This window comes from Eurosta solidaginis, chromosome 4 (assembly GCF_040869045.1).
Source record: "Eurosta solidaginis isolate ZX-2024a chromosome 4, ASM4086904v1, whole genome shotgun sequence".
NCBI classification, from domain to species: Eukaryota; Metazoa; Arthropoda; class Insecta; order Diptera; family Tephritidae; genus Eurosta; species Eurosta solidaginis.
Genome location: NC_090322.1, coordinates 72,078,806 through 72,367,163, shown reverse-complemented (window position 1 = coordinate 72,367,163; position 288,358 = coordinate 72,078,806). Strand labels below are relative to the sequence as shown.

The window sequence follows — 288,358 nt, the reverse complement described above, 5'->3', positions numbered from 1 at the left end:
TTCGTCTTATTAGTTTCAGGGTGTCGCTGCTGTCGAGTACGGTATCATCCAATGTGTTGAGCTTCCTTAGGAGTTCATATTTACCAGCATGGGAAATCATTTGCTGTCCAAACAATGCAAAGTATGGAGATGCTCCGATCGTTTGATGATACGAGCTCCTGAGGGCTTCAGCGTTTCGGAGATATTCCTGTCCCAGTGTGACTGATCCTTCTTCAGGTAAGCTCTGATACCAGCGATTATTGAACGGTTGACACGTTCGCTTGCATTGGCTTGTAGACTGTACAAAGCAGTATAAACATGTATAATTCCACGGGCCGACAACAAGGTGTTAAATTGCGAGGATCTGAACTATTTTCCATTGTCACTCATTACAATTTCGGGAGTTCCGAAAATATTAAAACATTGTCACGCAAATAGTCACAAATAGAGGAAGTATCGAACTTTGTAACAATTTTTAAGAGGGGAGACTTTGTTAAATTATCTAGAACTATGAAAATGCCTATGTTTCCCTGCTTAGATCTTGGGTAAGGTCCAAGAAAGTGAACATATAACTTCTGAAACGGTCGTTGTACCGTATACTGTGCGGACATTGGTGGTCTTAGCGTAACATTGGGCGATTTGCTTTGCTTACATGTTTCGCATCGGCTGACGTAGTTTTTAACATCAACCGTCATATTTGGCCAATACAAATTATTGCGCAATCGCTCCAAATGTTTTGGCAATCCAACCATGACATTTATTTGGTGGACAGTGCCCGTTTTCGATGACACCTGGAACTAGGGATGTGGGAATTCAAAGCTTCCAATTAAATGATTCCCTTTCAGGAGTGCCATCGGGGTGTTCGGTCCTTTTATAAACCAAGTTGCGATTACCTGTACATCAGGCTAACGGCTATCATTTTCACGGACCTGACTTTTCAACTTTTTATAATCTTCGGACAAAAACTCGGACGACTGTAAATCAACTAACGAACGGACCTCAATTTCACGGACTTTAGCTACTTCCTCAAAATTTTGTCGTGACAGACAATCAGGTACTACATTAACCGAACCTTTCCTGTGTTCGATGTTAAACTTAAATCTTTGCAATTTCAGAGACCAACGTGCTAGTCGGCTGGATAAATCGGTTTGTCCCATAAGCCACTGCAAGCTAGCGTGGTCAGTAATTATAGTGAACTCCTGCCCCTCGACATAAGCTCTAACTTTCTTTAAACTTAGCAGAGCTGCTAAACACTCGAGCTCTGCTACGCTATAGTTACTTTGCGCTTTGTTTAACTTTTGCGAAAAATAAGATATTGGAACCTCAATATTGTCCACATTCTTTTGGACCAACACCGCACCAACTCCTAACTTGCTCGCATCACATTGTATGATGAAAGGTTTTGTGTAGTCTGGACTAGCCAGTACTGGTGCTGTACAGAGTTTTTCTTTCAGTGTTTCGAAAGCTAATTGGGCGTCGTCGTTCCATTCAAAACTTTTGGACTTCTTTAATAAGTTAGTAAGCGGGGTTCACTGCAGCAAAGTTATCCACAAATCTGCGATACCAACCCGCCATTCCCAAAAACCGTCTAACTTGCTTGACGATTGTTGGAACCGGATATTGCGTACCAGCCCAAATCTTTTCGGGATCGGTACGTATAGTTCCGTTGCCCACGATATACCCCAGATATTTTACTTCCTTTATGCAAAATTTACTTTTGTTGACCATAAACGTCAACCCCGCAATCCTTAAATGTAGACCAACTTCAGCAAGAACGAACATATGTGTATCAAAATCTTCTGACGCAATTAAGAAATCGTATAGACGAAAACTTGATTTCTTAAATTGGGTGGAATTACGCGATCCATCAAGCGGCAAAGTGCTTGTGGGGCATTGTAAAGACCGAAAGGCATGACACGGTATCGGTAAAGCGGACGATTAGGGACGGTGAAACAGGTGTAATCTCGGGACTGTTCGTCTAGGAGAATTTGCCAAAAGGCACGCTTTAAGTCTAGTGAACTTATGAATTCCACCTTGGGTATTCTACTAAGAATCCCATCAATGTGAAGAAGGGGATACGCGTCCTTGACGGTAACGCTGTTGACTTTCCTAGAATCAAGACACAGACGTACTTTACCTGGCTTTTTCACTAATACAACCGGACTGGACCATGGACTATTTGGAGCTTCCTCGATTACACCTATCTTAATCATTTCATCAATTTCGGCATGTATGAGTTTTTCGACAGCTGGTGAAATTGGAAAGTAACGCTGGCTTATGGGACGGACATTGGGTTCGAGCTAGATCTCGTACTCCAATAAAGAAGTTTTTCCTAAGCCTTCTTTTTCGAAGCTTGGAAATCTATTTTTAACTAAACTTAACTGATGCTGTTGCTCAACATTCAACGAAAGCGAGTTTTCGCCATTATAATTTTCATCAAGTGAAATTTCCGAAATAATATTCGGCGCAATTCGGAACTTATGCCAAAAGTCAATTCCCAATATCAAATCTTGGGACATACTTGGCACAACAAAAAAAGTTATAATTTCTATTTTGTCTCTATATTGGACACTAAAGTCTATTGTACCGAAAACAATTTGACTTATGCCATCAGATGTGCAAATGGGAATTTTATGCTTTCGCAATGGCTGTTTGGAAACCTCCCTTGCAAGCAAACCTCCTAAGCAAGACACTTGCGCTCCGCTATCTAATAAGCCTAGGTAGTCGCTTTCCAAAAGCCTAACCTTCGCATATAGCCTTAGACCATTTTCTTTCTGCTGCAACGAACATATGACTTTCTTTAAATTTCTTTTGTTTGCTCTTACTTTTGTCCAAAAGTCTCATACGAATAGTAGAACGCTTTGGACTTTCGGAAGTAACATCATCGGTACTGAATATTCTATTTCTAACTTCATTATATATTTTCAACCTTCTTCGTATGGAATAATTTCTTTTCTTAGCCGAGTTGTAAAAATCTTAGAGTCACCACTACGTGTACTTGACGCTAGGCTGGTTTGATGTTGTGTATGTATGTTTGTTTTATTGCTGTCTAGCGTTTGTTGTCGTTGCGAGGGATCTGTCGAGATTCCTCGCTGGCTTTGCAGTTTCCCAGACTACACTTTGGGCATTTTGGGCGATACGTGTTTGGCGCGCCACAGCCGTAGCAAAACACCATGCGCTCCTCAAGGCAATCGTAGTATCTATGCCCCTGTTTGTTGCAGTTCCGGCAACCAGGTTTTAATTTGGCAGCTGGCTGAGAAACAGCTTCTATTTGAGCAAATTCGCTTTGCGCTATTGCTTCCTCATCTAGCTCTAAGTCAAGGTAGGCTTCATTCACTTGCCTTCTTGATCGATAACTAACAATTCTATTCTCGATAAGAAACTATCTACAGATAAACGAGACGTACCGTCAAATTTTACGTCCCAACTTGAAATTAATTGGGCTATTCTACCCATGTACGGCACATATTATAAGGAACATAAGCATTAGAGCAATGTATTATAAGGTATTCTATGTGGTTGGGCCACCTGCACGCGCCTGTCAAATACAACTGCGGCCCACGTCACTGACAGAAAAATGAGACATAATAAATATGATACTGAGCTGGCCAGACGTGCCTAATTGGAAAATCGTGGTTTAATTTAATTAATTCTAAATTTTGGCGAAAACAACCGTCACGATAGTAACAAGTGATTAAGGTGGATAATACGGCGATACTTTGGAGGCGGCGCCCTCCAAATAACAACCAGGGGGCATTCGCAACAATTGCGACTTCGGTAGCGTTTAAAACAGTGGCAGGTAACCTAACCTAGGAGGTCACATGGCGACCGTGAGGCTGGAGCCACGGTCATTTCAAGTTTGGCAGCAGCGGTGAGTAGAGTGGAGAAAAAGTGGAAAAGTGGCGGTGCAGTGAAATTAAATAAAACTTCTAAACCAAATAAAAACAAAATTAATCAATCTATAATATAAAAACCTTAATGCTACAGAAATAAAATTTAAAAACAAAGTTAAAAATCTATAATATAAAAACTTTAATGCTACTGAGATAATAAAAAATTCTACAATTATAATATAAAACACTAAATTTAACAGAAATAATAAAAGAGAAATCAATCTACAATATAAAAATCTAAATGCTACGGAACTAATAAAAAGAAAAATTTTACAATTATAATACCAAAAACTAAATTTAACAGAAATAATAGAAGAGAAATGAGTATATAATGCAAAAACCTAAATCCTACGGATATAACCGGAAATTTTACAAAACTAAAGTACAAAATTTAAGTACGGCAGAAATAAATCAATTATAAAGGAAATTTTTAATGATAAAGAAAGTACAAAATTTAACAAAAGAGTAAAACAATAATATAAAACAATTTTAATCGATCCAGAAATAAAACAAAATTTTCGAAATAATAAAACCAAATAAAACAAACAGAGATAATACAAACTAAGAATAGCGGAAATAGAAAGAATTTTTTTTTTTGCAAAAGATAATTATAAAATACTTAATTCGTCTAAGTAAGGGCAAAACTGTACCACCAGCCATATTTAATAACGACATAACATTCGCCATAATCCTCCACCTACACACATAACGGAACGCGAAAAACCATGCCACCCAATAAAACGCCATTTTGTCACCACCACCAGAGTAAACCAGCAGCGACTTAAGTCTGCCAGCGCAGCAGCAGTAGCGGAAATAGGCAGCAGCAACACCAGTAGCGAGGCAGCAGTTGAACCAGCGAAACAAATATATATATGTATATGTATTGATAAATTTTACCTACGGTTTTATATCACATACATGTATGTATAGAAAACAGAAAAATTATTTTTATTAAATGGGGTGCGTTTTTTACTAAAGCGATAAAGTGGTGCGTTCTAAAGTTAACTACTTCAGTTTCCAACAATTTTTAAATTGTCGAAGCATTTTATAAAGTCCAACATTTCCAGATTTACATCAAAATTTTTTTCCCCTCTCAAGGTTAAATTCAGTTCACATATTTACAATTTCTTAAAATTTTTCATGTTTTCAAAATTCTAAATTAAAATTCATCAATTTATTTTACAAATTTACATATTTTCAAGCTTCCATTCAAATTTGCAACTCATTTCACAAACCTTCTATTTAAAATTTCAAATTTAGGATTTTCCATTTTTAAAATTTTTATTTACTTCAGGTAAAAGAAAAAAAAAAATTTTTATATACGCCCATTTTCCAACATAATATTAATTTACATCATGTAAGACTGCTGAACTAGATAAGCAGTTTGCATGTAACGTGTAAATTTTGGATTTTTTTTGATACATGCGGTGGTTACGTGAAAAACGAATTGAATTTTTTTTATATAAACGGTGGTTTGTGAAAAACCAATTAACATTTTTGATATATGCGGTGGTTCCGTTAAAAACCAATTAACATTTTTTTGATATATGCGGTGGTTCCGTGAAAAACCAATTGAGTTTTTTTGAATAAAGCGGTGCGTCCGTGATTACCACATTTTGAGATTTTTACCAATTCATACTTACATACCATTGTGCCATTTTAAATTCAATTACTTTTTACAGATTTTTATACAAGTATACCGCGTTTTCATTTAATTCTTCCAATATATTGTTAAATATTTCTTTAGCGACTATTCACCTGTAAATCAGTTCCCTTTTACACATTTCTTTTTCTTTCTTTTTCCTCAACATTTCAGCTTCAAATATAAATTCAGACATTCAAATAAGTACTTCACTAATTTCATAGCAATTTGAACTGAATTCTTTTTGCTATTCTGGTAACTACATATGTACCTTAGAAGTGGTAAGCAAGTGCAAAAAACTTCAGATTCAGAATCCGATTCCGATAATTCAGCCTCAAGCTACGAAAGTTTAACTTCATCTTCGACCGAAAAAGTCAAAAACTAGGAAAATAGATTATCTTTGTCAACAGATTTTCCAGCCTTCGAAGATTCTTCCAGTAAAAATTTAACTTCTAATTTAGCTTCAAATATTAGCGACTCAAATAGTGCAAAATTAACTTCAACTTCTTCTACTTTAAAATCAGGTCTTAACGACTGAAATAGTACAAACTTAGTTACCCCTTCTTCTAACGTAAACCCAGATCTTAACGATCCAATTAGTACAAACGTTGCCTCACCTTCTTCTAATTCAGCTTCAGATCTTAACGATCAAATCATGGCAACACTTGAGGAAAAGAAAACTTTCATTAACACATGTGCAAATTCTATTAGAGAAAACTACAGCGGTTATCCTCTAGCACTTAAGACCTTTACAGACAAAATTGAATTACTTGAAGAGTTCGCTACTGAAAATTTAACTAATACCTTTATAGCATTTTTAAAATCAAAAATTGAGAGTAAGGCCCGTGAAGCAATACCAACGCAAGTAACTTCAGTTAATGATACGTAGTAGGATCAAACCAGACAACTCGAAAGTTGTAGCAGGGGAAATTGCAGCGCTGCACGTTAACAATAACAATTATACAGATTTTGCCAAAAAAGTTGAAGATTTAGCTGATTCAATTGAGCGGTCTCTTATTATTGAAGGGATCACTCAAGCGAAAGGTCATGAAATGGCAGTCGAACAAACGGTTAACGTGTGTCGTTTAAATGCAAAATCAAATTTAGTCAAAACCATTTTAGCCTCAACGGCATTTGTTGATCCGAAAGACGTAGTAGCGAAACTAATTGTACAGCAAAATAACGAAGTAACAGAGCGTCAGGCTTTAGCTTTTCGATCGCGTGGTAACAATACATTCAGAAATTCACGTGGTAGTTATCGAGGTTTTTACCCAAATCACAGCTACACTGGTTATAGAAATAATAGTTCATTTTCATACAATAGCAACCGTAACGATAACAATAGTCAGCGATACCGATATGATAATAGAAATAGATACCAAAATAGTAACAATAGCAATACACGTTCAAACTCAAATTCAAATACAAATAATAGTAACAATAGAGGTAACAATTCAAGATCGTAAAATGGTAGAGGTAGTAATGCAAACGTCCGCGCTTTAAACGCGAGTGCCCCTCAGGAGCGAACACTGAGGGAGGACGAACTAACCGAGTAAGCGAATTTCCCTCACCAATAGGCATCTATTGTTTAAACTTAAATTATTCAGATTTCATAGAATTACAACTTAACGAGTCACAAAAATTTGGTTCTTTCCTACCCTACAAGACGGAGGTAACTAGTTCACCCACACATTCAAAGCTTTTTTCGCTCTCCACTAACACATCGACGTTTCTTGCTGTCATCGAAATGACAGCGTCATCTTAATACGAAAATTTATTAATTATTCCGGGAAACATTTTAAAACGATGAAAAACTATAATTGTGGTAGTGTGGTGGTTTATCAATAGGCCGATAAAAACAAAAACAATTGTTAATAAACCATGAGCACTTGGGAATGTCAAACAAAGTAATTGACAATAAACAAAAATCCAACATTATCAGTGATTTGCACCAGATGGCGCAAGACTGAATAAATATAGTTGGTAAAAAGGAATAGAAGTAGCAAATTTGCCAGTCAAACAAACCACCGCTGTATAGCTAAATGGTTAGCGCAGCATGCCTAAAGCGTACTGATGATGAAGGCTTAGCACCCTTCGAAATTTATCTATCTGCGCAGCTATGGCAGGTTGTCTGAAAAATTTTCTACTTACTATTCCAAAAACAAAATACAATTTTTCAAATTTAGAAAAATTAAAAAATAACAATAATTATCATTAGAAAAAAATTATTGTTCTGGCCTTGAGCTCGATTCGAACCTTGAATGATTTATCAATAGGCCGATAAAAACAAAAACAATTGTTAATAAACCATGAGCACTTGGGAATGTCAAACAAAGTAATTGACAATAAACAAAAATCCAACATTATCAGTGATTTGCACCAGATGGCGCAAGACTGAATAAATATAGTGGGTAAAAAGGAATAGAAGTAGCAAATTTGCCAGTCAAACAAACCACCGCTGTATAGCTAAATGGTTAGCGCAGCATGCCTAAAGCGTACTGATGATGAAGGCTTAGCACCCTTCGAAATGGATCTATCTGCGCAGCTATGGCAGGTTGTCTAAAAATTTTCTACTTACTATTCCAAAAACAAAATACAATTTTTCAAATTTAGAAAAATTAAAAAATAACAATAATTATCATTAGGAAAAAAATTATTGTTCTGGCCTTGAGCTCGATTCGAACCTTGAATGATTTATCAATAGGCCGATAAAAACAAAAACAATTGTTAATAAACCATGAGCACTTGGGAATGTCAAACAAAGTAATTGAAAATAAACAAAAATCCAACATTATCAGTGATTTGCACCAGATGGCGCAAGACTGAATAAATATAGTTGGTAAAAAGGAATAGAAGTAGCAAATTTGCCAGTCAAATAAACCACCGCTGTATAGCTAAATGGTTAGCGCAGCATGCCTAAAGCGTACTGATGATGAAGGCTTAGCACCCTTCGAAATGGATCTATCTGCGCAGCTATGGCAGGTTGTCTGAAAAATTTTCTACTTACTATTCCAAAAACAAAATACAATTTTTCAAATTTAGAAAAATTAAAAAATAACAATAATTATCATTAGAAAAAAATTATTGTTCTGGCCTTGAGCTCGATTCGAACCTTGAATGATTTATCAATAGGCCGATAAAAACAAAAACAATTGTTAATAAACCATGAGCACTTGGGAATGTCAAACAAAGTAATTGACAATAAACAAAAATCCAACATTATCAGTGATTTGCACCAGATGGCGCAAGACTGAATAAATATAGTTGGTAAAAAGGAATAGAAGTAGCAAATTTGCCAGTCAAACAAACCACCGCTGTATAGCTAAATGGTTAGCGCAGCATGCCTAAAGCGTACTGATGATGAAGGCTTAGCACCCTTCGAAATGGATCTATCTGCGCAGCTATGGCAGGTTGTCTGAAAAATTTTCTACTTACTATTCCAAAAACAAAATACAATTTTTCAAATTTAGAAAAATTAAAAAATAACAATAATTATCATTAGAAAAAAATTATTGTTCTGGCCTTGAGCTCGATTCGAACCTTGAATGATTTATCAATAGGCCGATAAAAACAAAAACAATTGTTAATAAACCATGAGCACTTGGGAATGTCAAACAAAGTAATTGACAATAAACAAAAATCCAACATTATCAGTGATTTGCACCAGATGGCGCAAGACTGAATAAATATAGTTGGTAAAAAGGAATAGAAGTAGCAAATTTGCCAGTCAAACAAACCACCGCTGTATAGCTAAATGGTTAGCGCAGCATGCCTAAAACGTACTGATGATGAAGGCTTAGCACCCTTCGAAATGGATCTACCTGCGCAGCTATGGCAGGTTGTCTAAAAATTTTCTACTTACTATTCCAAAAACAAAATACAATTTTTCAAATTTAGAAAAATTAAAAAATAACAATAATTATCATTAGGAAAAAAATTATTGTTCTGGCCTTGAGCTCGATTCGAACCTTGAATGATTTATCAATAGGCCGATAAAAACAAAAACAATTGTTAATAAACCATGAGCACTTGGGAATGTCAAACAAAGTAATTGACAATAAACAAAAATCCAACATTATCAGTGATTTGCACCAGATGGCGCAAGACTGAATAAATATAGTTGGTAAAAAGGAATAGAAGTAGCAAATTTGCCAGTCAAATAAACCACCGCTGTATAGCTAAATGGTTAGCGCAGCATGCCTAAAGCGTACTGATGATGAAGGCTTAGCACCCTTCGAAATGGATCTATCTGCGCAGCTATGGCAGGTTGTCTGAAAAATTTTCTACTTACTATTCCAAAAACAAAATACAATTTTTCAAATTTAGAAAAATTAAAAAATAACAATAATTATCATTAGAAAAAAATTATTGTTCTGGCCTTGAGCTCGATTCGAACCTTGAATGATTTATCAATAGGCCGATAAAAACAAAAACAATTGTTAATAAACCATGAGCACTTGGGAATGTCAAACAAAGTAATTGACAATAAACAAAAATCCAACATTATCAGTGATTTGCACCAGATGGCGCAAGACTGAATAAATATAGTTGGTAAAAAGGAATAGAAGTAGCAAATTTGCCAGTCAAACAAACCACCGCTGTATAGCTAAATGGTTAGCGCAGCATGCCTAAAGCGTACTGATGATGAAGGCTTAGCACCCTTCGAAATGGATCTATCTGCGCAGCTATGGCAGGTTGTCTGAAAAATTTTCTACTTACTATTCCAAAAACAAAATACAATTTTTCAAATTTAGAAAAATTAAAAAATAACTATAATTATCATTAGAAAAAAATTATTGTTCTGGCCTTGAGCTCGATTCGAACCTTGAATGATTTATCAATAGGCCGATAAAAACAAAAACAATTGTTAATAAACCATGAGCACTTAGGAATGTCAAACAAAGTAATTGATAATAAACAAAAATCCAACATTATCAGTGATTTGCACCAGATGGCGCAAGACTGAATAAATATAGTTGGTAAAAAGGAATAGAAGTAGCAAATTTGCCAGTCAAACAAACCACCGCTGTATAGCTAAATGGTTAGCGCAGCATGCCTAAAGCGTACTGATGATGAAGGCTTAGCACCCTTCGAAATGGATCTATCTGCGCAGCTATGGCAGGTTGTCTGAAAAATTTTCTACTTACTATTCCAAAACCAAAATACAATTTTTCAAATTTAGAAAAATTAAAAAATAACAATAATTATCATTAGAAAAAAATTATTGTTCTGGCCTTGAGCTCGATTCGAACCTTGAATGATTTATCAATAGGCCGATAAAAACAAAAACAATTGTTAATAAACCATGAGCACTTGGGAATGTCAAACAAAGTAATTGACAATAAACAAAAATCCAACATTATCAGTGATTTGCACCAGATGGCGCAAGACTGAATAAATATAGTTGGTAAAAAGGAATAGAAGTAGCAAATTTGCCAGTCAAACAAACCACCGCTGTATAGCTAAATGGTTAGCGCAGCATGCCTAAAGCGTACTGATGATGAAGGCTTAGCACCCTTCGAAATGGATCTATCTGCGCAGCTATGGCAGGTTGTCTGAAAAATTTTCTACTTACTATTCCAAAAACAAAATACAATTTTTCAAATTTAGAAAAATTAAAAAATAACAATAATTATCATTAGAAAAAAATTATTGTTCTGGCCTTGAGCTCGATTCGAACCTTGAATGATTTATGAATAGGCCGATAAAAACAAAAAAAAAATAATTGTGGTAATTAAACTAAAAAACTAAAAAAGTGCTTGTGCTACGGGCTTTTAGGTGTGACGTGTGTTAGCTGTTTAGGCACTTCTAAATTAACCTGTCGCATTAACTAGAGGCAGCCAAGTCCTCTTGCCACCAATTGGAATTGGAAGATTCGATTTCCAAAACCAAAAAAGGTAACGTTTTCAAGACAGTGCACAACCTAAACAAAGGTGGTATCAAAAGACGCGTGTCGAGATCCGTTTTTAGAATCTGAAAGTTGTATAGAATCGACGGGATGGCCTAGAAGGTTTCAGGTGGTCATACTAAATCGCTCCCGGGGAGTGTCCTTATCGCTACAACCAAAGCAACATTATTTACTCTCTGCTTTTCATTCATACGTATGTGTATTTTTAAATAATAAAAAAAATTTTATATTATTCTAATATATATCATCTCTGCCGGGGTGCGATTCAGCTCAGGATATGCCAAAACAACAAGAAACCTACAATTAAATGCAGATTCACGTGTCATTTGCCAAGGATTTACCGGTAAACAAGGTAACATGCTTTGTAATACGGTACAAAATTGGTTGGATGTATTTTCCCAAAAAAGGGTGGAACTACGCATCTTGGTTTGCCAGTATTTGCTTCGGTAATTTATATTGATTTGTATTGATTAAAAATTGCAATAGTAGATAATGTAATGTGAATTAAAATTGAATAGGTAGCCGAAGCAAAAAATGCACCTGTTGTTTATGTGCCGCCACCGGGAGCTGCTGCTGCTATCATAGCAGTATTACAAGCACATTTCTTTGATTGGTTGCATAATCGAAATTGTGCCCTAACATGATATTATTCACGTTAAGCACTCTATGTTAAAGCAAAATAAATCTCGTCTAGTCAGGCCCGATTGTCCAAGATCATCGCACCAGAAAGGGTAAGTAAATTGCCTACCATATTAAATATATAAACAACATGTATGAATTTGTTAGTGGAAATTTGCCATGCTTTTGTTGATAATCAACTGAAGAAGGCAAATACCAAAGAGTTCGAAGTTCATGTAAATACCAATTGATTTCTTTAAATAGCGTTTGGAGAACAAAACCCATATGTATGTATGCATACAACTGCATAGAAAGGGAGGGATTAATTAATTATGATCAGTAGATTTATAGAATTTTTATTATTTTCCCTGCGTCGCCGTTGCCATTACATTGCGTTAAGAGAGGACATCAACTCCTTACCCACAACCAGTTAAAATTTTAGTAAATTTTGCTCTTTTCATTACTGACTCAAAACGTGGGAAGTTATATATGTAGCATTCCATGGAGAATGGTAAATTTTAGCAGACTTTCGCATTGCGGTCATTATTAATATTCAATCCCTAGAAGGTTCAATGTAGTCATATCAATAGGTCGGGAGATGGTCGGGTTAGTACCTCAATGGTGCTTGTTACCGGAACGTAGATAGATAATTTATTGAGGATTGCACAGTGACTTGCACATCTCCTTCACAGCACCTCATCGTAGCCAACTTCTTTGATGAACCCTAGCAGAGTTCTTAGCTTGAGGGATTAAATGTGGGAATGCACTGGCCATGGTGAGCCCATAAACTTAGCCCTACGTTTTGAGATTGCTTCGTATTCTTGGGGGATATGATCCGCCGTCTGCTGATCGATCACAAAATCGGCATGTGTTATTCGATAGTATGCCCACTTTCTGCATACGGCTGCTCAGTCTATAATGCCCTGTAAGAATAGCTCTTGGGATTCTTCGGTTATCTTTCGATAGGTCTATTATTGCCCTGTAGCGACTTGTGCTAAAACTTCCTAACAGTAACTTAGATTGTCTCAAACCTGGCGTATTGCTCCAGTGTTCTTCTCTCTTCCCCCCCCCCCCCCCCCCCCCTTCTCTTAATAAATGCCCCTGTGAGCCAACTGACAGGAACGGCTCGGGATCGATGGGTCATGCAGTTCCTGCCTCTCTTTCCGGGTTGTCCGCCTGTTCTTGTTGTAGCAGTGCTTCGCCCCATCCAATAGGTGCGACAGATCACAAATTGTCATCAATGTCCTCTAACGGGAGTCCAAGGAAACAGAAAGTTTCAACAGGGGTGGACCATAATGAGAGTAGTGTTAGAGGCTTTGATTCCACAATACAGCTAAAGAGATGGTTGGTGTCATGTGGGGACACATTATAAGCAGGACATATGTTTTGTATGTCGGGGTTGATTCTGGATAGGTAAGAGTTTAACCTGTTACAGTATCCAGATCGAAGATGGGCTAGAGTGACTCCCGTTTCCTTAGGGAGAGTGCGTTCCTACTCTGCTAGTTTTTTTCTTTGAGTACAGGATTCACCGGGCAATTCCTGGCATAGAGGTCCGACGCCTGTTTGCGGAGTTCACTCAGGGCCTGCTTGTGTTTTTCAGCTTCATACGGCTGTGTTCTCAGGTGCCGTATTTTCTCATAATGTAATGAGGGCGTGAACAAGAAGAAGCCACAAAAGATTTGTAACAGTTACGAGGACGTCGGGTTTTGGGATCAAGCCCAGAGCAACCTGTCCGATGCAACCATCCCTTGCACGTGACACACTGACTAGAGTATGACCGTCCTAAAAAGATTCTTTTCCGGCAAACGCAGCAAAACCATTTCTCATGACCGGGGTCAGGAGAAGGACACGGATTGGGTTCGATACCTTCCTGGAGGAGGAGAGTATGGCGCAGCCCCGCTGCATGGATCTGCTGGGAGGATGATAATTTGTGGGAGGGACGCAACAAACTAAACAGTCCGCCTGCTCATTACCCTGTACTCCCCTGTGGCCTGGGACCCAGTGCAACAGTACTACGTTGTGCACCCAAGGACCAGTGCTGACTTTATTTCGAACGCCACAATTGCCTTTAGTGGGGCCTGACTGTCTGACTTAGTATGGCAATTGTTTCATTGGAGTATCAGCGCTGAAGGTTCAGCTTAGCGCACCAACATATGGCGAATACTTCCGCTTGAAAGCTGCTCGTATGTGCTTTTAGAGGTACTGATATTTTGGCTCTGGGTCCGGAGACTCTGGCTTCAATCCCCTCTGGCGTCTTCGAACCAGGGCCGTAGAGAGAAAATCCGGGCCCGGGACTAAAAAATTTACGGGCCCCCTATAAAAAATACACTAATACATTTGATTAACGTGAATTAATGACGTTTCATTCATAAATCATTATTGATGGATTACATCAAAAAAAAATTTTGCCACATCAACTAAATGATTTTTGGCTAAGAACTGACAATAAAATTAACACAGAATATTTACTATTTGTTTTATTTTATTGTAACGTAGAAATAAAATTCCACATATTATTTCAAATAACCTCTTCTAGTTATTTGGTAACATTTTCATACATTTCTGATAAATTTAATGATGATTATAAATTTTAATTCTTCAATATAGAATGTTCGGATATCAAAGAGTGGCTTTACTTGCTTTTTTCGCTGCAAAATTTTGTATAATAATATCAAAATTTAACTGTCTTGCCAAAACGGATGCAACACAAAGCGTGGCAAGTCCTAAAACTCGCTCTTTAGATGAACACGATCTATGAAAATCTTTCATTCTTGAAAGGACGCTGAAGGAACGTTCTGCACTAGATACAGTGACAGGTAAAGTGCAAATGGTACGTAAACCAATACAAAAGTTGGGGGAAAATTGTATACATATTTTGAAAATAGACGGCATTTAGCAATTCCAATGGTGACAGACCTTTATCAAAATTTGCTTCGTAAATGTGTTTCAAGTAAACTATTTCACATTCTAAGCTTTGAGAAATATCCGTCTTGTATTTTTCGACAAATTTTGCTGCGCTCGCCCGAACCGTAGTTTCATCCATGTCTTAAATTGCCACAAAAAGGAAAACTTTTCGTTCAAATTTCTCATAGCTGCAAATCGTTCAGTAATGCCAGTGATTACCGAATCAACGATCACCAAGAATGTATTGTTTTTGAAATCAGACTCTGAATCATCCGTAATCATCGCATTTAAATTATCTTCAGAACCCTCTTTCGAATGTCCGGAAACTTTGGCGAGATGTTCAATTGAATAGCAACTGTTTTGCATTCGTTTAAAATTGTTTCCCATTGGTTCCTGATCAACTTCAAATCAGCTAATAAGGCATCTAGATGTCGGACCTCATCATCTGTGGTGGCGTCTCTCGCTTGGAGGACCACGCTTCTTTCATTAATGGTAGGGTTTTGAACCAAATTGAGGACAGCAAGATACATTCGAACTTGTTGATGTACTTGAGAATGCCGGTAACATAGCCGTATGCTTGCGCAGTCAAATTTGGCTTTTGGCTGAAAGACTATGAAGAGAGCTAGGTACATTTTTTTGAGGATGTCACATCGTTGTGGAGTGCTGCCGAAGAAAATAATTGCAGCCGTACAACATTCTGCAGCATCAACACCACATAAATTGATAGCGTTTTCTTTTCTGAAATAAATTGTTGCCTAAGTAAATGGTAATACTCTACCCCATCGGGTTAGGGGGTCAGAATATACCCGCGGTAGGTATGCCTGTCATATGCGTAAGAGGGGACTAAAATATCAGATTCCAGGGGCTGGTAGCGCAACCCTGCAGGTTGCCAGCGCAATATATAGCTTCCCCAAACCTAATTGTCAACCTCACCTATCCGTGGCGAATCCTGTTTCACTAACAGACGCGGATCTGGCGACCCCAAGCTCCTCATGGAACTTGGGATGGGGAGGGAGGGGATGGCCTGAAGGTTTAATGTGGTCACATAAATCGTTCCCGAGATGGTCGGGCTAGCACCTTAATGGTGCTGTGGTACCGGAGCGTACCGGATCTGTATCCGGCAAAGGACCATCACATCGATAATACTCCTCAAAGCCTTCGGGGAGCAACCTTATCGCTACAACAACAACAACAACAATAGAGTTACTCCTACCCCAGAAAATGGTCAACATTTATAGTGCATACAAAGAACATTTCAACTCACCAAATTAACTCATATTCACAGAGTATATGTGGAACTTAAGAGCGAATTAAGAGTTTCACAAAGTTGCACCGCCACGCCGCCATTTTATACAGGGTAAAAGTGTAACGCTTTTACGTTGCGAGCAGGCAAGAATTTTCACAAAAGAACGAAATACCCCGTAAAGGAGTTGCCTGTTTTTTGGAATAGAACAACAACGCTTGCGTAACACTTTATCCAGAAAAGAAAACGCTATCATAGCTGCGGGTTGCACAAGGCGAGTAATCAGCATTCGAGCTTTTGTCAAGAATGTGGCGTAGTGCTCCGTTGTAAGCTCCTTTCATATTGGCGCCGTTATAGTACCCTTGTGCCCGACAATCTTCAATCATGTATGGCAAAATAGATCAGCGATTTTCTGAGCAGTTTTTTGGTTACAATTCACGAAAGCCAAAATCTGTTCTGGAATTGTAAATTTGTTGCTTTCGAATTGAAATGGAGTGAGCGCAAAATGAACGTAGTCAACGTGACTAGCATCAAGCATAGCATCAACGATAATAGCAAAATACTTAACTTTCTTTTCTTGATATAATATAGTTTAACTCACATGCTTTGCACAAATTTCTATAAACTCGTTCTGAATGTCTGGGGAAAGACAGTGAACTTGTAAACGTTTGTGCTGCTATTGTGAAATCCTAACTTTCTCCAAATGATTTCTAAGTATCGGATCATAATGGCTTATGAGATCTTAGATGCCCAAAAAATGTCCATCCTTTCGCTTTTTTAAAAAAAAATAGTGTCCAAAATTCTATATAAAATTTCTTTCCACTTTTGAGTTTCAGTGATTAGCTGTTCATTGATAAGTGTATCAATTGTAGCCTCCTTTCGAATTAGGTTTTGTAATGAATATAACATTTAATGTGGTCTTCAGTATTTTCGTGTGATGGCAGTTTAGCGTATAGCTTCTTCCATACCTGGAATTTCGAATATTCGCCAGGACAACAAATTTTAGGTCGATTTAAAGTATTGGTGCTTAACAGACGACATGGTAGGCAATAAAAAGCATTGCTATTGGCACTCCACTCCAACCAGTGACGCTCCACTTTCTCTCCATTTGGCAAGATTCTGTTTAACAACGAGGTAGGAAATGCCTCGTCATGACAATCACGTGGAAAAATAACAGGGCACTTTTGATGACCTCGACGAATTATTTCGTTGACTTCTTCAGATCACAAAAACTCATTATTCGCGGTACCGATATCGAAGTCGTTTAAATAATCTAGACTTTGATACAGAGTTGGTGGTATTGTTGGAAGGCTTTTTGAAGATGAACCTTCATCAGTGTTACCACGAAAACTTTACGATTTCGGATTCATGTAAACATATATTTTTGTTTGATGTTTTTATTGTCTCCTCACTGTTCGAGGGACCAGGTAAAAAATCATTATCAATATTTGTTGCTTTTGAAATTCGACTTAAAATTTCCACATGGAACAACTAAAGACTCTCCTGAATTAAAAAAAAATGTCTTAGTACCTCTAAATCGCGGGCCCCCTGAGAAATATCGTGCCCTGCGCTTGCCAGGCTAAGGCTCCAGCTATTAGGAGTGATAAAGTTGTCAGATCTAGAAGCAGCAAGTGGCTTAAGTCCTAGGAAGCTTCTAGTATTTGTCAAGAGGACGGAGTTTTTTTATAACATAGGTCCTGGTTCTTGATAGGGTTTTCAGCTTGGTCATTAAAACAAACTTCTGGTAACACTACGGACTCATTCAGTCTATGTGAGATCCTCATGAACCGGCCACTTCAACCTAACCTATATTTTGTGTTTTGATTTTTACTTTAGAATCTACCGGTTAACTAAGCGATGGGTGCTAACTAAGCGCCTTCAAATGTAGATCCATAAGGAACATGAGGTCACCAGAGCCTCGGCTGTTAAAGAAACAGGATTCGCCACGGGTAGGTGACGTTGACAATTGGGTTGGAGAGGCTATATATTGCGCTGGCAACCCATTGAAAGGATTGCGGTACAAAACCCCTTGAATCAATTTGGTATTTTAGTCGCCTCTTACGACAGGCATAGCTACCACGGGTATACTCTAAGCCCACTAACCCGCTGGAGCCATGAGAAGCGTGAGTGCACTTTGGGTGTCGCAAGGCAATTTCCGTCGTGCCTGGTGTTGTTGGGTGAGCGGCCAGGCAAGGCAGCAGGGTACACATGCACTATTCAGGAGGATATCCTCGCTGATCCCAGAAAATCTGGGAAAATTAGATGTACTGCTCAGATCCAGCAAACGAGTATGTTCTGTACTGGCATATGATAAACTTGCAGACAACCAAACCTTTACTTTCCTGTCCAAAAGGGAATTGGTGCTCGGCACTGCTGCTAAAGAAGAATAGACGTAGTCATATCAATTCGTTCCCGGGTTATTCGGGGAAAGCAGTTTTAGCAGTACTTTGCCCGTTTCAATTTGCACATCCATTCAAAGTACTTCGCATAATGAATTAAACAGTCATCTGCATTTATTCGGTTTTGTTTTTGTAGCACGCCTAATTTACTATCTATTACCCCAACATCTATCAATTATCCCTTGTTATAATCTTCGAGTACCCCCGCTACCGGAAGATGCCTTGGCATGGTGGAGGTTCACTTGAATTTACTTTACAGGTCCTGAATCTGGTTATCTGAAATCCCCTTGAGTATTTTGTATTTATTAAGCACTTCCGGTTATATTAAAAACTTATTATCTATCCTTACTGATATTCGTTTCTTTTTCATTCTAGGTAATTCGATTTGACGATGTGGGCATAGCAATATTCCAGCTGTGGCTGTAAGAAGAACGTACATTTGCTCAAACTACAAGAAAACTGCGACAACTGTCCCTCGGCCTTTTTAGTATCACATATAATGCCCTACCACGCATATTATGGGAAAGGGTCAAGTTCAAAGGCTCAACATCACCTGCAAATCGACTTTGATAGCACGAAATGGGGCTGCATATATCCCGGTATTATATCTACAACACTCATATCTATGCAAACTGATACTACCAACACCACCCGCGCAAGAAAAATTGAGCACCATCAGTGTGAGCTTCGAAACTCAAAATGGTTTCAGAAAGGGCACGACTACGAACGAGTTTTTGTCTTTACATATGTACTTTGTACATATAAATATGCACATATGTAAGGTTTACTAGAAAATTAAGGAAATTATTTGTAAAAACCATTGTATACATAATTTATTCATAATTAAATATTATTTAAACAAAAGGGACGCGTTTCATTCATATAAAAAGCGAATTGACAGAAGGTAACCGGTACGGGTAACCGATAGGCCAGTTACCCGTGTTGTTGTTGTTGCATATGTTTTGGTTAGCAATAACGAAAACATACCTAATAAAGTAACTTACAAATGTAAATAACATCGAGCGAGAAGGAATGTCGAAAACACAATAGGTAAGAGCGAGAAAGCGAGTCACACGTACACTATTTTGAGAGAGCGCATGCGTTACCTTTTTCACGACAGCAATGTAAAAGTCATTAAGACGATAATTGGTGACCAAGTTATTGGTAACGCTTAAGTAAACGATTAGGTAACGGGTACCTGTCTTGTAGGGTTGTATCACTCCTCCCACCCGGGTACCTGTCTTGTAGGGTTGTATCACTCCTCCCACCCTACAAGACAGGTACCCGTTACCTAATCGATTACTTAATCGTTACCAATAACTTGGTCACCAATTATCGTCTTAATGACTTTTACATTGCTGTCGTGAAAAAGGTAACGCATGCGCTCTCTCAAAATAGTGTACGTGTGACTCGCTTTCTCGCTCTTACCTATTGTGTTTTCGACATTCCTTCTCGCTCGATGTTATTTACATTTTTAAGTTACTTCATTAGGTATGTTTTCGTTATCGCTAACCAAAACATATGCAACAACAACAAGACGGGTAACTGGCCTATCGGTTACCAGTACCGGTTACCTTCTGTCAATTCGCTTTTTATATGAATGAAACGCGTCCCTTTTGTTTAAATAATATTTAATTATGAATAAATTATGTATACAATGGTTTTTACAAATAATTTCCTTAATTTTCTAGTAAACCTTACATATGTGCATATTTATATGTACAAACTACATATGTAAAGACAAACTCATTCGTAGTCGTGCCCTTTCTGAAACCATTTTGAGTTTCGAAGCTCACACTGATGGTGCTCAATTTTTCCTGCGCGGGTGGTGTTGTTAGTATCAGTTTGCATAGATATGAGTGTTGTAGATATAATACCGGAATATATGCAGCCCTATTTCGTGCTATCAAAGTCGATTTGCAGGTGATGTTGAGCCTTTGAACTTGACCCTTTCCCATAATATGCGTGGTATGGCCTTATATGTGATACTAAAAAGGCCGAGGGACAGTTGTCGCAGTTTTCTTGTAGTTTGAGCAAATGTACGTTCTTCTTACAGCCACAGCTGGAATATTGCTATGCCCACATCGCCAAATCGAATTACCTAGAATGAAAAAGAAACGAATATCAGTAAGGATAGATAATAAGTTTTTAATATAACCGGAAGTGCTTAATAAATACAAGATACTCAAAGGGATTTCAGATAACCAGAATCAGGACCTGTAAAGTAAATTCAAGTGAACCTCCATCATGCCAAGGCATCTTCCGGTAGCGGGGGTACCCGAAGATTATAACAAGGGATAATTGATAGATGTTGGGGTAATAGATAGTAAATTAGGCTTGCTACAAAAACAAAACCGAATAAATGCAGATGACTCTTTAATCCATTATGCGAAGTTCTTTGAATGGATGTGCAAATAGAAACGGGCAAAGTACTACTAAAACTGCTTTCCCCGAGTAACCCGGGAACGAATTGATATGACTACGTCTATTCTTCTTTAGCAGCAGTGCCGAGCACCAATTCCCTTTTGGACAGGAAAGTAAACGTTTGGTTGTCTGCGAGTTTATCATATACCAGTACAAAACATACTCGTTTGCTGGATCTAAGCAGTACATATAATTTTACCAGATTTTCTGGGCTCAGCGAGGGTATCCTCCTGAATGGTGCATGTGTACCCTGCTGCCTTGCCTGGCCGCTCACCCAACAACACCAGGCACGACGGAACTTGCCTTGCTACACCCAAAGTGCACTCACGCTTCTCATGGCTCCAGCGGGTTAGTGGGCTTAGAGTATACCCGTGGTAGCTATGCCTGTCGTAAGAGGCGACTAAAATACCAAATTGATTCAAGGGGTTTTGTAGCGCAATCCTTTCAATGGGTTGCCAGCGCAATATATAGCCTCTCCAACCCAATTGTCAACGTCACCTACCCGTGGCGAATCCTGTTTCTTTAACAGTCGAGGCTCTGGCGACCTCATGTTCCTTATGGATCTACATTTGAAGGCGCTTAGTTAGCTGACATCGCTTACTTAACCGGTAGATTCTAAAATAAAAACCAAAACACAAAATATAGGTTAGGTTGAAGTGGCCGGTTCATGAGGATCTCACATAAACTGAATGAGTCCGCAGTGTACCAGAAGTTTGTTTTAACGACCAAGCTGAAAACCCTATCAAGAACCAGGACCTATGTTATAAAAAAACTCCGTCCTCTTGACAAATACTAGAAGCTTCCTAGGACTTAAGCCACTTGCTGCTTCTAGATCTGACAGCTTTATCACTCCTAATAGCTGGAGCCTTAGCCTGGCAAGCGCAGGGCACGATATTTCTCAGGGGGCCGGGTTTTTCTCGGGGGGCCCGCGATTTAGAGGTACTAAGACATTTTTTTTAATTCAGGAGAGTCCTTAGTTGTTCCATGTGGAAATTTTAAGCCGAATATCAAAAGCAACGAATATTGATAATGATTTTTTACCTGGTCCTTCGAACAGTGAGGAGACAATAAAAACATCAAACAAAAAAATATGTTTACATGAATCCGATATCGTAAAGTTTTCGTGGTAACACTGATGAAGGTTCATCTTCAAAAAGCCTTCCAACAATACCACCAACTCTGTATCAAAGTCTAGATTATTTAAACGACTTCGATATCGGTACCGCGAATAATGAGTTTTTGCGATCTGAAGAAGTCAACGAAATAATTCGTCGAGGTCATCAAAAGTGCCCTGTTATTTTTCCACGTGATTGTCATGACGAGGCATTTCCTACCTCGTTGTTAAACAGAATCTTGCCAAATGGAGAGAAAGTGGAGCGTCACTGGTTGGTGTGGAGTGCCAGTAGCAATGCTTTTTATTGCCTACCATGTCGTCTGTTAAGCACCAATACTTTAAATCGACCTAAAATTTGTTGTCCTGACGAATATTCGAAATTCCAGGTATGGAAGAAGCTATACGCTAAACTGCCATCACACGAAAATACTGAAGATCACATTAAATGTTATATTCAATGGCGATCTTTACAAAACCTAATTCGAAAGGAGGCTACAGTTGATACACTTATCAATGAACAGCTAATCACTGAAACTCAAAAGTGGAAAGAAATTTTATATAGAATTTTGGACACTATTTTTTTTTTCAAAAAGCGAAAGGATGGACATTTTTTGGGCATCTAAGATCTCATAAGCCATTATGATCCGATACTTAGAGATCATTTGGAGAAAGTTAGGATTTCACAATACAAGCACAAACGTTTACAAGTTCACTATCTTTCCCCAGACATTCAGAACGAGTTTATAGAAATTTGTGCAAAGCATGTGAGGGAAACTATATTAGATCAAGGCAAGAAAGCTAAGTATTTTGCTATTATCGTTGATGCTATGCTTGGTGCTAGTCACGTTGACTACGTTCATTTTGCGCTCACTCCATTTCAATTCCAAAGCAACAAATTTACAATTCCAGAACAGATTTTGGCTTTCGTGAATTGTAACCAAAAAACTGCTCAGAAAATCGCTGATCTAATTTGCCATACATGATTGAAGATATTCGTGCACAAGGGTACGATAACGGCGCCAATATGAAAAGAGCTTACAACGGACCACTATGTCACATTCTCGACAAAAACTCGAATGCTGATTACTCGCCTTGTGCAACCCGCAGTTATGATAGCGTTTTCTTTTCTGGATAAAGTGTTACGCAAGCGTTGTTGTTCTATTCTAAAAAACAGGCAACGCCTTGCCTGCTCGCAACGCAAAAGCGTTACACTTTTACCCTGTATAAAATGGCGGTGTGGCAGTGCAACTTTGTGAAACTCTCAATTCGCTCTTAAGTTCCACATATACTCTGTTAATATGAGTGAATTTGGTGAGTTGAAATGTTCTTTGTATGCACTATAAATGTTGACCATTTTCTGGGGTAGGAATAACTCTATTGTTGTTGTTGTTGTAGCGATAAGGTTGCTCCCCGAAGGCTTTGAGGAGTATTATCGATGTGATGGTCCTTTGCCGGATACAGATCCGGTACGCTCCGGTACCACAGCACCATTAAGGTGCTAGCCCGACCATCTCGGGAACGATTTATGTGACCACATTAAACCTTCAGGCCATCCCCTCCCTCCCCATCCCAAGTTCCATGAGGAGCTTGGGGTCGCCAGAGCCTCGTCTGTTAGTGAAACAGGATTCGCCGCGGATAGGTGAGGTTGACAATTAGGTTTGGCGAAGCTATATATTGCGCTGGCAACCTGCAGGGTTGAGCTACACAGCCCCTGGAATCTGATATTTTAGTCCCCTCTTACGCATACGACAGGCATACCTACCACGGGTATATTCTGACCCCCTAACCCGATGGGGTAGAGTATTACCATTTACTTAGGCAACAATTTATTTCAGAAAAGAAAACGCTATCAATTTATGTGGTGTTGATGCTGCAGAATGTTGTACAGCTGGAATTATTTTCTTCGGCAGCACTCCACAACGATGTGATATCCTCAAAAAAAAAAAATTTACCTAGCTCTCTTCATAGTCTTTCAGCCAAAAGCCAAATTTGACTGCGCAAGCATACGGCGATGTTACCGGCATTCTCAAGTACATCAACAAGTTAGAATGTATCTTTCTGTCCTCAATTTGGTTCAAAACCCTACCATTAATGAAAGAAGCGTGGTCCTCCAAGCGAGAGACGCCACCACAGATGTTGAGGTCCGACATCTAGATGCCTTATTAGCTGATTTGAAGTTGATCAGGAACCAATGGGAAACAATTTTAAACGAATGCAAAACAGTTTCTATTCAATTGAACATCTCGCCAAAGTTTCCGGACATTCGAAAGAGAAAACCCAAAAGGCATTCTGAAGATAATTTAAATGAGATGATTACGGATGATTTAGAGTCTGATTTTAAAAACAATACATTATTGGTGATCGTTGATTCGGTAATCACTGGTATTACTGAACGATTTGCAGCTACGAGAAATTTGAACGAAAAGTTTTCCTTTTTGTGGCAATTTAAGACATGGATGAAACTACGGTTGGGTGAGCGCAGCAAAATTTGTCGAAAAATACAAGTCGGATATTTCTCAAAGCTTAGAATGTGAAATAGTTCACTTGAAACACATTTATGAAGCAAATTTTGATAAAGGTCTGTCACCATTGGAATTGGTAAATGCCGTCTATTTTCAAAATATGTATACAATTTTCCCCCAACTTTTGTATTGGTTTACGTACCTTTTGCACTTTACCTGTCACTGTATCTAGTGCAAAACGTTCCTTCAGCGTCCTTTCAAGAATGAAAGACTTTCATAGATCGTGTTCATCTAAAGAGCGAGTTTTAGGACTTGCCACGCTTTGTGTTGCATCCGTTTTGGCAAGACAGTTAAATTTTGATATTATTATACAAAATTTTGCAGCGAAAAAAGCAAGTAAAGCCACTCTTTGATATCCGAACATTCTATATTGAATAATTAAAATTTATAACCATCATTAAATTTATCAGAAATGTATGAAAATGTTACAAAATAACTAGAAAAGATTATTTGAAATAATATGTGGCTGTTAAAAGAGAATTTTATTTCTACGTTACAATAAAATAAAACAAATAGTAAATATTCTGTGTTAATTTTATTGTCAGCTCTTAGCCAAAAATCATTTAGTTGATGTGGCAAAAATTTTTTTTGATGTAATCCATCAATAATGATTTATGAATGAAACGTCATTAATTCACGTTAATCAAATGTATTAGTGTATTTTTTATAGGGAGGCCCGTTAATTTTTTTAGTCCCGGGCCCGGATTTTCTCTCTACGCCCTGGTTCGAAGACGCCAGAGGGGATTGAAGCCAGAGTCTCCGGACCCAGAGCCAAAATATCAGTACCTCTAAAAGCACATACGAGCAGCTTTCAAGCAGAAGTATTCGCCATATGTTGGTGCGCTAAGCTGAACCTTCAGCGCTGATACTCCAATGAAACAATTGCCATACTCAGTCAGACAGTCAGGCCCCACTAAAGGCAATTGTGGCGTTCGAAATAAAGTCAGCACTGGTCCTTGGGTGCACAACGTAGTACTGTTGCACTGGGTCTCAGGCCACAGGGGAGTACAGGGTAATGAGCAGGCGGACTCTAGTGTTTAGTTTGTTGCGTCCCTCCCACAAATTATCATCCTCCCAGCAGATCCATGCAGCGGGTCTGCGCCATACTCTCCTCCTCCGGGAAGGTATCGAACCCAATCCGTGTCCTTCTCCTGACCCCGGTCATGAGAAATGGTTTTGCTGCGTTTGCCGGAAAAGAATCATTTTAGGACGGTCATACGCTTGTCAGTGTGTCACGTGCAAGGGATGGTTGCATCGGACAGGTTGCTCTGGGTTTGATCACAAAACCCTACGTCCTCGTAACTTTTACAAATCTTTTGTGGCTTCTTGTTGTTCACGCCCTCATTACATTATGAGAAAATACGGCACCTGAGAACACAGCCGTATGAAGCTGAAAAACACAAGCAGGTCCTGAGTGAACTCCAGAAACACGCATCGGACCTCTACGCCAGGAATTGCCCGGTGAATCCTGTACTCAAAGAAAAAAACTAGCAGAGTAGGAACGCACTCTCCCTAAGGAAACGGGAGTCACTCTAGCCCAACTTCGATCTGGATACTGTAACAGATTAAACTCTTTCCTATCCAGAATCAACCCCGACATACAAATAGATAGATAGATAGATGTTGTGAGGTTAAGCACTGCGACCTATTGGTCTATTGTGCCCTCATTCTCTTTACAACACTTCATCCAAGCCGAGTTCTCTGATAAAATCCAGAATGGTTCTTGGCTTCAGAGAATGTATGTGACTATTTTCTAATTTGGATGATCCTAGGATCCTAAGCCTTCGTCTCGCGACTGCATCACATTCCTTCAGGATGTGTTCTGCAGACTCATCTTCGGCATCACAGAATCGACAGAGGCTACTAGCCGATATACCCAATTTATGCATATGGCTCTTTAGCCTACAGTGACCTGTGAGTATACCTGTTAAAATCCTAAGGCTAATTTTTGGGAGATTAATCATAGCCTTATATCGCTTTGAATTGTACCCTCCTATTAGTGCCTTTGCCTGCCGAGGTCCTGGACTTTCACGCCAGTGTTGTTCTCTGAAGCACGCCTCCTTTTGTCTAAATTCCTCCCTTATTGTATGTGACCCTATTGGGACCATAGGCTCGGGACCTATTGGCTTTCCGGCCGCTGCCAACCTGGCAAGCTCGTCCGCTCGCTCGTTACCATCCACTCCCCTGTGTCCAGGTACCCATGCTAGACTGATGGTGTTATTAACTCCTAGACTGTTTAACCTCTCTACGCACTCAAGGACTGTTGATGATTTAATCTCAACTGATGATAATGCATTGAGTTCAGCTTGACTGTCGCTGAGTATAGCGATTTTCTCGTTGGTATATCCCCGCTGTAAGTTTATCTCTGCACACCGGCTTATGGCAACAACTTCGGCTTGGAAGATGCTCGGATATTTTCCAAGTGGTAGGGATATTTTGGTTCGGGGGCCGACGATCCCCGCTCCTATGCCCTCCGGTGTCTTCGAGCCATCGGTGTACCATATTATGGTGTGTTCCTGGTGAAGCGCTTCAATCCTGGAAGTGTCCCACGTACATTTGTTCCCCAGCTCTATTTTGAAGCGCATCTCTGGGAAGTTGGATAAGTGGAATCTGCTCCTGCAGCTTCGCCATGCTCCGTGACTGTATCACTTTGCCTCTTCCATATCCCTCTTTAGCTATGTTTACTAAAGTTCTCCTGGCTGCCTGCTCAATTATTATATGTAGAGGCGTTAACTCAATCAGCACCTCTATTGCTGCCGTCGGGCATGTTCGCATAGCTCCCGTAATGCAGACATACGCTAAGCGTTGAAGCTTCGTGAGTGATTTTTGTACGATCACCATGGTTGTCCTTGATGCCCACGCAACGGCTCCGTACACTATGATAGGTCTCACTATCATAGTGTACATCCATCTTAGGATCTTTGGGCTGCATCCCCAGGATCTTCCTGCAATACGTCTGCACACCATTATTGCTCTTGTAGCCTTTGATATGGTATTGTCGACGTGTTTCCTCCATAAGAGCTTAGAGTCAAACTTGACTCCCAAGTATTTCACCTCAGTCGTGTACTCCATCTGTACTCCCTCCATTGTGATTTGCCTAATCCCTTCCAGTTTTCTTTTCCTGGTGAAGGGCACAATGGATGTCTTGTTAGGGTTGATACTTAGCCCTACCTCATTACACCATTCTTTCGTTAGCCTCAACGCCCTTTGCATTATGTCGCAAAGGGTGCTCTCAAATTTGCCCCTTGCAAAGATAACAATATCATCCGCGTACCCCTGACATCGGATTCCGTTTTCTGAGAGCCTCTGTAGAAGTTCATCTACTACCAGGCTCCACAGCAGGGGTGACAGGACGCCCCCTTGCGGACATCCTTTCGTTGTTTTGATCTCTACTGTACCGTCCCCACTTGAGGTTTCGGCAGTCCTCGTACGCAATAAGGCGTTTATCCACATACGGATTGGACGTTGTATCTCTCTTCTCTCGAGTGCCCGATTCACACTTTCGTGTGTCGTGTTGTCGAAAGCCCCCTCTATGTCCAAAAATGCGCATAGCGTTATCTCCCCGCACTCGAACGCACTTTGGATTTCTGTGGACAGTTGATACAATGCAGTTTCTGTCGACCTGCCTGTCCTATATGCATGCTGATCTCGATGTAGTGGCATTCTATCGAGAACCTTTGATCTGATCTCGTGGTCTACAATTTTCTCCATTGCTTTCAGAGCAAAGGATGTCAGGCTTATAGGCCTAAAGGACTTTGGGCTAGAGTAGTCCTTTTTTGCCACTTTAGGTATAAAGACCACTTTTGCTCTTCTCCACACTGTTGGGATGTATGCCAGTGCGAGGCTATCCCTAATAATCCTGGCCAGGTGTGGGATCAATTCCTCTCCCTGCTGCAGAAAGGCTGGATATATGCCATCCACTCCCGGAGATTTGTAGCTCTGGAAAGACCTTACTGCCCACTTAACTGTGCTGTCGCTGAAGAGTTCTTTGGCGAGGTTCCAATCTGTGGGTGTCGGTCTTACCTCTCGAACCTCCTCCGGCGAGGTTTCCGAGGATGCGTCCGGGAAGTGCGCTGCAAGCAGGGCATGTGCTCTTTCCTCCTCTGTCCTTGTATAGGTTCCATCGGGGAGTTTCATCGATAATCGCGTCTCCCTTTGGTCCTTGGCTAGGGCTTTATGAAGCCTTGCTGCCTCTGGAACTTCTGTTATGCCCTCGCAAAATTTCCTGAAGCTCTCTCTTTTAGCTTTCCTAATCTCTTTGTTATATGTTGTTAGATTTGCTGTGTACTGCTCCCAGTTTCCCGTGCGTCTCGCTTGGTTGAAGAGTTTGCGCACGGTTTTCCTCATTTCCGAGAGCTTCCTCGACCACCAGGGGGTTTTACTCCCTGGGCCCTTTGATTCACGACAGCTAGAGTTATACGCTTCAATAATCACACTGTTGAAGTTGTTAACCCTATCTCTAATTCCATATAACTTGTTCCTCTGTTCCTATTCTCTATAGTGGCAAGATTTTCCTGTATTGTATTTCTAAACATATCCCAGTTTGTGTTCCTGGGATTTCGCTTTGGTGGTCCTTCTAGAGGTATAGCCCCGATGACAAACTGGATAATAAGATGATCCGACATGGAGGGTTCAGAGGAAACCCCCCATCCCGAGACCAGCTCATCAGCCAGATCGTTACCCAGGGTTATATCCAGGACTTCCTCTCTAGACCTAGTGATGAAGGTTGGTGAATTCCCAACGTTGTATATACTTAGGTCATTACTAATAATAAATTCAAGAACGCACTCACCCCTTGAATTGGTGTCTGAGCTGTTCCATACCTCGTGGTGCGCATTGGCGTCGCATCCCATAATTAACGGTAATTTTGCCCGTCTGCAATATTCCGTCAGTTTCTTCACACCCTCTGGAGGGACCTCGTGGTTATCTCCCGCAAAATAGGCCGCTGCGAAGACGATGTTCCTTGGCTCTCCCTGTATTTCCATCACCGTCTGAACTGCTACGAGGTCTTGACTCATAAACTCTGTAATGCAAAAGTAGTTAATGGAATTGTTAAGCACTACACACGCTCTTGGTCTTTCCTGAGAAAGATCCCAAATTACCTTATTATTTCTCTCTTTTAGTCCTCTCACCTGACCCTTATACACCCAAGGTTCTTGGATGAGTGCTATGCCCAGATCTTCCGAGGCGAACCTGCGTGCTATTACTGCCGAAGCAGCTTTAGCATGGTGCAGGTTGATCTGGGCAACCTTTGTGTGTGGGTCGGTCAGAGCTGAAACCTTAACAGCTCGTCCTCACCGGACAGCCGCAGGGTTTCCTCTCCTTTGTCCTCTAAACCTAGGTTCTCTAAATTCAGCCCTTCCAGTAGCTCCTGTGTTGAGGGAGCTTGCGTAGGCTCCTGACCGGTGATTAACCCGGGTGTTGCGCCTATGGCTGAGGAGACGCTGGCTGGGCACTGGGTGGATGTTGTTGGTGCCTCTGGGATTTGCTCCCCAGTGATCTGCGATTGTGAGTGGGTTTGCTCCACACTAGCTGGGGCTTTTTGTTTCCAGGGTCTGACCGGGACAAAGCTAAACCGGTAGTTCACCTTGAAACCAGCTTCTTTTATTTTTATAAATGATGCCTCGTCGATAGCTACGTTTACCCGTAGGCCTCCCTCCTCGGCACTGCTGCTGATTATACGCCACAACGCGACATTTAAGAATGTGTTCTGTGCCTTCAGCAGTTTAAGCGCGAATTCCTGATCATTGCTCCTGGGGAGATACATAGTGACGGTATGCGTCGGTGGTATATCATCACCTTTCCTCGTAATAAGGGCAGGGCCCTCCCAACCCTGTAGAGTTGGTGTGATATTAGTCAGCCATTCGGCTGTTTGCTCATCCTTGCAGTCTACAAGGAGTAGTCCTGGTCTAAAATATACACCGCAGAAGGCCAGAGATTGCTTTCCCCAACCCTTCGATACCTCAATCATTATGGTATCCTGCAGCCGCGTCAGCTCTTCCTGGCTCAGGACCTCCGCCGGATATTGCCTTGGAAGCACCGCCATTCGTATGCCCTTTAAAGCATCGGAGTAGCCTTGCATTCTTGGCCTCACTTGTGAAGTTGATGCACCAGGTGCTGGCGGTGGAGCATTCGCCCTACGCGAGGTGGAAGGTGTGGGGTAAGCCCTCTGTCCCCTGGACTGTGGTGCGTCCTCCCGTCTTCCCTGACCACCTCTCAGGTTGTCAGCGGGAGCGCTCTGTTTGTTGTTACGGCTTTGTTGGTGCCCGCGGTTATATGACCCGCGATGATGCGATGCATGCTCGCCCCTCGCCGTTTCTCGCTCGCCACGCCCTGATTTCCGGGCGGGCGGGTTTTTCTTACTTGGCCTCATTCGCTGCAGTGCCTTCTCGCGTGCACTGTCCGGAGTCCTTCCTTGCTTTAGGTACCGAAGATACCACTTCTTACCTGCTCCACTTAGCCCGATTCTTCTAGGGTCGTCAAAGCCACCTGGCTCTCCCAGTTCGGGCCAGCTTGCACCATGATGCCGCTCTGTGCCAGAGTCCGCGGACGACGATGACCTTGCTCTGGCATTTGCGTTCTTATTCGGCGAACGACTTTCATGTCCCGTGTATGACCTCTTCCTTCCTCTGTCTTGCTCGACCTTCTCGTCCCTTGGATTGGATCGTTTTTGTCCCCCTGGGTACTCGCGGTCACATTCTTCACCCAGATGTCTTTTGGCCGCTGATTCTCTGCTGCTGTGTCTATGCCTATCTCTAGAGGGTGAGCGTTTGCGACTCTCCCGCTGCTCTTCCCTATCCCCTCGGGTTCTTCTTTACATACAAAACATATGTCCTGCTTATAATGTGTCCCCACATGACACCAACCATCTCTTTAGCTGTATTGTGGAATCAACGCCTCTAACACTCCTCTCATTATGGTCCACCCCTGTTGAAACTTTCTGTTTCCTTGGACTCCCGTTAGAGGACATTGGTGACAATTTGATATCTGTCGCACCTATTGGATGGGGTGAAGCACTGCTAAAACAAGAGCAGGCGGACAACCCGGAAAGAGAGGCAGGAACTGCATGACCCATCGATCCCGAGCCGTTCCTGTCAGTTGGCTTACAGGGGCATTTATTAGGAGAAGGGGGGAAAAGAGAGAAGAAAACTGGATCAATACGCCAGGTTTGAGACAATCTAAGTTACTGTTAGGAAGTTATAGCATAAGTCGCTACAGGGCAATAATAGACCTATCGAAAGATAACCGAAGAATCCCAAGAGCTTTCTTACAGGGCATTATAGACTGAGCAGCCGTATGCAGAAAGTGGGCATACTATCGAATAACACATGCCGATTTTGTGATCGATCAGCAGACGGCGGACCATATCCTCCAAGAATACGAAGCAATCTCAAAACGTAGGGCTAAGTTTATGGGCTCACCATGGCCAGTGCATTCCCACATTTAATCCCTCAAGCCAAGAACTCTGCTAGGGTTCATCAAAGAAGTCGGCTATGATGAGGTGCTGTGAAGGAGATGTGCAAGTCACTGTGCAATCCTCAATAAATTATCTGTCTACGTTCCAGTAACAAGCACCATTGAGGTACTAACCCGACCATCTCCCGACCTATTGATATGACTACATTGAACCTTCTAGGGATTGAATATTAATAATGACCGCAATGCGAAAATCTGCTAAAATTTACCATTCTCCATGGATTGCTACATATATAACTTCCCACGTTTTGAATCAGTAATGAAAAGAGCAAAATTTACTAAAATTTTAACTGGTTGTGGGTAAGGTGTTGATATCCTCTCTTAACGCAATGTAATGGCAACGGCGACGCAGGGAAAATAATAAAAATCCTATAAATCTACTGATCACAATTAATTAATCCCTCCCTTTCTATGCAGTTGTATGCATACATATGTACATATGGGTTTTGTTGTTGTTGTTGTAGCAATAATCGCCCCACCTAATAGCCGCGACCGATCACAAATTGTCATCAATATCCTCTAACGGGAGTCCAAGGAAACTTGCCGTTTCAACAGGGGTGGACCATAAGGAAAGGGGTGTTAAGAGGCGTTGGTTCCACATTGCAATTGAAGAGATGGTTGGTGTCATGTGGGGACACATTGCAAGCGGGGCATACATTTTGTATGTCGGGGTTGATTCTGGATAGGTAAGAGTTTAACCTGTTACAGTATCCAGAACGAAGTTGAGCAAGAGTGACACGCGTTTCCCTGGGGAGTATGCGTTCCTCTTCCGCGAGTTTTGGATAATTTTCGTTAAGTACTGGATTCAATGAGCAATTCCCGGCATAAAGGTCCGACGCCTGTTTATGGAGTTCACCAAGGACCTGCTTGTGTTTTTTCACTTCATACGGCTGGGTTCTCAGGTGCCGTATTTCCTCAAAAAGCTTACGGAGATGACTCCTTAAGCCCCTAGGCGGTGCTGGTTCATCAATCAGATGTCTGTTGGGATGCCCAGGTTTCTGGGTATTCTGGGTTTTGTTCTCCAAACGCTATTTAAAGAAATCAATTGGTATTTACATGAACTTCGAACTCTTTGGTATTTGCCTTCTTCAGTTGATTATCAACAAAAGCATGACAAATTATCACTAACAAATTCATACATGTTGTTTATATATTTAATATGGTAGGCAATTTATTTACCCTTTCTGGTGCGATGATCCTGGACAATCGGGCCTGACTAGACGAGATTTATTTTGCTTTAACATAGAGTGCTTAACGCGAACCATATCATGTTAGGGCACAATTTCGATTATGCAACCAATCAAAGAAATGTCGTGCTTGTAATACTGCTATGATAGCAGCAGCAGCTCCCGGTGGCGGCACATAAACAACAGTTGCATGCGGATCAGTTGCATTTTTTGCTTCGGCTACCTATTCAATTTTAATTCACATTACATTATCTACTATTGCAATTTTTAATCAATACAAATCAATATAAATTACCGAAGCAAATACTGGCAAACCAAGATGCGTAGTTCCACCCTTTTTTGGGAAAATACATCCAACCAATTTTGTACCGTATTCCAAAGCATGTTGGTTGTGGAAAGTACCTTGTTTACCGGTAAATCCTTGGCAAATGACACGTGAATCTGCATTTAATTGTAGGTTTCTTGTTGTTTTGGCATATCCTGAGCTGAATCGCACCCCGGCAGAGATGATATATATTAGAATAATATAACATTTTTTTTATTATTTAAAAATACATACGTATGAATGAAAAGCAGATAGTAAATAATGTTGCTTTGGTTGTAGCGATAAGGACATTCCCCGGGAGCGATTTAGTATGGCCACCTGAAACCTTCTAGGCCATCCCGTCGATTCTATACAACTTTCAGATTCTAAAAACGGATCTCGACACGCGTCTTTTGATACCACCTTTGTTTAGGTTGTGCACTGTCTTGAAAACGTTACCTTTTTTGGTTTTGGAAATCGAATCTTCCAATTCCAATTGGTGGCAAGAGGACTTGGCTGCCTCTAGTTATTGCGCCAGGTTAATTTAGAAGTGCCTAAACAGCTAACACACGTCACACCTAAAAGTCCTTAGCACAAGCACTTTTTTAGTTTATTAGTTTAATTACCACAATTATAGTTTTTCATCGTTTTAAAATGTTTCCCGGAATAATTTATAAATTGTCGTATTAAGATGACACTGTCATTTCGGTGACAGCAAGAAACGTCGATGTGTTAGTGGGGAGCGAAAAAAGCTTTGAATGTGTGGGTGAACTAGTTACCTCCGTCTTGTAGGGCAGATGTGAAATCTTCAGACTTTTTGATTTAGGAGATTCACCAGATCCACTTTTCGTGGACTCGCAGGAAATTGAAAAAGGCGTTTTCACAGCTAGGTGCATTGTTAATTCCAGTAACCCAATAATTATAGTCATTAACACCACGGATGATGTCAAGTATGTGAAAAGAAACAGTATTCGGAAAGAAAAACTTTCAAATTATAATGTTTATACAATTAACATGACAGAAACAGAAGCCAGACGTACGAAAAAACTAATTTCGATTTTAAAAAATCAAACACCTCAATATGCTCAAAGTAAATTAATTGACCTTTGCATAGATTATGCCGACATTTTCGCTATTGACACGGACAAAATGACTTTAAACAACTTCTACGAGCAAAAATTAAGATTGACAGACAACGAGCCGGTATATGTTAAAAATTATCGATTGCCATACTATCAACGCGAAGAAATAAACCGTCAAGTAATTAAACTGTTAGACAACGATTTGATTGAACCAAGTTACTCCAATTACAATAGTGCTTTGATTGTAGTCACAAAAAAGGATACTAATGGCCAAAAAGCTTATCGTATGTGCGTAGATTTTCGCGCAGTAAACAAAAAACTCATTGCTGATAAATTTCCACTAGCTAGGGTTGACGATATTTTAGATAATCTCGGTAGAGCAAAGTATATTTCGACATTAGATCTTTTTTCGGGATTTCATTAAATCCCCTTGCATCCTGACTCACGTGACATTACCTCTTTTAGCACTGACCGAGGTGCATTTACATGGAAAGTGCTTCCATTCGGTTTAAATATAGCACCAAATTCATTCTCACGAATGATGACAATAGCCTTTGCGGGTATAACACCCAATGTCGCATTTTTGTACGTCGACGATATTATCGTCATGGGTTGTAGTGAAGCACACCATATTAAAAATCTTTCAAAAGTTTTCAATACTTGTAGGTCTTTCAATCTCAAGCTTAACCCAAATAAATGCAACTTTTTACGACCAGAAGTTACATTTTTAGGTCATAAATGTTCAGCCAAATTTTTGTTGCCAGACGACTCCAAACTAAACGCAATTAAAAAGTATACAAAACCGACTGATGAAGACGCGGTACGACGATTTGTCGCGTTTGCAAACTATTACAGAAGGTTTATACCAAATTTTGCGTCTCTGGCAGCGCTTCTAAGCCGATTAAGCAGAAAAAGAGTTGAATTTGTATGGGATGCAAAGTGCGAAAGGGCATTTTTATGTTTGAAAGCAGCATTACTTTCACCAAAATTACTTCAATATCCATATTTTACAAAACAATTCATTATTACGGTTGATGCTTCGACAACTGGATGTGGCGCTATTTTGAGTCAAGAACAGCAAGGCGGTGATTTACCAATTTGTTTCGCTTCTTAAGCATTTAATAAAGCAGAGCAGAAAAAACCGATTATAGAGTTGGAACTCTTAGCTATTTACTTTGTAATAAAGCAGTTACCTTTATAGCACCCATTTTATTGTAAAGTCAGATCATAGACCTCCACTATACCTACTCAACATGAAAGACCCCTCTTCAAAACTTTCGAGAATAAGGCTAGAACTAGCTGAATATAATTTCACTATTGCATATATTAAGGGTAAATCAAACGTTGGTGCTGATGCACTATCGCGTATTACAATCGATGAGATTAAGGAATCGAACAAACAAATTTTAGCAGTACAGACAAGATCAATGACAAAACGGCAAAACGAAAATAACCTTCCTAGGAAAACAGACAAACATTTTTTTCTAGGCTTGAATCAGAAGCCGGCAAACGCAAAATTAAGCAGATTGAATGGTCTAAAAACGATACTTTATTCAAACATTATACTATTACAAATTTCAAACATATTGGAAATAAGATTTTAAAATCATTAGAAATTATTCTAACAGATCCAGTGGAGACAGTAACAGACGAGGATACAAAACTAAAACTAATGAAAATTTACCATAACGATCCAATTTCAGGTGGACGTTGCGAAATGAAAAAACTTTACGCAAAATTCGAACAAAATTTTATTGGAAGAACATGACTTGTGATATAGCGAAATATATCAAAAGTTGTAATGATTGTCTTTTAAACAAGGTTAAACCAAAAACGAAAGAAAAACTCGTTTTAACACCAACTCCTTGTAAACCATTTAATCTACTAGTTATAGATACAACAGGACCTCTCCCTGAGTCCAAACACGGTAACAAGTTCGCAGTTATCATGATTTGCGACGTGACCAAATATCTGGTAACAGTTGCTATACCAGACAAATCAGCAAAAACAATTGTTTCAGCCATTTTCGAAACGTTTATTTTAACCTACGGCGTACTGAACGCCATAAAATCAGATTTAGGTACAGAATTTAAAAATTAATTATTTGAAGAACTAACTAAACTTTTAAATATTAAACATAATTTTTCAACTGCATATCATCACGAAACTGTTGGTATAATTCAGGCATGCTTAACGAACGAAACGATATCATTTCGTTACGATAATCAACGTTAATAAACGAAACGAAGTCATTTCGTTTCGTTTATTAACGTTAAGAACGACAAATTAACGTTAATTTGACGATCTTAACGTTAATAAACGAAACGAAGTGACTTCGTTTCGTTTATTAGCGTTGATTATCGTAACGAAATGATATCGTTTCGTTCGTTAAGCATGCCTGGTATAATTGAACGTAATCATAGAGTTGTTAATGAATACTTACGTGCATATTTAAACAACACATTTTAAGATTGGGATTTTTACTTAAAATACTTTACTTTCCTACAAAATACAACAACTAGCACATTTTTCGACGACAAATTTTCTCCCTTCGAGTTAGTATTTGGTAAAAAGGCAACTTTGCCTCATGAATTGCGAAAGGAAAAAATTTACCCACTTTATAATGCCGAAAACTATGCTAAGGAGATTAAATTTAGAATGCAAAAAACACATGAAATGGCAAAAAATTTAATAATGAAAAATAAAATACAATCCAAAACGTTTTATGATAGAACGGCACGATCATTAGCTATTAAAATAGGCGATAAAGTTCTTTAACAAAAAGAACCACGGCATAAACATGAAAATATATACCAGGGTTCTTTTGTTGTAATTAAAATTAACAACCCTAATGTTACAATTCTTGATGAAACAACAAAAAAAGAAAAGAATGTCCATAAAAATAGAATAAACAAAATAAATTAATAAATACAGTAATATTATATTCATATGTACATACAATTTATTTACAAACAGCCAAGAAGGCAGAACAAAACAAATACAATTTTAAATTTCGAAAAAATACAAATACAAATTTCGGCATTAGCGTAAAATGTAAAATGTAAAACAAAAACTATTTACTAATATAAATTAATTAATTAAAGGAAATTAGAATTCAAAATTGAACTGCATTATATATAAAAACACAAAAAAAACATAAAAAAAGAAAATATTAACGTAATTCTAACTTTTAATTTATCTTACAACAAATATAAAATTGCTCCGGATGAACGAATTTCAAAAAGGAAGGCACGCCCTAATATTTTCGTTCATCCGAACCAATTAATAGAATACAAAAGAAGAATATGGCACACGTGTTTAATTTGCCAAATTCTTCTTTTGAAAATGAAGGGTGATATAAGGAACATAAGCATTAGAGCAATGTATTATAAGGTATTCTATGTGGTTGGGCCTTGAGTTGTATGTGACAGGCGCGTGCAGGTGGCAACGCGCATGTCAAATACAACTGCGGCCCACGTCAATGACAGAAAAATTAGACATAATATATTTGATACTGAGCTGGCCAGACGTGCCTAATTGGAAAATCGTGGTTTAATTTAATTAATTCTAAAGTGTGGCGAAAACAACCGCCACGATAGTAACAAGTGGTTAATACTATTTTCCACACACGGCTTATTGAAAAATAAAGGCAGTTTTCTACATTAAGGCGCTTATTGAGCTCAATCTTCCCTACAAAATTCGAATCTATAATTATTTCTGTTTAGGTCCGAGACCTAAATATTTCGGCCCACCCTCGTAAATCAATCCGCATACCTGTGTCTGCCTGTATACCAATAGTTTCGCTTATATATGTATATATGCACTAACACAAACACGAATTTCCTTGTCCTTCCGAAGCCAAAAATTTAACAACAAATCGAATTACAGTCCACAACAAACAACAGCAATTCAACAATAGCCCAATTTGGAAAGCACTCAAAGCGACCGAAGGAAAAAATACATTGGTAGAAGCATCTGGAGCCATCTAGCTGAGAAGAAAGTGGAAAAGTAACCCCAAGGCAATTAGCACCGCAGAGCACAACCACACGGCAATTGCGAGAAATCACAACAATTTTACAACGAACTTATAAGGTTCGTGGTTTCTTAAATTCGGGCACGTGTATGATTCCCTTTTTGATTAAAAAATTAGATATAATAAAGTGGCAAGTTATTATTTAACGCGTACAGTGACTTTTGTACACTTCCCTTGACGCTCAATAACAGCGGTGATCACATATTGTGCATTATGCGCACACACACACATACTCAAAACAATTTTCTTAAAATCCTCACAAGTGACAAGATCCTCCGGTCACAGTATTGGTACGGGTTAACATAACCCCAAAAATCGAAAATCACTTCACCGCTGCTGCAACACATTTGCAGAAATAATTTTTAGTTAGTGGAAAGCCATCTTATTGGCATTAATTCACAACTGAAACTTTATTTGACATCGCACGGTCACACAGCGAAGCAAACAAAAGTCACTTAACAGCATAATAGTTGAAAGTTCTTCTAGCTATCCACATATATACACATATATATACTCTACACTTATTGTTGTTTTGGGCGGGAAAGTTCGGAATATTTTTTTTTAATACAAACTCGCTATTCATATTGCCGGAATATACGTCGTAATTCCGGCACAGTCCACAAATTCGTACGTAGCGGCGAGTGTATTTGCAACTCAAGGAACACCTTAAAAATTACTAGCGCTGACGTACAACAACCACAAATACACGAAGTGAAACGTAACGTGCAACGACACTACAGCTGCCAAAACCTTTGCAGGACTCATTTTCGGCATTTTGTCAACCACACTTTCTTCACACATTGTCCACTGGTTGGCCAGTTCTGCTACTTTCACACGGTTTTTTAATAAACTTTGCGCACAAGTGGAAAAATACTCTGTAAATTTTCCGTCATAATTAACTGGTCGGTTCTTTCAAACTAAGTAGCAGTTGTGCCACAGTCCATAGGAGGGTGTTGCACTTTAATCACCTTTGACACATTACACAAATATCACTTGGGTTCGTGCACACACCCATTTACCTATATTAGTTACGTAGGGTGGCACGATTGTAATAACACTTCCGCGACACAGCGAGTGTAGCAACTCTCAATCCCTAGGATATTGATCAGTCACCTCATTCACGACTCTCTGCAAAGGCAAATTTCATTAAATACTTTGTGTTTAATAATTTCGTTTTCCATTTAATAAGAAAATGGAGAGCTATATCCGCCAGGCATATGCAGTGGCAGAATTTGAGGTAGATTATAATGCCATGCCCACAACTGAGCACAGTAAACACTCCTTAAAACTTCAAACGGAGGAACTAAAAGCCTTGTGGGAAAAGACAAAACGGGCATACGACGATCTTCTGAGTTCATCAGACCTCGAAACAAAGGACATATCAGCAGTTAAAAAGAAACATAAAGCCACTTATTTCAGTTTCTTAAAATTCCAAGCGGCAATAAATGAGCTAGCTGAAAAAATAGAAAAGTTAGAGAAAGAAACAGATTCCGTTGGTTGCGAATATAGCGTACGCCTGCCTCCTTGTGACACAGATGTCTTTAAAGAGATTATATTTCCTGGCCGTCCTGCAGGGACATGTTCAGCGCCATATACATACTTAACAAACGCCTTACCCCAGTCGAAAAGTTGTATCACCTCAACCAAAAGACACAAGGGGAAGCGAAAGAAATAGTGCGACGATGTCCACAAACTAATGATGGGTTCCAAACAGCTTGGAAGAATCTATGCGATCGCTATGAAAACAAGCGTATCTTGGTAAATGCACAATTGAAAATTTTGTTTAATTTAAATGCAATTGACAGCGAATGCGGTAGCTCGATCAAAAAACTGCAACGAGATATAAACAATTGCATCTCAGCGCTTTAGTGTCATCAAATCGACATATCCAACTGGGATGCAATCTTAACATATTTATGCTCCACTAAACTGCCTGAAACTACATTGGCTTTGTGGGAACAAACAATAGAAAACAAAACTGAAATCTCGAAATGGGTTGATATGGACAAATTCCTGACGAATAGATTCCAAACATTGGAAACCGTCACAGGGCTGAAAGGAAAGCCCCCTAAAAATCCATCCTCTCGATCAAGCGCGGAAACGCCATCGAAAAAGCTGACCTTTCAGACTAGTGTAGCCAAACCAACATGCAAGATGTGCAAAAGTGCGGCACACAGAATCGCAAAGTGTGAGAAATTCTTACGCCTGACCCCAAGCAGTCGCATTGAACATGTGAAGAGCATACGAGGGTGCTTGAATTGCCTATCCGCTGGACATACTGTTTCTAAATGTCCCAGCACATATCGTTGTAGGACGTGTCAGTCAAGACACCACTCACTACTCCACCTTCCAATTCAACCCCAAACAAACGAGCCACGTGATTCAGCTGACAACGGTCCATCTACATCCAGACAGGCCCAAGCTAGGCGCGAAACTGAAACAATAAACACTCGGGTTAATAACGTAAATTCATGTTTCGCAAATTCAAGCAAGGGAATACTACTAGGCACAGCGAGAGTCAATATACAACATAATGGAGTTAGCTTCTCAGCAAGAGCGTTAATAGATTCGGGATCAGAATGCTCATTCATATCCGAGCGACTCAAACGGCGAATTAAGTTGCCTTCCAAAAGAGTGAGTGCCCAAGTATCGGGCATTAACAACACGATTTCGGCACAGGTAAAGGAAGCGTGTCACATACAATTAGGTTCACCAATAAACCCTCTAGTTACAATAAACACAATCGTGTTAGTCTTACCCCAACTAACAGGAAATCTCCCTAGCTGCCATGTAGATCCAATGACACGACAAGCGTTCCCTGATCTTGTTCTTGCCGACAAAAGATTCTTCGTGAACGAACCAGTCGACTTGGTATTAGGAGGAGACATATATCCTCAAATCATGTTAGGCGGATTGAAAAAGGATGTGTTAAATAATTTGATAGCGCAGGAAACCGTATTCGGGTGGATCCTGACAGGTCGATCAGACTCGATAAACAACACCCAAAATATAGTATCATATTTCAATGAGGTTACACTGTCCAAACAATTGTCTGCGTTCTGGGAACTAGAGGAAATCCCAAAAAAGAGGAGTGAGCACGAGGATGATAAATACTGTGAAGAACTCTTCAAATCCACCACAGTAAGAAACAGCGACGGGAAATACGTAGTTTCTCTACCATTTAGAAAAGATGTATGTTTAGGGCCATCACTAAAAAGCGCATGTGCTCAATTTTATCGAAACGAAACACGTCTTGGAAAAAACCCAACCTTACAAGCAGAATATAGTAGAGTCGTATCCGAGTATGAAACATTGGGGCATATGAAACAAGTAAGAAACATAGCGTCAGAATCGACAGACTGCTATTTCCTTCCGCATCATGCCGTAATTAAGGAGGACAGTACCACAACCAAAGTACGAGTTGTATTCAACGCATCGTGCCCCACGACAAATGGCAAAAGTTTGAACGATGCCCTCTATCCAGGTCCCATTCTCCAAGCCGATCTTACTGTATTGATACTCCGGTGGAGATTGTTTAAATACGTCTTCAACAGCGATATTGAGATGTATCGTCAAATATGGGTAAATCATGATCAAACAAGATATCAGCGGATCGTATTCCGAAAAGATCCAAAGGATACAATAAGTCTGTACGAACTTAAAACAGTAACTTTTGGGGTGAACTGTGCTCCATACTTAGCAATACGGACATTGCATCAACTCGCCGATGACGTGGAGCACACGCACCCAATGGCAGCAGACATTCTAAGGAATTATATGTACGTAGACGACGTACTCGCCGGCGGCCACAGTATTGATACCGCAATAAAGGCAAGAGATGAAATAACCGAGGCATTACAATCAGCAGGATTTCCATTAAGAAAATGGACGTCGAATCTACAAGGCATACCGAAATCATATTTGCTAACACAGAACTTTTTAGAATTTGAAGATACCAGCATGGTGAAAGCACTGGGCATAAGATGGAACGCGCACGCTCATTATTTCTATTTTACGGCGAAACCAATAGATTACAGCGCCACTTCAAAGCGAAGCATACTCTCAGAGATTGCCAAGCTTTTCGACCCTCTTGGCTGGTTAGCCCCCGTGATAATAGTCGCCAAAATCGTTATGCAAAAGATCTGGTTAGAGGGTACAGGAAGGGATGAAGCCGTGTCACCAACCACACTTGAGCGCTGGCAAGCATTCACGCAGGAATACATGCGGATCAACGATCTGCGCATCCCGAGGTGGGTTCATTTTACGGAGAGAGACAAAGTCGAAATACATGGATTTAGCGATGCCTCGGAAAAAGCATACGCAGCTACTGTTTTTCTTAGAGTTCATGAAAAAGGCCGAACCCATACCAACCTGCTTATGGCGAAAACCAGAGTAGCCCCAGTTAAAACTATTTCGTTGCCACGACTAGAGCTCTGCGGTGCTGTCCTGCTTGCCGAAATAACAGAATCGGTTATTGAAAACCTAAACCTTGCAAATCGAGAAGTGTTCCTCTGGACAGACTCAACGATAGTTCTCGCATGGATCCGGAAGCCACCATGCTCGTGGTATACCTTCGTCGCCCATAGAATAACCAAAATCATAGAAAAGGTAGGAACCAAGGTTTGGCGGCACGTCTACTCAGCGTCAAACCCGACAGACTTAGCAAGCAGAGGACTGCCAGCGTCGGATTTAATAAACAACTCTCTGTGGTGGCAGGGCCCTTCCTGGCTGCAAGCAGACCACGAAAACTGGCCAGCGCAAGAAGGCGATTATAATACGAACATCGAGGAAAAAAGGGTACGAATTCACGCAACGACCCAACAAACGAATTCTAACATTCTTGATAGGTCCTCCGATCTGTCCCGAGCTTTACGAGTAATTTCCTATATTTTCCGATTTTTTAAAGCAACCCACCCGAAGACTAAATCTTCCGCGCTTCCCAAGGCAGTCGGTTCTATGTACCGGAGCGACTCGGGATTTTTCCCGACCAAGGACTGTCATTTCAGTGTAACCCCATTTAATTTGTTTCGTCCCTCCCACAAATTGTCATCCTCCCAGCAGCTCCTTACAGCAGGACTGCTCCATATTCTCTTGCTCCGGGAAGGTATCGAATCCAATCCGGGTCCGTCTCCTGACCCCGGTCCTGAGAAATGGTTTTGCTGCATCTGCCGGAAAAGAATCTTTTTAGGACGGTCATACTCTGTTCAGTGTGTCTCGTGTAAGGGATGGTTGCATCGGACAGGTTGTTCTGGGCTTGATCCCAAAACCCGACGTCCACGTAACTTTTATAAATCTTTTGTGGCTCCTTGCTGTTCACGCCCAAGGGCGCCCCGTAGTCTACGTCTAAGCGCCCCCCCATTACCTTCCAGCAGCCCCGCTGCTCAGCAAGCCACAACAAGTACCCGCTGCTGCTCGCGCCTTACGGCGCCAACAACTCAAACAGCTGCTACCACTCATAACTACAATCTTCGTAGTAGAGTTGGAAGCAATGCTGAGCAACAGCCCCTGCCCCCGTCTTCCCCCCCCCCTCTTTTCCGGCAGCAATCGTGTAGGTCAGGGAACCAGACTCTTAGTCCCTACCTCCGTTTGCACCGTTTGCCAGCACAGAATATATATGTTTGCGACATCCGCCCAATGCAGCTCCTGCCTTGGGTGGTGCCACTTTCCTAGATGTTCTGGTCTCCGTGACGGCAACCCCTCGACGGGTTTCATCGCGCCATGTTGCCAGGTCGCAAACCCAAATCATCCGGGTACCCCAATGCTTGCCCAAGGACGCCAAGTCCCAGGGCCACAACAGCAATTGCGTCCTGGCCTTCCTCAACCCAGGAGTAGTCACCCGTCACTTACCCCCAGAGTGGCGACGTCTCCCCTCATGCACTTCAGAATTCTGCAGTTAAACTGTAATGGACTAACTGGGAAGATTACGGAGATAGTCAATTTCATGAAGCGGCACAACATCCGCATTGCTGCGATTCAAGAGACTAAACTCACAGCACGATCTGCATTGCAGACCTGCTCTGGGTATAATGTCCACAGAAAAGATCGCGAGAGCGGAAATGGAGGCGGCCTCGCGTTTATAATACACCACTCTGTGCAATATCACATATTTGATCCTGGCATCGACCGCAGGGACAACGTCTTAGAACGTCAAGGTCTATCTGTCCGGTCAGGCGATGCAAACCTAGAAATCATCAACATCTACATCCCCCCTGCCACCTGTTGTCCCGGTGGATACCGCCCTAATATCAGAGCCTTACTCACTGGAAACAATCGCATTATTTTAGGCGACTTCAATGCCCATCATGATCTATGGCACTCAAATTTGCGGGCGGACAGTAGGGGCGAGATGTTGGCGGATCAAATAGAAGAAACGACGTTCTGCACAATAAACGGAGACGCCCCACACGTATGGTAGGAAGCTGTCACAGTTCGCCAGATATCTCAATCGTGAGCGCAGAACTCGTAAACTGCGTCAACTGGCAGCCGATGGTATCATTGGCATCCGACCACCTGCCTATACTTGTTTCGCTCGAGCGTACCGCCGACTTCATCGTCACCGAAAAACGCACTTTCATAAACTTTAAAAAAGGAAAGTGGGAAGAATATAAATCCTTTACAGACAACCTCTTTGCTGCCCTCCCTATCCCGACTGATGCCCGCCAAGGGGAGCGTGCCTTCCGCAAGGTCATTGAATCCGCCTCGGCACGTTTCATTTCCGCCGGGAGAATTCCCGAAATCCGGCCCCACTTCCCGGCGGAGGCCGCAAACTTAGCGAGAGAACGTGACCTTATAAGGCAGCTTGATCCAGGCGACCCCCAAATAAGGGATATAAACCAACGCATCAGATTGCTTGTGGATGAACACAAGCGGGCGAAATGGGAGGAGCACCTAAGAGGTTGTAACCTCTCTACCGACCAAGCACAAAGACAAAGTTTCCATCGCCTTTGGCGACAAAGTGCTGTCGGATGCGAAAAAATGCGCGAGCGCTTTCTGCCGACAATATATAATGCATTCCACGGTCGACAAAGTTAGACGGAGGGCCAACAGACACGCACATAAACACAAATTCAGCGCGTCACCAATCACCATCACCGCTAAAGAGGTTGAGGACGCCATTGGTCGCGCTAAACCATCCAAAGCAGTGGGCCCAGACGGCATAGCCATGCCGATGCTTAAAAGCCTAGGGAAAGAGGGTTTCAAATATTTAGCGCAGGTCTTCAACCTGTCCCTTTCCACCTTTGTCATACCCGAGAAATGGAGAATGGCCAAGGTGGTCCCGCTACTAAAGCCTGGTAAACCAGCTAACATAGGAGAGTCGTATCGTCCGATATCTCTACTATCGCCAGTAGCAAAGACGCTCGAAGCCATTTTGCTCCCTTATTTCCAAGCAAATTTGCAACTAGCCTCCCATCAGCATGGCTTCAGAAAACTCCATAGCACTACCTCCGCGCTAAATGCCATTAGCACCCAGATAAATTGCGGTTTAAATCAAAACCCCCACCATAGAACAGTACTCGTAGCGCTAGACCTATCAAAAGCTTTTGATACGGTCAACCATGGCTCGTTACTGCAAGACCTGGAAGGGTCTACCCTTCCCCCATGTCTTAAAAGGTGGACCGCAAATTATCTGGGTGGTCGGCAGGCATCGGTGCTATTTAGAAACGAAACATCAAAGCCAAGGAGAATTAAACAAGGGGTGCCACAGGGTGGTGTCCTATCCCCAATTTTGTTTAATTTCTACATATCTAAGCTACCTTCACCACCGGAAGGAGTCACAATCGTTTCCTACGCCGATGACTGCACAGTAATTGCCACAGGCCCAGGCCCACAGATCGATGAGCTATGCAACAAAATAAACGGCTACCTCCCTGATCTCTCCAGTTTTTTCGCCTCGCGAAACCTGGCATTATCACCGACTAAATCTTCCGCGACCTTATTTACAACATGGACGTCCCAAATGTCGACCATTTTGAACATCCACGTCGATGGCCCTACGCTACCGACTGTCCTACACCCCAAAATCTTGGGTGTGACGTTTGATCAGGATCTACATTTTGGTGAGCACGCAGCCGCAATTGTTCCGAGAATTCAGAGCCGTAACAAAATCCTCAAATCCCTTGCTGGCAGTACCTGGGGAAAAGATAAAGAAACGCTCATGACTACATACAAAGCAATTAGCCAGCCGATTACGTGCTACGCGTCACCCATATGGTCGCCAAGCCTAAAAATTACCCACTGGAAGAAGCTACAGGCCTGCCAAAATACTGCTCTCAGAATTGCCACGGGCTGTCTTCTTATGTCCCCAGAACACCATCTACATAATGAGGCGAGAATACTCCCCATCAGGGAAAGAAACGAGATGCTGACCAAACAGTTCCTGTTGAATACCCAGAAACCTGGGCATCCCAACAGACATCTGATTGACGAGCCAGCACCGCCTAGGGGCTTAAGGAGTCATCTCCGTAAGCATTTTGAGTAAATACGGCATCTGAGAACACAGCCGTATGTAGCGGAAAAATACAAGCAGGTCCTTGGTGAACTCCACAAACAGGCGTCGGACCTTTATGCCGGGAATTGCCCGGTGAACCCAGTACTCAAAGTAAAGTATCCAAAACTTGCGGAAGAGGAACGCATACTCCCCAGGGAAACGCGTGTCACTCTGGCTCAACTTCGTTCTGGATACTGTAACAGGTTAAATATTGATGACAGTTTGTGATCGGTCGCGTCTGTTAGGTGGGGCGAAGCACTGCTACAACAACAACAACTAAATCTTCCGGAAAACCGAAGTCAAAATCACTTTCTCCACTCGAAATAAAGGAAACAACTCAACGTCTGCGGACCGTTCGACATCAAGTCATACAGCGGTAGAGGATGTCGGACTTCAAAGGGTTATGCCTGCCTATTCGTCTGCTTCTCCACCAAGGCCATCCACCTTGAACCGACGAGCGATCTTTCCACCGGATCCTTCCTAACCGCTTTCTCCAGGTTTGCGCCAGACGAGGCTGTCCGAAAAACATATATTCTGATAATGGTACTAGGCATTTCTGCAAGAAACCAAAGATCGTACCATCTCAAGATATAGCCACCAAAACTTGGCATGGCATTTCTTACCCCCTGGCGCTCCTCACGTGGGAGGCCTGTGGGAAGCTGGGGTTAAAAGTTTTAAAACCCATTTCAAAAAGATCGCTCTGGATGACAAATACACTTTTGAGGAGTTTGGCACCTTATTGTGCCGAGTAGGGGCGTGCCTCAATTCAAGGCCCCTCAGTCCTGCGTCCAACGACTCCTCTGACCTGGAACCGCTTACGCCCGGTCATTTCCTCGTTGGGGGGCATCTGTTAGCTCCTCCAGAACTGGACACTACAGAGACCCCGGCCTCCATCGTAAATCGATGGCAGAAACTTAAAGCCCTACACCAAACTTTCTGCAAAAGGTGGAAGGCCGAATATCTCACTGAGATGCAAAAGCGCGTTAAGTGGCAACGATCGCAACCCAATCTCAACCTAGGCGACTTAGTTGTCATTCGGGGAGACAACCTACAACCGAACGAGTGGAGAATGGGAAGGGTCGTCAAATTGCACCCTGGTCCCGATGACCGCGTGCGTGTAGTGGACCTGGATACCACGAAAGGGCAAACAACACGCCCCAACGCTAAGTTGGTGCTATTACCATTTCATTTCATTTCATTTCATTTATTTATTACGGCAAAAAAGCCTAATTCATAAATTAAATTATATTACAATTTACTATCTTATTGCTAAGGTTTTACAATATTCATAAAGTTTTGCTTTAAAAGCCCCGATTTCATTACAACTTTTTATATCTATAGGCAGTTCATTGAAACTTTTTAGACCTTTATAAAAAATATTTTGCTGATCTATTTCAGTTCTGAATAAAGGCAGTTTGAAATTGTGTTTATTCCTTGTATTAATGTTATGTGTTTGCTTAACTAATACTACGTTTTTACTTAGATATTCAGGTACATTTTCACTTTTAATATTAAATATAAACTTCGTAGCGTGAAAAAAAATCTTTTGCTTTACACTTAACCAGTTCAAACTTCTCAGCATATCAGCCGTACGAGTATCTCTAGGTTTTTTAAGAATAAATCTCATACATCTGTTTTGCATCTTTTGAAGTTTATCTATTTCTTTGTCTGACACAATGAATAGAATAGATGGGCAGTTTACAAAGTGCGGTTCTATAATGGACTTATATATAATTATTTTGTACTTTTTTTGAATATATTTGGATGTTCTCTGCATAACCCCAATTTTTTTCGCAACTTTCTGGACTGTGTAGTTTATATGTTCTTCAAATTTGAGTTTGTTATCAATTATAATTCCCAAATATTTTATACTGTCAACTTTTTGTATGCTTTCATCATTTATTTTTAAACCAATTATATCCTCATTAACGTTCCTCCTTGTTATTATCATAAATTTCGTTTTATTTATATTAAGTTTCAGTCTATTTCCGCACAACCATTTATACAGGTTATTCAGTTCATGTTGTATTTTAGAAAGTGCAGAATTAATATTATTCTCACTAATCATTATTAATGCATCATCAGCGAATAGTTTAATTTCACAACCTTCAATAGCGTTAACTATATCATTAATATAAATTAAGAACAGTATCGGTGCCAAAACTGAGCCTTGTGGTAACCCTATGGGTACTTCCAATTCATCAGACATCACGGTATTTATAACCGTTTTCTGTCTCCTCTGCTTCAAATAGCTGCGAAACCAGTCAAGTTCTATACCAGTTATACCAATACGTTCCATTTTTTTGATTAAGATCTCCCTATCCACTGTTTCAAAAGCTCGTTTGAGGTCTAGGAAGACTGAAACAACCACTTTTTTTTTATTTAACTCTTCTTTCCAGTCATGTATCACCAAATTAAGAGCTGTCTCACATGAATGTTTCTTTCTAAAGCCTGACTGCTGGTGGGCTAGTATATTATTATCTTCAAGGTATTTCGTTAACTGGTTCTTAACATAAGCTTCAAGTATTTTACAATCACTAGGCAGGGTGTTTATGGGTCTAAGTTCTTCAGGTTTTACTGTCTTTTTAACTTTTTCCACTGGTATCACCGTTGACGTTTTCCACTTTTCTGATACAAGACCCTCTTCTAGGCTGTTATTGATTATTTGTGCGTAGAAATATCCTGTATACGATATACAGTCTTTAAGTACTCCATCAGATATAAGTTTTCTGCCGCCTATTTTATATTTAAACTCTTTCAGAATATTAATAACTTCATCTGTTGTTATTTTGGCAAACTTTAATCTAGAATTGACTTGTACATCACTTAGTGCTATACGGCAAGGTTCTATGATGTTATTAATTTCTATTACGCTATTTATAAAGAACCTATTTAGACCATTTGCCAGCTCAGTTTCATTTTCTACCATCATACCATCTATTATCGCCTTTTTAATCCCTTCGTTATCTCTCGTTAAGCAAACCGCTTGCTTAAGATGTTTCCACATTTCTCTGGCGTTATTTTCATTCATTTCGACTTTATTTTCCATATATTTAACTTTCTTTCAGCGCCCAGCGGCGAAACAGACACTACTCCCGCTTAACCTTTCAGGGACCCACATTCCACCGAGAAAACTCACTTCCTATTATCCACTCCGAAGTACCGAACCATAAAAATAATAAAATCTCCATAACACAAAACTATTAACACGCTTCCTCCCGTCAGAATCCTCCTAAAAAAAAAAAAAATAATAATACATATTTATACCTAAAAAGCCTTTCGGCCCGGCATTACGATGCAGCATTACCTCTTAATTGATGGGATATCATATCGAGCGGATATTATTTCGTAGCATCTCTATATGGTCTAACTCGTGTGCTATCATCTCTTAACGCTTTTAGCAAATAGTTCATCTTTATTAACAGACTCGAGGTTTTACGTTGATGGTGCTCGATTTACATGCCATGGACTGATGTGATGTAGCGCCTTTTCACTTGACATCGCACGACTCCATATCGTATGATAATGTCACACAGGGTTTTTTTCCTTACCCTTAGTACTGAAGCGCATCCATCTTTGATTTATTGCTTTAAAGGGTTGGGTAAGTTGGGCTAAATGCTTTCCATCTCTTAAATATGCACCTTTATTACAATCAAAGCCCAAATATACCTTCTCAATTATGTCAGATATGCTGGCGCGGGTTTAGTAGACGTATAGAAATAGTTACATCAACTCTAGCAATAAGCAAAAACGCTCAATTCAGTTGGGATTGTACCAATCGTGAAGCAGCGTCTAAAGTTAATGCTGATCATACACCAACACCCAACGCTATAAATTTTCCTACTAATAGTTGACATGATGAGATGGCATAACATGTTATAAAGCAAGATATCATATCATACCCCCATTTCACGTCACATCGAAACATCACATCACCACATGAGCCGATATACAATTCGTTCGTTTTTAAAACAAAAACAAAAACGAACCCGCCAACAAAAAATCTGAGCTCATCTGAAGAACGGTCCGTTTTATGGCAAGGTATACAAAAATGCAAATAAAAAAGTCAACTAAAGGCGTCCATGAATCTGAATGAAAATACTTGGGACTCTTTTCACAGCTTTAGGCATTTTTTATAGTTACCACGAGCTTCGCTGAGGTCAAAACGAATCAATCGCAAGAACAATTTTTTCTAATCACTTTGCTTACTGTGGTAATAATCTTTAACCTCAATTGTTATTATTGAGGACTATAAAAGCTTACATAAATAAGTCAGTACATGCAGAAATATTACATATAAGCAAAACATCCTTTGGAATTAAATTATAAATACATTTTTGTTTATTCAATCGCAAAAAATACACATAAACGAGAAAATACAGAACGAAACCACCATAATTTGTTTGAAAAGGTTCTTCATAATTTTCGAAAATTTAATAGAGAAGGGTGTTATAGGTACAAATCTAAACTCTCGATTGTTATATTAGTCAGAGTATCTAGTTATCTTAGAAATAAAACATCCCCATATACATATCTAATGGATATATCTAGTTTAGTAGCAGGATCATTTTGCAATTTAAATAAAAAATCAGGCTGTTAAACCTTTCAACTTTTAGGAATTATTACTCTTTGCAGTAATGAGGAAGCGTTTATTTTAACTGCCAATTTCAATTTTACGAGCTCATTTTGTAATTAACAACTGTATCAACTTTATGCAGACCAGTCGAAAAGGAGCGTAATTGTACTGCTTGAGCATTTTGTATAAATACAGCTCCAGTTTCATCCCATTTTTCAGGAATCTCACAGTTTTGCAATGTGTACATCATTACATCGAATGTGCAAATACAATCGAGTAAAGGTAGATAACTAACTGTAGCCGATATCTGTCGCATAACTTCATGGGAAGATCTATCCAAATTTATGGTGGCTATACCGCGACCGTTGTCAATATCATTTCCCGATTGTGGAAACTCCTCGTTTTCTATCAGCACCTGTTGATCCGTAGCTTTGCCTTTCCGCCTAGTGGGCATGGTGGTTCAGGATTTACGTTTGAATCGTGCCCCTATTGTCCAAAGCTGTTTTATGCTTTAGTTCTCTTTACGTATCGCTTTGAATAATCTCGTTGCTTAATTTTTAACTTTTCGTAGAATGATAAATTAAGGTTATCTTATACCTTTGTCGCAGTCTTCATTAAAATTTATTGCATTTAGAATTTGACATAGTTTGTTACTTCAATGTTTTCTTCGTCAATTTTATATATCTCGTACAAATTACGTTGGTTTTGGTCGGTGAATTAAGTTTTGCTAAAGATTCTTCTGCCACAGCAAAAGAAGATGGCAAACGCTGCTATGAAATGTAATACTACGTACTCCATGTGCTTGAAATGAATGAAAGAATTTCCATTCTGTAAATGCATTATTGTCGAATGTCAAACGGCGGCATTGCCAGCACTTAGAATAATAATCACTTCAATGGGTGTGTTCAATGAGTACTAACGTGTGGTGCGTCTCACGCGTTATGAGGTACTGCTAAAGGCCATCGCACAAACACCACGTATTCACGCGTTTCAAAGCCTAGAAGTTCAAAAAAAATGGAAATCAATGCGTTTAGCGCCCTCTGATTTTATTTACAATGCCTTTTCCAGCAAGCCATGACCTACTAAAATTTCGAGAACTATTATCCCCACTATGCATATGAGTCATTATTCCATTTTTTTTTTTTTTTTTTGGGGTTTCCCGCATCCCATGCAAAACAACACTAAGTAGAGTATGATAGAGTAACGGTTCACCCTCTTTACAGATCATGAGCCACGTCTCGAAAGCCCATAAACTTACGTACCACGTTGACTGCCAACTGTGTAAGAGGCAGCACTCCATTAGGGTTTGTCCGGAGTTCCGCGCTATGACTCCCGAGGAGAAGTTACGAGCGGTCCTGCTTCATAAGTACTGTCCGAACTGTTTGTCTCCCTTCCATCGCGTAGGAAATTGCACCAGCAAGTACAGGTGCAAAAGGTGCCAAGAGAAACACCACACGACGCTCCACTTAGATGAGTTAAGGGAGGGCGACCACCAGGGTGAGGACGATAATTTGGACGACACGCTGTCGATTCATTTAACAGAGCAAACAAAATCATGGGCGCAGCAGGTGGAGGAAGAGGGAGAATTACAGGAGGAACGACCGAAAGCAGCATCAGCTTCGATTAATCGCAGCCCAGTGCAGAGCATGTTTCGGCCTTTATTGCGCCATGAGAAGCAAAGAGAAAGGAAGATGGAGATCCCACAGGTAAACGACTGGCGTCAAGACAAGCAACACCTCAGCATCCCTAATCGAGGTCGAGTGAATAGCCAAAGAGATGAAATTAACAGGAGATGCGCGAAGACCCGACAACAAAAAAGGGCAGCGCCATACGTTAAGGACGTGCGCCATAAGATCGGTAACCAAGCTATAGAGAGAGCCACAACCGCCGGTTTCCGAACGGGCCGACTACAACCAAATGCGGCTCCACTGCCAACCATGCGGCCGTTCGTGCCAATATCTCCCACGGCCATTGTCCGTATAGAATCGCACGGGCAGCTCCACCTAGTAAGAGCAATTATCGACCCTTGCGCGCCCACCACCATCGCCGACAGTGAGCTAGTCCGAGATCTACGTATCGAGCAGCAGGGACCCGAACGGTGTACTATAATACTGCGAGGGAAGTACGGCGCAGCAAAACGCATTCATACACAGGCCGTCGTCATTGCACGGCATCAAAGGGTGAGCCCGCCATACAGCATAGATCCCCAAATTGCGGTGCCCTTCCAGTTTATGCGTCTGGCAGACCCCGATTCTATCACCCATCACCTATTCGGCTTACACTCGGCGCTGGCATCTATGCCGAACTGATGGTGAGTGATACGGCGACTACCACCATAGGCGGAATTTTAGCCCAACCGACGGTCTTCGGCTTGGTCGTATCCGGGGTCTGCCAACAATAGGTTCACATGCACACACATCTAAACGTAACTAAGTGCCATCGAATTTAAACCACGTACATTTCTTCTAACCTTTTTCTTCTCTTTTCTCCGTAGAAAACATCCACAACACGCATAGTACAGCGAGGTGCAGTGTCCGCAGTCCGCAACTGCTCATCCGCTCGCCGCCTTACCTGGGCGAAGGGGCTAGGTTGACTCCCTGGGTCCATTGATTCCGATTTTTCTTAATACTTTAATCTATAGTCTATTTCCTTATCATTGCTCGCGGCAAGGGGGCCGGCATGTTTAGGTCCGAGACCTAAATATTTCGGCCCACCCTCGTAAATCAATCCGCATACCTGTGTCTGCCTGTAGACCAATAGTTTCGCTTATATATGTATATATGCACTAACACAAACACGAATTTGTGTTTGCCGCTATGAGCTTTTAGCACCGGAGCCTTGTTAAGGGGAAACTTAACGAAGGCTCTTGTACTGAGGGTTCAGCGCCTTTTTGCAAGTGATTTGCCTTTTTTTCTTGGTTCACGACCGTCAACGGGAGCATTTCTAGCCATCCAGCGTCAAGGTAAGAGAACATTTATTCGAAACACAATTTTATTGTTAAATGCTTATTTTTTAAATCATTAAAATCATTATTTGAGTATATTAATTCGAAACACAATTTAATTGTTACCTCATTATTCTTGAATTCAATAAAATCCTTACTCGAATATATTTATTAACATCTTTCATATTTTTTAACTTTTCTTTTCATTGGGTTCAATTTTCCATTGGCGATTACGTGGGAGATTCGAATCTTTCACGTAATCAATTTCATTCAATTTCGAAACGTTTATTTTAACCTACGGCGTACTGAACGCCATAAAATCAGATTTAGGTACAGAATTTAAAAATTAATTATTTGAAGAACTAACTAAACTTTTAAATATTAAACATAATTATTCAACTGCATATCATCACGAAACTGTTGGTACAATTGAACGTAATCATAGAGTTTTTAATGAATACTTACGTGCATATTTAAACAACACTTTTTAAGATTGGGATTTTTACTTAAAATACTTTACTTTCCTACAAAATACAACAACTGACACATTTTTCGACAACAAATTTTCTCCCTTCGAGTTAGTATTTAGTAAAAAGGCAACTTTGCCTCATGAATTGGGAAAGGAAAAAATTTACCCACTTTATAATGCCGAAAACTATGCTAAGGAGATTAAATTTAGAATGCAAAAAACACATGAAATGGCAAAAAATTTAATAATGAAAAATAAAATACAATCCAAAACATTTTATGATAGAACGGCACGACCATTAGCTATTAAAATAGGCGATCAAGTTCTTGTACAAAAAGAACCACGGCACAAACATGAAAATATATACCAGGGTTCTTTTGTTGTAATTAAAATTAACAACCCTAATGTTACAATTCTTGATGAAACAACAAAAAAAGAAAAGACTGTACATAAAAATAGAATAAACAATATAAATTAATAAATACAGTAATATTATATTCATATGTACATACAATTTATTTACAAACAGCCAAGAAGGCAGAACAAAACAAATACAATTTTAAATTTCGAAAAAAATATGAATACAAATTTCGGTATTAGCGTAAAATATAAAATGTAAAACAAAAACTATTTACTAATATAAATTAATGAATTAAAGGAAATTATAATTCAAAATTGAACTGCATTATTTATAAAAACACAAAAAAAAAAAACATAAAAAAAGAAAATATTAACGTAATTCTAACTTTTAATTTATCTTACAACAAATATAAAATTGCTCCGGATGAACGAATTTCAAAAAGGAAGGCACGCCCTAATATTCTCGTTCATCCGAACCTATTAATAGAATACAAAAGAAAAATATGGCACACGTGTTTAATTTGCCAAATTCTTCTTTTGAAAAGGAAGGGTGATATAAGGAACATGAGCATTAGAGCAATGTATTATAAGGTATTCTATGTGGTTAGGCCTTGAGTTGTATGTGACAGGCGCGTGCAGGTGGCAACGCGCATATCAAATACAACTGCGGCCCACGTCAATGACAGAAAAATTAGACATCATATATTTGATACTGAGCTGGGCAGACGTGCCTAATTGGAAAATCGTGGTTTAATTTAATTAATTCTAAAGTGTGGCGAAAACAACCGCCACGATAGTAACAAGTGGTTAATACTATTTTCACCCACACGGCTTATTGAATAATAAAGGCAGTTTTCTACATTAAGGCGCTTATTGAGCTCAATCTTCCCTACAAAATTCGAATCTATAATTATTTCATTAGTGACTAATCGAATGCCTAATGAAATCAAAAGCCCAATGCAACTCTGTTGGCCGCGTTCAGTTTCTTAGTTTTTGGTGTGTTCAGTGCTTAAAAATGTCATTTGTCAAAGTAAATGTCATTGTCTGTCATTTAGCATTGTCATTTTAGTCGCTTGACATTTCATCCTCCATACTAAACGAGCAACTACATCTGTGTGAAAGCAAAAAATTTACTATTTCATTAGAAGGTGAAATGAGATCATTAAGTTTCTGTGTGAAAACAGTATAAGGTGGATAATACGGCGATACTTTGGAGGCGCGCCCTCCAAATAATACCCAGGCGGCATTCGCAACAATTGCGACTTCGACAGCGTTTAAGACAGTGGCAGGTAACCTAACCTAGGAGGTCAGAATATCACTTAGCCGTATTTGGTCAATCTGGTTATGAAAATTTGTATTGGTATTATTTGGCAATGGAGGTACATCTCTAGGCCACACTGGAGTAGACCTATTTGGTGGGTGTTGAGTTGTAGACAAATTATGGCTTATGTCATTGCCTACAGGGACTGCTTGTGTAGGGTTAATATTTAACCGTTCTAAAAAACTGGATAAAGTATTTTCTATCCGCTGTTCTACCATTTGGGCTACTCGATTTTCCAAACCCTCAAAAACCGTTGCTGACCTCGCAGACACAATTGCTGAAACCATGTTTCTGATGCGAGTTTCATCATCATTTGCCGGTGGTACGTCACCTCCATGCGCTCCTTCAGCTGACAAGCTACTACCATTTGCTGCTCCTTGTTGCAGCTCTTGTTGTTGTTCCGTATTGGATTTTTGTAGGTTCCTACTTCCACTGGTATTACCTGTGTTGCCCTGAGACATCGTCTTCAATAATCTAGTGTTATATATATTCTGATTAAACTCCCTACTGCGGGAAGGAGCTCTACAAAGTGGACTAGAAGAATTGTTCTTAAGCCACGGCAATAGGCAATTTCGTTAGAAGCGGTGATCACACGCGCTAGTAAGTATGTTATCCCTATTCGTAAAAGCCTTCCTACATAGAAACCATCCAGCCTGCAAAGGAGTGTGTTCGTCGCTGTTACGCAATGGCATATTTCCAAAAAAAAGTTAAAAAGAAAAAAAGTATATGTATTAACCTGGTCGATTTGTATGGACGAAAGTTAACATATATCGCGCCATCGATTTTTCGATAGGATTTGGGCTCAGGAAAAAAAGTTCCACTACGCATACCCAAAAAAATAATTTTTGAGCCTGCAAAAAAAATCGATTTTTCGACCAAAATTCTTCTAAATCTCCATAAAAGAATTTTTTTTCAAAAAACTGCATTTACCAATTTTGCATTTGCTAATTGACACGAAAAAAAATACTTAAAAAGTGATTTGGAGCCTTGAAAATGAAAAAATGCATAAAAAATCGTTGAATTTTGCAGGCTCAAAAATTATTTTTTTGGGTATGCGTAGTGGAACTTTTTTTTCCTGGGCCCTAATCCTATCGAAAAATCGATGGCGCGATAAAGGTTAATAAATCGACCCTGTCTAATATGTATATTTGCACTCGCAAAAAAAGATATGACCCTTTAACACAGTGTTAAAAAAAAAAAAAAATTGGTTTTAAGAAAACCAAAAAAAAAATCACCAAAAATATTAGAAGCTTTTCGCTTGGTAATTAACGTAAAAAAAAGTTCTTTATCAAAAAAAACAAAAAATCAATAAAAATAAAATTGGTTTGAGGCCATGGGAGTCTCTGTAGTGGTAATGTGGCACAAAGGTGTAGGTAAGGGCATAATGTCATACTGTGTTGTGGCATGCAACATTTTGAGAAAGAAATATCAGTTGTGATTTATTTGATGTACAATCACAATTTCCTAAATATTTAGTCTTTCCCAAATACTAAACGAAAATTAAAAAAGGTAAATTGAGGTGGCATCTCGACAATGTGGTTGAGATGTACTTACTATTTGTATATTTTTTTCCATTGGATTGTAGCAAACGTGAACCCCTGGTAAGTCAATTGGCATTTAGCCTTAATGACACAAATTTCCAAGAAGCGTACAACGTATTTTTGCAACAAAACCAAAAGAAGTGCTATGCTCAAATAATTCCCTAAACACGAGGTTTTAACGCGGTAGGCATCTCAAGGCATCTAGCCTATAGGATGGTCAATTCCAGCGAAAATTCTTCGCATCCATACAAAACTGTTTGAGCACAACAAAAATCGAAAAAAAAAAATCAAAAATTTATAAAATGTTAATCTAATAAAAAAAAATCCAAAAGCAGACAGACAACTTGATTCAAGGAGTGAATCATGTATGTGGAGCCAATATTTAAAAAAGCACACAAAAGTTGCTTTCCTCTATCGGGCCCCACGTTGGGCGCCATTTTTATCTGTTATGATCTTCATTGACTGAGTGTGCAACAGGCACATTCAAGGACGAAAGAGCTGCAGTGCTTGTGGAATTGTTCAACGACCACGGCGTGTGCACTGGCGTTTAGGCCCAGAGCTTCATCTTCGTGGATTTGATAAAGCGGTCACTGCACAGCATTGCTCTCCCCAGTCAATGGTCAAACACAATAATTATTTTTGCACACTGGGGATATTCACACAGAAGAAAAAAAAAAACAAACCTACGCATTTGCATGTCACACTTCACTAATACGACATCCTCAACTTACCCTTATGCCTGGCAGCTCGTTGTTGCAACATTTGGTGGCTGCCTCTGTACCCACCCTACATTTGGCCTCACTGATGTTGTTGAGGCCCCAATACATTACCACTAACTACGGTGTCTCAAACCAAATCAAACAAATTAGTTACCCATTATGAATTATTATTATTTAAAACAAATTCAATCCATTATACAATTCGTTTCTTAGTTTAGTTAACCTAAACTTATCTAATGGAATTTACTTTGATTTTTAAACGAAAAAATCACTAAAAAAAACTCGATAAGAAATTATATGGTGGAATTTTAGTTAGCCTCCCTAGAAGATTAATTGTATATGGCAATTCAAAAATTAAATAGTTATACATATGTATGTAAATATGTATTTACGTAAATATATACACATGTATAAAATTTGAAAATTATGTATCAAAAGAAATTCAAGTAATAAGGAAAACTACACTTGATATATATATCAACTCATGTACGTATGTGCATACATGTCTATGTACATTCATATTAATGAATAATCAAAAAAAAATATTTTGATAATCGTTTGCTTAGTTTAGTTGACCCACTCTTAGTTTGTGAGATTTAGTTTGACTCATTATCCAAGAAAATTATTATAAAAGGAAGTATAAAAAAAGAAATGATATGGTAGAACTATAATTAGTCCCTACGCGAATCCTAAATTTATATCTTAGAACTCAACAAAAATAATTTTGATATACGTATGTATTTAATGTGTATGTGTGCCTTTATGTACGCATATACAAAAAACATTTTTTTAACAAAAAAAAATTAAGTTGAAAAGACGACTAAATCCAATATATTTACATATATGTGTGACAACTTACATATGTGCATACATATTGTAAGGTGGGAGATTAATGTGGCAGTCCTAATACTGCTTACATCCGGTCGCCATAGGATTTAGGAATAGATTGCAAATGTTGATATCTCCATCTCCAATACCTTTAACAGTACGATTGAACAACATTTTACCGCGTACGTTAACAGCTGTCGAGCGAATTCGGCTATGTTAAGGAATACGCTCGAAGATAAGTTCGAAAAGTGGGAACAGTTTATAGCAGATACCTTAACAGCGGGACTGGCACTGTGGTTGAGAATGTCTCAAATGATACCGAAGAAGTGAGATGAATAGTTTCGAGAAAAAAGAGAAAAATAACGGCGAGAAGCATTGGAGTAGGGTTCGATCTAATAAGTTGGTATAGGATATAAAATTATAACAACAATAGTATATAAAATAGTTCGCAAACAATTTTTTTTTTGGAGTCAAATAGCTCGTAAACAATTTTTTTAAGGAAATAGCGGGATTGCGGTTGAAGCCTAGTATAGGAAACGAAAATTAACGCAAGCTTAGGACAGTTAATGCTGGAGATCGAATGACGAAAGTCATGATTGTCGAGGAGTCGAGCTCGGGCAAGTCTTAATCGTTTTTAAAAAAGTTCTAAAGTTAAGTGATCAACGCCGATGCCGGTCGAAAAAAAGAGAAACATTTAAAAATTATAAAAGTTGTAAAAAAAACCTAAAATGTTTTTGAAAATTTACAAAGGTTCTTGTGTAATTGCTTTGATATGAAGGAAAAAGCATGTCTATAAAGAATACTGTATAACTGAAAAAAGAAAAAACAATTTTTTAAATTTGGAAAAGTTTTGAAACAAAAAATAATTTAAATCTGAACATGTTTTGCAATTAAAGAAAAGTTCTTTTGAGAATGGAGAATGAAATATATAAAAAAAAAAGAATAGATTGTTCGCATTGGAGAAAATGCACAGAAAAATGACGTGAAAGAATTTTGTAGAAGTGAAACGCCAAAAGAAATTAAATTTGAAAAACTTTTGACAACAACAAAATTAAATTCTGAACCAGGCATGCTTAACGAACGAAACGATATCATTTCGTTACGATAATCAACGTTAATAAACGAAACGAAGTCATTTCGTTTCGTTTATTAACGTTAAGAACGCCAAATTAACGTTAATTTGACGATCTTAACGTTAATAAACGAAACGAAATGACTTCGTTTCGTTTATTAACGTTGATTATCGTAACGAAATGATATCGTTTCGTTCGTTAAGCATGCCTGTTCTGAACAGTTTTACGCAAATCAAGAAAAGTTCGGTGATGAATTTGTATGAAAAAAAAACCATTTTTATTGCATTTTTTGTGATGAAATGTAAAGAAAAATAATTGGTTGGCATTGGAGAAAATGCACAGAAACCAATAAATTGGAAAAAAAATTATTTGAAAGAATTTTGGAGAAGTGAGAAAAAAAAAAACATTAAATTTGAAAACAAAAAAAAAAGAAACGAAAATCTGAACATGTTTTGTTGCAAATAAAGACCAGTTCTTTCGTGAATTTGTATGAAGAAAAAGAAAACAATTGTATTGCATTTTTTTTATGAATCCTAAGGGAAACATGTTTGGGTTAGCTTCAGAAAAAAAACAAAAGGACACAAAAACCAATAATTTGAAAAATAAGCATGCACCTTCCACAGGACGTGCAAAATCACCAAAGTGAAGTTTGTTTGATAAAGGAGGGTGAAATTCGCAACGAAGTAGCGCCCTTAAAGAATCCATATAAATCCCTTCAGGAGTAGGGTATTGCGACACTAACTGAAATGCGAAAGCCGTAAATTTAAGGAAATCAAAAAGCTGGAAGCAGTAGCAGGAGCCGGAAACGAGTGGACCGGGGCGAAGTAGTTTATTTAGTTTAAATATGCGTAGCTTGTAGAAGTTTTTTTTTGATAGCCAAAACGAATATTAAATTATAAATTTAATTATAAATTCGAAATTAGTAGATGAAAGAAAAAAGATCAACTGTTAGAGTGGGTGAGTGGAAAATAGAAGAAAAGGGTAGTAAAATTTGCGCTTGGCAATCGAAAGGTCTGAAAAAAAAAAAACTAATTTCGATGGACGGAAGTGGTGAATGGTGAAAGTGATTTCCTATTTTTTATTAGCTGATGCCTAGCTGCCATCGTCCCCATCAACTGGCCAGTGGAAGGAGGATAAATGGGTAAGTCATTTGATGACCATACATGTGCATATATGAATATTTCTTCATTTACACCTACTGCTTAAAAAGGGACTTAGAACATCAAAAAGGAAAAAAAGGTCTATATGGAAGAGTTTAATAAATAATGTAATTTGTGTCTCAAATTGAATTATTTATTAAACTGGATCCTATCCAATTGAATAAGGCCTGTGGCAACATAGCCATTAAATGTGTAGCAAGTTTGTATGTTACGATAACATATGCCTTTTATCATTACATATTCGTTTATTTTCTTAAAAGGCCTTAGCTTTAACTTCAGCTGTTAACAGTGACTTTTGTTTTTGCTTGCTCGTTTTCAAGCACTAAACGTTTCAATTACCATATAGTGAGTAAACGAGAGCTTTGTAATAGAACTCGGAGATTATTAGCCGTAGAGAATAAGAAGTTGTTTGATATCGTACATATTTTTTTTGATTTGGCTATTTTGCTGTAAGTTTGCTGAGATCATATTGTTTCAAAATTGGTTTGATGATACACACTAACATGAAATATTAGGTTACGTATCCATGTAGGTGTATATTGGGTAGTAGGTTGTGGAGAATGAAATCTTACTTACTTACTTAATTGGCGCTTAACCGTCTAAACGGTTATGGCCGTCCAACAAGGCGCGCCAGTCGCTCCTTCGCTCCGCCAACCGGCGCTAATTGGTCACACCAAGGGAGTTTAAATCGTTTTCCACCTGGTCCTTCCAACGGAGAATGAAATCAGGGAACGGAAATAACATCATTTTTGTAATAAAGTTAAGTTGAAAAATTTAATATGGATATGATGGTGTACATTTTTTCTATAGTTGCTAGCTGAGGCAATGGTAGGTATTCTTTTGGGCTAAAAGAGCAAACGTATATGATTTCTTTTAGCAGGTTGGGTGGGTTATGACGGAATGGCAACAACACCTTCAGCCTTCCACAGAGCGGCCGGAAGAGTTTAACCAGGCTATTGGTATGACAACGGAGGTAAGCAGGTTACAACTTGGAGTTTGTAGGATTTGGTAAGGATCAGGTAAATTTAATTTTTTAGCAGGTGTAACCCTTATTGGCCACAAATAATTTTTTTCAAATCTCTGTTTGAAATTTTTATGTGAAGCCGAGAAAAAGTCAGTGCAGGAGGAAGTTCCCACCCTCATTCGCTGAAGACTAGCTGGTAGTAGCAAACAGAGTACCCGCTCCTTAAACCCTATACGTACTCGGAGAACTAAGTTGTTGATTAGTCGGTGCCCTGGTTCATGGTTGAGTTCCTGAGGATCTATATTGGCGGAGACTCACCTAGGCCCACTTTCACCCTGGTTCATTACATAAATGGCGTCCAAGTGTGGGACCAACGAAGGTTACGTTTCCATAAAATTTTGTATAAATTTTTGTTCTATAATTTCTCATCTGCCAAAAGATTCATTCTTGGAGTGTCATGATCTGAATTATTTCGGAGGTGAACCGGAGATACTTTAGCAGAATGTGTTAGATTCTAACTGCACTTTAGTCGGAGATATTGATGACCATTGGCTTATGTCGAAGTCATACCCGAAGAAAGTGATATGCATAAATACTTTACTTTTATTTTTTTAGTTTTGGTAAAACTTCGCTCGAGATTTTCTCTACTGGGTTACCTGGGTAGACTACTCGTTCACCGCATCATTTTTTTTATGCAATACGGGTGTAGGTGGTTGGAGAGGTAGTTAGTTGGTAACTAAACTCTCGCCACATAACTAGACTCGAATTTGCAGAAGAGGTAGTTTGTTTTGTTATCGATTGTCATACCATTTCCGGGGTGAATTCAACCGGCAGTGATTACAGTTTTAATGCCCCATGTAAGTCCTCAAATGCAGCAACTATGTCAAACAAATAACTTCGAATTTTCTTTACGTGGAGAAAAAAAAATTTTTTTTATTTTTTTTTTTTTGATTGAAATTGTTTCTAGAAAGAAACCCAAATAAGTGTAGGTTATTTATATAAATAATAAATACTTTTCGGAATTTTAGAGCGACGTTACAATTTTTTTTTATCTTTAATCATAGTCCAGAAAATCTGAATCTCACAAATGCAGAGGAGGAACTAATCTGCACCATTTGTAGCGATACTGTGCGACACGGTCGAGTTGAGACTCAGTGCAAGCACCACTTTCACAGACAATGTATAGTTAGGTGAATAGAAACCAATGCTTCTTGTCCGACGTGCAGAGAACCAGTTACAGTGTCAGATTTCCCAAACGTGTCTAGTATGAATGAGGCGGCTGTTTCACCGTCGAATATTTCATTCCGCGCGAGAGGAGGTGCGGTAGCTAGAAACAGGCCAATCACGCGTTTGGTAACGCAAACGTCTAGAAACGCGGCAGCAAATCTAAGCAGACCAAATTTTAACCGATCGCCGCGACAAATCGCCAGACCGACAGCTAGTGCTCAAACGCAGGTCACCGCGGTAGACGACTCTATGGTACGGGGATTAATTCAAGAATCCCTGAATGGCTTCCGCGAACAAATGACGGCTCAAATCGGCAGTGAGTTAAGCGCCCTACTCGAGCACTTAAATTTAGGAAGGAATGTCGAACGTCCATCGAATCAAGACATCCCTAGGTGGTCACAGGAAATGCCGTTGAATGATCCGGAGGAGCCTCATACCCGACCGTACCGTGACAGAGGATCTCTACCCCGAACCAGCGATCTACAGGCTAACAAAATTTCCAATCTTATTTCTAACTGACATGTGCGTTTCACAGGCAAACCAAATGGTATGTCTGTCGAAGGCTTTATATATCGGGTTAATGCGCTAACACGGCAGTCCTTGAACGGGGACTTCATTTTATTATGTCGATACGTACATATGTTGTTTAGTGATAATGCGGATGCTTGGTTTTGGTGACACCATCGCCAAACTGAACGATTAGATTGGGGGGAGTTATGTGAAGGTTTGAGACAGAAATATAAAGATCAGTTGAGTGACTACGACAGGAAAGAAAATACACGTCGTCGAAAGCAGAGACCCAACGAACCATTTGATCAATTCTTGGACGAGATCCTTGCTATGAATGATCGTCTGCGTTACCCCATGGTAGATCAGGAGCTTATTGAAACCATGGTTAGGAATTTAAAGCCTGATCTTAGGTATGAGCTATAACATTTAGACATTGCCAATTTATCGATTCTCCGAAGGGAGTGCCACCGGCATGAAAATTTCATGGCCAGCGTGGTGACCAGCCATCCAACTCGAAGTCTCCCAGCCAGAAGAAATATAGCCGAAGTAACGGAAGGAACTTATGACCAGGACCTTACGGAACATGCAGCCATCGCCGAAATGTCAACGGAAAACCTCAAGTGTTGGAATTGTGACGATAGGGGGCATAGGTACCAAGACTGCACAAACCCAGTGCGACGGGTATTTTGTTACGGCTGTGGAAGATTAGACACCTACAAGCCAAGTTGTCAATATTGTAATAGGAGGGAGGAAAACGGGGGTCAGGATGTCCGCCGTCGAGGATATCCGAACCGTCAGCCTCGGATGTAGAAAATGTTCAACTTTTAACTAATCCCATCCCCTCTGTCACAAGTCCTACAGTTTTGCCTAAGTTACGTCCTCTAAAACCTTATCATGTTCGGTTGGCGGAATACAAACAGCGCCGCGCCGAAATCTTCTCCACCCTTCCGAAAGTTGTTCCTCGTTCAACGCGGCGAATGAAAAACTTTTGGAACCAGAAGAAGAATTTGCGTAAGATAGTTATTTCATCCATCGCGTACAAACCTTACGATAACAGGCCATTTATACAGATAGGGATTAACGATGAGCAAGTACTTGCTTTACTAGACAGCGGTGCAAACAAAAGCGTGATAGGAGGCCAGCTGGCGAAAGCGGTATTAGCCAAAAAGTCGTCTGATTTAGATTGTAATGGATACGTGAAAACAGCGGATGACCAACGACAACAAATAAGTGGAATAGTTTTTATACCAGTTAGCTTCAACGGACAACAGAAAACAATAGAATTTTTGATAGTACCCTCCATTGTATAGTCAGCCATATGCGGTATGGATTTTTGGAAGGAGTTTGGCATCGGGGTGAAGCTCGATTCTCAATTTAGTCACGTAAGTGCGATTGAGGACGATTCTAATAAAGTTGTATCGTTGAATACTCACCAACAGAGACAGTTAGAAGTAATAATAAATTCGTTTCCAAGTTTTGAGAGAGATGGGCTAGGTTTGACAGAAGTAGTGGAGCATGTTATCGATACAAGGGATGCAAAGCCAATCAAACAAAGGCACTATCCTATCTCCCCTGCAGTCGAAAAGTTGTTATGTGAAGAAATAGATAGAATGTTGGAACTAGGAGTCATAGAAGAAGCTCCTTGCTCGGCATGGTCATCGCCGGTAGTTTTAATTGTGAAACCAGGAAAGGTCCGTTTTTGTTTAGATTCGCGGAAAGTAAACGAGGTGACGTTGAAGGATGCATATCCCATCCCAAATATTGAGGGACTGCTAAGCAGGCTTCCTCCCGTTCATTGCATTTCCAAGATTTTCTTAAAGGATGCATTCTGGCAAATTAGTCTTGAAAAGCAATCGAGGACTGCCTTTACCGTCCCTAACAGGCCCCTGTATCAGGTCAAAAGAAGGCTTTTGGATTATGCAACGCACCCCAAACCATGTGTAGACTGATGGACAAAGTGATACCATACAATTTAAAAGCTCATGCCTTTGTATATTTGGATGATTTGTTGGTAGTATCATCCACATTTAATGAACACTTGATGCATTTGTCCGAAGTCTCCACATTATTGCAAAAGGCTGGCTTGACAATCAACATCAAAAAGAGTAAATTTTGTTTAAGCCAAGTCAATTACCTTGGTTTTATAGTTGGAAACGGAACTCTTCAGGTAGATCAAGATAAAATTGCTGCGATTGAGACTTACCCTGTTCCAAAGACCGTACGTCAACTTCGAAAATTTCTCGGCATGACCGGATGGTACCGACGATTTATCGACGACTACTCTTCTGTCACCTTCCATCTAACAGAACTACTTTCCAAGAAAAAACATTTAACGTGGAATCCGGACGCACAGAAAGCATTTGATGACCTCAAAAGGAAATTAACTTCCGCCCCCGTACTAATTCATCCAAATTACAACAAACCTTTTATACTCCAATGCGATGCGAGTCACGTAGGGATAGGCGCATGTCTGTTGCAAGAAGACGATAACGGTCAAGAGCGCCCTATAGCCTATATGTCGAAGAAGCTAAATAAGGCCCAGCGAAATTACTCGGTGACGGAGTTAGAATGTCTAGCTGTAGTATTAGCGATAAAGAAATTTCGCATGTATATCGAAGGGATGGAGTTTAAGGTGGTGACGGACCATGCTAGTCTGCGATGGCTCATGCAACAAAAAGATTTGAGCGGTCGACTAGCCAGATGGGCGATCAAATTACAGGGATTTAATTTCACTACTGAACACAAAAAGGGAAGTGAAAATGTAATCGCGGATGCTTTATCGCGTATACACGAAGACACGTCTGAAACAGGAATCAATGAATTAGAACTAACCATTTTACCAGAAATTGATTTAAGCTCCGATGCTTTCAACTCGCCAGAATACGAAGAACTGAAGCGTCAGTTTCAGAACTCGAATTTACCCGACTTTCAGGTTATCGATGCATACATCTACCATCGCACAGACTTTGCTACCGGTAACAGTGATTCAGATGACAAAGCGTGGAAATTGTATGTGCCGGCCGAACTACGCCAACATGTAATATCCGCGGCCCATGATCCACCATCTGCAGGACATGGTGGGATAGCCAAAACAGTAGGACGCCTTCGGCGGAAGTTCTATTGGCCAGGTATGGGTACACAAATTCGCGAGTACATACGTAACTGTGAAAATTGTCAAACTTCTAAAGCTCCAACAACAACATTACGACCGCCAATGGGACAACAAATTGTGTCAGATAGACCGTTCCAAATACTATATATGGACCTGATAGGACCGTTTCCACGTTCAAAGAAAGGTAACATCGGCTTATTGATTATTCTCGATCATTTGACGAAGTTTGTATTTTTAAAACCCTTAAAAAGGTCTACCTCCAACTTGATAATAGGCTATTTAAAGGAAAATGTGTTTAATTGTTTTGGGACCCCTGAAAGCGTTATCACGGATAATGGTAGCAAATTCAAAAGTAAGGAGTTCGAGGGATTTTTGGCGAAATATGGCGTTTCACATATCACTACTGCTGTTTATTCGCCACAGTCGAATGCATCAGAAAGAGTGAATCGTTCAATCAATGAGGCTCTTAGAAGTTACATACGCAAGGATCAGAGGGAATGGGATGCATACACCAGCAGCATTAACTGTGCTCTGCGTAATAGTTTACACCAATCGTTAGGATATACCCCATACTTTGCCGTGTTCGGACAACACATGATTACCCACGGAACAGAGTACAGACTACTCCGAAAGTTACAACTGTTAGATGACAATACTGCAAGACTAGACCTCCCCGCCAACTTCCACCTCATAAGAGATACCATAAGGAAGAATTTGGAAAAAGCACATATCCGAAATACAAACACGTATAATCTACGAAGCCGTAGTAGAAACTTTCAAGTAGGCCAAATCGTTACGCGACGAAACTTTGTGCAGAGCAACCTAGCTAACAATTTTAACGCGAAGCTTGCACCAACCGGAGTAAAAGCCAAAATTAAGGCCATTAAAGGATCATGATACTATGTCTTAGAAGACCTACATGGCAAAGTGATAGGAACCTACCATGCAAAAGATCTATGGTAAAAATTTGAAGTTACCTTAACAGCTCACCTTGATTATGTTTATTTACCGCTCATAAATCTTCATGTTTTCAGGTCCTTTGCTTTATGCTTATCCCATTAAGCAATATCAAAGAACCTGTGGTGTAAGATGGGAGATTTATGTGGCAGTCCTAATACTGCTTACATCCGGTCGCCATAGGAAATAGGAATAGATTGCAAATGTTGATGTTCCCCAATATCTTTAACAGTACGATTGAACAACATTTGACCGCGTACGTTAACAGCGGTCGAGCGAATCCGGCTATGTTAAGGAATACGCTCGAAGATGAGTTCGAAAAGTGGAAACAGTTTATAGCAGATACCTCAACAGCGGGACTGGCACTGTGGTTGAAAATGTGTCAAATGATACCGAAGAAGTGAGATGAATAGTTTCGAGAAAAATGAGAAAAATAACGGCGAGAAGTTGGTATAGGATATAAAATTATAACAACAATAGTAAATAAAATAGTTCGCAAACAATTTTTTTTGGAATTTTTTTAAGGAAATAGCGGGACTGCGGTTGAAGCCTAGCTTAGGAAACGAAAATTAACGCAAGCTTAGGACAGTTAATGTTGGAGATCGAATGGCGAAAGTCATGATTGTCGAGGAGTCGAGCTCGGGCAAGTCTTAATAGTTTTTAAAAAAGTTCTAAAGTTAAATGATCAACGCCGATGCCGGTCGAAAAAAAAGAGAAACATTTAAAAATTATAAAAGTTGTAAAAAAAAACCTAAAATGTTTTTGAAAATTTACAAAGGTTCTTGTGTAATTGCTTTGATATGAAGGAAAAAGCATGTCTATAAAGAATACTGTATAACTGAAAAAAGAAAAAAAATTTTTAAATTTGGAAAAGTTTTGAAACAAAAAATTATTTAAATCTGAACATGTTTTGCAATTAAAGAAAAGTTCTTTTGAGAATGGAGAATGAAATATAAAAAAAAAAAACAGAATAGATTGTTCGCATTGGAGAAAATGCACAGAAAAATGACAATTTTGTAGAAGTGAAAAGCCAAAAGAAACTAAATTTGAAAGACTTTTGACAACAACAAAATTAAATTCTGAACAGTTTTACGCAAATCAAGAAAAGTTCGGTGATGAATTTTTATGAAAAAAAAAAACATTTTTATTGCATTTTTTTTTTTTTTGATGAAATTTAAAGAAAAATAATTGGTTGGCATTGGAGAAAATGCACAGAAACCAATAAATTGGAAAAAAAATGATTTGAAAGAATTTTGGAGAAGTGAGAAGAAAAAAAAATAAATTTGAAAAAAAAAAAAAAAAAAACAAAATCTGAACATGTTTTGTTGCAAATAAAGACCAGTTCTTTCGTGAATTTGTATGAAGGAAAAGAAAACAATTGTATTGCATTTTTTTTATGAATCCTAAAGAAAAATGTTTGGGTTAGCTTCAGAAAAAGAACAAAAGGACACAAAAACCAATAATTTGAAAAATAAGCATGCACCTTCCACAGGACGTGCAAAATCACCCAAGTGAAGTTTGTTTGATAAAGGAGGGTGAAATTCGCAACGAAATAGTGCCCTAGGAGTAGTGTATTGCGACACTAACTGAAATGCGGAAGCCGTAAATTTAAGGAAATCAAAAAGCTGGAAGCAGTAGCAGGAGCCGGAAACGAGTGGACCGGGGCGAAGTAGTTTATTTAGTTTAAATATGCGTAGCTTGTAGAAGTGGTAATGAGAAAAAAAAATTTTTTTTTGATAGCCAAAACGAATATTAAATTATAAATTTAATTATAAATTCGAAATTAGTAGATGAAAGAGGAAAGATCAACTGTTAGAGTGGGTGAGTGGAAAATAGAAGAAAAGGGTAGTAAAATTTGCGCTTGGCAATCGAAAGGTCTGAAAAAAAAAAACAACTAAACTAATTTCGATGGACGGAAGTGGTGAATGGTGAAAGTGATTTCCTATTTTTTCAGTTTTATTAGCTGATGCCTAGCTGCCATCGTCCCCATCAACTGGCCAGTGGAAGGAGGATAAATGGGTAAGTCATTTGATGACCATACATGTGTATATATGAATATTTCTTCATTTACACCTACTGCTTAAAAAGGGACTTAGAACATCAAAAAGGAAAAAAGGTCTATATGGAAGAGTTTACTAAATAATGTAATTTGTGTCTCATAGCAATTAAATGTGTAGCAAGTTTGTATGTTACGATAACATATGCCTTTTATCATTACATATTCGTTTATTTTCTTAATATGTTTAGCTGGAGACATTGGTTCGGATTCCTAATCTAGACGTGAATACGCGTCTTTTGATACCTCACTCGAAAATTTTGGCACAAGTTTCGTTGGGTACCATAAACTGCACAATTACCCACTAATTTACTTATAAAATATCAACACAAATATTGCAAAAAATTTCTGTCCAAATGAAAACACATGAAAGTGAACAGTGTTGCCAGCTCAGCAACAATGGAAATTACCTTTGTTGTTCTCTATTAGCCGCGTTGTTGTTCTCAGTAAGCGGTGGCCGCTCAACATAAATTTAAATAACCATACAATTTCATTGTTTTTGTAATTTACTGAATATTTTGCAATTTAATATCTTAAAAGGGAGGAGAATACGTCTATTTATCATAATAAAGTAATGCTGGCATATATTTGCAAATTTCATTTTTTTAGGCGCAGTCTTTTCTCATCTTCTTTTCTCTCCTCTCCACCCTTTCCTTCTCTTCTCTTTCCTTTCCTTCTCTAATCTTCTCTCCTCTTCTATTTCCCTTCTATTTTTTTCCTCTCCACCCTTTCCTTCTCTTCATTTCCCTTTCCTTCTCTTCTCTTCCCTTCCTTTCCTTCTCTCCTCTTCGCTTCGCCTGCGTCGCTTTTTCCGTTAAATGAAAAAAATCTCTGGGCTACTTTACATTTCGTATCATAAAATATTAAATTTGGTATAAAAAATCGAGCGATTTTTTTATTCCAAATTTTCTCCTGTAAGGGTTTTTCAAGTTTAATGAATAGATTTTCGACTGCGGCGCTTTGCTTCGATAATTTAAAAACTCATATCCTTAAATATTTATATTAGATTGCAAATTATTCAACAAAAGCAAAACCATAGAGCATGGATGTTTATCTGAATCTTGCATTGTTCCGACCAGAGAAAAGAATAAGTAATTTCTATTGTTGCTGAGCTGGCATCACTATTCACCTCCATTCGTGTGTGTTCATGCGTTTAACTGCAACAAAAGAATAGGCGATTTTTTTTTATATTTGGCTTTCCTTAATAAGAATAAATAAGTGAAATTCAAAATTATTTTTTCATTAATTCGTGTATATCAAATTACATTAATATACCAAATATCGGAATTGAGTTGATTCATGTGCCTACAGTAACGTAATTCTGCCGGAACAAAACGTGCCCAATTGAACGCTTTTCGCGGATAACTTTTAAACGGATAAAAAAAGGTAAATTCCCCTTCGGATTCTTGATCTAGACGCGAATCACAAGCACCCCCCCCCCCTTTTTACTTAACCCCGCTTTTACGATCACTGCAAAAATCTCAAAATCTTTCCAGTTGCTGATAATCCAGTAAGCCATATTTTAAACAAGCTAGAACACCCAAAATTGCCAGTTTTCATCATCGTCGGAGGTTTCGAATAGTTGATAATATTTAAAAAATTCAACTAGCCAAATCGCAAAATATTATATTCTTGTTGTTATTGTTGCACAGCATTCTCTTCAATCTGTGCACGATCACACACATGTGAGTGAAGTGGACATGTTCTAGAGAGCTGTATGGTGCGTTTGAGAGAGCTGTATGCTGCCATCTAAACAAATATTGTTCGATGCAACCATTTATCGGAATTTGTATGATGCGGTTTGAAGTTATTTTTGTATGATTTTTGACGCGAACATTTATACATATTCTTCTTTACTGAGAGTGATTTAAAATATTTTTACATTTTTAAAGATGGTTGCCAAGATTTGCTGTTTGGTAATATTTTAAGTGATTTTCTTTTGCAAATTAAAAACCATTAATTGTGTTAGTTGGTTTAGAAAATATTTTAATTCCTATTTAAGGAATGAATATTTTTGTAATAAATATGATTTCTTTTAGCAGGTTGGGTGGGTTATGACGGAATGGCAACAAGAACTTCAGCCTTCCACAGAGCGGCCGGAAGAGTTTAACCAGGCTATTGGTATGACAACGGAGGTAAGCAGGTTTCAACTTGGAGTTTGTAGGATTTGGTAAGGATCAGGCAAATTTAATTTTTAGCAGGTGTAACCCTTGTTGGCCACAAATATTTTTTTTCAAATCTCTGTTTGAAATTTTTATGTGAAGCCGAGAAAAAGTCAGTGTAGGAGCAAGTTCCCACCCTCATTCGCTGAAGACTAACTGGTAGTAGCAAACAGAGTACCCGCTCCTTAAACCCTATATGTACTCGGAGAACTAAGTTGTTGATTAGTCGGTGTCCTGGTTCATGGTTGAGTTCCTGAGGATCTATATTGGCGGAGACTCACCTAGGCCCACTTTCACCCTGGTTCATTACAATATGTATGTAAATGTACATCATTGTATAAATGTGCAATAAAGAAAAAAAATTGTTAGCAAAATAATATGTTGAAAATAGGTGAATATATTTAGGTACATATATACGTGGGTAACTAAATTCATTTTACAAGTATATAGCATTTCTACCTAGCTTCGAAAGCCTGCTTGCTTGGGGAAATGGGTTATTATTCCTTAAATAGGAATTAAAATATTTTCTAAACCAACTAACACAATTAATGGTTTTTAATTTGCAAAAGAAAATCACTTAAAATATTACCAAACCGCAAATCTTGGCAACCATCTTTAAAAATGTAAAAATATTTTAAATCACTCTCAATAAAGAAGAATATGTATAAATGTTCGCGTATGTGATTCGCGTCTAGATCAAGAATCCGAAGCGAAAGTTAACTTTTTTTATCCGTTTAAAAGTAATCCGCGAAAAAGTGTTCAATTGGGCACGTTTTGCTCCGGCACAATTACGTTACTGTAGGCACATGAATCAACTCAATTCCGATATTTGGTATATTAATGTAATTTGATATACACGAATTAATGAAAAAATAATTTTGAATTTCCTTATTTATTCTTATTAAGGAAAGCCAAATATAAAAAAAAACGCCTATTCTTTTGTTGCAGTTAAACACATGAACACACACGAATGGAGGTGAATAGTGATGCCAGCTCTGCAACAATAGAAATTACTTATGCTTTTCTCTGGTCGGAACAATGCAAGATTCAGATAAACATCCATGCTCTATGGTTTTGCTTTTGTTGAATAATTTGCAATCTAATCTAAATATTTAAGGATATGAGCTTTTAAATTATCGAAGCAAAGCGCCGCAGTCGAAAATCTATTCATTAAACTTGAAAAACCCTTACAGGAGAAAATTTGGAATAAAAAAATCGCGCGCTTTTTTATACCAAATTTAATATTTTATGATACGAAATGTAAAGTAGCACAGAGATTTTTTTCATTTAACGGAAAAAGCGACGCAGGCGAAGCGAAGAGGAGAGAAGGAAAGGAAGGGAAGAGAAGAGGTGGGAAGAGAAGAGAAGGAAAGGGAAAAGAAGAGAAAGAAAGGGTGGAGAGGGGAAAATAGAAGGGAAATAGAAGAGGAGAGAAGATTAGAGAAGGAAAGGGAAGAGAAGAGAAGGAAAGGGTGGAGAGGAGAGAAAAGAAGATGAGAAAAGACTGCGCCTAAAAAAAATTAAAATTCCAAATATATGCCAGCATCACTTTATTATGATAAATAGATGTATTCTCCTCTCTTTTAAGATATTAAATTGCAAAATATTCAGTAAATTACAAAAACAATGTAATTGTATGTTTATTTAAATTTATGTTGAGCGGCCACCGCTTACTGAGAACAACAACGCGGCTAATAGAGAACAACAAAGGTAATTTCCATTGTTGCTGAGCTGGCAACACTGTTCACTTTCATGTGTTTTTATTTGGACAGACATTTTTTGCAATATTTGTGTTGATATTTTTTAACTAAATTAGTGGGTAATTCTGCAGTTTATGGTACCCAACGAAACTTGTGCCAAAATTTTCGAGTGAGGTATCAAAAGACGCGTATTCACGTCTAGATTAGGAATCCGAAAGCGGAGTTAACTTTTTTTACCCGTTTGAAAGTTATCCGCGAAAAACAGGTTTGTGTGATACATATTGTTCCCGCACGTTTACAATCTTTTAAGCGCACACATCACTTTACTTTTTATATTTAGTATATTAACATAATCTAACTTGAACGAATTAACGAAAAAATTATGTTAAATTTTACTAATTTACTTATAAAATATCAAAACAATTATTGCAACAAATTTCTGTCGAAATGAAAACACATGAAAGTGAACAGTGTTGCCAGCTCAGCAACGCTGGTGATTACTTTTGCTGTTCTCTGTTAGGATTAATATAAGGCGGTGGCGGCTCAACATAAATTTAAATAAACATACAATTACATTGTTTTTGTAATTTACTGATTATGTTGCAATTTAATATATTAAAATAGAAGAGAATACGTCATCAATTTATCGAAATAAAGAGATGCTGGCAAATATTTGGAATTTTCATTTTGGAACAAGTGCAGAATACAAACATTTGTCAAAAAAAAATTAAAAATCGGACTTTATAGAATTTGTATGCTGATTCCAACGATATATTTCTTTTTTGGTGCAAATAAAAGGTTTGGGGTAATTCCATGTCAAAAAGCGAAATTATGAATTTTTTACTCCAATATATTTCCGAAACTAGGGGATAGATTTCAAAAATTAAAAAATCGAAAAATAACTTATAAAAATACCTTTCATCTGATGTATATATATCTTTAACTTTTCTAGTCTTTATTTACCAAAAATTTGAAAAAGCTCTTTTTTGCTGGCCATGCACAGTAATTCTGCGTAGAACACCTTTCTGCATAGGCGGCCTTCGGCCGCGCTTATAAAACATAACCTTGGGCTACGCCATGCCAAGTCCGGGTGAGTGGTGTAACCGTGGCTACCTTCACGGTGATGTCCTTCTGCGTAGTACACCCTTCTGCATAGGGGGTCTTCGGCCGCACTTTAAAAAAATAACCCTTAGCGATCCAACACCGGCTACTCCATGCACAGTAATTCTGCGTATATATTCAGTAAATTACAAAAACAATGTAATTGTATGTTTATTTAAATTTATGTTGAGCCGCCACCTCCTTGTATTAATCCTAACAGAGAACAACAAAAGTAATCACCAGCGCTGCTGAGCTGGCAACACTGTTCACTTTCATGTGTTTTCATTTCGACAGAAATATTGTGCAATATTTGTTTTGATATTTTATAAGTAAATTAGTGAAATTTAACATAATTTTTTCGTTAATTCATGGAAGTTAGATTATTTTAATATACTAAATATAAAAAGTAAAGTGATGTATGCGCTTGAAAGATTGTAAACGTGCGAGAACAATATGTATCACACAAACCTGTTTTTCGCGGATAACTTTTAAACGGGGAAAAAAGTTAACTTCCGCTTTCGGATTCTTAATCTAGACGTGAATACGCGACTTTTTTTTTTTTTTTTTTGATAGATTGATTGATTTATTTAGTAATAATAGGATTAATTGTAATTACATTGATATTATTTACAAAAATTGGATATGCTATTGTCTTACAAAATCTATACATTTTCTCTTGAATGATTTAATATTTTGCTCTTGGTTGATGTCTTCGCTTAATGTATTGAATATTCTAAAACCTTTATAAAATATATTATTTTGCGATGATGTTTTGCTATACTTCTGTAATCTTAAGTCTTTAACGTTTCTCAGCCCATATAGTTGCACTTCTCCAACATAGAGGACCTTCTCTGCTATGTAGTCTGGCATTTTTCCGATAGTAGTCTGGTATACAAACATAATTGTATTCAGCTCCAGTCTCTGCCGCACATTCAACCATTTAAGTGTATCAAGCATCAGCTGTACGGATGTATATCTACCACATTTTAATATTATTCGCATAGCTCTATTCTGTAGCTTTTGCATTCTCGCAAATTTTTACTGCAGCACGAATGCAGTATAGTTGAACAATACTAGGGGACTCATGAAAGCTTATAAACTTATAAGGTGTAAAATTATATCCATTTACACACACTGTTATATGAACGCACCTAGTAATATTCTTGATAAACTTGATTGTTTATCAGCTGTATTATTGCCAAACAAAATTTTTTTGATTGTTATACAAATAAAAAATGCCAAGATCAAGTGAAGAATCAAAACTAAAATGTCTTTACTAAGATATTCTTGTAAATGACTTGCTGATGTTGGAGATTTCTGATGAAAATGCCTGCTGTAATGTCTGCAAGGTTGCATTCCTTTGAGTTTACCGCGTTTACACAATGAAATGTGCACGTAAATTTATACAAATTGTGTAAATGATTTTTCATACAAAATTTGACAGTTCGTTTACGCACTAGATAAATTTATACGTTTACACACTTTATAAGGCATTTATACGGTTACATGAGTCCGCTACTCAAAATGTGGTTTAAATATTGTGTTATAAATTTTTATTGTATTTAGCACAGATTAGTTCTTTCTAATTCTTCTCAAGAAACCAAGTGTTTTTCCTATTTTTTTGCACGCGTTTTCCATGTGAGAAGAAAACTGAAGACCATTGTCTATTATTTCGGTAATGTCTTGTGCTAATTTATTTTTACATTCTCTCGGAGTTTCACCTACGCTGTATATTAATGTGTCATCGGCATATAACATGACTTCGCTGCATTTCACCACATTGCCTACATCGTTTATATATATTATGAATAATAATGCACCAATAATTGAGCCGTGCGGGACTCCTATATTCACATTTAGGTAGTCAGATTCATACCCTTTCACTACTGTGGGCTGCGTTCTATTTGTTAGGTAGGACCTAAACCAGTTAAGTTCACTATTTTGAACTCCGTACATATATAACTTTTGCAATAGTATATCTATGTCTATTGTTTCAAAAGCTATCTTAAAGTCTAGAAAAAGGGCCATGATTTTTTTATTTTCATATCGTTTCCACTCACTTACTACATGGTTTACAGCTGTTTCACACGAGTATTTCTTTCTGAATCCCGATTGGTATTTCATAAACAATTTATTCGATTCAAAATAGTTTTCTAACTGTATTTTGACAGTATTTTCAAGAACTTTCTCTAACGTCTTAGCATATTTAAAATATATTATTTCTTCAAATGTTGTACTACGCTCAGTTTTATTAAAGTTTATATGGAATTCAATGAGCTCGTGATCTGATATTTTTAGGTAACTATTTACCCTCACGTCTATTGCTTGAATGTTGCTAATTATATAGTCTATCAGAGTTTTCGAGTAACTGGTTACGCGGGTATGTTCTTTCGCATGTTGCTTTAGACCATTGTCATTCAAAAAACTTTCAATATTTCTTTTATACGTTCCTCGCTTATTCCAGTCAATGTTAAAATCTCCTGCTATCATTATATTGCCTGACCACTCCATTATTTCTTCAATTTTTTCATGAAAAATTTCACAGAATTCCTTTTCGGAGCTACTGGGTAATCTATACACATCCACAATAATCAAGTCAATATTTCCACGCTTGCATCTACATGCTAACAGCCACATCTTTGATTGGATAGAGTGTTCTAGTACCTTTGTAACTTTCCATTTGCTTTTATAATATAATGTCACTCCTCCGGTATGTATGGATTTAGATACATAACTTTCGCTTTTGTACCCCGGTAAATTTATTTCGTTTTCTTCGATACAAACCGTCATATGTGTTTCAGTTAGAATAAGAAAATCCATTTCACTGTTGCCAATTAGAATTTCTATATGCTCGAGATTGTTCATAAGCCCCTGTATGTTTGTGCAAATTCCACTAACATTTGCTAATTGCTAATAACCTATTATTTCCTTTTTTGCATCGAGCTTATTCAAATAAACTGGACACAACTTACTGGTAGTTACATGACTTTCGTCGAGTCCAAGCTTCAGCTTCGCATTTGCCCTTACACAGTTGATACATTTATTTACTTTTTCTTTATCCTCATTTGTTTTATGTTTGCCCAATCATTTCAGGTACACTTCATCATTTTTACATTCTGCAGCGTTGTGATTGAATTCACGACATTTATAGCAACATATCACATCAACACCATCATATACATTACACCTATCCCATCCGACATTAATCTTGTCATTAGTTAGGACCTTGGAAACGATTTGACATCGGTCTCAATTATCGCATTGTAGTATTTATTATTACCTTTTTTTATTTCATACGTCGTTACGTACTTTAAGTGGCTTTTTTCGAGTATGCCGTTTTGCATTCTTAATTTTTCAATTAGCTCTGTCTCCTCATGTTTAAAGCTCATACGTGAGATTATAAACGCGGGGTTTATTCTACTTGGAACTATAACTTAATAATCATCACCGATATTTTTTTGTAGTGCACATTTAATTTTTTCCCGCTCAGTGTTATCTTCGCTTTCTATAATTACAACGCCGTTTTGTTTATTTTCTATATTCGAAATCTTAAGTTGCTTTGGATCCACCTTTTTATTCAAATCTTCTTTTGTTTTATCACATTTTTGATTTGACTTAGGCTTAAGAATTATTGGCATAATTTTTTTTCATTTTAGGTAAAACCAGGTTTTTCGAACTACCTTTTAACACATCTGAAAATGATTTCTGGCTTGTTTTAAGTTAGTAAAGAGAGATGTCGACATTAACATTTTAGTGAGAGTCGCTTTTAAAGTTCGAGTGATTGAAAGTGAATATAGCAAACTTTTCAATGCTTCTCTTTGGCCCAGTAATGTATACATTAAGCCCTTCCGTTTTTTTCGAAAAGATGTAGAAATTCCCGCGGAGCCATAGATTTGTCTGACACCTTTCCTAATGGCCTCAACGTCTATTATCAGAATGTTAGGGGTCTAAATACTAAACTAGTTGATCTTTTTCTCCGTAGTCATGAACTCTGTTATGACGTTTTGGTTTTTACTGAGACATGGTTGAAACCAACTGTGTTTAACTGTGAGATATTAGCAGATTCTTATGAGATCTTTAGGAAAGACCGACGAAACAGAGTTGGTGGAGGCGTGTTAATCGCCGTACACACCAGGTTCTCTGCTGAGGAAGTGTACTTCGATGATTCTTCTGATGTTGAAATCCTCTGCGTGCGAGTTAAACTTTTATCTACTTATAAATATTTTGTTGCGTCTTATATTCCGCCCCAGTCAGATATTTCTATATACTTAAAACATTCTTCCCTATTGAAATTTATATTTGCTATGTCAAGGTCTGTTGATTCTGTCTTAGTGGCTGGCGATTTTAATCTGCCCTTTGTGTCGTGGAATTTTATTGACGGAATGCTAGTTCCCACTGCTTGTAATGTTGTATTCTACGAGTTTTTAAATGACCTTGCAGACATTGGTCTTTATCAACTTAACAGAATTCATAATAAATTTGGCAAATATCTTGATTTGATTTTTTCAGACGACACATCGAATTGTTCTGTTACTCGATGTGATCCAGTGGTATTGCCTGAGGATGTTTATCATCCAGCACTTTTAATTTACCTGGATTGTCTTAGCTTACTCGTGCGGTATACTACCGATCCGAATGCGTCTTCCCGTCGGTTTCTGTTTAGAAAGGCCAATTGGTCTTTACTAATCGACGAAGTCTCTAAAATAAAGTGGCCTGAGTACGACGGAGATATTGAAGCGAGCTCCGTCCATTTCACCAACGTTTTACATGCGATATTCCTCAAATGTGTGTCTTTTTCCAAAACCTCCTCAGCATCTCCAGCTACTGCTTGGAGCTCTAGAGAACTTAATTATCTAAAAACAAAAAAACACGCTTCTTCAAGCGTTTCAAATTATCTGGCTCTAATAGTGACTATGCTGCATACTCCATCTTGCGCCTTAAGTACAACAGGCTACAGATAAGATGCTATAAGAATTATCTGATGAAGATTAAGCATCGGATCTCTTCCAATCCAAAAACATTTTATTCCTTCGTCAACTCCAAAAGAAAAATTAAAGGGTTTCCTTCTGTAATGAAGTATAACGATCGGATTTCCAGTATTGACTCCGAGATTGCAAATATGTTTGCTGACTTTTTTAAATCTAATTACTCGACTATCCCTGACTCCCCTCCGGTGGATTATCAATACATGTTACCTTCGCTTAACTCAGTAGGTATCCCATATATTCATACAGATGAGGTACTAAGGCATCTGGAAAGTCTGAAAATTTCCTTCTCCAGTGGACCTGATGAAATACCATCTGTTGTGCTCAGAATTTGCGCTCAATTTCTTTGTCAACCCCTTACCTGCTTATTTAATGCCTCTTTGAGGCAAGGGATATTCCCTAAGAAGGAGTCGTTTATAATACCACTTTATAAAAGTGGGAGTAGATCTTGTGTCACAAACTATAGAGGAATAGCCAAACTTTGTGCTATTCCAAAACTATTTGAATCAGTTGCCACAAATCAACTGGCTTTTGCAGTATCTTCGGCAGTGGACCTGTCACAACATGGCTTTTGCAGGGGTAAGTCCATTGTGTCTAACTTGCTGGAGTTCACAACCCTCGTATCCAATAACTTAAGGACGAACTGCGAAGTTGATGTCATTTACACTGATTTCAGTAAGGCGTTTGACAAAGTTTCCCATTCCTTACTCCTACTAAAACTCGATCGATTGGGTTTTCCATCACGGCTTCTCTCTTGGGTCTCTTCGTACTTGGTAGGTAGAAAGCAAACCGTTGTGTTTAACAATTGTTTGTCTGAATTCATCAATGTATCTTCTGGAGTTCCACAGGGCAGTCACTTTGGTCCAGTGTTGTTTCTGCTCTTCATTAATGACTTCCCAAATGTTTTGAAGCGCTGCATACCACTGATGTACGCTGACGATGTCAAACTGGTTATGCCCATTCGCTCACCTGAAGATAGGGCACTTCTTCAATTGGATCTGAATAATCTGGTTGAGTGGTGTGACGTGAACGTCATGTCACTAAATTTACCGAAGTGCAAGTTTATGTGTTTTACGAGGAAATCTTTAAAAACCTATCAGTACATGATAGGCGACTATATCATTAAGCAAGTCACAAACTTTACTGATCTTGGCGTTATAATGGACCCTAAACTGGACTTCAAATTACATATCGAATCGTGTGTGAATAGGGGTAGAGGCACTTTGGCTTTCGTAAAAAGGTGGTCAAAGGAATTCAATGACCCCTATGTCACTAAAACTCTTTTTTTATCGTTAGTAAGACCTATATTGGAATATGCTTCCATTATCTGGAACCCGCGTTATTAGGTTCATAGCGACAAATTGGAATCGGTCCAGAAGCAATTTTTGCTCTTTGCTTTAAATCATTTGCCCTGGGATCCATCAAGGAACCTAACGCCCTATTGCAGCCGGTTAAAACTTTTACAGCTGCCTTCACTACAGAGCCGTAGGGAGATGCTTGGCGTTTTATTTATGGTAAAACTATTAAGGGGGATGATAAACAGTCCATTACTGCTAGGCGAGGTGATGTTTAATGTCCCTTTTAGGCCCTCTCGGTATTTCCAACCGCTATATTTAAATACATGTAGATCGAATTTTCAAATGCATGAACCTCTTCGTTGTCTGTGTCAAGATTTCAATAATCACTGCAATAGTATTGATACTTGCGACACACTTTACAGTGTAAAAAAATATATACGCACTGCCTTGAACTCATAACTGTTTCAAAATCACATGTTAAACTAAATCGGTTACCTGCTCCAGTTACTTTGGGCGGGTGGCTTGGAATCACGTCCTTTCCAACCTCCCACACATCGCAGCCCTACTCATTGTGTGTTAAATATACATCAGCTGCTCGAAATCACGTCCATTCCGGCAGCACTAATAATCAATAGTTACTTTGGGCGGGTGGCTTGAAATCACGTCCTTTCCAACCTCCCACACATCACAGCCCTACTCATTGTGTGTTAAGATACATCAGCTGCTGGAAATCACGTCCATTCCGACAGCACTAATAATCAATAGTTACTTTGGGCGGGTTGCTTGGAATCACGTCTTTTCCAATCTCCCACACATCGCAGCCCTACTATTGTGTGTTAAATATACATCAGCTGCTCGAAATCACGTCCATTCCGACAGCACTGATAATCAATTCCGTTGCTCGGCATCACAGTCCATCCCGACAACTGATTCAATAATATATGTATATACATATTTTATAATATAATTTTGCTCACTATGTATGCTTGTTAATTTTACACTGTAATCCGCATTTATATTCATTCATTCATTCATATTTAGTCTGATTGATTGTAAAATTTGTAGACTAACAAATAAATAAATAAATAAATAAACTTTGGTTGCTTACAATTTTCTTTACTTCACCACATATTTCTTTATTTTCTTTCTTACTGCTCTCTAACTCTTTGCAGATTTTTTCGCTTTGCAGCTTAAAGCTTTCGGCCAGATCACATAAGCTTTTCATTTCTTTCACACGCTTCTTGTGCATTTTGCATCGACTGCATTCTCACTGCGTACCGATTCTCAATTGCTTCAAGCAGCTTTTTAATTTCATTTTCATTGTTGTGTATAGCATCTTCGAAATCTTGCTTATACTCTCTTAAATAGCGACCATTTGTTTTTACCGTTTCTTGCACTTCTCTTATCACCATATCAACATTATGTATGTACATAAGGCAATCTTCACAAATAAAATTAACCATTTTATTTGTATCAATAATGCCACTAGAGTACTGAACCAAACCCGAACCTTTCGTTGGCACATGATAAACCTTTTCACAAACACCGGCACATCTTATTCCCGTCTCTCCCTCTCTTTTGATACTTCACTCGAAAATTTTGGCCCAAATTTGGGTAGGTACCATAAACTGCACTAGTACCAATAAGTGAAATTTAGCATAATTTTTTCGTTAATTCGTGCAAGTTGTTATGGTTTTGCATCTACAATGGAGCAGTAAGGAAGGCAGTCGGCATGATCTTGTGTTGCACATGTCTAGTCATGTCTGGGTTAGGTTCTTGCCAACCTTACCATCCGGCACCATAAACAGAAAAAAATCCTATCATGCCTTTTAAAAAAAAAGTCAAAAAGCGCAGAGACGACTCAAAACGCTTATAATTTCAAAACAAAACGACATCCGGTCGAACCGGACAGACCTTTAAAACATTCAAAAATTTAAATTAAAAAAAAATACAATATAACGCAAAAAAAAATTACCGAACCGGACGCTGCCAAAATTAAAAAAAGCTGAAATTTTGAACAAACAAGGGAAAAGGCCGAATATACATAGGGGGCGCCGCGGGTGTTGTTGCGACGCCCGGTGCTTGTTCCCACCCTCAAATCCATGGCCACTGACGCACCTATTTTTCGGTGGACCCTTACCTGTATACCCTACGTGCCTCCTAAATAAAACGGAACGCCAACATTCCCATTATTACAATACTTTTATTGACAATTCTTTGGTATTAATGTATGTATGCAACTTACAAAATAATATAGTGCAGATTTCTTAACCAGGGGGCTACAGCATAGGCTCCAAAGCCAAAACAAGGCTGCTTATAGCATCGCCCCAAGACAAATTTAGAACGAGAAAAAAAAAATGTTGAACTACGAACAGCTTTTTTCACTATGAAAATTTATGTATATGTATGTAGTGTATAAAGTGAGAGAAAAACAAGTAAGGAAGGCTAAGTTCGGGTGTAACCGAACATTACATACTCAGTTGAGAGCTGTGGAGACAAAGTAAGGGAAAATCACCATATTGTAAAAAGAACCTAGGGTAACCCTGGAATGTGTTTGTATGACATGTGTATCAAATGGAAGGTATTAAAGAGTATTTTAAGAGGAAGTGGACCATAGTTCTATAGATGGACGCCATTTAGGAATATCGCCATATAGAATTTGTTTTTATGATATGGGTATCAAATGAAATGTGTTAATGATAATTTTAAAAGGGAGTGGGCCTAAGTTCTATAGGTGGACGCCTTTTCGAGATATCGCCATAAAGGTGGACCAGGGGTGACTCTAGAATTTATTTTGTACGATATGGGTATCAAATGAAAGGTATTAATGAGTATTTTAAAAGGGCGTGGGCCTAAGTTCTATAGATGGACGCCGTTTCGAGATATCGCCATAAAGATGGATCAGGGGTGACTCTAGAATTTGTTTGTACGATATGAGTATCAAATGAAAGGTGTTAATGAGTATTTTAAGAGGGCGTGGGCCTTAGTTCTATATGTGGACGCCTTTTCGGAATATCGTTAAAAAAGTGGACCAGGGTTGACTCTAGAATGCGTTTGTACAATATGGGTATAAGGGCCTTAGTTCTATAGGTGGACGCCTTTTCGGAATATCGTTATAAAAGTGGACCAGGGTTGACTCTAGAATGCGTTTGTACAATATGGGTATCAAACGAAAGGTGTTAATAAGTGTTTTAAAAGGGAGTGGGCCTTAGTTCTATAGGTGGACGCCTTTTCGGAATATCGTTATAAAAGTGGACCAGGGGTGACTCTAAAATGCGTTTGTATAATATGGGCATCAAATGAAAGGTGTTAATGAGTATTTTAAAAGGGCGTGGGCCTTAGTTCTATAGGTGGACGCCTTTTCGAGATATCGCCATAAAGGTGGACCAGGGGTGACTCTAGAATTTGTTTTTACGATGTGGGTATCAAATGAAAGGTGTTAATGAGTATTTTAAAAGGGCGTGCGCCTTAGTTCTATAGGTGGAGGCCTCTTCGAAATATCGCCATAAAGGTGGACCAGGGGTGACTCTAGAATTTGTTTGTACGATATGGGTATCAAATGAAAGGTGTTAATGAGTATTTTAAAAAGGAGTGGGCCTTAGTTCTATATGTGGACGCCTTTTCGAGATATCGCCATAAACGTGGACCGGGGGTGACTCTAGAATTTGTTGTACTATATGGGTATCAAATGAAAGGTGTTAATGAGTATTTTAAAAGGGCGTGGGCCTTAGTTCTATAGGTGGATGCCTTTTCGAGATATCGCCATAAACGTGGACCAGGGGTGACTCTAGAATTCGTTTGTAAGATATGGGTATCAAATAAAAGGTGTTAATGAGTATTTTAAAAGGGTATGGGCCTTAGTTCTTAAGGTGGACGCCTTTTCGCAATATCGCCATAAAGGTGGACCAGGGGCGACTCTAGAATTTGTTTGCACGATATGGGTATCAAATGAAAGGTGTTAATGAGTATTTTAAAAAGGAGTGGGCCTTAGTTCTATATGTGGACGCCTTTTCGAGATATCGCCACAAACGTGGACCAGGGGTGACTCTAGAATGTGTTTGTACGATATGGGTATCAAATTAAAGGTATTAATGAGGGTTTTAAAGGGGAGTTGCCCTTAGTTGTATATGTGAAGGCGTTTTCGAGATATCGACCAAAATGTGGACCAGGGTGATCCAGAACATCATCTGTCGGGTACCGCTAATTTATTTATATATGTAATACCACGAACAGTATTCCTTCCAAGATTCCAAGGGCTTTTGATTTCGCCCTGCAAAACTTTTTCATTTTCTTCTACTTAATATGGTAGGTGTCACACCCATTTTACCAAGTTTTTTTCTAAAGTTATATTTTGCGTCAATAGACCAATACAATTACCATGTTTCATCCCTTTTTTCGTATTTGGTATATAATTATGACATTTTTTTCATTTTTCGTAATTTTCGATATCGAAAAAGTGGGCGTGGTCATAGTCGGATTTCGACCATTTTTTACACCAATACAAAGTGAGTTCAGATAAGTACGTCAACTGAGTTTAGTAAAGATATATCGATTTTTGCTCAAGTTATCGTGTTAACGGCCGAGCGGAAGGACAGACGGTCGACTGTGTATAAAAACTGGGCGTGGCTTCAAGCGATTTCGCCCTTTTTCACAGAAAACAGTTATCGGCCTAGAGTCTACGCCTCTACCAAATTTCACAAGGATTGGTAAATTTTTGTTCGACTTATGGCATTAAAAGTATCCTAGACAAATTAAATGAAAAAGGGAGGGGCCACGCCCATTTTGAAATTTTCTTTTATTTTTGTATTTTGTTGCACCATATCATTACTGGAGTTGAATGTTGACTTCATTTACTTATATACTGTAAAGATATTAACTTTTCTTTTAAAATTTGAATTTAAAAAAATAATTTTTAAAAAGTGGGCGTGGTCGTTCTCCGATTTTGCTAATTTTTATTAAGCAGGCATATAGTAATAAGTGTAACGTTCCTGCCAAATTTCATCATGATATCTTCAACGACTGCCAAATTACAGCTTGCAAAACTTCTAAATTACCTTCTTTTAAAAGTGGGCGGTGCCACGCCCATTGTCCAAAATTTTACTAGTTTTCTATTCTGCGTCATAAGTTCAACTCACCTACGAAGTTTCAACGCTTTATCCGTATTTGGTAAGGAATTATCGCAATTTTTCGATTTTTCGAAATTTTCGATATCGAAAAAGTGGGCTCAAAATTTACTCAAGTTATCGTGTTAACGGACAGACGGACGGACGGACGGACGGACAGACATGGCTCAATCGAATTTTTTTTCGATACTGATGATTTCGATATATGGAAGTCTATATCTATCTCGATTCCTTTATACCTGTACAACCAACCGTTATCCAATCAAAGTTAATATACTCTGTGAGCTCTGCTCAACTGAGTATAAAAAATGTTTCAACAGTTCACAGTTTATTGGACAGAAATCGAAAACGAAATCCTGGTTTTACCTAAACAGTAAAAATTGTTAATTGTTGTAATATAACATGATAACTCACAGGAACATTGCATCTTAACTTTATTTATTTAATGCGTGAATGTATGTGGGCATAAATGGGAATATGAATACTTAAGCCTGGTTAAGCTTGTTCTGTTGGGGTTTTTTTTGTCTCTTCCTTTTGCTCATATTTCAAATTATACATATATTTATGTTTTTTGATAATCAGTATAAACACTTTGTGTGAGAAAAATATGTAAATAAATATGTTTATGTATAGTAAATATACTACATACAAAGTAAGAATTTGGTTGAATGCATTACATTACCTATGTATATAATATTAGATATATATAAATTTTTTTGTTAACTAGCAAAAGAAAGTTAAAATTTTTCTATTCACAAAACACATTTTAGAACTATAAAGTTCGAATACAAATTTCTATAATTGGGGCTCTGCTGGTTTTTTTTTTTTTTGTTACTAATTTTAAGTAGAATTTATTTATTAAAACCAATATTTTTTTTTTCGTAGCCACGTATATTATTTACTGGGTTTGTTTCTCGTATTTATTTATTTAATTTATCTATTTATTATAATTTAATTGTATTTTATTGCAGTCGATTTGGATTAATTTTAAATTTTATTCTATTTTTATATTTATTATTTTATAAACTCTATTATTTCGTTACATCTTATTTTATTATAGTTTACTTTATTTCTGGTATATTTATTTATTTGTTTGCAATTCAGTTTATTTCATTTTATTTTAGTTTAGGTTTATTTTACTTTTATTATTATCATTACTATTATTATTATTAATAACCCCCCTTTTTTTTCTTTTTCTTAAAGTAGGTTCATTGTAGAGGTTAATGGTTCAAAAGTTCAATACTTGTTGGTTCACACCTTGCAAACGCCCTTACATGGATGTACGTATGTCGCAAGTAAATCAAAAATTTGGTAACAAGTCTTAACTGAAATTTATATTGCATACCTCCATCTATGTATACTTTCAAATACGTAGCAAAGGTGCACGCCCTTACATAGATGTACACCCTCACTAGGGTAGGCACCTTGTCGTTGGTGTGAGGGCTTAGCCGAACTCCATAGCGCCCGACTATGAGGCGGAGCTGTTTAGGACTGACATCTACGCCGTTTCGCCTCATACGAGGGCGGCGGGATGTCGGTGACCAAGAACTGCCAACCCCCTAATCCAGGGTGTTATGCGGACCGTGCCTATTGGACGATTTGCAGCCAGGGGATAAATTCGGCTGTATTCGGACGGAGCCTTCCCGATACCGGGCCACCTCGGGAAGTATTAATGGCCTTAGCACAGTAAGGGGCGCTGCTGTGGCGGACGGTTCTTTCCCCGTATATAATACTGGACCGCTGAGCCCGCCTTGTTGGGCAGGTGGTCGTACGACCAAGATGAACGACTCATTACCTGACTGTAATAAGGACGATGTAAAGAGGAGGACTGAGTCGCAATCCAAGGACGACAAATACGAATTAAGCGATGCGTCGGACTCGGGGAGCGAGAGTAGTGCTGATTCAATGAACTCCGTGTTGGAGAAGCACACAAATGAAAACGGAGTAGAAGAGTGGAGAAGGGTACGGAGCAGAGGTAGTAAAAGAGCTCTCTCGCAGTACCGTGCAGCACTAAGAATTGTACAACGCTTGGGAGCAGTGGTCGGCCCAACATAAGTGGAGATCGAGCGCTTGGAATGGGCCCATGAAGCGGTAGAAGTAGGTCGAAGGCAGTTCAAAAGGTTTGCTGCGAGAAACCCTCGGTTCTGCAACCGGTACGAGGAGGAAGAAGCGTCGAATGGCAGAATGAAGAGGCAACGTTCGGCGGAAGGCGACAAGTCTGCTTTCAAGAAGCAGAAAGGACCCAGTCCTAGAGCCGCGGGGCAGGGCAGTCGCATAGACAAGACAAGTAGGCACAAAGCTGTAAAACAGATGGGCTCCAATAGCGAGGTAGCAACTACCTCGAAAGATGCGAGTCAGAGGGAAGTTCCAATTAAGAAAGTAGGAGATAAGCCAAAGGGAGATAACGCTAGACCCCGGCTTTCTCGGAGGCGCTAAAGGGAATTAACGCTAAGACTCCGGCTTTCTCGGAGGTGCCAAAGGGAAATAACACTAAGACTCCTGCTTTTCCCGAGAAGATGAGTGATGTGGCAAAGCAGTCACTGACTGTGGCGCTGGTTGATCGTAGCAGTCCTTTCGGACAAATGACTACTGAAAGGTGGAGATCTGTGGAAAGGGAGCTTATTAGCTTAATGCTTAAGATGATGCGGGAACAACCAAGTAAGCCCCTTCCAACCTTTGATTCGGGGGGATGGTATAATGGTGTGAAGATGATAGCGTGCGACAACATCGCGAGCTTGGGTGGCTGGAGGAAGTGGTTCCAAACCTCCAAAGGCAAGGCACGAACGCGCGGTTTGAGATGGTGGATAAAGCGCAAATCCCCACGGTACCAAAAGTTAAGGTATGGATACCATGCGTGACGAAGTCGGAGGATACACTGCGACTTCTGCAGAATCAGAATCCGAACATACCGACACAGTTTTGGAAGGTACTTACTGTATCTCGGCCTACCGAGGATGGTCAGTTCTACATCTTCCAAATAAACAAGCAGGCGGAGGATATTTTGTACACGCAGCTTGGTAAAATGTCCTTTGGCACTGGCAAAATTTACATGCAACTCAGGAAAAGAAGTCCCGAGGATAAAAACCCTAACACGCTAGAGGTGGGCGAAGTCGAAAAGGACCTCAAAAGCATAAAGGAAAAAAGACAGGTGGTGGTCCCCGACGTCACCACGAACGTGCTAGAAGAGGACCAACCGCTAAATGGTGCTGTGACTCGCACAGAGGATCACCCTGCACAACAGTCACGAGAGGCTGAAGGGGGCCTCGAATACTCTAAACCAAAAGGGCAAGGGGAGGACGACGACGTCAAGACAAAGGTGCTGGAGGGGGACAAACAGCCCAATGGTGCTGCGAGTCCTACCGATAAACCTCCAACACAGTAAAGTGGCGTCGAGCGAACTCCTCCTAACCCTTGAGGAGGGTTCGTTTGACGTAGCGCTGATCCAGGAGCCGTGGCTCTCATCGGGAGGAAAGGTTTCTGGACTTAGCGCGCGCGGGTCTGTCGTTTGCTACGCGCAAACGGAAGGACGGGTGCGAGCTGTAGTAATGGTAAGGAAACAGCTGCATTCATATATGCTGCCTAATTACACCACTGAGGATCTCGTAGCGGTGGCCGTTGAGCAAAAGAATAAGCAGGCATTTATCCTGGCGTCCTGCTACATGGCCCATGCTGCGGAGGTCCCACCGATGGAGTGCAAAAGGCTAGTACAGGAGGAAGGGCGCAAAGGGCGGTTGGTCATAGGCGCAGATGCAAATGCGCACCACAATGCGTGGGGAAGAGCAGATACGAACAAGAGAGGCAAATCTCTGTTTTGTTACATCCTGCAAACCAATTTGCAGATAGCCAACAGGGGAAATGTCCCTACATACATTGGTCCAACATCCAGCAATGTTCTGGATATTATATTGAGCTCCGAACGTGATATATTAAGGTATGATTGGATGGTTCTTGATAGACCATCCTTCTCCGACCATGCGTATATCAGGTTCAACATCCCCCTAAAGAGGGTAGAGAAGGGAGGAACCTTTAGAAACCCTAGGTCAACGAACTGGACTAAATTCCAGAAACATGTAGAAACAAAACTGGGCAACCCAAAGAGGTTGCTAATGTAGAGGAACTGGAGGAGTCGAATGAATTCCTAACAAGGATGCTTATGACTGCGTATAACAAAGCTTGCGCTCTAAGAAGATTCAGAGGAAAAGCAAAGCCGCCATGGTGGAGCAATGAGCTGAGTCTTCTAAGAAGACAGGTAAAAGAAATGTTTAAGCTCGCAAAGACCGCGGAAAGCGAAGCGTGTCGGGACGAGTACAGGGATCTACTGAGGATCTACAAGCGGGAAATTAACAGGGCGAAGAGAAACTCATGGAAAAGTTTCTGTACGGACATAGAATGCTCCAGCGAAACAGCACGGTTGAAAAAAGTCCTAGCAAAGGGAAACATAGTCCAGGGCCTAATAAAGAAAGAGAACGGAGAATGGTCAGGTAATAGTGACGAATCCCTTGAGGTGCTTTTCGATACACATTTCCCATCGGGAGACGCTTTAGAGGAGCCAGCAGACATCACTCACACTTCGATCACGGAGCTAGTAGTGCCGGGCTTGGTGACCGATACCAAGATCTAATGGGCAGTGAAGACGTTTTCTAAGTTTAAATCGCCGGGCCCAGATGGTATATTCCCGGCCATGCTACAAATCTCAAGTAGGGCGGTCGTGGAATGGCTTAAAATAATATTCGATGGGTGCATACGACTGAATCATGTACCGCACTCTTGGAGAACTACTCGTGTAGCTTTTCTACCAAAGGCGGGGCAGATCGGTCACGTGTATCCCAAAGAATATAGACCCATTAGCTTAACATCATTTCTGCTCAAAACCTTTGAGAGGCTGATAGATGTGTACATAAAGTCCAACGTGGATGAAAAGCTGCTCTCCACAACACAGCATGCGTACACCAAAGGCAAGTCGGTAAACACCGCATTGCATAGGGTGGTAATAAGCATAGAGAAATCCCTGGAATATAAGGAGTATGCTCTAGGAGTCTTCTTGGACATTGTCGGGGCTTTCAATAATGTTGCAAAATTGGCGATTATGGATGGTCTTAATTACATTAAAGTACATCCTGCCTTAATCAGATGGATCGGCTGCATGTTAAATTGCAGAAAGATTACATCACAATGGGGATTGTACGAGGCCACGAAATCAGTGGACAGGGGAACGCCGCAGGGAGGGGTGCTATCACCTCTGCTGTGGACGCTGGTCATCAACCAACTGCTCAGGCAATTCGATGAGGGACCCGTAAAACTTACGGCTTACGCAGATGACGTTGCAATTGTCATAAGTGGAAAGTGCCATCCAACGATTAGTTCTTTGATGGATCGGGCGCTTCGCGATATTCATACCTGGGCATCTAATGTTGGGTTGAAAGTCAATGCGGAGAAGACGGATATGGTCTTGTTTACAAAGAGGTACAAGGTCCCAAATCGGACCAGGCCTAAGTTAGGAGGGGTGACCTTACAGGAGAAACCGTGCACAAAATATTTAGGAATCATCCTAGACATTAAGCTGTCATGGAAGCTCAACGTGGAGGAGAGGGTCAAGAAGGCCTCAACGGCACTCTATGCATGTAAAAGAATGCTGTGGTGTACGTGGGGCCTATGGCCCTATCTTTCTAATTGGGTTTTACAGCGATTGTAAGCCCTATTCTATACTATTGAGTTCTTGCTTGGTGGAAAGCAACACAAAAAATAACATACCTCAAAAAATTAGAGGGGGTATGCAGACTATCGATGCTTAGCATTACGGGAGCCCTGAAAACAACCCCGACGGCTGCATTGTATGCCATTTTGCACATCCCACCTGTAAACCTGGTATCAAAGAACAAAGCACTAACGACCGCAACCAGGCTCGGTGCTTCGGGGCAGCTTGAGCGCCGACCATATGGCCATAGTAGTATAGTGTCATCAATCACAAGACGAACAGACTACATGATCCTCTATCTGCGCTTCGAGGGAGATCTTAAGGCCACAATAGAGGTGGGCGTTTCGCGCAAGGGTGCGCAAATGGCGGACGAGGCGATACATGTGTACACCGATGGTTCCAAAGTAGTGGAAGGAGTAGGGTCTGCGGTAACTGCGCTGATCCGGAAATAAGCAGATCCTACAGGCTGCCGGATTACTGTATCACTTTCCAAGCGGAAATATTAGCCGTAACCAAAGCAGTAGAAACCCTGGAAGAGAATAGCTTAAGCTGCAACCGTGTTAACTTTTATATTGACAGTCAAGCAGAAATTAAGGCAATAATCTCGCATAGCACAGCATCTAAATGCGTGTTAGAGTGTAAGCAGTCTCTGGAGATAATCGGGACAGGGAGAAGCATACATCTATATTGGGTCCCAGGGCATATGGGAATCGATGGGAATGAAAAAGCGGACGAACTACCTAAAAAAGGCGCATCCCTTGAAGCTTGCTCCGTAGATGTCCCAATTAGATTGGGCGAGATTAAGCGAAGTCTAGAGGTGCACATGATCGACCAAGCGAGAAAGGCGTGGGTTCAAGCGCGGGGCTGTAAAGTGTCGAAGATTATGTGTATGTCTTACAACCTTATACTAACACTGTTGCTCCTATCATTAAAAAGAGAGGATTGTAGACTCATGACGGGTATTCTGACTGGACACTGCCTTCTGGCGTTACATGCCTTTAAACTAGGCTTGGTCAGTGATAGCAGATGTAGGAAGTGCGGGTTGGAGAAGGAAACGATCGAGCACGTTCTGTGCTCGTGCCCTGCACTTGCCAGGCTAAGACTCCAGCTATTAGGAGTGATACAGCTGTCAGATCTGGAAGCGGCAAGTGGCTTAAGTCCTAGGAAGCTTCTGGTATTTGCCAAGAGGACGGAGTTATTTTATAACATAGGTCCTGGTTTTTGATAGGGTTTTTCAGTTTGGTCGTTAAAACAAACTTCTGGTAACACTACCGACTCAATCAGTCTATGTGAGGTCCTCATGGACCGGCCAGTTCAACCTACCTACCTACATAGATGTACGTATGTCACAAGTAAAGGCAAAAGTTTGGTAGAAAGTCTTAAATGAAATTTATATTACATACCTACATCTATGAATACTTTCGAATACGTAGCAGAGGTGCACGCCCTTACATAGATGTACGTATGTCGCAAGTAAAGACTAGAAATTTCATACAAAAAGATTTGTATTGGGGTTTATCTTAAATACCTACATCTATGTATGCTTTTAAATATGTAGTAAACGTACACACCTTTACAGAGATGTACGTATTTCGTAAGCAAGGACTAAATTTTATGCAATAAGATTAAAATGGGGTTTATCTTAAATACCTACATCTACGTGGATTATCTATATGTAGTACTTTTTTCCAAAACCCAACAATGGTTTACTAAATTAAATATGAGAAAAAAATGGTTTCCGTATTACGGAATGAACTCACCAGGTTTAGTTGCTGGTCTGGGTGTCACGCTGGGTTCGTTGCAGCAGGCCCATATGAGGCGGCCCTGCTGGTTGCTGTTGTTACTAAAGTTGACGTTGCAGCAGGCCTATATGAGGCGGCCCTGCTGGTTGTTGTTACTAAGGTTGATGTTGCAGCAGGCCTATATGAGGCGGCCCTGCTGGTTGTTGTTACTAAAGTTGATATTGCAGCAGGCCTATATGAGGCGGCCCTGCGGGTTGTTGTTACTAAGGTTGATGTTGCAGCAGGCCTATATGAGGCGGCCCTGCTGGTTGTTGTTACTAAAGTTGATGGTGGTGGTACGTCTGGTGGATGTGGCGTGTTTGGTTGACGCTGCCGATTGTATAACGCGCATTGATGGCGCTGCGATGATGGTTGGCGCCGTTGGTGGTGTTGCGGCCGCCTGTTTTAGTGGGCGGAATTGAAAGGTGGTCGCCTGTTTATGGTGGCAGGTTGTCGGGCGTGAGTGGTGGCGCCCATACATACATACAAGAATGCGCTTTATGTTATTTCTCAATTTTGGTTCGGCAACACTTGAACGCCCCTAAGCACCTGACACACGTTTGTTTCTCTAAGAGGTTGCAGCTTCCGACGCCTGTTACTAGAAAATTTTGAGTCCTATGGCTTCAGTATCGCCTATGTGAATTCATGTACGAACTAACCAACTTGCGCCGTTGAGGTGGAGTTGGTGGTGCTCCTTTGAATACTGGTGTTTCACTTAGTCTTTCAAGAGTCATATAAAACAAGTAACTTCCCTCCTTGGGGTGCGCCAAATAATTCACACGGAAATCCAAAAAGTATCGTCCGAGAAATTGATATTCAATGCAACTTTATAAAGAGTTTACGCCAGTATTTCTTTTTTTCGGTGTATTATCAGTTCAGACGGCGTTTTGCTCTCAAACACGTTTTTATTTCCAGATTTCGTCGTGAGAAAAAAATCATTGGTAACGGAAACTGCGTTTTTTTCCTTTTTTCCTGCTGGTTTTGCAAAAGGCTTCACAGCGGCGGTGGCGACATCTATTTTTCATTTCGTTCAAATTGCCATGGCACCTTTTTGTTTGCCATCACTAGCCACTAGGTCCGTTCCAACGGTGACTCTCCCAAATGGACCATAACAAAGTTAGATTATGTTAATATACTAACGCCCCGATTCTGGTGTGGTAACAACATTCATCACCACGGTAACGAAATCATGTGGCAACTTATACACACTTTTGGTATTCTACACGCGAAAATAGCCGGATAATTTTTTACCCACAAAAGTAGGTGGTTACCATAGTGTACATGTACAAGTGTGTTGACTTCTGTCTGACAGGCACTCGCTTAAGTGGGCATAACGGGAAAATCTTGGTTGCCATTGTTGTTTCGGTTGAAAACAGCCAATTAGGGTTCTGTGCAGAGACGTAAAAGATTGAAACAGGGTTTATGTAGTCACAAAAGTGTTACTCCTGTTCCATAGCATTTTAATTTTATATCATGGCGAAAAGTGTTCAGTTCAGAGTTATTGATTTTCATTAAATGTTTAATTTATTACGGAGGGTTACTCCTTTAAATGTAAAAAGCAGAGAAAACGTAGAGTTTTTCAAATTATTGTGAAAAACTTTTTAATTTGAATTTCTGTACCGAAGTTCACTATATTTGTGATACACAAGAATCTAGAGGTCAATTCCATAACTATGAAAAACTGAAAAACGTACACTTATTGAAAACTCATTTGCACACACAATTTACACTTTGAATTTAATTGTTTTTATGCAAAAAATTTTGAAACTAAAAACAAAATTTTCATTTGTCAGAAAAAATAAAGAAAAAATTGCCTAATGTCAAAAGACCCTATCGAAATACAAACTGGCTTGTTTGTTTTTAATGAACTGCGCTGTATTTTTCTTGTATTTCGTTAGTTTTTTTAAATATAGTTCACATACTTTCACCAGTATTGAAACCTTATTGGCTCCCTCGGAAAAAATATAAAAGAAAATACAAGAAAAATACATAGAAAATAAAGTAGCGTCATATAGGAGTTTGATTTTTTTGCAATTACGGCACCATTATATTTGCAGGAGACTTTCACAGCTACACAAATTAAGGCGGATTTAAACAGACGCTTTGGTTATGTTGCATTCATTAATTCATCTTTCGGGCGAAGTATCGAAAAATTTACACAAATGCTTTGGTTGCGTGCCTACGCTTTGACAACGCCAGACGAAAATCAATGAAACGCCGTACGTTATCTTTGCTTTGAAGCGACCAAAGCGTTTATATAATTTTGCCCTTATGCATTTGTGTAAACAGCCTTAGAAGTGAAATTTTTCCATGTTACACGTATGGCGCTTTATATTTTGACTCTAATTTAAATAAATTTTGCTTTCCATATGTTTTCGCATTGTTGCAGGCTACAAATCTTCTAGTATTCTTATTTCCGCGGAAATATATACAACTATTACATCTGTAAATACTACAAAGTTTTATTAAACTATTAAATGCAACTCAGCTTGAAGTACTCTTACGTACCAAAAATGCAACTCTAGACCTGAGATTTGCATCAGGTGAGCGAGGCTGTTTGTAGTTTTGACGTTTATCGCGTAGTTGACACACTTGTATAGGTACACTATGGTGGTTACATCGAAATAACCACACAAAAGCTGTTGTTTAGAAAAAGGCAAAACTGAAAAATTAAGAATTGTAAGCGCAAAGAAAGAGCGGAAAGATAATAGTAAAAAAGCGTTGCCTCTTGCTGTACACATTTGTTTACATTATATACTTTCACAGTATATATTACAATATAGCTATGTAAAAACATGCATGTATGTACATATATACACATCGTCCCGTTTATTCGTTAACCTCGTATCTACGAGTGACACATTTTCGGTAAAGCCATGGCGGAAGCATACAAGGTAGCCGCATGGTGACATACCTACAAACATAAATAAAAATTCCATGTACTTTGTTTTTGTAAATTCGATGGACAAATGTCAATATCGTACTGCACGGAAGTTGATGTATCAAATCAAATAAAAAAGTTTATATTCAACTGTCCCATGCTGCCACCTTGTATCGTTCCGCCATAGGTAAAGCGAAGAAAACCATCTTTTAAATTTCACCACAGACACTGGTGACTTTTTCGGTGATGACAGCGTTACCACTTTGGCCAGAATCGCGAATCAAAGAACTGGTAACGATTTTCGGTTACATAATGTTCTGGGTACTATTTTACCGGTAACGCTCAGAATCGGGCCGTAAATATAAAAAGGGGAAAATTTTAGAATAACACCCCCCGTGTTCGGGGTAAAACTTGGTATCAAATGAAAGAGGGAGCTGCCCCGATCACAAATTTATATATTTTAAAGTGCGCAAACTTATAATTTAAAAGTTATTTGTTGTTAAAGTTTGCAAATTTAGCAAATTTCTATAGCACTTTAAATTACAATTTACACATCTTTCAAAACCTTAATCCACATACATATCTATATAAATTGGCAACGATAAACTTAAATTGCATTTTTGTATATTTCACATTATATTTTTGCATTGTTTTTACTTATTATAAATGTTTTTATTAAATCAATCGCGCTTTCGTAGCAACATGCACATTCATATATATATATATATATTATTGATGACATTACAAAGCTGTGCTGCCACATAAACAAAAAAAAAAAAAACAAATATAAATATAACCTTACCACCATTCAGTTAATAAAGAAAAAGGAAAATATATATTTTGACTACTCATTTTGAAAAGTTGAAACACCTTTCCGCGTAGGCGGCCTTCGGCCGCGCTTATAAAAAATAACCCTGGACTACGCCATGCCAAGTCCGGGTGTGTGGTATAACCGTGGCTACCGCCACGGTGATGTCCTTCTGCGTAGTAAAATCTTCTGCGCAGAAGGGTGTACTACGCAGAAAGAATTCACCGTGGCGGTAGCCACGGTTATACCACACACCCGGACTTGGCATGGCGTAGCCCAGGGTTATTTTTTATAAGCGCGGCTGAAGGCCACCTATGCAGAAAAGTGTTCTACGCAGAATTACGGTGCATGGCGCAGCCGGTGTTAGATCGGCTAACATAACAATAAACATAAGAGTTATAAGGTAATATCAGCTCGTTCACGAATGCAAAAAGGAGCTTTTTCAAATGTTTGGTAAATAAAGACTAGTAAAGTTAAAGATATATATACATCAGATGAAAGGTATTTTTATGAGTTATTTTTCGATTCTGCACTTGTTCCGTTTTTAGATGTGGCAGCACAGATTTGTTATGTCATAAAATATATATACGTATACACATATAAAAGTTGTATAGAAATTTGCAAACTTTAACAACAAATAACTTTTAAATTATAAGTTTGCGCACTTTAAAAAATATATATTTAAGATCGGGAGAACTCCCTCTTTCAGTTGATACCAAGTTAAACCCCGAACACGGGTGGTGCTAAACTAAATCGCTGCCATAAAAAGTAAAGTGATGTGTGCGCTTAAAAGATTGTAAACGTGCGGGAACAATATGCATCAAACAAACCAGTTTTTCGCCTATAACTTTTAAACGGGTAAAAAAAGGTAACTTCCGCTTATGAATTCTTAATCTAGACGTAAATACGGGTCTTTTGATACCTCACTCGAAAATCTTGGCGGAAATCTTGGTTTAGGGTGGGCCCCTAAACTGCACTACTACCAAAATTATGTCAAAAAGCTGCAACTAAATTTAAAACCTTTTTTATTTTCACTATGACTATGCGCCCCTGGCTCTGGATCAATACAACCGCCCTACAAGACGGAGGTAACTAGTTCACCCACACATTCAAAGCTTTTTTTCGCTCTCCACTAACACATCGACGTTTCTTGCTGTCATCGAAATGACAGCGTCGTCATAATTCGACAATTTATAAATTATTCCGGGAAACATTTTAAAACGATGAAAAAGTATAATTGTGGTAATTAAACTAATAAACTAAAAAGTGCTTGTGCTACGGGCTTTTAGGTGTGACGTGTGTTAGCTGTTTAGGCACTTCTAAATTAACCTGGCGCATTAACTAGAGGTAGCCAAGTCCTCTTGCCACCAATTGGAATAGGAAGATTCGATTTCCAAAACCAAAAAAGGTAACGTTTTCAAGACAGTGCACAACCTAAACAAAGGTGGTATCAAAAGACGCGTGTCGAGATCCGTTTTTAGAATCTGAAAGTTGTATAGAATCGACGGGATGGCCTAGAAGGTTTCAGGTGGTCATACTAAATCTCCCCCGGGGAGTGCCCTTATCGCTAAAACCAAATCAACATTATTTACTCTCTACTTTTCATTCATACGTATGTGTATTTTTAAATAATAAAAAAAATGTTATATTCTAATATATATCATCTCTGCCGGGGTGCGATTCAGCTCAGGATATGCCAAAACAACAAGAAACCTACAATTAAATGCAGATTCACGTGTCATTTTCCAAGGATTTACCGGTAAACAAGATACTTTCCACAACCAACATGCTTTGGAATACGGTACAAAATTGGTTGGATGTATTTTGGTTTGCCAGTATTTGCTTCGGTAATTTATATTGATTTGTATTGATTAAAAATTGCAATAATAGATAATGTAATGTGAATTAAAATTGAATAGGTAGCCGAAGCAAAAAATGCAACTGATCCGCATGCAACTGTTGTTTATGTGCCGCCACCGGGAACTGCTGCTGCTATCATAGCAGTATTACAAGCACGAAATTTCTTTGATTGGTTGCATAATCGAAATTGTGCCCTAACATGATATGGTTCGCGTTAAGCACGCTTTGTTAAAGCAAAATAAATCTCGTCTAGTCAGGCCCGAATGTCCAGGATCATCGCACCAGAAAGGGTAAGTAAATTGCCTACCATATTAAATATATAAACAACATGTATGAATTTGTTAGTGATAATTTGTCATGCTTTTGTTGATAATCAACTGAAGAAGGCAAATACCAAAGAGTTCGAAGTTCATGTAAATACCAATTGATTTCTTTAAATAGCGTTTGGAGAACAAAACCCATATTTATGTATGCATACAACTGCATAGAAAGCGAGGGATTAATTAATTATGATCAGTAGATTTATAGGATTTTTATTATTTTCCCTGCGTCGCCGTTGCCATTACATTGCGTTAAGAGAGGAAATCAACACCTTACCCACAACCAGTTAAAATTTTAGTAAATTTTGCTCTTTTCATTACTGATTCAAAACCTGGGAAGTTATATATGTAGCATTCCATGGAGAATGGTAAATTTAAGCAGACTTTCGCATTGCGGTCATTATTAATATTCAATCCCTAGAAGGTTTAATGTAGTCATATCAATAGTTCCGGAGATGGTCGGGTTAGTACCTCAATGGTGTTTGTTACCGGAACGTAGATAGATAATTTATTGAGGATTGCACAGTGACTTGCACATCTCCTTCACAGCATCTCATCGTAGCCGACTTCTTTGATGAACCCTAGCAGAGTTCTTGGCTTGAGGGATTAAATGTGGGAATGCACTGGCAATGGTGAGCCCATAAACTTAGCCCTACGTTTTGAGATTGCTTCGTATTCTTGGAGGATATGGTTCGCCGTCTGCTGATCGATCACAAAATCGGCAAGTGTTATTCGATAGTATGCCCACTTTCTGCATACAGCTGCTCAGTCTATAATGCCCTGTAAGAATAGCTCTTGGGATTCTTCGGTTATCTTTCGATAGGTCTATTATTGCCCTGTAGCGACTTGTGCTATAACTTCCTAACAGTAACTTAGATTGTCTCAAACCTGGCGTATTGCTCCAGTGTTCCTCTCCCCCCCCCCCCCCCCCCCTAATAAATGCCCCTGGGAGTCAACTGACAGGAACGGCTCTGGATCGATGGGTCATGCAGTTCCTGCCTCTGTTGTTGTTGTTGTCCGCCTGCTCTTGTTGTAGCAGTGCTTCGTCCCATCCAATACGTGCGACAGATCACAAATTGTCATCAATGTCCTCTAACGGGAGTCGAAGGAAACAGAAAGTTTCAACAGGGGTGGACCATAATGAATTTCGAATATTCGCCAGGACAACAAATTTTAGGTCGATTTAAAGTATTGGTGCTTAACAGACGACATGGTAGGCAATAAAAAGCATTGCTACTGGCACTCCAAACCAACCAGGGACGCTCCACTTTCTCTCCATTTGGCAAGATTCTGTTTAACAACGAGGTAGGAAATGCCTCGTCATGACAATCACGTGGAAAAATAACAGGGCACTTTTGATGACCTCTACGAATTATTTCGTTGACTTCTTCAGATCGCAAAAACTCATTATTCACGGTACCGATATCGAAGTCGTTTAAATAATCAAGACTTTGATACAGAGTTGGTGGTATTGTTGGAAGGGTTTTTGAAGATGAACCTTCATCAGTGTTACCACGAAAACTTTACGATTTCGGATTCATGTAAACATATATTTTTGTTTGATTTTTTTATTGTCTCCTCACTGTTCGAGGGACCAGGTAAAAAATCATTATCAATATTCGTTGCTTTGAAATTCGGCTTAAAATTTCCACATGGAACAACTAAAGACTCTCCTGAATTAAAAAAAATGTCTTAGTACCTCTAAATCGCGGGCCCCCGAGAAATACCGGGCCCCCTGAGAAATATCGTGCCCAGCGCTTGCCAGGCTAAGGCTCCAGCTATTAGGAGTGATAAAGCTGTCAGATCTAGAAGCAGCAAGTGACTTAAGTCCTAGGAAGCTTCTAGTATTTGTCAAGAGGACGGAGTTTTTTTTATAACATAGGTCCTGGTTCTTGATAGGGTTTTCAGCTTGGTCGTTAACACGAACTTCTGGTAACACTACGGACTCATTCAGTCTATGTGAGATCCTCATGAACCGGCCACTTCAACCTAACCTATAATTTGTGTTTTTGTTTTTACTTTAGAATCTACCGGTTAAGTAAGCGATGTCAGCTAACTAAGCGCCTTCAAATGTAGATCCATAAGGAACATGAGGTCGCCAGAGCCTCGGCTGTTAAAGAAACAGGATTCGCCACGGGTAGGTGACGTTGACAATTGGGTTGGAGAGGCTATATATTGCGCTGGCAACCCATTGAAAGGATTGCGCTACAAAACCCCTTGAATCAATTTGGTATTTTAGTCGCCTCTTACGACAGGCATAGCTACCACGGGTATACTCTAAGCCCACTAACCCGCTGGAGCCATGAGAAGCGTGAGTGCACTTTGGGTGTCGCAAGGCAAGTTCCGTCATGCCTGGTGTTGTTGGGTGAGCCGCCAGGCAAGGCAGAAGGGTACACATGCACCATTCAGGAGGATACCCTCGCTGAGCCCAGAAAATCTGGGAAAATTAGATGTACTGCTCAGATCCAGAAAACGAGTATGTTCTGTACTGGCATATGATAAACTTGCAGACAACCAAACCCCCGCTACCGGAAGATGCCTTGGCATGGTGGAGGTTCACTTGAATTTACTTTACATGTCCTGATTCTGGTTATCTGAAATCCCCTTGAGTATCTTGTATTTATTAAGCACTTCCGGGTATATTAAAAACTTATCATCTATCCTTACTGATATTCGTTTCTTTTTCATTCTAAGTAATTCGATTTGACGATGTGGGCATAGCAATATTCCAGCTGTGGCTGTAAGAAGAACGTACATTTGCTCAAACTACAAGAAAACTGCGACAACTGTCCCTCGGCCTTTTTAGTATCACATATAAGGCCCTACCACGCATATTATGGGAAAGGGTCAAGTTCAAAGGCTCAACATCACCTGCAAATCGACTTTGATAGCACGAAATGGGGCTGCATATATTCCGGTATTATATCTACAACACTCATATCTATGCAAACTGATACTAACAACACCACCCGCGCAGGAAAAAGTGAGCACCATCAGTGTGAGCTTCGAAACTCAAAATGGTTTCAGAAAGGGCACGACTACAAATTAGTTTATGTCTTTACATATGTAGTTTGTACATATAAATATGCACATATGTAAGGTTTACTAGAAAATTAAGGAAATTATTTGTAAAAACTATTGTATACATAATTTATTCATAATTAAATATTATTTAAACAAAAGGGACGCGTTTCATTCATATAAAAAGCAAATTGACAGAAGGTAACCGGTACGGGTAACCGATAGGCTAGTTACCCGTGTTGTTGTTGTTGCATATGTTTTGGTTAGCGATAACGAAAACATACCTAATGAAGTAACTTAAAAATGTAAATAACATCGAGCGAGAAGGAATGTCGAAAACACAATAGGTAAGAGCGAGAAAGCGAGTCACACGTACACTATTTTGAGAGAGCGCATGCGTTACCTTTTTAACAACAGCAATGTAAAAGTCATTAAGACGATATTTGGTGAACAAGTTATTGGTGACGATTAAGTAATCGATTAGATAACGGGTACCTGTCTTGTAGGGCGAATGACAAAAATAGTAGTCACTTTTAGCGATTTTTCAATCGCAGTGATGCAATCTCGATAGCGAAATATTATTCATCTCGAATATCTTTATAAAATTTCTCCAACATATGTAACTGTTGTAGATGCCAGTGGTTTTGTTAAGGAATTTACTTGTAAACAAAATGATGTGACTGACAAAAAAAGTATATATGGTTGTAAAAAAGACAAGATAAAATGGATGCCGAGGTTCCTGTTCTCGCTGGTTTTCTCAATGTACCTATGCAATCCAGCTTTTCTCTAAATCGAATAGCGAAAAAGGTTAGTTGTTTTATTGGATGTGTAATAGATTTAATTGTGCATATATAAATATATATATATATACTGAAGTCAAAAGCGATTTTAGAACCGTCCAATATTTTTCGACAACTATTAGCAATCGACGGCTTTTCTAGACTTTTACAATATATTTATATGAGTTCATGAATTACAGACTTCAAATGTTTTCCGCTGTTTTGTGGAAGTCGCAGAACATCATAATGTAGATTAGGATATGGTAAAGGTCTGGAACAGCGTTGGACTGATAATATATGTGCGAAATAATCGGGAGAGATGTCAATAAAGGCGTTGTGACAGTATCAATAATCCTAATGCAGAGAAACTGGTAATTCTATACGAAAGCATTATATTCTTTTTAGCGGGCCATATGTTGATATAGGTGTAGTCAACACCTGACTCTAATTTCACATTCAGCAATCCCATATCTTATGTGGTCCCAATGGCCTACAGAAACCTTGCTTTTCTTAGATATGCAAGGGACTTAAGGAATCCGTATCCTACCCCAGCGGGTTAGGGGTCAGAATATTCCCTCGGTAGGTATGCCTGTCGTAAGAGGCGACTAAAATACCAGATTCAAGGGGCTGTGTAGCGCAACGCTTGAGGTTGTCAGCGCAATATATAGCTTCTCCAAACCCAATTGCCAACCTCACCTAACCGCGGCGAATCCTGTTTCACTAACAGACGAGGCTCTGGCGACCTCAAGTTCCATGAGAAGGGAGGGATGGAATGGCCTGAAGGTTTAATGTTGCCACATAAACCGTTCCCGAAATGGTCGGGCTAGCACCTTAATGGTGCTGTGGTACCGGAGCGTACCGGATCTGTATCCGGCAAAGGACCATTACATCGATAACACTCCCCAGAGCCTTCGGGGAGCAATCTTATCGCTACAACAACAACAACAACAACAACATCCGCATACACGGAAAGCCGTGTAAAACTTTTGATCAAATACTGAATTAACTAACTAAAGCGTTATATATCTTTAGTGCTCTCTAAACGCTTCCTATAGCAGCCGATTCTATGTCCGGAGTGACTCTGGATGTCTTTCCCTACCAAGCGCTGTCATTTCAGTGTAACCGCATTTAATTTATTTTTATTTATTATATCTGTTTACTCCTGAAACTTATAGTAATAAGGTGGAAGCGTTCGAGTTCGCCTAAATTTTAGGTACATAAACTAATATTCCTCTGGAACTTTCCATTTTTTTTTTAATTTGACTTAAATGTAAGTTGAAAAGTATGCTCAAAAATTTTTTTAATTTTCTGTTATGCAGTGTCTTGCGACAGTTACCAATGACTTAGGTTTTTTCTTAATTTAGTTAGGAATAAAGAAAAACTCTCACTCATCCTAAATATATTTCATTATTAAAATTCATTATTATTAAATACGCTGTTGGAATGCCAATTGATTTCAATCAGCATACTGACTAGCATAACAGACGAACGAGTCTGGGAGTCACTCCTTTAAGGTTGCTTGGAAAGGACGTGTTTCTATCCTCCATTGCTCCTAGCTTAAGGTAACAAAATTTGAAACATTTTATGATGGGATGTTAGAAGGAACGTTTCCCAATCACCTCCTACTTTAATTCCGGGTCGACCATTAGTTTCGTCATATCCCTTTCAGACCTGGCGCTAAAGTAGGGGGAATTTTTTCTCATTTCTGGCATACATACCATTTGGGAGATATGAAAACTTATTCCGTTCAAACATTTTAGAATTTTTATGTCCTTAGTGCTTTTTAAGGACTCGCGCAAATGATGCTTCCCAAGGCAGTCGGTTCTATGTACCGGAGCGACTCGGGATTTTTCCCGACCAAGGACTGTCATCTCAGTGTGACCCCATTTAATTTGTTTCGTCCCTCTCACAAATTCTCATCCTCCCAGCAGCTCCTTGCAGCAGGACTGCTACATATTCTCTTACTCCGGGAAGGTATCGAACCCAATCCGGACCCGTCTCCTGACCCCGGTCCTGAGAAATGGTTTTGCTGCATTTGCCAGAAAAGAATCTATTTAGGACGGTCATACTCTCTTCAGTGTGTCTCGTGCAAGGGATGGTTGCATCGGACAGTTTGTTCTGGGCTTGATCCCAAAACCCGACGTCCACGTAACTTTTATAAATCTTTTGTGGCTCCTTGCTGCTCACGCCCAAGGGCGCCCCGTAGTCTACGCCTAAGCGGCCCCCCACTACCTTCCAGCAGCCTCGCTGCTCAGCAAGCCACAACAAGTACCCGCTGCTGCCCGCAGCAAACAGCTGATGCCACTCATAACTACTACCTTCGTAGTAGAGCTGGTAGCAATGCTGAGCATCAGCCCCTGCCCCCGTCTTCTTCTCCCCCCGCCCCCCCCCCCCCCCCCCCCACTTTTCTGGCAGCAATCGTGCAGGTCAGGGAAACAGACTCTTAGTCCCTACTTTCGTTTGCACCGTCTGCCAGCACAGAATATATAGGTTTGCGACATTCGCTCAATGCAGCTCCTGCCTTGGGTGGTGCCACTTTCCTAGATGTTCTGGTCTCCGCGACGGCAACCCCTCGACGGGTTTCATCGCGCTATGTTGCCAGGTCGCAAACCCAAATCATCCGGGTACCCCAATGCTTGCCCAAGGGCGCCCAGTCCCAAGGCCACAACAGAAATTGCGTCCTGGCCTTCCACAACCTAGGCGTAGTCACCCGTCACTTACCCCTAGAGTGGCGGCGTCACCCCTCATGCACTTCAGAATTCTACAGTTAAACTGTAATGGACTAACTGGGAAGATTACGGAGATAGTCGATTTCATGAAGCGGCACAACATCCGCATTGCTGCGATTCAAGAGACTAAACTCACAGCAAGATCTGCATTGCAGACCTGCTCTGGGTATAATGTCCACAGGAAAGACCGCGAGAGCGGAAATGGAGGCGGCCTCGCGTTTATTATACACCACTCTGTGCAATATTATATATTTGATCCTGGCATCGACCGCAGGGACAATGTCTTAGAACGTCAAGGCCTATCTGTTCGGTCAGGCGATGCAAATCTAGAAATCATCAACATCTACATCCCTCCTGTCACCTGTTGCCCCAGTGGATACCGCCCTAATATCGAGGCCTTACTCACTGGCAACAATCGCATTATCTTAGGCGATTTTAATGCCCATCACGACCTATGGCATTCAAACTTGCGTGCGGACAGTAGGGGTGAGATGTTGGCGGATCAAATAGAAGAAACGACGTTCTGCACAATAAACGGAGACGCCCCCACACGAATGGTAGGAAGCTGTCATAGCTCGCCAGATATCTCAATCGTGAGCGCAGAACTCGTAAACTGCGTCAACTGGCAGCCGATGGTAAAATTGGCATCCGACCACCTGCCCATACTTATTTCGTTCGAGCGTACCGCCGACTTCATCGTCACCGAAAAACGCACTTTCATAAACTTCAAAAAAGGAAAGTGGGAAGAATATAAATCTGCAACAGACAGCAGCTTTGCTGCCCTCCCTATCCCGACTGATGCCCGCCAAGGGGAGCGTGCCTTCCGTAAGGTCATTGAATCCGCCTCGGCACATTTCATTCCCGCCGGGAGAATTCCCGAAATCCGGCCCCACTTCCCGGCGGAGGCCGCGAGCTTAGCGAGGGAACGCGACCTTATAAGACAGCTTGATCCAGACGACCCCCAAATAAGGGATATAAACCAACGCATCAGATTGCTTGTGGACGAACACAAGCGGGCGAAATGGGAAGAGCACCTTAGAGGTTGTAACCTCTCTACCGGTGTAGGTAAACTTTGGTCCACCGTAAAGTCCCTATCGAATCCGACTAAGCACAAAGACAAAGTTTCCATCGCCTTTGGCGATAAGGTGCTGTCGGATGCGAAAAAATGCGCGAGCGCTTTCTGCCGACAATATATAATGCATCCTACGGTTGACAAAGATAGACGGAGAGCCAATAGACACGCACATAAACACAAATTCAGCGCGTCACCAATCACCATCACCGCTAGAGAGGTTGAGGACGCCATTGGTCGCGCTAAACCATCCAAAGCAGTGGGCCCAGACGGCATAGCCATGCCGATGCTTAAAAACCTAGGGAAAGAGGGTTTAACTATTTAGCGCATGTCTTCAACCTGTCTCTTTCCACCTTTGTCATACCCGAGAAATGGAAAATGGCCAAGTTGGTCCCGCTACTAAAGCCTGGGAAACCAGCTAACATTAGTGAGTCATATCGTCCGATATCTCTCCTATCGCCAGTGGCAAAGACGCTTGAAGCCATTTTGCTCCCTTATTTCCAAGCACATTTGTAGCTAGCCCCTCATCAGCATGGCTTCAGAAAACTCCATAGCATTACCTCCGCGCTAAATGTCATTGGCACTCAGATAAATTGCGGTTTGAATCAATACCCCCACCATAGAACAGTACTCGTAGCGCTAGACCTATCAAAAGCCTTTGATACGGTCAACCATGGCTCGTTACTGCAAGACCTGGAAGGGTCTACCCTTCCCCCATGTCTTAAAAGGTGGACCGCAAATTATCTGGGTGGTCGGCAGGCATCGGTGCAATTCAGAAACGAAACATCAAAACCAAGGAGAATTAAACAAGGGGTGCCACAGGGTGGTGTCCTATCCCCACTTTTGTTTAATTTCTACATATCCAAGCTACCTTCACCACCGGAAGGAGTCACAATCGTTTCCTACGCCGATGACTGCACAATAATGGCCACAGGCCCAGGCCCAGAGATCGATAAGCTATGCAATAGAATAAACGGCTATCTCCCTGATCTCTCCAGTTTTTTCGCCTCGCGAAACCTGGCATTGTCACCGACTAAATCTTCCGCGACCTTATTTACAACATGGACGCCCCAAATGTCGACCATATTGAACATCCACGGCGATGGCACTACGCTACCGACTGTCCTACACCCCTAATCTTGGGTGTGACGTTTGATCAGGATCTACATTTTAGTGCGCACCACATATTTATTTATTTATTTATTTTGGCAATTAGCCAGCCGATTACGTGCTACGCGTCACCCATATGGTCGCCAAGCCTAAAAACTACCCACTGGAAGAAACTACAGGCCTGCCAAAATACTGCTCTCAGAATCGCCACGGGCTGTCTTCTTATGTCCCCAGAACATCTGCATAATGAGGCGAGAATACTCCCCATCAGGGAGAGAAATGAGATGCTGACCAAACAGTTTCTGTTGAATACCCAGAAACCTGGGCATCCCAACAGACATCTGATTGACGAACCAGCACCGCCTAGGGGCCTAAGGAGTCATCTCCGTAAGCATTTTGAGGAAATACGGCACCTGAGAACCCAGCCGTATGAAGCGAAAAACACAAGCAGGTCCTTGGTGAACTCCATAGACAGGCGTCGGACCTTTATGTCGGGAATTGCCCGGTGAATCCAGTACTTGAAGAAAAATATCCAGAACTCGCGGAAGAGGAACGCATACTCCCCAGGGAAACGCGTGTCACTCTTGCTCAACTTCGTTCTGGATACTGTAACAGGTTAAACTCTTACCTATCCAGAATCAACCCCGACATACAAAATGTATGCCCCGCTTGCAATGTGTTCCCACATGACACCAACCATCTCTTTAATTGTAATGTGGAACCAACGCCTCTAACACCCCTTTCCTTATGGTCCACACCAGTTGAAACGGCAAGTTTCCTTGGACTCCCGTTAGAGGATATTGATGACAATTTGTGATCGGTCGCGGCTATTAGGTGGGGCGAGCATTGCTACAACAACAACAACAACATGCACCTCGGTCTCAATTCATAAAAATAAAACGTTTCCAATGTAATGCTATCATTAGTTAATTTTTTATTTATTATTATTATTATTATATTTATTTATTACGGTCTTTAAGACCTAGTTGATGTTAAGTAAACATTTGTTTCATTAAATATTAAGTGTTGTACAATATAAAAATAATTTAAACTTATTAATATTTTCACAATCTTTTATCTCAGTAGGTAGTTCATTGTACATTTTGTACCCAGTGTATTCTAAAGTCTTCTTTGCGAACTCTGTTCTTACTCTAGGCAGTCTTATATTATTGCAGTATCTAGTTCTATAACTATGGATCTCGTGATTATATAATATTTTATTGCTCAGGTAACTCGGTAGCATTCCTAATCTTACATGATGTATAAATTTCAAAGTGAAGTAACTTATTGACTGTTTTATACTAAGCCAGTTTAACCGATTCAGCATTATAGTTTTTGATGTTCTTGGGGGACATTTTAATATAAATCGCCTTGCCTTGTTTTGTTGTATTTGTAGTCTGTTAATTTGCATATCACTCGCTATCAGCAGAATTGTAGGACAGTATATAAAGTGCGGCTCAATAATTGAACGATACACCATTATTTTATGACGTTGACTAATATGTTTGCTTGTTCTGTACATGAATCCGATTTTCTGCGCAATTCTTCTTTCAAGTTAATTTATATGTTCTCCAAAATTCAGGTTTTCATCAATTAAAACTCCTAAGTACTTCATTTCATTTACTCTTTGAATTAAATTGTTTTTTATCTTCAGGGTGATATTGTTTAAATCGTTATTACGTACGATGTTCTGGTTTTTGCAAAATACCATGAACTTAGTCTTATCTATATTTAACTTAAATTTTTTAAGGCACAACCAGTTGTATAGAGAGTAAAGATCTTCTTGTGCTTTCTGCATTACACAGTTGGCATATTTTTCACTGATGATGAGCAGTGCATCATCCGCAAATAGACGTATATTGCAATATTTTAAGAATTTTTTTATATCATTTATGTACAATGTAAATAGTATCGGTGCAAGTACTGAACCTTGTGGCAATCCGATATCTACATCCACAACCGATGAGACTGCGTTTCCAATTACCGTCCTTTGCTTTCTGTCACTGAGATAACTTCGGAACCATTCCAAAGTCTTTCCTCTGACACCAGTTTTGAACAAAACATTCAACAATTCCCGTCTATCAACTATTTCAAAGGCCCATTTCAATTCTAAGAAGACAGACACCACAACTTTTTTATCTGATATATCTTCTTTCCATTCTGCAATAACCATGTTGAGTGCTGTTTCACAAGAATGGCTCTTCCTGAATCTAGACTGTTCTGGTATAATAACTTTGTGCTTTTCTAGGTATGCCACCAGTTGATTATTCACCACCATTTCCATAATTTTCTCATCTAAGGGTAACGTATTGATTGGCCGTAGCTCCTCCGGTTTCACTGTATTTTTTACTTTTTCCACAGGTACTATTGTTGAAACTTTCCAGCAGTTTGGAACAATGCCATTATTTAGGGACTCATTTATTATGTCTTTGTAAAAGTTACCAATGTACATCATGGAATCCTTGAAAACACCCTCAGATAAAAGCTCTTCTCCGCCATATTTATTTTTAAAAGCTTTTGTGATATTCATTATATCATCTAACACAATGTCAGTGAAAAGAAGTGGTTCTATTGCGATCGACCGATCAACGTTTAGTTCGGATGCAGTAGGCATTTCTTCGATACTATCACTAATTTGGACTATGCTCTGTACAAAAAAATTATTTAGGGCATTAGCTATATGATACTCATTATCGAGGCAGTCGCCATGTATTACTATCTTAGTGATATGTTTTTTGTTATCTTTAAGCTCTGCGAGGTCTTTCAGACACTTCCACATCCGCTTCATGTTTCCGTTATTGCTGTGAACTCTTCCTTCCATATACATCTTCTTCTTATACATAATCGTACTTTTATATATTTTCTTTAATACATTGTATTCATCCCAGTATCCTTTTTCTGTGGCAATATTATATAGCTCAAGTTTTCTTTTATGGAGAGCTGTAAGCTCACGGTCATACCACTTATTTCTCAGTTGTATTTTTGTTCTCTTCACATATGTCAGTGCTTGCATTACTTCAGTAAGAATATTGTTCAGTGCTGTAGTTTTATTTTCTACTCCAGCATTGCGCATAAAGCTAAAATCGCATGTTCTGAGATTATTTAAAAGGTTTTCGGAACTATAGTATTCCCATGATGTAAAAGTAGAGTAACTTCTGATTTTGAAAAACTTTGTTGTTGGCACTTTGAAATTAATTGTTTCATGATCCGAAATTCTATATTGAACTATATTTTCCGACCTAACTTGATCATTATTACTAAAGAGCAAGTCAATTTTGGAATGCATGTCGGAATATTTAATGCGGTATCCATTATAAGATCAGTTGTGCATGTTTCTGCGCATAGTACAATGTTTGGTTTTCTTATTTCGACAAGCCTCTCCAGTTCAGTTTTGTTTGTCGTTATACTACAAATATTGAGATATATACATTCTAAGCTGTGCGCCCCACTACTTCGATTTTTGTACTTTTTATGCTTTGGTTGCTAATAAACAATCTTTTCTTTCCTTGCGGATAATTTTTGCTGATATACAGGACATGCTCTATCCATAGTATCATGGTTATCATCAAGCCCAAGATTCAGTTCCTTATTTGCCCTCATACAGTTGATACATTTCCTGACTGGTTCCTTATCCCATTGCGTATGTTTGTGTTCACCCAGACATTTTGTGCACACTTTCCTTTCTTTACTGTCACTGGCCTTATGATGAAAGCCTTTGCATTTAAAACAACAAAGTACTTGGACTGCATCACACACTCTGCACCGTTCCCAGCCTACATTTATCCTTTCTGCAGCTAGTATGTTCGTGAAAGCTTCTACGTCCACTTCCAGTACTGCGTTGTAATACACATTCGAACCCTTTTTCTTTTCATACTGTTTTATAATTTTAATGTCCGTTTCAGAAAGACACGCATTTTGTCGTTTAATTCTCTGCGCCAGTTCTTCACTATCATATTTATAATTTATACCCGGTTTCACTTTCTTAGGGATCTTGACCTCAAAGGTATTTCCAAGATTAGTCTCGATGGCATTTTTAATTTTATCTCGTTCTTGATCATTTTTACTTTCAACTATCAACCCCGCTTTGCCTAGTAACTATATTCGTTATTTGTAGCTCTTATTTTATTTATTATTTATTTATTTATTTATTATTACGGTTTTAAGACCTAGTTTAGGTTAAAATAAGAGATTAACATAAATGCTCATGTCACATTTAGTGACGTACAATATAAAAACAGTTTTTCTTTGAACTTACTAATATTTTCACAGTCTTTCAAATCAGAACGTAACTCATTGTACATTTTATACCCTAAATATTCAAGAGACCTTTTGGCGAACTCAGTGCGTATTCTAGGCAGTCTTATATTATTGCAATTTCTAGTTCCATAATTGTAGATTTCATGATTATAATGTATTTTACTACTCAGGTAATTCGGTAACATTCCTTACCTAAGTTGGTGTATAAATTTCAATGTGAAATAACTAACTGACTGTTTAATACTAAGCCAGTTTAATCTATTGAGCATTACAATATTTGGCGTTCATGGAGGACATTTTAAAATTAATCGCATTGCCTTGCTTTGCTGTATTTGAAGTTTCTTAATATATATAACATTACTTAATACCAGAATAGTACGACAATAAATAAAGTGTGGTTCAATAATTGAACGATATACCAATATTTTATGACTTTTACTGATATGTTTACATGTTCTATACATGAAGCCTATTTTCTCTGCAATTTTCCTTTCCAGATAAGTTACATGCTCTCCAAAATTTAGATTATCATCAATCAAAACTCCTAAATACTTAATTTTGTCTACTCTTTGGATTTCCATGTTTTTTACAAAATATCATGAACTCAGTTTTTCGACATTTAATTTCAGTTTTCCAAGGCATAACCATTTGTATAGCGATTCCAGGTCTTCTTGTACTTTCAGCATGGCACATTCTGCATATTTTTCACTTATGATAAGCAATGCATCATCCGCAAATAGACGTATTTTACAATATTTTAAGCATCTTTTGATATCATTGATATACAATGTAATCAATATTGGCGCCAAGACCGAACATTGTGGTAAACCAATGTTAACATCCGCCACTGATGAAACCTCCTTTCCAATTATCGTTCTCTGTTTTCTGCAGGCATGCTTAACGAACGAAACGATATCATTTCGTTACGATAATCAACGTTAATAAACGACACGAAGTCACTTCGTTTCGTTTATTAACGTTAAGATCGTCAAATTAACGTTAATTTGGCGAAATGACTTCGTTTCGTTTATTAACGTTGATTATCGTAACGAAATGATATCGTTTCGTTCGTTAAGCATGCCTGGTTTTCTGTGACCCAAATAACTCCGGAACCATTTCAACGCCTTTCCTCTTATACCAATTTTAAACATAACGTCCAATAGCTCAGATCTATCGACAGTTTCAAAAGCCCGTTTTAAATCCAAGAAGACAGACACCGTAAATTTTTTGTCCGCCATGTCTTCTTTCCAATCTGCAATTACCATATTCAACGCTGTTTCACAAGAATGGCTCTTCCTGAATCCCGATTGTTCTGGGATAATCACATTGTGCTTCTCTAAGTATGCCACAAGTTGATCCTTCACCACTGTCTCCATAATTTTTTCATCTGTAGGTAACGTGTTAATTGGACATAGTTCCTCAGGTGTCATTGTATTTTTTACTTTTTCCACAGGTATTATTGTTGAAATTTTCCAGCAACTAGGTACAATACCGCTGTTTAAGGATTCGTTAATTATATCTTTGTAGAAATTAGCAGTATATGTCATGGCATCTTTAACGACACCCTCCGATAAAAGCTTGTCGCCGCCATATTTGTTTTTAAGTGATTTTGTGATAATAATAATATCGTCCACTACAATGTCAGTAAATTTAAATGTTTCAAATGGATTACTATGATTTGCGCTTATTTCATCCCCATTTACAATTTCTTCGATGCTATCATTAATTTCAACAATATTTTGTATAAAAAAGTTATTTAGGGCATTAGCTATATCATATTCATTTTCCAGGCATTCACCGTTAATTACAATTTGAGTGATATGTTTTTTAACATCATTAAGCTCGACGAGGTCTTTTAGACACTTCCACATACGTTTCATATCGCCATTGTTATTCTCCATCTTCCATGTATTTCTTTTTTTTTATAAATTATGGTTCTTTTATATATTTTCTTAATGACGTTAAATTCGTCCCTAAATCCAGTATTTCGAGCAGTTTTATAAGATTCTATTGTTCTTTTATGCAGGTTTGTTAATTCTCGGCCGTACCACTTATTTCTTATCTGTATTTGGGTCCTCTTTATATAAGTCAGTGCTTGCATAGCCTCAGTTAAAATTTCGTTCAGGGCTTTAGTTTTAGTTTCTACTCCGGAAATTGATATAAAGCTGAAATCGTATGTTCGTAGCAAAGTTAAAAGATTTTAAGCACTATAGTATTCCCAACATGTAACAGTAGCATACCTTCTCATTTTACAAAGCTTTGTTGTTGGCACTTCGAAGTGGATTGTCTCATGGTCAGAAATACGATGTTCACCTGTATTCACTGCTTTAACTTTATCATTGTTACTGAATAGCAAATCAATTCTTGTAGACGAGTACTCTGTTATCCTCGTGTCGAAGTTTATCCTTTGTATCATTGCCATTTGTGCAAATAAACTTGTTAGCTGGTTTGAGTATATTGACGATACATTTACATTGATATTAAAATCACCAATTATTAAATTATTATCCGCCTCCTTGAGATGTTCAGTGATGATTTCATTTAGATAAGTAATAAAGGTGGAGTTACTGCTACTTGGTGAGTGATATAGTACACCGATTTTCCATTTTAACGCGCATTTGCTTATTCTTACAATAATGCACCACTTTAGGGTCTACTTTTGAATTAAGGTAATTTTTTGTCCTTTCCGCATCTTGTTTTTTGCTCGGCTTCACTATTAGTGGATGATTTTTTTTATCTCTGGCAACGCTTCTTTTTTTTGTTTACTACTTTTTGTTATATTCGCATACGATATCAATCAATCAATTGTTTTATTAAGTAGACAAAAATCTTACATCTATAATTTTTAGCAAAACTTACAGAATATGGTAACTAAACCTTAATTCTACAACACGTTTTTTGTTATCACAGATTTTTTCGGTACTTTTATAGGTAGCTATTTCGGAGGAAAACAACTACTATGAAAAAACCTCCGCTATAAATCTTAGAAGCTAGTTTGATTATCTTTACATAAAATACTCTACCTTAATTATAAAGATTTGAGATTAAAGTATTGGCAGACATACTACAGCGTATTTTAAACCGTTCGACTCCCTATGAAGTCTTCTAGTGGAAAAATCCCAAGGTAGCCCTAGCATCATTTTGAGAACTTTGTTTTGGCATATTTGCAATTTTTTAATATGCGAGTTTGCAGTTATGCCCCATGCTGGGCAAGCATATAATATTATAGATAGGAAATCGCATACGATATTTTTGCTTCAACATTATTGACATTCTGCTTCAGTTCATTGCACATTTTTTTGTTTTCGCTGCTTATTGCATACTTTTTCACTGCTTCGCTTAAAGCCTTCTGCTATTTCCCGTATTTTATTAACCTCTTTTACACTTTTTTCACACGATTCTTGCGCTTTTTGCATAGCTCTAATTCTTTCACTGAAAGCTGTTTCCACCGCTTGTAGAAGATTGTTTATTTCTTTTTCGTTCTTTCTAAATTCAAATTCACTTCTATATTCTTGTAGTTGTTGTCCATTTTGCTTCACTACCATTTGCATGTCTTTTAATATGTCATCTACATTATGTACATACTGTACACAGTCAGTACACATAAATCTTAGCATTTCACATTCTTGCAGTTTATTAATGCTGTATTGGTCCAACCCAGAACATTTGGTCAGGTGGTAATATTTACCACACACCCCTTCACATCGTATATTGGCCACTTCTCCACGTATCGAACCTTTGGACTTGTTGCACTTTTTTCCATTTTGGTTTAAGTAACTTGCATACATATATGTGCATACATATGTATATATGCATGTAGCCACTAATGCAGGTGCAAATGTATACGTATGTCTTATTTATATTAAAAATTGATTAATTTAGACTTTATTTTATTTAGTGTCACAAATAACTTCCAAATTAGTTTCCTGAGTCTCTATCTCTTACATTAGATTATGTTATCTAATATTTTTATGAGGTTTTACAATTTTTTTTTATAAAATTCAAAGAGCAAAATTGAACACGACCGTTCGTTTTCGCGCCACACTTCAGGTTATTTATTTGTATGGTACAGCTTTAAACAATTATTTTTTTGCTGTAACATGAAAATACATCGCATTTACAGCATCGAGTGCGTGTACGCGACATACAACCCTTGCGACGACACATGCGGGCGGACTTAAGATCGGCTTCTCCTGGCCAGTGGTTTGAGCCATCCAATCGTTTTTAATCTCATGGCTGGTAAGATGGATGATATCGGTTTGAAGGTGGACCAGCATTTCTTGGTCTAATTCCGACACAGAACTCGATTCTTCGTTTTTAGCCGATTGGTCTGCTACCAAAGGCTCAGCGAGCGCAAGACGAAAGCTGAGCAAATCGTGTATGTCCTTTTCCAAGTATTTCGATGTTCCATCCACGCATTACAACACACCCAGTCAATAAAATGAATAATTACTTTTAGGGACCACTTTTTGGTTTTAAAAAACGTTCTATAAACCTCCATTTGTTGGTCGCAAATGTCAACACCACCCATTGACTGGTTGTACTGTGCAACAATATTTAGGCGTGCAACCTGAATAAATTTTTTTTCTTTTTTACACCAACGCCGGATGTCATTTACTGGGCTGCATCCAAATGCGGTGGAGGCCAAAGTAACGGATTTTTATCCCTTCCATTGCACTCACAATACCACAATTTATCACCGGGTCAACAAAATTCTTCCATTTCGCCTCTTTTTTTCATGTTTCTGTCGTTGGAAAAATTTACGTATTTTATTCGATTTCTCATTATCGTCCCAGTTGCATAAATGTCTTTTTCTAAAACTTTATCCAGTAATGGCAGTGTAGTAAAATACCTATTATTATTATTATTTATTTATTATTACGGCGTTTTAAGCCTAAAACATAGATTATTACAAATTATAAGTACATTTTAATAATAATAGGATTTCTAGAATTTGGGGTGTCGGAATGCATGAGATTCCGATCAGCACGGGACCTGGTGGTCCCAACGGGCAAATCTTGGAGTCATCTCATTGGGAGGTTGGAAGGACGTGTTCTCAATCCTGCCCTACCCCAAGACGTATGATTACACAGTTTTTTATTTATGGTGTCGGAATGCATTTGATTCCGGTCAACCCAAAAGCTAGCAGCTCAGCAGAATGAGCCACTCTTATCGGACGTTGGAAAGGACGTGTTTCCAATCCTCCCTGTACCATCTTTTATGTAAACATATTTAATTATAATATATTATTTTTGTAGAAATATACGTGATTCACATGAACACTCCAACTGTTTGTCTGGGACGAAATTTTCAGGAACTGTCCCAATTTGATTGCGAGCGATATATGTATTTGACCTGATGCATAAAGTTCATCTGTGTCTATTTGGATTGCCATGTACGCTCAAGGATCAGTAAAATGAAATACAGATACAAAATATTTTATGGTATTGGAAGGGTTTTGCAATATTCTAATAAACTTTTTTTGAATTTGAGTTTTCACAATTTTTAACATGATTAGGTAGTTCATTAAAACATTTCAGGCCTTTGTAAAATATATTTTGCTTGTCCATTTCTGTTTTGAAAAGAGGTAATCTAAAATTATTATTTTCCCTGATTATATAAGAGTGGGTGTCATTCACATAAACAAGTTTTTCACTTAGGTAGGCTGGTAATTTACCATGCTTGATATAAAATACAAATTTCATACTATGGTAAAATACCAACTGTTTCACACTCAACCAGTTTAGTGCATCAATCATACTCTTTATGGAAGTGTCGTACCTCACTTTCAACATAAATCTCATAGCTTTGTTTTGCATAATTTGTAACCTGTCTACTTGTGTTTCATTGGCAATAAAGAATATTGTAGAGCAATATACGAAATGTGGTTCTATGATGGATCTATAAACTATAATAATATAAGTTTCTTACTAATAAGTTTACATGATCTCTTCCAAAATCCAATTTATATAATTTTTTATCATTTCTGTCGATAATTTAAGATAAACTTTCAAAAGTATCAACATTTCTAGCAACTCCCAAAGTGTGGAGCACGGAGTACAGCTGAAACTCATCATTTGTAGTGAATTTAATGAAAATCACAAGTATATTCGTCATAATACAATAACAACAGTGGTACAACAAAGAAAGTTTGATAATATAGCTACCAACAACTGAAAATCTCCCGCCAATTCCTGTGCTGAAAGCTTTCAGTAATTCAACATTCGCATTCGCGCCATCTATCGGTTGATAGCGTAAAATAAATTATAACATCTACACCTGTGCTGCCACCTGGTTCTACCTCATCTATTTTTCGGAGTATTTTTTTGGAACACCATGTCTCAAAATTCTGGAAGCGTCGTGGCGAGACCTTGGGCAATGAAGCTGAAATAATTAAAAAGGCTCCTCGTCTAAGCGATTTATCTCCTAACCTCATCCGTACAATCGACCAACGACTGATAAAGTACAATGACTCGTTGTCCAATAAAATAGTGGAAGCAGAAAAGCGTATGATGGAGTTTACATGCAGAAAACTGGAAGATAAATTTGAAGGCCTGAAGAAGGAGTTAAACGAGTTAAGTGGTAGAATTAATCGCATGGAGGGTATGTTTGAGAGGATTGGGCACCTCGAAAATGAAATAGCCACACTAAAACAGAGAGTATGTAAGCAGGAAAACTTCATATCTAAGCAATAACTCCAAATTGCTGCATGCGACGTCCGAGTTCATGGGATTCCCTTCGAGGAAGGGGAAAACTTACAAAAGATTTTCCACCACCTCTGCTTCACGCTAAACTACCTGGCGGTACGGTTGATCCGGCCGTTATCATAAAATTTTTGTAGACCGAAATACGCTGTTGAAAACGATTGCGAGCTTTAGGCGCCACAACAACAACAAAGGGCTGCGACTCGTGCATGTGGGAATAAATTCCAATGAGCCTATCTTTGTTAATGCATCGCTGACCAAAAACAACTATGAGATCTTCAAGGCTGCGATCCATCTAAAGACGAGAAAAAAGGTTTCATCGGTCCTCACAATGCGGGGTATGTGCATATAAAGCGAAAAATCAGCGACCCGAAGCAGTCCCCAGCCTGATTTTTCTCGACAGTCTCGACCCGGAAAACAATACTTCTTTTCGTGAAGACGACACGCCGGTTGCGAACAGATTCCCGGAGGGCAACCAAGGGCTTAACTAACAGCCTCCTGTTAATAAATATTTCTCTTTTCTCTCTTCTAATCTATTCCTTCTCTGTCTTTTTTTCCACCTACAACATCACAAAATCTTTAATTATGTTGTTAGCCAAATTCAGTGTAAATCATTCACTTAATTATTTTTATAATGTTGGTCTCCGATAGTGTGTACCCGAGTTTCAAAGACTGTCTATCTACTTTGTTGCGCGTAGTCAGCAAAAAAGTCAACGGACTAAAAGTTGTTCATATCAAATCGCAAAGCCTTTATAAAAAGCTTGACGAGTTGAGGTTTCTGTCAGAAGGCTCTGATATTGATGTCATATGTGTTTCAGAAACATGGTTTTCTTCGTTTCATAAAAATGATATGGTGAAGATAAATGGATACCAACTTTTTAGAGTTGATAGAAGTGGTCTTGGTGTTGCGATATATGTAAAAAGTAGTCTGTGCTGTAAATTGTGTTGTTGTTCTAGTCCAGGTGAACCTGTGGAATATGTGTTTGTTCATATGTTTTCTGAGAATAATAGTAGGCTTCTTATCGGCTGTGCATACAGACCGAATCGGCTAGTAGATTTTTCCGCGTTTATTGAATTTCTTCAATCGTTACTAATAGACTATGACAATATTATCATCGCTGGAGATTTTAATAGTAACCTACTGGTGGATGCCACTTTAAAACAAAGCATGGAATCTCTGGGACTTTTTCCCCCAAACTGTGCTATACCAACGCATTTCACAAATACTAACTCTTCTCTATTAGATTTATTTTTTGTCAATGATCTTCATAAAATGATTCACTACACGCAACTATCCGCCTCCTGCTTCTCAAAACACGACCTGATATTCCTAAACTACAACTTCCAAACATCATGTAGGCCAAGTTCGTTCGCGTATCGCGATTACAGAAGTATAGATTATTATTCTCTTGCTGAGTCCGTTGAGTCGGTTGAATGGAGCTTGATTCGTACGTTAACATCGGTAGATGACCAGACAAAGTTTCTGCAGGATAACATAAATAAATAAGTTATTCGATGATCACGTTCCACTAAAAATAAAAACACCTAAATACAAGAATAGCCCTTGGTTCAATGCTACATTAAAACACCTTATCCACCTTCGTAACCAAGCCTACTCACGGTGGAAAAGGTACAAAACAGTCGAAGCGCATAGCTGCTTTAAAACAGCTCGGCTTACTGCAAACAAAGCCATAAGGCTGGCCAAGGCAAATTATTTTAAGTATAAGTTTAGTTCTGCTTTGAATACAAAAGAAAAGTGGAACAAAATCAAACAAATAGGAATTGGTAAGCCCAAAAGTGACCTGTCTCATCCCCTGATGTCGACATCAACGAAATAAATAATACTTTTGTAAGACTACCAAACTCAGCCGACAATGTGTGTATTGATAACTACTCCGTGCGTGTTAATGTTGACACTAGCCCTTTCGAGTTTGTTTGTGTCGATAATTGTGATGTTGTCCAAGCCATACTTTCTGTGAATTCTAACGCAATGGGGCTTGATGGTATATGTTCAAAGTTTTTAAAAGTCATTCTTCCCGAAATCCTTCACCACTTGCTTGGTCAACTCAATTTTGACGACCAGTGTCTTCCCAATATACTGGAAAGCAGGGCTTAAGTGCAGTATACGGACAATTCGAAAATCAAAAAAAGAAGTATGAGGATTGATAGACATGGTCAAGGTGAGTATAACTACACAATTTTTTTTGTGGGCAAATGACAATAGCTGGAGTTATTAAGGGTCAAAATTCATATGAAGCATTTTTTTAAATCTAAATTTCTCTTTAAGTATCGAACCGATTTTCAAAATTGTATAGGTAGTAAAATTACCTTTCATTTGATATGCTGTTTGTATTCCTATCCCGTGAAATACTTAAAAAATTCGATGTTTAAAAGTGCTATATTTACTAAGTAAATTACGCATATTTATTTGTACATATGTATGTATTAGAGGTTTACGCCGATCACTTTATCGGCGGCGGCGCGCCGGCGTACGCCGGTGTTCTTACTTTAAAAGCTTGATTTTTCTATTTAAAAAAATAATATTTAGGAAAGTTTTTGTTTATATGTATTTAAGGAAATCAACGTGTTGGCCATTTCGGAAAGATCCGGGGTTTTTGCATCAAAATCTAGCAGACCGTTCAAAAATTTTCAGGAGTAGCTCCTTGCGAAGGGATTGTCCCTCGTTCGCATGCTCCAGAGAGGCTTCGAACCTAACCCCGGTCTTTGGAATTGGTACTGCTGCGTCTGCTGAAAAGAAATAGAGATACATAAAATAGTCACACTTTTGCCTGTATATCTCGTGCAAAGCGTAGTTTCACCTAGGGTTAACTCCTAATAATCGTCGCGAACACAATTTCTTTAAATCATTTGTCGCTCCTTGGCGGTCACGCATAAAGGCGACTTAGGGTTGCTATGAATGGTCTATTAATAATCATGCCTATCGTGGCACAGGGCGCCTCCAGTTTTTTCGGCTGTTTTTAAGAGCTAAAATTTCCGATGTGCGAACAGTAGGAATCCCTACCACCAGTCGCTACCACGCCTCCTGAGCCTCACACCATATGCCAGTACAGAAGCTATACGACTGCGACTTCGAACTCATACCTTCGTCGACGTCACTTTCCTAGAAGCTCTAGGTGTAGCTCCGAAGACTTTCCAACGGATGCTTTTGCTGCGCTATGCTGCCGAGCTACACTTTGAAACGTTAGGGAGTGACTATTCGGCCAAAGATGCCGCCCTCGAAATCATAAGCAGTCTAAGTGGATGTCATTGCGTCATGGGTGAAAATCCGTATAATCCTCGGCGCATCTACATAATTAAAATTTTACAAGGACCCTGGATAAAATTTTTAAAATGTAGGTCAAAGATTGCAGACGTTTGTGTTCACAACATTGATTTCAATAGTCTTCGTTAAATCAAATTTAGAATGAAAGTCGACGGATTTTAAGTTGAAAGTTGTTAACTACGGTTTTCCGGCCTTACGATATAGGAGCTCATTATGGATGACCGCGTAGCTTCAGTTTTCAGACAAGTTCAACTGTCCACTACGTTAGGGTAGTATCACACACGGTCATTAGTTCCACTGTCTTGGGAAAGCTTTTGCTTCACCACTTTGAGTGTTCATGCGAAGGACAAAGCCTCACCTGGTAGATATATGTGCCTACGTATTCACAATTTTAAAAGGAGACGTAACGTGTAGGTGATACTTAACCTTGGTTGATAGGCTATAATCAATGTGATTCACTCCAAGGGACTAGTTTTGGATAGGGCCGCCAACTTTAGGAAATGTCAAACCGGGAGACCTGGGTGTTGAAGGATGAAGTGTGAAAATCAAAATTAGCATTTCAGACGCTATTGTATAGTTTCGCAAATAAACAACAGATGTTTGAATGTAAGCCCAAGCGATTTTTCAAACCCTTCTCATATGTACATATATCCTAAACTTAAGTATGAGGTAAGAATAATTTCAAAGGAGTGTTTATGCCCCTAGAACCTACTAAAGGATTTTGCATCACTGATTTCGCTTATTCTTGAGGACAGTTTAAAAACATGTTCGCCTTGGGTCATTTTATTTGAAATAATTGTTCATTATTAATTTTTTCAAAAATGCAAAGTGAGCATATAAATTTATCATATAACTTTTCTTTTAGTATTTTGTTTTAATAACTTGCTGAATTGGGTGATGGAAAGTCCGTGTTAAGCTGACATCGAAAGCGCCTGTTATTTTAACTAACTTTTGAATAGTTATAAAGAGTTAAATTTCGCAATTAGTTTCTTATAACTGGCAGTGATGCGCATCCGTTGATACCACTTTCGACCATATCCGACCAATTTTCGACATGAACATTAAATGGCCTAAACAGCCTTAAACGAGTAGAAAATATAGTAACGCGCCGGACGCCGCGCCGCCACGCCGATATTTTTGACATTCGGCGGCGGCGTGCGACAAACGACCAAAATCGGTGGCGGCGGCGGCGTTAATCGGCGGCGTATATCTCTAGTATGTATGTGTATGTATATTTCGTTAATACGTTGGTATTTAAAGCTTAAATTAATTTTCTATAGCGTTAACCAACAATTTTATTGATTTCTATAAGGTTGGTTGGAAGATTAGCTGGACCTTAACAGATGTTTGGAAAATAACCGTTATTTCAATTTATTGAAAAGTGTTAATTTAAACTGTTAAATACAAGTGCAAATTATTATGGCAAATATAAAGTTGTTGCAAATTTATCAAATATTTGAGTGCTGTGAAAGTGGTCCCATAAGTGAGTCAGCCCTGCATACACTGCAAGAGTGGGGATTGATTCCCAGCGAGGGCGAGTATTTGTGTAGTGCAGGCCATGTTCTCAAGTTAATTGAAAATGCTGATAGCGGTGACGGTTACTCTTGGAGGTTAGCTTATATATGCTAGCATGTGATTATGTGTATGTAACAAGTTAATTTTTAAAATTATTTAGGTGTTGTGCTATCAAGAAGGGCAAGGGCAAACGTAGATGTAACGTTAAAGTCTCGTTAAGAAAGAATACATTTTTCGATAAATCAAAGCTTCCCATTTTCAAAATGGTAGCTTTCGCGTATTTATGGATTAAAAACACTACCTTCGATTTCGTTATGGATGAGCTCACGATAGCAAAACATACGGCGGTCGATTGGAGCAGCTTTTGTCGCGAGGTGGTGTTTGATGGTATGATCATAAATAAGACTAAGATTGGCGGGGACGGGGTGATTGTTGAAATCGACGAAAGTAAGTTTGGTCGTCGGAAGTACCACCGCGGTCATCGTGTAGAAGGGCAATGGGTGTTCGGTGGGGTGGAGAGGGGAACTAACCGATGTTTTATGGTACCTGTGGAGAAAAGGGACAAAGATACTTTGCTGCAAATCATAAAAGAATGGATTTTACCCGGTAGCATAGTTGTGTCCGATTTCTGGAAGGTTCGTTGATTTGATTATTATATATTTCATTCATTTATAAATATACATTTATGTATATCGTTTATAGGCATATGATTGCTTACAGGATGAGGGTTATGTACATTTTAAAGTGAACCACTCGCTCAACTTTAAAGACCCCGAAACTGGCCAGCATACAAATACGATCGAAGGGTTATGGAGGCATGCTAAGGTCTTTATGCACCAATTCCACCGCAAAAAGCAATTCTTTTGCGGCTATTTGGCAAAATTAATTTTTTTGCGGCATTGCCAGGCTACTAATATTGACCCTTTAACAACATTTTTTAAAATGGCTGGGAACCTTTACAACCCATGCAACCCACGACTTGTAGAGGAGGAAGATGAAGATGATTATGAGGTCGATATGTCGGCGTGAGTTAAACGTAAGTTACAAAATAAATACTTATTTTTTAAGGGGCTATGTATGTATGAAAGTATTCTGCGCAGAAATATTGTGGATGACAGGTGGGGTGCAATAAAGCCATACGCAATAACGCCATACGGCTTTATTTCCAATCAGTTTGAGAAATAAAGCCATATGGCCTTATTTCCAATTGCTAATGGAAATAAAGCCAGTATGGCCTTATTGCCATTTTCAAAACATGGTTGTGGTAATTTTATTGGGCTGTACCTAAAAACGCACAAAAGAGTGCGTACCGTGGCATGTTGCCACGGTTCAGGCAACCACCCGGACTTGGCATGGCGTAGCCCAGGGTTATTTAAATAAGGGCGGCCCTAGGCCGCCAATTCGGAAAGGTGTTCTGCACATAAAGGAAACAAATACCAGGTGTTCTGCGCAGAATTACTGTTAATTTGCCCAAAATTAAGTTTTGGTATACCAGGAACAGGACAGTTGGTATTGCATTGATGGGACTAAGGATATTATATATAATTTTAAATGAAAGCTTAAATTATTTCCCATCTACCAAACTATATTTTCATATATTTAATACAGCAATTAAATTTAAAAAAATTAAGTTTTTAAAAATTTTGATATGTTTTTTAAAAAATTATATTATTTCAGGAAATTCTTTGCAGATATATACTTAAGATATACATCAAATGAAAGGTATTGGAAATACCTATCCAACGACGTTGATAATCGGTTCAATACATTAGAAGTAATTTAGATTTAAAAAAAAGCTTATTATGAACTTTGACCTTTAATAACTTTTGTTGTTGTTGTTTGCCCAACAAAAAAAATATATCGTTGTTTCTTTTATTAATACCTATCGATCTCAATTTTTGGTTTTTTTATATCAGCATTGTCCGTATACTGCACTTGTTCCGAAAGCTGCAAAAGTTATTCCAATCCGTAAACAAAATAATGAGTATCGACCAACAGCCATACTCCCTTTCCTCTCTAAGGTCGTTGAACGTATTCTACATGGGCAAATCGTATCATATGTACATGAATACAAGCTCCTGTCAGACAGTCAGTCCGTTTTCAGGTCAAAGCGGAGCTATACACGGAGCTGCACTATTATCTGTGACAGAAGAAATTCGTGAGCGAGTGGATGAAAATTACATTGCCTTCTTAACACTTCTTAACCACTCTAAAGCTTTTGATTCTGTAGACCACACTCTGCTCTGTAGGAAGCTGGAAAACTTATTTAACTTCTCTGGTCATGCAGTTGCCCTTATAAGATCATATCTTGGCGATAGGATTCAAGCAGTATGTATAGATGGTGAAAAGTCTGACTTCCTACATGTCTTAAGAGGCGTCCCTCAATGCTCTATCCTGGGTCCTCTGTTATTTGTTCTGTATATCAATGACTTACCCGATGTCATTAAGTATTGTAATGTTCATATCTACGCTGATGATGTGCAGTTGTTTACGTGTTGTCCTCGTGATCAAACTAGCTTGTGCATAAGTAACTTAAACCACGATTTGAATCAAATATTTTCATGGGCTGCTATGAATGGCTTATGTATAAACCCGAATAAGTCAAAATGTATTGTTATTCATAGAAGGTCTTTTCCCACTAATGATTTAGAGAATGTAGTATTCGACAATTCCGTTATAGAATACGTAGATACGGCGAAAAACTTAGGTGTAATTTTTAACAAAACATTGACATGGAAATACCATATTTTTAGAACGGTTGGAAAAGTGTATGGAATGCTTCGTACATTATGGTTAACACAGTATTTCACGCCTTTGCACATAAGACTACTTCTGGCTAAAGTGTACTTAATACCTACGCTACTCCATGGTTGTGTGATTTACTCAAACTTTGACTATCTGTGCAAGAACACACTAAATGTTGTTTGCAACAACATTGCTAGATAGGTTTATGGGTTGAAAAGACTTGACCACGTATCACAACATGCTGAAAGGTTGCTAAACATTTCTTTCGAAAATCTTTTAAAAGTCAAAACACTGTCCTTCCTTCTTAAATTGATACACACGAAGGAACCTGACTATATCGTAAGCTTATTTTTCTGCAATCATCAAGATCGGTGCTTCTTCTAAAGCACATTAGATACCGCACGCTAACATCTGAGCGCCAATTCTTTCTTACTGCAATACGTCCTTGGAACTCCCTACCTACAAGTCTTCGACTCTTAAGTAATGCTCTGCACTTCAAAAAAGAGCTAACATCATTTTTTAACGACTCTTAAATTGTTGGTGTTAAAATGTTCATTTCTAAGTCCTTTTCCTTTCTCTGTGTCTTCTTTCTTTATTTGTTAAATACTATTTGATCTATAACCAGTCGAAGGTTATCATCACTACTGCTGTCTTTTAATATTTATTAATTACTTTGGTTTTAAGATTTACATTTACATACATAAATATTTCACTATTATCCGTTATATTTAATTTAATTTGATTAATCTAATTTATTATTATTATAAATGTTCAATTTTTATAGCTCATGCTATTCATGACTAGCACTGTTCAATAATTTGTCAAAATTGTTGTGCTATGAACAAATTTTCAAATAAATACATACATACATACATAATCAATATGATCCGTAAACCTTAGTTTATTGTCAATCAGGATCCCTAAGTAGTTAAATATTTTGACATCCTCAATGCACGTATTCATTATTTTTAGATTTAAATTAAGTGATTCTTTATTAGTCGTTCTAGATAATTCATGAACTTAGTTTTGTTAACGTTAAGCTTGAGTTTATTAACGCAAACCATCTATACAAAGAGTCCAACTCTTATTGCATTTTGCTCCTTGCTATTGAAATGTCCATTTCATTTACTTCAAGTAGCGCATCATCTGCAAACTATACTATATTTCAGTGCTGATAATATATCGTTTATGTAAATGTTGAACAGGATTGATGCTAATACCGACCCTTGTGGTAAACTTATGTCCACTTGTGCCTCGGATGAGACTACTGACTCGATGGTTGTTCTTTGTTTCCGGTCTGATAAGAAGCTTCTAAACCACTGCAATTCATTTTCCCTAATACCAATTTTTTGTAGTTTATCGAGCATTATATTCCTATCAATTGTTTCGAACGCTCTTTTCAGGTCAATGAAAACTGTTACTATATGTTTTTTTAGGCTCAGCTCTTCCTTTCAGCTAGATATGACGTAATTTAACGCCGTCTCGCAATAGTGCCTTTCTCGGAAACCGGATAGTTCCTTTATAAGGATTTTATTATTTTCTAAGAAATTAAGCAGTTGATTTTTTATTACAGTTTCCAGAATTTTTTCTATGTTCGGCAATGTATTTATCGGCCTTAGTTCTTCTGCCATTATTGAATCTTTTACTTTCCTAATTGGTACTATTGTCGAAATTTTCCACATGTCTGGCACTATTCCAGTAGTCATGGATTTGTTTATAGCGGTTGCATAGAAGAAACCCATGTACGATACCGAATCTTTAATTACGCCTTCTGAAAGTAAATTTTTCCCGCCAGTTTTATTTTTGAACCTTTTTGCTGTAAGTATAACATCCTCAACCGTAATTTCTTCGAATTTTAAACGTGACCTAGCTGTAAATTGGAAGTCGTTCTGACTCTGAACAACTTCAATTTCCCAGTTTATATCAACAATGCTATCTATAAAGAAGGAGTTCAATGCTTCAGCAATACCGCGAGGTGTATCATAGGTCACACCTTTTACGATCATCGTCAAGATCTTTTCTTGTGGCCCCGTTAAGTTTACAGCATGCTTAAGATGCTTCCACATTAGCTTGCTATCTGAACTATTGATATTGTGACGAATATTAGTGACACTAAGTGATACTCACATCCTTAGTCTGACACATATGTACGTACACGCAGCGGAGAAGCAACGCACAACCACATGCATATATCTAAGATACTCCCGAAAATATGCAATTAGAGAAGCTATAAAATCGTGCATCTGTAGTTACAGCTGAGAAATTTGATAGCTGATGGTCAACTAGTAGATTCTGGAAATGGAAGCGCCTAGAAGATGCGAACGAGGAAATCTGAGAGTATAAAAGGCAGCAACAGTAGAGGCGCGATAATCAGTTGGATTTAAGACGCTATCTAGCGAGCAATAGCAGTATTATTTTGAAAATCAATTGTAGTGTTATTGTAAAGAACTTTAATAAAGGCCATTTTGCATTATTGAATAGTGGAGTTATTTATTCAACAGTTTAGTGATTCGAACTTAGCAGAAGGTTGCAAATAAGAGGATTTGCAGTAAATTCGTTACAATATCAATATTATTCTCCGTGTATTTCAGTCACTTGTATCTACATAAACGAATCAATCATTATGTCTACACATATGTACGTACACGCAGCGGAGAAGCAACGCACAACCACATGCATATATCTGAGATACTCCCGAAAGTATGCAATGAGAGAAGCTATAAAATCGTGCATCTGTAGTTACAGCTGAGAAATTTGATAGCTGATGGCCAACTACTAGATTCTGGAAATGGAAGCGCCTAGAAGATCCGAACGAGGAAATCAGAGAGAATAAAAGGCAGCAACAGTAGAGGTGCGATAATCATTTGGATTTAAGACGCTATCTAGCGAGCAATAGCAGTATTATTTTGAAAATCAGTTGTAGTGTTATTGTAAAGGACTTTAATAAAGGCCATTTTGCATTATTGAATAGTGGAGTTATTTATTCAACAATTTAGTGATTCGAACTTAGCAGAAGGTTGCAAATTAGAGGATTTGCAGTAAATTCGTTACAATATATATCAATATTATTCTCCGTGTATTTAATCTTTTTAAATTTGATTAGTTTTTTGTAGTACTTCGCGACCATTTTATATTCGGTAAAGTCACCCGTTGCTCTAGCTTGTGAGTGCAACCGGTATTTTAGTTTATTCAATTCTGTCAATCCTTGGTCATACCATTTAGTTCTTAACTTTACCGTACTGTTTTTACTGTTTTTTTTTTTCAAACGTTAGTACTCCCATACAATCTAGTAAACAAGTATTTATATAGTTGACCATGTCGTTGACATTCATGCTTCTTATTAAACTGAGATCGCATTTCCTCAGTAGAGTCGTCAAGTTATCGGCAGAATAATTCTCCCAGGATGTTGATGAAATGACTCTTCGTAAGGGGTTTGAATTACTTACTTTAATAGCAAATGAAATAGTTTCGTGATCGGATATTCTGTGGTCTTCAAGATTTAGACAAGACAGTATATCAGCGTTTGCATATAATAAATCTATTTTTGTTTGAGAAGTTTCCGCGACTTTTGTATTGAAATTTATTTTTTCTTTCATTGCGCTACGTCCACAAATTTCATTCAGTTTGTAGCTACTCGAAGAGTTAATATTTAAGTTTATATTGAAATCTCCAACTAGAAGGGAATTCGTACCTGATTCTAATACTTCTGATAAAATGCTCTCTACGTGATTTAAAATTCACTGTCGCTAGAACTTGGGGAATGGTACAACACACCTATTTGCCACTTAATGTCCACTTGCTTTAATTTTACTATAGCAACCATACATTTCTATCAATTGATCGATTAAACCTGACTTTGTACTTGATTTCTTTTTTCAGTAATAAAACTACCCCTCCCGTATGTCTACTATGAGAGTCGCAGCGAATTAATGTATACGGTGCAATATTAATTTCAGAATCAAGAATATATGAAGTTATACGTGTTTCTGAGCATAAAACAATGCCCGGATCCACTTCTTCTACCATTTTTTCGAGCTCTACTTTATTTGCTAACAAACTACAAATATTCAAGTAGACACATTTCAAATCAAAAACATTTATTACTGGGCTTGTACGTCTTGGTTGCTAAAAACCAACTCGTTGTTTTTCCAGTTTAAGCTTCCTTTGATAAACTGGGCAGTCATGGCTCAATATGTTATAGTCTATATTGAGCTTAAAACCTAACTGAATATTGGCATCTACGCAATTACCACATTTATTAATGGGCATGCTCTCCTTGCAGTTTTCTACCCCATGTTCTCCCAGACATTTACTACATCATTGTTTCAGAGTGCAATTGGCAGCTATGTGGTTAAACCCTAAACATTTGTAGCACCTTTTTACAGTTTGACCGTCATAAACTGGGCAGCGATCCCATCCAACATTAATTTTCTTATGTTTCAGGATGGCCTCATAATATTTATGCTCTATTTCTATAACTGCATTAATATGTTGTCCTCTAGTTTCTTTCTTAGCGCGTTTAATTGTAATACATTTCATTTTAGCTTCCCCCAGTGTATCATTCTGCGCAAGGATCCGGCTAACTATTTCGATCTCGGTATGCTCTGCACTAATATTAGCTACCACAACTGTAGGAATCTACACTTTTGGCTCAGCTATATTATACACATTTTTATCCAACTTTTCTGTTAGCGTATCTCTAATTTTGTCCTTGTCGCCTGCTGTATTAGAGCTTATAATTATCGTGCCATTATTTTGGTTTTGTAGCCTTCCTATATTTAAATGGGGTGGATCTATTTTGTTTAAATCCGTTTTTGTTTTCTCAATGGCTTGTTTCACTTTGGGCTTAATAACAATTGGAGGGATGCCTTTTGTAACAGTGGCATATGTAGAAATATTTCCACCGTCAAAACCTTTATTCTGATTAGCAGATTTCTTAACCTCTTTTATAATTTCCTCTTTCTGTTTATTAAACGCCTCATTAGGGATATTAGCAACTTTTTTAACTTCATTAATAATTTCATCCTTTTGCTTAGTGAACGCCTCATTCGGTATACTAACTTAGTTCATCTTTATTTTCCAAGCTCAAGCATTCTATTTTTTTCATGAACTTTAGTTTTTCTGAGTTCATCTTATAGGTTTTTTCTACAATTATTTTCATCTCTCTTTCGTTGTGAGTTATGGAAGTGCTTATTTCCCTTATATCCTCACTCAACATTTTTTCAATTTCGCTTTTTTGCTCTTTCAAATTTACTCTGTTTACCTCTGCAATAGCCAAGATTTCCCTTAAAGCCTCATCAACATTGGAAACATAAGACATGCAATCATCACAAATAAATCTTAAAAGTTTACAACCTTGCAAACAATTAAGGCCATAATCATCGATAGATGCACACGCAATGTTTTTATGGTAAACCTTACCACACACACCCTCACATCTTACACCTGTTTTGCAAAAGGTTTGAAATAAAATAGACTGCGTTGTGAGTGATCAAAGCTCAATGATTAATTGCTCTTTTATTCAAATGTTGTCAGCTTATTTATACAAAATTATTCTAACATATTCTTACATACATATTTACATTTAAGCATACATATTTACACATGTACATATTTACCTTAAGCATACATACTTACATACCTACATACAACTTGATACAAAATATGTACCTACACACCTGTGTTGAGTTGTGACTTCTGTGGGAAATGCAACGTTCGCAAATTTGTTTGGTTGTGTGTTGTACACACACCTGTATTAAATCGTGTGAATGGCTATGTCAGCAAGAATGAAAAATGCTTTTTATGTGTTGATGAACATTTAAACTATTTTTGTTACAGGGTAGCTGATTTAAATATTTGGCCTTAAGTTGTTGGCTGTTTACACTACATCTCCCTTTTTTGTTTTAGAATGCTTATGCATTTGGAGAATGTTTGAGCATTCTAGTATAAATTAATTCTATATTTAGTATTTTATGTTTGTAGGTTGAAAATTTACTTATTCTATTAATTTAAGTCTATTTTTGTGAATTATTATTTTCTTATTATTTATGATATTGCTATTCTCTATGTTACTGGGAAATTTTTGCTTATCCTCATTTCCTATTCTAGATGGGATTAAAGTGTCATCATTTTTACTATCTATATTTTCTACTTTATATGGAATTACGATTGTTGTTTCTGTCGATCTTTTCTACTCTAAAGGGCCCTTTATATCTATTATCTAACTTATGTCCTGATTCATTTTTTACTAACACTACATCTCCTATATTTATTTCCTTATCAATCGAACCCTGAATCATTTATCAATAGGCCGATAAAAACAAAAACAATTGGTAATAAACCATGAGAACTTGGGAATGTCAAACGAAGTAATTAACAATAAACAAAAATCCAGCATTATCAGTGATTTGCACCAGATGGCGCAACACTGAATAAATATAGTTGGTAAAAAGGAATAGAAGTAGCAAATTTACCAGTCAAACAAACCACCGCTGTATAGCTAAATGGTTAGCGCAGCATGCCTAAAGCGCACTGATGATGAAGGCTTAGCACCCTTCGAAATGGATCTATCTGCGCGCTATGGCAGGTTGTCTGAAAAATTTTCTACTTACCATTCCAAAAACAAAATACAATTTTTCAAATTTAGAAAAATTAAAAAATAACAATTATCATTTGAAAAAATTGTTGTTCTGGCCTTGAGCTCAAATCGAACCCTGAATCATTTATTTCCTTATAGTGAATATTTTTATCATAACTAATCTTTTGTTTTTCTTTAGCCTGTTTTACTAATTTATATGCTCTATCTTGCGCTATTTGTAACCTATACTTACAATAATTATGAACCGTAAATGGGGTAGTATTGTAACAATACGCAAAATATTTAAGATATTCATCCCAATCATTTTTGTCAATGGATATGTAGGAACGTACGTATTCATTGAATGTTCTATAACTACGTTCAACTGTGCCTAAAGTTTGATGGTGGAAGGGTGTTGACGTTTATGGTTTATTTTTAGAAGTGCATAATTCTTCAAATAAGCTATTTTTATATTCGCTTCCCATATCTGTTATAATTATCTTCATGCAACCATAAACTAGGATAAAATTTTCGAATATCGCTTTAGCTATTGTTTTTGCGTGTTTGCTGGGTATTGGTATTGCAACTAAATACTTAGTGAAGTCACATACTATAGTAACTGCATATTCGTTTCCATTTTCCGACCTGGGAAGAGGGCCTATCGTGTCTATTTGTACTGTGTCGAACGCTTTTGTGGGCGTTTCGGTTATAATCATAGGTTCTTTCAAGTTTTTTATTATTTTATTTTTATTGCAATGAGTGCATTTTTTGATATATTTTCTGATGTCGTTTTTCATTCCTTTCCAATAGTATTTTTGTTTTATTTTATTTGGCATGCGATTTATTCCTGGATGGCCACCAAAAACCGGATCGTCATGAAATTTGTGAAAAATTTCTTTAATTTTTTTCATTATTTGTCACGTGCATAACTTCTGGAGTTAATGCTATAATTAGATTTTTGAGAACTTTGGTACCAATTTCTTTAAATGTGTCTACCCGGGCATAATTATCTTTAAACAATTTGTCTCCTAAGGACAACTGTATTTTTCTAATTCCTAAATTGCCGGCTTCTTTTATAAGCCTGGCAAAGAATTGACCTAAATCAATCTTCGCCTCAACAATTCGATTTTTTATATTAATTTCGCTACAAATTTTCTTTCCTTTTTTGAAACGTAATTTCGGAGGATCGAAAACGAGCTGGACTAGTCTCTTTACTTCACATTTATTTAGCGCTTCAAATATTATTGGGGTCTCTTTGTGACTTTTTATTTCTTCATTTTTACTATTGGAATCTTTATTGTTATAATTTTTCTTAGTTTCCGATCTAGTCATAACTTTTAATATTTTGCACGCTTCAACCGATATTTGTTTTAGGTCTTTAATATCTATGCGTGATAATGCGTCGGCTACATAATTTTCTTTACCTGCGATATACTCCACCTCGAAATCATATTCTTTCAGATCTAATCTGATTCGAGTTAATTTTGATGACGGATTTTTCATCGAAAATAGGAATGTTAGGTGTCTGTGGTCCGTTTTGACCAAAAATTTTCTACCGTAAACGTAAGGTCTAAAATATCTTATGGCCCAATGAATGGCTGCTAATTCTTTCTCAATTGTTGCTTTATTAATTTCTCCTTTAGTAAATGATCTTGATGCATAGGCAATTGGTAATTGTTTTCCTTCATTCTCTTGGCTTAATACTGCTCCGCAAGCATATCCACGTGCGATAGTTGTTATACAAAATTGTTTATTGAAATCGGGATATTGTAGGATATTAGGGCTTATTAACGCAGCTTTCAAATAGTCAAAGGATTTTTCGCAATCCTCTGTCCAGTCGAAAACTACATTTTTCTTGCAAAGTGTTGTTATTATTCTAGAATATTCTGCAAAATTTGAGATATTTTCGCTTCATCCGCATTTTTAGGTGTTGGGAAATTTTTAACAATTTCGAATTTATTGGGGTCTGGCAAAATTCCTTTGCTTGGGCATTTATGACCAAGGTAAGTTACTTCTTGGTTGAAAAATAAGCATTTAAGAGTCCGGATGTAATTTTAAATTATATTTTCTACAAGTTGCGAAAACATCTCGTAAATTTTTAATCATATGATTTTCGGAGCATCCTAATACGACTAAATCGTCCATGTATAGGAATGCTTGTGAAGGTTTTAAGCCTGCAAATGCCAATGTCATCATTCTTTGGAATGAGTTCTGTGCTATTTTAAGGCCATACGGTAGTCTTTTAAAACGATAAGTACCATTATCCGCTGTAAAGGATGTGATATCTCTTGACTCTTCGCTGAGTTCAATCTGATGAAATCCAGACATTAAATCTAAGCATGAAAAATATTTAGCTCTTCCTAATTGATCTAGTATGTCATCAATTCTTGGTAAAGGGAATTTATCTGCGGTTAATTTTTTATTTACCTGTCTGTAATCTACAACCATTCCCCATCTTTTTCCTTGGTTTTTCGGTAGTGATTTTTTCGGTACTAATAAAATTGGACTATTGAATTCTGAAATTGAAGGTTCTATTATGTCATCTTTAACTTATTTGTTTACTTGTTTATTAATTTCACTCTTATGAGCTTCTGGTATTCTATAATTTTTTACGTAGACTGGGTTGTTGTCTCTCATATGAAGTTTTTGTTTGTAAAAATTATTAGTAGTAATTGGTTCTGTTTCCAATGAAAAAATGTCAATGAATTCTGCACAATGCATTAAGTGATTTATTTGCAAATTTTGGAAAGCTTTTATTTAATCTTTCTAATTTTTCCTTATTGTTGGCCTCATTTTCGAGTTTTTTATTTTCAATATATTAAAATCTTGCAGTGTTGCATTTTTATTTGTTGTATTTATAATTCTAACAAATGTTTGTTGTGAATTTGCTAGTGTGTTTGCAATAAAAATACCTTCAGACAATTCTTGTTGTGGGAATAATAAATCTGAATTTTTATTTTCTATGTGAATTTGTCGAACTACTTCTGATCGTGCGGGAATTGAAATACTATTGATTGTTGGTTTGTTAGTCATCTGAATTATTATGTTTTCTGGGTAGTCATATGGTCTCAGTATTAGAGTGTCACCTTCTGTTTGATAATCCAAAATGCAATTATATTTTGTAATGAAATCTAATCCTAATATTCCATCACATGGGATTGGGAAAGTGTCTTCTACTACGTGAAATTTGTGTCTAATTAATAGGTAATCATCTTTTAAATCTGCTTTAACCGTGCCAATAGTGCTTGTTATTCCTTGACCAATTCCTCTTAGATCTGTTTTTTGAGAATTATTCATCGTGACATTACTGTCAATCTGCCCCTTTTTTCTTATTGAAATATCCGCTCCCGTATCGATTAGGGGGGTTGATATGAAATCATTCAGAGTTGTTCTAGAGGATATGTAGCTATTAAGATGTAAATTGAAAATATATAATTTGTTATTTATTGAGGTGGAGTTTGTTGGTTTTCCTGTTCCGTAACATTTCGGACATTTCTGTTGTTATTGCGGGTATTTCCTCGCGATCCGAAATTTCGAGCAGGTCTTTGGTTATTTTGTCTGTTATTATTATTATTATTATTATACGTATTCCTCTATAATTATTGTTTTGGTAACTCCGGCCGAATTTTCCTCGGAAATTGGAATTTTGTTGGCGAATATGTAGTAGTGAATTTGTATTTCCAGTTACTTCTGTGCAACTGTTAGTAAATTTTGATATGGCTTCGTTCATTGTTGTGAACGTTCCAGCTTGCATAATTGTTTTTACTTTATCGTTGGAGCAGTTTTTACACATAGCTTTCACAGCTGATTGTGTAGCATACTTGGTTGTTAACTCTGGTGTTAGTCTGTCGGATATGTATGCCCCTTCCAACGATTTTGTGAGCCTTTCAATTTCAGCAGTGTATTGATTTGCAGTTTTAATGCGCTGTTGGATATTCAGGAGTTTTGCTGTCAAAACTTCAACTGATTCACCTTTAATTGCTGTTTTTAATTTTTGTCTTATTGCTTTGATTGTGCTTTCAGTGTTTATTAGGTTTCTGGCTGTTCCTTTACGCTTGGTTTTTATCATTGAAACCGCTATAGCTTCATGGGTATCCTTAATTTGTTCTAAGATGTCTAAAGCATCCAGAAAGCTATTCAAGTTTTCAGCTTTACCATCGAATTCTGGCAAAACTGATGAAGCAGTCTTTAAAAATTCGAATTTTGTTTGTGACATTTTGTTGATTTCAGTTTGTGAGTTTGATGTCTCTGTTAAAATTTCCTGTTTTTCTTCTTCTACTTTTTGTTCTATTTCTGGTTCCTCTTCTAAATCGGAGGCTGACTCCAGAAGGAATGTACTAAAGTGTATTTCTATTTCCTTCTTAAACTCGTTGGTACTTTGAACTCTATATCATATCTTGCCAGTGAGGACACCAATTTGTCTCTAACGCTGGAACAAATTTGATATGCTTGGTCCTTTCGATTGCCGTCTAGTTCACCATTCAACTGTTTAAGTGATTTTCTTATTTTGTTAAATTATTCAACTATTATTTTAAGATGCTGTTTCTGCCTTTACTTTTGTATTTTTATTAATACATTTGTAAGATTTTTCTCCTATCGTTTTTTCTTCTATAAGTAGTTTAACGATATCTTCCCATTTGCCCATTGGGGATGGTAGTTAAAATTTAGTTAAACCTTATCTAAACCGACTGCGCGGCTATTATATTGCTTTTTTAGGAATTTATTATGGGTTGAGTAGAGTTTCAGAAACAAACTGATGCAACTGACTACGCGGATTATTAGAAGCATGATTTTAATAGTATCTAGTGCCTCAGTATGATCTACTACTTGGACTGAGTTTACAACGTTTGCCGTTGGTTTTTCTATTTTTGATTCTTGGCTTCCCATCGTAAAAAAAATATGAAGACAAACAAAATTTTTTTCTGTTTTTTTTTTCTTTTGTTAAAAAAATTTTTCTTTTTTTTTCAATATATTAATCTGTTTCTCCCATAAATTTGACTTCATACCTATATAATTCTTCGGGTGTTGTTGCTGGTGGGTTTCTTACATTCCATATTGTTGGTTCCCCAGGCATATCAATAAGTTTCCACCATTTTTTCAACCATACTAGAGTTTTTTCCTCATCTACAATTTTAATTTCATTTTTAAGGTCCTCAAGTGGGTCTTTTACATAACTTTTAATTTTTCTTGATCTTTCCATAATTTTAAAATCAATAGTTTTACAAAATTGTATTTTATTTTATTTTTTTTTTTCAACACCCTAATGTTTACATTGCTGGGTTTGGTTTTTATTTTGATAATTATTTTTCCTTAATTCCTTGATTTCTGTTTTAGTTTAATTTTTTCTGCCTGAATTAATTTTTTCATAAATCTTGGCTATTGTTTTTCGAATGGCAAATTGCTTTCCTCTTTTTTTTCAATTTTATCGGTTTTGGAACTTTAGGTTCCTCAATTTTTTTAATCTTATTTCTCTGTCTATATTCCTGGATTGTTATTGGCTTTGGGCCTTGCTTGGGTATTTTAGGTGTTTTGTTTTCACCTTATTGGAACTTCAGATTTAGTTTAACTAATCTTTCAAAAATTTTATCAAATTGGATTTGACTTTGTATGTCCTCTTCTTGGAACATATCTCAAAATTTAGCAAAAAAAGGTTTTTACAGCAGAAATTTGAATTTTTGCTTGTCAATAGGCAGCCGTTAGTTTGCCCGAATATTTTTCCTGCTTAGAAATTATGTCTAAAATGTTAAAACTATTTCAAAATTAAGGTTATTATATTTATACTTATTATGCTGCCAGTCTTGTTGTTTATTCCGAATGTGGTTCTTTTGTTCCTTCCAAGGTAATATCAATATTTTTACTGGTCATATCCACTGCTCCTGCATCATTTCGATTATAAAGCCCGTAAATTATCATAAAAATTGCTAAATGGCGTCATTTTTGAGTACTCCAAATTGGTCATATCCACTGCTCCTGCACCAGTTTGATTATAAAGCCGTAAATTATCATAAAAATTGCTAAATGGCGTCATTTTTGAGTGCTCCAAATTTATTCAAATTAGCTTTCAGTAGATTTCGTTTGATCACCTCCCTTTTGCTTTTCTTCTTCCAGGATAAAATTTAGAGTAAAAAAACTCGTTTTATAGCTTCACTCTTTGTTCCTTTTATAAAGCTTAGGCTGTAATCAGCCAGTAAAGTCCTTTCCAGCTATGAAATTAGGCTGAAAAATCAGCCAGAAGAATCATAGGCAGGATCGCCATGTAAAAGGTTTGAAATAAAATAGACTGCGTTGTGAGTGATCAAAGCTCAATGATTAATTGCTCTTTTATTCAAATGTTGTCAGCTTATTTATACAAAATTATTCTAACATATTCTTACATACATATTTACATTTAAGCATACATATTTACATACAAATTTACCTTAAGCATACATACTTACATACCTACATACAACTTGATACAAAATATGTACCTACACACCTGTGTTGAGTTGTGACTTCTGTTGGAAATGCAACTTTCGCAAATTTGCTTGAATGCAAATCTGTTTGGTTGTGTGTTGTACACACACCTGTATTAAATCGTGTGAATGGCTATGTCAGCAAGAATGAAAAATGCTTTTTATGTGTTGATGAACATTTCGACTATTTTTGTTACAGGGTAGCTGATTTAAATATTTAGCCTTAAATTGTTGGCTGTTTACACTACAGTTTCCCCTCTTATTTTTTGCGACATTTCCCGCACTCTTACATTTTCTGCTTAACAGTTACACAAAACTGCACAAGCAAAACATATTTTCACAACCTTTTTATTTAAATTAAATATAATTGAAGTGCACAAGAAAGGCACTTTATTAATGCTGGTACATCATCTGTCGCTACTTTGCTAAGTTTCACGAATTTTTAGTGCTTATCAAAGCACACAGACTTAATAATGTTTATTCTATTTACGAGCTCCAAATACACGCACGTTCGCACGCAATTCGCAAAAATGTTTGCTTTGCTATCGAAAAATACTTGTTATCCTTTTGGTTGTGTTGCGTCAGGCGTAGTACGAATGCAGGGCTAATGCCAAGATTTTCATCGGGTAAAGGTGTTGTAAGTAAGTAAGTAAAGGTGTTGTTTTGCCTTGGTAAATCTCGAAATCGAGAACTAGGCCTTCAGCCGTGGTCAGAACCTCCTTCTTTAAGCCAACCCCTCTTGGCTTATTGGGTAAACTTGGGCGAACTGGACAGCGACCAGTGAAGGGGATCATTTGCTCATCGATAGAAAATTTCCCCTTCCTTTCTTGGAATTTTTAAACACGCAGTCCTAACTGCAGTAATGACAGGCTGTACTCTCCAAAATACATTCGCGCTTTTCTCAGCATCGCTAACGTCACTCGTGCTCTCAATTTGAAAAACCTGTCACCAACCATAACATTAGCTACTAACGGAATTCTAAAGAATTTTAAGTGACTTGCGTCCCAATATGCACAATTGATGCACCAATCAAACATAAGCACTAAAATGTGAATAGTTTGCACTGGATGATCTCAATTAATTAATAATGTTTAAGATTGGTATTTTAGCAGTGAAAAAATGTCCAATGCTCTTCTTTTTCACTAATAATATTTTTGAAGTCGAAAATATCACTTACTCCTTCCACTCATTTTGGTGAAACCGAAAAGCAGAGTGTACCTATACAAGTGTGTCAACTAAGGCAAGGTGCACACGAGGCTACGCGTCATAGACGCTGCAGGCGAAATTTGTACGCTTTGATGCCGAACACATGTATTTGAATGTAGAGCTGCATACGAGGCGTCAGCTGCATGAAAGCGACAAAGCATGAAATTTTCGTGTAGCTAAGCGTACAGCAATGTAGGTCGCTGAGCGTACGTACGCTTGAAAAAAAAAGAAGAACAAGATGTTTGTTTACATTTTTTCGTATGCAAATTTGTGTAATTAGTTAAAAAATGTTACTTTAGTTAATAAAAGTGCGTGAAAGGTATATTACCAAAGCGAAAAAGAGTATTAAACACCACAACAGCTTGGTTAGACATTGTTGAAGCGTTTAAAAGGCTAAAAAGTGTTGGAAACTAGAAATCACCCTTTTCTCTAGTCCGCGGTAGTTTAAAATTGCCTTTCATAATTTACAAAGGCACGGGGATGCAAACAACGTTTAATACATATTTTCCTTTGGTTCGGGGACGGATATAGCTGGAGAAATTTAATTTTTTATTTTTTTCAATAATTGTCTGCTTTTTGTAGCGACGCTCGAAAGTAGCTTCGTGTGCAGATCTTGAGGCGTAGAGAAATTGTAGCTTTATGAAATATCTTGTATGCGTCTATGACGCGTAGCCTCGTGTGCACCTTGCCTAAGCGATAAACGTCAAAACTACAAACAGCCTCGCTCACCTGATGCAAATCTCAGGTCTAGAGTTGCATTTTTGGTACGTAAGAGTACTTCAAGCTGAGTTGCATTTGATAGTTTAATAAACTGTGAGTATTTACAGATGAAATAGTTCCATATACTTCCGCGGAAATAAGAATACTATAAGATTTGTAGCCTGCAACAATGCAGAAACATGCGGAAAACAAAATTTATTTAAATTAGAGTCAAAATATAAAGCGCCACACGTGTAACATGGAAAATATTTCACTTCTAAGTCTGTTTACACAAATGCATAAGGGAAAAATTATATAAACGCTTTGGTCGCTTCAAAGCAAAGATAACGTACGGCGTTTCATTGTTTTTGGTATGGCGTTGTCAAAGCGTAGGCACGCAACCAAAGCATTTATGTAAATTTTTCGATACTTCGCCCGATAGATGAATTAATGAATGCAACACAACCAAAGCGTCTGTGTAAATCCGCCTTAATTTTTGTAGCTGTGAAAGTCTCCTGCAAATAATATGGTGCTGTAAGAGCAAACAAATCAAACTCCTATATGACACTACTTTATTTTCTATGCATTTTTCTTGTATTTTCGCTTATATTTTTTGTCGAGGGAGCCAATAAGGTTTCAGTACTGGTGTAGGTGTGTGAACTATATTTAAAAAAAACTAACGAAATACAAGAAAAATACAACGTAGTTCATTAAAAACAAACAAGCCAGTTTGTATTTCGATAGGGTTTTGATGATGAATCCTTAACACTTCTATCCCTTTTGGACTTTTCTAAAGTATTTGACATGGTTGATCATAATATTTTACACACTAAGCTTAAGCATTATTTTGGATTTTCGACCAATTCCTTGAAACTTATGATGAGCTATCTTAAGTGCAGGGTACAAAAAGTGGAGTCAATGGAGTTGTATTCTAGTTTTAAGGGTGTGTCAGCGGGCGTTCCGCAAGGGTCTATCCTAGGTCCTCTTTTGTTTAGTCTATTTTTGAATGATGTGTTCTCAGTTTGTAAATATGTTAATGTACACGCATATGCTGATGATATCCAAGTGTACTTGGCTAGTCGGATTGGTCTTTTTGAGGATTTATGTTTTAAAGTAAATAGTGATCTGTCAGCTATATCGCAATGGGCAAATAATAACAATATATGCCTTAATGCGTCTAAGTTATATGTGTTGCCAATATGTAATAGAGTAGTGCATGTTAAGGATATTCTAGAGCTGTTTATTGTTAATAGTGCTCTACAGTTTACAAACAAAACTAAAAACTTAGGCTTGGTCGTCAACTCTAGGCTGACCTGCTGTGATCACATTAATGGTACTATCAATAAGGTGTATTGTATCTTACGTAGATTGAGAATGTCTGCGTCGTTCACGCCTTTGGAAACTACTTGTCTACAGCAAGCTTGATTCAATTTCAGCTCACAAAATGAATGTCCTATTTAATAATGTTATATTTATGGTCTAAAGAAATTCGATCACATATCCCAATGGAGGAACGATATTCTGGGTTGTAGTATTCATGACAAATTTGCTGCTAGAAACTGTATGTTCATATTCAAATTACTAAAATGGAAGTCCCAAACTATTTGTATGAAAAGTTAAATCCAACAAAATCCGTTAGGGTTCATAATCTGGTTATACCGAAATACAACTACTTGACATCATCCAGACTGTTCTTCATCAACGCTGTGAGGCTCTGAAACAACATCCCAGAGTCTGTTAAATCCGTCCTGAACAGGAATAACTACGAGGAAATTATACTTAACTACTTTAAATCGAGTTAATGAGTGGATTGTATATAACTACTTCCTACTATCGGTCTACACTCTGTCTTTTTCGTCTTTTTGTTTGTTTTTTTTTTTTCTCTCTTCTCGTTGTTGTGTTGTAGCGATGAAGAAACTCCCCGAAGGCGTTGGGAGTGTTATCGATGTTGATGGTCCTTTTCCGGATGCAGATCCGGTACGTTCCGATACCAATCAAGACCATCTCTGGAACGCTTCCCACGGCAGCCGGTTCTATGTACCGGAGCGACTCGGGATTTTTTCCCCCCACCAAGGGCTGTAATTTCAGTGTAACCCCATTTAATTTGTTGCGTCCCTCCCTATTGAACCTAACCCCGGTCCCAGACTGTGGTTTTGCTGCATACGTCGGAAAAGAATTTATCTCAGACGGTCATACTCTTGCCAGTGTTACGTGTAAAAAATGGTTGCATCGTTCGGGTTGTTCTGGGTTAGAACCCAACGTTCGTCGCCCACGAAATGTCTATAAAAACTTTGTGGCTCCCTGCTGTTCACGTCCGAGCACGTCCCGCGGTTTGCTCTCAAACGTACCTGCGCCAACTTTCTAGCAGTCACGCTGCTCAGCACGTCGCGTCAATTGTCCGCTGTTGCTCCCGCCAAATGGCGCCTTCACGCGGCAGCTGCAACTCATCACTACAATCTACGTAGCATTGACAGTAGCAATGCCGAACACCAGTTTTTACCCCCGTCCCTCCCTTACTTTTCCAGCACACGTACTCGCGTAGGAAGGAGTCATCAACTCCTAGTCCTCCACACCGTGTGTTCGTATGCCGGCTCACAAAATTTCCGATCGCGACATTGGTCCAACGCAGTTGTTGTTGTTGTTGTTGTAGGAGTGCTTCGCCCCATCCAATAGGTCTGACCAATCATAAATTGTCATCAATGTCCTCTAACGGGAGTCCGAGGAAACCTGCTGTTTCAACAGGGGTGGACCATAATGAGAGAGGTGTTAGAGACGTTGGTTCCACATTACAATTGAAGAGATGGTTGGTGTCATGTGGGGACACATTGCAATCAGGGCATACATTTTGTATGTCGGGGCTGATTCTGGATAGGTAAGAGTTTAACCTGTTACAGTATGCAGATCGAAGTTGGGCTAGAGTGACTCGCGTTTCCCTAGGGAGTGTGCGTTCCTCTTCCGCAAGTTTAGGGTATTCCTCTTTGAATACTGGATTCACCATGCAATTCCTGATATAGAGGTCCGACGCTTGTTTATGGAGTTCACCAAGGACCTGCTTATGTTTTTTGGCTTCATACGGCTGTGTTCTCAGGTGCCGTATTTCCTCATAGTGCTTACGGAGGTGACTCCTTAAGTCCCTGGGCGGTGTTGGTTCATCAATCAGATGTCTGTTGGGATGCCCAGGTTTCTGGGTATTCAACAGAAACTGTTTGGTTAGCATTTCATTTCTTTCCCTTATTGGGAGTATTCTCGCCTCATTATGTAGATGGTGTGGCGGTTCTGAGGGCAGTATTTTGGCAGGCCTTTAGCTTCTTCCAGTGGGTAATCTTTAGGCTTGGTGACCATATCGGGGACGCGTAGCATAAATCGGGTGGCCAATTGCTTTGTGAGTGGTAATGAGCGTTTCTTTATCTTTTCGCCTAGTACTGCCAGCAAGAGATTTGAGGATTTTATTACGGATCTGGATTTTCGGAACAATTGCGGCTGCATGCTCACCAAAATATAGATCCTGATCGAACGTCACCCCCAAGATTTTGGGGTGTAAGACAGTCGGTAGCTTAGTTTCATTGACGTGGACGTTCAAAATGACCGACATTTGGGACGTCAATGTTGTGACGTCCATGTTGTAGATAAGGTCGCCGATGATTTAGTCGGTGATAATGTCAGGTGAAGAAACTAGAGAGATCAGGGAGGTAGTCGTTTATTTTGTTACATAGCTCATCGATCTGTGGGCCTGGGCCTGTGGCCATTATTGTGCAGTCATCGGCGTAGTGACTCCTTCTGGTGACGAAGGTAGCTTAGATATGTAGAATTCAAACAAAAGTGGGGATAGGACACCCACCACCCTGTGGCACCCCTTGTTTAATTCTTCTTGGTTTTGATGTTTCGCTTCGAAATTGCACCGATGCCTGCCGACCACCCAGATAATTTGCGGTCCACCTTTTAAGACATGGGGGAAGGGAGACCCTTCCAGGTCTTGCAGTAACGTGCCATGGTTGACCGTATCAAAAGCTTTTGATAGGTCTAGCGCAACGAGTACTGTTCTATGGTGGGATTTTTTATTTAAACCGCAATTTATCTGGGTGCTAATGGCATTTAGCGCGGTGGTAGTGCTGTGTTGTTTTCTAAAGCTATGCTCATGAGAGGCTAGTGGCAAATTTGCCTTGAAATGGGGCAGTAAAATGGCTTCAAGCCGCTTAGCTACTGGCGATAGGAGAGATATCGGGCGATATGACTCTCCTATGTTAGCTGGTTTCCCAGGCTTTAGTAGCAGGACCACCTTGACCATTTTTCGGGAATGACAAAGGTGGAGAGAGACAGGTTGAAGACATGTGCTATATATTTAAAGCCCTTGTTGTTATTGTTGTTGTAGCAGTGCTTCGCCCCACCTAATAGTTTAATTGTTTATGTTTAATTTAATTTATTTAGTCTATGATTAGAAATAATCTTACAGACTAGAAACAAAAGTAATTAAAAACTAAATAAGCAACATATAACTACATAAAAATGTGAAAATATGAATAGCATAAGCAAGAAATAAAAAAATAAACAAATAGATATTGCAAGCTAAAATTAGAGATTTACTTCCAGAGTTGACTTGAAAATATTTCTCAACAAAGAGAAATCAATAAAAAACCTCCCCGAGAGTCTATTAAATTCAGTTCGCTAGGAGGGACGAGCAATCCAGAGAGCCAGCGATGAGATCATAGACGAACATTAGCAGATGTACTACCCTTCTGGATTCGAGAGGTTGGAGATTTATGAGTAAACAGCGCGAGTCATAGGATGGAATTGGGTCATCAAAGCTGAGTGAATTTAAACAAAAACCAATAAATTTTTTTGAGCCCTTTCAATTCTAGCAGCATAGCTGTTATAGATAGGATTCCATACAACTGAGGCATATTCAAGTTTTGCACGAACAAGAGAGGTATAAAGAGCCTTCCTGGTATAGGGATCCGTAAAGTCTTTTGCATATCTACGAAGAAAGGCAAGGTTTCTGTAAGCCTTGGGGAGCATATAAGAGATGTTATTGACGAAAGAAAAAGTGGTATCAAAAACAACACCTAAGTCAATAAATTCATTTACAGAAGCCAGTCGAGCACCTGAGATATAGAGGGTAGAATGTATGTTAGATGATTTAGAAAAAGACATATGAAAACATTTATTAACATTAAGAAAGAGATTATTGGCCTTACACCATTCGATAAGATTATTTAGGTCATTTTGTAGGAGTAGGGAATCCGACGGACCATTAATTCTATGAAATAACTTAAGATCATCGGCATACAGAAGGAAAGGGGACGATTTAAAGCTGGAACCAATATCATATATAAAAAGCACAAACAACAGAGGCCCGAGAATGCTACCCTGAGGAACTCCGGACGTTGCATAAAAAGGGTGGGACTTACAGCCCTCGATTTCGACACACAGAGACCGGTTCGACAGATACGATTTTAACCAAGATAAGAAGACAGAATGAAATTCTATACACTCAAGTTTATTTATTTATTTATTTGTCTACAGAACGCAGTCCTCACGGATAGGTAACCATTTTAAATTAAAAAGAAATTAAAAATAGCAAATTACAAAAAAATTTTATAATTACAAGAACAAAATACATAGAATTCAATATAGCAGATGCAGCGCATTAGATACATACATCATTCATTGACCGGTCAACGAATCTAATAAACAATTATACAAACCAAAAAGCAAACACTTAACTAAAAGTTATAGGCGCATAGTCAAAGTCAAAACAAAATAAGTCCAAAACATAGTTGCTTAATTAACGTACAGAGGTTAAAAAGATATTTATTACAGAGTTATAGGGGTCGGAACCCATTCGATTTGACTTACGTGTTTAAGGTGGTAAGTAGATATTTTTTAATTCCGAATATCGAATCGCAAGAGTAAGCTTTTACAGTGTTTATTGAAATACTGTAATAGGCTAAGAAGAGGTTCATGCATTTCAAAGTTTGATCTACAAATAATTGTGTGTTGAAAAAATTCTAGTCTGACTGGAACATTGAACTGAATTTCGCCGAGCAGGAATGGGCTAGAAATCATCCCTCTTATAAGCTTTACTATAAATATGACACCAAGCATCTCTCTACGGCTCTGTAGCGTAAGCAACTGTAAAAGTTTCAATCGGCTACTGTAGGGCGGAAAACTCCGTGACGTATCCCAAGGTAAATGTTTCAAAGCGAAAATCAAAACTTGTTTTTGGACCGATTTCAGTTTATCACAATGAACCTGATAACGCGGGTTCCAGATTATCGAAGCATACTCCAATATGGGCCTCACTAATGATGTAAAGAGAATTTTAGTAACATATGGATCGTTAAATTCCTTGGACCATCGTTTAACAAACGCCAAGGTACCTTTAGCCCTATTTACACAAGATTCAACGTGCGATTTAAAATCAAGCCTGGGGTCCATTAATACGCCTAGATCAGAGAAGCTGGTGACTTGGTTAATAATGTAATCACCAAGCACGTAAGCATGGGGATGAAAGGGCTTACGTGTAAAACACATGAAGTTGCATTTAGATAGGTTTAATGACATGATGTTCGCTTTACACCATTCTACTAGGTTATTTAGATCTGACTGAAGAAGTGCTCTACAATCTGGTGACGTCATCCGCATACATCAACGGCTTGCAGTGCTTCAAAACACTCGCTAGATTGTTAATGAAAAGTAGAAATAACACTGGACCAAGGTGACTACCTTGCGGAACACCAGAAGTGACATTAACAAAATGAGAACAACTATTTTTAAATATAACGGTTTGCTTTCTTCCATATAAATAAGAAGAGATCCAAGAAAGAAACATTGGTCGAAAGCCTAGTTGATCGAGTTTGTACAAGAGTAAGCTATGAGAGACTTTATCAAAAGCCTTGCTAAAATCAGTGTAAATTACATCAGATTCACAATTAAACTTGAAGATGTTGGATACAAGGGTTGTGAACTCGAGCAAATTAGACACAGTCGATCTCCCCTTATAAAAGCCATGTTGTGACAAGTCAATCACCGAAGATACACTATGCGCTAGTTGCTTATTGACTCCCACTTTTATAGAGAGGAATTATAAAAGACTCCTTCCACTGCCTGGGAAACATCCCTTGTTTCAGGGAAGCCTTAAACAGAGAAGTTAAATGTTGATAAAGGTAGAGAGCACATGTTTTAAGAACAGTTGATGGAATTTGGTCAGGTCCGGCAGAATAGGCAATATTCAGTTTTTCTAGATGCCATAAAACATCCTCCGCGCAAATACTAGGGACTAACACTGAATTCAGCGGACACAGTCTAAATGGGTAATCCGAAGGCACCGAATCAGATGTATTATAATAGTTCGATTGGAAGAAATCAGCAAACATATTAGCAATAACGGAATTGTCGTTAGAAATAATATCGTTAAACTTCATGGTAGAAGGAAATCCTTTAATTTTTCTTTTGTAGTTAACGAAGCTGTAAAATGATTTAGGTTTGCAAAAAATTTGATTTACGATTTTTAGGACGTTTGAGCTCTTTAGTGCTCCATGCAATTGACGAAGCAGCTGTAGAGATATTTGCTAGCGGTATGCGTTTATGGAATAAGGCGTAGAGTACATTGTTAAAGTGACATGTACTTTCATCAATAACACCAGTGTAATCGGGCCAGGTTGTTTTTGACAATTCATTAATTAGCGCAGACCAATTAGCTTTCTTGAACAGAAACCGTCGAGAATTCTCTCTCACGACCTTCTGACTTTGACTAGGAAGACTATACGACTCCAAATAAAGAGCAAGAGCTGGATGATAAACAACATAGGTAATACAAATGGATCACATCTATGAACGGAGCAATTCGAGGTGTCGTCTGTGAATATCAAATCAAGACATTTCCCGTATTTTGTTACGAACATTGTTCAATTGATAAAGTCCTGCATCCGCAAGCTCATTCAAGAACTGAAAGAATATATCCCGGGAAGAAGTAGGAACCATTAACCCATCAACTAGACTCCAAGACACGCAAGGTAGATTTAAGTCACCAAACAATATGATAGAATCAGAGGAAGTAGCCATAGAAACAACTGATTTCACTAAAGAGGAATGTCTCAAATAAATGGAAATATCCGATTGGGGTGGCATATAAGTGGCAATAAAATATTTAAACGTTGTGAAGAATTTCACACGCACGCAAAGAAACTCGAATCAACAGACCCAGCAAAATGCACTTCCTCTGCAGAAAAAATGGTGTGAACGGCAATCAGCACGCCACCACCAATTCTGTCCAGTCGGTCTTTTCTAAAAATCTCAAACGATTCGGATAATATTTCGGAGTTAAAAACAGTTGGCTTAGATAATAAGATTTGGTGTGAAACTTTATTGAGAAATCAGTATATTTGGTATCCACCTGGCAACCATCCTTAAATGCAGAAATCAGAAAACGACACCAGACAGTAGAGCGACCAGCAATAAACCCATGTTGACGCCGTCAACCACCCTTTTAATGACAAAAGATAACTTCTCTTTTATGATTTTTTCAAAAAGCTTCAAGTATACTGTGAGTTTGGCAATAGGCCTATAGTTAGAGATTTCATTTTTGTTCCCGGATTTGAAAATAGGACATATTGAGCTAATTTTCCATCTATCAACGAAAGCGCCAGAGGACAGAGATAAATTGAAGATATGGCAAATGGGGGCACACAAAGTTAAACTACAGTGCTTCAGAACAAAGGCGCAAAGGCCATCAGTGTCACAATGAAGCGAGGGTTTAAGGGAGAGCATAGAATTGCGAACATCAACCTCGGATATAATGAGGGAGCCAAAATCTATCAGATCACTAAGACCCGAGCGCGATTGAGAGCCAGCCAGACCTACATTGGCGTCGTCAAAATTAGATTTAAAAAATTCCGCAAATAGCTCAACTGTTTCAGTTAGAGACTGGGAGCTTACCCCATTAAAGGTCATGCAAATAGTAATATTCGTTGAACCACGTTTGGAGCGAATAAAGTTCCAAAAGCCTTTTGGATTTTCTTTAAGCTCATTTTCAAGCCTACGCATATAGCTTATAAAGAAATTTGTCGAGAACATTAAATTGCCGCACACTATTAAAATACTGTTCCCTAAGAGAAATATTATCCATATTTCCCTTATACAATTTATTGAATTTGTTTCGCTTGTTTTTCAACCTCTTAAGACTTTTATTATACCAAGGTAATTTATGCAACCTAGGCAAAAAACGAGGTACTGTACTGTGAAATATCTCATACAACTTCGATAAGAGAATATCATAACACACACTGACGTCATTAGAAAGAAATATATTCGCCCAATTGAGTGATAGTAAAACATTGTTCATCTCACTAAAATCAGTAAATCGAAAGTTAAAAGAGGAGTTATCCAATGGAATCGACGTAGGGATAGCAGCAAAATTTTTTAATTGAATGATAAGCGGTAAGTGGTGTCTATCGGAGGGACACACAGAAAAAGTACTTTCAGAGAGATCAAATATTAGATTCTCATCGACAAACACAAGATCAAGCAACCTCGAACGGGTATTAAATAAAGTATTGCTTTGAATCAAATTGCAACTTAAGATATTATCTATAAGGTTAATTTCATAAGATCGGGTTACATTAGTAGGTGTTAGAATACCATTAATTTGAAGGTCTGTACAAACAATATTAGGCAGATTGAAATCTCCAAGTATACAAAAACGAGCATCAGTATGGCTTTCACATAGATTGACGATGTTATCTACATGAGAAAAATATAAGGAATCAGCAATGTTCGGCGGTATATACGAGCAACAGATGAAAGTTGAGCTAGATGAACTGGAAATACAGACGCACAGATGATCAAGTAATGTATCATTATGTAGAAGATGAAACCTTGATGTATGCAGGTTTCTGTTAACTGCAATTAACACTCCTCCCCCTTTTTTTTTTACCAGTTTTCACGAAGTCTCGATCCTTCCGGAAAGTTGGGAATAACTTGGAGTCAAAATATTCTTCATCAGAGAAGTCTTCATTGAGCCACGTTTCCACGATGACATAAACGTCGTAGTCCAAACGAGACGAAGACAACAGAAAATCTTTAGATTTGGTGCGCATGCCACCAACATTTTGAAAGTAGACTCTCAAAGATGCATCCGATGAGCAGTTATGAATTTTTTGATTGTTTGTAAGTAGATCATTATGTGAACCTACGAGGCCCTTGGGTTTTCCACGGTTTTTGGAAAAAACCGAAAAGGCTTAATAGTGACGTTGAAGGGCCACAGAGCAGAATCAAAGAGCTTATTATAGTCAACTGAGCGCACACGAACTTTAAATGAGACTCTCACCAAAGAGCTAATGTCAGCATCCTCCTTACCAACTTAAAGCACGCTAAGGCTGAAGTATCAATTTTGGTATGCTCAGCGATGTATTTAATAATTTTCTCCTCAGTGACCGAAGGTTTAAATGATGAAATATGAATCCATTTATATGGTACAAAAACATCCAGCTCAGCGTTACTGTTATTGCCATTAACTGCATATGTCTTTCCATTTAATTCACTTGGTGCACGTATGCCTCGCTTGACTGAGATAGGGGCGATTGATGGATTCGGAGATTTACTAGTAGAGCGAGCAGTGACAGTGGCATAAGAAAGAGTATTTGTTGCCTCACTATTAGTAGCAGTTGTCGAAAAATTAGAATGTGTGATAGCATTTCCGCTCTGCATGGAATTGCCCGCTGGGGGTGCAGGAGCTTTCGGTCTAACCTTATTTTTTGCTGAAGTATTTGAAGAAGAATTTTTATTGTTAGCAGTGTTTAAAAAACTGCAGTCGGAATAGTAAGTCACCAAAATTTCGATTTTCATAGACTTTGCTGTTCGTCGACTTATTAATACGAACACTTGCTTGTGCTTGCATTTTCGAGAAAAAACAACAGTCTCAGTTCTAGCACAAGCAAAAAACGAAAAGCGAAAGAAATGAAATGCCGTAAACAGTCGCGCCTTCGTATATTTAATTATTGATATTACTGCGGCTTTCCTCAGTGGCCACAGTCCCTGTAAAATCAATAGTGTTGATTTTAACAGTCGCAAAAAGCAGCAGTCGTGAAATATGAAAATCAACGCTTTTTGCAAACTGCAGGCGACTGATATTTTGCGTTTGGTTATGATATATGTTTACTAAGACGAGGCGCCACAGCGTCGTACGTAATACGCTGTACATATGTACGTACATACATTGATTGTTTTCTTGACACAGCCATAGAAATTTTACGCCTTTTTGACCATGAGGATTTTTAACTATCGTTTTACTTTATTATTTATTGATCTATATTTTAATTAAAGAAAATTGCCTACATGAACTTAAATTTAAAATGTTTCAAAATAAAATATACACACATGTACATATGTATGCAGAAATAACCCACTCAGCATTTAGGTGATTAAATTATCAATACAATTTGATTACTCTTTCTGACTAAATTATGAGTTATCATACAATTGAACAAAAGAAATAATCAAATATGAATACTTTTGATGATCAATGACTGAATATAGTTTTTCAATCATATTTGAATCAAATGTGTTTACTTTAGGTGATCAAAATTTTTTAATAATTTTTCATTCAGCTTTCTGAATCTTTTCTGAATATCTTGGTTGACTGAATAATGAAATTTATACTTGTTAAAATTTTACTTTTCATTGAAGATCTTATTTTTCTCATATACTCACATTTTTTCAATCATGAATTTCAGAAAAAATATATTAAAACTTTATTCTTCAAGACAAGAAATAATGTAAATACTGCTCCTAAGAAAAGATGTCCCCAACCATTTCCCCATCTTCGACTTCCCAGAAAATACAAATTAGACAATACAAAGGTTGTGAACCCCAGGTAAGTGAAACTCTCTTGACATATGTATGTACCTGGATATGGCTTCAACATCCCGTACCATATCGTATTTCAAGATGTTGACGATCATAGTTGATGCTGGATGTTGTAGTCGCTGGTGTATATCAGTCAAGTTTGTTTGCGAGTGACCTGTGGTTCAAATAGCTCACTTCCGCATTCTTTCTACCCCTGATGAAATAAGATTATTATGTAGTATCTTATTTTGAATGAGATATGAAGAATAAATGCATCGCAATCGCATTCAAAAATGATTCAAAAATCTCAACCAAAACGATTGAAATATGTTCACGAATATGATTAGAAAATGACTGTGAAAAGCATTCAAATATTACTCCAAAATAATTAAAGCTCAATTTTACAATGATATCAGATATGAACAAAAAGCGTTCCGAAATATGAATCATAAATGATTATTCAAGAATAATCACATTTATGGTACATTTTTCTCCCGACGATACGTTAATTTTTGAACAGAAAATGCTTTTAAATTTGAACGTTTTTAATCATCTTGGGGTATGATATTTAAATATTTTTTGATCAAAATTTTCAAAAAATGCTGGCTGGGAACACATCTATTATATTTTTTTAATATACATACTTGAAATGGAAATGCATGTATGTACGTATATATGTACAGCGTATTACGTACAACAGTCGCTTGCAGTTTGCAAAAAGCGTTGATTTTCATATTTCGCGACTGCTGCTTTTTGCGACTGTTAATTTCTGCGGCTGTTAATTTTTTCGACTGTTAAAATCAACACTATTGATTTGACAGCGACTGTGGGCACTGAGGAAAGCCGCAGTAATATAAATAATTAAAAATACGAAGGTGCGATTGTTTACGGCATTTCATTTCTTTCGCTTTTCGTTTTTTGCTTGTGCTAGAACTGAGACTGTTGCTTTTCTCAAAAGCGCAAGCACAAGCAAAATCATTGATTGTTAGTAAACGGAGCATTTGACAAAACTGCTTGTGCATTAGTTGTAGGTGTAGAAATAGATGAGGTTACAACTGTATGTGTAGATACAGGAACAATATTAGCTTGAGCAAACGATGATTGCATTTGTTTATTTGCATATGTAGATGTGAAAGAAGATGGATGTTGTGCATTGTTAATATTGGATGAGTGAGTATTTTATAATTCATTTTGCCTATCTGTTTCTGTAGACGATGCGAAAGAAGAAGAGGCAAAAGTAGGTAGAGCACGAATACAATTAGAAGGACCGTTTGCCGACTGCATAGAAATTGTTAGTGGACAATGAACATTAGAGTTGTTATTATTTCCGATGACGACATTCGAAGAATTTGTAGGAAAATTCTAATTGTTGTTGGACGCATGCAAAGAATCCAATAATTCTTCCTTTAACAAGTCAAATTGTTGAGATAACTTTAGGAATTTACTATCAATAGCACTTGAAATTAGTTCGAAACCAAGCTTTTGAGCCGTGAGCACAGAATCAAGAGCTTTACAGAGCCTATCCGGCATGTCTACACATTCCTCACACACGTACAACAAATGACGATTAGCTTTTATTAGTCTAATATCATATTCAGAAATATTTTTGCAACAAGCACGATGAAATATTTTTTTTACAAACCCTTTACACGGCACAATATTAGAGTCCGATTTAGAAAAACATTTATTGCATTTTGCACAGAAATCATCCATAACGATAAAAAGTACAAGCAGTTCAAATAAAATTGAGAGAGCGGTGAACAAAAACACGATCGCACACAACGAATGTCAAACTGGGTTCGACCGATCACAAATTGTCATCAATATCCCCTAACGGGAGTCCAAGGAAACTTGCTGTTACAACAGGGGTGGACCATAATGAAAGGGGTGTTAGAGGCGTTGGTTCCACATTACAATTAAAGAGATGGTTGGTGTCATGTGGGGACACATTGCAAGCGGGGCATACATTTTGTATGTCGCGGTTGATTCTGGATAGGTAAGAGTTTAACCTGTTACATTATCCAGAACGAAGTTGAGCTAGAGTGACTCGCGTTTTCCTGGGGAGTATGCGTTTCTCTTCTGCAAGTTTTGGGTACTGTTCTTTGAGTACTGGATTCACCGGGCAATTCCTGGCATAAAGGTCCGATGGCTGTTTGTGGAGTTCCCCAAAGACGTGCTTGTGTTTTTTTTTTGCTTCATACGGCTGAGTTCTCAGGTGAGGTATTTCCTCATAATGCTTACGGAGATCACTCCTTAAGCCCCTAGTCGGTGTTGGCTCATCAATCAGATGTCTGTTGGGATGCCCAGGTTTCTGGGTATTCAACAGGAACTGTTTGGTTAGCATCTCAATTCTCTCCCTGATTGGGAGTATTCTCGCCTCATTATGTAGATGGTGTTCTGGGGACATAAGAAGACAACCCATGGCGGTTCTGAGAGCAGTATTTTGGCAGGCCTGTAGCTTCTTCCAGTGGGTAGTTTTTAGGCTTGGCGACCATATAGGGGACGCGTAGCATGCAATCGGCTGGCAAATTGCTTTGTATGTGGTAATGAGCGTTTCTTTGTCTTTTCCCCAAGTACTGCCAGCAAGGGATTTGAGTATTTTATTACGGCTCTGGATTTTCGGTACAATTACCCAAGATTTTGGGGTGTAAGACAGTCGGTAGCGTAGTGCCATCGACGTGGATGTTCAAAATGGTCGACATTTGAGACGTCCATGGTGAAAAAACTGGAGAGATCAGGGAGGTAGCCGTGTTGCAAAGCTCATCGATCTGTGGGCCTGGGTCTGTGGCCATTATTGTGCAGTCATCGGCGTAGGAAACGATAGTAACTCCTTCTGGTGGTGAAGATAGCTTAGATATGTAGAAATTAAACAAAAGTGGGGATAGGACACCACCCTGTGGCACCCCTTGTTTAATTCTTCTTGGTTTTGATGTTTCATTTCTAATTTGCACCGATGCCTGCCGACCACCCAGATAATTTGCGGTTTTAAGACATGGGGGAAGGGTAGACCCTTCCAGGTCTTGCAGTAACGTGCCATGGTTGACCGTATCAAAAGCTTTTGGTAGGTCTAGCGCAACGAGTACTGTTCTATGGTGGGGTTTTGATTTAAACCGCAATTTATCTGGGTGCTGATGGCATTTAGCGCGGTGGTGATGCTATGTAGTTTTCTGAAGCCATGCTGATGACAGGCTAGCTGCAAATTTGCTTTAAAGTAGGGGAGCAAAATGGCTTCAAGCGTCTTGGCTACTGGCGATAGAAGATATCGAGCGATATGACTCTCCTATGTTAGCTGGTTTCCCAGGCTGTAGTAGCGGGACCACCTTGGCCATTTTCCATTTTTCGGGAATGACAAAGGTGGAAAGAGACAGTTTGTAGACATGTGCTAAATATTTGAAACCCTCTTTCCCTAGGCTTTTAAGCATCGACATGGCTATGCCGTCTGGACCACTGCTTTGGATGGTTTAGCATGACCGATGGCATCCTCAACCTCTTTGGCGGTGATGGTAATTGGGGACGCGCTGAATTTACGTTTGTGCGCGTATCTGTTGGCCCTCCGACTAGCTTTGTCAACCGTGGAATGCATTATATATTGTCGGCAAAAGGCGCTCGCGCATTTTTTCGCATCCGACAGCATTTTATGGCCAAAGGCGATGGAAATTTTGTCGTTGTGCTTGTCCGGATTCGATAGGGACTTTACGGTGGATCAAAGCTTACCCACACCGGCAGAGAGTTTACAGCTTCTTAGACGCTCCTCCCATTTCGCCCGCTTGTGTTCATCCACAAGCAATCTGATGTGTTGGTTTATGTCCCTTATTTGGGGGTCGCCGGGATCGAGCTGTCTTATAAGGTCCCGTTCTCTCGCTAAATTTGCAGTTCATGCTTTGGCCTATGCCACCTCCATAGATGCTATGGGCGTAGTAACGGCAACCGTCCGACCGGTACATTCGTTGCACCTTGCTGCCAATCTCCCAGTACCAACTCATTGACACCAGGTACTCCGGCAGGAATCGGACAGCACACTCGTCAAAGCCTATATCCTTCAAGGTACCTTCACCCATCTCTCACTCGCAGAGTGTCTACTGCTCCACCGATGCGCTTTAGAATTCTGCAACTTAATTGTAACAGATTAACCGGAACGATCGCAGAGATAGTTGACTATATGAATAAAAATAATATCCGTATAGCCGCAATTCAACCAACAAATATTGCACAAGGGGTAATGGCGGTGGTCTTGCCTTTATCGCCAATACGACTTTCTGCACGATAAACGGCGATGCCCCACCAGAATTGCAGGTGATTGCCACAGCGCGCCTGACATCTCAATCGCCACTTCCAATTTCATCACTTCTGAAAAGCGGACTTTTATTAATTTTCAAAAAGCCAATTGGGAAGATTACAGAACATTTACAAATCAATCTTTTGCTGCTCTTCCCATTCCTACTGATGTCCGCAAGGCGAGCGTGCGTTCCGCAAGGTCATCGCTTCAGCTTCTGCACGCTTCATTCCGGCCGGTAGAATGCCTGAAATCATACCGCATTTCCCGGCCGCAGCCGCAAATTTAGCAAGAGAACGTGACCTATCGAGACATATCAACCCTAGAGACCCCCATATTAGGAGTCTTAACGTGCATATCATGCGGCTGGTAAATGAACATAAAGGTACCACATGGAAGGAGCATCTAATGACTTCCCCTCTCTGTGGGTGTTGGTAGATTGTGGTCAACCGTCAACGAACGTGTGCAGACGTGTTTTCGCTTGCTCCATGCTTTTAATCTTTTTTCTCTTACTGTTGTGACTTTTGCCCTTTTGGCTTTTTAAAAAACCAGAATGGATAACTATTGTGGCAAATGCGATAAGCATTTCTCAAAAAAAGATAGCTTGATGGTGCCGTGCAGTGGATTTTGCAAAAAAAATATTTCATCGCACCTGCTGTGAAGGCATTATAGCCGAGTATGATGTGGGTTTAGTCGTAAAAATCCGCAACATTAATTATATGTGCAATCAGTGCTTAAATGCACATGAAAAACTCAGTAGAGCTTATGAAAATATGCTGGTTTCGTTTAAAACTGGATTTGAATCTATTTGACTACGTTTGAGCTGAGATTCAAGGACTTATCAGAGCAAATGGATGGCCTAAAAGAAGACATTGAAATAAACAAAATAAATAATTCAAAACACGAATTGACCAACAAAAAAAATTTAAAGTTGTTACGGTCTGCTGTTATGGTCTACGGTTACGGTCCACTTGGGAGCGTTTTCGTGCGAACACACCTAGTGACTGGGGATGGGGCGAAAGTTGCGATACAAAAGTATCGAAACAAAGAAAAGAAAAATTCGGCCATCACTAGCGAAAAAAGCCATGAGTTTCCGGCAAGAAGAAAAAGGAAGAAGAATTGTGATTTTACTGCAGCTAAATTTGTGGCGGCCCGGCGATAAAAAAAAAGGATCGTGTAACATCTGTTGGCACAACTTCAACAGCAAGGCGCCAACTGCTTTATTAGCACTATTGCTACATCAACTGCACATCCCCACGTATTTTAACTAATCGCCAAACACCCTAGCCGGCTATGCACGTATTCAAGCGAGCATTGTTGAAGAACCAAAAGACTGCAACGAGGAATTGTAGGCCGATTCCTTAGCCCAACTACTAGAAGAACAAACAGGTGGTAGTAAACCTTATCACGGTGGTGTCGTGTTGACGCAAGCTCAACGTATATAATATCCAGTGAAGTAGGTCGGCGTTTCACAGTCACACTTAGTGAGGAAAGTTCTAGTGATTCCGATTCGGATTCGGACGGTATCCGGATTGGTATCCGAGAATAAACCCCTTTCTCTACGTTTACGAGGTACACTACCACCTTTGGAAAAAGCGTCCGACACCAATTCCGCCTCCAGGGCCAGCCGTACGCTGCCGCGTAATACAATCAACGCCAAAATTACCAAGTCATCCAGATCGTAAAGGTCTGCACGAAGCCTTACCACCACCAGGTTCATTCGATTACCTCGGACCAGAGCGCAACAACCACCAACAGTACCAACACCAACCTGCAACGACAACGACAACGGCAGAGCCAACACCAATGGCCTGCAACCTGACTTGGGTGAGTTCGTTCCACAAAAAATAAAGAAAATAAAAAGTTTTGATTTGAATGAAAAAGCAAAAAAATGGCGCTTGGAACGCCAAGCTAAAGTTGGATTTAAAATTAGTTTTAAAATTTACATATATAAAATTGTTTTCTTCGTTCATATTTATTTCATTAAATACACTACATACATACTACATGCAAACATACTAGGTTGGAGTGGGAAGAAAAAAAAATACACATAAATGATTTCCACTATTTAAGTTTAGCTTGTATTAATTATCTAACCAAAATAATTATTACATGAACACTTATGTTTTGCAACTTGACAAGATATTAAAGAATGCAACAACAGTTTAATATACAAAATTATTTACACATTTTAAAGGTTTGTTCACAAATAAACAGGCAGTTTTGTCTCAGTCAGGTTAAGCAGCAATTACCTGTTAAAACGCTCAAAACTAATTCAAACATACTCCGTTTATTCGAGCATGCATCTTATATACATTATATTGAACAAAACTCTTTAAATATAACTAAAAATGTATTCAGCGATTTACGAGTATAATTCAATTTACATAATACCTACCTAAATATTAGCTTTACAAAAAAGGCATACATCTTTTTTTTATCATTTTAATAATATATTTTGTCGCTTTAAAATGTTTGAAGTTGGCTCTATAAATTTTATTGATAATAAGCCGTCTTTATCACGTGATACGTTTTAGCGATTCATTTTTGGAGCTCAACCATAAATTTAAAGAAATTTTTTTTTTGCGACAGCTGCCATTCGTCGATTATGCACGAATCGGCAAAAGGATTTCAATTTAATTTTTTTTCTTATATCATACAAATGCAATATATATATATATATATACATATGAATCCCTATTGCGGGCAATATCTTTCGAACAACAAGACGAAATAATATACGTGCACGTAATACATATTGCTATCGCAAATTCATCTTTATTGCTTTTGTAAACACTCTTCTTAGTACATATTAGGTATTATTATCATTATACTATGCGCATTAGCATTATACCAATTTGGTATTATGTTACACTCAAACATAAGCTCTACTATAACAACATAATAATTTTTGTAAGCGAAAAAAAAAAGCAGATAATAAGTGATTATTGTAACAATGTACTTTAAGGGCAACCCCTTATGATAATAACCAAAACAGAACTTTATATATAATTTTTTGTTAACAAAATATAAGCAAATTAATTTGAATACCTTTGTTGTTAGAGAGTATAGTTTATATTAGAAATTTAGCTAATAATCTAATGATTTTTTTTTTTTTTTAATCTAATGATTTTTCAAAGAAAAGGTTTAACAACAGTATTTTAATAATGAATTATAAATAAATTAGTATTTAAAAATGGGAATGCTGGCGTCGCCATTTATTTAGAAGGCACGTAGGGTTTACAGGTAAGGGGCCACCGAAAACTAGGTGCGTCGGTGGCCATGGATTTTGAGGGTGGGTTAAGCAACAACACCCGCGGCGCCCCCAGTTATATTCGGCCCTGTTATTTTTTCTTTTAAATTTTCAGCGTTTTTTTTTATTTTCAGAGTTAGTAACCGGTCGTCTCCGGTTCGGTAATTTTTCTTGCGTTAGATTTTTTTTGGAATTTTGAATTTTAAATTTTTGAATATGTTAACGGTCTGTCCGTTGCATCCGGTTCGACCGGATGTCGTTTTAATTTGTATTGATAAGCGTTTCGAGTTGGTCTCTGCGCTTCTGTCAAGTTTTTTGAATTTGACAGTTGAGTTTTGAATAGGCATGATAGGAACTTTTTTCTGTTTATGGCGCAGGAACAGTAAGGTTGGCAAGGACCCGCCCCAGCCGACAATGACTAGCCACTGTGCACCACCACATCATGCCGACCGCCTTCCTTACTGCTTCCACTGTAAATGCGTAACCATAACAAAGTGCTTGCAGGCAATGTCGGATGGAGTGATTACACTACATAATGGTGGTAGTCCGCTTAGTGCAGCGAATTAAATCAACAAATATATTCTTAATTGCGCGCATCCACCACAAACATTATCAGTGTCTTGTTCTTTCACTCCCACACTAGGCCAGACGCACGCACTGTGCCAATGTCTTATGGGTCGATCTCTTTTACCCAATACTTTTGCCTTTAATAGCGTCCCCGTGCCGTCAAGTAGGCATGTAAACGATAATCCAAGTACTACTGATAACACAACCAAAGCCGACGCTAAAGCTGCTGCTATTATCAGTGCTTATACTAATGTTAACACTAATACTGATATCGTCAACAGTTGCCGCCCTACACCCTTGGCTGTAAACAAGATTTCTCATGATAATGCAACAGTAAATCCTGCTGCTAACACTCAAGTTGAAATTACTGCTGTTAATGATATAATAACTATTAATGACAATGCTGCTTCCAGTTCCACCAACGTAGATGGTGATTCTACCTCCGACACTGCGCGTTTGCCTAATGTTGATAATGCGCAACCGAGGCAGGTGACTGCCGTGCCGCTGACTTCATCGTCGCAGAAAAACGCACTTTCATTAACTTTAAAAAAGGAAAGTGGGACGAATACAAATCCTTTACAGACAACCGCTTTTCTGCCCTCCCAATCCCTACTGATGTTCGTCAAGGGGAGCGTGCTTTCCGCAAGGTCATTGAATCCGCCTCGGCTCGTTTCATTCCCGCCGGTAGAATTCCCGAAATTCGGCCCACTTCCCGGCAGAGGCCGCAAGTTAAGCGAGAGAACGTGGCCTTATAAGACAGCTCCATCCCGGCGACCCCCAAATAAGGGATATAAACCAACGCATCAAATTGCTTGTGGATGAACACAAGCGGGCGAAATGGGAGGAGCACCTAAGCGGTTGTAACCTCTCTGTCGGTGTAGGTAAACTTTGTTCCACCGTAAAGTCCCTATCGAATCCGTCTAGGCACAATGACAAAGTTTCCATCGCCTCTGGCGATAAAGTGCTATCGGATGCAAAAAAATACGCGAGGACAATATATAATGCATTCTACGGTCGACAAAGATAGACGGAGGGCCAACAGACACGCACATAAACACAAGTTCAGCGCGTCACCACGTACCATCACCGCCAAAGAGGTTGAGGATGGCATCGGTCATGCTAAACCATCCAAAGCAGTGGGCCCAGCCTAGGGAAAGAGGGTTTCAAATATTTAGCACATATCTTCAACCTGTCATCCCCGAAAAATGGAAAATGGACAAGGTAGTCCCGCTACTAAAGCCTGGGAACCCAGCTAACATAGGAGAGTCATATCGCCCGATATCTCTATCGCCAGTAGCCAAGACGCTTGAAGCCAATTTGCTCCCCTACTTCAAAGCAAATTTGCAACTAGCCTGTCATCAGCATAGTTTCAAAAAACTCCATAGCATCACCAACCCGCTAAATGCCATCAGCACCCAGATAAATTGCGGTTTAAATCAAAACCCCCACCATAGAACAGTACTCGTAGCGCTAGACCTATCAAAAGCTTTTGATACGGTCAACCATGGCACGTTACTGCAAGACCTGGAAGGGTCTACCCTTCCCCCATGTCTTAAAAGGTGGACCGCAAATTATCTGGGTTGTCGGCAGGCATCGGTGCAATTTAGAAATGAAACATCAAAACCAAGAAGAATTAAACAGGTGGTGCCACAGGGTGGTGTCCTATCCCCACTCTTGTTTAATTTCTACATATCTAAGCTACCTTCCCACCGGAAGGAGTTACTATCGTTTCCTACGCCGATAACTGCACAATAATGGCCACAGGCCCACGGATCGATGAGCTTTGCAACAGAATAAACGGCTACCTCCCTGATCTCTCCAGTTTTTTCGCCTCGCGAAACCTGGCATTATCACCGACTAAATCCTCCAGGACCTTATTTACAACATGGACGTCCCAAATGTCGACCATTTTGAACATCCACGTCGATGGCACTACGCTACCGGCAGTCCTACACCCCAAAATCTTGGGTGTGACGTTTGATCAGGATCTACATTTTGGTGAGCATGCAGCCGCATGACAAAGAAACGCTCATTACCACTTACAAAGCAATAGCCCAGCCGATTGCATGCTACGCGTCCCCTATATGGTCGCCAAGCCTAAAAATAATCCACTGGAATAAGCTACAGGTCTGCCAATATACTGCGCTCAGAACCGCCACGGGCTGTCTTCTTATGTCCCCAGAGCACCATCTACATAATGAGGCGAGAATACTCCCCACCAGGGATAGAAATGAGATGCTAACCAAACAGTTCCTGTTGAATACCCAGAAACCTGGGCATCCCAACAGACATCTGATTGATGAGCCAACACCGCTTAGGGACTTAAGGAGTCATCTCCGTAAGCATTTTGAGGAAATACGGCACCTGAGAACTCAGCCGTATGTAGCAAAAAAACACAAGCAGGTCCTTGGTGAACTCCACAAACAGGCGTCGGACCTTTATGCCAGGAATTTCCCAGTAAATCCAGTACTCAGGGAACAGTACCCAAAACTTGCGGAAGAGGAACGCATACTCCCCAGGGAAACGCGAGTCACTCTGGCTCAACTCTTACATATCCAGAATCAACCCCGACATACAAAATGTATGCCCGCTTGCAATGCACATTGGTTTAAATCGCAGTTTTTTTGGCATAAATTCAAAATTTTTGCTACAAATATTTTAAAATTTAATAATGTACATTTATATTGGAAATGTACACAAAATGTTTCCTTTGTGCAGCGTATACATCTGGCAACGCTACAAAATCAGATGTTTTTGAAAAATATAACTTCGGTGGCGTGTATCGAAATAAAGTTCAGTTTTCATTGGAATTTACTTCAAAACGTCAAGTTAAAAATTAAAAGTCAAGTATGGATAATTCAGCAAAAGGTATAAAGATTTTTGTGTTGTGAATATTTTTACATATTTATTCACCGGTTTCCTTAAAATAAGCTTTAAGTCGTGTAGCTTTCTGTGAAAAGTTAAAAGTAGACGTTTTTTTTATGTGGAGCAAAACTAGGGGGGATACTGCTGGGCACTCAAACTATTGATGCTCAAATATCTGTTGAACTTTCTGTTTTCATGTGGTAATAATATTTCTTGCGCATATTTGCGCAAATTATCAAAAATTTGTTTATTGCAGAGCAAGTTCAACTTTTACGTGAACATCTGTTGTCAATTTGGGTGGAAAAGAATAAGAACACCACTGAATTGATTAATTCGGTGTTAGAAAAATTCAATGACGGTATGTTAGCAAAGAGCGATGTATCGGAAGTTACACAAAAAAGAAAATATTTCGTAAAGTATGTGAAAAAAGGACTTGAAAAATACGGTAGACATATGGACAAATTCAAAAGCTTACACTCAGATTGGCTTGCAACAAGCATAACTATCACAATAGATAAACCTAAAATTTCAAAAAAACTCGGACGGCCGTCTCTAACATATGAGGAGGGAGGATCAAGACTGAAACGAAAATTTGCTACGGACTTATCCAGGGAGCACAGTACTTCACTTTTGGTTCACGCTGCTGCAGTGTCAGCAAAAAAGTCAAAGGATAGAGATACTGCGTTTGTTTTAAATCAGACTTTAAATACTTCGGACGCATCAAATATGAAAGATAAGTTGGAGTCAAAAACTGCAATCCCTCTAACAGTGGATGAAGCTTTTGCTTTCATAATTGAAAACTCGTTCACAAAAAAGCACGTCGGGACAAAGTCTATATAAACAGCAATTTGGTGAAAAAGAACCTGAAAGTTTTGACCAAACACTATTTGTAAGTACGGTTATTCCGCTCCAATTAAATGATGAATTGGGAAGAGCTTTGTGGAAAAACCAAACTCCACAATCAATCAGGTTTTGTAGGCCTTTAAAAATTCAGTTTGCTAAGGAAACTAAAGACCTTATTTTAAATGAGAAAAAATATTTAGATTTTCAAATTCAAAATTTGAGCCCATATAAATGTGAAACCGCCAATAATGTTATAAACGTTTTTTATGATTTGCACTTGACACTTATAGATGGAAAAGTATTAAATATTATTACAGGGACAAATTTTTGCCAATCATGTCCTATATGTGGCGCAAAGCCGATGCAAATTTTTGTCATTCGTGATATAAAATCAAAAGATTTAAAACCAAAACCGAGTTCACTCCAGTACGGCGTGAGTCCACTTCATGCGTGGATTCGTTTTTTCGAGTTTGTTTTGAAAATATCGTACAAACTTGAGCTTAAAAAATGGCGAGTAACAGACGAGAAAATCAAAGCGGTTGTTGTCTCCATAAACACAGCCGTTACAAAAAAAAAAAGAAATACCTGAAGAAGTAATATTGATGTTACGGATGCCATCTGTCGTCGAATCAAGCGAGCATAGCCTTGATGAATATTCTGTTGATGTAGATGTTGAAGACGCTAATTACTTTGATATTGAATTAGAGTTAGATTATGATTAGAATAATAACCATTTTTTGAATAAATTTTTTGCATTTTAACTTGCTTAATTTAACTAAATTCTAAACTTATTTAAATATAATTAAACCTAATATAGATATGTATACACTAAATAAATGTATATACATATATTATAAGTTTTTGTAAAAAAACCTGAAATTTGATTTTGAAGTTATATGGCAGCTATGTGAAGACGTCGTCCCATTTAACAAAACTTTTCCAAAAATTATTTTTGAGGTTATTAGCAAATGTACGAAGTTTCAAATCTCTAGCTACATTTTTCTAGTTTAGTTTCAAAATTTTCTTTTCGATTTTGACTTTGGTTCTTGATTTTTTGTAAACTTTTGCGATATTGGCTTGTACTAAAATAAACTACGTCTACTTTACTACGCTACTTTCACTATATACGTGCGCTACTACAATAACTTTTTAAATTCTTTAAATAAAGGCTATGTCAGATTTCGAAACTGAACTTAAAATAAGACAAAGTGATTTCTTTAGGTAACGAAGCGAATTTTAAAAAAACGACCATTGTCGACGAATGCAAATAAATGAAAAGAATAAAAACTTTCACTCATTAAATCATATAATATAGTGTTATATATTACTGATAATAGTTCAGATTCTAACCTCAAACAATCACAAGCAAAGTTATCACGTTGTAAAGAACAATTAATTAAATGCTTTGATCGATTAAATTGCCAAACAAAAATTCCTGTAGAAGAATTAGCGACTAATCCTGAATACGAGTCAGCCTTTACAAAATCAATCAGCAGAAAGTAATTCACCTAATATTTTTTTTCGATTTTAAACATCTTTTTGAAATGGCTACTTTAGAACAAAAGAAGAACAAAAGAAATTTTTCGTTGGCCTTTGCGCTTCAACCATACGCGAAAATTATAGTGGAGATCCACTTGCTTTATAATCATTTCTAGACAAAATTGATTTGCTTGAAGGTTTAAGTGACGAAACTTTAACAGATACTTTTATTTCTTTTATAAAATCTAAACTCGAGGGTAAAGCCCGCGAGGCGATACCTATTCAAATTCTTTCTGTTAATGATATAAAAATAGCACCGAGAAATCGTATAAAACCTGACAACTCGAAGATTGTGGCTGGAAAAATCGCAGCTTTACAAGTAAATAATAACTATACAGACTTTTCTAGACGTGTCGAGGAACTAGCCGACTCACTGGAACGCTCGCTCATTATAGAAGGCATCACACAAGCGAAAACTCACGAAATGGCAATCGGGCAAACAGTAAATGTTTGTCGATTGAACGCTCAAACGAAGCAGAAGATCGTCAAGTAGTAGCATTCAGGGGTCGTAGTAACAACAAATTCAGAAATTTCCAAAGTAATGGTCTAGGTCATAACTTTTCCAACCAATCTCTAATTACAACAATTAAAGACAACACAGACCAAATGTTTACAATAATAATAACAATAGTTTTAATCGAGGCAATCATCGGCAATATTCCCGTTCAGGAAACGGAAACAGGTTTCAGGGAAATAGGAACAATAACAACAACAACGAAGAATAAACAAATTGGTACAACTTTTAATGGTACAACTTTTGTTTGTTTTAATGACTACGCTTCCCAAGTCAGTCGGTTCTATGTACCGGAGCGACGCGGGATTTTTCCCGACCAAGCATTGTCATTTCAGTGTAACCCCAGTCCCTCCCACAAATTGTCATCCTCCCAGCAGCTCCTTGCAGCGGGACTGCTCCATATTCTCTTGCTCCGGGAAGGTATCGAACCCAATCCGGGTTCGTCTCCTGACCCCGGTCCTGATAAATGGTTTTGCTTCATCTGCCGCAAAAGAATCTTTTTAGGACGGTCATACTCTTGTCAGTGTGTTACGTGTAAGGGATGATTGCATCGGACAGGTTGTTCTGAGCTAGATCCCAACACCAGACGTCCACGTATTTTCTATAAATCTTTTGTGGCTCCTTGCTGTTCACGCTCTAGGGCGTCCCATAGTCTACGCCTTGGAGGCGGCCTCGCGTTTATCATACACCACTCTGTGCAATATCATATATTTGATCCCGACATCGGCCGCAGAGACAGTGTCTTAGAACGTCAAGGCTTATCTGTCCGGTGAGGCGATGCAAACCTAGAAATCATCAACATCTACATCCCTCCTGCCACCTGTTGCACCAGTGGATACCGCCCTAATATCAGCGCCTTACTCACTTATCTTAGGCGATTTCAATGCCCATCATGATCTATGGCATTCAAACTTGCGGGCGGATAGTAGGGGTTAGATGTTGGCGGATCAAATAGAAGAAACGACGTTCTGCACAATAACGGAGACGCCCCACACGTATGGTAGGAAGCTGTCACAGTTCGCCGGATATATCAATCGTGAGCGCAGAACTCGTAAACTGCGTCAACTGGCAGCCGATGGTAACATTGGCATCCGACCACCTGCTTATACTTATTTCGCTCGAGCGTACCGCCGACTTCATCGTCACAGAAAAACGCACTTTCATAAACTTTAAAAAAGGAAAGTGGAACGAATACAAATCCTTTACAGACAACAGCTTTGCCGCCCTCCCTATCCCGACTGATGCCCGCCAAGGGGAGCGTGCTTTCCGCAAGGTCATTGAATCCGCCTCGGCTCATTTCATTCCCGCCGGTAGGATTCCCGAAATTCGGCCCCACTTTCCGCCGGAGGCCGCAAATTTAGCGAGAGAACGTGACCAACGCATCAGATTGCTTGTGGATGAACACAAGCGGGCGAAATGGGAGGAGCACCTAAGCGGTTGTAACCTCCCTGCCGGTGTAGGTAAACTTTGGTGCACCGTAAAGTCCCTATCGAATCCGTCTAGGCACAATGACAAAGTTTCCATCGCCTTAGGCGATAAAGTGCTGTCGGATGCGAAAAATGCGCGAGCGCTTTCTGCCGACAATATATAATGCATTCTACGGTCGACAAAGATAGACGGAGGGTCAACAGACACGCACATAAACATAAATTCAGCGCGTCACCAATTACCATCACCGCCAAAGAGGTTGAGGATGTCATCGGTCATGCTAAACCATCCAAAGCAGCGGGCCCAGACGGCATAGCCATGCCGATGCTTAAAAGCCTAGGGAAAGAGGGTTTTAGATATTTAGCACATGTCTTCAACCTGCCTCTTTCCACCTTTGTCATTCCCGAAAAATGGAAAGTGGCCAAGGTGGTCCCGCTACTAAAGCCTGGGAAACAAGCCAACATAGGAGAGTCATATCGACCGATATCTCTCCTATGGCCAGTAGCCAAGACGCTGGAAGCCATTTTGCTCCCCTATTTCAAAGCGAATTTGCAGCTAGCCTGTCATCAGCATGGCTTCAGAAAACTCCATAGCACCACCACCACCACCGCGCTAAATGCCATTGGCACCCAGATAAATTGCGGTTTAAATCAGAACCCCCACCATAGAACAGCACTCGTTGCGCTAGACCTATCAAAAGCTTTTGATACGGTCAACCATGGCACGTTACTGCAAGACCTGGAAGGGTCTACCCTTCCCCCATTTCTTAAAAGGTGGACCGCAAATTATCTGGGTGGTCAGCAGGCATCGGTGCAATTTAGAAACGAAACATCAAAACCAAGAAGAATTAAACAAGGGGTGCCACAGGGTGGTGTCCTATCCCCACTTTTGTTTAATTTCTACATATCTAAGATACCTTCGCCACAAGAAGGAGTTACTATCGTTTCCTACGCCGATGACTGCACAATAATGGCCGCAGGCCCAGGCCCACAGATCGATGAGCTTTGCAACAGAATAAACGGCTACCTCCCTGATCTCTCCAGTTTTTTCGGCTCGCGAAACCTGGCATTATCACCGACTAAATCCTCCGCGACCTTATTTACAACATGGGCGTCCCAAATGTCGACCATTTTGAATATCCACGTCGATGGCACTACGCTACCGACTGTCCTACACCCCAAAGTCTTGGGTGTGATCAGGATCTACATTTTGGTGAGCATGCAGCCGCATTTGTACCGAAAAGCCAGAGCCGAAAAAAAATCCTCAAATCCCTTGCTGGCAGTACTTGGCGAAAAGACAAAGAAACGCTCATTACCACATACAAAGCAATTGGCCAGCCGACCGCATGCTACGCGTCCCCTGTATGGTCGCCAAGCCTAAAAACTACTCAGTGTAAGAAGCTACAGGCCTGCCAAAATACTGCTCTCAGAACCGCCACGGGCTGTCTTCTTATGTCCCCAGAACACCATCTACATAATGAGGCGAGAATACTCCCCATCAGGGAGAGAAACGAGATGATAACCAAACAGTTGCTGTTGAATACCCAGAAACCTGGGCATCCCAACAGACATCTGATTGATGAGCCAAGACCGCCTAGGGGCTTAAGGAGTCATCTCCGTAAGCATTATGAGGAAATACGGTACCTGAGAACTCAGCCGTATGAAGCAAAAAAACACAAGCAGGTCCTCAGTGAACTCCACAAACAGGCGTCGGACCTTTATGCCAGAATTGCCCGGTGAATCCAGTACTCAAAGAACAGTACCCAAAACTTGTGGAAGAGGAACGCATACTCCCCAGGGAAACGCGAGTCACTCTAGCTCAACTTCGTTCTGGATACTGTAACAGGCTAAACTCTTACCTATCCAGAATCAACCCCAACATACAAAATGTATGCCCCGCTTGAAATTTTTCCCCACATGACACCAACCATCTCTTTAATTGTAATGTGGAACCAACCCCTCTAACACCCCTTTCATTATGGTACACCCCTGTTGAAACAGCAAGTTTCCTTGGACTCCCGTTGGAGGATATTGATGTCAATTTGTGATCGGTCGCATATATTAGGTAGGGCCAAGCACTGCTACAGCAACAACAACAACAACCAAACAAAAAAGCGGCGCAGACGTACAGTACAACGATAATGACACAGACAGATGACGTAAGGGTTTACGACAAATTTGCGTACAAATTTTGTAATAAAACAATGCGGAAAAAAATTTAAAAAACGTTAGAAATACTACTTACAGACACAGTTGAAACTATAACGGACGACAATTATGACAATTTATCACAATGACCCTATATCAGGCGGACATTGTGGCGTTAAAAAGCTTTACACAAAAATTCGTACTAAATACTTTTGGAAAAACATGCCTCGTGACATTGCCAAATTCGTTAAAAATTGTCAAAAATGTTTAGTAAACAAAGTCAAACCAAAAATCAAAGAAAATTTAGTACTGACTCCAACGCCGAGTAAACCGTTCGATATAGTTGTTATTGGCACAATTGGACCTTTACAAGAATCGAAATACGGTAACAAGTTCGCAGTTACCATCAAATGTGATTTAACAAAACACCTGGTAACAATAGCTGTGCCGGATAAAAGCGACAAAACTATAGCCTGTAGTGAGCGATTTCGAATTATGAGTACCTTTCTAATATCTTTGATATCAGTATTGGAAAACCTAATAAAGGAGATAAGATGAATAGTAATAGATTGGCATTGCTAGACAAAGTGTTGAAAATGTTTACTATACAATCTTTCTCAGCGTTGAATTGGGAATGATCCTGAAAAGGGGTAATTATTTGACAGAAGTCATATAATATCATTGTCAAGACATACCTCACCTTCAGATTAACTTCCGGTGAGCTGGCCTCTTTCTTTTGGATCCAGCCATCGAACCAAGAAGTTAACGCCAGCTACAAAAGCCATAAACCAAGTTTTTGAAGCCTTAACCGATAAATATATAATAGTGAAGAAAGAACAAAGGCAGTCTCCAGGGTGTAATTATTTGACAGAAGTCATATAATATCATTGTCAAGACATACCTCACCTTCAGATTAACTTCCGGTGAGCTGGCCTCTTTCTTTTGGATCCAGCCATCGAACCAAGAAGTTAACGCCAGCTATAAAAGCCATAAACCAAGTTTTTGAAGCCTTAACCGATAAATATATAATAGTGAAGAAAGAACAAAGGCAGTCTCCAGGGTGTGTGTGGAAAAAATTAAATTACTTCAGCGGAAAATCTGTCAGTCCCTGCGACCACATGCTAGGCATTTCCAGCTTAAGGATCTGAAAAATATAGATCAAAAGAGCCCTAGAGTGCAGATGTACTTATGTAAATTTGTTAAAAAAAAAACAAACAAATTTATTGATCGAAGAAAAAACTTAGGGGAAGTGTTAAAAGCTAATAATGAAGCAGGTCTCCATAAGCTGTACTTAAAACAAAAAAAAAAAAAGAAAAAGAAAGACAAAAAAGGTAAAATTTGAGAGCACTCAAAAAATTGGAAAACCATGTAAAATTTTGTTTTCCAAGTCATGCAGTGATTCCGTGCAAGTTGTAAGACGCGGTACGGGCAATTAATTATTAATCATTTAGAGAAAAAAAAGGAAAAAGAATAGAAATATACGGGACTCAGCTTTCCAGTGTATTTGGAGGAGTGCACGGGTATATACATATATATCTGCACCTTTGTGTACCTATTAGAAGTGACAGAAATTATTAACGCCGCTCCTGTTCTGGTTTGAGAGTTTTTTCCTGTTCATGGCTTTAACTATTTTTTGTTTTCTGAAGGTTGTTATATCAACGCCGATCAAAGGAGAAAAAATATACATATATTCTCACTTTTCCATTTTTAATCCCTCTTGGATGACCTCCCAATAAAATATCAAAAGGTTGGGATAAAAACAACCCACAAATAGCTTTTAACTTAATTCTTAAAATTTTTGTGCTGAGAGAAATTTTTAGGAAAAATAATTAAATTGGAACCAGCTAATACAGTCAGAAACCAAGCATATACACACCACACACACATGGAAGCGCTTTCATCGGTGGATCTGCAAATACAAGAGCAACGAAGCTCTCTGGTATGTAATACAACTTTTCCTCTCTGTATGTTTACAATTTAAATATTTCTTTACGAGCTCCATACATAGCGAACACATGCTGTTAATGTAGCATTTTCTTTTGTTCAGGTCATGTTCGACGTGAATTTGTATAAAATGTTCGACGTGAATTTGTATAAAATGTAGCGTCATTAACGGAATGATTTTATGTTAATGATGTTTGATTCATATAAATTCAATTAAGTAACAGCTCGGTTGCTTCGCTATCCCGGACTCGTGGGGGAACATTCATATCATTATATTTTGATATTAAACCAATATTAATTTTTTTCATTAATGTTCATATCGAACAGCAGAGTAGGCGGGTATGTAAGTATGTACATATGTACTTGTGTAAATTGCTTCCTAAAAGAATCCGTATGTTAGATGTAGGAATAATGTAAATATTAACATGAAGGAAGTTAATGTTTTATTTTATTTTTTCAAAGTACACATAAATGAATAGAGTAACACGTATACATTAATTTAGCCTAATATTAGGCGTATAAGCCTGTAAGAAAAATTAAATTAATTGAAAAAAGTATCGAATTGTTCCAACATAGACAATAACCTGAATTTGAAAATTGTTGAAATAAGCTTTTAGGGATAAGTTCCTATCAATAATAAAAAAAATATGCAAACGCTAGCAGAGGTAATTATGTGGTGCTAATTTTCTTTAAGGGTGGTGGTAACTATGCGAGAGGGTAAGTGGTCTCCTTTTTCTTTGGGATCTGTCAAAAATTGTATACGCCACCGAAGGATCATGGTAGGGTGGGTAGAGAGGCCGTGGCGCAAATACACCTATGCGTCCACTGTGCGACGAGAATGGGAGAAAGCCGCTATTCATTTTTATTGTGTTCATCCAGTTAAGTGACATCTCTTGCAGTTGATATTTTCGATTATAATGATTTCACCAGATGGCCACTGAAACGTTTTCGCTAAATAAATAAATTTTTTTGTAAGCTTTTAAATAAATAGGGACTCTGTAATAAAAAAAAATGTAATGTTCTGAGGTTGTGAGGAAAGGTCACGAACCCCTAAACCACTGTTTGCTAGCTTTAGACGGGTCCCGGTAGACCTACTCCGCGCAGCTCCAAACACAAATCCGCCTACAGAAGAGTGTCATCCCCCTCTATCTTAGTATTAATCATTACAAGTCTCAGCAATTTTCGAAAATTTTATTCTAATATATGGTCTCATGAAATCCATCAGGTCAGATTTAGGAACCGAATATAAAAATGAAATCCTTGCAGAACTTACGAAACTTTTAAATATTAAACATGACTTTTCATCGGCATACCACCACGAATACCTACGGGCGTACCTTAACGATACATTCTCTGATTGGGATACATATTTAAAGTACTTTACTTTCTTCCACAACACAACATCCAATACTGTTTTCGATAAAAAAAATGTACGCCCTTTGAGCTAACATTTGGTAGAAAGCCAGTTTTACCAAATGAGTTACAGAAAGAAACCCTTGTCCCAATATATAATGTGTAGGATTACGTAAAAGAAGTGAGGTACCGTATGCAAAAATCCCATGTATTAGCAAAAGAGCTCATAAACAAACATAAGGAACGTAATAAACTGTATTACGACAGAAATATACGTCATTCAGACATTGCATTAAACGATACAAACAACTGAAGAAGGCACCACGCGAATGTCGAAACAATTTGTATTGTTATTGTAATTTAAGTTACAAAATAAAAATTATTATTTAAGTGACATTACGGTGTGTGTTTTTTATTTTTTAGTAAAAAAAAAAATGATACGGTCATAGTAGAAAAAGAACCGCGCGATAAACAAACAAGCATTTACGAGGGTCCATATATAGTTAAAGAAATGGATGGCATAAATGTAATAATATATGACAAAGAAACTAAAAAGTAAAAAAAATCACAAAAACAGATTAACAAAAGTAACATAAACCAATTTTATCGGTACACTACACGTACAAAAATTCTTTTTATTAACTTTAAAAAAAAAAAAAACAGCACAAATTATATACTTATAAGTTTTTCACTTTCTTATTATTAGAAGCATATATATGCAGCATATAAAATAATTATAACTTAAAAGCGACAACATCATAATCTAATGTTAAAAAAATACTATATTATAAGTTAATACTTTAAACTTAAAAAAAAAATACTTTAACTTATAGTACACAATACCTTAAAAACAAAAAAAAAACTGAACTGACTTCTTGTATCAAAATTTTATACATATATCATATAACTAATATTTGCATATTGCAATGCAATGCAAAAATATAATTTTTTTTTAATAACATTGTATAAATAAATTTAATTATCATTAATTAAAAGTATTTCACATTAAATATTAAATAAGTTCATAAAACTTCTTATAAATTGAAACATAAGCTTATGTCAGTAGATTTCATTCAATTAAAATAATTTACATCAATGAACGAATTTAAAATCAAAAGGGAAGGAATATCCACTTATAAAAGTTAAATTCGTTCATCGAAAAAATTTCAAGTTAGCTTCTCTAACTTCAATTCGAAATTCTAAAATTGTACTAAAATTTTACCTAATAAATTTCCATTTTTATTTTTTACTCAATTTTGGGGAAGAAGAAGCCGGCAGACTTGATCTCCCTGCCAACATCTTCTTTTCCAATGGAAGAGTGATGTAATGGCACCTATGAACGCCTTAAAACAATCAAACAGAATTTCACCACATCAAATTAGTCAGCTGATGTTCCATATTGCAACCTTGTGTCCAAAAATTGGCTTAGCCATTATTCAGCGCGCTTTTGACAAATTCGGACACAATTTTGGAATAACTTAATCTTAATTAAAATACTGATTTGATAGTTAAAATAAAATAAGTTCACTATATAAAATCGTTGTCTTTATTTGTGAATGCTATTGTGGATGGTGGTAAGAAACCCAGTAATCATTTCGCAAGGTTTCTGCGAAACTTCTAGACAACGCATCGCCGATACAACGCCTAGGCGACGACAAACTCCTACGGCGATGCTGCATCAATATAACTTCTACAAGAAGCAGAGAGGTAAAAAACCCAATTATTTTTGCACCTTATTTGGCTAAAACCTACAACCCAAATAACTTACTTCCTTTTTAAACAGTGAACACTTTTGGGATTTAGTTTCAGACCAGCGCCAGCTATTCTCTGGAAAACTTCCTCCAAGTTCTTAAGATGTTCATCAAAGTTCTTTCCCAATAAGATGATGTCCAGGTACACCAAGCGTGTTTTCCAATATAGTCCTTTCAATACCTGATCCATGAGTATCTCAACAGTGGCTGGTGCATTACAAAGTCCAAAAGGCACCACTGTAAATTGCCAAAGACCATATCCGACACTAAAGGCTGTTTCCTCTTTGTCTTCCTCCTTCACCTCCACTTGCCAGTAGCCGCTTTCTAGGTGCAGTGTGGAAAACCATTTCGTACCAGATAGTGAGTCCAGAGTGTCGACAATTCTTGGCAATGGGTAGATATCCTTTTTCGTGACGTCGTCCAACTTACGGTAGTCCACGCAAAACCTCATTTTTCCATCCTTCTTCTTACAATTACCACCGGTGAGCTCCATGGACTAGCTGATGGTTCGATGACGCCGCTGTCGCTCATTTCTTGTATGATTTGGTTCACAATTTCCCGCTTGGCCAATGGAACACTACGAGGAGCTTGACGGATCGGCCTCGCATCTCCAATGTAGATATGATGTTTCACAACGTTGGTGCGGCCTGGTTTGCAACCATCCTGCTCAAATATATTTGCGTACTTTAGAAGCAGTTGTTTTGCCTTACTCTGATAGTCTTCCTCAATTCCTCCGTCCATGCCATGATGACATCTGAAAGATCAATCTTGCTAGTTGAAACGTCTTCCTGTAGCTGTTCACAATTGATTACTATTTCAGCCTCTTGGAATTTTCCCAATATAGTTCCTTTGGTCAGTTTGAGTGGTGACTTGAACTCATTGAGTATTCTTACCGGGATACATCTATCTTGTTTTTTCATAGCCAGGGTTTTTCCTACAAGTATATTTGGTGTTGATTTCTTTTCTGCCTCTTACTTACTTACTTAATTGGTACTTAACCGTCTAAACGGTTATAGCCTTCCAACAAGGCGCGCCAGTCGCTCCTTCGCTCCGCCAACCGGCGCCAATTGGTCACACCAAGGGAGTTTAAATCATTTTCCACCTAGTCCTTCCAACGGAGTGTGGCCGCCCTCTACCTCTGCTACCATAGGCGGGTTCCGATAGAAAAACTTTCTTGGCCGGAGCATCATCTTTCATTCGCATAACATGACCTAGCCAGCGCAGCCGCTGCGTTTTAATTCGCTGGACTATGTTGATGTCTGCGTATAGCTCGTACAGCTCATCATTAAATCTTCTTCGGTACTCGCCATCGCCAACGCGTAGAGGTCCATAAATCTTTCGAAGAACTTTTCTCTCGAACACTCCCAAAGCCGCTTCATCTGCTGTTGTCATGGTCCATGCTTCTGCCCCATATAGCAGGACGGGTACGATAAGTGACTTGTAGAGTATGATTTTCGTTCGCCGAGAGAGGACTTTACTTTTCAATTTCCTACCTAGTCCGAAGTAGCATTTATTTGCAAGATTGATTCTTCGCTGGATTTCAGTGCTGATGTTGTTGCTAGTGTTGATGCTGGTTCCCAAATAAACGAAGTCTTTTACTATTTCGAAATTATGGCTGCCAACAGTAGCGTGGTTGCCAAGGCGCATATGCGCTGACTCTTTGCTCGATGACAGCAGGTACTTCGTTTTGTCCTCATTGACCATCAAACCCATCTTTACCGCTTCTTTTTCCAGTTTGGAGTAAGCAGAACTAACAGCGCGGGTGTTTAGGCCGATGATATCAATGTCATCAGCATATGCCAGTAATTGCACGCTTTTATAGTATATTGTTCCAGTGCGGTTAAGTTTGTCGAAGGCGGCTTTAAAGTCGACGAAGAGGTGATGTGTGTCGATTCTCTTTTCACGGGTTTTTTCCAAGATTTGGCGCATTGTGAAAATCTTGTCGATGGTAGATTTACCAGGTCTGAAGCCGCACGGATAGGGTCCAATCAGCCGGTTCACGGTGGGCTTCGATCTTTCGCACAATACACTTGAAAGGACCTTATATGCGATTTTAAGAAGGCTGATTCCACGATAGTTGTTGCATTTTGCAGTATCCCCCTTCTTGTCGACTGGGCAAAGAACACTTAGATTCCAACCGTCGGGCATGCTTTCGTCAGCCCATATTTTGCTAAGAAGCTGCTGCATGCGCCTTACCAACTCCTCGCCGCCGAACTTGAATAGCTCCGCAGGCAGTCCATCAGCGCCCACTGCCTTGTTGTTTTTCAATCTGGTTATTGCTATTCTAACTTCGTCATAATCGGGCGGGGGGACATATATTCCATCATCATCGATTGCGGGATCGGGTTCTTCATCTCTGCGCGGTGAATTGCTGCCTCCATTTAGGAGAGCACAGAAGTATTCCCTCCATAATCTAAGCTGTCCAGAGAATCAGTTACAAGGTCGCCGTTTTCATTCCCACAGGAGTTTGCCCCGGTCTTAAAACCTTCCGTCTGTCGCCGAATTTTTGTCTGTCTCTGCAACCCACAATTGCAGACTCTCTTTCACCAGCACTCGTTTACTGCTGTAGCCTCTCTCGTAGCCGAAATTAAGTGGCACATCCATGTTCGTATATCGCATCGTCTTGCTTTGCATGTCAATCCTCATGCCTTGGTCGATTAAGAAGTCCACTTCAATTATGATTTCATCAACAATCTCTGCCACTATAAAATTGTGTATATACGTGCATCCTGTGCTTCAATCCTGGATGCTATTTGTGACGATTTTTCTGAAAAACGTGTCTCCTGTACTTCGAACTGTACTGACATATCGGTAGATATTTGTGACAACATTTGCTCTAGCACTGCTAGTATCGCGTGAGTGTTAACAGTTGCTAATGGATTCGGAGTCTCTATCTTCTCCTCCATTTTCGTCGCTGACTCTTACACATCAGGATGAAAAGTGTGTTGATCATCGTCGATTCTCTCTGATTCCATAGCTTCCTTTAGTTGTGTTTGTAGCTCGGATTTATTGCCAGTAGTATTCAATCCACGGGCTTCCAACTTCTTTTTCAGTGGCTGAATCTTCAATTCACCAACTTGGCCATGCCCGTGTTGTCCTATGGAATTTATTCAACAATGCCTCTTCTGACAACAATTGTAACGAATTCTGGAGATTTCTGATAATTATGCACCTTCTTATAACGTTCTAATTGCTGAACTGTCGAATAAATAACTCCAATTTGAAAAGGTTACGTGTACGGCCTTGTCCTGAGGCTACCTGTTTTCTTAACCCTAACATACTCAATATATTTTTTGTTTCATCTTGCTCACCTCCAATTCCTATACACTAGTTCTTTATCTGTGAATACATCTGCCAGTTTTTCGCCGATAAGAAAATTTCAGTTCGCAGCGGGTGGGGAAACCGACGTTGCGAAATGTATTTACAGCATTAAGTCGAATGCGATAGGTACCGATGGTATCCCAATTAAATTTATTAAAATAATCTTACCTAATATATTAAGCTATATTACGCACCTTGCGAACCATTGTTTCACTACCATCCACTACCCCTCTTGCCAAAAGACGTGGTGCTTCCGAGCCTTCTGACTTTAGACCTATCAGTATATTGTCCGGGCTGTCGAAGGTACTTCAGTCACTAATGGCGCAACAAATTACTGCGTTCCGTTGAAGAGTATAATCTGCTGAGTAAGTGTCAATCCGGTTTTAGGGCAGCCCACTCTTGTTCTACAGCTGTTGTCAAAGTGCTGGATGATGTCCGTCAGGAGTTTGACCACGGGCGCCTTACACTTTTATGCCTTCTCGATTTCTCCAAGGCGTTTGATTATGTCAACCATATCCTGCTCTGTTGTAACAGAGCCTTAATAAAGAATAAAAATGTCACCCTGTTTCCAAATTGCTGCAACACCCGTTGTCTACTGTGAACGGACAACAAGTGTTGGGACAATTTGGAAACAGAGCAATTCGGCTGGCAGATTGATTATTAAAATTTGGACAACGAAGAAGAGGCACGTTACTAAGTGTGTGAAAAACTAAAATAATTAATTTAAAAGTAGATCTAAACTACAAACTAAGTATAGTGTACAAACTAAAAACATTTATTACACATCAAACTCAAAACATACATATTAAATAAACATATGGAAACTAAAATAGTAAATACGTGTTTGGTGTTTGAGTGGAGCGTGCGCGTATTAGGTGAAAAATTACAAAAAAAAACTTTAAAAATTTTTTTGTATTTTTTCCGAAAAGTACATTTAAAAACAAATTAAACAAAAGATCCCAAACGGTCAATTTTTGAAAAAGTTATGCCATTTTGAAAACAAAAACGGTATTTTTTTAAAAATTCATAACTTTTTTTGAGTTGGATGAAAAAATTTGAAAAAATTCTGAAAAACGTCTTTCGTAAGCTAGAAAAAGAAGAAAAACTTTCAGCCAATTCTAAAGGGGTCGGGTTCAAAATTGGTCGAAATGGGATGGATGGAATACCCCATATATATATTATAACGCACCGCATAAAAGAAATTTTCTGTTTTCTATACATACATATAAGTGTTATAAAAAAACCGTAGGCAAAAATTTGTTAAATACATATATATATTATACTTATGACTGCTGCTGCTCCAACCGTAAATGCTGCCGCTGCCGTAAACGCTGCCGCTGTCGTCGCCAATGCTGCTGATGCCGGAGTCGTTTCTGGCGGTCTTCGCCGGCGCTGCCGGTGCTGATCTCGATGTTAATGCTGGTGGTGGTGGTTAAAAAAAAATGGCGATGATATGCCGTTGGCTATTGGCGTGGGTTTATATCCCGTTATGGTATATTATTTTATACTATAATTTCCAATTTTTCTCTTCCAATTACTTCCGTTGTATTTAGTATAGTTTTTAGTTAATTTTATTATATTAAATATTTTGTGTTACCTCTGTTAAATTTAGTCGTAGTATTAGTTTTGTTGTATTAAAGATTTTCTTTTATTTCAATTATATATTTTCACTGCCATTCCACTTTAGACCACCACTCTCGCCCAAAATGTAAAAAATGACCCGGCTCCGTCCTGTCACGGTCGCCATGTAAGGTTCCAGTTTGGAACCTCCGAAAAGATTGTCCTTAATTGTTCTTGCGCGCACACACCCTAATACGCGCACGCTCCACTCAAACACCAAACACGTATTTACTATTTTAGTTTCCGTTTGTTTATTTAATATGTATGTTTTGAGTTTGATGTGTAATAAATGTTTTTAGTTTGTACACTATACTTAGTTTGTATTTTAGTTCTACTTTTAAATTAATTATTTTAGTTTTTCACACACTTAGTAACGTGCCTCTTCTTCGTTGTCCAAATTTTAATAATCAATCTGCCAGCCGAATTGCTCTGTTTCCAAATTGTCCCAACACTTTTTGTCCGTTCACAGTAGACAACGGGTGTTGCAGCAATTTGGAAACAGGGTGACATTTTTATTATTTATTAAGGCTCTGTTACAACACAGCAGGCTATGGTTGACATAATCAAACGCCTTGGAGAAATCGGGAAGGCATAAAAGTGTAAGGCGCCCGTGGTCAAACTCCTGACGGACATCATCCAGCACTTTGACAACAGCTGTAGAACAAGAGTGGGCTGCCCTAAAACCGGATTGACACTTACTCAGCAGATTATACTCTTCAAGGAACGCAGTAATTTGTTGCGCCATTAGTTACTCAAGTACCTTCGACAGCCCGGACAATATACTGATAGGTCTAAAGTCAGAAGGCTCGGAAGCACCAGGTCTTTTGGCAAGAGGGGTAACAATAGCTACTTTCCATGCGGTGGGGAAGGTGGATAAAGTGAAACAATGTTTCGCAAGGTGCGTAATATAGCTTAAAATATTAGGAAAGATTATTTTAATAAATTTAATTGGGATACCATCGGTACCTATCGCATTCGACTTAATGCTGTAAATACATTTCGCAACGTCGGTTTCCCCAACCGCTGCGAACTGAAATTTTCTTATCGGCGAAAAACTGGCAGATGTATTCACAGATAAAGAACTAGTGTATAGGAATTGGAGGTGAGCAAGATGAAACAAAAAATATATTGAGTATGTTAGGGTTAAGAAAACAAGTAGCCTCAGGACAAGGCCGTACACGTAACCTTTTCAAATTGGAGTTATTTATTCGACAGTTCAGCAGTTAGAACGTTATAAGAAGGTGCATAATTATCAGAAATCTCCAGAATTCGTTACAATTGTTGTCAGAAGAGTCATTGTTGAATAAATTCCATAGGACAACACGGGCATGGTCAAGTTGGTGAATTGAATATTCAGCCACTGAAAAAGAAGTTGGAAGCCCGTGGATTGAATACTACTGGCAATAAATCCGAGCTACAAACACAACTAAAGGAAGCTATGGAATCAGAGAGAATCGACGAATCAACACACTTTTCATCCTGATGTGTAAGAGTCAGCGACGAAAATGGAGGAGAAGATAGAGACTCCGAATCCATTAGCAACTGTTAACACTCACGCGATACTGGCAGTGCTAAAGCAAATGTTGTCACAAATATCTACCGATATGTCAGTACAGTTCGAAGTACAGGAGACACGTTTTTCAGAAAAATCGTCACAAATAGCATCCAGGATTGAAGCAGAGGATGCACGTATATACACAATTTTATAGTGGCAGAGATTGTTGATGAAATCATAATTGAAGTGGACTTCTTAATCGACCAAGGCATGAGGATCGACATGCAAAGCAAGACGATGCGATATACGAACATGGATGTGCCACTTAATTTCGGCTACGAGAGAGGCTACAGCAGTAAACGAGTGCTGGTGAAAGAGAGTCTGCAATTGTGGGTTGCAGAGACAGACAAAAATTCGGCGACAGACGGAAGGTTTTAAGACCGGGGCAAACTCCTGTGGGAATGAAAACGGCGACCTTGTAACTGATTCTCTGGACAGCTTAGATTATGGAGGGAATACTTCTGTGCTCTCCTAAATGGAGGCAGCAATTCACCGCGCAGAGATGAAGAACCCGATCCCGCAATCGATGATGATGGAATATATGTCCCCCCGCCCGATTATGACGAAGTTAGAATAGCAATAACCAGATTGAAAAACAACAAGGCAGTGGGCGCTGATGGACTGCCTGCGGAGCTATTCAAGTTCGGCGGCGAGGAGTTGGTAAGGCGCATGCAGCAGCTTCTTAGCAAAATATGGGCTGACGAAAGCATGCCCGACGGTTGGAATCTAAGTGTTCTTTGCCCAGTCGACAAGAAGGGGGATACTGCAAAATGCAACAACTATCGTGGAATCAGCCTTCTTAAAATCGCATATAAGGTCCTTTCAAGTGTATTGTGCGAAAGATCGAAGCCCACCGTGAACCGGCTGATTGGACCCTATCCGTGCGGCTTCAGACCTGGTAAATCTACCATCGACAAGATTTTCACAATGCGCCAAATCTTGGAAAAAACCCGTGAAAAGAGAATCGACACACATCACCTCTTCGTCGACTTTAAAGCCGCCTTCGACAGCACGAAAAGGAGCTGCCTATATGCCGCTCTGTCTGAATTTGGTTTCCCCGCAAAACTTATACGGCTGTGCAAAATGACGTTGAGCAACACCATCAGCTCAGTCAGAATTGGGAAGGACCTCTCCGAGCCGTTCGAAACTAAACGAGGTTTCAGACAGGGTGACCCCCTATCGTGCGATTTCTTTAATTTGATGCTGGACAAAATATACTAGCTGCAGAACTTAACCGCACTGGAACAATATACTATAAAAGCGTGCAATTACTGGCATATGCTGATGACATTGATATCATCGGCCTAAACACCCGCGCTGTTAGTTCTGCTTACTCCAAACTGGAAAAAGAAGCGGTAAAGATGGGTTTGATGGTCAATGAGGACAAAACGAAGTACCTGCTGTCATCGAGCAAAGAGTCAGCGCATATGCGCCTTGGCAACCACGCTACTGTTGGGTGCCATAATTTCGAAATAGTAAAAGACTTCGTTTATTTGGGAACCAACATCAACACTAGCAACAACATCAGCACTGAAATCCAGCGAAGAATCAATCTTGCCAATAAATGCTACTTTGGACTAGGTAGGCAATTGAAAAGTAAAGTCCTCTCTCGGCGAACGAAAATCATACTCTACAAGTCAGTTATCGTACCCGTCCTGCTATATGGGGCAGAAGCATGGACCATGACAACAGCAGATGAAGCGGCTTTGGGAGTGTTCGAGAGAAAAGTTCTTCGAAAGATTTATGGACCTCTACGCGTTGGCGATGGCGAGTACCGAAGAAGATTTAATGATGAGCTGTACGAGCTATACGCAGACATCAACATAGTCCAGCGAATTAAAACGCAGCGGCTGCGCTCTGCTCCGGCCAAGAAAGTGCTTCTATCGGAATCCGCCTATGGAAGCAGAGTTAGAGGGCGGCCCCCACTCCGTTGGAAGGACCAGGTGGAAAACGATTTAAACTCCCTTGGTGTGACCAATTGGCGCCGGTTGCCGGAGCGAAGGAGCGACTGGCGCGCCTTGTTGGACGGCCATAACCGTTTAGACGGTTAAGTGCCAATTAAGTAAGTAAGTAAGAGGCAGAAAAGAAATCAACACCAAATATACTTGTAGGAAAAACCCTGGCTATGACAAAACAAGATAGACGTATCCCGGTAAGAATACTCAATGAGTTCAAGTCACCACTCAAACTGACCAAAGGAACTATATTGGGAAAATTCCAAGAGGCTGAAATAGTAATCAATTGTGAACAGCTACAGGAAGACGTTTCAACTAGCAAGATTGATCTTTCAGATGTCATCATGGCATGGACGGAGGGACTAGAGGAAGACTATCAGAGTAAGGCAAAACAACTGCTTCTAAAGTACGCAAACATATTTGACCAGGATGGTTGCAAACCAGGCCGCACCAACGTTGTGAAACATCATATCTACATTGGAGATGCGAGGCCGATCCGTCAAGCTCCTCGTAGTGTTCCATTGGCCAAGCGGGAAATTGTGAACCAAATCGTAGGAATTTGTCGTCGCCTAGGCGTTGTATCGGCGATGCATCGTCTATAAGTTTCGCAGAAACCTTGCGAAATGATTACTGGGTTTCTTACCGCCATCCACAATAGCATTCACAAATAAAGACAACGATTTTATATAGTGAACTTATTTTATTTTAACTATCAAATCAGTATTTTAATTTAGATTAAGTTATTCCAAAATTGTGTCCGAATTTGTCAAAAGCGCGCTGAATAATGGCTAAGCCAATTTTTGGACACAAGGTCGCAATATGGAACATCAGCTGACTAATTTGATGTGGTGAAATTCTGTTTGATTGTTTTAAGGCGTTCATAGGTGCCATTACATCACTCTTCTATTGGAAAAGAAGAAGTTGGCAGGGAGATCAAGTCTGCCGGCTTCTTCTTCCCCAAAATTGAGTAAAAAATAAAAATTTATTAGGTAAAATTTTAGTACAATTTTAGAATTTCGAAATGAAGTTAGAGAAGCTAACTTGAAATTTTTTCGATAAACGAATTTAACTTTTATAAGTGGATATTCCTTCCCTTTTGATTTTAAATTCGTTAATTGATGTAAATTATTTTAATTGAATGAAACCGTTTTTGTTTTCAAAATGCTATAACTTTTTCAAAAACTGACCGTTTGGGATCTTTTTTTTTTTAAATTTGTTTTTAAATGTACTTTTCGCAAAAAATACAAAAAAATTTTAAAGTTTTTTTTCAATTAAATAAAAAAGAAATGATCGGCCCACTCCGGGATTAGTGGGGATGATTGCAGTATTGATTGAAGTTTTTTATGAGAAAAAAAAAAATGGCAAAATTCGAAAAATCTCGAAAAACTGAAAAATTACAAAAAAAAACTTTAAAAATTTTTTTGTATTTTTTCCGAAAAGTACATTTAAAAACAAATTAAAAAAAAAGATCCCAAACAGTCAATTTTTGAAAAGTTATAGCTTTTTGAAAAAACACCGTTTTTTAAAAAAAAATTCATAACTTTTTTTGAGTTGGATGAAAAAATTCTGAAAAACGTCTTTCGCAAGCTGGAAAAAGAAGAAAAACTTTCAGCCAATTCTAAAGGGTCGGGTTCAAAATTGGTCGAAATGGGATGGAATACCCCATATACATTTGAATTTTTTTAAGTGGTGCTACTACTTTACTACTTCGGTTTCAAGCATAATATTAATTTTCACCTTATAAGACTGTTGAACTTGATAAGCAGTTTGTAGCGTGTAAATTTTGGAATTTTGATATAAACGGTGTTTGAAACAAAAAACCAATTCAAATTTTTTTTTAGAATATGCGGTGGTTCCGATAAAAACCGATTTAAATTTTTTGAAATATGCGGTGGTTCCGTTAAAAACCAATTAAAATTTTTTATATAAACAGTGGTTCCGTGAAAAGCCAAGTGAGATTTTTTTATATAAAGCGGTGCGTCCGTGAAAATATACGAATTTTTTTTACAAAGCGGTGCGTCTGTGAATATAAATGGATTTTTTTGAACAAGTTACAACAATTTTGAAATTTTTACCAATTAATACCTATATACTTTTGTGCAAAGTTTAAATTCAATTACTTCTTAAAGATTTTTCTATACAAGTATAATGCAGTTTTCATTAATTCTTCAAATAAATTGTTAAATATTTCTTTAGCGACTATTCACCTGTAAATCAGTTCACTTTTACACATTTTTTTTCTTTTTCCTCAATATTTCAGCTTAAATATAAATTCAGACATTCAAAAAAGTACTTCATTAATTTCATAGTTTGAACTGAATTATTTTTGCTATTCTGATAACTACATATGTACCTAAGAAATGGTAAGCAAGTGCAAAAAAATTCAGACTCAGAATCCAATTCCGATAATTCAGCCTCAAGCTACGAAAGTTTAGCTTCATCTTCGACCGAAGAAGTCACAAACCAGGAAAATATATTTTCTTTGTCAACAGATTTTCCAGGCTTCGAAGATTCTTCCAGTAAAAATTTAACTTCTAATTTAGTTTCAAATATTAACGATTCAAATAGCGCACAATTAACTTCAACTTTTTCTACTTTAAAATCAAAGCTTAACGACTCAAATAGTACAATCTTAGTTAACCCTTCTACTAACTTAAGCCAAGATCTTAACGATCCAAAACCTACAAACGTGGCCTCACCTTCTGCTAATTCAGCTCCAGATCTTAACGATCAAATCATGGCAACACCTGAGGAAAAGAGAATTTTCATCAACACATTTGCTAATTCTATTAGAGAAAACTACAGTGGTGATCCTCTAGCACTTGATTCTTTTATAGACAAAATTGAATTACTTGAACAATTCGCTACTGCAGATTTAACTGATACTTTTATAGCATTCTTAAAATCAAAACTAGAGGGTAAAGCCCGTGAAGCAATACCAATACAAGTAAATTCAGTAAATGAACCTAAAACAGCTCTACGTAGTATGATCAAACCGGACAACTCGAAAGATGTAGCAGGGAGAATTGCAGCGTTGCACGTTAACGATAACAATTATACAGATTTTGCCAAAAAAGTTGAAGATTTAGCTGACTCAATTGAGCGGTCTCTTATTATTGAAGGGATCACTCAAGCGAAAGCTCATGAAATGGCAGTCGAACAAACTGTTAACGTGTGTCGTTTAAATGCAAAATCAAATTTAGTAAAAACCATTTTAGCCTCAACGGCATTTACTGATCCGAAAGACGTAGTAGCGAAATTAATTGTAGAACAAAAGAACGAAGTAACTGAACGTCAGGTTCTAGCTTTTCGATCACGTGGTAACAGTACATTCAGAAATTTACGTGGTAGTTATCAAGGTTTTTACCCAAACCGCGGCTATACTGGTTATAGAAATAACAATAGTTCATTTTCATGCAATAGTAACTATAACGGCAACAATAATCAAAGATATAGGAATTATAACGGAAACAGATACCAGAATAATAACAATAATAATACGCGCTCAAATACAAATCCTAATTCAAACAATAGTAACAATAGAGGTAACAATTCAAGATCATCCAACGATAGAGGTAGAAATGCAAACGTACGCGCTTTAAACGCGAGTGCCCCTCGGGAGCGAACACTGAGGGAGGACGAACTAAGCGAGTAAGCGAACTTCCCTCACCAATAGCCATCTATTGTTTAAATTTAAATTACTCAGATTTCATAGAATTACAACTTAACCAGTCACAAAAATTTTGTTCTTTCCTAGTACACTCAAGCAGACATTTATTTAATAAAGATATCATGTTTAGACAGTAATATTTCCTTAAATACAAACGACATTATTAACATTACCGGTGTCACTTCTAATTCAGTTTCCACTTTAGGTAAAATTACAGCAAATTAAAATTTTTCAAACTTTTCTATTAAACATACTTTACATGTAGTAGATGAAGACTTTAATATTCCATCCGATGGCATACTGGGTAAAGATTTTCTGAAAATTAACAAATGCATTATTAATTATGAAAGAAATAGTATTTCCTTTTTGGTAGGTAATGAAAAAGTTGCGATACCAATCCTGCACGGAACAGAAAGCGACAGTTGTATCATTCCTCCCAGATGTGAAAAATTCAGACTTTTTGATTTAGGAGATTCACCCGAGCCACTTTTCGTGGACTCGCAGGAAATTGAAAAAGGTGTTTTCACAGCTAGGTGCATTGTTAATTCCAGTAACCCAATAATTAAAGTCATAAATACTACGGATGATATAAAGTATGTGAAAAGAAAAAGTATTAGGACAGAAAAACTTTCAAACTACAATGTTTATACAATTAACAAGACAGAAACAGAAGAGAAACGAACGAAAAAACTGATTTCAATTTTAAAAAATCAAATACCTCAACATGCTCATAGTAAATTAATTGACCTTTGCATAGATTATGCCGACGTTTTCGCTCTTGACACGGACAAAATGACTTTAAACAACTTCTACGAGCAAAAATTAAGATTGACAGACAACGAACCGGTATATGTTAAAAACTATATATTGCCATACTCTCAACGCGAAGAAATAAATCGCCAAGTAAATAAATTGTTAGACAACGAAGGCACAAAAATATATAAAAACAAAAAAATAACACACAATTTTATACACCCAAATGAAAAAATTTAAATCATCAAAATTATCAAAATATGTATCAAAAGTATAGGACAAGCTGTAAAAGAAAAAAAATCCAAGTTAACTACATATATAACATGTAAATATATTGATATTAAAATGTAAATATCGTACAAAGAAAAATTCAAAAAAAAAAACAAAAAACACAAACAACATATATATATAGAACACAAAATTTTGTATATCAAAACGAAAAAATGTAATTTGAAATTATTCACAGTATAGTACAAACAAAAATTCAAAAATACCACAATTTTAATTAACATATTTTAAATGTCACAGAATTGCTCCGAACGAACGATCTCAAAGGGGGAGGAACACCCCAATGTGAACATATTCATTCATTCGCAAAAATTATGTTTAGTTTATGGCCAAAGTAGAATGTGACAAAACTGATCACTTTGTCAATTCTTCTTTTCCCCAAAAAGGATGATGTAACAGAGCCTTAATAAATAATAAAAATGTCACCCTGTTTCCAAATTGCTGCAACACCCGTTGTCTACTGTGAACGGACAACAGGTGTTGGGACAATTTGGATACAGAACAATTCGGCTGGCAGATTGATTATTAAAATTTGGACAACGAAGAAGAGGCACGTTACTAAGTGTGTGAAAAACTAAAATAATTAATTTAAAAGAAGAACTAAAATACAAACTAAGTATAGTGTACAAACTAAAAATATTTATTACACATCAAACTCAAAACATACATATTAAATAAACAAGCGGAAACTAAAATAGTAAATACGTGTTTGGTGTTTGAGTGGAGCGTGCGCGTAGTAGGGTGTGTGCGCGCAAGAACAATTAAGGACAATCTTTTCGGAGGTTCCAAACTGGAACCTTACACTGTGTAAAACTTCTAAACTACTTTGGATTTAATGAATGTGCTGTAAACCCCCTAAGAAGTTACTTACTTGACAGAATGCAAAAAGTTAAAGTCGGCAACATTTTTTCAGATGAAGGTTACTCTTGCGACTGATTCTTGAGTGGTCCACCGTAAACCTCCTGTCCCTAAATCCAAAAAAATCGTTTGTGCTTCCAATATACAAAGATAAGATCCAGCTCTCTGTTATCCCTCACCTTTGTATTGGTTCTTAAAAGCTTCAGGTGGTCGAGAAAGTGAGACATCTGGGTTTCATTATCAATTCTAGGCTGTCCTGCGAGGACCACGTTAATGAAGTTGAGAAAAATTTACTTTACTTTGCGGTGCTTAGAACCTCATCGCTTTTTGTACCCTCAGACATGAAAAAGAAGCTTGTTTTGAACTAGATTGTTCCTCTTATTACATACTTTAAGGTAGTATACAGTAAACTGGATTTACGTTCTCTCCACAAACTCAATGTTGCATTCAACCTTGCCACTAGGTATGTTCACGGCTGTACCGTAGTACTCAGCCGCAAATATAATTTCATTTTTTTCCACTTTAATTTACAGCTGCTTTTAGTTTTTAGTGATATTGTTTCCCATTTTTTGGCTTGGCCACCACTGTTCCAACTTCAATATTCTACCTCTGTTAATGTCAACAAAAAAAAACAAATGTTTTTGAACTGAGTTATCGACACATATGGGAAACTGGAGGGTCTATATAATCAACATAGTGGTCGTGGTTAAAATTATTAGTAAATCGGAGTGAATTTAATAATAGACTTACAAAAGTCTAACATGTAATAAAAGTGAACTTGTGTGATATATAAATATCCACTAAATTTTATTTGATAAAAAACCTGACGTTTTTGTGTTCGATTGAATCGATTAATTCGGCAAGCCCGTACGACTTAATACACATTTTTAATTTTACTAACGTTCCTGTCGTCAGCATATCAAAGCCACCTTGAGCAGAAGAACATACATGTATGTGTAAGTCTGTATGTTTTTTCTTTAAAGAATTAAACCCTTTTTACCCCTTGTTTAATATTAAATTGTGTGGTGGTTTAGTTTTAGAAACATAAAATTTGGATACATAAAATTTTGCAGAGAAACTGGAATTAATTTTATACTAGCAGCTAGACTTAAAGAAAACCTTAAGGAGATTTAGGCCCTTTATTTATAATTAATATTAAATATTTTATCGATGAAACAGCATAAGATGATGGTTATAAATTTTCTTCAGAGGTTTTCTAAGTTCTACCTTTTAAGTACTTTTTAAACACATATTTGTAATACGACTATGTGATGGCGATGTGTCCTCTAATTTTTGTTTATTTGAATTATACGCTCTCAAATCTTGGCGAAAATATGTGCGTGTGTATGTGTGAGTATCAACTTCTGCTCTTAGCTGATGACTACATATGTATGTGACCTGGAATCATCAAACGACCCTATTGTGGAAAGTACCGTTTTTGGTTTTTTGAATGGTTATAGAAAATTTAACGCTCTTTCCAATGGAACAAACCGCAAATCGAATTTAAAGTACAAGTGAAAAGTTAAGTACAAGTGAAAATCTTAAAACGCGTTTTTTTCGAAAACTTGTTTTCGCACAATAGGGCAGAGCTGCAAAAGTATCGATATAATATCGATACATCAATACCAGTTTCGTGGTGCGATTATCGATGTTTTTTTCTAAATATCGAGTACTTTATTCCCATTTCTTATTCCTTTTTCTAGCGGCAGAATTACCAGCGTCTAAAACTTTGGTAAGACAAATAAAACATGAATAAATAAAATTACATACATTATGTCAGATTTGTGTTTATTTTAGATGAATACCTAACATGTTGGTGGCTCTGAATATTGAAAAATTCTTACAAAAGTTCAATGTGAAAGTTACGTTATTTTTTTCATATTATATACACACATATACATGTATTCGTATATGTAGATATACACGCAACAGAAGACATCATTGAGTTTGAAGACGAAAATTGTGTTGCCAAAAAGCTACAAAGTACAAAGTCAAGCATTTGAACCCATTTTGACAAAATCAGTAATACTATTGCAAAAAATGTTATACAACTAGTGATAATACGTCCAATTTCTTTCACCATTTAGAACGAACGCATACAACTGCAAATTTAGATTTACATAGCTCGCCAAATAAGATCAATTTTTATATGAAAAAATATATGAAGATCCATCATCACGTAAAAGCCTTTTGCCAGCACCCTACTGGGGTTTAGCCACCGCAGACGTTCGACCTTTTCGCATAGTGGATGACAAAGGGTGTCGTACAGCTTCGCTGTATAAGCTACCATCGCGGACAACTTTGCAGAATGTGTTTTATGATCGTTTCGAAGTTATTAAGACAATATTACTTATATATATATATACATATTATATTTACATAAATGTCTGATATATACCTGATATTGCTTTTAAATTGAGTAAGCGCTTTTCACTATAACAAAAAATTCGATATATATCGCGATATATCGATACCCTCCCTCTTAAGTATCGAAAATATCGAGTATGCCGAATATCGATACTTTTGCAGCTCTACAATAGGGTCGTTTGATGATTCCAAGTCGCATATGTGTATGTGAGATATTCTTCGTCGCCTTATATGTATATAGGTCTGTAAATGGATTACTTAGATGTGTGGCTGTTTGCTTTGTTTTTGTGCATTTATTTACTAACAGCATAGTGATCTAATATTCGCCACAATATATATTAACCTGGGTCGATTTGTATGGACGAAAGTTAACCTATATCGCGTCATCGATTTTTCGATGGGATTTGGGCTCAGGAAAAAAAAGTTCTACTACGCATACCCAAAAAAATAATTTTTGGCCTGCAAAAAAAATCGATTTTTCGACCAAAATTCTTCTAAATCTCCATTAAAGAAATTTTTTTTTCACAAAACTGCATTTACCAATTTTGCATTTGCCAATTGACACGAAAAAAAATACATAAAAAATGATTTGGAGCCTTGAAAATGAAAAAATGCATAAAAATCGAAAAAATAGTTGAAATTTTGCAGGCTCAAAAATTATTTTTTTTGGGTATGCGTAGGGGAACTTTTTTTTCCTGTGTCTATCGAAAAATCGATGGCGCGATATAGGTTAATAAATCGACCCAGTCTAATATATATGGTCAAAATTTCCCACTGCCACGTTACAGTCAAACGTTGAGCTTATAACTATCAAAGTATATATTAAATGAATAAATTACTAAACATGTATGTATAAAGAGACCGATGAATACCATTATATTTATATTAACATTTCTTTACATCTATAAATTTAAAGTTAAGCCGGTTTTAGTTTCACTGCCACGTTACGTAATTTCGGAAGTGGTTTTGGATGTTATTGGAAGTTTTGTGAAAATGCGAATCTGATAATATTCCCTGTTTTTTGTGTCATGGGCAAAAGAGGAAATCATAGATGGACACCTTTTGTTTTCGTAAAAGCTCATTACAGCATACGTTATAAGTATATTTCTGAGCACAGCCATGTTATAACATATCACTGCGACGTCCCACGTGCGATTTTTTGAGAAAACGGTATTGCGGAAAGTGAATAGATACTCAAAAATATATATAACTTCTAACGACTTGCAATTAATTATACTAAAATATATTGGGCTATGACGCTGCATACACAAAAAGTTCCAAAAATATATGTAACTAACAAATTTATAAGCACCCAGCGTATGAGTAACATTTCTGTGCCATTCCATTTGCTTTTTTATGGGAGTAAACGACTTGATTTAGTTGATAAACGAAAACAGGATGAGACTCTGTTTTTAGATCCTCTTTTAGAATATATAGGACTTGCTCATGGGAGGGTGTAATAAAAGTGAAACAATAACGGCTTTTTTATATGATTTATTTTAAAAAATTTCAAACTAGTCTGAATGTATAGGTTAGCTATTCTAAGTACCTATATACAAAAATTCTTATTTAAAAGAAGCATTTATACAGGTATATTTGTTATATCCTTGTCTGGATGTATTAAAAGTAGCTATTTTATTATCGCGAACTTGTATTTGATGGATTGATTGCTTGATACTTCTTCAATCGTAATTTTTGATGGAGTCATGTGGACTGCCTGTACAATGTCAGATGCATTGTTAACGACTATATCACGCGCTCTTACATGTTTTCGAACGATTGTCTTAATGGTTGCACCAATCCCGTCTACACAACCCTTGCCATCTCATGTTACAAAGTAATTCCAAACAATTTTCATTCTAAATATTTCTTCAAAGTGAGGAATTAAAGCTGCAATATATTTGTTTTTGAATTGTGAGGATGGTCCGTCACTCCACATTTTCAAAATTGTAACTGTACTTGGCAAATTTTTAAATAATATATACAAGTATGGAACAATAGAGTCTTTTGTATGTGACAAATTGTTTGATACCAGCACCTTGACAGTGAAGGTTTCGTTATAATATAAGCCACTAGTAAAAATTGAAAGCTGCCGCTGATTTCAGTGTGCACTTTGAACTTCATCTTGATTTTCGCAAACGAAATTCTCTGCAAAATTCACTTGCAAGAGACATTCTGTAGCAGTGCTTCGCCCCATCCAATAGGTATGGCCGATCACAAATTGTCATCAGTATCCTCTAACGGGAGTCCAAGGAAACTTGCTGTTTCAACAGGGTGGACCATAATGAGGGGTGTTAGAGGCGTTGGTTCCACATTTCTCTCCCTGATAGGGAGTATTCTCGCCTCATTATGTAGACGGTCTTCTGGGGCATAAGAAGACAGCCCGTGGCGGTTCGGAGAGCAGTATTTTGGCAGGCCTGTAGCTTCTTCCAGTGTGTAGTTTTTAGGCTTTGCGACCATATAGGGGACGCGTAGCATGCAATCGGCTGGTCAATTGCTTTGTTAGTGGTAGTGAGCGTTTCTTTGTCTTTTCCCCGGGTACTGCCAGCAAGAGATTTGAGGATTTTATTACGGCTGTGGATTTTCGGTACAATTGTGGCTGCATGCTCACCAAAATATAGATCCTGATCAAACGTCACACCCAAGATTTTGGGGTGAGGGACAGTCGGTAGCGTAGTGCCATCGACGTGGATGTTAAAAATGGTCGACATTTGGGTAGTCCAAGTTGTAATTAGGGTCGCGGATGATTTAGTCGGTGATAATGCCAGGTTTCGCGAGGTGAAAAAACTGGAGAAATCAGGGAGGTAGCCGTTTATTCTGTTGCAAATCTCATCGATCTGTGGGCCTGGACCTGTGGCTGTTATTGTCCAGTAATCGGCGTGGGAAACGATAGTAACTCCTTCTGGTGGCGAAGGTAGCCTTGATATGTAGAAGTTAAACAAAAGTGGGGATAGGACACTACCCTGTGGCACCCCTTGTTTAATTCTTCTTGATTTTGATGTTTCGTTTCTAAATTCCACCGATGCCTGCCGATCACCCAGATAATTTGCGGTCCACCTTTTAAGACATGGGGGAAGGGTGTAGACCCTTCCAGGTCTTGCAGTAACGTGCCATGGTCGACCGTATCAAAAGCTTTTGATAGGTCTAGCGCAACGAGTACTGTTCTATGTGGGGGTTTTGATTTAAACCGCAATTTATCTGGGTGCTAATGGCATTTAGCGCGGCGGTGGTGCTATGAATTTTTCTAAAGTCATGCTGATGACAGGCTAGCTGCAGATTTGCTTTGAAGTAGGGGAGCAAAATGGCTTCAAGCGTCTTGGCTTCTGGCGATAGGAGAGATATCGGGCGATATGACTATCCTATGTTAGCTGGTTTCCCAGGCTTTAGTAGCGGGACCACCTTGTCTATTTTCCATTTTTCGGGGATGACAGGTTGAAGACATGTGCTAAATATTTGAAACCCTCCTAGACTTTTAAGCACCGGTATGGCTATGCCGTCTGGGCCCACTGCTTTAGATGGTTTAGCTTAACCGATGGCATCCTCAACCTCTTTGGTGGTGATGGTAATTGGGAACGCGCTGAATTTATGTTTATGTGCCTGTCTGTTGGCGCTCCGTCTAACTTTGTCAACCGTAGAATGCATATTGTCGGCAGAAAGCGCTCGCCCATTTTTTGGCATCCGACAGCATGTGCTTGGACGGATTCGATAGGGACTTTACGGTGGACCAAAGCTTTCCCACACCGGCAGAGAGGTTACAACGACTTAGATGCTCCTCCCATTTCGCCCGCTTGTGTTCATCCACAAACAATCTGATGCGTTGGTTTATATCCCTTATTTGGGAGTCGCCAGGGATCGAGCTGTCTTAAGGTCACGTTCTCTCGCTAAATTTTCGGCCTCCGCCGAAAAAAGTCTGATGTTAATGTTACCATCGGCTGCCAGTTGACGCAGTTTATGAGTCCTGCGCACACGATTGATATATCTGGCGAACTGTGACAGCTTCCTACCATACGAGTGGGGGCGTCTCCGTTTATTGTGCAGAACGTCGTTTCTTCTATTTGATCCGCCAACATCTCACCCCCGCTGTCCGCCTGCAAGTTTGAATGCCATAGGTCGTGATGAGCATTGAAATCGCCCAAGATTATGCGATTATCGCCAGTGAGTAAGGCGCTAATATTAGGGCGGTATCCACTGGGGCAGCAGGTGGGAAGTAGATGTTGATAATTTCTAGGTTTACATCGCCTGACCGGACAGACGTTCTAGGACATTGACCCTGCGGCCGATGTCGGGATCAAATATATGATAGAGTGGTGAATGATAAACGCGAGACCGCCTCCATTTCCGCTCTCGCGATCGTTTCTGTGGACATTATACCCAAACTAGGTCTGCAGAGCAGATCTTGCTGTGAGTTTAGTCTCTTGAATCGCAGCAATGCGGATGTTGTGCCGATTTATGAAATCGACTATCTCCGTGATCTTCCCAGTTAATCCATTAGAGTTCAACTGCAGAATTCTGAAGTGCAGTTAGGTTTACATCGTCTGACCGGACAGATAAGCCGTGACGTTCTAGGACATCCCTGCGGCCGATGTCGGGATCAAACATATGATATTACACAGAGTGGTGAATGATAAACGCGAGACTGCCTCAATTTCCGCTCTCGCGATCGTTTCTGTGGACATTATACCCAGAACAGGTATGCAGAGCAGATCTTGCAGTGAGTTTAGTCTCTTTAATCGCAATAATGCGGATGTTGTGCCGCTTCATGAAATCGACTATCTCCGTGATCTTCCCAGTTAATCCATTAGAGTTTAACTGCAGAATTCTAAAGTGCAGCGGGGGAGACGTCGTCTCTCTAGGAGTAAGTGACGGGTGACTACGCCTGGGTTGTGAAAGGCTAGGACGCAATTGCTGTTGTGGCCCTGGGACTGGACGTCATTGGGCAAGCATTGGGGTACCCGATGTATTTGTGTTGGCGGCCTGGCAACATGGCGCAATGAAGCCCGTCGGGGGGATTCCGTCGCGGAGACCAGAACATCTAGGATGTCGCAAACATATATATTCTGTGCTGGTAAACGGTGCAAAAGGTAGGGACTAGGAGTCTGTTTCCCTGACCGACACGATTGCTGCTGAAAACAAGGGGAAGATGGGGCGGGGGCGGGGGCTGATGCTCGGCATTGCTACCCACTCTACTACGGAGATTGTAGTTATGAGTGGGAGCGGCCGTATGAGCTGTGGCTTGCTGAGAAGCGAGTTGCTGGACGTGACACACTGACAAGAGTATGACCGTCCTAAAAAGATTCTTTTCCGGCAGACGCAGCAAAACCATTTCTCCGTACCGGGGTCAGGAGACGGACCCGCATTGGGTTCGATACCTTCCCGGAGCGGTAGAGTATGGTGCGAGGAGCTGCTGGGAGGATGACAATTTATGGGAGGGACACAAAAAATTAAATGGGGTTACACTGAAATGACAGTCCTTGGTCGGGAAAATCCCGAGTCGCTCCGGTACATAGCGACGACTGCCTTGGGAAACGCACACTAAGAGCTCATGGGCGATCATGAATATTAAATACTTCGGACTGCTCGCATTTGTTAAAACTATGTACTAAAAATTGCGCCGACAAGCCAGATATAATGCTAATCCGTGTGATGAAATTATATATTTAGGCGATTTAAATTTAAGTAATATATCTTGGTCTAATGATTGTAATACTTTACCTTCAAATATTAAATCCGACATCGATATGCTAGTTGGTAGCACCTTATTTTCATACGGTCTGAAACATATAACTCTCAACCAAATAAGAATGGTAGGTTCTTAGATCTAGTTTTTGGATCTGCTGATTTAAAAATATCATGCCTTGAGTGTCCATTTCCAATTTTGGACCCATAGTGCTTTGGCTATAAATTTTAATTTTTATGATTTTTATAAAAAACCCGCCGAATCTACATTGGAATATAATTATTTCAAGGCCGATCGTGTGGTGATAAACAAGTTCTTCTTAGCTACTGATTACACCATTCTTAACTTCTCCGGAAACCCGGAGGCCTCCTATGAAATTTTTAGGAGGAGGCTTTTACTAGCCCTTTCGAGTTTCGTTCCTCTAAAAAGTAAGTTCTTATTGAATAGGCCACCCTGGTTTAATATAAAACTAAATAATCTTAAAAATATAAAAAATAAAGGTTTTAAAAAACATAGGAAGAGCTGTAAAGAAATTGATCGACTTAGCTATATAAGACTTAAAAAGCAATTCGATTGCCTTAATAAGTGCCTTTTTAAGCAATATATGCTTAAACTCGAATCAAATCTAAAGTCAAAGCCGTCCAGTTTCTGGTCGATTATTAACTCCTAAAGAAAAACCAATGGCTTTCCAACGACCATGGAGTATGATGGCGAAGAGTCCAGTAATCCACAGGATGTCTGCAACTTATTTGCTAAATCATTCCAAAAAGTTTATTCAAAGTTTACCTCTTCACCTTATCCTATATTTCACTCTGGGTACCACTGCCTAATTTCTAATTTCGTTGTTACCGCAGATGATGTTCTTCTGTCAATCTCTAAATTGACATGTAGTGCAAAATCAGATACTTAGGGGTTTTCTCCGATATTTTTCAAAATATGCGCAAACTCCATTGCAGAGACCTTAGCTCACCTCTTTCAAAATTGCTTGAACAGCGGAATTTTTTTGGACTCGTGGAAATTATGCTCCATAAATCCCATATTTAAGTCTGGTAATCGCAATGACATTTGCAACAACAGACTGATTGTTAAACATTTAGCTTTAGTTACTAATCAAATTGTGGGTGCTTTAGAGAACTCTGAGCAACTTGACGTCATATACACTGACTTCTCGAAAGCATTCGACAAGGTTGATCATACTATTCTAGTACGCAGGTTAGCCAAGTATGGAATCAATGGAAACTTGTTGAAATTCTTCACGAGTTTTCTATCGAACAGAAAGCTCTATGTCGCAATTGGAGCCGACAAGTCATCTCTACATATAAACGCCTGGTCAGGTATTCCGTAGGGTACCCATTGTGGCCCTCTATTATTCTTAATTTTCATAAATGATTCGCCCCAGCAATTCAAATTCGCAAAATGTTTGATGTTTGCGGGCGATGTCAAACTATTTCTGACGATCCGTAATAGCTCTCACTGCACTAACTTGCAATCTGATCTGGACTCTTTTGCCGGTTGGTGCGCAGACAATAATTTATTTTTAAATACAAACAAATGCTGCGTTGTGTCTTATTCCAAAAAGACAACTACGACATATTTTAACTACAAACTAAATGCTAAATCTCTTAATCGTTGTCAAGATATTAAAGATTTGGGAGTAATTTTTGACTCAAAACTCTCTTTTTCCAGTCATATTGACTTCATTGTTGCAAAGTCCTTTGCAATGGTTGGGTTCATTAGACGAAACACCAGTGACTTTAAGGACGTTGAAGGCACTTTATATCTTGGTCAGAAGTCGCCTTGAATATTGTTCAATAATATGGAATCCTTTTTATGAATCTAACTCTTATAAAATCGAGAAAGCTCATAAAGTTTTTACGAAAATTGCTTTACGGATGCTTCACTGGCCAGACGGCCTCCCATAGTATACCAGCAGGCGCAAATTGCTTCGTCTTCAGGCTTTGCACGACAGAAGAACTTGTATCTCACTGAAGATTTTCTCGCCACTTTCGGACAGATATTCCTTCACATCTCGAATTCTAGGTGAGACTCGCGAAATATCATCACGCTCATAGAAAGCTATAATAGCTTTTTTGAACCATTTTGTTGGCTTGACGCACGTTACTAAAAATTTTGCTCAGGGCTGCTTTCCGTTTAGTTCGTGATTGGGGTAATGCGCGTTATGCTTTCCTCACCGCCTTCCCGAATGTTTGTGAACAGTTATACCCTGTTAATTGAGTGTCACTCAAAAATGATCTGCCCCGTTTTTCCCCAGTACGCTTTTATCACGAAACTTCTGTACCCTTGGCCGAATGTTCTCATGTCACACTACTAATTGTTGTTTGCTGCATTTCATATTCTTCATTTTTCTTTTTTTGCTGGTAAAGTTTCGTACAAGCAGCTCTTTTCTTTTTACACTCCACAAATTTTCCGGTGCTTTTAAGCTTAGAACCTGCAGTTTTATAATTAGAATGTTAGAATATAGATAGTTAAATTATTAAAAAAAATCACTGCCACGTTACACATGATAGGCCCATTTGGTTCGATGCTACCTAATTCTTTTCATGTGATTTCTAATGGGACCGAAAGATCGCGGACTATACTAAGAACATATACCAGTGAATTATAAAAACAGCGGTAAATTTCGCCACAAACAAAAAAAAATAGTTTTTTGCACTGCGACGTTACATATAATTTGCGACCTAAATATTTTAAGCCAAAAATGCATGCCCGAGGTATTTTGATACTTATCTAGTACGATAAGTATCCAAATATACTATTTTCTCCCCTTAAACTCGATAATTCTGGAAAAAATAAGTCAAAATAATTTTATTTACCATTTTTCGATGCTGAAATTTTTTCCATTTTTTCAATTTGGAGATTAATTTTAAAAGGGTGAGAAATGTCAAATACAGACACTTTTAATTTCTTGAAATATAGTGTTACCAGATAGTTTACGAAATAATCTTTCGTATCAAGTAACATTTCATTCAGTATTTGTAAAATAAAAAAAATCTTCGGTTTCACTTTTCGCGATTCTGGCCATATATGTATGTGAAGTTACAATAGACATAATAGTGTAAATGAGCTTTATGGGGTGTAGGGAAAATGGGCCTTCTGCGACATAGAGAAATGCGCATACATCACCGTGTGAAGACCCCAAAATGACAGGCGTTCGGGGCCTCCACAAATTTTGATTTTTCATTATAGATAATACAATTTCATATTAAAATTATAAAATGAATTATAATAATTTATATACATATATATGGCATGAAATGAATTTACTTATACAATATATACATACATTTTTAATTAAATATACTTTGTACAATCATACATACATTTTAAAACATATATAATGATAATACATATTAAATTATATATAGGAGATGAAAACTTTTATCGTAGAGTGCAAGAACTCACATAATTATGCACAAACATACATACTTACGTATAAGCGAACAAGGAGAAATGGAATTGTCAAACGATAGCGAACACACATGCATATATTTAGCTTAGTTATTAGAACTTTTATTGTAAAGCAACGGAAGCCGACTCAAAAATCGTATAAAAGGAGCGGCAAATCCAAGAACAAGGCACTCTTGGCTTAGAAGTCGTAGAGTGAGGTATATGGTGGGCTGTATTGAACATCCACTACGGAGCAGCTGGTGGTGTCGAACTTCAGCTGTTTATGATAGGTATACCGCCGAGTCGTGTAAAACGTTCGACGACTACGTATTTTACAAGGGATTCGGTGAGTTGTGTACAACGCTCACCGATTACGTATATTGCCCAGGCATACCACCGAGGCGTATAAAACACTCGGTGATTAAACATATTATAATCACATATGTTTGTGTACACAAACAAAATAATATGCCGGTTCGACCTCACGGCAACTCGAAGAAAATGAAAAGAGCGAAACAAAGAAATGAAACAAAGGAATTAGTAAAATATGATATAAAAAATGGTTAGGTTTATTGAAGAAAAGGAAACCGCATATATGAAGATATATGCGGGTGAAAAATCGAATTTAAAATGACAAATATAAATCTCAATAGATGTAAAGAATTAATGAAGTTAAATATTACCGAAAAGGTGTATATGTTACCTTAGCTTTGAAATGCTGCTGTGGAACGCTGTCTCAACTGCTGTCGTAAGTAGAAGACTATATCTCTGCAGTTGAGCGCAGCGTTAACGAACCCTAACTTCGAAAGAGAACCACCGGTAAATTTCCAATCACAGTGCAGCTTTATGGCGAACAGCTGCGAATGAAGAAACACCAGTGGTTCCCAACTATTGAAGGCGTTTGGCTTCAACATTGCCGCCGGCCTTGCAACACGTAGGGGTTGCAACAAACAATTCAAAAGCCAAGCACCATATAGATTTCCAAACTAAAACTAAAATTCATTAAATGCGTGTAAAGTAATAAATTGTTGAGTTTTCTTTAATATGTACAGTGCTTTATTATAGTTAAATCTAATTCATATTCGTATTTTATAAATTCATAATTACTACCCCGTAGGGGTTATAATGTAACGGCGACTTACTTATATGATTAATTACCAAGCTAGTATAATTCATATATTAAGTTCAATTCAATTGAATACTTAAACCGATGAGGAAATTTAAGTGTACGAAACGGTACCCATTAGGGGGTCGCTGTGCCTGAAGGGACACCCGGGCCGGATAGGACCCACGCGAACGCGGAAGACGCGAAACGGTACCCATTAAGGGGTCGCTGTGCCTTAAAGGACAAATGGGCCAGAAAGGACCCATCCGAACACGGAATTTTGGGCTGTCGGATAGCCTGGATACTTTACAATTTCGGTTTTAATGATTTTGTGATATACATCCCCCCCTAGAATCACGGCTACTGGGGAAGATGTGTGAAACCCGGGATCTGCCAACGTCATATTGACAAACTTATCACATGTGGCTTGGCTGAGATGGCGAGTCGGGGTCTTGAGCTCGAACTCCGGCATGACTCTTGCTGGCAACGTGAATCGAACATGTGAGTCGTTTGATGAGCTGATATAGAGCTCGCACATATCAATATATGCAACCGGCACCGTCGGTATACGAAGACGGCGCACCAATGAATTGCACACTTTGCTCGTGGGTGAGCAAGAGTCGAGAAGAGCTCGGGTCAGGACCTTTCGTTGCCCTATATGTATATAAATGGCGACTGTTGGCAGAACCGTGATCGTTCCGGACAGCTGTGTGAAGATCGGGGGGAGTTCACGGCAAGAGGTTACACGAGTTCTGGAGTGTAGAAGCGAATGATGCTTCTCACCACAAAAATGGCATGTTCCCGTGCTTTTGCAGTTTTTTGTTATATGCGAATGCGCTAAGCATCGCGAGCAATAACGGTCTAACAATACCAAACGTAGTCGGCGTTCAAAGCTTGCGTCGATAAATCTTTTACAGAATCGAAGAGGGTGTGATCGATCACAAACTCTGCATTTGAGCGTATTGCTTCGTTTGTTGAGGCCTGGCAATTTCTTCGCTGATGTTGACGTGTTCATTGCCGCCTGCTCAGTGTTGGCCGATGTGTCCGTTGTTGCTCGTTCAATGCTTGTCGATGTTTCCACTGGTGCCGCTGCATTGGGGGTGGGGTCGGTGAACATTCAATGAGTGCTGTATCCATATTGTAAAGCTAAGGAATTAAAAGAGATGATAAACGCTAAAGGTTAGTTTGGTAAAACAACTAACTTTATAATGGGGCGCGTTATCATTCCCTTTTGGGTGCGAATGTCGGCCACTCGAACTCTTTTATCAGTTCCATGATATATATTGGTGACCCTACCCAAGCGCCATTCACTAGGTGGAAGATTTTCATGGCGAACTACAACTAGGTCATCGATGGCAATATCTTTTTGAGGGGACTTCCATTTATGACGTTTGTGAAGCTCCTTTAAGTATTCCTCCTTCCAGCGAAACGAATGTTGTTGACTAAGAGCCTTAAGTTTTTGCCATCGGTTGATTAATGATATTGGGTTTGTTTCGATTGGGGGTTCCGGTGGGGCGAGTATTGGCCCCCCAGTTAGAAAATGACCCGGAGTAAGAGCTGCACAATCAGCAGGGTCGTTGGAATTAGGTGATATCGGTCTTGAATTTAGACATGCTTCGATGCGACAAAGAAGGGTTTGAAATTCTTCAAAGCTGAATTTCTGAGAAGCAGCGGTACGACGAAGATGGAATTTTAAACTTTTAACCCCTGCTTCCCAGAGACCACCCATATGAGGAGCGCCTGCCGGGATAAAATACCAGGAGACTTCTTGAAGGCTATATAGGTTGCACACAGACTCTTGAGTTGTGGTAATGAATTTTTTAAAGTCCCTTTTAAGAACGGTGGATGCGCCTGCAAATTTAGTTCCATTATCCGAAAAGATATTTTTTGGACAGCTTCTTCTAGCAATGAACCTTGAAAATGCGCCTAGAAAGGTTTCTGTTGAAAGATCGCTGGCAGCTTCTAAGTGAATCGCTTTCGTAGAGAAGCATACAAAAACACAAGCGTAACCTTTAGTAATCTTGTAAGATCTTCCCGAAAAGCTTTTAATGTCGAATGGACCGGCGAAATCTACACCTGTATTTTCAAAGGGTCTGGAAAGTACCGTCCGTTCTTCCGGGAGAGCCGCTATAATTTGACATTGATTTTGTTTTCTGTGTATAACACATGGTTTACAATTATGAATAACAGTCTTTATGAGATTTTTGGCTTTCGGAATCCAATATTGTTGGCGCAGTAACCGAAATACCAATTGATTTCCGCCATGAAGAGAGCCCTTGTGAGTAAGTCCTACTAACAACTTTGCGAAATAACAACTATAGGGCAGAATAATCGGACGCTTTTCGTCTTCAGACAACATCTTCGAATTTGTCAGTCGGCCGTTTGCTCGAATTACACCATGAATATCGAGGAAAGGGTTTAAGGAGAGAATTTTACTCTTTGACGATATTGCAATTTTAGCGGTAAGATTCTTGTGTTCCTCTGGAAAGTGATTCATCTGTGCGAGTATTATGAGCCGAACTCGAATTTTAGAAATTTCTTCTCCAGAAATAATTAGAGAGGGGTAAGAATGAAACCGTCGGGTGTATCGGTTAGTTCGATTGTAGAACCTAAACACATATGATAAGACTCGCAGTGCACGCGGAAGCGACGAAAATCTTTCTAAGGGATCCTCCTGCTTCGAAACTTGTGAAGTGTGTGCTTTTAATCCCTTCGCTTCGAGCGTAATGTCGTTTATATCTACATCCAAGGAAGGCCACTGTTCTACGGATTTGGCTAACCACGAGGGGCCGTGCCACCACAACTTATTCGAGCATAAGTCGTGTGGGTAAGTTCCTCTGCTACCAAGATCCGCGGGATTATCCTTGGAATCCACGTGACTCCAATGCCTAACGCTGAGAGCATCGTGGATCTTTGCCACTCGATTAGCAACAAAGGTGGTCCAAGAGCAGGGCCTTTTTCTTAACCACGCGAGAACGATGGTGGAATCTGTCCAGCAGTATAATGGAAGTTCCTTTAGAAGTGATTGAAGCATATCGACCACCAGAACAGCACCACACAGCTCTAAACGGGGAAGTGAAATGGTTTTGATTGGTGCGACTTTCGTTTTGGCTAATAAGAGATCGGAAGACGTGATTCCCTGATTTTCTACTCTTAAATATATCGCCCCCGCGTATGCCTTTTCCGAGGCATCGCAAAAGGCATGAAATTGGAAAGGTGATTCCTCAGAATAACATACCCATCGCGGAACTTCGATTTCCTCTACAAATTGGTAATTTTCTAAAAATGCTTTCCATTTGGAAAGAGTTTGAGGAGATAAGGGCTTATCCCAGGGAGTACCATCAGACCAGATTTGCTGCATAATTATTTTTGCTAGCACCACGATTGGTGCTAGCCAACCTGCTGGGTCAAACAGCTTCGCTATAAGAGACAGTGCTTCGCGTTTCGTATACGTGTCCTGCAACGAGGGAACGTGAATTTTAAAGAAGAACCGATCTGATTTAGCATTCCATCGAATTCCTAATGCTTTTGTCGTACTTGTTTCATCTAATTCCAAGAAGTCTTTGTCCAAGAGATGCTCTTGCGGAAGATTCCTCAGAATGTCTTTCGAATTTGAGGACCATTTCCTCAAGGAAAACCCAGCGCTGTTTAATGACTCGATAAGTTCATCTCGCGCTTGTAAAGCTGTGGCTATATTGTGGAATCCAGCTAATACGTCATCTACGTACATGGAGTTCCGGAGCATTTGAGCTGCAAATGGATGTGAATCCTGACAGTCTTGAGCTAATTGAATAAGTGTTCTAATTGCCAAGTATGGCGCGCAATTTATCCCGAAGGTGACTGTTTTAAGTTGACAGTCTTGTATGCTACCTTGCGGGTCATCCCTAAAAATAATCCTCTGATAATAGTCTGCGTTTACTGCCATGTGATACGGAAATATTCCATGGTGATTATGTCTCTTGGCCATCCTTCCGCGATCTATTCACTGCGATTTATATTAAGAATTCGCGACTAGGTGACGTCGAAAAACTGTATTTCTTGCTTCAGAAAACAAGTGGTGAAGCAAAGGACATCGTCGCGAAAGCCCCGCTAACCAATCAAGGCTTCCACATGGCGTGGTCGAATCTCAAAGCGGCGTACGAAAACCAACGGGTGCTGGTCAACAGCCATCTAAAGACACTTTTCTGCCTTCCAGTCATTCGGACTGAAAGTGCAAAAGCGTTAAAGGAACTTCAGCGGAGCATTAATGGATGCTTATCAGCCCTTGAAATGCACGAGGTCAAGGTGGAAAATTGGGATCCAATTCTAATCTTCCATTGTTCTAATCGCTTACCGGAAGCAACGCTCGGTTTGTGGGAACAATCCTTAGAAGACAAAGCGGCGCTACCCAGATGGAGTCAAATGGACGCATTCCTCACGCAACGGTACAGGACTTTGGAATCAATAGTGGATGGATCCGGCTCGAAGGACCAAATGTTTGTGTACACAAACAAAATAATATGCCGGTTCGACCTCACGGCAACTCGAAGAAAATGAAAAGAGCGAAACAAAGAAATGAAACAAAGGAATTAGTAAAATATGATATAAAAAATGGTTAGGTTTATTGAAGAAAAGGAAACCGCATATATGAAGATATATGCGGGTGAAAAATCGAATTTAAAATGACAAATATAAATCTCAATAGATGTAAAGAATTAATAAAGTTAAATATTACCGAAAAGGTGTATATGTTACCTTAGCTTTGAAATGCTGCTGTGGAACGCTGTCTCAACTGCTGTCGTAAGTAGAAGACTATATCTCTGCAGTTGAGCGCAGCGTTAACGAACCCTAACTTCGAAAGAGAACCACCGGTAGATTTCCAATCACAGTGCAGCTTTGTGGCGAACAGCTGCGAATGAAGAAACACCAGTGGTTCCCAACTATTGAAGGCGTTTGGCTTCAACAACATACGTATATACATATGTATATAGATTTTCCGAAGGATTTAAATAAATCATCATTTTTTATAACGTTTAACTAACATCTTTTATTGTATAGGCGAACCCATTCGCTGAGTTATACCCCAGCTATAAACCCAACTAACGAGGGACCCTTATACATATACATAAGGGGACATATATTTTATTTCACCGGAACATATAACAAAACAACATGGTCGAGGTAAATTGGATTTATTACCTGAAGAAGGAAGATCTTTTGACATACGCGGCCGAGTTTGGATTCAACAACAGCGGAACCGTCGATGAGTTGAGGAAGGAGTTCGCCCAATTTGTTAACCAAAATCCGAGCTACGAAACATGTTTCGCAGGGTTGGAAACAAAGCATTCCAAAACAACATAAACCACTAATCAACAAGGTCAAGGGAACCGCTTCCGGAAGTCGACCAGCGACCCCGGTCAACAACATTGAAAGCGTAAGCATACCTGCTATACTTAATATGTCATATCAATTTCCAGGACAACTTACCCAACCTCCGTATACCGTTTGCGTAATGGACCGAGCACGAAAATGGAAAATTAAGTACGATGGCAAAGGTGACCCACTGAGTTTCGTCGAGAGAGTAGAAGAGCTGGCGGAGGAATATGAAGTGGCCCTTATTCGCGCGAGCGCTACCAGAATTATTCAAGGAGCGAGCCCTGGTATGGCTGCGGAACAATAATCGTCACTGGAGCGAATGGAACAGTTTTAAACACAAATTTTTGCACTTCTTCTTGAGCGCATCATACTTCGAAAGGCTGGAAGACTAGATACGTCAGCGAACAACACGACCACGAGAGTCGTTCAAGGATTACGTTTTGGAACTACAGAACCTCATGAGACACGCGAACCTCACCGAGGAACAAAGACTGCAAAGAATATACCGAAACTGCCGCAGTGAGTATCAATTATATATAAAGCGAACTGAATTTCATTCGCTCGAAGGCTTGGTGAGTCTGACAGAGGACTTCGAAAATATCACGAATGGCAGAGATGCACAGAGAGTAGTGTCAAGAGCACTTCCAGCAAGGCGTCCAGATGACCGGCATTTTTCCATACAAGAATTACCAGATGTAGATCCAAGTAGCAGGATTGGTAATGGCAATACACAGCGAAGTAAAACGGACATCGTGCCTATGCGTTCCGCAATGAACGTCGAGACTTCTGTTGGGAATGTGGACGGCACAACATTCTCACAAAAAATTGTTGCAGCCGCATCATCGGGAAACGACCGGAGACTCAATCAGACCCGAGCGGTGGGGTCTCCAGCAATACAAATTCTGGAGGTCTAACTATTTTGAAGCAAACAGGAGGGCGTATTTGGCCGACGTAAAGATAAATGGCTGCAAAGTAACAGCAACAGTAGATACAGGAGCGACAAGGAGTTTTATGAGTGAGACATGTTAGAGGAGATTATGTAAGGCGATTTTGAAACAGGTACGAAGCAGAGTGGTATTTAGCAATAGCGGCAGCTGTAGAGATTGAGAAAGAGATGTACAACAGCGCAATACTCGTTCTCCCAGGGCTAATAGAAGAAGTTGTCATCGGCATGGACATACTTGCCAGGGCAAACACATCATTAAGTTTCGGCGGTGACACGGTAACGCTACAAGCAGAAGAGACAATCAAAGATACGGTTATGTGCGGGACAATAACTGAGGCAGGCGAGTCCGATGTAAACGATACGGAAGGACTAACTACGAACCAACAAAGTCCGTTTGAAAACACTACACTAGCACCAGCAACATTTCAACGGGCATTAGATCAAGTAATCAGCCCCGAATTAGAACCGCACTAATTTGCATACCTAGATGACATCATAATTACAAGTTCAACGCTAGAGGAGCATATCAAACATCTAACGGAAGTGTTTAAACGCCTACGAAAAGCAAATTTAAGAATCAACGCCGAAAAGTTCGAATTTTTCAAGAAGCAACTGAAGTATCAGGGACATGTCGTAGGCAAAAAGGATATACACACGGACCCAGATAAAGTAGCAGCGATTAGGGAATTGCAAGCACCAACAAACGTAAGAGAATTAAGACAATTTTTAGGTATAGCTTTTTGGTACCGGCGATTCGTACCAGAATTTTCAAAAATAGCGCATCCGCTGACAACCATGTTAAAGAAGGTTAGAGGTGGGTGTTGGAGTTGCAACAATACTCGTTCGATGTACAGTACAGGAAAGGTAAGCTGAACGTAGTAGCGGATGCACTGTCACGGCAGCCGCAAGACGCACAACTCAACAGACTGGAACACGAAAACGAAACATCATCTAAATGGCTTGGAAGAAGGAAGGAGGAAGTTAAACGAAACCCGGAGAAGTTTCCAGACTACATAATTGAAAACGGTGAGTTATATCGGCACATAGCAGTTCAGATCGACGATCAAGACGCGATCCCGTGGCAGCTATGTGTAGCGAAACCACAACGCGGTAAATTATTACAGGAAGTGCACGACAGTCCAAGCGCCGGACACATGGGTATCCGGAAGATAATAGCTCGAGCAGCCACAAGGTACTGCTGGCCAGGAATGTTTCGGGATATAAAACGGTATGTACAACAATGCCCAACCTGTCAAATTTACAAGCCTAATCAACAGCAAGCAGCAGGGAAAATGTTAACCCAAATTCCCGAAGAACCGTGGGCAACGGTGTACGCAGATTTCGTTGGACCATTACCACGTTCAAAGCACGGCAATACCATGGTTCTAGTGTTTCTAGATCGTTTCACCAAATGGGTAGAGATCATACCATTACACAAGGCAACAGCGGATAGCCTCATCAAAGCATTTAGAGAACGTATAATATCACGATTTGGAGTTCCGAAGGTCATTATTACAGACAACGGCGCCCAGTTCACGAGCAGACAATTCAAGAGACTCCTTCAGGACTATGGAGTAAAGCACCAATTAACAGCACCCTACACACCACAAGAGAACCCAACGGAGAGGGCAAACCGAAACATTAAACGGATGTTAGCACATTGCACGGGAAAGGATCAACGCAACTGGGACGAGTTATTACCAGAGATAATGTTAGCACTAAATTCGAGTGTGTGCGAGGCAACAGGGTACAGTCCGGCATTCTTGGTACAAGGACGAGAGCCACGGATCCCAAACGCCCTATACGACGAGATAACATTTGGCACAGGCGAGGCCACAACAACGGCAAATGAAAAAGTAGCGAAAATGAAGGAGATATTTTAAATGGTACGGAGAAACCAGCAACGTGCGTCGGCAGAACAGGCACGACATTATAATTTGCGGAGAAGGAAGTGGAATCCGGCGATAAGAGACAGAGTTTTGGTAAAGGAACACCATCTGTCTAATGCAACCGACAACTTTGCGGCCAAACTAGCACCAAAATTCAGCGGGTCCCATAGAATCACGAATTTTATTTCGCCAGTCATCGTCGAACTGGACAAAACGTTTCAAGGAAAGAAGAGAACAGCGCATCTAAGCGAGCTTAAACCATTTTATGAAAACAAGTTAATCAACGGGAGAAGCGAAGGCGCAACAAAACCTCCCACAGATGCCCATCTACATCTTTGCAAACACAACCGAAGAGTAAAAGCACCGAAAACTACAAAGGAAGGCGTAGCACGAAGAAATCTGATGGTAAATCACAATATGAACAAGTGTCATAAAATTCAATCATTGCCCCAATACTTATTACAATTACATTAATTTCATTTTCTATAATTTTATTATTAGTTTTAATTAATAATAATGCTCTAATAATCATAATAGCACTATTGATGATCATAGTAATAATCACAATAATAGTAACCATCACATTTATATTATAATACTGGTAACAAAATTTTTCGCAACCCTAATCTGGTACACGCCAAAACAACGCTTATCTACTCCGCCTACCATAAACAGCATCCCCAAACAAATCACAGCCGACTAACAATAACAAGGAATAAAGAAATGCAATGGTACAACAACAAACAACACATGCAAACACGAAAATTCAGTGTACAACAACAACAAACACAAGCAATACAATAAAGGGCAAATGCACGCGCATCAACAGAAACTAACATAAGTAATAGAAATATCACAGCTACATGGTACAACAACAAACAACGCAAGCAAGCACGAAATGGAAAGATACGGTGGTACAACAACAACAAACACAAGCAATACAAGCAATGGCAAAGACACGACGATACCGACAGCAACTAACATAAGAATTGCAAGGTATTAAAGCTACAGTAGTACAACAATAAAGGTCAACGTAACTTAAGAAGGAATAATTATTTGTTGACAACAACAAGTAAGAAATTAGCAAACTCACACGTACATTTATACACATAAACATACGAAATTTTGCGAAATGGGAAACCTTTGGAAATTTAAAGAAGGAAATACCAACACGGTTCGGGTTATGATTAGATGGTTTTGGACAAAATTTACAGCTTTCACGCGATGACAACGGATCAACAGAGGCGGCGAGGTAACAGTCACGAGCCGGAAGTAAGGGGGGATGTGAAGTAGAGATGCCACGAATAGTGAATTGGCCGAATACCGAATATTCGGCAACGCTGTCGGCCGAAGCGCCGAATATTCGGCACGAAATACATGCTTGTCGGGGCGAGTTAGTTATGATGAATCTAGTAGTACCGATGACGATTCTTCTCCAGTTCATAAGAAAAGAAACTTGAATGAAAATGATAGGACTACTGAAATACACGACAGTTTCTGGAACTGCTTTGAGGAAGTCGCTACACATAATATGCGAAATGCTAATGATGAGGAGGACGTGGAAAAGAATGCTGTCGCAAACGAGTTGGATTTTTATTCGCCTAGATCGGAAGGCCGATCCTTACAAGTGGTGGTTAGTAAACGAAAAACAATACCCAAACCTTTCGAATTTTCTAAAGTTTATCTTACTTCTCCTGGAAGTAGCGTGTATAGTGAGAGGTATTTTCTGAGGACGGTAACATTTGCGATGAAAAGCGTAATCGTTTGCTACCCAAAAATGCTGAAAAGCTTGTTTTATCCATCATAACTTACCACTGATGAATTTTAAATACTAAGGTGTTGTAATTTGGGAATAAATAAATAATTTTGAGTAATATAACGTGTCTTTTTTACATGATTTGGTATTTGGTATTCGGCCGAATAGTACGTATTATTCGGCCGAATACCGAATAGCAGAAAAGTGGCCGAATAGGCCGAATACCGAATAGTTGCCGAATATTCGTGACAACTCTAATGTGAAGACCCCAAAATTACAGGCTTTCGGGGCCTCCACAAATTTTGATTTTTCATTATAGATGATACAATTTCATATTAAAATTATAAACTGAATTATAATAATTTATATACATATATATGGCATGAAATGAATTTACTTATACAATATATACATACATTTTGAATTAAATATACTTTGTACAATCATACATACATTTTAAAACATATATAATGATAATACATATTAAATTATTTATAGGAGATGAAAACTTGTATCGAAGAGTGTAAAAACTCACATAATTATGAACAAACATACGTACTTACGTATAAGCGAACAAGGATAAATGGAATTGTCAAACGATAGCGAACACACATGCATATATTTAGCTTAGTTATAAGAACATTTATTGTAAAGAAACGGAAGCCGACTCAAAAATCGTATAAAAGGAGCGGCAAATCCAAGAACAAGGCACTCTTGGCTTAGAAGTCGTAGAGTGAGGTATATGGTGGGCTGTGTTGAACATCCACTACGGAGCAGCTGGTGGTGTCGAACTTCAGCTGTTTATGATAGGTATACCGCCGAGTCGTGTAAAATGTTGGACGACTACGTATTTTACTAGGGATCCGGTGAGTTGTATATATTCACCAGGCATACCACCGAGGCGTGTAAAACACTCGGCGATTAAACATATTATAATCACATACATACGTATAAACAACCTATGTATATAGATTTTCCGAAGGATTGAAATAAATCATTTTTTATAACGTTTACCTAACATATTTTATTGTATAGGCGAACCCATTCGCTGAGTTATACCCCAGCTATAAACCCGACTAACGGGGTTCGTTACAACCGTGGCTTTTCTTTGATCCATTTTCCATCTCTCCAGGAATATACCGAGACAAAATATGTCAGAAAATTTCGCACCCTACTTGACAAGAGGGTAAAGTCCTTCAAGTCCACAACAAAGCAAGAAATTCAAATTGTAAGAAGTTCACAACATTTTTCAATTGTTCCTTTTTACACTTTCTTATTTGGCATTTGGAAACGTCAAACATACAAAATCTTTTGTTTGTTTCCTTAGATTTGGCATTTCCACAAAGCTTGGGAGAGTGATTTTAAAATTTTTTTAAAAATCATTATAGCCGCCGAAAAGCGAGAATGGAGTTACCTTCTTATTGAAATTGTTGCGCAGAAAATTAGTCTCTACACTATTCTCAACTTCTATTACCGAAAAGTGCGTGTCCACGATATATTGCAACCGATTCAGCTATAGGTTTTACACCATGCCCAACAGAGATCGTGCCTCCGCTATTAAGCAAAACCCGTTTTCTAGCGAGTTATTTAACCATTGCCGCTAGATGGCGTTACGGTACTGCCTGTTTTTGTGGTAAGGAACGGTGGCAAACCACGTCCGCTGTGTGGGATTCTCCCAATCCAACACTAATTCCTCTCCCTTTCCCAAGCATATGCAAAAAAAAATAACAAATAAAGGCAAAAAAAAAAGAAACATAAGCACACAAGAAACTGCGTGTACTAAATAGGTAAACGTGGTGTATTTTTGTATTGCACTTACAGCTTTATCCCGCATCTCGGAGACCCGTGTTGAAAAGTCACAATAAAATACCTACGTATTTACCTAACTATTGATAAGGACAGATAGTAACGTGATCTGCCTTCCAATGCCTAACGAGATGTATTACAGGGGGAGGTACTTTGGATGAGTTTCCGCTTTTAGTCACACGGTCATGGGCTAAAGCGCCGGAGCCCAATTAATACGGGGTAAAAAAAAGCACGTAATTAACTTAGTTCCGGAACAACATAAAAAAAATTTAAGTGATTAATTAAGTAAACATGTAGTGAAGTAGGTTGTGATAAAAAAATTATAAATATGTGCCAAGTGAAATGAGTCTTCTGGCTTAAACAAATGTTTCACGAAATATATACATATATATATAGATATATATACATGTATATTTATATATATTCAGACCAATTCTAAACGAAAATTCCGTGCGAGTTTTCTCCCTTCTCCCATTCCTCGTATTCTAAATAAAAATTCCTTGTGAGTTTTTTCACTTCTCCCTTTCCTCCTATTCTAAACAATGTTCGAAAAAGCGGAAACCGGTTATGGGAGAAAAGTAGGTATTATGAATGTGAGGGAGAGGGAGATTTCTCTGCCATTTCATAGGAGTTTTTTCACTTGTTAAATTAGAGGGAATGCATCAAAATAGTTAAAGGAAATTGGTTATTTTAAGAAAGAACACTTATTTGTACAAATTTGTGCTAAAAGATGTATTTATATTCTACCACAATATTCTCACTGTTAATACAACAACAACTACAACCACAATATTCTTTATTTTAAGTCGAAAAGTATATCATAAGCAACGGTAGAGCTCTTGGTAAACAAATTTGATGCAGCCATCCAGAAATTGCGCAAGGATTTTTTAATAAGGCTTAAATAGATTTTGGCATATGATGAAGGACGAATTCAACTCAACATGGCCGCCAGAAAATTGCTTTGCTGAATGAAAGCAGGCAACTCCGGCAGATTTGTGTGCGGCCGTCTTCTTCTTATGTTCCGCTGTTGATGTTGCTGTGGCACCAATTCATTACTCATTTCAGTGAATACCACATGAAATGAAATAAATACTGTGCAATGCTTATATTTCATTTCTTAATTTCCAACAAATTTGCAACAATAATTAAACTTTTCAATTTTTTAAACAAAATAAGAAATGTGCAACGAAATTTCAATTGACAAAACAGCTGACTTCGAAAATTCGAAATTCCTATTCCCCAATTATTGTTCTCCCTAGGAGAACAGAATTGGAGGAATTTTTTCGCGGGAATAAAAAAATCCGCGAGAACAAAATTCCGCGAGAATATTTAGAATTGGTCTGATTGCGACTGAAAAGCTATTTTTAATTACTTTTTTGGTTTGTTCCTCAACGCTTTATTTTTTCTTTTAACTGTGGTAAGCTAAAAGAGGAAATCCTGTGAGCTTAGAAAGGCTGGCAGTTGGTGAAGCCAACAAGCAAAATCTCGGTTCAAAATTCCCCAAAAGTTAGGGAAAGCTATACCAAAAAATCAAGCTTAGCGGGTCTGAGTTCACAAACAAATTGTTCAAAAAAAAGATTTCTGAAAAGAATCAAAAGGAAAAAAGTGAACCGAAAATTTCGTGAAAAAATGAAACTAAACCCTAAACGTGGCATTGCACCCAGGCTAAATTGTCCTCACAAAATAATATTAATTCACTGACGCATACAAAAAAATTATATACATATGGGGTATTCCATCCCATTTCGGCCAATTTTGAACCCGACCCCTTTAGAATTGGCTGAAAGTTTTTCTTCTTTTTCTAGCTTACGAAAGACGTTTTTCAGAATTTTTTCAAATTTTTTCATCCAACTCGAAACAAGTTATGAATTTAAAAAAAAAAAACACCGTTTTTGTTTTCAAATTGCTATAACTTTTTCAAAAATTGACCGTTTGGGATCTTTTTTTTTTTTAAATTGGTTTTTTAATGTACTTTTCGGAAAAAATACAAAAAAATTTTAAAGTTTTTTTTTAATTTTTCAGTTTTTCGAGATTTTTTGAATTTCACCATTTTTTTTCTCATAAAAAAACTTCATTCAATTCTGCAATCATCCCCACTAATCCCGGAGTGGGCCGATTTTTTTTTATATTTTTTTTATTTAATTGAAAAAAAAAATTTCAAAAATAAAATATTTTATTATCAATTTTATTTTTATAACAAAAAAATGTAAGACAATGAATTTTAAGTATTCTTTATTATTTATTTGTTACATTATTTTTAGAAAACTTACATGTTTACTGTGTCAGTCCTTAATCCTGGTTATTTTAATCGTAGATTACCATAATATATAAAGAAAAGAATACTTAAAAATCATTTTCTTACATTTTTTTGTTATATAAATAAAATTGATAAAAAAAAAATTATTTTTGAAAATTTTTTTTTTCAATTAAATAAAAAAAAAATTTAAAAAAAATTGGCCCACTCCGGGATAAGTGGGGATGATTGCAGAATTGATTGAAGTTTTTTATGAGAAAAAAAAATGGCGAAATTCGAAAAATCTCGAAAAACTGAAAAATTAAAAAAAAACTTTAAAAATTTTTTTGTAAGTACAAAAAGTACATTTAAAAACAAATTTAAAAAAAAATATCCCAAACGGTCAATTTTTGAAAAAGTTATAGCATTTTGAAAACAAAAACGGTGTTTTTTAAAAATTCATAACTTTTTTTGCGTTGGATGAAAAAATTTGAAAAAATTCTGAAAAACGTCTTTCGTAAGCTAGAAAAAGAAGAAAAACTTTCAGCTAATTCTAAAGGGGTCGGGTTCAAAATTGGTCGAAATATGATGGAATAACCCATATATATAAATACCACGGCTGCAAACCGGTTCATTAACCGAACCACCCGCTATTTTGGGGATTTGAACCGAAGCACGAACCGACCCGTTTTTTTTTTTTTCTTAACTCCAAAATCCAAACTGAAAACCACCCAAAGAAATGGTTCGGTTCGGTTCAAAATAAAGTTTCAACAAATATCACTTACTTTGTTCAATTCACCACTTTGCTTGAAAATACAACTCTAAGATAAAATTGCATACAGTTTTTCTCGATGGCAACGCTGTGAGTTGTCACCTTTGATAGTAATACGTCTACTGTTTGCGCCTGTGGTAAAAACTTGTGAAAAAATAAACAAGGTTACAAAATGAGTTCAAACCCCGTGCATAACAACTTTGTATATGAAAGGACTTTTAATTTTCCATTTATAACATAGTCCGAACTATAACACAAACCACATACATACATATGTATGTATAATTATAAAAATTTTAAAGTTAAATTATTCCAATTTTTATCAATTTTCGAAACTTTTTATTAACAGTTTTTAGAAAATTTCGGAATGTTCAGTCTTGAAGCTGATTCCATTATAGTGTAATAGCGTGCAAGTTTCAAATAGATGAGAATTACCGTTAATTTAAAAAAAAAAAATTTCCCCGAGGGTGTTGCCCATATCTCCCATATAAAAACAAATTTTGTTCATGCGGTGTATGGAAAAAAATGCGAACACCCTCTTGAAACTTGCACATTATTACACTACAGTTAGATGAGCTACTAAACTGCACAATAAGAAATTTTTTGAAAGTTTTTAATAAATCTGGAAAACTGATGAAAACCTGATTAATTGTTGGGAGCTTTGTGTAAGCTTTGAAATGTATATATTAGAGTGACCACAAAACATATGGGATTTGCAAAAGTATTGAATTTTTTCGCTCCCCGCGCATTTTTTGATAGCTTGACAATAGAAAATAAGCTCTGCATAAAAATCTGACCATCTGTAGTGGGAAATAGCCACGCGCATTTGACCTAAAGTTCAAAAATTGACCTAAAAATTATGCATAGCTTTAGAGACCAATATCTCTTTAAACAATGATTTTCGGAGAAATAATGTAATAATTATTTTTATACAAAATGAAACTGGGAACATATTCTCCATATGATATTTATACCTACCGTTATCCTTTCAGGACATATTGAGTCCTTAAAGTCAAATTTAAATTTTTTTGTTTGTTAAAAAGGCAAAAATAAATATTTAAAAAATAGAGAATTGCATAAAATATACATCATTTAATAGGTTATTTAAAGTAGTTTTACACATCATAAATTTTTTTAATTTACATGCACTATTATAGTCAAGAAAATGATTTAAAATAAGCAAGCCGCATTTTTTCAAACTTTTTTTTTACCAAACTGAAAATATCGTAGTAGGCTTTGCAATTAAAAAAAAAAAAGTGGTATAGTTTCATTCTTAAGGTACGTACTCAGCTAGCGTCGCGGCATGTAACAGCAGCGTCGCGTCATTGTACGTCATAATTTGGTATATCGCACTAAAGCGGCAGTAGAGCGACACGCTTCCCAAGGCAGTCGGTTCTATGTACCGGAGCGACTCGGGATTTTTCCCGACCAAGGACTGTCATTTCAGTGTGACCCCATTTAATTTGTTTCGTCCCTCCCACAAATTGTCATCCTCCCAGCAGCTCCTGGCAGCAGGACTGCTACATATTCTCTTACTCCGGGAAGGTATCGAACCCAATCCGGGTCCGTCTCCTGACCCCGGTCCTGAGAAATGGTTTTGCTGCATTTGCCAGAAAAGAATCTTTTTAGGACGGTCATACTCTGTTCAGTGTGTCTCGTGCAAGGGATGGTTGCATCGGACAGGTTGTTCTGGGCTTGATCCCAAAACCCGACGTCCACGTAACTTTATAAATCTTTTGTGGCTCCTTGCTGCTCACGCCCAAGGGCGTCCCGTAGTCTACGCCTAAGCGTATCCCCACTACCTTCCAGCAGCTTCGCTGCTCAGCAAGCCACAACAAGTACCCGCTGCTGCTCGCGCCCCACGGCGCCAACAACTCAAACAGCTGATACCACTCATAACTACTACCTTCGTAGTAGAGCTGGTAGCAATGCTGAGCATCAGCCCCTGCCCCCGTCTTCTTCTCCCCCCCTCTTTTCTGGCAGCAATCGTGCAGGTCAGGGAAACAGACTCTTAGTCCCTGCCTCCGTTTGCACCGTCTGCCAGCACAGAATATATAGGTTTGCGACATCCGCTCAATGCAGCTCCTGCCTTGGGTGGTGCCACTTTCCTAGATGTTCTGGTCTCCGCGACGGCAACCCCTCGACGGGTTTCATCGCGCCATGTTGCCAGGTCGCAAACCCAAATCATCCGGGTACCCCAATGCTTGCCCAAGGGCGACCAGTCCCAAGGCCACAACAGCAATTGCGTCCTGGCCTTCCACAACCTAGGCGTAGTCACCCCTCACTTACCCCTAGAGTGGCGGCGTCACCCCTCATGCACTTCAGAATTCTGCATTTCAACTGTAATGGACTAACTGGGAAGATTACGGAGATAGTCGATTTCATGAAGCGGCACAACATCCGCATTGCCGCGATTCAAGAGACTAAACTCACAGCGAGATCTGCATTGCAGACCTGCTCTGGTTATAATGTCCACAGGAAAGACCGCGAGAGCGGAAATGGAGGCGGCCTCGCGTTTATTATACACCACTCTGTGCAATATCATATATTTGATCCTGGCATCGACCGCAGTGACAATGTCTTAGAACGTCAAGGCCTATCTGTCCGGTCAGGCGATGCAAATCTAGAAATCATCAACATCTACATCCCTCCTGTCACCTGTTGCCCCAGTGGATACCGACCTAATATCGAGGCCTTACTCACTGGCAACAATCGCATTATCTTAGGCGATTTCAATGCCCATCACGACCTATGGCATTCAAACTTGCGGGCGGAAAGTAGGGGTGAGATGTTGGCGGATCAAATAGACGAAACGACGTTCTGCACAATAAACGGAGACGCCCCCACACACATGGTAGGAAGCTGTCATAGCTCGCCAGATATCTCAATCGTGAGCGCAGAACTCGTAAACTGCGTCAACTGGCAGCCGATGGTAACATTGGCATCCGACCACCTGCCCATACTTATTTCGTTCGAGCGTACCGCCGACTTCATCGTCACCGAAAAACGCACTTTCATAAACTTCAAAAAAGGAAAGTGGGAAGAATATAAATCTGCAACAGACAGCAGCTTTGCTGCCCTCCCTATCCCGACTGATGCCCGCCAAGGGGAGCGTGCCTTCCGTAAGGTCATTGAATCCGCCTCGGCACATTTCATTCCCGCCGGGAGAATTCCCGAAATCCGGCCCACTTCCCGGCGGAGGCCGCGAGCTTAGCGAGGGAACGCGTCCTTATAAGACAGCTTGATCCAGGCGACCCCCAAATAAGGGATATAAACCAACGCATCAGATTGCTTGTGGACGAACACAAGCGGGCGAAATGGGAAGAGCACCTAAGAGGTTGTAACCTCTCTACCGGTGTAGGTAAACTTTGGTCCACCGTAAAGTCCCTATCGAATCCGACTAAGCACAAAGACAAAGTTTCCATCGCCTTTGGCGATAAGGTGCTGTCGGATGCGAAAAAATGCGCGAGCGCTTTCTGCCGACAATATATAATGCATCCTACGGTCGACAAAGATAGACGGAGAGCCAATAGACACGCACATAAACACAAACTCAGCGCGTCACCAATTACCATCACCGCTAGAGAGGTTGAGGACGCCATTGGTCGCGCTAAAGCATCCAAAGCAGTGGGCCCAGACGGCATAGCCATGCCGATGCTTAAAAACCTAGGGAAAGAGGGTTTCAAATATTTAGCGCATGTCTTCAACCTGTCTCTTTCCACCTTTGTCATACCCGAGAAATGGAAAATGGCCAAGGTGGTCCCGCTACTAAAGCCTGGGAAACCAGCTAACGTAGGTGAGTCATATCGTCCGATATCTCTCCTATCGCCAGTGGCAAAGACGCTTGAAGCCATTTTGCTCCCTTATTTCCAAGCACATTTGCAGCTAGCCCCTCATCAGCATGGCTTCAGAAAACTCCATAGCACTACCTCCGCGCTAAATGTCATTAGCATCCAGATAAATTGCGGTTTGAATCAATACCCCCACCATAGAACAGTACTCGTAGCGTTAGACCTATCAAAAGCTTTTGATACGGTCAACCATGGCTCGTTACTGCAAGACCTGGAAGGGTCTACCCTTCCCCCATGTCTTAAAAGGTGGACCGCAAATTATCTGGGTGGTCGGCAGGCATCGGTGCAATTCAGAAACGAAACATCAAAACAAAGGAGAATTAAACAAGGGGTGCCACAGGGTGGTGTCCTATCCCGGTTTTGTTTAATTTCTACATATCTAAGCTACCTTCATCACCGGAAGGAGTCACAATCGTTTCTTACGCCGATGACTGCACAATAATGGCCACAGGCCCAGGCCCAAAGATCGATGAGCTATGCAATAAAATAAACGGCTATCTCCCTGATCTCTCCAGTTTTTTCGCCTCGCGAAACCTGGCATTGTCACCGACTAAATCTTCCGCGACCTTATTTACAACATGGACGCCCCAAATGTCGACCATATTGAACATCCACGTCGATGGCACTACGCTACCGACTGTCCTACACCCCAAAATCTTGGGTGTGACGTTTGATCAGGATCTACATTTTGGTGCGCACGCAACCGCAATTGTTCCAAGAATTCAGAGCCGGAATAAAATCCTCAAATCCCTTGCCGGCAGTACCTGGGGAAAAGATAAAGAAACGCTCTTGACCACATACAAAGCAATTAGCCAGCCGATCACGTGCTACGCGTCACCCATATGGTCGCCAAGCCTAAAAACCACCCACTGGAAGAAACTACAGGCCTGCCAAAATACTGCTCTCAGAATCGCCACGGGCTGCCTTCTTATGTCCCCAGAACACCATCTGCATAATGAGGCGAGAATACTCCCCATCATGGAGAGAAATGAGATGCTGACCAAACAGTTTCTGTTGAATACCCAGAAACCTGGGCATCCCAACAGACATCTGATTGACGAACCAGCACCGCCTAGGGGCCTAAGGAGTCATCTCCGTAAGCATTTTGAGGAAATACGGCACCTGAGAACCCAGCCGTATGAAGCGGAAAAACACAAGCAGGTCCTTGGTGAACTCCATAGACAGGCGTCGGACCTTTATGTCGGGAATTGCCCGGTGAATCCAGTACTTGAAGAAAAATATCCAGAACTCGCAGAAGAGGAACGCATACTCCCCAGGGAAACGCGTGTCACTCTTGCTCAACTTCGTTCTGGATGCTGTAACAGGTTAAACTCTTACCTATCCAGAATCAACCCCGACATACAAAATGTATGCCCTGCTTGCAATGTGTCCCCACATGACACCAACCATCTCTTTAATTGTAATGTGGAACCAACGCCTCTAACACCCCTTTCCTTATGGTCCACCCCTGTTGAAACGGCAAGTTTCCTTGGACTCCCGTTAGAGGATATTGATGACAATTTGTGATCGGTCGCGGCTATTAGGTGGGGCGAGCATTGCTACAACAACAACAACAACAGCGACACGTCGCGGCAAAATAGTTGTTGTTGTTTAAGCATATAGTGGTTTAAAAATGACATAACATGCCGCGAAATGTGATATACCAAGCAGCACCTGAGCGGCAGCAGCGCGTCAGTTTTGCCTAGTTGCTCAAATTTGTCGCTACGTGACGCGAGGCGCAGTTCCGCTGCCGCTAAGTGTGATATGCTCCATAAGAATACATGCAAAGAATATTTGGTCGTGACGTGCTGCTACGCTGCTGTTACGTGACGCGACGCTAGGTGTGATCTTACCTTTAGTAGGTTATTAAAATATTTCAGCTCATTCAATAGTGTGTTGAACCTTCTTTAAAGTGAACTTGTAGCGGTAGTGCTCATAAGTGTGTTATATTCAGTTCAAAAAAGTTTTGTTCAAATTTTTTTTTAACTATTATTGTAATGGCATTAAGATCCAGATGCATTCCCTTAATTGGTAATTATTTAATAATATCTTACGAGCTAAGTGCTATGTAAGGCTTTTATATTGTATAATGTAAGAGTATCTTCTTTAAACACAGGCTGAAAAAAAAACTCTTTGAATGGAAATATGCTTCCAAGCAGAAGAGAACATACAAAATAATGTTATGGCTATGTGCTTCGACACCACTGCAAGTAATACCTGCCTGGTATTATCTATCTTATTTGTAATTTGATCATGAATGAAGTCTTTTATATTTTCTCGTATATCTTTCGGGAAAAACGTAGCGACATCTGCGTCCTCAGTACCATACTCAAAGTCATCTTGCTGTATTTGCGGCCATGCTCTTCGAAATTTTTCGAATAACGAAATTTTTGGTCCAGAATTTGTTTTCTCAACTGTAAATTTTAATGCTGCTCCTGCCAAAAGCTCCATTATATGATGTCTACATGGTAGGTATATCAGTTGCCTGCCTAACTTCTGTTCAACCACAGCGCATTAGAGATGTAATTTCAGTTTATGAGCTATTTCTAGACATATGCGAGAAGAAGAGTACAATTCAGAATCGTCAGAATCGTGATATGTTGTAAAATAAATAACAATTATTTGATATTTATTTTGGCGGGATAACAAAGCTGAAGTATTTAAAGATCAAATTGATGTGAAACATTTTCAAATAAGGTCAGAATAGCTTCAAAGGGGATGAAAAGTTGCTGTACACAACACAACATGCGTACACCAAACAACAACAACAACCAAAAGCAAGTCGGTAGACACAGCACTGCATAGGGTCGTTATAAACATAGAGAAAGCTCTGGAGCATAAGAAGTATGACATAGGGGTCTTATAAGACATTGCCGGGGCTTTCAACCGACTCAAATAAAAAATATCTTTTATTCGGCTGAAAAATCAAATAACAAATAAAAAGTATTTTTTATTTGGAAACCGAATCAAATAAAAAATATCTTTGATTCAGCTGAAGAAACAAATCACAAATAAAAAGTATATTTTATTTGGTGGCTGGATCAAATAAAAAGTATCTTTGATTTGAAGGTGGATTTTAAATCAAAAAGGATTTAGAATCACGCAACCCTGCTGAACGATTATTTAAAATTTCTGCCATTACATTTTGAAGATGCTGCTGTGTAGCTTTTAACGTTTCACTTTGCTGTGTTAGCAGACGTGTAACAATTTTTTTGTGACCGCGTAACGCGTTTATTATTAGTCAGATAGATAAATAAGGTTTATTTTATGACAAAAATTGGTAACGTTTTATAAGACGGTGCACCACCTAATTTTTATCAGAAATTATCAAACGGAGTACAACTTGAATCGAGAACGTGTGATGTTGGGATGGGCAGAGCTTCCTTGGGCCTGTCCTCACAACATGAAGTGACAAATATTTTTTAAATAGATATTACTGATTAAAAAACCTAATTTTTGCGGACTTTGTGACTGGCGTGGAGCCAATTAAAAACCAAATTGCTTTTGAATTTGTGCCTGGCGTGGTGCCAAATAAAAACCAAAAAATTTAATTTTTTATTAGAAATAACGGAGTTTAAATATTATTGAATAACGGAGCTTTTATGTATAACGGAGTAACATTGAGATTTAAGAACTGGCGTGGTGCCAGTTAAAAACCAAACTGTTTTTTGGTTATATACATAACGGCGGTCACCGTGGTGTGATGGGTAGCGTGCTCCGCCTATCACACCGTATGCCCTGGGTTCAACTCCCGGGCAAAGCAACATCTAAATTTTAGAAATAAGATTTTTCAATTAGAAGAAAATTTTTCTAAGCGGGGTCGCCCCTCGGCAGTGTTTGGCAAGCACTCCGGGTGTATTTCTGCCATGAAAAGCTCTCAGTGAAAACTCATCTGCTTTGCAGATGCCGTTCGGAGTCGGCATAAAACATGTAGGTCCCGTCCGGCCAATTTGTAGGGAAAATCAAGAGGAGCACGACGCAAATTGGAAGAGAAGCTCGGCCTTAGATCTCTTCGGAGGTTATCGCGCCTTACATTTATTTATTTTACATAACGGAATATAACGGGATAGTGAAAAAACGTGGCGACAAGCCACATATTGATACAACACATAATTAGATAAAAGAAAATTTTCGAAATGAGATTTAAAAACTGGCGTGGTGCCAATTAAAAAGCAATATCGTTTCATATACATTTTGATTTGGCATTATCGGTTTAGTCGACGCCAATCACAGGTTGAGTAAATCAAAAAAAAAAAATTATCAATGGTGGTATCAAAAGACCTCCGTTTTTAGAATCCGAAAGCGAAAATTTAAATTTTTTTCTGAAGGTATATTATTAGGCTTTTCCGGTCTAAGTTTTTTTTGTAAGTGCGAAATAAAATTACATTAGTCCACTTTTCTAACCCAACGTTTCGCTAATAACTTTTTAGCATCATCAGGGGTATGCGTTTATTTGTTAAATCTGTTACAAACAACAAAATACAACAAATGTTAAATTACATGCAAAATATATTGAATTTGATAAATCCGTATGAAAAATCAACTAAAAACAGATAATAATACATAAAAAACCAACTTAAAATATTGCACTCTGCCGAGGGTTTTTCCCCTTTTGAAATTATTTAAAACTATTGTTTTTGAACATACAACACTTTTGAAAAACATAAAAACATTGAACATTCATGGACAGTAAATCAATACCATCTTAAGGCTATGGTAATCTCGTCAATACTAAAAGCTATTTTCCTATACACGTAATGTAAGCAGATGCTATATTGTCTGTATATTCTTCTATTAGTAAAGACAGCTGAGTGTCCACTTGATATTATGTGTTGTGATAACGCTGTACTGTTCTTTTGTTTTCTTATATCCGCTTCATGTTCGCCCAGTCTAACACCTAAGGGACGATTTGTTGTGCCAATATATATTTTGCCGCATTCGTCGTTTGGTTGTCCTTTGCAAGTAATTTCGTAAATGACGTTGTTTTGTTGATGGAGATCTACAGGACACATTGTTCTTCTAAATATCGTTGACAAAGCAGTTTGACTTATAGGCAAGTGTTGTGTTTGTTGTTTTTATTATGCTGTGATCAATATTTTCAGTAAGTTTGGGTATATATGTCACGCTGTAAAACTTTTTCGCTGCTTTCGTTTCTAAATTTGTTCTTTTGTTAGGTTGGTTGCTGGATTTCATGATTTCTTGGTTTATTAGTTCTCGTATTAAATTATTAGGATAATTGTTGCTGCTTAAAATATTATACATTTTTTGTATATTGGCATTATGAAAAGTTTTGTAGCTTAAGGTCAAAATTTTATGTATGAAATTTTTTGCTGTATTAATCTTATATTTGGTCGGCTGCGACCCCCTCTCGGGGTCATCTTATGGTTTTTCGTAAATATCTTTCGACAGAAATAAAAGTTTAATTTCCGCTTTCAGATTCTAAAAACGGAGATTAGTTCGACTTATTTTATTGTTATAAGAGTTATTCATTTTGGTTGTACTATAAAAGATCTTAGATCTTTATTGTCAATAAATAAATGTAAATAGGAATGTCAATCAGAAGCGTAGTTTTCATGGCTCATGTTACGCTACGTATTGATAACCAGCCTGCATACCCCCCAAAATTTCTCTGTCCCCAAATAAAGACTCCATAGGCTTCAGAATCGATGTTAATACCCATTGAAAGAGGGGATGATTGACCATACAGTCGTTAGATGATGACCTATAAGATCATAATAAATTGTTCCCGAGATGGTCGGGTAAGAACCTTAATGATGTTTGTTTCCGCAATGTACCGGGTTTAGGGTCGAGAAAGGAACATCAACTTCGATAACGCTCCCCAAAACCCTCTGGGAGTGGCCTTATCGCTACAACAACAACAACAAAAATTAAAATATATACTAACTGTACTTTTTACTTTATTTTATTTTTATCAACAGAAAAATTGTCCCAGATATTGCTTGCTTTTTAATTCAAGTCGGCATGGCATTGAACGTCTCGAAATTTGCGAATCTAAAGACGACAAGAATCCGAAAATTGTAACACTTGAAAATTGTGTAAAAATAACACAAGAACCCCCACCTGCAAATCTGATACAGGTTAGAAAGAAAACCGAATCTTTAACTCTAAATGCGTTATCAGAGGAAGATTTAAAAGATTGGACGAATGCATTACAAATGGTCGCCTTTAGAAATAAAAGCATCTTACATTCTCCACAAGCTGCTATTGAGGAAGATAATGATCTATATTGCAGTTCTTTTGGAGATGGTTTATTTTTTATTACTCTTATACCTTCTGATACATCAATACGATGTAACCTTGAATCAAAGTCGTACATGCTGCATTTAACTGCAACTGAACTTCAATTGAAAGATACCGACGACCTTAACGATGTTCGAGCACGATGGCCTTATAGATTTATTCGCAAGTATGGATACCGGGACGGTAAATTTACTTTCGAAGCAGGAAGAAAATGTTACACTGGAGAAGGTATATTTACGTTGGACCATACTAATCCCCAAGAAATATTCCGATGTATGGCCTCTAAGATGAAATCAATGAAAAAATTAATTAACTGTGACAACCTAACCAATGATGGCAACGAACATCATTGGAACATTGTAGCTAATATGGAGGCCGGATCCCGCTGTCCTTTGACACCAAGCAATAATCAGCAGAGCATTAGCATCGAAAACAACTCACAAAATGGTGTTTCATTTAAAGATTTTACAACATCAAGTGATTCTCTTAATAGTTTTTTTGCAAATTCGAATACCAATTCTATATCGACATCATTGCCACAAATCATCAAACAAATTCCAAACAAGCCACCTCGCAAGGTGCAGATACCATTTACTCCGCTAACAAATTCAAATTTACAAACAACCCAAGGAAACAACCTAAACTTTCAATCAAATTCGGAAAGAAGTAAATATCAAAACTATGATGCAGTTTCAATAACTACTTCAAGCGACCCAAACAAAACTATTGGATCCACACTTGTGTTAAAACCAAATACCCCCGAGTGTATGAGGAAACATATACAACCACGAAATGAAAAGCAACTAATATCAGAAACTGAAAGGGATTATGAAAGTATAGAGGCGGTTACTGATGCATGGAAAACACTTGGAATAGATGATGTTAAACATACTGAGCGTATTTTGGCTAACAACAGTGATGATAATAACGTGGAACAGAATTGGCAACGTCCTGCTAATATTTCTCAACGTTCATTAAAGGAAGCGTTTTTGTCTCCTAAGGTTTCAAGAGTCATAGATATCGACATTGGTGAAGGAGTTGGTGTTGGGGGATCCGCCAATAATGCAAGAAACGTTGATGATACTTATGATCGTCTTGATTTTATGTCTCCCAATAATAAAACTTCAAGTGGGTATAATACCATAGTGTCTGTTATATCGTCGAACCGTAAACGATGTGATTCACCTTCACCAAGCGACTATGAATTTATAGGAAACCCTGAAATCAATGATACCAATAAAAATGGTATTACTGCCGGAGGACCACCATTAAATTTAAATCAACCTAAGTCGCTGCCTGCGCATAATTGTAACATTGTTGGATCAAGGTATTTTGATTCAGCTGCGGGGCATCACACTTTTCAGGATGCCAAAATGGTATCGACTAACAAAAATTATTGCGATATAAATTATACAATAGTTAGTAAGCCTAAAAGAGTTTGATTCTAACATTTTTTAAACAAAAATCATTATTAAAAACTGTGATTATTGTATTTGAGTTAGAATTATTTTATTCGACCGACTTACAAACAAAATACCTGTAAATCCTTATAAATTTAAACATACATACTATGTGCGCCATATAACAAAATTTAATACCTGTATTCCACATCTAAACCTACATGTATATTTGTTTTAGATATTAATAAAAGTGAAAAAATTCCATATAAACTAATTTAGTGTGTTAATTTTTTGGATTTCATAAAAAATTGGAAGAGTTTATTTTAAAGGCGTGTGCCGACTTCAGTATTTATAAACTAGAGGCTGCATTCAGTCTTCCTTTTACACATGATGCAACAAACCAATCTGTTTTTATGATTTTACGTATGTAACATTAATGTATTTTTTCTTGGATTCTAACCTTGAAATACTGTCGAACCTTATATATAATACTTTTATAATAGTATTACAGATATTATCATCAACCTCAAATTACAAAAATAAATTTCCAACAAGACAAAGCGAGACCAACATTCCCCCAAAATATATGAGTTTAACTTGTTATTCTTTTACTTACTTTACTTACTTAATTGGCGCTTAACCGTCGCTCCTTCGCTCCGCCAACCGGCGCCAATTGGTCACACCAAGGGAGTTTAAATCGTTTTCCACCTGATCCTTCCAACGGAGTGGCGCCGCCCTCTACCTCTGCGGGTTCCGATAGAAACCCTTTCTTGGGCGGAGCATCATCTTTCATTCGCATAACATGGCCTAGCCAGCGCAGCCGCTGCGTTTTAATTCGCTGGACTATGTTGATGTCTGCGTATAGCTCGTACAGCTCATCATTAAAGCTTCTTCCGTACTCGCCATCGCCAACGCGTAGAGGCCCATAAATCTTTCGAAGAACTTTTCTCTCGAACACTCCCAAAGCCGCTTCATCTGCAGTTGTCATGGTCCATGCTTCTGCCCCATATAGCAGGACGGGTACGATAAGTGACCTGTAGAGTATGATTTTCGTTCGCCGAGAGAGGACTTTACTTTTCAATTGCCTACCTAGTCCAAAGTAGCATTTATTGGCAAGATTGATTCTTCGCTGGATTTCAGTGCTGATGTTGTTGCTAGTGATGATGCTGGTTCCCAAATAAACGAAGTCTTTTACTATTTCGAAATTATGGCTGCCAACAGTAGCGTGGTTGCCAAGGCGCGTATGCGCTGACTCTTTGCTCGATGAAAGCAGGTACTTCGTTTCGTCCTCATTCACCATCAAACCCATCTTTAGCGCTTCTTTTTCCAGTTTTGAGTAAGCAGAACTAACAGCGAGGGTGTTTAGGCCGATGATATTAATGTCATCAGCATATGCCAGTAATTGCACGCTTTTATAGAATATTGTTCCAGTGCGGTTAAGTTCTGCAGCTAGTATAATTTTCTCCAGCATCAAATTAAAGAAATCGCACGATAGGGGGTCACCCTGTCTGAAACCTCGTTTAGTTTCGAACGGCTCGGAGAGGTCCTTCCCAATTCTGACTGAACTGATGGTGTTGCTCAACGTCATTTTGCACAGCCGTATAAGTTTTGCGGGGAAACCAAATTCAGACATAGCGGCATATAGGCAGCCCCTTTTCGTGCGGTCGAAGGCGGCTTTAAAGTCGACGAAGAGGTGATGTGTATCGATTCTCTTTTCACGGGTTTTTTCCAAGATTTGGCGCATTGTGAAAATCTGGTCGATGGTAGATTTACCAGGCCTGAAGCCGCGCTGATAAGGTCCGATCAGCCGGTTCACGGTGGGCTTCAATCTTTCGCACAATACACTTGAAAGGACCTCATATGCGATATTAAGAAGGCTGATTCCACAATAGTTGGGGCATTTTGCAGTATCCCCCTTCTTGTGGACACCTAGATTCCAATCGTCGGCATGCACTCGTCCGCCCACATTTTGCTAAGAAGCGTTGTATGCGCCTTACCAACTCCTCGCCGCACAGTGTTTCGTGTAGAACAAGCAAGCTGGACAAAATTATTTTATGAGATTTTCCGTTTCATATGCAGTCATTTATTACAACTAGGTCATTTTTTTCAGCCATATGTTCTTTTTTTTTATTTTTTTTCCAAAATTTTACTTCATATGCATGCATACATTTGCTTATTTCATATACAGTAACTCATGTGAATAAGTGACTTAGATCCAAACAAATTTAAAGGTCTTAAGAATATTACTTTATTGTACTTAAATTGAATGGACTACAAATCTCAATACTCTAAAAAAATTCTAAAAATTCGGAAAAAAAATTATAATTTTTTATGAAAATTCATCGAATTTTTGAAACATTTTTTAAATATAATTTAGTTTTTGTTAAAGATCGTGACAAATTTTCTTATGGGAAATTAGTTAAAATATGAAAATTCGTCGAATTTTTCAAACATTTTTTAAATATAATTTAGTTTTTGTTATAGATCGTGACAAATTTTCTTATCGGAAATTAGTTAAGATAAATTTGCGAAGGCGAAAATTGTAAGAATTGTCCAAAAAGGGGTGTCTACTTATTTATGTGAGTGACTGTACATATGTACATACATATTTTGTATTTATTTGAGTATTTATCCTGGCACTACAATTTTACAAAATTATTTTATAGTACCAGTCAGGAATGTAAAAATGAATTACAATAGTAACAATAACAATGTAAATAATTAAATTAATTATGTGAAAATTACTTATTACAAAAACTTAAAAGTAAAGTATCATACAAAGTAGAAAAGACAATAGATGTAAATTAAATAAAACCTGATCCAACAAAAAGTTATAGGGTAGGTTATCTTTTATAATTATGTTATTATTTGCTATCATCACTTTCATTCGATGAGTCACTTGTGGAATAGTCATGAGCATCAGCAACACTACTGTGAAAGCTTGAAACAACTGGGGTATTTATTGACTCCTCCACATTATCGGGGAACAGTAAATTTAAGACTTCTGACTTTTAAATTTTTTCTTAGGTATCTCCCTAAAACTGTTAACTAAAGGATCCGATGTTATAAGCAACATATTCATAAGATCTCTATTCGTGGCTTCACGAGACTGCTTTTGTGTGTTATCATCGCTGAATCGTCTCAAATCTTTGTTACGGGCTTCCTCAGAAAGTTGACCAATAGGTAAAATTGCTGATTTTATAATATCAGTACTATGCACTAAGATTGTAACAGGCGTATTAAACCATTGATAGAGATCTATGTATAGTTTTTTAGTCTCGACCGCAAACTTTTCAAATCTTTGGATATTTATATTGTACCCTGATGCTAATGCGCGAAGGAGAGTGTCGAATCTTTTGATGAGCGTTACATCCAATCACGTAATCTCAGCACTAGCCTCAGAATTTTCGAAAAACCCACGAGCAATGTTGCCGTCATTGGTATTGCTGAAACCTGGTTTTGGTTTATCTACTATCAATCCAAGTACACTTTTAAATTTATTCTGGATTTCGAGGAACGTAGCTTTACACTCTCTTTATCGGCCTCATTCCTAAGCTGCCATTTTTTTACTTCGAGGCGATAACTTATGTGAAGCAAGCATTCAAAACATCTTATCCATGCATGGAGAGTAGACAAACCAAAACCAAGATTATCTCGGTTAGGCGTAAAGTCCCGTAACTCATTATTTATATTTTTTGGAGTGGCACCACAAATATAACACTTTCGTGCGGAAGAAGTTTCAGTCAAAGCATTGCAAACTTTTCCGTCAATCATTGTTAGAAGCATATTGTGATTTACGGAAACTTCGTATTCTTCGAGCATGTACTTTGTTGGCAACAACGCATTTATCTCCTCTAAAACTTTGTTAGTTTCAAAAACAATAAAATCTTTTGTTTCTTTAGAAAAAATAAATTTAATTGGACGACAATACATGGTAGAAGAAGGTCGAGGATTCTGCCAAACAATGTTACCTTTTTCATCCTGTAATTGAAGAGGAACGAAAGAAAATATAAACAAAAACTCATCAGTGTCAGAATTGCATGTACACTTTTGCTTATATGTGCTATGGCCAGAGCTTCCATCGCAACCCCACTTGCTGATTAAAGTATACGTCAAGTTTGTAGGTAATAATCTAACAAAAACTTCTTGATTTGCTAAAACTAAACGCTCAACAGTTTTATCTAATATGGACTGGACTTTAATTTCCGCACGTGTTTCACCCACATCAATTTCATTTGGATAGCATTCTGCCTTAGCTTTTCTTAGACTATAAAATGATGGATAAACCTTATGGCCTGCCTTGATGCTCCACTTCCGAGTCGTTTTGTACCCATGAGGCGTCGACTCTCTATCTACGTAGTATGCTAAAGCTTCTACATTGCTCAAGGATCTTGCATCTGGCTCACATGCCATCTTTTTGCCGAATATTTGAGTGGTTTCCTGTGATTTTTTTATAATGTTAGCAACATTTCTGTTGCCGGACATACGCGTTGATACTTCTGCCGCATAAAGTAAGTCACCACGACTTCTAGATTGCAAGAGGTCACCCACTCGACGCCGTTTGGTTTTTTCACTGCAGCTAACAAAGTCGTTCTTTCGTCTTCCGGGGCCGGGGTTACCTGAAGAAGTGGTTGGTTGGTCTGATGGCAACTTTGAATCCACTGTTATTGTAAATGTGAAGTCTGGACCCGAAAGCCACTCCGAGTTTTTATTCAAAAATCGCTCCTTATGTCTTCCAGAAGTGTTCCACTTTTGATCCAGCTTCGACGAATATGCCGATATTTGTAAGCTTAAACTTTTTATCGAATACTCGGCTGCTTCGCTTAAATCGTACTTAAGTACAACAAAAGTCAATAATTCCTTATATCTGGTTTCCTTCGTATGTTGAACCCAAATGTCAAAAAAATCCGATTTGGTACGGTTATAACTAAACTGCTTTGTGTTGTTGATTTTCTGACAGAGTGAATAGTTGATGATTGTTGAGCTGCCATCTTAAGTGTCGTTGATCGTTCTGATTTGTTATCAGTAGTGCAGTATTTATATTACATTCAGGTATTGGCGTAGATGCTACCAAATGCGGTTGTTTTGTGTAGCGTTCCTGTGTGGTTATACCTGCATTAGGATTGCTTTGTATGTACCTGTTTTTATGCCTTTGTGACTGGTGCGGTAGGTTGTGGCAGGTTGAAGTCAGTGATCTTCGCCTTTTTGCTTTTGGTGTGCTCTTGTTGACCTTGCGCGTTTATTTGTGTGTGTTTTATGGCTACGTGTTTGTTCCCTGTACCTGGGAATTGGTTTTGCCGTTTGTGGATCAGCTTTAAAGGTTCAAATATCTCGTCAGAGCTGGTACGTACATACATCCTATTTTATATGTAGAGATAACTAAATCTACAAAAAAAAAAATTTAAAATAGATGTGCAAAGAATTCGCAATGGTTTTTTCTTTCGACTACTAGAGAATACTTGCGACTATAACATATGTAAACTTTAGCCCGGATGTATGTAACTTTTTTGTCCCTAAAGTGAAAAATATAGATAAAAAATACCTTTTCTTCTTAATAACGGAATGTTAAACATATTGAAAATACTGTAATTGCGAAAGAATTACTATTAAAACATTTTACTTACCTTCGAGCTTAGAATCCATCAAAAAAATTATATAAAAGTGTTCACTTAAAAGAAATATGAAGCTTAATATTCAACAAGAATTTTGCAAATTAATCAATGCATTTTACGGCCACTCCTGCTTTCTTACTTCAATTACTTAATATATATGAGCAAAAAAAGCAAAAATCCAGTTATTTGGTTTGTTTACTTTCATTTCTCATTACACTTTCCTTGGAATAAGAACTTTGTTTTTGTCCAGCTAGCTTGTTCTACACGAAACACTGTGCGCCGCCGTACTTGAATAGCTCAGCAGGCAATCCATCAGCGCCCACGGCCTTGTTGTTTTTCAATGTGGTTATTGCTATTCTAACTTCGTCATAATCGGGCGGGGGGACATATATTCCATCATCGTCGAGTTGCGAAATCATTGGCAGTCTGTTGTGATTGAAGCTTTTCGACGTCTAGCTTTCCTAGTGTTTTTTGTTCCTTGGTTTTAGCCGCGCTGAGGCGGGTGCGCATTTTGGCTGCAACGAGATAATGGTCCAAGTCGATGTTAGGTCCTCGGATCTTGCGCACATCTAAAACACTGGAGGCATGCCGTCCGTCTATCACAACGTGATCGATCTGATTGCGAGTATTTCGATCAGGAGACAGCCATGTAGCTTGATGTATCTTTTTATGCATGAACCTCGTGCTGGATATGACCATGCTTCGAGCACCGGCAAAGTCAATCAGCCTCGCTCCGTTAGGAGAAGTTTCATTGCGTAGGTTGAACTTTCCGACTGTAGGGCCAAAAACACCTTCTTTGCCCACCCTGGCGTTAAAGTCGCCAAGCACGACTTTTATATCATGACAGGGGCAGCGCTCGTATGTGCGTTCTAATTGTTCATAAAAAGTGTCTTTCACCTCATCGTCTTTCTCCTCTGTCGGCGCATGGGCGCAGATGAATGATATATTAAAAAATCATCCAGCCAGGCATCTGCACCAATCCCATTCAGGGAGCGGACGTTCCAGGTGCATGCCTCCAATTCATTGTCCTTCAAATGTTTGCCATGGTCGTCATCAATATAGAGTGTATTTATCCGAGGCTTGTTGGTATGTTTCATTCTTTTAAAATTTTATTTTTAACATAAATACATATATGTATATATATAATACATCAGAGTACCGATATATTTTTTTAAATGTTTTTTTGTATTCAATAAGCGAATGCACATTAATTTTTTCTTGTCACACTTAGGTCCGATTTTTCAGTGCGATTTAAAGTAACTTACAGTTTAAACCTGCTCTTTTGACCCCTTTAAGTCCCGGTTTTTCAGTGCGAGTTTAAACTTCAGTTGAAGTTGACTAGAAACTAATTAACCTTGCCACTATGTTCGATAACATAAAATTTTACTGCTCATCTCAACTTGAGCGGTCGAGGACAGCATGACACTCTTCATTCCCGTCCAAAAATATAGGGAGCGTTTTAGACCCAGGATCGCGAATGTGAAAACGGAAGTTAAAATTTTTGCGTCTGTGAAGAGATATTTGCAAAAAAAAACGATTAAAATTTTCTACGTGTGTACACAGTAAAAAAATTCTAAAAAGGGGTTTTGCACGGATTCAATTGTGATCCCAAACCATTGGTAGACCGGCCAAGCTGATTTTTTATAAGCGCAGCCGAAGGACACCAATACAGAAAGGTGTTCATCCGTTCGCAAAGATCGTGAGCAAGTCAAATACTTTTGCATGTAAATGCAGCAACAACGATTTGAGCCAGATAAATCTTCATAGAAGTCTGGTTCAATATGTGAGCCAGATTATTTGTCAATTTCTTGTATTTGGTTCGGCAACGCTGCTTTTAATAAACCCTACTTTTTCAACCGCCGTGGTGTGGCGGTAGCGTGGTCCGCCTATCACACCGAAGATCGTGGGTTCAACTCCCGGTCAAAGCAGCATCGAAAATTTGTATTTATTTGAAAATTTGTTCCTAGCACAACAATTTGACAAATTATTTAACAGTGCTAGTCATGAATAGCGTGCGCTATAAAAATTTAACATTAATAATTATAAATTAAATAAATTAGTATTTTATTAAATTTTGATGAGCTCATGGCAGTTTAAAAAATTGAAACACAGTTTGAATGTTTGTAAACTGCCCTGAGCTCATCAAAATTTAATAAATTATAAAATTTGAAGGCAAATAAAAATATTTTTAAATTAATTAGTTTAATTAAATATAACAAATAATAAGTAAATGTGGCCCGGTCTATGAAAAGTTGGCTTATGATTCACAAAAATTACTACTACTAAGAAACTGAAGAAATGCATTGTTTATCTTTAACAGCTGTTTCTCACAATTTCTTTTTTGAGTCATAAGCCACCTTTTCATAGACCGGGTCACAAATATGTATGTACGAGAGTTATATCTAAATCTTAAAACTAAAGAAAAGTGATTAATAAATAATAAAAGACAGCAGTAGTGATTATAACCATTGGCTGATTATAGATAGACAGTATTTAACAAATAAAGAAGCAAAGAAGACACAGTGAAAGGAAAAGGGAGTTAGAAATGAACATTTTAACAACAACAAGTTTAGATCCAGTTTAAGAGTCATTAAAAATGATGTTAGCTCTTTTTTGAAGTGCAGAGCATTACTTAAGAGTCGGAGACTTTTAGGTAGGTATTTCCAAAGACGTATTACAGTAACAAAGAATTAGCGTTCACAGGTTAGCGTGCGGTATCTAGTGTGCGTAAGAAGAAACACTGATCTGGATGATTGCAGAAAAATAAACTTACGATAAAGATAGTAAGGTTCCTTCGTGTGTATCAATTTATGGCGGAAGGACAGTGTTTGACTTTTAAAGGATTTTCGAAAGAAATGTTTGGCAACCTTTCAGCGTGATATGATACATGATCAAGTCTTTTGAACCCATAAACATATCTAGCAATGTTGTTGTAAACAACATTTAGTTTGTTCTTGCACACATAGTCACAGTTTGATTAAATCGCACAACCATAGAGTAGCGTAGGTATTAAGTTCGCTTTAGCCAGAAGTAGTCTTATATTCAAAGGAGTGAAATACTGTGTTAACGATAGTGTACGAAGCATTCCATACACTTTTCCAATCGTACTACAAATATAGTCTTTTCATGCCAATGTTTTGTTAAAAACTACATCTAAGTTTTTCGCCGTATCTACGTATTCTATAACGGAATAGTCAAACACTACATTTTCTAAATCATTAGTGGGAAAACACCTTCTATGAATAACAATACATTTTGATTTATTCGGGTTTATATATAAGCCATTCATAGTAGCCCATGAACATATTTGATTCAAATCGTGGTTCAAGTTATTTATGCACAATCTAGTTTGATCACGAGGACAACACGTCTGGGTCATTATTTTACAGATCGGATGGATTTGTAGAAAAAAAATTTTCACTTTTTTAAAAGACACCAAATTTATTTGTTGGAATCTTTTCGCACTTTAAGTCAACACATATATCACGATTACCTCGAAAAAAAATTTTTTTTTTCAGAGATCTGCATGTGCTCAGATTCGATGGGTAAGCAAACTTGCCCACATTCAAAATGCTATATCTTTGGTTCCACTCGTCGTATCTTATTCATTTTGAAGGTAATAAAATTTATTTTATAACTGCGTTAAAAAATATTTAATTACAAAAATCAAATTAATGAATAAAAAATGAATTTTTTAAATATTATTAACTCATCACCTGAAATCGGGCAACTTGCTTACATTTACTAGCACCAGGTACGTGCTACAATTGTGTACAGCCAACGCCTGCCTGTGTATGCATGTATGGTCAACTTAACTACATACATATATGTACTTGTAAATAAACCTGCTAATCACTTTGCAGGTAGCTAGTGTTACGAAATTATTATTTATGTCATAATTAGTATAAGTAGATGTAAATGTAAGATTGTAAATAGAAAACAGAATAAAATTTTATTTCAATGTAGAAACATCGTTAGTTTCCTTAATTCAGAAAGTTCTTGTTTTATTATTGCGAGTTTTAAATAAATATTATTAGGAAAATGCCGAAAGTTAAATGTTTTAATCCATTTGATTTATCTCCGCACCCAAACACCAAAAACTACGGGACTCTAAGAAAAGTAAAAAAAAAAACCACTTATTAACGCTGGATATTCCTGTAACAAAAAAAGCGATGGAACAACGAATTAGCAACAAATGGCGACTTAAGTTATCTAAAATCAACAAATATAATGAGGTTTGTATATACTTGCACATACATATAATAATTGAATATACAAATTTAGAAACAATATATCTATTTATGGAACTCATATGTAAGACCTTGGCAGCTGCCCTCATGTACACATATGTTTTTCCAAATTTTAACTTCAATATTATTAAATTCGTCAAATATTAGGTACTTATCATACATTTATTCGTTGATGAAAATATCAGATGAAATAATCAGATGATATTAGTTTTACCGAAGTACTCACTGAAATTGATAGCGACATGAATTACGCTCCGGAAAGTTCTACATCTGTATCATTGGAGAATGTTCGAGGCAACTAAATTAAGCAACAAAGGCATAGAAATAATCGGAGCTTCACCAATTCAAAAAAAAAAAAAAAACAGGTTCATCAAAAACGCAATTGAACTGAAAAAATTCAGAATTTGTCTGAAGCAATTTCAGGAAAAAATTTTGGCCTACCCAGTGATGACAACGTTTGCTTCGATGAAAATGATGGAAACGAAATATTACAAACTCTTAAAGACGCATTCGCTACCACCAGTGATCGAGTAAAGCAACTTAGAATTTTAACTATTTTAACATCATTTCTCTGCTACAGTTCATATGATAACTGTTGCTAAGAAAATTGCTGTGCTTTTATTTCAATACCTAGTGAAATATGTTAAAAATAACTTTGAAAATATTTCTAAATTCACATATTTTTCTGATGGGGCAAGTGCACAGTATACAAACAAAAATTATTTTGCTAATCTTACCCACCATCAAAAGATTTCGGTTTGAGTGCAGTGTTGGAGTGGCACTTTTTTCCAACTTCACATGGCAAAAATTCATGCGATGGTTTATGTGGGACCTTGAAAAGATTGGCTGCCAGAGCAAGTCTACAGAAAATAATCCAATCCTATTCAAACGCCAAAAGAATTATTTGATTGGGCAATAGCGGATACCCCTAATATTTTATTAAATATGTGGAAAACGAGGAATACTACAAAGAAGAAAAGAACCGTGAAGCTAGATTTCAAAAGGCAGTAGCAGTGACAGGGACGTTGACATACCACTGCGTTTTAATTCGCTGGACTATGTTGATGTCTGCGTATAGCTCGTACAGCTCATCATTAAATCTTCTTCGGTACTCGCCATCGCCAACGCGTAGAGGTCCATAAATCTTTCGAAGAACTTTTCTCTCGAACACTCCCAAAGCCGCTTCATCTGCTGTTGTCATGGTCCATGCTTCTGCCCCATATAGCAGGACGGGTACGATAAGTGACTTGTAGAGTATGATTTTCGTTCGCCGAGAGAGGACTTTACTTTTCAATTGCCTACCTAGTCCAAAGTAGCATTTATTGGCAAGATTGACTCTTCGCTGGATTTCAGTGCTGATGCTGGTTCCCAAATAAACGAAATCTTTTACTATTTCGAAATTATGGCTGCCAACAGTAGCGTGGTTGCCAAGGCGCATATGCGCTGACTCTTTGCTCGATGACAGCAGCTACTTCGTTTTGTCCTCATTCACCATCAAACCCATCTTTACCGCTTCTTTTTCCAGTTTGGAGTAAGCAAAGCTAACAGCGAGGGTGTTTAGGCCGATGATATCAATGTCATCAGCATATGCAAGTAATTGCACGCTTTTGTAGTATATTGTTCCAGCGCGGTTAAGTTCTGCAGCTAGTATAATTTTCTCCAGCATCAAATTAAAGAAATCGCACGATAGGGGGTCACCCTGTCTGAAACCTCGTTTAGTTTCGAACGGCTCGGAGAGGTCCTTCCCAATTCTGACTGAGCTGATGGTGTGGCTCAACGTCACTTTGCACAGCCGTATAAGTTTTGCGGGGAAACCAAATTCAGACATAGCGGCATATAGGCAGCTCCTTTTCGTGCTGTCGAAGGCGGCTTTAAAGTCGACGAAGAGGTGATGTGTGTCGATTCTTTTTTCACGGGTTTTTTCCAAGATTTGGCGCATTGTGAAAATCTGGTCGATGGTAGATTTACCAGGTCTGAAGCCGCACTGATAAGGTCCAATCAGCCGGTTCACGGTGGGCTTCAATCTTTCGCACAATACACTTGAAAGGACCTTATATGCGATATTGAGAAGGCTGACTCCACGATAGTTGGTGCATTTTGCAGTATCCCCCTTCTTGTGGACTGGGCAAAGAACACTTAGATTCCAACCGTCGGGCATGCACTTTTCCGCCCATATTTTGCTAAGAAGCTGCTGCATGCGCCTTACCAACTCCTCACCTCCGTACTTGAATAGATCCGCAGGCAATCCATCAGCGCCCACGGCCTTGTTGTTTTTCAATCTGGTTATTGCTATTCTAACTTCGTCATAATCGGGCGGGGGGCATATATTCCATCATCATCGATTGCGGGATCGGGTTCTTCATCTCTGCGCGCTGACTTGCTGCCTCCATTTAGGAGAACAGAGAAGTGTTCCCTCCATGATCTAAGCACTCTCTGGACATTAGTTACAAGGTCGCCGTTTTTGTTCCTACAGGAGTTTGCCCCGGTCTTAAAACCTTCCGTCTGTCGCCGTATTTTTTGGTAAAGTTTTCGGGCGTTATTCCTGGTGGCTAGCAGCTCAAGCTCCTCGCACTCACGCCTTTCGGCTTCTGCTTTTTTCTTCCTGAAAAGGCGTCTCGCTTCCTTTTTCAACTCACGATAGCGTTCACACACTCCTCTTGTCGCGCTCGCTTTTAACGTAGCCCTGTAGGCAGCGTCTTTTCTTTCAGTTGCAACGCGGCATTCTTCATCGTACCAGTTGTTTTTTCGTGGTCGCCGGTAACCAATTTTTTCCTCTTCGGCAGTACGAAGTGCTTTGGAAATATTCTCCCACTGCTCCTGTATTCCTTCAGGATGAGTTGTGCTCTCAGATAGCAGGTGTGAGAGTAGAGTTGCGAAATCATTGGCAGTCTGTTGTGATTGAAGCTTTTCGACGTCTAGCTTCCCTTGTGTTTTTTGTTCCTTGGTTTTAGCCGCGTTGAGGCGGGTGCGTGTTTTGGCTGCAACGAGATAATGGTCCGAGTCGATGTTAGGTCCTCGGATCGTGTGCACATCTAAAACACTGGAGGCATGCCGTCCGTCTATCACAACGTGATCGATCTGATTGTGAGTATTTCGATCAGGAGACAGCCATGTAGCTTGATGTATCTTTTTATGCATGAACCTCGTGCTGGATATGACCCATGTTTCGAGCACCGGCAAAGTCAATCAGCCTCAGTTCGTTAGGAGAACTTTCATTGTGTAAGCTGAACTTTCCGACTGTAGGTCCAAAAACACCTTTGCCCACCATGGCGTTAAAGTCACCAAGCACGACTTTTATATCGTGACGGGGGCAGCGCTCGAATGTGCGTTCTAATTGTTCATAAAAAGTGTCTTTCACCTCATCGTCTTTCTCCTCTGTCGGCGCATGGGCGCAGATGAATAATATATTAAAAAATTTTGCTTTTATTCGGATAGCGGCTAGACGTTCGTCCACAGGTGTGAACGCCAGAACTTGGCGACAAAGTCTCTCTCCCACCACGAATCCGACGCCGAAACTGCGCTTATTCGTATGGCCACTCCAATATATGTCACAATTTTTGATCTTCTTTCTTCCTTGCTTCGTCCAACGCATTTCTTGGATGGCGGTGATGTCAGATTTTGCTTTGACGAGGACATCAACCAGCCGGGCATCTGCACCAATCCCATTCAGGGAGCGGACGTTCCAGGTGCATGCCCTCAAATCATTGTCCTTCAAACGTTTGCCATGGTCGTCATCAATAGAGAGTGTTTTTATCCGAGGCTTGTTGTTATATTTCATAGGAGTATGGTTTTAGGTGGCGGATCCTAAGCCCAGCGCACAACCCGCTCAGCGGGGGTGAAAATATTACTTGCCACGTTTATATAGCAAGCCGCTTGCTCCAAGACAGACGCCCGCTAGCAGCCGCACCTAGAGGTGTACAGACGCTGCCGATGAGATATCCCCCGGCTAGCCCTTAAACCGATTATGTCAGAGTGGCCTAGCCAGGTTGTCGCCTTCTCACATTAGCTCACCGCTAAACGGATGTTTAGCGGCTACCCAGAGGATACTTGGCCGCAAGCGACCGGCAGTATTGAACTGCTTAAACCGCATGCAAAAGAATCGCTCTGGCCATTCCCAGGTGAATGGCGGTCAGAAGCTTTCCCTACTTTCGTGGACTTCTACACACGGCCCCACCCTCCAATATATATAAAATATAACAATATAAAAATAACTTGTAAAATCTTAATTTCACAAAAATAAGTATTATGATTGTTTTTTTTTGTGTACATACATACGTACATATGTATTAAGCTAAGTCTAGTTGTCATATCAATGTTTTTATTGTATACATGAACTTTGTTTATACTTACTGGTTATGAAAATTGTTTATTTCTACGGGACTTTCCCTCACTAGGGTAGGCACCTTGTCGTTGGTGTGAGGGCTTTGTCAATCTCCATAGCGCCCGCCTATGAGGCGGAGCTGTTTAGGACTGGCATCTACGCCGTTTCGCCTCATAGGAGGGCGGCGGAATGTCGGTGACCAAGAACTGCCAGCCCCCTAATCCGGGCTGTTATGCGGACCGTGCCCATTGGACGATTTGCAGCTAGGGGATAAATTCGGCTGTATTCGAACGGCCTTCCCGATACCGGGCCACCTCGGGAAGTATTGATGGCCTTACCAGAGTAAGGGGCGCTACTGTGGGTGACGGTTCTTTCCCCGTATATAATACTGGACCGCTGAGCCCGCCTTGTCGGGCAGGTGGTCGTACGACCAAAATGACCGACACATTACCTAATTGTAATAAGGAGGATGATAAGAGGAGGACCGAGTCGCAATCCAAGGAAGACATATACGAATTAAGCGATGCGTCGGACTCGGGGAGCGAGAGTATTGCTGATTCAATGAACTCCGTGTTGGAAAAGCACACAAATGAAAACGGAGTAGAAGATTAGAGAAGGGTACGGAGCACAGGAAGTAAAAGAGCTCTCTCGCAGTACCGTGAAGCACTAAGAATTGCCCAACGCATGGGAGCAGTGGTCGACCCAACAGAAGTGGAGATCGATCGCTTGGAACAGGCCAATGAGGCGGTAGAAGTAGGTCGTTCAAACGGTTTTCTGCGAGAAACCGTCGGTTCTGCAACCGGGGCGACAAGACTGCTTTCAAGAGGAAGAAAGACCCAGTCCCAGAGCCGCGAGGCAGGGCAGTCGCATAGACAAGACAAGTAGGCCCAAAGCTGTAAGACAGAGGGCCCCAATACTGAGGTAGCAACTACCTCGAAAGATGCGAGTCAGAGGGAAGTTCCAACTACGGAAGTAGGAGATAAGCCGAAGGGAGACAACGCTAAGACTCCGGTTTTCTCGAAGGTGCCAAAGGGTGGTAACACTAAGACTCCGGCTTTGCCCGAGAAGATGAGTGATGTGGCAAAGCAGTCACTGACTGTGGCGCTGGTTGATCGTAGCAGTCCTTTCGGAGAGATACTGAAAGGTGGAGATCTGTAGAAAGGGAGCTTATTAGCTTAATGCTTAAAATTATGCGGGAACAACCACGTAATCCCCTTCCAACCTTTGATTAATAGGGGGGGACAACATCGCGAGCTTGCGGTGGCTGGAGGAAGGTTTGAGGTAGTGGATAAAGCGCGTCCTACAGATAAACCTCCAACACAGTAAAGTGGCGTCGAGCGAACTCCTAACCCTTGAGGAGGGTTCGTTTGACGTGGTGCTGATCCAGGAGCCGTGACTCTCATCGGGAGGAAAAGTTTCTGGACTTATTGCGCGCGGATTTGGCGTTTACTATGCGCAAACGGAATGACGGGTGCGAGCTGTAGTAATGGTAAGGAAACAGCTGCATTCATATATGCTGCCTAATTACACTACTGAGGACCTCGTAGTGGTGGCCGTTGGGCAAAGGAATAAGCAGGCATTTATCCTGGCATCCTGATATATGGTCCATGCTGCGGAGGTTCCACCGATGGAGTCCAAGAGGCTAGTACAGGACGAAGGGCGAAAAGGCCGGTTGGTCATAGGCGCGGATGCAAATCAGCACCACAATGCGTGGGGAGGAGCAGATACTAACGAGAGAGGCGAATCTCGTCCAAAATGGGGAAGCTTTACTGAGGTTGCAAAAATTTCATTACCGTTTTGATTCGCATATGGATTTATCAATCGTTTTGAAAATTATCATTTTGCAAATCGATAAGCGAATCGTTCTGCCGATGTGTTGGTGTAGATGTATGTGTGCTATGTGGTGGAGAGTGGAACATAACTATTTAAAATGAAATGACTAAAATATATATATGTATATATGTAGAAGTTAATTATATTGTCGATAATATTATTTTTGTTTTCCGAAAAAAGGAGTTTACAAATATTTTAATGTCAAACTTATATATGTATTGTTTATATCACAAATTATTCATTAATAAATAAGTATATGTATAAAAAACATACATAAATAAAAAATTATGGGCAGAGCTCACCAGCTGATGATGATTATTGTTATCACGGGATGTAATAAGGTTAAAGTTTCACAGTTGATGTTGTGGTAACCCACTTGTTATGTAATATTCCACTTGTTTTAATATTTTTATTTCAAGAACTCTTTGTGAAATATTTAAATGTGTTGACTATTGAAAACAAACTTTTTCACTTCATAATTTTTTCTTGTGTAATAAAAGATATTTTTAAAAAAAATAATTGTTTATTTCAACATTTGGTGACCCCCATTTTTTGAACATGCCGTTGGTTACGAGAGAGGATAATTCTGGCAACAATCCGTCAGCATCAACATCCGGCGTGAGACCGTCTTCATTTTCTGCAACTTCAGTGCCGGGCGCCGTATCGGCTGGTGTGATTTTTTCGGCACGTATCCCTAAACTACCAACTTTCTGGCGTGAAGAACCTGAAATCTGGTTTCTGTTAATTGAATCAAGTTTCAACAATGCTGGCGTAAGTCAAGACTCAACAAAATTTGAATATCTTCTAAGCCATCTGGACCCATCGATTCTTTACGTGGTGAAAGACATCATCAAGAATCCTCCAGCACAAGGACGTTATGAAGCTACGAAGACCCGAGTTATTCAACATTTTACTGAATCCGAAGAGAGTCAACTGAAGCAGCTGCTGAACAATTTAGAGTTAGGTGATCAAAAGCCTTCACATCTCATGCACCGCATAAAAGCTTTAGCTGGATCTAAGGTCAGTGATAATGTGTTAAAAATGTTATTTTTGGAAAGACTTCCGGAAAAGGTCAAGTGAATCCTTGTGGTAACAGAATGCAATCAATTAGATAAGCCGGCAATATTAGCTGATACAATTTTTGAGCAATTTTCTTCTACTTCTTCATTATCCATTGCTGAATTAGATCAAAAATATGTTCGAACTGCTATGTCTCGTAATGACATATCGTCACATTCCGAATTTTCTACTTTTTCATTAAAATTGGATTCGATTGTAGTTCATCTATACGTAGAGTACCTCAATCTCGTGAAAATTCACGAAATCTCAAAGATTCAGGGTTATACTGGTATCATTGGCGTTTTGCTGAGAGAGCAATAAAGTGTATACAGCCATGTGTATTTAAAAATCCAAAAAACTAATTCCGCCGTCGTCAGAAGTTTCGACCACTCATGATGATGGTAATGTATCTGGTCGACTATTCATCACTGAGCGTAAGACAAAAGTAAAGTTTTTAATAGATTCAGGGGCTGAACTTTATGTTTTCCCATGCAAGTCCTTAAAACAATCCAGTAAACTTGTCCTTTATGCTGCTAACAATACTCGTATCCCTTCCTATGGTGAACAATTATTTGGGCTTGATCTAGGTCTTCCTCGAAGTTTCAGTTAGATGTTAATTTTGGCAGATGAATCAAAGCCAATTATAGGGGCTGATTCTTTGAGACATTTTCACATATTACCAGACTTAAAAAGAAAAGTACTTGTTGATGGTGTAACATTTCTGAACATACCTTTTAATTATTTAAAAGGAACGGATCTTAGTATCTGGCTTTGATATTTGCAGGAGAAAGCAAATTTCATGAACTTTTTAAGGAATATTCTGAATTGCATTCTGCCTAAACATTTACTTCCGAATTCAAGCATCAAGTTGTCCATCATATCACAGTGTCTGGTAGCCCTGAAAAGGCCCGCCCAAGAAGATTAGATCCACAAAAACTTGCCATAGCTAAAGCTAAATTTCAGTATCTTTTGGATAACGGCATTATTCGTTCAAGTAACAGTAGTTGGGGTAACCCACTACACATGATACCAAAACCTGATGGTACTTGGAGACCATGTTGTGATTACCGAGCACTCAATAAAATAACTGTATCGGATAAGTATCCAATACCGTATCTTAGTGATTTTACTATGGAAATGGTAGGTGCGAAAATTTTTTTTTATAATTTGAACTTATGAAAGCGTATTACCAAATTCCAGTAAATCCGGAAGATATTCCTAAAACTGCAGTTATAACACCATTTGGTTCGTTCAAATTTTTGAGAATGCCATTTGGGTTATGTAATGCAGCACAGACCTTCCAGCGTTTCATGGATGACTCGGACTAGTCCGAGGCCTTAACATTGTTGTTTATCTTGACGATGTCTTATTTTTTTCGTCTGATCCTGATTAGCACATGGAGCATCTCAAGCAACGATTCAAAATATGAATTGGGAGTCTCAGAACTCAACATTTTGGGACACAAAATTACTCGTTTTGGTATTGATCCAATGCAAAAAAAAGTAAGCGCTATTTTGGATTATACAAAACCTTCAACAATCAAGGATTTGCGGCAATTTTTAGCTTTGGTTAATCTTTATCGAAAATTTCTACCAAATGGAGCAAAAACTCAAGCACCTTTAAATAATTTGCTGATTGGTGGAAAAAAGAATGATAGACGACCTGTTTCATGGAACAAGGAAACCATTTCTGCTTTCGAGAAAGTAAAGGAAGAAATATCACAAGCTACAATTCTTGCTTTTCCTATACCAGATGCTGTGATTGCATTAAAAGTTGATGCTAGTAACTTTGGCATGGGAGCGTCGTTAGAGCAACTCGTTAATGGTGATTGGCAACCTTTAGGTTTTTATTCTAAAAAGTTAAATCATGCTCAAATTAACTATAGCACTTATGATCGGGAACTGCTTGCAATCTACCCAGCAGTAAAATACTTTCGCTATTTCTTGGAGGGCAGACAGTTTAAAATTTTTACTGATCACAAGCCTTGAAATGCAATTCAATAGGAAGAATATAACTCTGGAAGTGACAAAATATGAATACGTCATAACTCCACTTCCTCAGGATGTTATTATGACAATTTTAGATTTTGTTCAAAATCCTCCTGAGACGAATAAATTCTCTGCATTGAAGCAAATTTTAATTGATAGGCCCTCATTGAGTGAAAATGCCAAGTTAGACAAGGTTTTGTCAGATTCCGAGATGGGAGATCGCAAACCATCTGAATTTTATCGGTCTTTGGTATTACTCTCTGGTACTAACTTCAGCCAAGAAGTTCTTAAGAAACTTTGGATGAGAAAACTACCAAAGAATTTGAATGTAATTTTAACTAGTTCAAATTCTAGTAACATAAATAGATTAATGAAATTAGCTGATAACGTATGGGAGGTTATCAATAAAAATTGCTTCTATCAATAATTTTCAAAATTCAAATGGCGAAAATGCATTAATATGTAATTTGGTTCAAACGACTAGTGTTGTGTGCAAAAATTTTGAAAAATTATCTTTGGAATTATCAGAAATTAAGAAAGAAATGCATCAAAATTTTTCAAGATCTCGTTCGACTAGTAGAAGTAGATTACGAAGTCCATTAAGGTACAGATAAAATTTTCGCAATAATCAGAATTGGGAATGTAGGTATCGTTATAGATTCGGTAGCAAGGCTAAAAAATGTGAACAACCTTGTGCTTTTTCAAAGAATAACAAACTAACTTCGTCCGTTGTTGCTGCGACAAACAATGGACATTTTGAAGTATCTACTCGTCGCTTGTTTATATATTATAGGGATAATAAACTTAATTTTCTTATTGACAGTGGGCCAGAAATTTCAATTTTGCTTTTTTCAACATTTTTAAGTAAAAATAAATCCGATATTATTTTAACAGCAGCTAATGGTTCTACAATTTCGACATATGTAAAAAAGATTTTGAATATTAATTTAGGTTTGAGACGCGAATTTCCTTTTACATTTTTAATAGCTGACATAGCGAAACCAATAATTGGTGCTGATTTTTTATTTAAATATGGCCCGCTTATTGATATCAAAAATAAACGTTTAACTCTCCTGGAAGTTAACGTTAACGTTGACCCATTGACAAATCTTTCAGTCAACACGATCTCATATTTCTGTAATGTTCCTCTTCCGAAAATTTTCTCAGTAGATAAAAAATATACAAAATTATTAAAAAGTTTTCCATAATTGATAGCTGAACCAGATTATTCGAAACCAGTTAAGCATACTAAAGTCCACAGACTTGTTACTGAAGGGAACCTTCCTTTTTCTAAGCCCAGGCGCTTGGATCCAATTAAATTTAAAGAGGCCAAAACCGAGTTCGATTTTCTACTAAAAACTGGAATTTGTAGACCCTCAAATTCGTCAGTAGCATCTCCATTGCATTTAGTACCAAAAAAGGATGTTCACGACTGGCGTGCTTGTGGTGATTTCCGTAGATTGAATGTTATTACAGTACCTGATCGTTATCCTTTACCTCATATACACGAATTCAATATGAATCTTCGAAACAAAAATATATTTTCCAAAATTGATTTAGTGAAAGATACCAGATACCAATGACCAAAGAAGATATTTTCAAAACGGCAATAACAACACCTTTCGGTATGTTCGAGTTTTTGGGTATGCCTTTCGGATTAAGAAATTTTTCACAAACCTTCCAAAGGTTTATTAATGAAATTGTTAACGGTCTAGATTTTGTATTTGCATACATTGATGATTTACTTATTGCGAGTGAAATGAAGAAGAGCATTTAACACATCTACGTGTACTTTTCGAACGACTATCCGAGTAGGTATGGGTTAAATATTAAACCAAGTAAATGTATTTTTGGTGTTAACAATATTGACTTTTTAGGGCACAATATTTCTAGTTCTGGGATCAGGCCATCCGATGAGAAAACAGCAGCTATACGTAATTTTGAACGTCCAAAAACTATTAAACAGGCACAAAAATTTATAGGAATGGTAAACTACTACCATAGGTATATTCCAAATCTAGCTGAGTACACAAATATAATATATGATTTAATTAATAGAACAAACAAAAAACGCGATAAAACAATAATATGGGACGACACATAAACTAAAAGCTTTGAATGTATTAAAGAAAAGTTTGCATCTAAGGTATTATTAAATCATTTTAATAAGATGCAAAACTTTCTTTAAATGTTGATGCATCTAATACGGCAATTGGTACATCTGAGCCATTAGGTTTTTATTCAAAAAAGCTTTCTCCATCAGAGACGAAGTATAGCGCATTTGATCGAGAATTATTAGCCATTTATTTAAATATCAAGCATTTTAGATACCTTTTAGAAGGGCGACAGTTTACGATTTACACGGACCACAAACCATTAACTTTTGCTTTAAGCTCAAAAACGGAGCGCAGCCCTAGGCAAACAAGACATCTCGAATTTATTGCGCAATTTACTAATGATATGCAGTATATAAAAGGAAAAGATAATGTTGTAGCTGACACATTGTCACGAGCTTTTGAAGTTGATTTCATTAAAAATTCAGAGATAAATTTTAAAGTTTTACAAAATGAACAACAGAAAGATAATGAACTAACGAACAGTCAAAATTTTAATAACCTTAAGTTAATCAAAATTCCTGTACTAAATTTGAATATTTGGTGTGAAATTTCGGGTGAATATTCCCGGCCGTATATTCCATATAATTTAAGAAAAATGATTTTTGAAATGTTACATGGAATATCACATCCAGGTACAAAGGCTACTCGTAGACTAATAATTAAAAAATATTTTTGGCCAAATCTGAAAAAAAAAATTAATCTATGGTCTCGAGAATGTATCAGTTGCCAAAAGTCGAAGGTTTATCTTCATACAAAAACACATATTTTCAAAATTCCAATACCAAAAAGTAGATTTGAGCATATCCATTTGGATATTGTAGGCCCTTTACCAATATCAAAAGGACATCGATATATTTTTACTTTAATTGATAGATTTACTCGTTGGCCGGAGGCATATCCATTAAAAGATATTTCTGCTGCAACTATTGCAGACATTTTTTAATGAATATATTTCTCGTTTTGGCGTTCCTTTAGAAATAACAATAGATCAGGGCACTCAGTTCACATCAAATTTGTTCTCGGAACTAACTAAATTACTTGGGAGTCATAATATAACATCTGCCTACCAACCTCAAGCTAGAGGAATGGTGGAACGTTTTCATAGACAGTTAAAATCATCAATTATTGCTAGAAATTTGCTCGGAGATTGGTATCAAGAGTTGCCGATAATACTTCTAGGTTTACGATCAACTTTCAAAGAAGATATTTTGGCTACACCTGCAGAAATGGTTTATGGTCAAAATCTACGGTTGCCTGGTGAGCTTGTTGCCTCGGTTAATGAAAACATAAGTTCATCAGATATCTTAAATAGTTTGCGTGAACACTTTAAAAATTTTAGATCGAATCTAGTCCATCATCAAAATTCTTCTAATATTTTTATTCCAAAAGACTTAAAAGATGGTAAGTTTAATTTTGTGCGTATTGTAAACAAACATGCCTTACAACAACCTTGTGAGGGTCCTTATAAAGTTATTGAAAAAGACATCAAAAATTTCAAGGTTGAAATAAATGATGAAATAAAAAATATTGGTGTTGATCGTTTAAAACCAGCATTTATTGATGTTGCACAAATTCCTAACACTAAATTTAAAAAGAAAGTTACTTTTAATTTGTTTAACAACAATTCTCCGGAAGGGGGAGTATTGTAGGGTTTATAATTCTACTTTACTTATTTCAACTTTGTTAAATTAGAAAAATATAAAAAAAAAAAAAAATAAATTTAAGGCGCGATAACCTCCGAAGAGATCTAAGGCCGAGCTTCTCTTCCAATTTGCGTCGTGCTCCTCTTGATTTTCCCTACAAATTGGCCGGACGGGACCTACATGTTTTATGCCGACTCCGAACGGCATCTGCAAGGCAGATGAGTTTTCACTGAGAGCTTTTCATGGCAGAAATACACCCGGAGCGCTTGCCAAACACTGCCGAGGGGCGACCCGGCTTAGAAAAATTTATTTACCAATCCTTTTTCCTCATTCATCACTGATGTTTTTGTAACTGTGTTTCTTAGGCAATGTTCAAATGTTTGTGGGCCACACTAAATCGAAGCAATTATTAATTAATTGCTGATTACATTGTTGGTAATATTGTGTTGGCGCTTGCAGGCTTTTTGCAATTCATTAACAGTTTTATTAATTCGGTATATAGATTTAAGGCAGGATCGCCAAAATGTTATGATCATGAAAATTTTTATTTTTAAAATATCTTTTTAATATTTTTTATTTAATTATATGTAATGTAAAATTAGTTAACAAAGAAATCAAAAAATTTTCTTTCTCTGATATAACAATTCAAAAATAACTTAAATCTATATTTTTCTAATTTAACAAAGTTGAAATAAGTAGAATTATAAACCCTACAACTACTTTATGTACATATGATAATAAGCTCTTCGGAATGCTCATTGGAAACCCGTTTTCCCCAACAATAGCTGACTGCGTGATGGACGATCTACTGAACAACACCCTCTCGGAGCTAAAAGCCAAACACAATATTGACATTAAATTCATAACAAAATATGTTGACGACATTTTGGTCATTATCAAACGAAATGACGTGGATATTTATCCTAATAACTCTAACCAAGTACCATACCTTTGAAATGGAAAAAAATGAAAGCATCCCGTTTCTGGACGTACGCATTTATAGAAAAAACCAAGAACTCCTACTAAACTGGTACTCCAAACCAAGTTCCTCTGGCCGGCTAATAATTATCTTTCATCACAACCCAAAAGGTATAAAATAAACACTACCAACAATCTAATAGACAAAATATTAACAATAAGTCATAAGCAATTTCACCAGGCGAACATAAAGAAAAACACAGGTCCCTATTATGAGCATTTTTGTATCTTCGATCTTCGCTGGCTATCGAACATCGAAAATCGAATTTGAAATTGGTATTATAACATCTAATAGGGCTGATTACATTCAACACGGCGTCTAATGACCACAACCACAATAAAGCAAAACTTGGCTACAACCGTAGCCAAGCATTGGCTTCAGCAGAGACCAATATAAATTACAGCAAACCACTAAAAATTTAGAAAAAAAATATTATGTTTAAAAAACGCCCAAAAGAATGATTTAACTTTCATTATCTGTTATTTACTTCTATTTTAGTTTTTATTGACCAAATAAAAAGGACGCCACTCACTGTCGCTTCCTAAAAATAGAATTAGGTTTAATCTGGCTTCAACGGCTTTCGTGATTGATTGTCGTGCCGCTCTGTCGCGCCGAAAATAACGACACTCATAAGGACATGTGTAAAAATAATATGACAGATGTGGCGGCTACACCGCCGTCGTGAATTTGATCAGCCCTAATCTCTGTTGAAATTTTCGTTGTGTATCTATTTTTGAAACGAATAAAAATTTTTTGTCGACGCTGTATCGAATTAGAAGAAAATTGCTTGAAACCTAAGTTTTTTGTGTTTATGCTCTACTTTTTTGCTACCTAATAGTAATTTCAAACTATTTGTATTAATCGTATATAGTCTAGGATGCTTTATTTTATTAAAATTAATATCCACAGAAAAATTATTTAAAAGAAAATGTTATAATTTATGATGCAAAATTTAATAATGAAAATTTTTGAAAATAGAAAAATTGATATTGAAAATTAAAATATGTATTGTAAAACATAATAAAATTACAAAGTTGAAAGTAACATAATAACAAAGTTAAATAAAAATAATTGAGTCAATATAATTTAAGAACCTTACATATAGGTCGAAGGTCGTGAATACAAAGCAACTGCTTGGAAGCCTGGTTTCAAAAGTTGGACAAAATCCGTTTATAGCAAAAGGAACTTGCAGAAAGGATCAGGTGGGTAAAATTCCGAGTGCATTCTCGTACCCGATGCTCAGTTGAGACAATCCCTAGTGCAAAATCTAAGAATTGTTGCCAATTTCAAAAGGGTTGGAATAGACTTGGCTCTTGTGCATTGTTGCAGCCATTAATCTTTACTGGATAGCAATTCCATGAACGCTTCTATGCTCATTATGAAGTTTAGTTTTTAACACATGTAACAACATGTTGAGAAAGTTACAATGTTTAGACAGCTGCAATTACGCGTTGAAATTCATTTCAGCGTGTTATACTTCTGGCTAGTTGCAGTACTTAAGCTTTTTTCTTCATAATAAATAATATCGCTTTTATTTCATTTGACAGATGATGGGAATGTGCTTTTCTGAACGGTTGAATTTATCGAATTATCGAACAATGACACTAGTTAAACAATTTTAATTTTAGAGTGTTAAACGACTTATACGATACAACATATAAAATTGAAACAACACCTCTTAGTCGCTTAAAATTGGTTTTATTTATAACAATACAATTGTTTCGACATGCAAATGCACAAATCGTATGTGCGTGTGCCCTGTTTGTATGGCTTATACAAGGCTCATAAGCCGGGCAACAAATTTAGAACTATTATTGTTGGATACACTTCGCCCATAGCAAATATTGCATCATGACTGAGTAGCTACTTCAGGCAGCTCAAAAGCTTCGATAACTTCTCGATAAAGAATTCCCTGGAATTAATCGAAAAGTTTAAAAATTTACATTTGACTTCCAAGGATTGTTTTGCATCATTCGATATAACTTCGTATTGTACCAAGAAAGGGTGCCATGGATTCGGTGCGTATTTGGCTAGATAAACAAAATATTAATCCGACGATCGCCAATGCACTATTTTGACTTAACTTATACTTGCACTAACTAACCAATCCTTTTTCCAGGTTAGAGGTGAGTTCTATGAACAAACGGATGGTTTACTAATGGGGTTAATATAAGCCCCTTTCTTTGCAATTTGTTCATGAACACAATAGAAGAACAGCTAATTCGAAGCTCTCTCTTTCCACGCTTTTACAGTCGAGTTGCCCTTGTTGGACTTAAAACTTAAACGGAATACTGACGGAGTTATCGAATTTAATATTTATCGGAAGCCGACACCGACTGAGCGCTTTATCGCAATTGAGTCGAACCGTCACTACTCTCACAAATTAGCTGCTTTCAATTCGATGGTGCTTCGTCTTGTAAATGTCTCACTGAGCGATGACGCATATAAAAAAGAAAAGCAGACAATAATACATATTGCAGAAACAAATGGGTTGTTCTAGCAGTATAGAGCAGCTATTGAGAAAATACCGAACCAAAAAAGATCGTCGTGAGAGCAGTTCTTTTTTCGAAACGGTAGGCGTGGAAGATTTTTCTTGATGTAGCATGACATATGATTCACGATCTTTAAATAATATTAAATAAAGATATAATGAAGTAGATATAAAGCCGCTCCGAAAACAACAACAATACTCAAATCCTTACTGAATTCAGCCAAAGATAAGTGTGATAGTCTGGACAAACCTGGAATTTACTTCATCACTTGCTCATACAAAGATGACGACGGGAAAGAATGTGTGGCGCAAAATACATAGGCCAATCGACACGCACTGTTCGGACCAGGTTCAACGAACACTTGAAATACATAAAAAATATTGAGTGGAATCGCTGAACACGCTTTATAGAATCAGCACTCGATAAGTTTTGACGATTGCAAATTAATTAAATCTGAATCTAATGTAAATAGATTGAATATTTTAGAATCGTTACATATTTATGTAAACAAAAATGTCTCAGTAAATCGTGATACTGGCCCACTGTATTCTAGTCTCTTCACAGCGTTGCAGTAAACTTCGCTAGTTCCGTATCTTGGTAGTACATATTAATTTTGTTATTGCATATTAATTTTTTATCTTTGTTTCATTTCTCTTTATTGTATTTGCATTTTATCAGTTTTTCAATGCTTCACTGAGTGATTTTGTTAGGCTTACTTCTTAATTTCTGTTGACAATAGCTTCGTTCGGGTACTCCAGTTTTCTGTTGATTTTGCAAATTTTGCAGGTTTTTCTGTTCGCGTACCCGTCTGTCCAACACAAAATGAAGAAAAAGAGAGAGTAAAGTGACATTTCATTTTGCTAAGAGCTGCAATTTTCTGTTGGTAACATTTTGCCAACAGCAATTTACATACAGAAAAACAGCTGATCGAAAAACTGCTGGTTGTAATTTACGAAAATTGCGAAATTTAATTCATGTATTGCAGCCGGAAAATAAAGCATGGAAAAGGTACATATATGTTAATGAAAATATACAGGGCGAACATCTGGATGAATTTTTGACTCTCGCGGAGCAAGACGGACAAACTTTACGGACATCCACCAGCTATGACACAACATTGTCACAATTGCCGCCAAATAATTCATCAGCTGTTCGCAAATTGTGATAGTTTTTGATGGATTTCTGTTCGCATATTTTTTTCTATGAGAGGAAACAGCTAATAGTTGAGAGGATTTTGGATGTTTGTAAGTTTCTGTTGGAAAAATACGCGAACAAAGCTAATGGTTAGTTGAAAACTACCAACTTATCATGACATCCCGCGCGTGTCGAAACAATTGTATTGTTATAAATAAAACTAATTTTAAACGATTAAAAGGTGTTATTTCAATTTTATATGTTGTAATGACACTAATCTTGATCGAATGTCATAATACCGAATGAAAATTCGTTCGATCAGCGGTTTCGAATTTGTATCATAATAGGAGCCAGAGTGATTCTGAAGAATAACAACTATACCGAACACTTAATAAGTGAACTAATTGAAAGGAAAGTTATGAAAATAAATGGGTAAAGACATAACAAAGAAACCAAAGATACGGCTAACACTGTCAAACAATACTACAGCGTCACTTACATACCTAAGCTAAGCGAAAGTATTGACCACAAATTTAAGAAAGACGAGAACATCGTATTCGCATAAAGACCCAACAACACTTTGAAAACAAAAAGTTCCATCGATATCCAACAACAGAGCAATGTTGTTTATCAAATACAATGTAAAGGCAAAGAAAACGAAAGCTGCGACGAATTGTACATTGGAACAACAAAACGAACCTTGGGTACCACCATAGCAGAACATAAAGCGGACATCAAAAAACAAAAAACCAACACCGCCCTTTCGCAACATATAACAGATACTGGACACACAGCTGATTTTGCCATCACAAAATCTTAGACAAGGAAAAGAGGGAAAAACGAGATACACACTGGGAAGCCTTAGGATACTGGAAAAAAGAGAGAAAACAATAAATGAGAAGGAAGATACGGATCAAATAGCTTCGTCATATGTTTTCTGTTTACATAACAAAAAGAATTTAGGATTTAGTATTGACAACACTACCACAAGAGGTGCTACCGATATTTTTATATTTATGTTGTGCAATTTTTAATGTGAATTATATATTGTGAGTCTATTGACTATGTTATATGTATCACGTAGACACAGTGAATGTTTGGGATTACCAAGGAGGTATGTTTGTAATGGCCTTTTAAATTAAAATTAAAATTTGAAATTTCTTTTTTCACCAGCAAATAAAATGGAATTGCCCCTGAAGATGCTAAAAAGTCTTAGCGAAACGTCGGGAAAAATAGTGGAATGTTTCATTTGCACTAAGCAGCGGTTAGATCGGATTAGCCTATGAAAAAATTCAACAAAAAAAAAAAAATATATATATATATATATTTTAACTGATCGTATTACAAAACACATATATTTTGTGTGATTAATTGTTAAATTTGTAGACTAATAAATAAATAAAAATTCACGGCCACTCTGCGACGTGGAAGGAACAAATATCGCAAATATTGGACGTACGCGTCAATGATGTCACACTACCGACTGTCAGTCACCCAAATATCTTAGGGGTAACGTTCGATAATAATCTAACTTCAGGGCTCATGCCCCCTAAATTGTATCTAAAGTACAAAGTCGCAACAAAATCCTCAAGTCGCTTGCTGGAACCACCTAGGGAAAATTAAACAGAGGGTTCCACAGGGTGGTGTCGTATCTCCGCTTCTGTTTAATTTTTACATACCAAAACTCCCTTCCCACCAGAAGGAGTTACAAGCATTTCCTCAAAATGCTATCCAAGCTTTTTGCTTACAGAAAATAAACAAACCACACCTTTAATCACCTTCCGTAGATAGCAATCATTTTAAATTTCTACAAATTTTATAAATCTCTTAACGTGTCTGCACCCCGCATAAGGTGTTGTTGGTTTTTGGGCATAAAGTTGAATTCGTTTTCTGTTGGAGCAGAAAAAATCGGTATGATGCAAATTCTTATACAGCGATATACATCTATGTATGTATGCAAACAGTGATACGCCGAAAACAAACGAAACTTCCGAAGCTAAAATTTTACTTTGTTGCTTTGTAAAGTTGAACTCTATTGCTGATGCACTTAGGAAGAGTGCTGAGCTGATTTTGTTCTAGCATATTTCCCAATGTTTAAGAGTGCACAAGTGCGGTTCGACAAAGACAAAAGTGGAATAAAAAAGTGAATCAAAAGATATTTTAAATAAAATAAAGTACACAAGTGCCTTTTTAAAAAATACGAAAGTGGAATTCTAAAGTGTATACCCTGAAGTTTGAGTGTAAACAACTCACACGTTATATTGTGAACAGATGTATGTAATTAAACATTTCCATTTTTTGGCAAAGCTCAAACAAAGTTTTATTTTTTCGTTCAGTTTCACTATAAAAATGAGATTCGAAGACAGCTATTCCAGCCATTTTTGTCCTTTAAAGTATTCTATACATTTTTAATTTATTATTTTATGGTATAATAAAATCTCGAAAAATGGAAGTTTGAATTACATTTCTTTACAATAAAATATGCGAAATGCGATTACGAAATTTAATATCATATAGTAAACAAGTGCGCTTTGGTAAATAAGAGAAATTAAAGTTCGTAACTATGTATATATTCATTGAATATAACATACATGCATGCATGTATACGCTTAAATAATATGTATATACAAATGCATATAAATATGTAAAAGATGGTAATTTTGATTCTGAGAATTTGTTCATTTTAGTATGGGGCCCGTATCTTTTTGCCCCCGGGCCCGGATTTTCTCTCAGCGGCCCTGCATCTCCATAAGCACTATGACGAGATCCGGCACCTGCCAACACAGCCGCTTGATCCAGACGAGCATAAGCAGGCCCTAAGCCAAATCCACACCGAATCGGTAAAGGCCTTTTCCAGGACACACCCAGTGAACCCCGTTATTAACATAAATTTTTTTGTAATGTCCCATTTGAGGGGTAATTTTAAATTGCTTCTACACATTTCCATGAGGTGAGGTACATTACAAATGAAAATCGAACTGACGTCTCTTATTATATCAACGTGTGTGAGTGCATTGTAAACTGAAAAAATTGAATCTTGCATTTTATTTGCAATTAAATAAACCAGAAAACACCAAAAAAACGCGAATTGCTATAAATATAAATAAGTGTCTTGTGAAAGGATGTCAACTATAAGGCACGTATGCGCATAATGCGCTAAATCTATAACTGAAAACGCTGACAGTATAAGTTGCGTCAAATGCAAAAATTGGTACCACAAAAAATTCAGTGAATTAAGTAACGACAAATTTAAGAAGCTAGCAGCGAATTTTGAGAGGAGTGGGCGAAACACCTTGCAATGCGCATCGTGCCTGTTAGAGGGCAGTATTATTTATTCCGACGATGAGAGAGATACTGATGATACCCCCGTTACCGGTGGCAAGATTGAACAATTGTTCATAAAACACTTAGGAGTGTTTAAGGAGAAAATGGAGAGCATCGAAAGAAATGTTGCAGGCATCCGTACGGATTTAAATAAACTTTTCGAGCAAAACTAAACAATACTATAAATTGGAGGAACGAGTAAGGGCGGTCGAAAGAAAATTCAGCTCATTCGACAACGTTTCAATACAGCCGGATGACATATCGGAACTTAGTGAACGTAAGAAGCGAGAGATAAACGTAGTTGCTATGAATGTACCAGAGTTTACATAGCCTGATGGTAGTTATCGTCTAAACGATGATCGAAGCAGGGTTGTTGCTCTTATCCCTCTAGAGATGCCAGAAGCCATACCCAGTTTTAAATTGAGACGACTCGGACGTAAAACTGAAGGCAAGAACCGCCCGCTCATCATCAACACTCCATCAGTAATATTTGCTCGGACTTTAATGAAAATAAAAAAACCGGCGAAGGACTCAAATATCATGATCAAGGCAGATTTAACACGCTCGCAACAAGAATACCTCCAAGCATTAAGTACTGAACTGGAAGCTCTTACAAGGAATGGTGACACCAAAAAGACAATTAAATACATAAATGGTACTCCTAAAATAGTAGATAAGTGCGTTTTTCACTCGGCAGAAGAAAAGCAGAGAAATAATTAATGTATCACTATATTATCAAAACACCAAATTAAATAAATCTTGACGTCATCTGCATGTTGTAAGCGTGAAATTAGCTGCGGAAGTGAATCTTGGCTAAATCCTTTCAGCTATGACGGGGAGGTGATTAGCGAAACTTACACCTTGTTCAGAAAAGATAGAGACGACGTGACAAGCAACCTTAAACGCGGTGGGGGAGTGGAATGTAAAATCCTAAGCAAAGCATGTTACAACAAATACACATCAAGAATCGAAAATCTGCTAACGACTGACGCGAAGCAATTCTGGAAATTCGTAAAGCAAAAGAGATCTAATAACGTAGAGATTCCTTACTCAGTTACGTGGGCTGATATGTCCGCTGGATACTAACTTATCTATCGGAAAGGTTTCTAAAGGTGCGTGTCATGTATCCCAAGAATACGAAGTAGCTTCTGGCGTTCCACAGGGTTCTCTTGGCCCGATCCTTTTCAACATCTTTATTAACGGTTTTGGTGATAATCTTATGTCAGAATATTTATTATATGCAGATGATTTAAAACTATACAGATCAATCAAGAGCAAAAACGATGGCTCTATTCTGCAAAACGATGTTGATAAGCTGCATTGCTGGTGGGTGGAGAATTAACTCAATTCAAATATTAAGAAGCACCCTGTTCAGTACTATTTGCAGGGTGAAATACTGGCATCAGTTACATCAATAAAAGACTTTTGTATCACCATTGTTAACAAATTAAATTTTACTGATTATGTGGACAAATTCACATCGCAAGCATACAGAATGATTGGCTTCATCTTTAGATCTAGTGACAACTTCTGCGACGCCAGAACAATCTCGAGACTTTACACAGCACTGGTTAGACCAATATTGGAGTATTGCTCAACAATTTCGTTGCCTAACAACTATGTTCTCGCTAACAAAGTGGAAAAAATACAGTAAAACTGCAAGCACATCGCATACATTTTACAAAGAAAACGCCTTAGCCTAAGCATCGAAGAAGTTTATAAACAGTATAATATCACGAAGTTAAAAAACCGCAGGTAAGCTGCAGACTCAATATTTTTCTATAAAGTGATCAATGGACACATCGACTGTTCTGAAATATTAGAGCAATTTGGTATGATTTACAACAAGCCAGATCTAAGGCAAAAGACTATTACAGGCTAGGTACATTCCCAAACATCATCATGCTGTTTAAACGTTTTTGTTTTTGTATTCAATAATCGAATGTACCTAAATTAAAATTTTTTCTTGTCACACTTATTCTGCTACAATCACAAAAATTTTGTAGGCTGTCCTGTTTTGATTTCGAATTCAAAACACATTGCGAGCATTTTCTATTAGCAATATAGGAGTATTACATATATGATATTTTCTAAATAAATAAATAAATAAATAATAATAATGATAATGATAATATCCCACCCTTGCAGAAGAAGAAAGCACACTACCAAGGCAGAACCGAGTCACCCTAGCCCAACTTCGTTCTGGCATCTGTAGCAGGTTAAACTCTTATTTGTCCAGAATCAACGCCGACATATGTAATGTATGTCCTGCATGCGATGTGTCCCCACATGACACCAACCATCTTTTCAATTGTAATGTGGAACCTACGCCTCTAACACTTATTTCCCTATAGTCCGCCCCTGTTGAAGCAGCCAGTTTCCTTGGGCTCCCGTTAGAGGACTTTGATGACAATTTGTGAGTGGTCGTGCCCATTGAATGGGGCGAAGCACTGTTAATGAACAACAACACGGGCACACTGCCAAGAGTATGACTATGAGATAAATTCTTTTCCGACATATGCAGCAGAACCACAGCCTGGGACCGGGTTAGGTTTAATACTTTCCGGAACAGTCCAGCTGCAAGGAGCTGCTCCGTGGATGGAAATTTGTGGGAGGGACGTAACAAATTAAATGGGGTTACACTGAAATGACAGTCGGGAAAAAAATCCCGAGTCGATCCGGTACATAGACCCGACTTCCGTAGTGCTTGTTGCGGGAACGTACCGGATCTGCATCCGGAAAAGGACCATCAACATCGATAAAACCCCCAAGGCCTTCGGGGAGTGTCTTTATCGCTAAAACAATAACAACAACAACGTAACACTCCAAGGCCCCCCAGCGGGTTAGGGGGCTTAGAATATACCCGCGGTAGGTATGCCTATCGTAAGAGGCGACTAAAATACTAAATTGATTCAAGGGGTTGTGTAGCGGAACCCTCACAAAGGGTTGCCAGCGCAATATATAGCTTCCCAACGCAATTGTCAACCTCACCTTCCCGTGGCGAATCTTGTTTCATTAACAGCCGAGGCTGTGGCGACCCCGAACTCCTGGTGGATCTAAATCGTTCCCGAGATGGTCGGGCTAGTACCTTTATGGTGCTGTTTACCGGAATGTACCGGATCTGCATCCGGCAAATCGATATCGATAACACTCCCCTAGGCCTTCGGAGAGTTTCATTATCGCTACAACAACAACAAAAGTACCGCGAGGCAAATTGGAAGAGAAGTCGGCCTAAAATCTCTGCGGATATTATCGCGCCTTTCATTTTTTTTAGATTTACTTTTTCAAAAATCTATGTCGCTGCTTGCCCTTTAGCCGTATGTTTTGCAAAACACAACAGGCACCTGTCTATCATAACTCATGAACAAGTGCGCTTTGGTAAATAAGAGACCCGAGAAGTGTAGTTCTTAGACGGCCAACATGTATCAACACAAATCTGGAAGTGTAAAGAGGAAAGAACGCGCAGAGCGCATAATATACCAAATTACTACCAAAAAATATTTGTATTGTAATTTAAAGAAATTTGTTTCATACAATTAATGCAATATTTTAATAAAAACTCTATAAGTAATAAACTGTACTTATTTTTACATTAGTTTTCGCACCTCCATTCACCGATTTTTAAAGTATAATATTTCTCGCAATCAATATAATAATTTATTTTCTACAAATATTTTAATACTTTATGAAGAATATGTATATTTCTATGTAAACATATTTACTCATATGTTCATCTGTATGAATGTGTAGATAAATTAAAGTTCGTAACTATGTATATATTCACTGAATATAATATACATGCAATGTATACGCTTAAATAACATGTATATACAAATGCATATAAATATGTAAAAGATGGTAATTTTGATTTTGAGAATTTGTTCATTTTAGTATGGGGCCCGTATCTTTTTTCCCCCGGGCCCGGATTTTCTCTCAGCGGCCCTGCATCTCCATAAGCACTATGACGAGATCCGGCAACTGCCAACACAGCCGATTGATCCAGACGAGCATAAGCAGGCCCTAAGCCAAATCCACACCGAGTCGGTAAAGGCCTTTGCCAGGACGCACCCAGTGAACCCCGTTATTAACATAAATTTTTTTTGTAATGTCCCATTTGAGGGGTAATTTTAAATTGCTTCTACACATTTCCATGATGTACATTACAAATGAAAATCGAACTGACGTCTCTTATTATATCAACGTGTGTGAGTGCATTGTAAACTGAAAAAATTGAATCTTGCATTTTATTTGCAATTAAATAAACCAGAAAACACCAAAAAAACGCGAATAGCTATAAATATAAATAAGTGTGTTGTGAAAGGATGTAACTATAAGGCACGTATGCGCACAATGCGCTAAATCTATAACTGAAAACGCTGACAGTATAAGTTGCGTCAAATGCAAAAATTGGTACCTCAAAAAATTCAGTGAATTAAGTAACGACAAATTTAAGAAGCTAGCAGCGAATTTTGAGAGGAGTGGGCGAAACACCTTTTAATACGCATCGTACCTGTTAGAGGTCAGTATTATTGATTCCGACGATGAGAGAGATACTGATGATACCCCCTTTACCGGTAGCAAGATTGAACAATTGTTCATAAAACACTTAGGAGTGTTTAAGGAGAAAATGGAGAGCATCGAAAGAAATGTTGCAGGCATCCGTACGGATTTAAATAAAATTTTCTAGCAAAACGCTAAACAATACAAGAAATTGGAGGAACGAGTAAGTGCGGTCGAAAGAAAATTCAGCTCACTCGACAACGTTTCAATACAGCCGGATGACATTATATCGGAACTTAGTGAACGTAAGAAGCGAGAGATAAACGTAGTTACTATGAATGTACCAGAGTTTACAAAGCCTGATGGTAGTGATCGTCTAAACGATGATCGAAGCAGGGTTGCTGCTCTTATCCCTCAAGAGATGGCAGAAGACATACCCAGTTTTAAATTGAGACGACTCGGGCGTAAAACTGAAGGCAAGAACCGCCCGCTCATCATCAACACTCCATCAGTAACATTTTCTCGGACTTTAATGAAAATAAAAAAACCGGCGAAGGACTCAAATCACGATCAAGGCAGATTTAACACGCTCGCAACAAGAATACCTCCAAGAACTAAGTACTGAACTGGAAGCTCTTACAAGGAATGGTGACACCAAAAAGACAAATACATAAATGGTACTCCTAAAATAGTAGATAAGCGCGTTTTTCACTCGGCAGAAGAAAAACAGAGAAATAATTAATGTATCACTATATTATCAAAACACAAGAGGTCTGCGAACCAAATTAAAAAATTATTGACGTCATCTGCATGTTGTAAGCGTGACATTATCTGCGGAAGTGAATATTGGCTAAATCCTTTCATCTATGACGGTGAGGTGATTAGCGAAACTTACACCTTGTTCAGAAAAGATAGAGACGACGTGACAAGTAACCTTAAACGTGGTGGGGGAGTCTTTAAAAAAAAAAGTTCATAGAACATACAAGAAAAACGTTCACCTGCTGCTTATCGAAAATTCGTTAAATTGAGACAGGAATGTAAAATCCTAAGCAAAGCATGTTACAACAAATACACATCAATAATCGAAAATCTACTAATGACTGATGCGAAGCAATTCTGGAAATTCGTAAACAAAAGAGATCTAATAACGTAGAGATTCATTACTCAGTTACGTGGGTTGATATGTCCACGAACGGCGGTAGCGAAGTTAGCAACCTTTTTGCCTCATTTTTTAAAAGCATTTACGACAACAACGTACCTACTCGTCCCAGAAACGGTACAGTTGCCAACGACGTAGCACTTGGAAGTAACGACGTAAATATAAAAATGTTTTATACCCGAAAATTAATATTTGAATTTTTTCGTGTTTTTCTATTTTTCGTAAATTATTGAAAATAATTTATTTTTGATTGTCATTTGTTACATTGACAGTAAAATTCGAAGCACCAAGCAAAGCCGACTGGATTTTTCACTCGATTAGGCATTCAATAAAGCAATGATGAGATAATTAAGAATTTGTATTTTAATTCGAAGATTGGGCTCAATTAGGTCTTTAATGTAGAAAACTCGACTAATTATATTATTAAGCCTCTGTGTGAAATTGGCATTACACTGCTAATACGCGTCCAAAAATATCGAGAGAGGTGTCAAAAGATGCGTGTTGACCTCGACAATAATAATCCGACGGCGGAAAATAAAAATGTTGGGTCTGCCAAGATATTGTAACGAATTTAGGGAAACTCCGCTTAGCCTTCTGCTAACGTTCGAATCGCTAAACTGTTGAATAAATCACTCCAATATTCTTTATTGCAAAATGGTCTTTATTAGACTACTTTCGGAGTACAATTATACTTCACTTCGTAACTGATAGCGTGTCTAAATCCAACTGATTACTGATTGTTCAGCTTGCGCTGCTTTTATACTCTCCGTTGCTTCGTTCGCATATTTCTCCAAAGGTCTAGACGTTTCACCTTCTAGACTCTTGTATCTCCTGCTTGGTAATTATTTATATGCATGTATATCTGTAGTCCATGCCTCTCGCATAGCCATATGCGTGTGTATGTGTGAGTAACTACTTCGGCTGATGACCACATGTGTGTGTGTGAAATGTCGCTTCGTTGCCTTGTACCGGGTGGCTGATGAAAGCCGCTACCAAAAAAAATTAAATAACTTTTTTTCTATTTAATGAATCTGGTAAATTTTTTTTTTATTTTGCAGATTGACTTTTACATTTAACAAAAATGGATAACTGGGACACTGAAACAAGAATTTGGATTGTCCGCCGCTATCACGCACTGGAGTCCGTAGTTTCGGTTCAAAGAGAGTATAGGCGCACGTTTGGCGGCAATCCTCCGAGCAGATGGACCATAATGAGACTTGTAAACAATTTTGCCGAGCATGGGGCAGTCAACAGAAGACCTTACCATCGAAACCCTTCAGTTCGAACGGAGGAAACAATCGCTGCTGTAGCTGCTGCCATACAAAACAATCCACGTGTTTCGACAAGAAGTTTATCTGCTCAAATGGGTGTAAGCAGACAGTCATTACAGTCAATTATGCACAAAGATTTGGACTTATTCCCATATAAAATTCAAATGGCCAACAAACTGAACGCTGCAGACTTGCCGATTCGCTTGGAATTTTGCCAGAAGATGCTTCAAATGGTGGAAGAGGATGGAAACATGTTGAACTGTCTTTTCATGTCTGACGAGGCCCATTTCGATTTAAACGGCAACATAAACAAACAAAATTGTCGAATATGGAGTGCTTCCAACCCACAGATACGCCATGAGACGGAATTGCATCCACTTCGTGTCACAGCGTGGAGTGCAGTTTCATCACGCTGCATTATCGGGCCCTACTTCTTCGAAGAAAACGGTCACACCGTTACGGTTACTGGAGACCGTTACTTGAGCATGTTGAGAGAGTTTTTCTATCCAGAATTACGCCGAATGAGAATTTCTTTCAACTCTGTGTGGTTTCAGCAAGATGGTGCAGGTCCTCACATAGCCCGACCTGTTATGACAGAATTGCGACGAAAATTTCCCAATAAGCTGATATCCAGAAACTCCACATTCCGTTGGCCACCCAGGTCGCCTGACCTTACTGCACCTGACTTTTTCTTGTGGGGTTATTGCAAACAGGAAGTCTACAAAGCAAAACCAACAAATTTGAATGAACTAAGGCAATCCATTCGAGAAAAAATTGCGGCTGTTCCTGTCTCAACTCTCCAAGCAGTAATGAACAACTTTTTGGTAAGATGCCGCATATGCATCAACGAGCAGGGGGGGGGGGGGGGGGGGGGGGGGGGGGGGCATTTAAAGTCCGTTATGTTTAAAACTAATTAAGCTATATTTAATAAAACTGAATGAGCTTTAACATAAATAAAAGAAAAATGAATTCCATACACTGAAAAAAAAAATTATTTGAGTTTCTTAATGTAGCAAAATTCATCAGCCACCCTGTATGTATGTGTGATGACCGATGTATTCATGTACACAATTGTGGCTTGCTTCATGTTTTTGTTGTTGCGTGATTATTTACTAACAGCTTAGTGATGCTAAAATTCGCAACACACCCCTCCACCTAAGTCGGATCATCCCGATCAGACAAATTTTCTGATCTAAACGCTGCCAGCCTTTCCAAATGCACCACTTGCAGTTTTCCAATGGTTTGTATGCCGTAAACTACATCGTTGATCCGTTTTGCAACTTTGTATAGGCCTTCCCAATTACACTGCAATTTCTGGGACAAACCTTTTTTTCGTTGTGGGTTGTATAGCATCACCAAATCTCCTTCCCGAAAACCTTTCGAATTAATTGCTTTATCGTATCTGGCTTTTATCTTGTCACTCATAATATTGGTTCGTTTTCTTACAAGATCAGATCGTGTATTTCCCTCATCTCTTCCTCCAAGACACCAGTGGATTTCTTGGCATTTCCTTCCCCATCGTCATTTATCCCAAACTTCAAATCAGCAGGCAGTCGAAGGTCATTGCCAAAAATTACCTTTGCGGGGGTTTGGACCGTTGTCTCATGCACTGCCGATCGGTAAGCCATCAAGAATAATGGTACGCGTGTATCCCACTCTTTATGGAGCTTGTCTACTACTTTTCTTAAGTGCTCCTCCAATGATCTATTGAAGCGTTCCACCATACCATCGGACTTAGGATGCAATGCAGTTGTTTGTGTTTTTCGATTGCCCAATGCCTTACACATATCTTGGAACACGGCTGATTCAAAATTTCTCCCTTGGTCAGAATGTAACTCCATTGGTACACCATACCTTGTAACCCAACTGTTTCTACTACTGTTTCCGCTTCTTGATTTGGGATTGGGTATACCTCTGGCCATTTGCCGAAATAATCCATAACCACCAGTACATATTTGTTTCCGCAGTTGCTAGTATGAAATGGACCTGCGACATCCATAGCGATCCTTTCAAATGGCGCACCTGAGTTATATTGCTTCATCTGGCCATGATGTCGGGTTTTGGGCCCTTTCGATCTGCTGCAAACCTCGCAGCCGACTCACTGACCGACTGCCGGCAACCAACCCAATAGAATCTCTGCTTAATTTCTTCTTTCATTGACCATCCTCACTCTCCCATACTCGATGCAAGCAACCGGATATCAATTCTAAACGGTTCCACTGTGCCCAATATGACTTCGAAATAGGACTCCTTGCTGACATCTCCTCTCCACTTGGTCTTTCGTTTCGTTCGAGCCCTTGCATAACATGTGACAGATCTGTATCTTCTAGCTGACACTTCCTTAATTGTTCCTTGTCCCATTCATCCGTACACGTTATAGTCATTAGCCGGACATCTATAATGTCTTCCTTAGCCTCAGCTCTTGAACAGTGTTAGCATTGCAAACTACATTGTCTTCGTGACATTGCATCAGCATTTCCATGGATACTACCTTTTTGATGCTCAATGGAAAAGTCATAGCTTTATAGTCGCTCGATCCACCGTGCCAATTGACCTTCTGGATAACGGAACTGCAGGAGCCATTTCAACGCTGCGTGATCTGTCCTGACGCGGAATCGCTGCCCGTAGAGGTACTTGTGAAAATGTTTAATGCACTCTACCAATGCCAACAGCTCTCTCCGTGGAACGCAATAGTTCCTCTCTGGTTTTCCAATTGATCGGCTGTAATAGGCAACTACCTTCTCCTGTCCATCGACCAGTTGTGATAAAACGCCTCCTATAGCATATCCGGTCGCATCTGTATATAGAATAAACGTTGCTCCTGGAATCGGATATGCCAACATTGGAGCAGTGCACAAACGCTCTTTCAATGTTTGGAAAGCGACTTCTTGCTCCTTCTTCCATTCAAAAGCTTTATTTTTTCATGTAAGCTCGTGGAGGCTATGTGCTACGCTGGCACAGTTTGGTACAAACCGGCGGTAATATGTGCACAGCCCAAAGAAACTTCTTCATTCATGCAAGTTATGTGGTCTCGGCCAATACTTTACAGCTTCGATCTTTTCATTCGCAGTGCAGATGCCCTCTGTCGTTACCTTGTGACCCAAATAATTTATTTCTTTTTTAAACAGCGAACATTTTTTGAGACTTAGTTTCAGACCAGTGCCAGCTATTCTCTGGAAAACTTCCTCCAAGTTCTTAAGATGTTCATCAAAGTTCTTTCCCAATACGATGATGTCGTCCAGGTACACCACGGATGTTTTCCAATGTAGTCCTTTCAATACCTGATCCATGAGTCTCTCAAAAGTAGCTGGTGCATTAAAAAGTCCAAAAGGCATCACTGTAAATTGCCAAAGACCATATCCGACACTGAAGGCTGTTCTCTCCTTGTCTTCCTCCTTCACCTCCACTTGCCAGTAGCCGCTTTTCAAGTCCAGTGTGGAAAACCATTTCGTACCTGATAGCGAGTCCAGGGTGTCGTCAATTCTTGGCAATGCGTAGCTGTACTTTTTCGTAACGTCGTTGAACTTGCATTAGTCCACGCAAAACCTAATTTTTCCATCTTTCTTCTTCACAAGTACCACCGGTGAGCTCCATGGACTAGCTGATGGTTCGAAGACGCCGCTGTCGCTCATTTCTTGTATAATTTGACTTACAACTTCCCGCTTCGCCAGTGGAACACTACGAGGAGCTTGACGGATCGGCCTCGCATCTCCAGTGTCAATTTGATGTTTCACAACGTTGGTGGGGCTTGGTAGTCTTCCTCTAGTCCTTCCGTTCATTCAACGTTTTCCTGGAGCTGTTCACAATTGATTACTACTTCAGCCTCTTGGCATCTTCCCAATATAGTTCCTCTGGTCAATTTGAGTGGTGACTTGAACTCATTGAGTACTCTTACCGGAATACGTCCATCTTATTTAGTCATAGCCAGGATTTTTCCTACAAGTACATTCGGTGTTGATTTGTTTGCTGCCTCGACAACCCACACTTTGTTTGTCCCACAATCTCCATCAACCTTTGCCCAGATTACTGCCTCCGATTTTGGGGTATTTGCTCATTCTCCTCCCCCACCACACGTTTACTGCTGTAGCCTTTCTCGTAGCCTAAATTAAGTGGCACATCCATGTTCTTATATCGCATCGTCTTGCTTTGCATGTCGATGTTGATGCCTTAGTCTATTAAGAAGTCCACTCCAATTATGATTTCATCAGCAATCTCTGCCACTATAAAATTGTGTACTACCGTGACTTTCCCAATTACGACTTCAAATGCTACTTCTCCTAGAACAGTGGTGTCTTCTCCAGTAGATGTACGCAATCTTGCTCCAAGCAATGGTCTTATGCTGTTGTTGTATCAGTGCTTCGCCCCATCCAATAGGTGCGACCGATCACAAATTTTCATCAATATCCTCTAACGGGAGTCCAAGGAAACGTGCTGTTTCAACAGGGGTGGACCATAATATGAAGGGTGTTAGAGACGTTGGTTCCACATTTCACTCCCTGATAGGGAGTATTCTCGCCTCATTATGTAGATTGTGTTCTAGGGACATGGCGGTTCTTAGAGCAGTATTTTGGCAGGCCTGTAGCTTCTTCCTGTGTGTAGTTTTTAGGCTTTGCGATCATATAGGGGACGCGTAGCATGCAATCGGCTGGTCAATTGCTTTGTTAGTGGTAATGAGCGTTTCTTTGTCTTTTCCCCAGGTACTGCCAGCAAGAGATTTGAGGATTTTATTACGGCTCTGAATTTTCGGTACAATTGCGGCTGCATGCGAACCAAAATATAGATCCTGATCGAACGTCACTCCCAAGATTTTGGGCTGTAAGACAGTCGGTAACGTAGTGCCATCGACGTGGATGTTCAAAATGGGACGTCCATGTTGTAAATAAGGTCGCGGAGGATTTAGTCGGTGATAATGCCAGGTTTCGCGAGGCGAAAAAGCTGGAGATATTAAGAAGGTAGCCGTTTATTCTGTTGCAAAGCTCATCGATCTGTGGGCCTGGGCCTGTGGCCATTATTGTGCAGTCATCGGCGTAGGAAACGATAGTAACTCCTTCTTGTGGCGAAGGTATCTTAGATATGTAGAAATTAAACAAAAGTGGGGATAGGACACCACCCTGTGGCACCCCTTGTTTAATTCTTCTTGGTTTTGATGTTTCGTTTCTAAATTGCACCGATGCCTGCCGACCACCCAGATAATTTGCGGTCCACCTTTTAAGAAATGGGGGAAGGGACGTGGCGGTTCTTAGAGCAGTATTTTGGCAGGCCTGTAGCTTCTTCCTGTGTGTAGTTTTTAGGCTTTGCGATCATATAGGGGACGCGTAGCATGCAATCGGCTGGTCAATTGCTTTGTTAGTGGTAATGAGCGTTTCTTTGTCTTTTCCCCAGGTACTGCCAGCAAGAGATTTGAGGATTTGTGGCGAAGGTATCTTAGATATGTAGAAATTAAACAAAAGTGGGGATAGGACACCACCCTGTGGCACCCCTTGTTTAATTCTTCTTGGTTTTGATGTTTCGTTTCTAAATTGCACCGATGCCTGCCGACCACCCAGATAATTTGCGGTCCACCTTTTAAGAAATGGGGGAAGGGACGTGGCGGTTCTTAGAGCAGTATTTTGGCAGGCCTGTAGCTTCTTCCTGTGTGTAGTTTTTAGGCTTTGCGATCATATAGGGGACGCGTAGCATGCAATCGGCTGGTCAATTGCTTTGTTAGTGGTAATGAGCGTTTCTTTGTCTTTTCCCCAGGTACTGCCAGCAAGAGATTTGAGGATTTTATTACGGCTCTGAATTTTCGGTACAATTGCGGCTGCATGCGAACCAAAATATAGATCCTGATCGAACGTCACTCCCAAGATTTTGGGCTGTAAGACAGTCGGTAACGTAGTGCCATCGACGTGGATGTTCAAAATGGGACGTCCATGTTGTAAATAAGGTCGCGGAGGATTTAGTCGGTGATAATGCCAGGTTTCGCGAGGCGAAAAAGCTGGAGATATTAAGAAGGTAGCCGTTTATTCTGTTGCAAAGCTCATCGATCTGTGGGCCTGGGCCTGTGGCCATTATTGTGCAGTCATCGGCGTAGGAAACGATAGTAACTCCTTCTTGTGGCGAAGGTATCTTAGATATGTAGAAATTAAACAAAAGTGGGGATAGGACACCACCCTGTGGCACCCCTTGTTTAATTCTTCTTGGTTTTGATGTTTCGTTTCTAAATTGCACCGATGCCTGCCGACCACCCAGATAATTTGCGGTCCACCTTTTAAGAAATGGGGGAAGGGTAGACCCTTCCAGGTCTTGCAGTAACGTGCCATGGTTGACCGTATCAAAAGCTTTTGATAGGTCTAGCGCAACGAGTGCTGTTCTATGGTGGGGGTTTTGATTTAAACCGCAATTTATCTGGGTGCCAATGGCATTTAGCGCGGTGGTGGTGGTGGTGCTATGGAGTTTTCTGAAGCCATGCTGATGACAGGCTAGCTGCAAATTCGCTTTGAAATAGGGGAGCAAAATGGCTTCCAGCGTCTTGGCTACTGGCCATAGGAGAGATATCGGTCGATATGACTCTCCTATGTTGGCTGGTTTCCCAGGCTTTAGTAGCGGGACCACCTTGGCCACTTTCCATTTTTCGGGAATGACAAAGGTGGAAAGAGGCAGGTTGAAGACATGTGCTAAATATTTAAAACCCTCTTTCCCTAGGCTTTTAAGCATCGGCATGGCTATGCCGTCTGGGCCCGCTGCTTTGGATGGTTTAGCATGACCGATGGCATCCTCAACCTCTTTGGCGGTGATGGTAATCGGAGACGCGCTGAATTTATGCTTATGTGCGTGTCTGTTGGCCCTCCGTCTATCTTTGACGACCGTAGAATGCATTATATATTGACGGCAGAAAGCGCTCGCGCATTTTTTCGCATCCGACAGCACTTTATCGCAAAAGGCGATGGAAATTTTGTCATTGTGCGTAGACGGATTCGATAGGGACTTTACGGTGGACCAAAGTTTACCTACACCGGCAGAGAGGTTACCGTCGCGGAGACCAGAACATCTAGGAAAGTAGCACCGTCCAAGGCAGGAGCTGCATTGGGCGGATGTCGCAAACGTATATATTCTGTGCGGGCAAATGGTGCAAAAGGAGGTGGGAACTAAGAGTCTGTTTCCCTGACCTACACGATTGCTGCCGGAAAAGAGGTGGAAGAAGACGTGGGCAGGGGCTGATGCTCGGCATTGCTCCCGACTCTACTACGGAGGTTGTAGGTATGAGTGGGAGCAGCCGTATGAGTTGTGGTGCCGCGGGGCTGCTGCAAGGTAGTCGCGGACGCTAAGGCGTAGACTACGGGACGCCCTAGGGCGTGAACAGCAAGGAGCTACAAAAGAATTATAAAAGTTACGTGGGCGTCTGGTTTTGGGATCTAGCCCAGAACGACCTGTCCGGTGCAACCATCCCTTGCACGAGACACACTGACAAGAGTATGACCGTTCTAAAAAGATTCTTTTCCGGCAGACGCAGCAAAACCATTTCTCAGGACCGGGGTCAGGAGACGAACCCGGATTGGATTCGGTACCTTCCCGGAGCAAGAGAATATGGAGCAGTGCTGCTCCAAGGAGCTGCTGAGAGGAAGACATTTGTGGGAGGGACGCAACAAATTAAATGGGGTTACCCTGAAATGACAGTCCTTGGTCGGGAAAAATCCCGAGTCGCTCCGGTACATAGACCCGAGTGCCTTGGTCTTATCTTCTTGTTGACCAAATCGTTCCTTTCCATCCACATGTCCTACGACAGTAGGATTGCTTGACCTTTTTCCAATTTGCGAGATAGAGATTATGGGGCATTCAATTGAGCCAGCTGTCGCCCCTTGTGGCTGAATCGCTTTAGTTTAACGACTGAGTGGACTTGGAGATTTGCTCATCTCATTCATCTCTGCGTTTACGGCCACCGACATTGTTGGAACCATTAGGACCGGTGCTGCAATGACGTGCAATGTGGCCTGGGTTGCCGCACTTGAAACATGTCATAATTCCAGCCTTTTCTGTTGTGATCCCTTCAGTGCTTGCAAAATTGTGTCTACCCAATCTGGCCTTTCTTCTTCCACACGATGGGCTTTGTACGCTGGCTTACTCAAAAGTGAGGCTGTTTCCTGAGTCAGTGCATGTGATACTGGTTCAGCAAATTTTTGCTTTGGATTTGAGCTCGCTTCGTTTCGACGTCCCGTATGCCATTTATAAAACCCTGAATCTTTACCCTTTCAGTGTATTCCAGGGGTGCGTCCGCATTTGCAAGATGAGCCAACCTTTCAACATCCGAAACAACTCCTGCAAAGTCTCATTAGCTTTTTGGTAACGGTTTTGCAATTATATTTGGTGTATTTGTTTCCTGGATTCGCTTCCGTATCGCCTTTCTAGAGCAGCCATAAATGTTTCGTTCTCCCTCTGGAATAGTTTGTAAGATCTCACCAGCAGGTCCTTTTAACGCTACGAACAACGCAGCAACTTTATCTTCGACATTCCAGTTGTTCGCTGCTGACGTCTGGTCAAATTGGAGCTTAAATACCTGGAAAGGAATAGAACCATCAAACGTTGTGGATTTTACCTTAAGAGAAGATGTTGAAGTGATTGGACGGTTCAATTGTAACTCCTGAATACGATCTTTTTAAGCATCAATCTCCGCCTCCATTTTATCTTGTCGACCACTGAATCCCTCCTGGATCTGCGTTAGTTTCTCTTCCATGCGCGCTTCCAGTTGTGCAGAGATCTGCGATTATACCTGTGCTGAAATTTGTGCCGACATTTCGGATATACATACGTGCCTCTTGTGCTTAAATTTTAGATGTTATTTCTGACGACATCTCTGAGATACATGTATCCTGTGACTCCAGTTGGGAAGCCATATATGTATTCTGTTCTTCCAGTTGAGTTGGTATTTGCGACGACATTTCTGAAATGCGTAACTCCTGTGTTCCTAGTTGGGTGGCCATATTTGTGGATATTTGTGATGACATTTCTGCCATTTGTGCCGATATTGCAGCCAATATCATGTTCAAGTCTATGTTCGCCATTGTCTGCGGTGTTTCGTTTTTCTCCTCCATTTTTTTTATTGTCTCGTCGCTATCAAGATGAAAGACACACTCTTCAACATTAATTCCTTCCGACTCCATAACGTCTCGTAGCCGTGCTTGAGGTTCTGACTTATTGCCGGTTTTATTCAATCCACGCTTCTCCAACTCCTTTTTGAGCTGCTGGATCTTCAAATCACTTAACTTTGCCATGTCCAAGTTGTATTCGAAATCTGCGGAATGTATTCAACAGTTCCTCTCCTGACAGCAATTGTAACGAATTTAGGGAAATTCCGCTTATTTGAAACGTTCTGCTAACGTTCGAATCGCTAAACTGTTGAATAAGTCACTCCAATATTCTGTATTGCAAAATGGTCTTTATTAGACTACTTTCGGAGTACAATTATACTTCACTTCGCAACTGATAGCGTGTTTAAATCAAACTGATTACTGATTATTAAGCTTGCGCTTCTTTTATACTCTCCGTTGCTTCCTTCGCATATTTCTCCAAAGGTCTAGACGTTTCACATCTAGAATTCTTGTATCTCCTGCTTGGTAATTATTTATATGCATGTATATCTGTAGTACATGCCTCTCGCATATCCATATGCGTGTGTATGTGTGAGTAACTACTTCGCTCAGTTAGAACGCTACTTGTTATATAATGCATTAAATTTCCGTTGCTACAAAAATTATGCGTGAGAAATTCAAAAAGTTTACATCAGTTTGTTAAGACAGTGACAAATACTCACATATATTTTTCAATATATGTGACCAGCCTTCTCTTTTATGTTCACTAAATTCCGCTATTAAGCTTTCATATATTTTTCTCTTTTAAATCTTATTATAGGCGGTTTTAACATAAATGTGACTGTACAGTCAACGTACACAAACCAGCTAAATCATACATTCGCGATAGCATCAATGCACCAACTAATAAAGTTTAATACAAGGGTAACAGAAGTGTCACAGACAAAAATAGACCTTCTTTATAGTAACAATGATAAAATTGAAATAAAAAATCTAGAAAACTATAGAATATCAGACCATGAAACGATCTTCTTCAAAATGCCCGTTCAAAAAAGATACAAAATGAGTATATGAAAACCGCGTATGCTGGGATAATTATACAAAGGAAAGTCTGATTGCTCTCCTTAGGAATTACAATATATCGGAACTGAATAAATGTGATATAGGACTTAAAGTTGAAACTATTAACACTTAGGGGATATAATGGCAACGCTTACCTACAAGAAATGAGTGCAAATTAAATTAGTAAATAAATGGTATGACCGGGAGCTTACGGAGTTAAACAAATTAATATATGAGCTTTACAAAATAGCACAGAGTATAAATGAGTGGAATAGTTATAGTTATACAAAACGTAAATATAAAAAACTTGTGAAAATAAAAAAGAAGCAAAACACGGAAAATAAAATAGCGCTTAATTGCAACAATCAAATACTAATATGGAAATACTTTAAAGATGCCATAAACATGAGTAATGACACAGCCCAAGTAAAACGCACAGCCATTGAAGGAGACCCCGATATCGCGGCCCAATTGAATCAGTTCTTTGTCGAGAGCATCACAACAATATGTAATACCATTGAATAAGCTACAACAGATGAAGCCACAGAGGATATTAGGGGAAGTGTTTTTGAACTAAAGCAAATAAATGAGCTAACTTAAAAAATAAGTATGGAGGAAAAAAACTGGTATCATAAGGTGTATATAAAGACAGTATGGAATATTTGGGATACGCTTATACATGTATTGTCAATGAGAGCTTTAGAGAAGGTGTAGTCCCAGCGTGGTGGAAAACATCGACAGTAGTTGAAAAAGTTAAAGGGACTGAAAAGCCAGAGGAAATACGGCCTATTAATACGTTGCCTAGTGATGAAAAGACTTTAGAGAAAATCGTAAAAGACCAGCTTCTCGATTACCTGAATAAAAATGAAATTAGCAACAGGAACAATCAGGGGTCAGAACTAAACACTCTTGTGAAACCGCTCTAAACCTGGTTACAAAAAGTCTGGCAACCTTGGTGCGTGTAAGGAAAAGTGTTTGATCGATCTGCTATTAATAAACAAATTTAAACACATACATATACTAATAAACGGTGAAGTAAATCGAAATAAGGCAAAAGCAAAATGGGTATTTGCGCGATATGCAATCACTCTATAAGAGGAGAGACAGGTATACGATGCGAGGGTGTGTGTAATAAAGTGTACCATTTAAGCCCTGCATGTGCAGGTGTTGATAAATATTGTGTTAAAATGTTTGAGGAAAAACCTATGGCACGATTTATGTGTGATGAATGTGTTACATATATTCAGAATGTAGACTTGGTGCTACAAGAAATGCAAATGAGTGTGAAGAAAAACAATACAATATTAAATGAGTATAAATATGAGTTTGAAGAGGTGATGAAGAAAAGCCAAAATGAAATAAAGGCTTTATTGGAAGCTGTAGAGGGTCGATATACTCAAAGAGTAGCAACTATGGAAAGATCACAAAAGCTGTTTGAAAAAAAAAAATTGGTGAGATAAAAAGCTTATATGAAATGATAGAAGAAGTGAAAAATAAAACTGAAATAATTGGTAAAGACAATGAAAAGGTATGTAACGAAATAAAGAAAATTAGTAGTAATAATAAGGAAAAAGGGCTGTCATATGCAGAAGTAATGAAAAATAATAATAAAAAAGATGAAAACAAAAGCAAAGTTACTACAGTGCCTGAATTAAAGAAACGTACTCCTATTATTGTTAAACCTAAAGTAAAACAATCGTGTGAAAAAACCAAGAAAGATTTAAACAATAAAATTAATCCTAACTAAAGATAACAGATATTAAAGCTGGTAATAATGGTATTATGGTGATCGATAGTGTTGATGAAAATGAAAGAGAGAAAATAAAAGAAATAATGGACAAAGAAATTAGCAATGAATATGAGATAAAGATACCTCGTGAATATAAACCAAGACTATTTATAACAGGTATGCAATTTGAAAAGAATGGTGATGAATTAACTGAATGTCTACGAAAACAAAATAAATGCTTTGAATAGGGTGAAGTAAAAATTATTAAGCAATATAATGTTAAAGTTAGTCACAAAAATTATTATAATGCAATAGTTGAGGTGGATGTGGAAATATTTACTGAAGCGTTAAAATTAGATAAACTGAATATAGGATGGGAAAGGTGCAAAGTATACGATGGTGTTGATATAACAATGTGTTTTAAATGTAAAGGATACAACCATAAAGCTAGTGAATGCAAAAATGAAGATGTTTGTAGCAAATGCTTGGGTAAACATAAACCCATGGAGTGCAAGGAACAACCAAAAAACATGTGCATAAATTGTATTAGAGCTAATGAGAAATTAAATCTAGGGCTTGATACCAATCACCCGTGCAATAGCAGACATTGCCCTGTCTACTTAAAACACTTAAATGTAAAAAAACAAAGGCTAGGATATTAGCAACTAACAATCAGTTTTGCGTGACACTATACTCACCCTTATCGCGAGTTTTATTTTCACCCGAAAATATTCACAGTTTTTGTTCACCCTATCGCAGAGGGTGGGGAAAACATTTTTCGTGTTCGAAAAAAATTTCACCTTATCGGCAACTCTTTGTTCGGGAGAAATTAATAGCGGGGAAACCCAAATTTGTTCACTTATATTTTACAGGCGAACGAGAGGAAAAGAAAATGTAAGTAATTTTTTATTTTGAAATTTGATACTCTTATAATTATATGTACTTTTATTATTAGAAATAAAACAAATAATGCACAATCGGAAGATGAGTGGAAAAAAGTGAAATTCCTGTATTGCTAAGTATGTAAGTTCTATGTTTTATGACAACGTATCAGTCGGCCAAGTTATCAATTGTGGACAAAACGACGGTTCCAAGATTTTCAGCACCTCACTTAAACAAGATTGGCTAAGACCCACTTCATGGCCCTTTCCAACGCCTTTTCCATATGCGAAAAAACGAAGAAATGAATTAAACTTTACAATTTGTGAAACTCCAAATTTTTGCTTCAATGGTGGCAAGGAGTTGGTAAGAATATCTAGCAAATATTAGAATGCCGGCTTCTTTAGCCTGTAATATTGGCGAAAGCTAATTGAAAAAAAATTAACTTGTTATTCAAAAGTGCTGGCAATAGTAATGTTTAGCTTACAGTGAATCATTTAGCTCCAAAGGGTTAGAACTGTCCCTTTATTGCCTCCGAATCACTTTCACATTTATATTCTCCTCGCGGTCAATCAATACCTACAGCAATACTAAACATTATTTTATAAATTGTTATGTGTATTGGGCCAAGTTTTATAATTGTATAATAGTACTTTTTTGGATAAAATATTTTATAAATTTTTTATTTCTATTTTTGTTGTATTTTAAGGAAATATATGCTTGGTTACAAAATTTACACAATTGTAAGTAAATTATTTGTTCACTGCTAATTCACAATAGAGCATCAGCTGTTTCGAATTCAACTTTTGTTCGCCCGAAATTGCCGATAGGCGGAAAAAGTTCACCTGAACAAAAGAAGTGAAGGCGAACACTTTTCCGCGTGAACTTCGCGATAAGGGTGACTAATATTTTCAATATAAAAACATTAAATGTGGTGCAATACATCTGGGACACGTGAAGCATCATCAGATCGGGTGGATTGATTCTGGTATCGATAGAATTTGTTCTCTAGCTGTGAGCTGCGTTTTTTGTTTTTGTTTTTGCTGCCGGCAATTTGCTTTATTTAAAAGCCACAACAACAACACTGTGTACTGCCCGCGCAAACGTGCTTTGTGTATTTGCTAAACCCATTTATTTTCCCGTGCTGCCAGCTAGTAATAAATTAATAATAAATTATTTGCTTTGAATATGGAGCGTTTTCACCGTGCCTGTTGTGAAGGTCAAATTACCGAGTACGATGTCAGAATTATTAAAAGATAATTACCACATTCGCTATTTGTGTCCTGAATGTGTGAATGCACCTGACAGACTATCTAAAGCATTCGATTCTGTCCTTGCCTCGCAAAAACTGGGGCTTGAAGCCATCATGACGGCATTTGAAGTTAAGTTTAAAGTCTTGTCTATGCAGTTAGATGATCTGAGGAATTTAATTTCGAATAACACACCTTCAACGAGTCAGGCAAAAGTGAAGAGTCGTAACAAGAATATTGCGAAAGATAAAGATAAATCTAAATCCAACTCCAATGAAGGCAAAGCTAAAAGTGTTAAAAACAACGATATTAATATTGGTGCACTAGCTGCCGAAATTTGTGCGTTGAAAACAGCTGTTAGTTCGTGCGCTATCATATCGGATAACAATAATAAAGTGGATGCTCCTCCAGCGACAATAGATTTATTTACTTTTTCGCCTTTGCCCACTTCTCACCGTTCGCAGACTGCTGCTCCTCCACTTACCACTCCTATGCCTGGATCAGTGGTACTAACAGCGAATAATGTAAAATCTTCAACATCAACAGCTCTTGCTACGCCCATATCTCCTTCGTATGCGTCTGTTGTTCTGTCCCCATCTGACACCACCTGCGTTTATGGTCGTGTACAATCTACTGTAGCTAGTAATGCAGTTGCTGCGCGCCAATGCTTTTGCTGACAATTCTGCTATCGCCAACACCAACAACGCTGCCGCTAACCCTGTCAATGCAATGCGTGTATCACAAAAGAACGCAAATCAGTCAAAAAAATATACAAATAACACACCACGTAGCGTAGTTGTAGGCACAAATACAAGTTGTGAGCTTGATGTTGCTGTTTAACTCAAATGGTTTCATGTGAGCTCATTCAATCCTTCTGTTCAGTCAACTGATATATCTGCTTATATAACCAAGCAAACTAATATACAGTCAAAATTCATTTCATGCCATAAATTAGTCAAGAAGGATGTGGCGATAGAATCGATAAGTAGAGTCAACTTTAAAATGGGAGTTCCATCGGCTGATGCGGACAAAATGCTGTACCCAGAGCTTTGGCCGACGAATTTCAAAATTCGCCCGTTCCAGTTTTTTCAAAAAGCAGTCTCACCTGTGGCAGAGCAATAAGTGAGACAGCTGTTCTTAACACTTTCTTCTTGGATACTCATAAGTCTAAGTTAAATTATACGTCTAATTTAACTGACTCTTTTTTTAATATTTTTTATCAAAACGTTAGGGGGGGGGGGGGGGGGGGGGGGGGGGTTGAACACTAAACTAACGGTTACTTTTCTCAAGAGTCATGATACTTATTATGACGTTCTTGTGTTTACTGAGACATGGTTGAAGCCAACTGTTTTTAACTCCGAAATATCCGAATCATTTGAGATTTTTAGAAAAGACCGACTGGACAGAATTGGTAGTGGCTTGGTAGTGGCTTGGTAGTGGCGTGCGGATTGCAGTTCACTCCAGATTTTCTGCAGAGGAAGTGCAATTTGCTGACCCTGTTGATATCGAGTTTCTTTGCGTACGTGTGAAATTCTTCACAACGTTCAATATTTTATTGCCACCTATATACCATCCCAATCGGATATTTCCATTTATTTGAGACATTCCTCTTTAGTGAAATCAGTTGTTTCTATGGCTAGTTCCTCTGATTCTATCATATTGCTTGGTGACTTTAATCTACCTTGCGTGTCCTGGAGCCTAGTTGATGGGTTAATGGTCTTTTCTTAAATGAGCTTTGTGTTGCAGGACTTTATCAATTAAACAATGTTCGTAACAAATACGGGAAATGTCTCGATTTGATATTCACGGACGAAACTTCGAATTGCTCCGTTCATAGATGTGATCCATTTGTATTGCCTATGTTGTTTATCATCCAGCTCTTGCTCGTTATTTGGAGTCGTATAGTCTTCCTAGTCAAAATCAGAAGATCGTGAGAGATACATCTCGACGGTTTCTGTTCAAGAAAGCTAATTGGTCTGCGCTAATCAATGAATTGTCAAAAATAACCTGGCCCGATTACACCGGTGATATTGATGAAAGTACATGCCACTTTAACAATGTACTCTACGCCTTATTTCATAAATGCATACCGCTAGCAAATATCTCTACAGCTACTTCGTCAATTGCATGGAGCACTAAAGAGCTCAAACGTCTTACAAATCGTAAGACGCGCGCGTTTAAGCGATACAAACTTTCAGGAACCAGGACTGCCTATGCTACTTATGCTGCTTTACGTCATAAGTACAACTCGTTAAAGAGCAGTTGCTATAAAGTTTATATTGATAGGATTAAAAACCAAATTTTTTGCAAACCTTAATCATTTTACAGCTTCGTTAACTTCAAAAGAAAAATTAAAAGATTTCCTTACCATGAAGTTTAACGATATTATTTCTAACGACAATTCCGTTATTGCTAATATGTTTGCTGATTTCTTCCAATCGAACTATTCTAATACATCTGATTCGGTGCCTTCGGATTACCCATTTAGACTGTGTCCGCTGAATTCGGTGTCAGTCCCTAGTATTTGCGCGGAAGATGTTTTATGGCATCTAGAAAAACTGAAGGTTGCCTATTCTGCCGGACCTGACCAAATTCCATCAAATGTGCTTTAAACATGTGCTCTATACTTTTATCAACCTTTAACTTCTCTCTTTAACGTTTCCCTGAAACAAGGTATGTTTCCCAGGCAGTGGAAGGAGTCTTTTATAATTCCTCTCTATAAAAGTGGTAGCAGATCCTCTGTCACAAATTATAGGGGAATTGGCAAAATGAGTGTTGTTCCAAAGCTTTTCGAGTCAATAATCACTAAGCAACTAGCGCATAGTGTATCTTCGGTGATTGACTTGTCACAACATGGCTTTTATAAGGGGAGATCGACTGTGTCTAAGTTGCTCGAGTTCCCAACCGTTGTATCCAACAGCTTCAAGTTTAATTTTGAATCTGATGTAATTTACACTGATTTTAGCAAGGCTTTTGATAAAGTCTCTCATAGCTTACTCTTGTACAAACTCGATCAACTAGGCTTTCAACCAATGTTTCTTTCTTGGATCTCTTCTTATTTATATGGAAGAAAGCAAACCGTTATATTTAAAAATAGTTGTTCTCATTTTGTTGATGTCACTTCTGGTGTGCCGCAAGGTAGTCACCTTGGTCCAGTGTTATTCCTACTTTTCACTAACGACCTACCAAGTGTTTTGATTTGAAGCACTGCATGTCATTAAACCTATCTATATGCAACTTCATGTGTTTTACACGTAAGCTTTCATCCCCATGCTTACGTGCTTGGTGATTACATTATTAACCAAGTCACCAGCTTCTTTGGCCTAGGCGTATTAATGGACCCCAGGCTTGATTTTAAATCGCACTTTGAATCTTGTGTAAATAGGGCTAAAGGTACCTTGGCGTTTGTTAAACGATGGTCCAAGGAATTTAAAGATCCATAAGTTACTAAAATTCTCTTTACATCATTGGTGAGGCCCATATTGGAGTATGCTTCGATAATCTGCAACCCGCGTTATCAGGTTCATTGTGATAAACTGGAATCGGTCCAAAAACAATTTTTGATTTTCGCTTTGGGATACGTCACGGAATCTTCCGCCCTACAGCAGCCGATTGAAACTTTTACAGTTGCCTACGCTACAGAGCCGTAGAGAGATGCTTGGTGTGATATTTATAGTAAAACTTATAAGAGGGATGATTATTAGCAAATTCTTGCTCGGAGAAATACAGTTCAATGTTCCAGTCAGACCATCTAGATATTTTCAACTACTGCACACAATTATTTGTAGATCAAAATTTGAAATGCATGAACCGCTTCATAGCCTATTACAGGATTACTATTACTATTACAATAAACACTGTAAAAATTTAGACTCTGCGACTCGATATTCGGAATTAAAAAATATCTACTCACCACCTTAAACACGTAGGTCAAATCGAATGGGTTCCGACCCCCTATAACTCTGTAATAAATATCTTTTTAACCTCTGTACGTAAAATAAGCAACTAAGTTTTGGACTTATTTTGTTTTGACTATGCGCCTATAACTTTTAGTTAAGTGTTTGCTTTTTGGTTTGTATAATTGTTTATTTGATTCGTTGATCGGTGAATGAATGATGCCACTCAGCATTTAGATGATTAAATTTTGAATTTACCTACATATCAATACAATTTGATTACTCCTTCTGACTAAATAATGAGTTATCATACAATTGAACAAAAGAAATAATCAAATATGAATACTTTTGATGATGAAAAACTGAAAAGCATTTTTCGATCACTTTTTGGAATCATTTTTTAAGTCCTCTGATGATTAAATTTTTATATTTCACAAAAAACAACAAAAGAAATAATCAAATATGCTTACCTTTGATGATCAAAAACTGAATATAGTTTTTCAATCACAGTTTGGAATTATATTTGAATCAAATGTGTTTATTTTAGGTGATCAAAAATGTATAATCATTTTAATTCAGCTTTCTGGATCTTTTTTGAATATATTTGTTGACTGAATAATTAATTTTATACTTGTTAAAATTTTACTTTTCAATGAAAATCTTATTTTTTTCACATACACATATTTTTTCAATCATGAAGATCAGAAAAAATATATAAAAATTTTATTATTTATATAATTATATGTCTATATGTATATAGTCTTCAAGACAAGAAATAATGTAAATGCTGCTCGTGACAGAAGATTTCCCCAACCATTTCTCCATTTTCGGTTTCCCAGGAAATACGTAATAGTTGGACAATACAAAGGTTGTGAGCTATTTGAACCCCAGGTAAGTGAAACTATCTTGACATACCTGGATACGGCTTCAACATCCCGTACCGTATCGTATTTTGAGATATTGACGATCATAGCTGATGTTGGATGTTGTAGTCGCAGGTGAATATCGGTCAAGTTTATTTGCGAGTGACCTGTGGTAGCTCACTTCCTCATCCTTTCTTCCCCTAATGAAATAAGATTATTATGTAGTATCTTATTTTGAATGAGATATGAGAATAAATGCATCATAATCGCATTCAAAAATTATACAAAAATCTCAACCAAAACGATTGAAATATGTTCACGAATATGATTAGAAAATGACTGTGAAAAGCAATCAAATATTACTCTAAAAAAATTAAAGCTCAATTTTACAATATCAAATATGATCAAAAAGCGTTTCAAATAAGAATCACAAATGATTATTCAAGAATAATCACATTTTTCTCCCGACGATACGTTAATTTTCGAACAGAAAATGCTTTTAAATTTGAACGTTTTTAATCATCTTGGGGTATATTTGAATATTTTTTGATCAAAATTTTCAAAAAATGCTGGCTGGGGATGTATGTATATAATGCGCTGCATCTGTTATATTGAATTCTATGTATATTGTTCTTGTAATTATATAATTTTATTGTAATTTGTTATTTTTAATTTTTTTGTATTTCAAATGGTTACCTATCTGTGAGGACTCCGTCCTGTAGATAAATAAATAAATAAATAGCTGAATGGAAAGAAAGCCTGTCAAACAAGTTAGTAACAGTGTCGGTCTTCCTGGACCTAAAAAGGGCATTTGAAACCATCGATAGGGTCATCCTACTGAGGAAACTGCATAACATTGGGGTACGTAATACAGCACTGCGGTGGTTTAAAAGCTACCTTACTGGCAGAAAACAGAAAACCATAATTAGAAGCACATCGTCGCCGGAAGTTGATGTTGACATAGGTCTTCCACAAGGATCTGTTCTTGCTGCAATATTATTCATTGTATATATAAACGATATAAAAAACTGTCTTAGCCACTGCAAGATACGACTCTTCGCGGATGATGCATTATTGACAATAAGTTGTTCGTCGGAGATAGAAGCTACGTCTAAAATGCAAGCGGACTTGAATACTGTATATAACTGGTTGTGCCAAAATAAGCTTAAAATAAATATTGAAAAAACGAAACGGATGATCATGAGAAGAAAGAATACAAAAAGTCAAAGAAATCAAATAACTAGGAATTATAATTGATGAGAAACTTAAGTTCGATGAGCATCTTAAATATACAGAGGCAAAAATATCAAAAAAAAATTGGACTTATGTTCCGTACATGCAAGCACTTCAGCAAATATTATAAAATTATGGTTTATAGGTCCATTATAGAACCTCATTTCGTATACTGTCTTACGATATTATTCATGTTAGCCGACTCGAACATCGCAAAGCTACTAGTGAAGCAAAATAAAGCAATGCGGTTTATTCTTAGAAAACAGTATGATACCCCAATACATGAAATGCTAGAATTTTAAATTGGCTGAGTGTAAAGCAACTCATTGTATACTACACTCTAAAATTCATACACAACATGAAACTAGGCAACCTCCACAAATATTTAAATGAGCGAGTAACATACAACGAGTTTCATGACTACCACATAAGAAATAGAAATAACTTTCGTCTGCCAGCTATTCGATCAGAGTTCGACAAGAATAATATATACTACGAGGGATTGAGAATACAACGATATACCATGTGAAATAAAACAATGTCTCATCCGAGGCACAAGTGGACATAAGTTTACCATAAGGGTCGGTATTAGCACCAATCCTGTTCAACATTTACATAAACGATATATCATCAGCA

At 38.5% G+C, this 288,358-nt stretch overlaps 1 protein-coding gene and 2 long non-coding RNA genes across 6 annotated transcripts; 2 read left to right on the top strand and 1 right to left on the bottom strand.

The window, feature by feature from the left end:
- Positions 1-20,219: 20,219 nt before the first annotated feature.
- Positions 20,220-34,258, bottom strand: LOC137249960 (uncharacterized). Of its 4 annotated transcripts, none has more exons than XR_010952648.1 (4): positions 34,240-34,258; positions 33,605-33,794; positions 33,302-33,532; positions 20,220-20,687 (listed from the first exon to the last, which is right to left on the bottom strand). It is a non-coding gene; the product is annotated as an uncharacterized lncRNA (long non-coding RNA). The 4 variants fall into 4 exon arrangements; XR_010952647.1 differs by lacking the exon at positions 34,240-34,258 and adding an exon at positions 34,073-34,185; XR_010952645.1 differs by lacking the exon at positions 34,240-34,258 and adding an exon at positions 33,869-34,061.
- Positions 34,259-100,514: 66,256 nt separating this feature from the next.
- Positions 100,515-103,665, top strand: LOC137247999 (uncharacterized). The gene is made up of 2 exons (XR_010951989.1): positions 100,515-100,717; positions 103,442-103,665. It is a non-coding gene; the product is annotated as an uncharacterized lncRNA (long non-coding RNA).
- Positions 103,666-104,322: 657 nt separating this feature from the next.
- Positions 104,323-230,337, top strand: Dok (docking protein homolog). Its single transcript, XM_067782058.1, has 2 exons — positions 104,323-104,575; positions 228,342-230,337. The coding sequence occupies exons 1-2, from the start codon at positions 104,492-104,494 to the stop codon at positions 230,103-230,105; spliced, it is 1,848 nt and encodes a 615-aa protein (XP_067638159.1). The 5' UTR covers positions 104,323-104,491; the 3' UTR covers positions 230,106-230,337.
- The last annotated feature ends 58,021 nt before the right edge of the window (positions 230,338-288,358 follow it).

Coding starts and splice junctions, on each gene's coding strand:
- Dok (XM_067782058.1), top strand. CDS start 104,492: ATGGATGCCGAGGTTCCTGTTCTCGCTGGTTTTCTCAATGTACCTATG. Junction 104,576..228,341: donor TAAATCGAATAGCGAAAAAG/GTTAGTTGTTTT, acceptor TTTTATCAACAG/AAAAATTGTCCCAGATATTG.